Raw genomic sequence first — 288,358 nt, 5'->3', positions numbered from 1 at the left:
CCACAATGCGTCCACGTGAGTACCAGTGAGGAGCCGGAGCGAGAGACCACCCAGACACACCCCCTGACTGTCCACAGGACGCACAGGACTCACGCTCACATGGAGGACCCGGACCCAGCCAGCTCCATGGCAACCAAACTGTTTATAGGTACAAAAAAAGCATCCTGTGCAGAGCAATTTGGAACATAAGGGGAAGAGGAAGAGAAAAGGCACATATTAACAATTAATAAATAAAAAAGGAAAAGAAGACCACTACCTCTATAGCTTCCAAATCTCCCTGGATGTCAAATCCCAGATATACTGTAGGAAAAAAACAAAAACAAAGAAGAGGGGAGAGACAAAAACAAATATTAGCACATTTAAAGTACAGAATCAGACGCAGCCTATATAAAGAGGGGGATCAGGACATACATATCTGAAGGTTATACTCTATATTAAGCCCTTTCGGCTGTAAAGTCTCCAATAGAGAGATCCATCTAAGTTCTTTCTGTTTTAATTTTTGTGTCCTGTTACACCCGCTTCTCGGCATAGGGACCCCATCGATAACTCTAAATCTTAACTAGTTCACAGAGTGCCTACAGTCATCAAAACGTTTGGGGATCAGCAATTCAAGTAATTTAGTCCTAATGGTGCTCTTGTGCGTGCTAATACATGCTCTAATCTCCATGGTCGTTTCACCTACATACATAAGTCTACACGGACATACTACCAAATAGATAACAAAACTGGAAGAGCACGTATAGCGTTTTCTGATCAAAAAATTTTTGGGATGATAATTACCATAATACAAAAGATTATTCCTGATAGTTGTTTTTGTAAACAAATCAGTACACAATTTATCACCCTGTTTGTACACCATGGTATCCAGAAATTGTATCCTATCGGCAGAATATGTTATAGTAAATTTCAACTCCGGATGTACATTAATCAATTCAGACAAAAAATCAAAGAGCTCAATCTGGGTCCCTTCCCATATACAAAAAATATCATTGATGTAGCGCCACCAGGATCGAACATGGCGCCAGAAGCTGGAACTGTACACATATTGGTCCTCGAGTACCGCCATGTAGATGTTAGCATAAGTGGGGGCCACATTGGACCCATGGCGGTACCCCATAACTGCAGGTAGTAGTCATCCCCAAAGAGGAAAAAATTCCTCCTGAGGATGAACTCCAGCAGGGTGAGGACCAATTGTGCACAATCTGGAGCCATGTCCGAGCCTGACAGCGCCACACCGATGGCATGCAGACCCCTCTCATGTTCAATCGAAGTATACAGGGAAATAACGTCAAAAGATACCAAAATAGTAGAGGTACCAACCCTGATATTATCAAGCTTATCCAAAAAATCATTGGTATCCCTAATGTAGGACACCGCAGAGGTAGGAAAGCAATGCAAACTTTTGTCAAGAAAAATAGCCGCTTTATGACACGTAGATCCTCTCCCCGACACAATAGGTCATCCTGAAGGACTAAGTAAACACTTGTGTATCTTCGGGAGAGTATACAGAACCGGAGTAATTGGTGCATCCACAAATAAAAATTCGAACAGCTTCTGATCGATGAGTCCACTAGTAAGGGAGTCCTCGATCAGGAGCCTTAAGTCCCTCTGAAATCGAACAGTAGGATTACCTGTCAATTTCATATATACAGCAGTATCAGCCAGTTGTCCAAGAATTTCCGCCTCATATTTGATCGTGTCCATAATTACCACTGCACCGCCTTTATCGGCCGGTTTAATTGTAATTTCAGCATTATCTGCTAGTCTACCAAGGGCCTGTCTCTCAACACTGGACAGATTGTTCTGTTTTTTAAACAATTTAATAAAGGTCGCCCCTTGATGGTGATTGGTGCTTGATTTGGCTCCACACTAATTAAGGTGGCCATTTTAACCATATTATATACTTGACAAAGGCCATGTTTGGCCAAAACGTTGTATTATGTGATGGCATAATAAAGACTTTTTGATACTTTCTTCACCTGGAACGGATGCTGCTTCTTTTTCTATATTTGTGAGTATTAGTCCAGTGGGATCCAAGGACTTTGGAGCGTGCATCCCAGTCATCTGAGTGCTGTCGGTTGTTGCTTTTCAGCACGAGAAACACTGGCGGCTCTGATCTGCTGTAAATTACTTACTTAACGCTGATCAAGATGACAGCATGTGAGAAAGCAGCTGTGACTGCCGGTAAAAAGGTTACTGCTGGTCACATGTGTTGGTTGATGAGATTACTTCTCTCATTACTACTGTCATTAGTGTGAGTGTGATGTTCGTCTTTCGTAGTCAAAGATGACCATGGCTTCAGGGTTAGAAGAGAATTAGTAGCTATGGATCCAGAGGTGGCTGGTGAGGCCAATCCGGGCCCTGAAGGTTTGCCCACATACTTGACATAAGGAAGCAGATGTGGTCTGTACACCAGATTCTGCTTCTGCCTTGCGGATTGCACGCTTTCTTTTTGGGTCCAAGATTTTCCTATATTCAAATGCACGTGCTCCTGAGGTGATGCTGCCCCACTAATCTGGACGATCCAGGGTAAGCTCTTCCCATTCATTGATGTTGACCTCCAAGTTTTTGAGAGATGCCTTAAGGCTGTCTTTATAGTGCTTCTTCTGCCCCCAACTGCTTGCTTTCCTTGGCACAGTTCTCCATACAGCAGTTGTTTCGGTATTCGGCTGTCAGGCATTTTGACCACATGTCCAGCCAACTTGGCTTGGACTTTCAGTAGGAGAGTGTAGACGCTGCAGAGCCCAGTTTGTTCCAGAATTGCCGTGTTCAGGACATTGTCTTGCCACCTGATGTGGAGGAGTCTGCGGAGGCAACTCATGTGAAAATGATTAAACTGTTTAGCATGCCGGCTGTAGACTGTCCAGGTTTCGCTAGCATAGAGAAGTGTGGTGAGGACCACTGCTCAGTAGACCTTCGGCTTGGTGTTAAGGCTGAGTCCCCTTCGTTCCCAGACATTCTTACGCAGTCTCCCGAAAGCAGCACTGGCTTTGGCAAAACTGTTATTAACCTCAGCGTCTATGGTTACATCACGAGAAAGTGTGCTACCTAAGTAGGTGAAGTTATCAACTGCTTTGAGGTTTTGTACCTGGCACTTTTCCTGAAGTTGACATGCTGCAAAGACCATATCTACTATTTCATGTTTAGTACGGAAACCACACTGGCTTTCAGATATTAGGCCTTGCTCAAGGTCATGTAGAAGATGGTTAAGCAAGAGACAAGCCAATATCTTTCCTGCAATGGACAGAAGGGAGATGCCTCGATGGTTGTCACAAGATTGGCAATTACCTTTCCTCTTGTATATGTGAATTATGCTGGCATCTTTCAGCTGTTGCGGAACTTGTTCCTTTTTCAATATATACTGGAATAGCTTGGTTACCGTTTGCATCAGCAGAGCCGCCCGCTTTATATACCTCAACAGGTATAGCATCATTTCCGGGTGCTTTTCCACAAGAAAGTTGTTTTACTCCTTTCCTGACTTCATCTCTACTTGGAAGAACATCAAGGTCCTTATTGATTTCTACCTGGGGCAGGCGAGCAATAGCCTCATTATTGATATTGGCAGGGAGATTGAGAATATTATTAAAGTACTCAGCCCATCATTCCAGAATTTGTTTCGTTTCTGTCAGCAGCTTAGTTCCATCTGTGTTAAGCAGAGATGAAGAGCTTGATGACTGGGGTCCGTATGCAGCTTTGAGTGCATCATAGAAGCATTTCTGTCATCAGTGTACTCGTGCTGTCGCTGATAGCAGTGAGAGCAGACAAGGTTGATGACAGTATGCCTGTGTAATAAATAAACACATTTAAATAATGACTTGGGGTCTTTTTTTTTTTTTGATAACCAGCCCAGGCAAAAGTTGCAGCTGTGGGCTGTAACCCACCCAGCTTTCAGATTTATCATGGCTGGTTATCAAGAATAGAGGGTTCCCATGCCATTTTTTAAAATTATTTAAATAAATAGTTTAAAACAAATGCAGGGGTGCATTCGTGCACTTGTATTCGTGTATTTTTATTCAAAGTACTTTTTTTTCTAAGTACTCGGCAGTTATAACATGGCAGAATATAATCAAGCATCTCTTCTCTCTTCATACAGGTAAACAGATCATTCATTCTCTGAGCTGAAATATCCTGCATGTCTATTGCTCCAGTCCCTGACAGCAAGCAGCTTGAATGGTAAACAGATCATTCATTCTCTGAGCTGAAATATCCTGCATGTCTATTGCTCCAGTCCCTGACAGCAAGCAGCTTGAATGGTAAACAGATCATTCATTCTCTGAGCTGAAATATCCTGCATGTCTATTGCTCCAGTCCCTGACAGCAAGCAGCTTGAATGGTAAACAGATCATTCATTCTCTGAGCTGAAATATCCTGCATGTCTATTGCTCCAGTCCCTGACAGCAAGCAGCTTGAATGGTAAACAGATCATTCATTCTCTGAGCTGAAATATCCTGCATGTCTATTGCTCCAGTCCCTGACAGCAAGCAGCTTGAATGGTAAACAGATCATTCATTCTCTGAGCTGAAATATCCTGCATGTCTATTGCTCCAGTCCCTGACAGCAAGCAGCTTGAATGGTAAACAGATCATTCATTCTCTGAGCTGAAATATCCTGCATGTCTATTGCTCCAGTCCCTGACAGCAAGCAGCTTGAATGGTAAACAGATCATTCATTCTCTGAGCTGAAATATCCTGCATGTCTATTGCTCCAGTCCCTGACAGCAAGCAGCTTGAATGGTAAACAGATCATTCATTCTCTGAGCTGAAATATCCTGCATGTCTATTGCTCCAGTCCCTGACAGCAAGCAGCTTGAATGGTAAACAGATCATTCATTCTCTGAGCTGAAATATCCTGCATGTCTATTGCTCCAGTCCCTGACAGCAAGCAGCTTGAATGGTAAACAGATCATTCATTCTCTGAGCTGAAATATCCTGCATGTCTATTGCTCCAGTCCCTGACAGCAAGCAGCTTGAATGGTAAACAGATCATTCATTCTCTGAGCTGAAATATCCTGCATGTCTATTGCTCCAGTCCCTGACAGCAAGCAGCTTGAATGGTAAACAGATCATTCATTCTCTGAGCTGAAATATCCTGCATGTCTATTGCTCCAGTCCCTGACAGCAAGCAGCTTGAATGGTAAACAGATCATTCATTCTCTGAGCTGAAATATCCTGCATGTCTATTGCTCCAGTCCCTGACAGCAAGCAGCTTGAATGGTAAACAGATCATTCATTCTCTGAGCTGAAATATCCTGCATGTCTATTGCTCCAGTCCCTGACAGCAAGCAGCTTGAATGGTATCTGAGTCATTCCATCTTCGGCATTGAATCCTGCATATATCTATATATGTTAGTCATCCTATTATGCATTTTTTGTGTTTATAGATATTTAATCTGACTTTGCATGTCCTTACTCAGCGAGATCACATAACTGTTTCAAAGTGGTCTATGATCCATGTAGACCTGGACATTTGTTTATCTGATCACTACATTTATTGTGTCCTGTTGTCTCAACTGAGTTTGATTGATTGCTAACGAGCTTTAACACAAAAAAAAAAAAAAAAAAAATAGGAAGATCTAAGGGCTAGCCTTCTATAAATGTAGACTTAGCTTGGGGAAGCATTCATGCAGGGGTGCATTCGTGCACTTGTATTCGTGTATTTTTATTCAAAGTACTTTTTTTTCTAAGTACTCGGCAGTTATAACATGGCAGTTAGACAGGGCAGGAGACAGGTAAGACAATCTAAATCTATTCCCTATTCACTTGAAACAACACAAATACTCACCATATTTATTTGCATATTCTATATCCTGGCTGCTGCATTCACTCACATTCACCGCCCTCGCATTAACTCTCTACACTCCATTCATATCGGCCCCTCTGTCCTTGCCTCTCCTATGTATAGCACTCATGCTCTGTTCACATTGCTTAGCAGCGCAGATCCATTCAGTCCCACCATCCAACACAAGAGAGGCTCTCACAAATCACTTAACCATCTGCTCACTCTTTCGATCCTCCTCCTCCTAGTTGCTGGAGACATCTCTCCAAACCCCGGCCCCCCATGTTATAGCCAGTCAAACCTCCCAACTGCTACACCCAGAAACCCCTCTAACCTTATTAATATTCCCTGCATGCCTTCTGTCTCTTTGAATTGTGCCCTTTGGAATTCTCGCTCTGTGTGTAATAAACTCTCCTTCATCCATGACTTCTTCCTTTCTAATTCTCTTAATCTCCTGGCTCTTACTGAAACCTGGATCCAGCAGTCAGACACCACTGCTGCTGCTGCTCTTTCATATGGTGCACTACACTTTTCTCATACCCCAAGATCGGACAACAGAGCAGGTGGAGGCGTTGGTCTGCTCCTTTCACCAAAATGTACTTTCCAAGTTATCCCCCAAGTACCCTCACTTGTCTTCCCTTCCTTTGAGGTCCATGTGGTCAGACTCTACGTCCCCTTCTCCATGCGAGTGGTGGTGGTGTATCGTCCTCCCGGCCCCTCTCATCAGTTCCTGGATCACTTTGCCACCTGGCTTCCACACTTTCTTTCCTGTGACACCCCCACCCTTATCATGGGTGATTTCAACATCCCTATTGCCTCTCCCCTCTCCCCATCTGCTTCTCACCTTTTGGCTCTAACCTCCTCTTTCGGCCTCTCGCAGCATACTAACTCGCCAACACATGAAGATGGAAACTCCCTTGACTTGGTCTTCTCCCGGCTTTGCTCAGTGGATGATTTCACAAACTCCCCTCTCCCACTCTCTGACCACCACCTTCTTTCATTCTCTATCAAGAACTGCCATCCCGCTCAGGTCACCCCCACTTTCCACACTTATAGAAACATACAGGCCATTAACACCCAGGAACTTATGAAGAACTTGCAGTCCTCATTGGCCCCAATCTCCTCCATCTCATGTCCTGATTCTGCTCTGAAGCATTACAATGAAACCCTGCAAAGTGCCCTGGATGAAGCTGCTCCTCCTATACATAAAACAACTCGGCACAGACGGCAACAACCGTGGCACACGCTGCAAACACGTTTCCTGCAGCGGTGCTCCAGGTGCGCAGAACGTCTGTGGAGAAAATCTAATCTACCCGAAGATTTCATCCATTATAAGTTCATGCTAAAGACCTACAATTCTGCCCTTCACCTCTCCAAACAAACCTACTTCAACACCCTCATCACCTCCCTGTCCAATAACCCTAAACGTCTCTTTGACACGTTCCAGTCCCTACTCAACCCAAGAGCGCAGGCCCCAACCACGGATCTCCGTGCTGACAATCTGGCCAATTACTTCAAAGAAAAAATTGACCATATTCGACAGGAAATCATCTCCCAATCTCTTCATACCATGCACTGTCCTCCCTCCCCCACTGCATCTAGTTCACTCTCTGACTTTGAACCAGTTACAGAAGAAGAAGTAAGCAGGCTCCTTGCATCTTCTCGCCCGACCACTTGCACCAGTGACCCCATTCCGTCACATTTCCTCCAGTCCCTTTCCCCGGCTGTCACCTCTCACCTAACAAAAATATTCAACCTTTCCCTCACTTCCGGTATTTTTCCCTCCTCATTTAAGCATGCCATCATACATCCATTACTTAAAAAACCATCCCTCGACCAAAACTGTGCCGCTAATTATAGACCTGTCTCTAATCTTCCCTTCATCTCTAAACTCCTCGAACGCCTGGTCCACTCCCGTCTTACCCGCTATCTCTCAGATAACTCTCTTCTCGACCCTCTTCAATCTGGTTTCCGCTCTTTACACTCTACTGAAACTGCCCTCACTAAAGTCTCTAATGACCTACTAACAGCTAAATCTAATGGTCACTACTCCATGCTAATTCTCTTGGATCTCTCTGCAGCATTTGATACTGTGGATCATCAGCTCCTCCTCACTATGCTCAGCTCCATCGGCCTCAAGGACACCGTTCTCTCCTGGTTCTCCTCCTATCTCTCTGACCGATCCTTCACTGTATGTTTCGCTGGGTCCTCCTCCTCTCACCTTCCCCTTACTGTTGGGGTTCCTCAAGGATCAGTCCTAGGCCCCCTCCTCTTCTCTTTGTATACTGCCCCTATTGGACAAACAATCAGTAGATTTGGCTTCCAGTACCATCTCTATGCTGACGACACCCAACTATACACTTCTTCTCCTGATCTCACGCCTGCCTTATTAGAAAACACCAGTGATTGTCTTACCGCTGTCTCTAGCATCATGTCCTCCCTCTATCTGAAACTAAACCTGTCAAAAACTGAACTCCTCGTGTTTTCTCCCTCTACTAACCTACCTTTGCCTGACATTGCCATCTCCGTTTGCGGTTCCACCATTACTCCAAAGCAACATGCCCGCTGCCTTGGGGTCATCCTTGATTCTGACCTTTCATTCACCCCCCACATCCGATCACTGGCTCGCTCTTCTTACCTGCATCTCAAAAACATTTCTAGAATTCGCCCTTTTCTTACTTTCGACTCTGCAAAAACTCTGACTGTTTCACTTATTCATTCTCGTCTGGACTATTGTAACTCTCTACTAATCGGCCTCCCTCTTGCAAAACTCTCCCCGCTCCAATCTGTCCTGAATGCTGCAGCCAGGATCATATTCCTCACCAACCGTTACACCGATGCCTCTACCCTGTGCCAGTCATTACACTGGCTACCCATCCACTCCAGAATCCAGTACAAAACTACTACCCTCATCCACAAAGCACTCCATGGCTCAGCACCACCCTACATCTCCTCCCTGGTATCAGTATACCACCCTACCCGTGCCCTCCGCTCCGCTGATGACCTCAGGTTAGCATCCTCAATAATCAGAACCTCCCACTCCCGTCTCCAAGACTTTACACGTGCTGCGCCGATTCTTTGGAATGCACTACCTAGGATAATACGATTAATCCCCAATCCCCACAGTTTTAAGCGTGCCCTAAAAACTCATTTGTTCAGACTGGCCTACCGCCTCAATGCATTAACCTAACGATCCCTGTGTGGCCTATATTAAAAAAAAAAAAAAAAAAAAAAATTAATTAACTGGTTCATGCAGCTTTACATGAACACCCAAGCCTTACACTATGGCTGGTCCGAATAACTATAGCAATTGTTACCATCCACCTCTCGTGTCTCCCCTTTTCCTCATAGTTTGTAAGCTTACGAGCAGGGCCCTCACTCCTCTTGGTATCTGTTTTGAACTGTATTTCTGTTATGCTGTAATGTCTATTGTATGTACAAGTCCCCTCTATAATTTGTAAAGCGCTGCGGAATATGTTGGCGCTATATAAATAAAAATTATTATTATTATTATTATTAATGGTGTGGGGTCCCTCCCATTTTTTAAAACCAGTCAAGCTAAAAAAAAGCGTCCTTTAATTGAAATAAAGACACTGGCACATTTATTTGAAATAAAAATAAAAAAGCTAAATTATACTCACCTCTATGCCTAATCAATTGAACCCCATGTAACCTGTAAAAGACAAAAAATAATAAAACACCATATTTGTGACCTAATCAACAATAATCCACTTATGGGCATGTCCCACGATGATCCTGATTATTTGAATAACCTCCTGGTGTGGATAACCATCGCATCACTGATGTGAAAGCTATCCAAATCATTCGAATCATCATGGGATGCCTCTACTAACCCCTGGGCTTGATGTCAGTGGCCATAAAACAGCTGACATCAACCTCAAACCTATTACCCCACTTGCCACGACACCAGAGCAAGTGGGAAGAGCCAGGCAAAACACAAAAATTGGCGCATCTAATACATTTTCTGGGGTGGTTGCGGGCTGCTATTTTTAATGCTGGGGAGGATCAATATCCATTTCCCCTTCCCAGACTGAAAATACGAAACCCCAGCTGTCTGGTTTAGCTCTAACCCTCTATTCTTGATAATTAACCATGATAAATCTGATAGCTGAGGGCTACAGCCCGCATCTGTCAGTTTTGCCTACGCTGGTTATCAAAAATAGAAGAGATCCCAAGTCATTCTTTTTATTTATTTACAGCTCAGGCACCGACTCTCACCAGTCTCGCTTGCTTTCATCAGCCAACTCCTCTGACCGGCCTTTTTACTTCTAGTCACAGCTGCTGGCTCACATGCAGTCATCAACTGCAGATTTTTGACAGGTGGTAATGATCTTACCACTGATCAAAGCCCGCGTTTGCTGCTCTATCACACAGAGGACAAAGTGACAAGCAACGGATGTTTTGGGCCACCCCATCTGAATGGGGTTCAGATTCGGGTTCAAGTTTGGGTACTGTTCTGTTATCTGAACCAAACTTTTTTAAATCATCGTCCGAACCTGTCAGACCAGAACATCTATGGATTTGCCCATCACTAAAGAGAAATTATAATTCATTTCTATAAAATACATTAAGAAAGGCATATGAGAAATAAAAAAAGTTCAGGGATTGTAAGTAGTGATTTTAAAGCAGTGCGGCACTAGAAAACGTTTTACTTGTGATAAGTTCTATTTATATTAAAATGTATGATAAATACAATCACAAATTAAATGACTCCATGTGATATATAAGAAAACAGCATGTAATAATGTCAGATGTAGGTTTTCTTTCTCTGAATATAAATCTACAAAAGCTATAAGGTATTAATGTCTACAGTGGAAGAAAATGGCTTAGAACAGCCTCCCTTGTATACAAATAATATAATAGTACCTTTCCTCTAACTTCACAATCATGTACAGGGTTAATAGGATTAATGCTCAAGTACATTATAAATATCATGTTTGACAGCCATGCCCATGTTGGGTTACAATTTACAGGTGATTCTCAAAATAAATTATTTTACCCATTTACCACAAATGAATCCCAATTACCCTGTAAACCCTGTTATTATGACTGACAAAGCACATTCACACAAGTAATGTACAAACCAGGGAGACAAACATTTGGGTACTATAGCCACAAGTGGCTCACTGATCCCATGTATGTGGTTTCCCACCTGGTGGAAGTGGAGCGCCTCCAGACACAGGGCCACGCGTTTCGGTACCGGGCCTCTCTGGTTTGGTTCTGAGGCTGTCACGGTGGCTAGACCCGGTCCGCGACCCTGCTAAGGGGCGTCCAAAGAAAGTAGTATTGCAGTCTGTCAGGGGTTTGTGACGCCACCTGTGGTGTTCGGTCAGGGTGACCGACGCTGCTATGGGGTCCACTGGGGTGATGGAATGGCAGCTGGATGGTATACCTTCCCACAGGTGAAGTATGTCCCCAGGGCTTCCCAGTAAGGTGGATGGTGATGGTGTGAGGTACAGTCAATAATGAGGACACAAGGTTGCTGTCTCTTTACCTCTTTACTGAAGGCTTCAATATCCTCTATCCAGAGTACGTTTAACAGGGCTATCAGAGACCGGCCGGTACGATGGGCACATCCAGAGTTTCCTTCACAGATGAAAATCGTTGCCTACCACTAGCGCCTGTGTGTTGTAGTCCTATCCTGCTGAGCATTAGGAATAGTCCTCACAACTGCTGTTCTCATTTGTTCGTTCTCTACAGCTCTCTCTCGTTCTTTGGTTCCAGATGTTACTAGTTTCTAACGTCCCCCAGGTATGTTATGGCTAGGACGCCACCCGTATGACGGGAAGGCTTGGAGGTCTTCCGGGACCCTAGAGATGCCCCTCTCCCAATGTTGCCCCCTATGTCTTCGTAGGTGTAGAAGGTAGACAGCCAACCTATGACTGACTGTCCAGCGGAGTTTGAAGTAAGGCCTGAAGTCAGTTACTCCTACGGTGTTCCGGCCACCGACTACGCGTCTCAGTAAGATGTTGCCTTTCTCTCTCTCGGCACGACTCTTACTGGCTCTCCTTTGTGCTTGATCTCGTTTACACAGTTCCACAATATCCTTTCCTTCGTGTCTCTTTCTTAGGATACCTCCGCAGGGTGTGCAGGCGCAGTTCCGTCACATTCTGTTCTGTTCGCTAGGCACCTGCCAGGTTCCCACGCCTGACAGGGGCCCCCTGTGCCTTCTCCCTGCAACACCCCCTGCCACAGGATGTTGCCTGGTTCCAACCCAGTCAGCTTCTGACTAACTTCCTCTCCAGCCCCTAGTTTTACCATTGTGAGGAGTGGCCCAATAAATAAAGCCTTTTTCTCCCCCTAGTGGCCGGAGTGTGAAGTGTAATGTGTTCTGATGATACCTGGTCAGGAGAACTCCTTAGTGCCATCAGACGTACCGCTGCTTCCCATAGCGGCAGAGCGCCATACTGCAACAACCAGGTCTCTGGGGCGCTGCAGAAGCTCTAAATATCTATGTACAAGTGTGATCTGAAAAAGTGGTCATAAATGGCTGCTTATTCAGTTGGAAGAATGTCTCAAGTGGGATACCACATGGTTCTGTCCTGGGCCCTGTATTGTTCAACATCTTTATCAAATATTTAGATGAAGGAATTGAGGATACACTGTTTAAATTTTGCAGATGACACAAAGCTAAGAAGGATAGCTAATACTAGAGGAGAGAGAGGATTCAAAAATATATAAATAAACTGGAGCAGTGGGCAGGAACTAACTGAATGGTTTTTAACAAGGAAAAATGGAAAGTACTACATCTGGGCAATAAAAATAAAAAAAATATACAGAATGGGAGGAATAGGGCTAAGCAACAGCACACGTGAAAAGACTTGAGTATACTAATAGATCACAGACTGAACATGAATCAACAGTGTGATGCAGCAGCAAAAAGGGCAAATACAATTCTGGGATGTATTAACAGAAGCATACAGTCTAGATCACGCAAAGTCATTATTGCCCTCTTCTCCTCTTTGGTCAGACCTCATCTGGAATATTGTGTCCAGTTTTGGTCTCCACATTTTAAAAAAGACATCAACAAACTGGAGCAAGTTCAAAGAAGAGCGACCAGAATGGTGATTGATCTGCAAACCATGTCCTATGAGGAACGGTTAAAGGATTTGGGAATGCTTAGCTTGTAAAAAAGAAGACTGAGAAGAGACTTAATAGCTGTCTACAAATATCTCAAGGGCTGTCACATTATAGAAGGATCATCTTTATTCACATTTGCACAAGGAAAGACTAGAAGCAATGGGATGAAACTGAATGGGAGGAGACACAGATTAGATATTAGAAAAATCTTTTTGACAGTTAGGGTGATCAATGAGTGGAACAGGCTGCCACGAGAGGTGGCGAGTTCTCCTTCCGTGGAAGTTTTCAAACAGAGGCTGGACATACATCTGTCTGGGAAGATTTAGTGAATCCTGCTTCGAGCAGGGGGTTGGACTAGATGACCCAGGCGATCCCTTCCATGATTCTATGATTCTATGATTGTACTATTAATAACATTTGCAACAAGGCAAGAACTATATTACTGGTTACATCTTTAAAGGAATCAATCTGGTTAAAAAACCTGCCAAATAATTTTAATGAGCTCTGAAATCTTTTAATACTACAATGGGATTTTGGGAAGCCGGAGCCTTTAGCCAACAAATGACAATTGAAGTTTAATGTAGATTAATGTGAGCTTGTGCACTTGGGCTTAGTAAGAGAAATGTGTATTTTTGTACTAAATAGCAAAACACTTGATAAAACTAATATTGAAAACTCTTGGCCATGGTGTTGGATAACAAGTACACATTAAGTGACCAGTGCCAGGTAGCTGTGGCCAAGGAAAATAAAAGCATGGGTAGCATTAAAAGAGGCAAAGATGCTAATGAGCTCATGACAAGAACATAGTTTTGCCTCTATACAAGTCACTAATGTGGCCACACTTAGAATACTGGGTACAATATTTGAGCTAGTGTATAATAATGACATAGCTGAATTAAAGCCAATATAGAGATGAGCAACCGATGCTATTAAAAAGGACCTTTCACGATATTTTTCATGTTGAGCTGTATACACAATGTGCTAGAGGGCTGGAGACCAGGATAAAATGTTTTTTTTTTTTTTTTTTTTATTTCAGCTCTCCATTGCGGAGATACAGATCTGGCAAAAATTAAGAGGCCACTGCCAAATGTTCAGTTTGTCTGATTTTTCTCTTTATAGGTATATTTTTGAGTAAAATGTAAATTGTTCTTTTATTCTATAAACTTCTGAGAATATGTCTTCGAATTTCCAAAAATTTTGTATTTTTTTTCTGACAAAGAAAAATGGTCAAAATAAAAAAACTGTGCTTTCAGACCTCAAATAATGAAAAGAAAGTGAGTTCATAATCATTTAGAAAGAACAATACTAATGTTTTAACTCAGGAAGAGTTCAGAAATCAATATTTTGTGGAAGAACCAAGATTTTTAACCACGGCTTTCATGCGTCTTGGCATGCTTTCCACCAGTCTTTCACACTGCTCCTAGCGAAAAATGTAAGCAGTTCTTCTTTGTTTGATGGCTTGTGACTATCCATCATCCTCTTGATTACATTCCAGAGGTTTTCAATGGGGTTCAGGTCTGGAGATTGGGCTGCCCATGATAGGGTTTTGATGTGGGTGGTCTCTTAATTTTTGCCAGAGCTGTATTAGCAATCAACATTTTTGGTATCTTATGGGTGTTATCAGATGCCTGACAATTATGGGCAATCCCCGCATGTTTTGTGGTTAACAGCCGCAAAACATGCGGCTGCAGGGACTCAAACATATCACTCAAGGTCCGTGATGCTCGGTGCATACCCGAACACCCTAGGCAATTTCTTGTGCTCATCACTAATTGCAACTTGTACAAGGAGAAGAAGTACAAGGCCCTAATAAAAAGTATTAACACCCACTTGGCTTTAACAAAAGTTATATTATTAGGTGACAAATCTTTTGATTAATTATATCTCTTCAAAGGAAAGACACTAAAAATAAGTTTATCTTGCTCAGCAGCCATTATTATATTGTGTGTCCAGTTCAACATGAAAATTTTGGTGAAACAGCCTCTTTAAGGGTATGGGTGAACGTCAGTATCAAGACAGGTTACCAAATGTGGGATTATTGAGGGTACATTGTAATTATAATTTTGCACAAAATGAGAACCCAAAATAAACAAAAAAATGAATTGTAAATTTGGAAGCAAATTGAAAGCAGAACACAACAGTGTAATCATAACCAAGATTTACTGTATGTACATTTCTACTATACAATTGCTGACATACAGTATATATTGCATGAGGTTTCTATCTTTAGAAACGACATGGTCTTATGGAAGATTTTTCCTTGATGTTTCAATATGGAGAAACACAATTCGGCAGTAATTGGAAATTACTAAAGTTAAAGTACCGCATCTTTGCTTTAAAAAGTAATTTTATACCCATTTTAAAATGACTTGAAACCATCTGACTTTCTAGCAGATTGAATAGTACCAGCATTTGTTTTTAATGATACAAGAGTGAATTTACAGCAAGTGGTCGTAATAAATATACTGAAATACAACAGAAGGGGAAAATTTTAGGTTTTATTTGTGTCTTCAAGGCTGGTTTAAAATCTGTGGGTTGGCCACTAAAGCAATTGTAGATTTTCCCAAAGTAATAGTTTTTTTTAACAATTTACCCTGAAACAAACCTTTTACAAGAAGCCAGTATCATGTTGATAAATTCCTTTTCTTTCTATACAAAATGTTCCTTTGATTTTTTTTCTTTTTTTGGCACATTCATCAATTGGGAAGCACAAATCCAGACATCTCAGAACCTGTGATGATTGAAATTTTAACCTGCTAAAAGAATTGCTACCAGCTGAAATACTGAGCTGTCGTTTTCACACTTCAGTGATTCATTTGACAGCTCTCTGTACTTTGCAATGACATACTGCAAATAGGTTACTGAAAACAACAAACGTGGATGATAAGCGTTTACTTAAAATTTTACCCTTATAGTCTTCTAGACAATTGCAGTGAAATTAATAATTCTCTTGTGCCAAAGATCAGGTTAGCCATTAGTGATACAATAACCCTCTTGATTTCCAATCTCTGACATCATAAACTCATGGTCAGGGTTGTCTAACCAGAAGGCAAACTGTGCAACTCCTCCGAACCTTACTTATGGATAGCACTTGTACCAATGACATTTTGTGGGGCTGTGTACATCTTCAATTCTTTCCTCGGACCACATGGTCCACAGAAAAAAATGGAAATCAGTGTCTGTCTATGGGTGCATTAAAAAAAACGGACAGCTTTCTGATGACATCCGAATGCGGTACGATTTTCATGGACTGACAGAGTGGAGAAGGTGGAAAAACTTTTTTTTGTCTCTCCACATCCGAGAAAATCTTATGCCATTCTGATCAAACTCTGATCTGAATTATCAAACTGTTTTTCTCAAATGTGGAGATATTGGTAGTGTGAACCTACCATTATAATGAGAGAGGGGGTAGATTGTCCTCTAAGATGTCACTGACAAATTTGATTTTTAAATAATAATTACATTTCTTTCTAAAGTCAGGAAAGATATATATCTTGGTACCGTGTTAGTCAGTGGAAAGAAAAATATTTAGAATTGAGAGTCCTCCGTGTTTGATACTTTTTAATGGCTAACTGAAAAGATGGTAACACATTGCAAGCTGCAAATTGCTTGCAATTTGTTACCATCTTTTCAGTTAATTAAGGAATTTGCTCCTCAGACCATGTGGGGGCATCATAACATAGAACCAGACCCCAATCAGAGGACAATAAAACATTCATACTCCTTATCTATGAACTGTTCCAATATTTATGGACACAACTGTTTATCACTCACATAATGGTAATTCTGCTTCACGTCACCTGTCTTATCTATGGCATTTTTCTGTGCTGTGTTGTGCATAAATATGTGATCCTTCAGAATTTCTATTAGTCTATGCCTGATGAAGAGACTGGAGTAGTCTCGAAAGCTTGAAATTTGTTACCATCTTTTCAGTTAGCTATTAAAAGGTTTCAACCACTAAGGACGCTCAATTCTAAATATTTTTCTAAACATTGTGTATAAGTGGCAATTAATGCTGTAGGTATATTAGGCCAAGGAGACAATGAGCGCAATCCCATGTTGTAATAGATATTACCTGTCACAAAAAATAAAGATTTTTGTTGCATGATAAGCGACCACTGAAAAATTACCACTTAAAGAGCAAATGATAGAACAGAATAGGCAGAGGCATATTCTGACAACTCTGCCAAGAGTACCAAAAGAGCAAACCCATATCCTGCTAAGTAATTCAATATAGACAGACTTGGTTTATAGTATAAGCATCACCACTTACCTTGACATTTTTGAAAAATGTAAGGTTTTTCATTATCTTTATTAAAGTTGTGAATAAAGCTGTTTAAAGGGAATATGGCAGGCTCTTCATGCCGTCCAACCTAGCAGAATTCACCTATGCATGAGCAAACTCCCTGTCTAACCAGCACTGTATAATGTTCTTGAGTGAAAACAAGGTATAAAAATAGCATTTATAATGTCTTCGATTGCTATCCTAATGAGGGCTTTGACTAGTCGATGGGGCATTAGTTGCACCAGACTAGTTAGCCCTCTTTCTATGTTATCACACTCCTGTGGGAGTGATAACATAATTTGCATTTGCATAATTTTTTTTATTAGCTACAACGTTTACAGATCAACAAATTATTTTTATATCTTGATAGATTGGGTGATTCTGAAAGTGGCGATACCAACTATGAAAGGTTTTTTTATTGTTGCATCTTGAATGGGGTGAATGGGGGTGATTTAAACTTGTATATACAGTATATATATATATATATGTATATTTATATATACATATATATATATATATATTATTATTTTTTTTTAAATATGCTTAAAAACTTTTTTTTACTTTTTACTGACTTCAATAGTCTCCATGGGAGATTAGAAGCTGCAGCCCTGGTCTGTGTAGCAGAAATTCTCACTTGCTATGAGTGCCGACCACTGGGCGACGCTCATGGTTATCTGACAATGACAACCACAGGGGTCTATTGCAGACCCCGGGTTGTTATGCCAACCCATCATCGACTCATTGTAATGTGACATGGCACTGATGAGTGGGGTTTGTGCAATCATGTTAAATGCTGCTCTCAGAGATTGACAACGGCATTTAACATGTTAATAGCCGCAGGTGGATCGTGACCCCACCCATGGCTGTTAGAGGCATATGTCAGTGAATAAAATCAGCTGTCGTGCTAACATCAGCTGAAAAGTTGTGGGCTCATCGCCAGAGCTCACAGCAAATGGGAAGGTGACCTTGGTCATAAAGGGGTTAAAGTCAACCTGACAGCAGAAGCATATTGCCTGCAGCGTTTTAGAGAAACACATACTTTAAAGGCGGGTTCCCAGTGATTTCTCCTGGACTGAAATAATTCTCCCTAAACAGGCACATAGGGAGAAATCTGTCAATCAAAAGCAGTTGGCTAGGAGATGTTTCCTGAGATCCACCTGTCCAACTAGTCTTCGGTGAGGCTCAGTACCTAATGGTTTTAATTGTATATTTTTCCATTGTCTGGTACTCCGCACCTCTGTAGCATTGCACCACTGGCTCAGTCTCACTCTAGGCCAGGGCTTCACATCTTGAGCAAACCTCAGAGTTAACTATGTATACGCAATGTCCTCTGGGGCTTACGGCCAGAAGTCATTGCCCGGTGTTCACACTAGGCCAGGAATTCTGGCTTTAAGTAGGCCCTGTGCAGTAAACATCAAAGCCTGTTAGTGGCTGGAAGAATTGATTTATAGTAAGCACTGCGCCAAAGACACGACGGAGGAGCAGAGGACCAGTCAGAGGGCAGAGGGCAAGAAGCAGAGGATTTTTTTATTTTTGCCAGCTATCTATAGTTCAGCAAAGATTAGTAGTTGTAGCGAATGAAAAAAAAAGTATTCTCCAGAACATTGACTTTTGTCAGACTTGAGTAGAATTCAATTCCACTCGTATAAATTGTTCCATTCTGAGTTACAACCCACCTTGTCCCCGGCACAATGACCATTGCACATGTCACAAAGCATGATTAGAAAACTAGAAGTCATTGAGGCAGATCCTGTCTATTGCAACCTATGGTCCAAGTGGCTAATGTAATACATATTTCTAAATGCTGTTAACAGAAGCTCAGACAAGATGGTAGATCCAGTGTTAACCTTGTGCAGAAAACAATTACAAATTCTACAAATCAAATTAACACAAAAATAGAAGAAAAAAAAAACTTTTTTTGCAAAATAATATGCTGTACATTCAATTTAAATTTGATTGCAATGAATAAATGTAATTGCTTACCAAAACCTGTGTAGTATGTAAGAATGTACTGAATTTCAGAAAGCTTTTTTGCTTCCCTTCTTAACTTGGCACAAGTTAAAAAAATATTGCCCTAAAAAGCCTGGGGACTAGATATGCAACCAAAAGATATGTAATTTGTTGCTGCTAAGAGGATAGAAGCTTTTTGGTAGTATTTATATAAAAATAACTAGGATGCGTTTAACTAGCATAGCAATAAATTATGCTAATAACATGTCTAAGTGCATTTTATGGATTCAGAATTTATTAACTCAGATATCTGCGTACTTGCAAGTGGGAAAATAAATACTGATAATTATATTAATGGTGTGGATGTCTGCTACTAAGTGAAAGATCAGGTCGGGCTCAAGTGTTGATTGCATCAGTAAAAAAGGAAAATAAATGTTTTACTCCAGCAGGTGTGCATAGATTCAGCATTTGTTTATGCATATGATTAAAACTAACTCAACTAAACAAATAATATGCCAACAAAATGAAGTTAATTATTAAATCCATTGCTTAGATGCATGAAAATGCTATCCACAGTTTTTTAAGAAATAATAATTTTATTTTTATAGCATCTAACATATTCCACAGCACTTCACAACATCACAATTAGTTTTAAGATATAAAATCAATCATTCAAATTTTTCTAAATAACACATTAATTAGGATTTTGGTGACTCAATGAGTATAAATTAGAGAAACATCAATACATTATCCAATAGTGATGATATTCTTAAAATTGTTACCATTAGTATTGGAAAAGTGAATAAAATCCATCAGGATTTGGTGGTATCAGTGGTGAGAAAGATTGTGTGAAATTAGATCTATCATGGGACAGTATGAACAGAGACTAATAAAGCAAGGTAGTCGTTATTGCCCTATTTTTCCAATTCACAGATTATCGAATTCCAAAATCATAAAATGCAGTCTATTATCAGATTTAGACGATGATAAGAAACTGAAGGGAACATTGGGCACATTTTTACATATGGATGTAAAGGTATGGCTGGATAGTCTTTTTTGTAGAGATCAGATCCACCAGTCTTGAGTAGCTTAGGCCCCTTTCACACATCAGTTTTTTGCCATCAGTCACACAATCCGTTGGCTCGATGGATCCTACGCAGATTGTGAAAAACTCGTGCGACGGATCTGTTTTTTGAACAGATCTGACTAGCGGATCAGGCTAATTGGATCAGAGCATGCTCAGTTAAAAAACATGGAATCCGGGGATCGATTCCATCATTTGATGGATCCGGTGCCATAGGCTTCCATTCTAGCAAATGATGGACGGCGATGGATCCGTCACTGTCCGTTTTTTTCGGCGTACACAAAAAACGTTACTTTGTCCATTGTCTCCAGCCGCTGGACAAACAATTTTCAATGGATCTGGCGAACAACAAATGAAACATGAGGCCATCTGTCACACTCCATCGCTAATACAAGTCTATGAGAGAAAAATGGATCTAGCGACATCAGTCACCGGATCCATTTTTTTCAACATTCGACAGATTGCGACTGATGGCAAAAAACTGATGCGTGAAAGGGGCCCTAGTGTAGAAGCAATAAGCAAATCAGACTTGATCTGCTCCGTCCATGTGCAAGGTTATGTTCTGGGTTTGTTTTCTCATTTTGACTCTCATAGTTGTGGTCTACCTATGATGTCAATTACAGGCCTCTCTCATCTTTTTAAGTTGGAGAACTTGCACAATTGGTGGCTGACTAAATACTTTTTTCCCCTCTGTACCTCTGGTTGTTAAGGGGTTACATTTGCCATTTCCTAAAAATATTATTCCTGTCTGTCAACGCTTGTGACTCACATGAATAGTAAGTGTTGCCCTACTCACTGCGGTCACTGCTCTACTCATCCAAGTCTTGGGATGAAAAAAAAATAATAATTGACAGCTGTGAAACGCGTGGCCGCTCTGAAATCATGGATAAAACGTAACAACAGAACGAAAAAAAAAAAGTGTCATGGAGTTTTTTCAGTCAGTTTTTGGAGTGAAGCCCCATCCCACTGAGCTGCCTCTGGCAGCATTTCTGTCTCTGTCACATCCCACTGCTGCTGTGAGTCTCCACCTAGCTATAGGGAGATGTGGAAAGACTTTGTGAATACCAGGTAGTCACTTAGGTACACCTTTCCAGGGTAAGCCTGGCCTGTGGTGCTGTAAGCCCACACCCACCAGGGTTACAATGGCAAATTTGTTGGCATCTTATCTCAAATAGCCCAGTTGACTTGGAACATTATGTAGAACATTTTGCCATCCCTCAATGCTGGAGAGAGACAGAGAGAAAGAGACAAGAGAGAGAAAAAAGAGAAATGCCAAAGTTTTGTCTTGCAAAAAATAAGAGATGTTTGTACTATGTATACATTAACCAAATAAACTGACACTGCTGCTGCAGCCAGACATATCGTTCTCTTTCTGTTTTTCAGCACTAGTACCTTTTTCTGTTCCTGTGTATAAGTTGTACACCCTGAATTCCTATCCCTACACTGTAAAAGCATGCAATGGCTTTGCCTTGGCGTCCTCCATGTTTTATACTGCCTGTGATAGTCCCAATGATTCGGTGGGCTTTACCATGTGATGTAAGAGCTGCAGTACATTATGGTGAAGACTTCCTCTCATCAATAACCCTCTTTGTGACTCTGCAGTGTGTGAAACAGAGAAAAGCATTTTTCTTTTTTTTTGTAGCAGCTCCATGGCAACCGATTACAAGCTGTTTGAATTTACGGTGACCTGCAAATTTCAGGAATTTCAAATCAAATTTAATTCACCGTGGATCAACCCAACCATTCCTACTTCCATATGTAAAAATGTGCTGGCAAGCTGCCCTACATGCTGATGTTTATTGTTCACGTCAGATTTTGCCATGACAAGCTCTATTTCGAAAACAGGCATAAGGAGATACATTGTGCTTGTGGATCGCCCCCAGACACAGGGCCACGCGTTCTCGGTACCGGGCCTCTCTGGTTCGGTTCTGAGGCTGTCACGGTGGCTAGACCCAGTCCGCGACCCTGCTAAGGGGCGTCCAATAAAGGTGGTGAAGTCTGTCAGGGGTTTGTGACGCCACCTGTGGTGTTCGGTCAGGGTGACCGACGCTGCTGTGGGGTCCGCTGGGGTGATGGAATGGCAGCTGGATGGTATACCTTCCCACAGGTGAAGTATGTCCCCAGGGCTTCCCAGTAAGATGGATGGTGATGGTGTGAGGTGCAGGCAATAACGAGGACACAATGTTGCAGTCTCTTTACCTCTTTACTGTAGACTTCAGGATCCTCAATCCAGAGCACGTTTAACAGGGCTATCAGAGACCGGCCGGTCCGATGGGCCCTTCCAGAGTTTCCTTCGCAGATGGAAATCGTTGCCTACCACTAGCGCCTGTTTGTGTTGTAGTCCTACCCTGCTGAGCATTCAGAATAGTCCTCACAACTGCTGTTCTCGTTCGTTCGTTCTCTACCGCTCTCTCTCTCTTTAGTTCCAGATTGCTAGTTTCTCGTCCCCCAGATATGTTATGGCTAGGACGCACCCGTATGACGGGAAGGCCTGGAGGTCTTCCGGGACCCTAGAGATGCCCTTCTCCCACTGTTGCCCCCTATGTCTTCTTAGGAAATTTAAGGTAGACAGCCAACCTATAATTAACTGTCCTGGGGAGTTCGAAGTAAGGCCTAGAGTCAGTTACCCCTGCGGTGTTCCGGCCACCGGCTACGCGCCTCAGTAGGATGTTGCCTCGGTCTCACGGCACGACTCCTACTGGTACTCCTTTGTGCTTGATCTCATTTACACTGTTCCACAATATCCTTCCCTTCGTGTCTCTTTCTTAGGATACCGCCGCAAGGTAGTGCAGGCGCGGTTCCGTTACGTTCTGTTCTGTTCGCTAGGCACCTGCCAGGTTCCCACGCCTGACAGGGACCCCCCTGTGTCTTCTCCCTGCAACACCCCCTGCCACGGGATGTTGCCAGAATCCAACCCAGTCAGCTTCTGACTAACTTCCTCCCCAACCCCAAGTTTTACCAGTGTGAGGAATGGCCCAATAAATAAAGCCTTTTGCTCCCCCTAGTGGCCGGAGTGTGAAGTGTAATGTGTTCTGGTGATACCTGGTCAGGAGAACTCCTTTAGTGCCATCAGACGTACCATCACTCCCCTTAGTGACAGAGTGTCATACTGCAATGACCAGATCTCTGGGGCGCTGCACTTGTTTTATATTTCTTAAGATATGTGGGTCTGGAGATGGACACCTTATCCATAAATATGTCATAAAGTGCATTTAGTATGCAATTTCCCATCTTTCAAAAAAATGCAAATTCTAATTTTGAGTTGGAAAATTCATAAGTGTAAGACATCAGAGACTCTGAGGCTTCTTACTATGAAATTGTATGCATTTCATGTGCCGCCATTCAAAATCAAACTAAAGTTTTTATAAAGCCATAATATGTGCATGAGATTAAAATAAAAGTTTTAAAATCTCATGTAGAGTAGAAATCTGTTCTGTGAAATAAATGAATGTTCTATACAATTCTTCGAGGGTAAATGTGATGAAAGTTCACATATACTGTAGATGTAATAGTCAGTTTTCCTGATATATAAATGGTCAGCAATAATATGAATAGCATAATTCTAGCTAGTTGGTAACAGGAGTGCTTTAACTCCTCTGTAGTGAGATATAATGTTATGATAGTGGTTTTATCTACACTAGTGATCTATATGTCAACCCAATAAAATGCTATTTTCATTGTTAAGTTGATTTGTAGAAGAGCCTTCCATTTGTGAGTGTGTCCATTATATTATTAAGGAAACCTGATCACATTATGTTATATTTCCTGTCTTTTCCATTGGGGAATTATAGTTATTTAAAGCATTCTGACCCGTGTAACAAAAAAATCTGTCTTCTTATGAAATCATACCACCTTTGAGACATGCAAAGCAGATATTCAGGAAAGGAGCTTTAATGAAAACGGTTTCATAAAATGACTCAATGCGATCGGCTTCATTCTTCAATTTAAGTTGTCACCACTTTATTACGAATGCTGTGCCTAGTTATGTAGATGGATGAATAAATTAATCTGAATATCTCACAAAGGCATTCATGATGTAGCTAAATCAAGTCACTTACAAAGATCACTCAAGTAAAAATCCTAGCAGTAAGAAAAATATCTTCTGACCAGAAAAACACAAAAATACTCATGATTAGGGTTGAGCGACTTTTACTTTTATAGGATCGGGTCGGGTTTCACGAAACCCGACTTTTTCAAAAGTCGGGTCGAGTGAAATCGGCCGATCCTATAAAAAAAGTCGGGGTCGGGGTCGACCGAAACTCGAAACCCAATGCAGTGCATTGGGTTTCCAATGGTTCCCAGGGTCTGAAGGAGAGGAAACTCTCCTTCAGGCCCTGTGATCCATATTTAAGTGTAAAATAAAGAATTAAAATAAAAAATATCGCTATACTCACCCTCTGACGCGCCCTGGTACTAACCGGGATCCTTCCTTCCTTCGAATCAGCGCTTGCAGGACCTTGCGGTGACGTCGCGGTGACGTCGCGGTTTGTGATTGGTCGCGCGGCCGCCCATGTGACCGCTCGCGCGACCAATCACAAGCCGCGACGTCACGCAAGGACCTGCAAGCGCTGATTCTTAGGAAGGAAGGCTGCCGGAAAGAAGCAGGGCGCGTCCGAGGGTGAGTATACTCCTTTTAGGTATATACTCACCCTCAGACGTGCCCTGCTTCTTTCCGGCAGCCTTCCTTCCTAAGAATCAGCGCTTGCAGGACCTTGCGTGACGTCGCGGTGACGTCGCGGCTTGTGATTGGTTGCGCGAGCGGTCACATGGGCAGCCGCGCGACCAATCACAAGCCGTGACATCACCGCGACATCACCGCAAGGTCCTGCAAGCGCTGATTCGAAGGAAGGAAGGTTCCCGGTTAGTACCAGGGCGCGTCAGTGGGTGAGTATAGCGATATTTTTTATTTTAATTCTTTATTTTACACTTAAATATGGATTCCGATACCGATTTCCGATATTGCAAACATATCGGAACTCGGGATTGGAATTCCGATACCAGATTCAGAAGATCGCCGACTTCATGGCCGACCCCACACAGGGGTCCGGTCGGGTTTCATGAAACCCGACTTTGCCAAAAGTCGGCGACTTCTGAAAATGGCCGACCCGTTTCGCTCAACCCTACGCATGATACATCAAGTACTCCTGGTAACACTAGCCCCAAAAAGTTGACGGTATATTGCCCCATTAAAGTGGCCACCACTCCAAGCCTGTAGAAAATCTTTTCTAAATTAATCATCAGAGCTAAAAGAAACCTGTTCCAATAACAAACTCTCTCTATAAACTATTGAAATATCATGGTGGCTTCAGGTTGAAAACTTTGAGCAATTATTTCTGTCGTATCAATCTGCAATGGTTAGCTGCAGCATATCTAAAAAGTACCTACACCTTTTTTTTCTTTTCAAAATGATGGCCAGCTTGAATACTAACACAGGTATGCAAAATTTGGGTTTATGAAAATTGTTTTAAATCCAATGACTGATCCTCATATTTCCTTATGCTCTGAGTGAAAAAAACAATTCTATTTTTAACCATCACGGTATGGATTTTGCACAAAATACTCATGAAATTATGTACAAGCGAGATGAACAAAAAATCTTTCTTGTAGCTAAAAGTATACACAACATCTAATATATAATTGCCTAGAATACTACTTCCTGCAATTTGTGCCAACTTCCTGTCCGGAGCTAATGTCCGGAGCTAATGTCCGGAGATAATGTCCGGAGCTAATGTCCGGAGATAAGTGACGTCAACAGTGTCCAGTGTCTGATTGGTTGCCGCCTGCTGCGAGCGACCAATCAGAAACGTGCCGTACTGTGACACACTCCGCCCGCCATTTTGGTGTGATTTTTGAATTTTTACCTCACAGCAAGTTTCTACTGCGTGGAGGCGGGCCCAGTGACGTTGCTCTTCAAGCTCCTGCCGAATTTCGTCAAAAAAATGATAATACCATTTACCAAAACTATATATATTTAGTTGTGAAGTGGTTCAGTGACATTTTCACACCAATTTTGAACTTTTGTTTGGTGTTTTCTCCATATACTGTCTATTATTCACTGACTGTTATACTGAGAGACTGCCGTTTATTAACCTCTTCTTTGCCACATTGGGTATATTGCTCTATTATTTGCCACATAAGGACATTGTCCATTATTGCCCAGCAATTTCTCTGCAATATAAACTGCCTATTTATTAATATCTGCATTCCTGCAAAGAACTATTGCCTATTATTAACTGGGTATTTTCCTACTACCTGACATTGTTCTTAAGCAAAGAACCGTTGTTGTGGCATTTGCCACAACACGCAAAGTTGTCGTCTGAGGTCTTTCATCCCTCCCCTCATAAGCATGTTCATGGATCCTGTGTAACTGTACCTTAAATAACAAGAATTGTCAAGAGCTGGTGAGTGCAGCCATTTTTTGTTCTTTCTTACTATTATTTATTAATTGTATTATTTTTACATTTGAATAAATAAAGTATATATGGATTCTAGACTCCCGATTCTCTAGAATCGGGCTGCCATCTAGTTATATATAAAAATGTACTGAACATTCATTCTGCAACAATATTGGAAACTAATGCTTGCACCTTTTCCTTTTCTCTTCAAAGCTTCTCTTGAAACCTTTTCTCTTATAGAAAGTCTGTGGATCTTCTCATTGAAGCATCCAGCAGTAGTTCCCCATCATGTTTATGTTCTATCTACCTTGGCATCTTGGTGCCTTGCTTTTCACTAACAAGAGCAAGTTTTTCAGCACAGTAGTTCAAATAGGACAGATTTGCTAAGGACATTCCTAGAAGCTCGGTACACAAATACTTAAAAGTCTCTCCTTCTTTCGGTAGAGCTATCACAAACTGGTTTATCAGCCCAAGCTTAATGTGGAGTGGTGGCAAGAGAAGTTTAGTGGGATCAACTAAACTTTCCACAACTACAGTATGTTCTTGAGTCTATTTTAACCTACAAAAATATATAGTCCAAATTCTCAATTTTCTTAGAATAATATTATTAGTGACTATATGACACAATAGAAGCAAATGGCCAAAGTTTATAAATATAACAAACTTTATTTAAATATTATAAACACTAACATCATATCGATAGTAAATCCGTGAGTATCACCAATGACAGACAGAAAAACAGGAGACAAGAGATTTTGCCAGGCAGGAAAACGCAGGGTGAAAACCACACCACATAAAATTCCTGAGTATATATAAACGGCCCCAATCTGAGATGCCATATAAATAGACAACCATAGCAATTAAGTCAAAATGGACTCAAGGAGGAAGGGATTCAAGCAAAGTATAGTGTAACTAGAGTATTATATCATGTTCACCAGATTGAACCTCTAGTGCAACAGGTAAAAGGTAAATATACATTGGTATGTTAGATTGCTATACCTGTAGCCATGGTTAGTCTGTGAAGGGTGGGTAGATCCTGCTGCCGTGCTGCCAAGCGCCTCGACGCGTGTTTTGCCCGATGAGCTTCGTCAGGAGGCGTGGCTAGTGCGGCAGGAGAAGTTCCCTATATAGAGCGTACAATTTGGATTTAATAGGCAGCCGGTGTGTGGTGTACCGCAGATGTAGTAGTGCCGATGATGTCATCAGAGCAGGCGTTTTATCTAAGACATGTGTCTAATAGGAAGTGCAGAGATTTACTGACAATAAAGATATAGAAAAGGACCTTCCAAATTTTCCACCAATGGCATTACTTATGAGTGGTCATGTGATGCAGTCACATGGGTAGCGAGAGCATCAGTAGTGTGCAGAAGGACCTTCCGATTTGGGCCTATGAGAGTGCTTCTACATAGTCACATGGGGCCAATTGTATAAAACCCCATAGTGACAACATGATATACCAATCGGCGCGTTGCCATGTGATGCCATGCTCCCGTAAGATCGGCGCTGACGTCCCGCACCGCATGCCACCAGTGGGAGGAGCAGTGTCATCCACATGGTAACTGCAGCAACCAGACGCCTCGGCAAACACGGCAGTGCACATAAGCAATGCGTCTGGGTAGAAAGACATAGAATTGTCATAGAATTATTTAGTCAAAATATATCATACATCTATACATAGTTGTTACATGATATAAATAAATGAAATCGGACTAACACAATCAGAACAACATGCTTTAAATATAACAAATAAAACAAAAATGGTTTTATATAGTCAATTGAGATACTAATCTTCATGATCAGTTGAATATAGTCCAAAAGATGTTAAGATCTGATGTATATCTGTTGTTATTGTTATTCGGTCCCAGTTCTTTTTAATGTATGATTTCCGTAAGGATAGCTCCAGAGGCACGCGGCAATACCAAACATCCTGCAACCATCCATAATATGGAATAGTGCCATCAATAAATCCAGAATGAAGATATTTGCTTGAGTGAGGGAATTTTTTTTTTTTTTATGAATATAAGTTCTTGAGTCTAGTTTGCAAACATTTTCACATTGGCCAACTTTCTAGGCTCCAGTGATGAGTCATATTCCAGCATTTCAATCCCCTTAAAAAATCCCCTTGCTGTCCAAGAAACAAAGATAGAACTTGCAGATCATCACATATTGACCACTCTTGGTCCTGTTAGATAAGTTTCTTGAGACTAAAGTCTAAATTCTCATAGCTTTACTTCAATTGCACAGAATGCCCTTCAGGCAGTGAAGCATACTTGCTGCCACTGTGCAGTAGCACAGCTTTCAGGCTTCCTGTGGCTGAATCAATAAACATACACTGTCTGCTTGATTTCAGCCGTATATGTTTATTTCTAAAATACACTAAGAGTCACAGAGAAAAACAAAGTTTTATTATTATTTACTGTTAAATAAATAAGTTTAACAATAAGTTTAATAGCCATCGAGGTCTGAACCACAAAGGAGACTGGTCAGACAGGCGGGTCCCTTCTGTTTATCCCCACTGGCTGCCCTTGAGTGACAGGTCTCACCTTATGTACACTCGCAGGGAAAATTCTGTCATTTTTGGGCAACGGTGAGGAGAAGCATCCCTGCTGGAATATAGGCCACATATACTTCTCTGTTAAAGCTGTGATTAATTACATCCCTGCTGGAAGATATCAGATTTCAGCACATTTACGATCCCCCTGTGTATCTACACTCCTTGCTCTACTTCAACTAGTGCCTCCTGGTCTGCATGTCTTTTTGCCTTTCCTCCATGTCCAGCTGTCAGAGGACCTTGCTGATCTAAGTGCCAAATGGAAAATTCCATTCTATTGCTCCATCACCTCGGATACATGCTGCTGACCTTTAGCTTAAAGAAATTATCTCAGGTGAGCATATTACATTTGGGTTTAATAGGCAAGGCACAATATGGTATGAAATTATAACATTGCAGAATAGTGTTATTTGACCCAGAGTAGATGATAGGCTCTTTCTGTACTTTGTATTGCTTTTAGTGTAGAACGCAAGTTTAGGAATTATTCTAGGTAAGGAGACAGCTTTATTTTCAGGACAAATAGATTTGTTTGTCTATAAACTTGCTTTATGCAGTCTTGCATTTTAGCTATGAATTGTGATAATAAAAAAATTACACCTCAATTCACAATGTGCAAATTGTATAGCAGCAAATGTCTTTAAATAACTTATTGTACCTGGTGGGCTCATTTTAATACTTTATTGCATTGTGACACAGTCTATTGCCGAAAGGAATAAATCTGCTTGTCATGATATAATGAAAGCGCTATTACAGGATATTATGTTTCATTGTAGCACTCTACCTAGCTGGCATTGTATTCTAGTGGAATATTGATTTGGAAGCTGTATCTTATATTTATTTTTAAGGACTGGTACATTGTGTCTTTCAGGTACTAGAAAGAGCCGACCAAAAGAGACCGTCGGTTGCTATAGACACCAAGGAACTGACAATCACTTTGGCAAAAATGAAAGAGATTCAGATCATAATTATACCTTTTACTATTGAGGAATTGCTTATATGTTCTCTATTGATGGAGGAACTGGCAGTGTAAAGGCAGTTTCAGACATAGGAAAATATAGCAGGACCCTGTAAAACATTTGTACAGCTGTGCAGCTCTTTTCATTCATGTTAGTTATGTTGTGGTGGTCACAGAAGTCACATCATAAAAGCGGCTTGATTGCAGAGCTGAATAGCATCTCCCTCTTCATTACTGAAGGGTCAATACTGCCCCTGATGACTTGCACTCAACGAGAACCAAATCAATGCCATCATCCATTTCTTCAGGAATAGAAAGCTCTCATCATATACCAAATATTTTTCATCGATGAGTCAAAGATACCACACTGCAAGTACAATCAAATAGAAAAGCCATGACTCATCTTGAGCCTCCATTTTTCAAGACTGTTTCATGTTATGATGGTCTCCATTGTAACAATAATATAAAAATTATTTATATATATTTTATTAACTTAATACACTCTTTGTTTTACTCTTTTTGGTGATTTTTAAGCACTTCAGTGTTCACTTTGACCTATCTTTTAGATCAGTATTGGAGAAAGTGTGTGTACTCTGCACCTGTCTGTGTGGGAGTACTCTGCCAAAATACATGTGTGTATACTCTGCATGCATCTCTGGGGGAGTACTTTGACAAAATCCTGTGCTGGTGTACTCATCAAAACAGCCTCTGTGGGGATACTCTGCAAAACAGCCTTTTTTTTTTGTTTTTTGTTTTTTAATTTGGGGAGGTCCTAAAACATTGGGATTGGCAAGTAAAATAAACAAATTGCAGTGGAGTATAACAATGGGTTGGTGCGGCTGATATACTTCTCTATTCAGTCAAAGGTACCAACAAGTACTGTGGGATTCATGCCTAGCTAATTTTAATAAACGTGAGCTTGCTCACATTGGCTGTGGACAGGCAGATGCTTCTATCTGTGATCACACCCCATGGCATTCTAAACACATGTTCCGACAGTACACTTGCAGCAGGGCAGGCCAGCACCTACAAGTTATAAAAGGCAAGCTCTGGCCATGTGTCCAATGTAAACATCCAAGAGTTAAATGGGGAAGACCCATCACTCAGTACGTGGAGACATGTGGAAACAAACTCATCCACAATGTTGTTGAAAGGCTACCTCCTGCTAACATGGACCTTATCAGATGGTGGTGCCAGATGTTGTGGAGTGCTGAGGAAGGTTTTACACATTTCGCTCAGGCTAACATTCCCTTCGGAGATTGTTCTGGTGCCCCAGCTGCATTGGTAACTACCTCCTCCATTGCCTTGTTCGTCCGCTAAGCCCCTCCGCTCTCCATCTACCAATGTGCATTTGTATTCCAGCATTCACACTTCAGTGATGAAAGTAAGGATGGTATGGGTGAGAACAGTGAAAGTGTACACAGATGACCCCCACTTTCACCACCAAATTCAGCCCATTTCACCCCCTATAACCCACCACCAGCCAAGCTTGAGGTTCAGCGGCACCAACAATCCATCAGTCTGTTTAATTCCTGTCCACAGCTCTTGTGCAGTGTGGGATTTTCCCCAAACAGATGAGTTTCAGAACAGCCTGCTATCTTTATCCCCATGGCTGTGCTGAAGCCAGGAGTGTAGATGTTATGCTGACTGGTTGAGGAGTTGGTGGAGGAAGCGGAGTAGGTGGAGGAGACATCATAGACATAGAAACATCTAGCAATCCTCTGTGGTGCTAGGACATGCGCCAAAAAACTTTCATTCTCAAGCCTAGCTGCCACTACATTTACCCAGTGGGCAGTAAGGGAGATATAACATCCCTGCCCTGTGCTTACTGGCCCACGTATTGGTGGTTATGTGAACCTTGACACTGCTGCAGTTGCACACTGTACACCTGACTTTCTATGCAACATGTTCATGCAGGGCAGGGTTGGCCCGCCTAGAAAAGTTGTGTACCATTGTTCGCATAACCCCAACATATTGTTACCCCTTTATAGATGGTGGTGCTCAGATGCTCAGGTTAAGAACATTTATGCATCACTTCAGTCTCTGACAGCACAGCATACAAACCACCAGTGCCTTGGTAGGGAGCTCCTATGAGCAGGCTTTGCTGTGGTCGGTTCATCCACACTGTAGGTAGTAGCAGCCAACGTACTGTCTAGGGGCCGGCTGCTGTGCTTTTGCACCCTTCTTCCTCTTTTTATGTGCAGCTGATGCAGGGTGACCATTACCTCCTCCTTCAAATTGCCCATGTCACTTGACTGGCCTTGACTCTATGTGGGGTCTAGGACCTCATCATCCCCCATCACATCATCACACCTTTCCAGTCTGATCTTAACTAAGCTGCCCGACTAATCCACCTCTGTCCTTGCTACTCCTCCGCTTCTCCCTTCTGCAAATCCCTTAATTAGCTCCAAATTCCACAACATATCTACTTCAAGATACTAACGCTGACCTCCAAAGCCATCCAGAACCTGTCTCCCTCAAATATCCCTGAACTAATCTCCCGATATCTCCCACCACGTAATCTCCAGTCCTCTCAAATCCTCCTTCTTTCCTCCACAATTGTACATTCCTCCTCCAATCTCCTGCAAGACTTCTCCTCAGTATCCCCCATCCTCTGGAATTCTGTGCTTCAACATGTCTGATTATCTCCTACATTCACAACTTTCAAGCAGAACTTGAAAACCCATCTCTTCAGAACAGCTTACAGCCTGCAGTGACTCCACTGCCACCTCACCAACACTGGAGCTGCTGCAACCCTGTCTCCTTCCACATTATCCTGTATAATGTTATGCCGCAAGGGTAGAGTACCTGTCTGTTACTATTAGTTTGTTAATTGTTCTTTCTATTTGTGTTTTGCATTTAACTCCTCCTCATGTACATCACCATAGAACCAATGGTGCTCTAAAAATAAATCTTAATCCCCACATGATCTTCCACCCATTCCTTACCCCTGCCTTCCTTGTTGGCCTACACACAGCAGAAAGCCGCAGCAGTTGGCCCCTGTGTTTCATTATCACCATCTGATATGTGCTGCAGTGTTCCAGTGACTGTTTGCACCACCCCTCATCCTCAAACAGAACAGGTGGTTGGGCATCAGTGCACTCATTCTCTGCCACTTATGGGGCAGGGCCAGGTGGTTGGCACGTGGAACAACAGCCAGCAGAGTAATCAAAAAGCAGAAGTGACTGCTGCATGATGTGGGGCTGAGATTGCTTGCCTGATTTGCAAGGGGGTGAGGTGGAAGACAAATGCCCATGGGCTGCAGGTGCAAACTCTGTGCATTTAGCAGGGGACAGGGTGGAACACAAAGCAAAGCAACTGAAAGGCTCTTTCTACTTGTGCTGGCCTCACAATTCATCCAGTAACATAGTAACATAGTAACATAGTTAGTAAGGCCGAAAAAAGACATTTGTCCATCCAGTTCAGCCTATATTCCATCATAATAAATCCCCAGATCTACGTCCTTCTACAGAACCTAATAATTGTATGATACAATATTGTTCTGCTCCAGGAAGACATCCAGGCCTCTCTTGAACCCCTCGACTGAGTTCACCATCACCACCTCCTCAGGCAAGCAATTCCAGATTCTCACTGCCCTAACAGTAAAGAATCCTCTTCTATGTTGGTGGAAAAACCTTCTCTCCTCCAGACGCAAAGAATGCCCCCTTGTGCCCGTCACCTTGCTTGGTATAAACAGATCCTCAGCAAGATATTTGTATTGTCCCCTTATATACTTATACATGGTTATTAGATCGCCCCTCAGTCGTCTTTTTTCTAGACTAAATAATCCTAATTTCGCTAATCTATCTTGGTATTGTAGTTCTCCCATCCCCTTTATTAATTTTGTTGCCCTCCTTTTGTATTCTCTCTATTTCTATTATATCCTTCCTGAGCATCGGTGCCCAAAACTGGACAGAGTACTCCATGTGCAGTCTAACTAGGGATTTTTACAGAGGCAGTATAATGCTCTCATCATGTGTATCCAGACCTCTTTTAATGCACCCCATGATCCTGTTTGCCTTGGCAGCTGCTGCCTGGCACTGGCTGCTCCAGGTAAGTTTATCATTAACAGTAGTACTCAGGCCTATGAAATTACACAGAACATCACCTGAGGTAGGTGTTTAATTTGGGGGTGTAGCACGCACACATTGACCATGTCCTCTTTCTCCCAGCAGCAGCTACACCACCACCAGTAACACAGCCACATGCTCTCCTTACTCTTTTCACCCCAAAAAAGTGCAGAGTATTAAATTGCATCTATATAGAGAGAGAGTGGCTGGCAGATTATTACAATGCTTGTATATAGAGTGCCCCTACAGAGCCTATTTTCAAGGTACCCCCCCAAAAAAAAATAAAAAGACAAAACACAAAAACAGTGTTGGCTACCACCTTCTCTCTTCCACCTACATTGCCATGCCCACCTCCTCCTCAACCTACTCCTCCATTTGGACCTCTGTCTCCTGGTTCAAGATTATTTTTATTTATTTTTTTATTCTATTTTTTTAAAGTCATTTCCCTGTCCACATTTGTTTGCAGGGTAATTGTCCTGCTTTTACCCCCTTTTAGCTTCTTTTTGCAGCCCCCTAGCCATTACTATGACCATTTTACTGCCATTTTAAAGCATAGTAGTTTAGATCCCCTTTGTGTTCCAGTTTGGGGTCAAGTACAGGTCAACTTTTGATGCCCAAACCAAACTTTGAACTACAGTCGGGCCGAACCTGACGAATGCGAACATCCACGTCGATTTATTCCTCCTACCTTTGTAAAAGAAAACAATTTTGAAGACCTCTAGTTACAGATTACCTTTTCATCAGAAAGCATTTTTAATACGTTGTTACATTGTTAACACACAGCATTTGAATTTGGATTTAGAAACAGAATTTGGATTTTATTTTATAATCTAATTTATCTTGACTTAAAAAGAAAAGTAAAGGCCATAAAACTAAACTTCATTCTCTATATTTAAGCCCTGTGAATAAAAAGAAGACTGGCACCGAGTACATTGTGCATTGAATATATGACAGTAAATGTTCCAGCAGAGTCATATTTTTCACTGCCGCATCCATTAGCTGCTTTTATTTCCTGTCACCCTGTGAAACCCACAATATTTGTTTTGCAAAATGAATACTGAATTTGTATTATTTTATTTTATTTTATCTTCCTAAATGATCGTCTTCCTATATTATTTACTATGCACCCCTTTATCTAGATAAAAAAAATGATTTATGTGCTGCATTCAGCACACAATGCCTTTTTTATGACATAAGCAAAATTAAGTTTGTGTATCCTTGTAGATATATGGGTTTAATGGTGTAGCGTTCAATATAGGCTTTCCTGAAAATCGACTGTTGGGATCTTACACATCATAAGTTTATGTCACTTACAAACCTCTTCAAGAGCATTAACTGTGCCTCATGTAAAAAGTAAAGTTCCCAAATCAAAGTTTAGTATATGTGTTCATCAGTTTTTCTTTCTATTCGCCATTGTGGGTAAAATTTGGGCTTTACCATTATTTTCAACTGCTTCATCAATTGTGACTTTTTTTTAAAGAGTTGCAAAATTTTTGCACAAATGTGCTACAGTCATCCCTTAGACTGTTTTTATGTTCGACTGAAATGTTTGACCAAATTTTGAGACTTTTTAGTGAAGCATGCTACTTTTTGCTCTAAAAAGGCACAAAAAAGAGAATGATAAAAATGAAGAGCATTTTTGATTTTGCGCAATATTCATGAAGCATGTAAACTAATTAGAAGAATTTGGCACAAAAAGTGACAGTGAAGACCACAAGACCACGTATATTTAACAGGGTAATTCAATTTGCAGAGAAATTATTTGGTGCAAATTGGATTTTCCTTATTATGCTTTGATTCCTCTTGAGACCATGTAGTCGCCTCCCTCACAGCCTGTAACTTCATCCTTCCGTATCCCCTTCATCCTCTTTGGACTTTTCCCTTCAGGCCAGGACTTAGGGCTTGTCCAGACTTCTTCCATCATTGCATGCCGTTGCGCACATAGTTACATAGTAATAGCAATCAGACTGGTTCCCTGGATCATCGCTCTATCAAGGAATCTAGTATATATACGCTGCAACATTATACTTTTCAAGAAAGGTATCCAATCTCCTCTTACATTTAAGTAGTGAATCACTCATTACAACATCATAAGGCAGAGAGTTCCATAGTCTCACTGCTCTTACAGTAAAGAACCCGCGTCTGTTATTATGCCTAAACCTTCTTTCCTCCAGATGTAGATGATGCCCCCTTGTCCCTGTCTCAGGTCTATGATTAAAAAGATCATCAGAAAGGTCTTTGTACTGTCCCCTCATATATTTATACAATAAAATAAGATCACCCCTTAGTCTTCGTTTTTCCAAACTAAATAGCCCCAAGTGTAATAACCTATCTTGGTATTGCAGACCCCCCAGTCCTCTAATAACCTTGGTCGCTCTTCTCTGCACCCGCTCCAGTTCAGCTATGTCTTTCTTATACACCGGAGACCAGAACTGTGCACAGTATTCTAAGAGTGGCCGAACTAGTGACTTGTATAGAGGTAAAATTATTAGACTCTCCTTCCCATGATATATCCCGAATACCTGACTGTAAGAAATATGTGCATTCGGGCCATGTTCCTACCACTTCCTTTTCACCAGAGTCCATGTGTAAAAGGCTTTGTGCTCAGTGGCTTATATGAAGCCTATGTGTTTGATGATTGTATATGAGAAAATGTTTGTTTTCTAATGTGTAAAAATTTTGTATTAAACTTTGCTTCAAGGTTGTTCTTTAGAAATACTAATGCTAAAACCATTTCTGTTTATGGGTCGTCATCGTGATAAATAGTATGAAATGCTTTAACAAGTGATGAGGGAAATATGTTGATGACTAATACTTGCATTCACATACCAGGATTGGCATGCTTTCACTATGCTTTATAATTGCACATCTTTTTTTCTTTCTTTGTTAACCTGCTTGTTAAAAGTTTTCTTTCTATTATCTTGAAATTAGGTTTATGTTCAAATAACATTTTTTTATTCAAGGTTTCCATGAGGTATAAAATTACTAAACGTTTCAATAAATCTGCCACTATCAAGGAAGTGATAAAAAAAAATGACATTTTGGAGTAGTAAAGAAGTTTGATAAAATATTAAAAGAACTTGTCTCACTTCTATTTGTGCGCAGTAGTCGGCCTTTTGTCATGAGAAGTGATGAGAATATACCAGATAGGCACCACAAGGTGACGCTTTGAAGCTTGACAGCTCAAATAAATTATCTATGGTTTCGCTAGTATTCTTTCTTTCTTGTATACTTTGTTTGCTCTATTTAAATATATTGGTTCAATTATATTATTTTTAATAGGATAATATGTAGAATTGAGTGTCTTTAGTTGTTAATACCTTTTAATGGCTAACTGAAAAGATGGAAACAAATTGCAAGATTTCGAGACTACACCGGACTCTTCATCAGGCGTATTATTTTTTAATAGAAACGTTACATGGAAAATATAAAAAAAATTGTTTAAAGTTTACTGTTTTTTTTATAGCCCGCACTGTCAACATCCATTTAGGCTAGGGTCACATGAGCATATAAAAGATTGGTTCGCTTCTCATCCAGAAAAGTGAAATTATTTTTTTTCTCACTTGTCATCGATGTGCTGTCCGTATACAATACGTTTTTTTATCAGCAGCTATTTATTGTGTTTATTATGACTACAGACTTGTGAACCCTCACAGCGCGCACTGCACTGATTTGCATACATGCAGTCATGTCCGACTAGAAGTGCGCTTACTTGCTCAATACATTTATATTACAGCGGGGCTAGACACATCTATTCGAGATGTGGACGGAAGTATGCAAATTGTATACTTACGGTCACGTAATTGTCTGCTCTCAGTGCCAGCAGCAGAGAATCCTCACAGAGCGCAGTGCAGGAGCTGTGAGGATTCACAAGTCTGCAATCACATATAGTGACTGTAGACTTTTACCCCAAGGTCGGACAACACCTTTACGTTACTTTCCTTTTTGTCTTGTGGTATTAGATTCTGTTTTTTTGCCAGAAATTCTTCAAAATGGCTCATGTGATTCATGAATATGGCAACAAAGTAAAAACTGGTCTTTTTTTGTCTGACTTTCTGGCACCAAAATACTGATGTGCTCAAAAATACACTAGGTGAACTGGAGTGACAAATTTGGATAAATCAAGAAAAATCATCTGGAATCGCTAAACTCTTCCCACAAGGCATAGAAAGGAAAACAAAAACAGGTAAGCAAATACTGTGTAAAATAGACTAAAAAAAGGAGCAAATAAAATAGAGAATTGGGTGAATTCTCCTCCAGCCGCAGTGGAGCCTGCTCATCAGAGACGTCGATCCCAGCGTCTGGCTCAAGCAGATACTGTGCATTTGGTTACAGCTGCCTTTCCAGGCTCAGCCTTTGTAACCAGCATTGATCAGCAGCGAGCAGATGATCCAAGGACTAAGTCCTGCTTTTCTTCTACTGATCATGCCCACGGGATGACCTCTCATTGGAGGTCGGGGGTCACATGCTCAGGTCTTGTAGCGTCTCCGATTGGATCACTAGAAGGTCCCGGAAGGCTGCAGCTATAAAAGGTTTGCATGGCCGCTCAGCCATGCACTAGTATAAATCTGTAATCATGTGTGTGTGGATGTATGCCTGTTTCTGGTGAAAGCTCCTAAATCATACCCATTCCTAGTGTTGTTGAATGTTTGTGAATGATGGAGCTACCTGGCTCCTGACAGTGCTATCCAAGCACAAGAGCACGATCCATAGGCTACGTTCACATTAGCGTTGCGCCGCCGTGCGTCGGCGACGCAACGCGCGACGCACGCTAAAACGCGCGCAAACGCGCGCAAAAACGCGCGCGTTTTGCGACGCGTGCGTCGTTTTTCGACGAAAATCGGACGCACAGAAAATGCTACATGTAGCGTTTTCTTGCGTCCGACGCTAGCGTCGAAAACGACGCACGTGGCGAAAAACGCCACCAAAACGACGCACGCGTCCCCTATGTTAAACATAGGGGCGCGTCGCCGCTGCGTCGCCGCTGCGTCGCCGCTGCGTCGCCGCTGCGTCGCCGGCGCAACAGCGACGCACATTGGCGGAACGCCAATGTGAACGTAGCCTTACTGCATCAAACCAGCAGCGACCACCAGTGCGGCGCCGTGCGCAACCAGTGCGCTTTCCTAGCCCTAGTTAGGGTGGTTAGTGGCATCCGCCAGAGCGGCGCTGTACTCTCTCTGTGCGGTAAATCATTAATTAGTCCTGACAACCGGTCAGAGTAGGGTGGGAACTCCCGCTTGATCTCAGCATCTGACTCAGGGCATTCCCAGGCACGGGCTCAAAAGCCACTGAGGGTCAGAGCGAGATCAATCACCAGCATAGTGGGGATGAATTTCAGGGATCCCACTAGCGTCCATCTGCTGCACCCTGTGACTGCTAACAGGGCACAACGTTTCCTTTGTTTTCCTGCGACTCTGTGAAGCAACAGAGTTTGCATCAGTTCATAGCGGGTGACGGAAGCCGTATTTACCTAGCAGCCATTACCTAGCAGCAGGTTCCATCTCTGCACGGTGGACCCTGGGTTCCGAACACATTTTATTACTTGTTTTATATTTATTCGGTGCGTTCTGCCAGCCCTAACAGAATCTGAGTCACTATGTCCAAACAGTGGGTAACATATATATACCGTATATATATATATGTACCGTGATCCCACAAGCTCACAATGAGATCCACTGCAATCAAGTGCGGGTGTCTGATATAGAGCTCTGGCAAAAGTTAAGAGGCCACTGCAAAATTTTCAGTTTGTCTGATTTTTCTCTTTATAAGTATATTTTTGAGTAAAATGTAAATTGTTCTTTTCTTCTATAAACTACTGACAACATGTCTCCAAAGTTCCAAGCAATAAATTTTGTATTTATTTTCTGAAAATGAGAAGTGGTCAAAATAACCAAAAAATGCATTGCTTGCAGACCTCAAATAATGCAAAAAAAACAAGTTCATAATCATTTAAAAAAGCAACAACTAATATTTTATTTCAGGAAGAGTTCAGAAATCAATATTTTGTGGAATAACCATGATATTTATTCACATCTTTAATGCGTCTTGGCATGCTTTCCACCAGTCTTTCACACTGCTTTTGTGTAACCTTTTGCCACCCCTGGTACAAAAATGTAAGCAGTTCTTTGTTTGATGGCTTGTGACTATCCATCTTCCTCTTGATGACATTCCAGTAGTTTTCAATGAGGTTCAGGTCTGTAGATTGGGCTGCCCATGACAGGGTTTTGATGTGGTGGTCCTTCATCCACACCTTAATTGACCTAGCTGTGTGGCATGGCACATTGTCCTGCCACACAGTAAAATCAGTCCTCAGAGTTGGGGAACAGTGCCTGAGTAGAAGGAATCAACTGTTTTTTTTCCAGGATAACCTTGTATGCTGCTTGACTCATACGTCCTTTGCAAAGAACAACCTGTCCAATTCCAGCCTTGCTGAAGCATCCCCAGATCATCACCGATCCTCCACCAAATTTCACAGTGGGTGCAAGACACTGTGGCTTGTACGCCTCTCCAGGTCTTCGTCTAACCATTAGACGACCAGGTGCCAAAACATTAAAAAAAACTATATAAATGGGGTATCGCTGTAATTGTACTGAACTGAAGAATAAAGCTGCCTTATCAATTTTACAGGAACACCATAAAAAACTCCAAAATAATAATTCCTGAATTGCTGTTTTTTGTTCATTTTGCCTCTCAAAAATCAGAATATAAAATTAAATAAAAAAATAATTAATGTACCCAAAAATGGTAGCAATAAAAACATCAATTCATCCCGCAAAAACATGCTTTTACATGACTCTGCTAGCCAAAATATGGAAAAATTATAGCTATCAAAATATGGTAATCAAAAAAAGTTTTGTAAAAAAAAGTCTTTTAGTGTGCAACAGCTGCCAAGCTGAAAAAAAATTATATCGCACAAGAAACGGCGTAAAAAATAAATAAAACCAATTCTTCAGCTGCTGTTGATTTTTTAATTCTGAAACACAAAGATCGTAGTAAGTCTCGGTTCACTTTTATCCTGCACTCCACTCTGAGTGTTTACAGCGGGGTTTCCATGTAAATCTCTGAAAAACGTGATTCAGGCGGAATCCCAGGTGGGAGATTTCTTATAATGAGGCAGATGGAGGCACTGTAGACACCATTAGGCTGCTTATGATGAGTACCTTTGATCAAGAAGTGTCTGTCATTTTTAGTGGTGTATAAAAACATGATTGTCTATAGTTTTGTGCACTTCTGAAAAGAAGAAGATTGCTGAACAGAGGCCAGATGGAGTCAAAAGTAACCCTGCTACAGCATTATAGTAAATAGGTCCCTTGGGGGTCTTATCTGAATCATGTCATTCTGAGATTTAGATGTAAGCCAGCGTAGAACGCCTGATAAATGTGACTACAATTATTATGTAAAATGTTCCTCACAAAAGCTTCGAACTAAGCTACAAAAAAGTCACCACTCAGCTCAGTCATCTGTTAACAGAAACATAAGGGGCTTCCACGTTACTGGTAGCACAAAAACTCTGGAAAAACGCTATAACTCCTTGCTCCCCAAAATAAATTCTGCAAATTCTGCACTTCCAAATCCAAATGCCCTCTCCCTCCTGAGCACCACCGTGTGCCTAAACCACATTTAGGCTATGTGCACACGTTTAGGTTTTTCGCGTTTTTTCATGATAAAAAGGCTATAAAAACTCAATAAAAACGCATACATCAGCATCCTATCATTTAGTTTTATGCACATGATGCGTTTTTTTCCGCAAAAAAAACGCATCGCGGTAAAAAAAGCAGCATGTTTATTATTTTTGCGGATTTTTGGCATTTTTCCCGCTATTCTATGCATTTGGGAAAAAACGCACCAAAAACGCGTCAAAAACGCGTCAAAAACGCATGTGGATATCTGGCAGAAATGTCCGGTTTTTGTCAGGAAAATTTCTGCAAGAAATCCTGACGTGTGCACATACCCTTAGTGTCCACATGTTTTTTATTTCTGTAGAGATGACAGCCCACCTAATTTAAAGGTGCATGTTTTCAGAAGCATGAGCTGGGCACTACCACATACTGGTGACCACCACGTACTGCTGACTGCAACGTACTGGGGACTATGAGAGGCATTCATTAAAGATTCCCCTGACCCCTGAAACTTAGCACAGTTATTAGTCCTTCTCTATATAGGTGCAACCTAGGGACACACACTTTTTCCATCTCTTTAAGCAACTGTAAATCCCTCGCTTATAGAAGTCAAGAGGTTGCTCCAAAAGCCACTTTGTGACTTCGAAAATCAGAGTCTCATCATCTGGAAAATGTTTGCCCTTCAAAAATAACTTTATTGTTGGAAAGAATTGGAACTCCAATGGTGAGAGGTTGGGTGAATAAGGGGGATGAGGTAGAATTGGACCACAAGTGAGTTGTGAACTGGTGTATTGTCTTGCAGAAGGCGGACACCTTTGGTGAGCATACCTTGACTCTTGGTTTTGATGGCCTCCCGCAATTTTGACAGCAGTGAAGTATAGTATGCCCCAGAGATTATAGTATGCTTTGCCAGTAAATCCATCAATACTACTCTGAGCATGAACTTGCCTGTTGAGAGGTGGGCACGTGCCTACTTTGGAGGCGGTGAGTTATGATGTTTCCATTGCATCAACTAGACTTTAGTCTGAGGATCATAGTGATGGACCCAACTTTCATCCTGTGTGATCAGTCTGTTGAAAAAGTCCTCCTGGTTTCCTTGGCACACCGTCAATAGAGCCTGAGAGCATTCAACTCTTTACTGCTTCTGAAAAGGTGCGAGCAGCCAGGGATCCCAGCGAGCGAATCCCTTATGCATGTGAAGATGGTCTTGCTTGATTTTTTCCACAGACCCCACACTACTCTTGACATTTTGGGCTAGGTGGCGAATGGTTGCACAGCGATTTTCCAAAATGGCAACCTACACTTACTGGATGGTGTGTTCATCAATAGCAGAGTGGGTCGTCCTGGTATTGGAGCTGTTTGCACCGAAGTCCGACCACATTTAAATTAATGATGCCAGTTCTTGACTACATCATATGATGGGGAATCATCACGAGAAACCTCTTTCATCTTATCGATGGTGTGCGGCCTTTCAAGTAAAGAACTGGATGACTACTCTGCATTAAACTGGGTCCATTATTAAGCCTCACACCACTTCAGCACCTGTAAAATCAAGACTGTTATCAGTTCTGAATTGCAAATTGTCACGTAACCTATAGAGACTTATATCATTAGGGTACCGTCACACAGTGGCACTTTTGTCGCTACAACGGTACGATTCGTGACGTTCCAGTGATATCCATACGATATCGCTGTGTCTGACACGCAGCAGCGATCATGGATCCTGCTGAGAATCGTACGTCGTAGCAGATCGTTTGGAACTTTCTTTCGTCGCTGGATCTCCCGCTGTCATCGCTGGATCGGTGTGTGTGACACCGATCCAGCGATGCGTTCGCTTGTAACCAGGGTAAACATCGGGTTACTTAGCACAGGGCCGCGCTTAGTAACCCGATGTTTACCCTGGTTACCAGCATAAATGTAAAAAAAAAAAAACAGTACATACTTACATTCCGGTGTCCGGTGTTCCGTAAAGTGAAAGCAGAGCACAGTGGTGACGTCACCGCTGTGCTTTCACTTTACGGCCGACAGTCAGTGAGTGCGGGAAGCAGACGGCAAGGGACAGACACCGGAATGTAAGAATGTACTGTTTTTTTTTTTTTACGCTGGTAACCAGGGTAAACATCGGGTTACTAAGCGCGGCCCTGTGCTTAGTAACCCGATGTTTACCCTGGTTACCCGGGGACCTCGGCATCGTTGGTCGCTGGAGAGCTGTCTGTGTGACAGCTCTCCAGCGACCACACTACGACTTACCAACGATCACGGCCAGGTCGTATCGCTGGTCGTGATCGTTGGTAAATCGTATAGTGTGATGGTACCCTTACACATGTTCAGATTCAGCATCCTGTGATAAATAGAAGTGGGTCAGGGGAAATCTTTAATGAATGTCCCTTGTACAACATACAGGCACCACAATAGTAGTTTGCAATTTTCACTCAGTATTATCCACTGCTGATTGTTTCTGGAAAACACCCATGGAGTCAAAATTGTCATTACACTTGTAGATAAACTTCAAAAAGGGTATCATTTCCAAAATGGGGTCATTTGAGGGGAAATTCAGCTCTTCTAGCACTTATGGGCTCTGTATATGGAGTCTGCAAACTATTCTAACAAAATCTGCGCTCTAGGAGGAAAATAGTGCTCCAACCCTTCTGAGTTTTGTCATATGGCTAAGCAATACTGTACAGCCACATAGGGGGTATTTTTACATTCAGCAGAGATTGTGGGACAAATTTTTGTGCCATTTCCCATGGTGAAATTATAAAATCTTGGGTTAAAACAAAAATTTGGTGGTAAAAATATCATTATTTTTTCTTCACTGCCCAATGGTTTAAAATTCTGTGACACACCTGTGGTGTCAATATGATCACTGCACCCCCAGATAAATTCACTGAAAGATGTAGTTTGTAAAATGGGGTCACTGCTATTAGGGCATCTCAGTGATTACCAATGTGACATGGCACCCTCAAACCAGTCCGGCAAAATCTGAATTCCAACATGGTGCTTCTTCCCTTCTGAGCTTTGCACTGTCACTCAAAAGTAGTTTTCGGCCACATATGTTGTATTAGTATTCTCAGGAGAAATTGCACAACACATTTTGGGGTCCATTTTTTCCTGGTAGCCTTGTGAGAAAAAAAAATTGGGGCTAAAGCTTCAGTGCAGCACCTGGGGAATATGGTGCTCACCACAGATCTAAATAATTTCCTTAATGGATCTAGTCACTTGTGGGGGGTTTCCACTTTCTGAGCACACCAGAGGCTTTACAATTGCAGAACACCTGCAGAACATTCCATCAAAATCTGTGTTCTAAAACATCACCCCATCCTTTCTGAGCCCTGCCATGCACCCGAACAGTAGTTTTCCTTCACATATGGGGTATCTGCATACTCAAGAGAATTTGCACAACAAAAAAACGCTCAAAGATATAACCTACTTTGAAGCAACTGGTGGTTCAATGTACTTGTTACGGCTGGCGGAATGCACCAAATAGATTAAACATAGTAAAGGTGCGTTCGCAGCCCGGGGTCCACCGTGCAGAGATGGAACCTGCTGCTAAGTAATGGCGGCACTATATGGTGGTACTACGCTGGAGTAAACTCGGGTTCAGACACCCGGTAAGAACTAAAGCAAACTCTTTTGCTTCACGGAGTCACAGTGAAACAAATTAAATGCTTTGCCCTGTTAGCGAACACAGGATGCAGCAGACAAACGCTAGTGGGATCCCTGAGACTCACCCCCACTAAGCTGGTGATTGATCCCGCTCTGACCCTCGGTGGCTTTTGAGCCCACACCTGAGGATGCTCTGAGCCAGATGCTGAAATCAAGTGGGAGTTCCCACCCTACACTGACCAGTTGTCAGGATAAGTAAAGATTACAGCACAGAGTGCGTGCAGTGCCGTGCAGGAGGACACTGCTGGTTTGGCACAGTACAGATCGTGCTCTGGTGTAGGATAGCACTGTCAGGCGCTAGATAGCTCCAACATTCGCGAACATTCAACAACACAAGGAATGGGAATGATTAAGAAGCAATCACCAGAACAAGCACACATCCACACACACACACGACACTAGGTTTATACTAGTGCATGGCCATGTGGCCCTTTTATAGCTGTAGCACTCAAGGACCTTCCTAGTGGTCCAATAGGAGCTGCTACAGGACCTTAGCATGTGACTGCCGACCTCCAATGGGAGGTCGTCCTGTGGGCATGCTCAGTATGGGAAAAGCAGGACTTAGTCCCTGGAATGCCTGCTCGCTGCTGATCAGTACTGGCTACAAAGGCAGAGCCTGGAAAGGCAGCAGTAACCAAGCGCACAGTATCAGCTTGAGCCAGATGCTGGGGCCAACGTCTCCGCTGAGCAGGCTCCACTGCAGCTGGAGGAGAATGGGAGACTGCAGCGGACATGGTTCGAGATTCCCAATGTGCAGCGGTGGAAACTCAACTCCTAAAAGTACTCATCACACATCTAGATAAGTTCCTTGAGGGGTATAGTTTCTAAAATGGGGTTACTTATTTTTTTCACTGTTTAGGCACATCAGGGGTTCTCCAAACTCGACAAGTTGTCCGCTAATAACTCCAGAAAATTTTGCACTAAAAAAGTCAAATGGTATTCCTTCTATTCCGAGCCATGCCATGTGCACAAACAGCAGTTTTCCTCCACGTTTTGGGTATCAAAGTACTCAAGAGAAATTTCACAACAAATTGTATGGTGCATTTTCTCCTGTTACTCTTGAGAAAATAAATAAATAAATAAAGATAAAATATAAACTTCTGTGAAGCACCTGGGGGCTCAAGGTGCTCACCACACATCTATTTAAATTAACTTAAATTGTATGATGCTGTTTTTCCTGTAACTTTTGTAAAAAAGCAAAATCTGGGGCTAAAAAACATTTTTGTGTGAAAAATGTAATTTTTTTTATTTTCAAGGCTCAAAGTTATAAACTCCTGTGAAGTACCTGAGGGTGGTCACTACACATCTATATAAGTTCCCTGAGGGGTCTAGTTTCCAAACTGGTGTCACTTGTTAGCAATTTTCCCTGTTTAGGCACATCAGTGGCTTTCTAAATGCTACATGGCGTCCGCTAAATATTCCAACAAATTTTACATTCAAAAAGTCAAATAGCAATCCTTCCCTTCTGAGTCCTGCTGTATGCCAAACTAAGGACAAATTGTACAACAAACTGTATGATACAGTTTATCCTGTTAATTTTGTAAAAAAGCAAAATTTGGTACTAGAAAACATTTTTGTGTGAATAATGCGATTTTTTTATTTTCACGGCTTAAAGTTATAAACTTCTGTGAAGCACCCAAGGGTTCATGGTGCTCATAAGTTCCCTGAGGGGTCTAGTTTCCAAAATAATGTAATCTGTGAGTAGTTCCCACTGTTTAGGCAGATAAGGGGCTCTCCTAAGGGTACCGTCACACAGTGGCATTTTGATCGCTACGACGGTACGATCCGTGACGCTCCAGCATCGTAACAATATCGCTCCAGCGTCGTAGACTGCTGTCACACTTTGCAATGTACGATGCTGGAGCGATAATTTCATGACGTATGTGCGATGTAGAAGCCGTTGGTTACTATGCGCACATCGTATACGATATATGTTACACCATGCGATCATGCCGCCACAGCGGGACACTAGACGACGAAAGAAAGTTTCAAACGATCTGCTACGACGTACGATTCTCAGCGGGGTCCCTGATCGCAGGAGCGTGTCAGACACTGCGATATCGTAACTATATCGCTCGAACGTCACGAATCGTGCCGTCGTAGCGATCAAAATTGCACTGTGTGACGGTACCCTAACACAACATGGCATTCTCTAATTATTCCAGCACATTTTGCATTCAAAAAGTCAAATGGCGCTCCTTCTCTTCCGAGCTCTGACGTATGTCAAAACAGGGGTTTTACCTCACAAATGGGGTATTGGCGTACTCAGGAGAAGTTGCACAACAAATTTTGGGGTCCATATTTTCCAGGTACCCTTGCAAAAAAAAATAGATCTAAAGTGAAATTATTGTGAAAAAGTGTTCATGTTGTCCTTCCAAATTCAATTAATTCCTGTGAAGCACCTAAAGTGTTATTAATGTTCTCGAATGTGCTGTTGAACACCTGGAGGGTGCAGTTTTTAGATTAGTGTTACTTTTGGGTATTTTCAGTCATACTGTCTCTTCAAACTCTATTAAAATGTGATGTGGTCCCTCAAAAAATGGTTTTGTAAATTTGTTTGGGAAAAATGAGAAATGGCTGGTCAACTTTTAACACCTATAACTTCAAGTATAGTTTCAAAAATTGTGCTGATGTAAAGTAAACATGTGGGAAATGTTATTTCTAACAATTTTCTGTGACATAACTCTGGGAGTTAAGGGCATAAAAATTAATAGTTTGAAAGTTGCAAAATTTGCCACATTTCTGATATTTTCACAAATAAATGCAAGTCATGTTAAACAAATCTTACTACTATCAAAAAGTACAGTATGTCTCGAGAAAACATTCTCAAAATCAGTGGGATCTGCTGAAAAGTTCCAGAGTTATAACGACGTACAGTATACAAAAAAGGCTGCACTCTATTGTGATAAAGCATGTCAATGTGAAATATATGAAATATGAATAGCAATACAGCTGTTGATTATTACCCAAAAAAATGAGACACTTAGCATAGAATTTGGCCAAATGATATCTGCCCATCAACCATCGTCAATGTGGTCTCAAAGACTGATGGTCCCTACGTGTGTTAGGAGTCGAGTTTCCTCTGCTTCACAGGGGGAATCTCGATCCGTGTCTGCTGCGGTCTCCCATTCTGCTTCAGCCGCAGTGGGCTCTGCTCAGCGGAGACGTCGCTCCCAGCGTCTTGCTGGGACTGATTCTGTGCAGAGGGTTACTGATGCCTTTTCTGGCTCTCCTGTTGTACCCTGCACTGATCTGCGGTGAGCGGGCTTCTCTGGGACTAAGTCCTTATTTGCACACACTGAGCATGCCCAGGGCAAGATCTCCCATTGGAGATCGAGGGTCACATGCTCAGGCACTGCAGCACATCCCATTGGTACTCTTGGCAGGTCCTGAAAGGGCAAAACTTCTGTAGCTGCTTCATGTGCTGCAACTATATAAACTGCGCATGACCGCACGGCCATGCGCTAGTATTGTCTTGTTTTAATGTGTGTGTGTAGATGGATGTATGTCGATGGATGAAAGCTCCTAAGTATCCCTCCCTAGTGTTGTTGACTGCTCGCGGATGATGGTAGCTATCTAGCGCCCGACTAGCCATCTGCACGTAACACACATCACAGCGTCCAGTTGCTGTGTCTGCCAGTACGGCGCCGTGCGCTTCCTCTGCGCTTTCCTTACCCAAGCCTGGGTGGTTAGTGGCGTCCGTCAGTGCGGCACCGCATGCACTCTCGTGCCTCTATACACTATTTAATAGTTTCCTTACACACTCAGTTGCGGTGTTGTGCCAGCAAGTGGTCTAATCGGACTTCAATCCTGAGTTGGGGTTGTGTTCGCTGACTTCTTGCTCACGCTCTATGTGCGGTACCGCGGTCCTGTGATGCAACAGGATCGCTTCCTTCACGCAGGGTGAAGTTAACCCGTGCGTGTATACTTTTAGTACCGCCATATAGTCCGTCTTACTAGCAGCCGGGTTTATACCTGCACGGTGGACCTCGGACTGCGAACGCACCTAGTTTCATATCATCTATACTTGGTGCGTTCCGCCAGTCCCTAACATAATGCTAGCGCCAAGGTCTGGCTAGTAAATGGCGGACATTCAGCAATCTTTGCGGTATATCCAGTAGCTGGAGGGTAGGTTGATGGCTCTCGAGAGCTCAACCTCAGCTGTGGATGTTACCGCAGTTGCTGTACAGGCTGCTAGCGTGGCTGCAGCAACCTTGTCCACTGCCACCCCTGTTCCGACATTTTCTCGCCTCCCGTTGCCAGAAAAATTTTCTGGAGATTGCAAAACTTGTAGGGGATTCGTGAGTCAGTGCTCTATCCACCTCGAGCTCCTGGCTGCACGTTTTCCTACAGAGCGGGCTAAGGTGGGATTTATTGTCTCTCTCTTGTCGGACAGGGCGTTGGAGTGGGCTACGCTGCTGTGGGAGCGTGGTGATCATGTGGTGCAGAGTGCTCCGTTGTTTCTGAGCACTCTGAAAAAGGTATTTTTAGGACCTCAAGTCACCCATGACACAGCGCTCCAACTACTGGCATTAACTCAGGGTGAGTCCTTGGTCAGCCATTTTTCCGTCCGCTTCCGTACTTTAGCTTCTGAGCTGGAGTGGTCGGATAAAGCCCTTATCCCCATATTTTGGAGGGGCCTGGCTGATCACGTTAAGGACGCTTTGGCCACTAGAGAGATTCCTGCCACACTGGAGGAGTTAATAACTGTCTCTACTCGTATTGACCTCCGTTTTAACGAGCGGAGGTTAGAGCGAGCCCAGTGTAGGCAGAGGTTTCGGCTGGCTCCCACCTTCGCCAAACCTTTGGAATCTCCAATCCAGGCATCTGAGTCACATGTTTGCCAGCAGTCAGGACTAGAGTTGAGCGACCTTGACCTTTTTAGAGTCGAGCCGGGTTTTGCGAAACCCGACTATGTCCAAAGTCGGGTCGAGTGAAATCGGCCGATTATGACGTAAAGTCGGGATCGACCGAAACACGAAACCCAATGCAAGTCAATGGGGCAGCATAGTCGGCAGTGAGTGGGGGCCAGGAAAATACCTAGAGTGCCCATTTTAATGTCAAAACCATCCATTCTTCTTAATGAAGCTTGTCAAGCGTAATTTACCTTATAATAATTGGAAGGCATTTGAAATTGGGGGTCATTTGGCTAAAGTTGTGGGGGGTAGGGCTGGTTCAAGTAATTAGTGGGCCCAGGAAATCTGGACCACGTCACGGCAGTGGAGCAGGGAGAGGTAAGTATTTCAACTTTGCAAGTGCTGTGAACCTGAGCAAGCAGGGGGGGCCCACTCGTTGGCATTGGCACTGGCACAGGGCCCCTCAAAGTACAGCGGTGTGTTTGCACGGCGGGGGCGCCTCCCACCGGCAGCAACACTTTTGCGTACTATGAGAGGCCCTGTGCCAGTGACGTCGCCAACTAGTATTCCTCCCCCACCTGATGAAGGAACCTGCACTTTCATCTGCACCTTCCTCTTTGTCCCCGTGTAAGGTGGTATGGTATGCGGGAAGAGCAACCTGACTTTCAGCAGGGTCACAATGTTGTTGTGTAGCGTGCATGGGGAATGTTGCGTTATGGGTCAATGTACCAGCAGACTCATCTATCACTGGCTGGGCAATGGGCACGATGAAGTGGAAACACAGATATAGGCCCAAAGAAGAAAGTGGGCTAAATGCAGTTCAAAATTGGTAACACAGGAATAACCAGGGGGCATTGCAGTGGAGGACAACTGGAATGAGAGGCTGACACAGAGAGTAGGGCCAAATCAGTAAGTAGTCGAAATGCAGTTCAAAATTGGCAACCGTAGTAAACAGGCGGCACAGCTTTGTTCAGTGGAGGAGAACAGCAAGGAGTGGCAGACACCGATAGTAGGCCCCAAACCAACTAGTACGCCAAATGCAGTTGTTCCATTTAACCACAATTTAATGAGAGCCTGAAGATAGAAGCTCAGGAAAGGCAACCTGGGGAACACCTTGGAGTGTAACACACCATCTCTCTCCACCCCATACCCATTTTGTATGGCCTAATGCAGTGTACTTTTCTACAACTACTAAACGAGAGTCGGAAGACCGAAGCAATGGCAAGGAAACCTGGGGAACACCTTAGAGTGTAACACACCCTCTCTCTACACCCCATACCCAATTTGAAGGCCTAATGCAGTGTAGTTTCCAAGAACTACTAAACGAGAGCCGGAAGATCGAAGCTCAGGAAAGGCAACCTGGGGAACACCTTGGAGTGTAACACACCCTCTCGCTACACCCCATACCCAATTTGAAGGCCTAATGCAGCGTAGTTTCCAACAACTACTAAACGAGAGCCGGAAGATCGAAGCTCAGGAAAGGCAACCTGGGGAACACCTTGGAGTGTAACAAACCCTCTCTCTACACCCCATACCCAATTTGTAGGCCTAATGCAGCGTAGTTTCCGACAACTACTAAACGAGAGCATGAAGATCGAAGCTCAGGAAAGGCAACCTGGGGAACACCTTGGAGTGTAACACACCCTCTCTCTACACCCCATACCCAATTTGTAGGCCTAATGCAGCGTAGTTTCCGACAACTACTAAACGAGAGCCGGAATATCGAAGCTCAGGAAAGGCAACCTGGGGAACACCTTGGAGTGTAACACACCCTCTCTCTACGCCCCATACCCAATTTGTAGGCCTAATGCAGCGTAGTTTCCGACAACTACTAAACGAGAGCCGGAATATCGAAGCTCAGGAAAGGCAACCTGGGGAACACCTTGGAGTGTAACACACCCTCTCTCTACACCCCATACCCAATTTGAAGGCCTAATGCAGTGTAGTTTCCAAGAACTACTAAACGAGAGCCGGAAGATCGAAGCTCAGGAAAGGCAACCTGGGGAACACCTTGGAGTGTAACACACCCTCTCGCTACACCCCATACCCAATTTGAAGGCCTAATGCAGCGTAGTTTCCAACAACTACTAAACGAGAGCCGGAAGATCGAAGCTCAGGAAAGGCAACCTGGGGAACACCTTGGAGTGGAACACACCATCTCTCTACACCCCATACCCAATTTGAAGGCCTAATGCAGAGTAGTTTCCAAGAACTACTAAACGAGAGCCGGAAGATCGAAGCTCAGGAAAGGCAACCTGGGGAACACCTTGGAGTGTAACACAACGTCTCTCTACACGACGGAAGGGCTGATTCTTAGGAAGGAAGGCTGTTGGAAATAAGCATTGCGCGTCCGAGGGTGATTATATTCTTATTAGGTATATACTCACCCTCGGACGCGCCCTGCTTCTTTATTTGGAATGAATGTTTATTTGCAATGTGGTGTTGACTTTCTCTATTATTTTGGTAATTAATGATTTTATTATTTTCATTATTTTGCATCTTCTCGGCAATAATATAAAGAAGACGCGACAGGACAACACTCGGTGGATGCCATATGTGTGTTTTCAATTTAAAAAAACTTTCAGTTAACTACTTGCAGGAGAAAGTAATTGTAGCTGGTGGCCATTTTTAGTACTGTACCAGATTAGAGTTGTGTGTTTGTTTTTAATGTTAAAATGTCTGCATTTGATATCTCACCAGTATTTTCTTTTTTATAAGCAAAATACTTATTTTTATATTTTCTGATGTTGGTTCCAGGGGTACACGGCCAGCAGTGCCCTGGTCAGTGTAGTAGTAGTTGAAAGAATGGACCGCAGACAGGCATCGAAGGCCTAAAATAATAACACATGGCTGTAGGCAATTTTAAATTGGTTCCAGGGGTACACGGACAGCAGTGGTGTGGTCAGTGGAGGCCTAGTGGAAGGAGTGACTGCAGACAGGCATCGAAGGCCTAAAATAATAACACATGGCTGTAGGCAATTTTAAATTGGTTCCAGGGGTACACGGGCAGCAGTGACCTGGTCAGTGTAGTAGTAGTTGAAAGAATGGACCGCAGACAGGCATCGAAGGCCTAAAATAAAAAAATTGGGCTGGCTGTAGGCAATTTTAAATTGGTTCCAGGGGTACACGGGCAGCAGTGGTGTGGTCAGTGGAGGCCTAGTGGAAGGAGTGACCGCAGACAGGCATCGAAGGCCTAAAATAATAACACATGGCTGTAGGCAATTTTAAATTGGTTCCAGGGGTACACGGGCAGCAGTGACCTGGTCAGTGTAGTAGTAGTTGAAAAAATGGACCGCAGACAGGCATCGAATGCCTAAAATAATAACACATGGCTGTAGGCAATTTTAAATTGGTTACAGGGGTACACGGACAGCAGTGACCTGGTCAGTGTAGTAGTAGTTGAAAGAATGGACCGCAGACAGGCATCGAAGGCCTAAAATAAAAAAATTGGGCTGGCTGTAGGCAATTTTAAATTGGTTCCAGGGGTACACGGACAGCAGTGGTGTGGTCAGTGGAGGCCTAGTGGAAGGAGTGACCGCAGACAGGCATCGAAGGCCTAAAATAATAACACATGGCTGTAGGCAATTTTAAATTGGTTCCAGGGGTACACGGACAGCAGTGGTGTGGTCAGTGGAGGCCTAGTGGAAGGAGTGACCGCAGACAGGCATCGAAGGCCTAAAATAATAACACATGGCTGTAGGCAATTTTAAATTGGTTCCAGGGGTACACGGACAGCAGTGACCTGGTCAGTGTAGTAGTAGTTGAAAGAATGGACCGCAGACAGGCATCGAAGGCCTAAAATAAAAAAATTGGGCTGGCTGTAGGCAATTTTAAATTGGTTCCAGGGGTACACGGGCAGCAGTGGTGTGGTCAGTGGAGGCCTAGTGGAAGGAGTGACCGCAGACAGGCATCGAAGGCCTAAAATAATAACACATGGCTGTAGGCAATTTTAAATTGGTTCCAGGGGTACACGGGCAGCAGTGACCTGGTCAGTGTAGTAGTAGTTGAAAGAATGGACCGCAGACAGGCATCGAAGGCCTAAAATAAAAAAATTGGGCTGGCTGTAGGCAATTTTAAATTGGTTCCAGGGGTACACGGGCAGCAGTGGTGTGGTCAGTGGAGGCCTAGTGGAAGGAGTGACCGCAGACAGGCATCGAAGGCCTAAAATAATAACACATGGCTGTAGGCAATTTTAAATTGGTTCCAGGGGTACACGGGCAGCAGTGACCTGGTCAGTGTAGTAGTAGTTGAAAAAATGGACCGCAGACAGGCATCGAATGCCTAAAATAATAACACATGGCTGTAGGCAATTTTAAATTGGTTACAGGGGTACACGGACAGCAGTGACCTGGTCAGTGTAGTAGTAGTTGAAAGAATGGACCGCAGACAGGCATCGAAGGCCTAAAATAAAAAAATTGGGCTGGCTGTAGGCAATTTTAAATTGGTTCCAGGGGTACACGGACAGCAGTGGTGTGGTCAGTGGAGGCCTAGTGGAAGGAGTGACCGCAGACAGGCATCGAAGGCCTAAAATAATAACACATGGCTGTAGGCAATTTTAAATTGGTTCCAGGGGTACACGGACAGCAGTGACCTGGTCATTGTAGTAGTAGTTGAAAGAATGGACCGCAGACAGGCATCGAAGGCCTAAAATAAAAAAATTGGGCTGGCTGTAGGCAATTTTAAATTGGTTCCAGGGTTACACGGGCAGCAGTGACCTGGTCAGTGTAGTAGTAGTTGAAAGAATGGACCGCAGACAGGCTTAGAAGGCCTAACATAACAAACTTGGGCTGGCTGTAGGCACTTTTAAATTGGTTCCAGGGGTACACGGGCAGCAGTGGTCTGGTCAGTGGAAGTCTAGTGGAAGGAGTGACCGCAGACAGGCTTCCAAGGCCTAACATAACAAACTTGGGCTGGCTGTAGGCACTTTTAAATTGGTTCCAGGGGTACACGGGCAGCAGTGGTCTGGTCAGTGGAAGTCTAGTGGAAGGAGTGACCGCAGACAGGCTTCCAAGGCCTAACATAACAAACTTGGGCTGGCTGTAGGCACTTTTAAATTGGTTCCAGGGGTACACGGGCAGCAGTGGTCTGGTCAGTGGAAGTCTAGTGGAAGGAGTGACCGCAGACAGGCTTCCAAGGCCTAACATAACAAACTTGGGCTGGCTGTAGGCACTTTTAAATTGGTTCCAGGGGTACACGGGCAGCAGTGGTCTGGTCAGTGGAAGTCTAGTGGAAGGAGTGACCGCAGACAGGCTTCCAAGGCCTAACATAACAAACTTGGGCTGGCTGTAGGCACTTTTAAATTGGTTCCAGGGGTACACGGGCAGCAGTGGTCTGGTCAGTGGAAGTCTAGTGGAAGGAGTGACCGCAGACAGGCTTCGAAGGCCTAACATAACAAAATTGGGCTGGCTGTAGGCACTTTAAATTGGTTCCAGGGGTACATGGGCAGCAGTGTATGGTCAGTGGAAGTCTAGTGGAAGGAGTGACGGCAGACAGTCTTCGAAGGCCTAACATAACAAAATTGGGCTGACTGTAGGCACTTTTAAATTGGTTCCAGGGTAACACGGCCAGCAGTGGCCTGGTCAGTGTAGTAGTTGTAGAAAGAAGGGACCGCAGACAGGCTTCGAAGGCCTAACATAACAAAAATGTCAAAACAATGGTATTGTCAGTGCCAGGCATTGAAGGATGTCAGCGGCTAGACTACACATTGGTGAAGCTGTGAGAGATAATTTTGCTAGTGGTAGAGCACTGTTTGAGCTGGGGGGGGGAACTGTCTTGTGGCCGGCGGTACAGGCACAGGGCCCCTCATATTACAACGGTGTGTCTGACGTTGGGTGCACACCACCACCGCCAGAGACACTTTATTGTACTATGAGGGACCCAGTGGCAGTGCCGTCGACCAAAAGCGGCCACACCCACCTCTTCAGACAAACAGCACTCTCAAGGGTCCAAGCGCAAAGTGGCGATAGCACGGCCCCGTGTGGGGAGTTTGGCCATTTCGTGAGGTGGAAACATGTCGTATGCTGGACAATCAGGTGAAGAAAATTACGAGATTGGAAAAGTCATTCAGAATAGTCCACAGGCAAGACCTTTTCATAGGAAAGCTAGGTGTCAGCCGGGCAGGGTGGGGCAAAAGATTTTGAAATCCAGTTGTGGTTCATTTTAATGAAGGTTAGATCATCTACATTTTGGGTAGCCAGACGAGTCCTTTTTTCTGTTAGTATTGAACCTGCAGCACTGAATACTCTTTCTGATAGGACACTAGCTGCCGGGCAAGCAAGCTCCTGCAATGCATATTCTGCCAATTCTGGCCAGGTGTCTAATTTGGATGCCCAGTAATCAAATGGGAATGACGGTTGAGGGAGAACGTCGATAAGGGATGAAAAATAGTTTGTAACCATACTGGACAAATGTTGTCTCCTGTCACTTTGAATTGATGCTGCAGTACCTGTCCTGTCTGCGGTCATAGAAAAATCACTCCACAACCTGGTCAGAAAACCCCTCTGTCCAACGCCACTTCTGATTTCTGCCCCTCTAACACCTCTGGTCTGCTGGCCCCTGGAGCTCGTGTGAGAACGATCACGGGCGCTGTGTGCAGGGAATGCCAGAAGCAAACGGTCAACAAGAGTTGATTGTTTTGTTGCTAATATTAGTTCCAAGTTCTCATGTGGCATAATATTTTGCAATTTGCCTTTATAGCGAGGATCAAGGAGGCAGGCCAACCAGTAATCGTCATCGTTCATCATTTTTGTAATGCGTGTGTCCCTTTTGAGGATACGCAAGGCATAATCCGCCATGTGGGCCAAAGTTCCCGTTGTCAAATCTGCGGTTGTGCTTGGTTGAGGGGCAGTTGCAGGCAAATCTACGTCACTTGTGTCCCTCAAAAAACCAGAACCCGGCCTTGCCACGCCACCAATTTCCCGTGCCCCCGGGAAAGCTTCCTCATTAAAAATATACTCATCCCCATCATCCTCCTCATCCTCCACCTCCTCTTCGCCCGGTACCTCGTCATGTACACTGCCCTGACCAGACAATCGCTGACTGTCATCAAGGCTTTCCTCTTCCTCTGGTGCAGACGCCTGATCCTTTATGTGCGTCAAACTTTGCATCAGCAGACGCATTAGGGGGATGCTCATGCTTATTATGGCGTTGTCTGCACTAACCAGCCGTGTGCATTCCTCAAAACACTGAAGGACTTGACACATGTCTTGAATCTTCGACCACTGCACACCTGACAACTCCATGTCTGCCATCCTACTGCCTGCCCGTGTATGTGTATCCTCCCACAAAAACATAACAGCCCGCCTCTGTTCGCACAGTCTCTGAAGCATGTGCAGTGTTGAGTTCCACCTTGTTGCAACGTCTATGATTAGGCGATGCTGGGGAAGGTTCAAAGAACGCTGATAGGTCTGCATACGGCTGGAGTGTACAGGCGAACGGCGGATATGTGCGCAAAGTCCACGCACTTTGAGGAGCAGGTCGGATAACCCCGGATAACTTTTCAGGAAGCACTGCACCACCAGGTTTAAGGTGTGAGCCAGGCAAGGAATGTGTTTCAGTTGGGAAAGGGAGATGGCAGCCATGAAATTCCTTCCGTTATCACTCACTACCTTGCCTGCCTCAAGATCTACAGTGCCCAGCCACGACTGCGTTTCTTGCTGCAAGAACTCGGACAGAACTTCCGCGGTGTGTCTATTGTCGCCCAAACACTTCATAGCCAATACAGCCTGCTGACGTATGCCAGTAGCTGCCCCATAATGGGAGACCTGGTGTGCAACAGTGGCAGGTGCGGATGGAGTGTTTGTGCGACTGCGGTCTGTGGACGAGCTCTTGCTTCTGCAGGAGGACGAGGAGGAGGAGGAGGAGGGGGTGCGAACGGCTACAGACAACTGTTTACTAGACCGTGGGCTAGGCAGAACTGTCCCAAACTTGCTGTCCCCTGTGGACCCTGAATCCACCACATTTACCCAGTGTGCCGTGATGGACACGTAACGTCCCTGGCCATGCCTACTGGTCCATGCATCTGTTGTCAGGTGCACCTTTGTGCTCACAGATTGCCTGAGTGCATGGACGATGCGCTCTTTAACATGCTGGTGGAGGGCTGGGATGGCTTTTCTGGAAAAAAAGTGTCGACTGGGTAGCTCGTAGCGTGGTACAGCGTAGTCCATCAGGTCTTTGAAAGCTTCGCTTTCAACTAACCGGTAGGGCATCATCTCTAACGAGATTAGTCTAGCTATGTGGGCGTTCAAACCCTGTGTACGCGGATGCGAGGCTAAGTATTTCCTTTTTCTAACCATAGTCTCATGTAGGGTGAGCTGGACTGGAGAGCTGGAGATCGTGGAACTAGCGGGGGTGCCGGTGGACATGGCAGACTGAGAGACGGTGGGAGATGGTATTGTTGCCGCCGGTGCCCTAGATGCAGTGTTTCCTACTACGAAACTGGTGATTCCCTGACCCTGACTGCTTTGGCCTGGCAAAGATACCTGCACAGATACAGCAGGTGGTGCGCTAAATGGTGGTCCTACACTGCCGGAAGGGATGTTGCGTTGATGACTAGCTTCATTGGCCGAGGGTGCAACAACCTTAAGGGACGTTTGGTAGTTAGTCCAAGCTTTCAAATGCATGGTGGTTAAATGTCTATGCATGCAACTAGTATTGAGACTTTTCAGATTCTGACCTCTGCTTAAGGAAGTAGAACATTTTTGACAGATGACTTTGCGCTGATCAATTGGATGTTGTTTAAAAAAATGCCAGACTGCACTCTTTCTAGCATCGGATACCTTTTCAGGCATTGCAGACTGAGCTTTAACCGGATGGCCACGCTGTCCTCCACCAGGTTTTGGCTTTGCCACGCGTTTTGGGCAAGATACGGGCCCGGCAGATGGAACCTGTGGCGATGTTGATGCCTGCTGCGGCCCCTCCTCCTCCTCTGCTTCAGAACTGCTGCCGCCTGCACCCTGTTCCCCCAATGGCTGCCAATCGGGGTCAAGAACTGGGTCATCTAATAACTCTTCTTGTACCTCCTGCGCAACTTCGTCTGTGTCACCGTGTCGTTCGGTGGTATAGCGTTCGTGATGGGGCAACATAGTCTCATCAGGGTCTGATTCTTGATCAGCACCCTGCGAGGGCAATGTTGTGGTCTGAGTCAAAGGACCAGCATAGTAGTCTGGCTGTGGCTGTGCGTCAGTGCACTCCATGTCAGATTCAATTTGTAATGGGCATGGACTGTTAACTGCTTCACTTTCTAAGCCAGGGACGGTATGTGTAAAGAGCTCCATGGAGTAACCCGTTGTGTCGCCTGCTGCATTCTTCTCTGTTGTTGTTTTTGCTGAAGAGGACAAGGAAGTGACTTGTCCCTGACCGTGAACATCCACTAACGACGCGCTGCTTTTACTTTTACCAGTTTCACGAGATGAGGCAAAAGAGCTAGAGGCTGAGTCAGCAAGATAAGCCAAAACTTGCTCTTGCTGCTCCGGCTTTAAAAGCGGTTTTCCTAATCCCAGAAAAGGGAGCGTTCGAGGCCTTGTGTAGCCGGACGACGAACCTGGCTCCACAGCTCCAGACTTAGGTGCAATATTTTTTCCCCCACGACCACCTGATGCTCCACCACTACCACTACCCTCATTACCAGCTGACAATGAACGCCCCCGGCCACGACCTCTTCCACTAGACTTCCTCATTGTTTTAAAAACGTAACCAAACTAACGTTATTTGTTGCAGTCACACAACTTACACGGTGAGCTATAACTTCAGTATGATTTAGCTACCCCTTTACAGGTTGGTGAGACCACAGCGAAAATCAGGCCCAATGTTACACACTCTTTTTTTGGTGGCTGCAAATTAGAGAGATGCCCCACACGCAGGACTGTCACTGAAGCACAAATGTTAATATTAATGTCACACTATTATTTTTTTTTTATTTTTATTTTTTTCAGGAACACTTTAGAAACCCCCCAAAAAAAAAAAAATAGATTTTTGCAGGGAGAATTTAGAAAACAAATGTAACAAACTATATGCTTTCTATGGGCCACTGAGTGAGAGATGACGCACACAGGAATCAGGAGTGGCACACAAGCCCAGAGGCCAATATTTTTCTACCAATGATTGATGGAGTTATTTTCTCTGGTAGATTTTGGAACCCAAATCAAGGAAAAAAAATGTAGGCTTTCTATGGACCACAATTGGAGAGAGAGAGAGAGAGAGATGGCACACCCAGGAGTCAAGACTGGCACACAAGCAGAAAGGCCAATATTAATCTCCCACTGTTTTTTTTTTGTTTTTTTTTTTTTTTTTTTTTTTCAGGGAGACTTTAGAAAAAAAAATAATAAAAAAAATATGATTTTATCAGGAAGAATTTAGAAACCAAATAAAATAAAATGATTTTTTCAGGGAGAATTTATAAAACAAATAAAAACAAAAATAGGCGTTCTATGGCCCACTGACTGAGAGATGACGCACACAGGAGTCAGGAGTGGCACACAAACCCAGAGGCCAATATTTTTCTACCAATGATTGATGTAGTTATTTTCTCTGGTAGATTTTAGAACCCAAATCAAGGAAAAAAAATATAGGCTTTCTATGGACCACAATTGGAGAGAGAGAGAGAGAGAGAGAGAGAGAGAGAGAGATGGCACACCCAGGAGTCAAGACTGGCACACAAGCAGAAAGGCCAATATTAATCTCCCACTGTTTTTTTGGTTGTTTTTTTTTTTTTTTTTTCAGGGAGACTTTAGAAATAAAAATAATAAAAAAAATATGATTTTATCAGGAAGAATTTAGAAACCAAATAAAATAAAATGATTTTTTCAGGGAGAATTTAGAAAACAAATAAAACCAAAAATATGCGTTCTATGGCCCACTGACTGAGAGAGAGAGAGAGATGGAACGCTTAGTACTGGCACACAAGCCCAAAGGGCAATATTAATCTCCCTTTTTTTTCCAGGGAGAATTTCTGAAACCCAAAAAAAAAATAAAATAGGCTTTCTATGGCCCACTATTTGTGAGAGAGATGGGACGCTCAGGACTGGCACAGATGGCACGCTCAGGACTGGCACAGAAGCCCAGAGGCCAATATTAATCTCCCTTTTTTTCTGGGAGAATTTATAAAACCAAAAAAATATTTAAATAGGCTTTCTATGGCCCACTATTTGTGAGAGAGATGGCACGCTCAGGACTGGCACAGATGGCACGCTCACAACTGGCACACAAGCCCAGAGGCCAATATTAATCTCCCTTTTTTCAGGGAGAATTTCTAAAACCCAAAAAAAAAATAAAATAGGCTTTCTATGGCCCACTATTTGTGAGAGAGATGGGACGCTCAGGACTGGCACAGATGGCACGCTCAGGACTGGCACAGAAGCCCAGAGGCCAATATTAATCTCCCTTTTTTTCTGGGAGAATTTATAAAACCAAAAAAATATTTAAATAGGCTTTCTATGGCCCACTATTTGTGAGAGAGATGGCACGCTCAGGACTGGCACAGATGGCACGCTCACAACTGGCACACAAGCCCAGAGGCCAATATTAATCTCCCTTTTTTCAGGGAAAATTGATAAAACAAAAAAAAAAATTAAATAGGCTTTCTATGGCCCACTATTTGTGAGAGAGATGGCACGCTCAGGGCTGGCTGGCACAGATGGCACGCTCAGGACTGGCACACAAGCCCAGAGGCCAATATTAATCTCCCTTTTTTTCTGGGAGAATTTATAAAACCAAAAAAATATTTAAATAGGCTTTCTATGGCCCACTATTTGTGAGAGAGATGGCACGCTCAGGACTGGCACAGATGGCACGCTCACAACTGGCACACAAGCCCAGAGGCCAATATTAATCTCCCTTTTTTCAGGGAAAATTGATAAAACAAAAAAAAAAATTAAATAGGCTTTCTATGGCCCACTATTTGTGAGAGAGATGGCACGCTCAGGGCTGGCTGGCACAGATGGCACGCTCAGGACTGGCACACAAGCCCAGAGGCCAATATTAATCTCCCTTTTTTTCTGGGAGAATTTATAAAACCAAAAAAATATTTAAATAGGCTTTCTATGGCCCACTATTTGTGAGAGAGATGGCACGCTCAGGACTGGCACAGATGGCACGCTCACAACTGGCACACAAGCCCAGAGGCCAATATTAATCTCCCTTTTTTCAGGGAAAATTTATAAAACAAAAAAAAAAATTAAATAGGCTTTCTATGGCCCACTATTTGTGAGAGAGATGGCACGCTCAGGGCTGGCACAGATGGCACGCTCAGGACTGGCACACAAGCCCAGAGGCCAATATTAATCTCCCTTTTTTTCAGGGAGAATTTATAAAACCAAAAAAAAAAATAAATAGGCTTTCTATGGCCCACTATTTGTGAGAGAGATGGCACACTCAGGACTGGCACACAAGCCCAAAGGCCAATATTAATCTCCCACTGTATTTTTATCAGGGAGAATTTATACACCCCACAAAAAAAAATACAGAAAAATGAAAAGGCTTTCTATGGCCCACTATGTGAGAGAGATGGCACACACAGGGATGGCACTCTAGCAGAAATGCCAAATTGCCAATCTTAATCTCCCACCAAAAAAAAAAAAAAAAAAAAAACAGGGAATGTCCTACAATTACTATCTCCCTGCCTGCAGTAATCTCAGCCAGGTATGGCAGGCAGCTACTATCTCCCTGCCTGCAGTAATCTCAGCCAGGTATGGCAGGCAGCAATAAGGAGTGGACTGATGCACAAATGAAATAAAAAGTGTGGACAAACAAAAAAGATAGCTGTGCAGAAAGGAAGGAACAAGAGGATTTGTGCTTTGAAAAAAGCAGTTGGTTTGCACAGCGGCGTACACACAGCAATGCAGCTATCAGGGAGCCTTCTAGGGCAGCCCAATGAGCTACAGCGCTGAGGGGAAAAAAAAAAAAAAAAAAACTTCCATTGTCCCTGCACACCGAGGGTGGTGTTGGACAGTGCAAATCGCTGCAGCACAAGCGGTTTTGTGGTTAATGGACCCTGCCTAACGCTATCCCTGCTTCTGACAAAGCGGCAGCAACCTCTCCCTAAGCTCAGATCAGCAGCAGTAAGATGGCGGTCGGCGGGAACGCCTCTTTATAGCCCCTGTGACGTCGCAGACAGCAAGCCAATCACTGCAATGCCCTTCTCTAAGATGGTGGGGACCAGGACCTATGTCATCACGCTGCCCACACTCTGCGTTTACCTTCATTGGCTGAGAAATGGCGCTTTTCGCGTCATTGAAACGCGACTTTGGCGCGAAAGTCGCGTACCGCATGGCCGACCCCGCACAGGGGTCGGATCGGGTTTCATGAAACCCCGACTTAGCCAAAAGTCGGCGACTTTTGAAAATGTTCGACCCGTTTCGCTCAACCCTAGTCAGGACATCTTGCCTCCAAGGGTCCTCAGCGGTCGGGGAAACGTCAGCGTCTTGTGGCAGTTGGAGGAGGTACACTAGACACGGCGACGTTTGCCTCAAAGTTGTCCTTCAAGGGGACAATTACCATAGGCCCATCCACTCTTATGGTCGAGCTATGCGTGGATTCTGGGGCAGAGGGTAATTTTATGTCTTCCTCTTTTGCCCAGCGTCACGCAATACCCTTGGTGATGCTCGCCAAGCCTGTAACCGTTCGAGTGGTAAATGGGTCAACACTACCCTCACAGATTACCCACCAAACCATTCCTTTCACGCTTTCTGTGTCTCCATCACATCAGGAGATAATCTCCCTAATAGTCATTCCTGAGGGAATTGATGAGGTCCTGTTGGGGATACCATGGCTTCGCTACCATTCTCCTCATATTGAGTGGTCCTCTGGGAGAATTTTGGGATGGAGTAAATCCTGCGAGGGTAGATGTCAGAGGGAGTGCGTTCAGGTTGCTACTACACAGGTACCCGCAGATCTTTCCTCTCTTCCCAAGCACTATTGGCCCTATGCAGACGTGTTCTCCAAAAGAGCTGCGGAGACCCTTCCGCCTCACCGCCCCTATGACTGTCCTATTGACCTCTTGCCTGGTGCTGAGCCTCCCCGGGGTCGAGTCTATCCGTTATCTCTCCCGGAGACGGAGGCAATGTCTCAGTACATCCAAGAGAATCTGGCAAGAGGATTCATTAGGAAGTCAGTGTCACCGGCAGGGGCTGGGTTCTTCTTCGTACAGAAGAAGACTGGAGACTTACGTCCATGTATAGACTACAGGGGTCTTAATGCCATCACCGTTAAGAACAAGTACCCATTACCCCTGATATCTGAGCTGTTTGATAGGCTACGGGGAGCGAGGATATTTACTAAGTTAGATCTGCGGGGTGCTTACAACCTGATTCGCACCCGTGAGGGGGATGAATGGAAGACGGCTTTTAACACCAGGGATGGGCACTATGAATATCTGGTGATGCCCTTCGGGCTCTGTAATGCCCCAGCCGTTTTCCAAGACTTTGTGAACGACATCTTCCGGGATATGCTCACCACCTCGGTCGTAGTCTATCTGGATGATATTCTCATCTTCTCTCCAGATATTGACTCCCATCGGAGAGATGTTCACAAAGTCTTCGACCTCTTACGGGCAAACTCCCTCTACGCCAAGTTGGAGAAGTGTGTGTTTGAGCAGGAGTCCTTGCCTTTCCTTTGTTATATCATTTCTGCCCAGGGTTTGGCTATGGATCCTGCCAAGCTACAGGCTGTAATGGACTGGCAGGAACCCCATTCTCTTAAAGCGGTGCAGCGCTTTATGGGGTTCATTAACTACTATCGTCAGTTCATCCCACACTTCTCAACTTTGGTAGCTCCCTTGGTTGCCCTCACCAAGAAGGGAGCAAATTCCAAGTTGTGGTCAGAGGAGGTCTCCAAAGCCTTTCTCTCGATCAAGTCACACTTCGCTAGCGCTCCCATCCTACATCGCCCCGATGTTGATAAACCATTTATCTTGGAGGTGGATGCCTCATCCGTTGGTGCTGGAGCAGTCCATTTCCAAAAGGATGCTCAAGGTCGGATGCATCCTTGCTTCTTCTTCTTCAAGACCTTCACACCAGCGGAGAGGAATTATTCCATCGGGGACAGGGAGTTGCTAGCCATGAAGTTGGCTTTTTCAGAGTGGAGACATCTCTTGGAGGGAGCTCGCTTTCCTTTCCAAGTCTTCACTGACCACAAGAACTTGGTATATCTACAAACGGCCCAGCGGCTGAATTCTCGCCAGGCTAGATGGTCCCTGTTCTTCTCCCGGTTCCATTTTACTCTCCATTTCCTCTCCGGGGAGAAGAACGTTCATGCTGATGCTCTCTCCTGCTCCGTAGTGTCATCGGAGGAGGAGGAGGAGGAGCCTCGGCTTATTGTCCCTTCTGAGAGCCTGAGAACTGTAGCTCCGGTTTCGCTAGAGTCTGTGCCACCGGGCAAGACTTTCGTACCAGCTAACTTGCGACCGGAGGTTCTCTCTTGGGCTCACTCCTCCAGAGTGGGTGGGCATTTTGGGACCAAGAGGACATCTGAGCTTTTGGCGAGAACATACTGGTGGCCGCATATGGCCCGAGATGTCAGGGACTATATTCAGGCGTGTGTTTCTTGCGCCCAGAATCGGTCTCCTCGGCAACGGCCTGCTGGGTTGCTTTATCCTCTACCGGTGGCAGACAGGCCCTGGGAGATGGTCGGGATGGACTTTGTGGTGGGCTTACCCAAGTCGCGTGGCTGCTCCATTATTTGGGTTGTCACCGACCATTTCTCTAAGATGGTGCATTTGGTGCCGCTTCCTCGGTTACCCTCAGCACGGGCCTTGGCGGTGTTGTTCATTAAGCACATTTTCCGATTGCATGGTATGCCTGATAAGATTGTCAGCGATCGGGGTCCCCAGTTTGCGTCTCGGTTTTTGAGAGAGCTCTGCCGTTTACTCAGCATAGAGTTAAACCTCTCCTCTGCATACCATCCCGAGACGAATGGGTTGGTGGAGAGAACCAACCAGACTCTGGTGACATATTTGCGACATTTCATCTCTGCTAGGCAGGATGACTGGGCATCTTTGCTACCTTGGGCGGAATTTGCCTTGAACAACGCCGTAGCCGATTCCACTGGTCAAACTCCCTTTCTCCTTAATTACGGCAAGCATCCGCGTGTCCCTGTGCCCATGCCCGTGTCATCCACCGATTCTAGGGTGGCAGACTGGGCGGTGGAGGCACGTGACATCTGGGACCGCACACAGGATGCCATCCGGGCCTCCAAAGAGAGAATGAGGGTTTCGGCTGATACACACCGGCGCCCCGCTCCGGTCTTTGCTCCTGGCGACTTAGTGTGGCTCTCCGCCCGTAACATCAGGCTGCAAGTTGAGTCCACTAAGTTTGCTCCTCGCTACATTGGCCCGTTTAAGGTTCTGGAACAGGTCAACCCTGTGGTCTACCGTTTGGCTATTCCTCCACGCCTTGGTATCACCGATACTTTTCACGTTTCCTTCTTAAAGCCCGTTCATTTGTCCCGGTTTTCTGAGTCATCTGCTGGGACATCGGGTTCATCCACAGATGAGTTTGAGGTGAAGGCTATTGTGGGGTGCAAGGTGGTACGTGGCAAGAAATTTTATCTGGTGGACTGGAAGGGTCACGGCCCAGAGGATAGAACCTGGGAGCCTGTGGAGCACTTTCGGGCTCCGCTGCTTATTGCAGCTTTTGAGCGTAGTGAGGCTCAAGGAGGGGGGGGCCCTAGGAGGGGGAGTAATGTTAGGAGTCGAGTTTCCTCTGCTGCACAGGGGGAATCTCGATCCGTACCTGCTGCGGTATCCCATTCTGCTTCGGCCGCAGTGGGCTCTGCTCAGCGGAGGCGTCGCTCCCAGCGTCTTGCTGGGACTGATTCTGTGCAGAGGGTTACTGCTGCCTTTTCTGGCTCTCCTGTTGTACCCTGCACTGATCTGCGGCGAGCGGGCTTCTCTGGGACTAAGTCCTTATTTGCACACACTGAGCATGCCCAGGGCAAGATCTCCCGTTGGAGATCGAGGGTCACATGCTCAGGCACTGCAGCACATCCCATTGGTCCTCTTGGCAGGTCCTGAAAGGGCAAAACTTCTGTAGCTGCTTCCTGTGCTGCAACTATATAAACTGCGCATGACCGCACGGCCATGCGCTAGTATTGTCTTGTTTTAATGTGTGTGTGTAGATGGATGTATGTCGATGGATGAAAGCTCCTAAGTATCCCTCCCTAGTGTTGTTGACTGCTCGCGGATGATGGTAGCTATCTAGCGCCCGACTAGCCATCTGCACGTAACACACATCACAGCATCCAGTTGCTGTGTCTGCAAGTACGGCGCCGTGCGCTTCCTCTGCGCTTTCCTTACCCAAGCCTGGGTAGTTAGTGGCGTCCGTCAGTGCGGCACCACATGCACTCTCGTGCCTCTATACACTATTTAATAGTTTCCTTACACACCCAGTTGCGGTGTTGTGCCAGCAAGTGGTCTAATCGGACGTCAATCCTGAGTTGGGGTTGTGTTCGCTGACTTCTTGCTCGCGCTCTATGTGCGGTACCGCAGTCCGGTGATGCAACAGGATCGATTCCTTCACGCAGGGTGAAGTTAACCCGTGCGTGTGTACTTTTAGTACCGCCATATAGTCCGTCTTACTAGCAGCAGGGTTTATACCTGCACGGTGGACCTCGGACTGCGAACGCACCTAGTTTCATATCATCTATACTTGGTGCGTTCCGCCAGTCCCTAACAACGTGTGTGAATACCTCTCTTAGGCTGTTGTCTGAATTCCTGGTGAATGAGAACACCTCTGTCAGCAATGCTGGCATTCATGGGTAAGTAGGAACCTGCTATAATTAAAATCACCACATCTTGAAGGGCGGAGTGCTCGTTCAGTAAGCTAACATACAAACGAACAAAAACTGACTGGCACATCCAGACTAGTGACAGTCAGGCTAGTGACAGGCATGACAGACATAGTAAATATTACCTGATATGGTGGAGCCCTTATGCCCTGGCTGCCATATTCCAGGATGAGACCCGGTGGGACGAAATGCTTTGGGAGGCAGTCCCCAGTTGGAATAGCATGTTAAATTCTTTTTTCTCCTGACCTGGAGGTCTGTTTTTACAGCTTAAAGGGACACTGTCACCTGGATTTGGAGGGAACAATCTTTAGCCATGGAGGCGGGGTTTTGGGGTTTTTGATTCACCCTTTCCTTACCCGCTGGCTGCATGCTGGCTGCAATATTGGATTGAAGTTCATTCTCTGTCCTCCATAGTACACGCCTGCGCAAGGCAAGATTGCTTTGTGCAGGCATGTACTACGGAGGACAGAGAATGAACTTCAATCCAATATTGCAGCCAGCATGCAGCCAGCGGGTAAGGAAAGGGTGAATCAAAAACCCCAAAACCCCGCCTCCATGGCTGAAGATTGTTCCCTCCAAATCCAGGTGACAGTGTCCCTTTAATGACCTCAACTCTACAGGAGATTTTTTGAACTACTTTGGAGGTCCTATTCCTACTGGATGGGTGAGATTGTTCCATTTTATTCTTTCTATATCGATCTATATTGTAACTATGGGGCAACGTGAGCTAACAGCTCACGTTGCCCCATAGTTACAATGAAGATCCATATGTTTTGAGTTTGCACCTGGTTTTGACCCTTTTTGTTCACTGAGTCTAATTTTGCTACTTTGCTAGTAGTACTGGTAATGGTGGTTTATTGATAGACTGGAGGGTTCAACCATAACTCCCAAGCAGCATGCCCGTTGTCTTGGGGTCATGTTCGACAATTAACTTTCCTTTACTCCCTATATCCGATCATTCACTCGCTCCTGTCACCTGCATCTTAAAAACATCTCCAGCATTCGATCTTTTCTCACCTTTGAAACTGCTAAGACTCTTACTGTCGCTCTTATTCATTCTCATCTGGACTACTGCAACTCTCTGATCGGTCTCCCTCTTACCAAACTTTCTCCTCTCCAATCCATCTTGAATGTGCCAGTCAGGGTCATATTTCTGTCCAGCCGCTTCACCGATGCCTCCATCTTGTGCCAGTCATTACACTGGCTACCCATTCGCTACAGAGTCCAGTATAAACTTATCTCTCTCACACACAAAGCTTTCCACAGTTCTGCACTGCCTTATACAGTATCTCCTCTCTCATCTCTGTCTATCGCCCTACATGTGTCCTCCGTTCTACAAATGACCTAAGACCTAAGGGGTGATCTTATTTTAATGTATAAATATATGAGGGGACAGTACAAAGACCTTTCTGATGATCTTTTTAATCATAGACCTGAAACAGGGACAAGGGGGCATCCTCTGCGTTTGGAGGAAAAAAGGTTTAAGCATAATAACAGACGCGGATTCTTTACTGTAAGAGCAGTGAAACTCTGCCGTATGATGTTGTAATGAGTGATTCATTACTTAAATTTAAGAGGGGACTGGATACCTTTCTGGAAAAGTATAATGTTACAGGGTATATACACTAGATTCCTTGATAGGGCGTTGATCCAGGGAACTAGTCTGATTGCCGTATGTGGAGTCGGGAAGGAATTTTTTTCCCTAATGTGGAGCTTACTCTTTGCCATATGGTTTTTTTTTGCCTTCCTCTGGATCAACATGTTAGGGCATGTTAGGTTAGGCTATGGGTTGAACTAGATGGACTTATAGTCTTCCTTCAACCTTAATAACTATGTAACTATGTAAGACTAGCATCCCCAGTAATCCGAACCTTGCACCTCCGTCTCCAAGACATCTCTCGTGCTGCACCAGCTCTCTGGAATGCACTTCCCCAGACGATCAGACTGATACCTAGCCCCGACCTATTCAAGCACGCTTTGAAAACCCATCTCTTCAAACAAGCCTACCACATCAACTACTCAGTAAACTAACTTTTCTCTGTTCCCTCCTTCCAAATATTAATCTGAATCTGCACCCTACTATTCATCTGTCTCCACACCCTCCATGCATGTGATAACTGCACTTGATACTTGACTATTGCACTTAAACACACAAGCTGATGACCGGATCATGCAGCTTTATATGAAATCCTTTATTTTATAATTGCCAGACCTGAAATAACAAACACTTTTCACCTATTGTGTCGACCCATTTCCTTGTAGATTGTAAGCTTGCGAGCAAGGACCTCACCCCTAATGTCACTGTTTAAATTGTCTTAACTTGTATTGAATTTATTGTCTGTACATGTCCCCGCTTAATTGTAAAGTGCTGCGGAATATGTTGGCGCTATATAAATAAAAATTATTATTATTATTATTAGACTGTCTGTCTTTTGACTCGACAATTTTAGCTAATTTTTTGGCTTGTTCTGTGAGAGGCTTTGACATTTATGGTTGTTGTGTCTTTGTATTTTAATAATATTTCAATAAATGTTATGTTTTAGGTCCCCATTATTGCTAATTTCTATCAACAATTTGAGGGATTCATGCTTTTTCAAAAAATCTGTTCCTTGCTCTTTATTGGACAAAGTAGCCAAAATTTATCAAAATATACAAACAAGACAAACAGACTGGTGTAACAATCAAATAGAGGACTATTTTGTCCACTAATAAAAATTAGCATTTTATCCTTTGTATGCCATATTTCTCCTATTTTCAAACTACGCTTTGTAGTGTTTTTTTTCATATGTGACTATTTACGATATAGCACTCGATTGGTGCCTAGTCTCATAAATTAACATGGTACTGGGTTTTGTTTTTTTAATAAATATTTGTCACCTGTCCACAGAGAAGATAATAATCCATTTGTCCCACGACGGGTCTTGCTCTCCTACATCTAGATAGAAAGTTGCATTGTTGCATGTATGACTATACAGCCTGCCATCCAGCAGAGACACTGAGCAGCGTGTCTCGCGTTGAACTCCTATGACCTGACTGATGTCACTGTGAGTACGAGAAGTTTGCTGTCGGGAAGAAATAAGGAGTTCACAGCCAATGAACTCAGTTCAACTCACTGACGTCAGTGAGAGAGCCGTTACACTTACTACTTTTCCCATGGCACTCACCCCCAACGTCAGTGAGTTGAACTGAGTTCATTGGCCATGAACCATCAGGATGTTTCTGATGGCACTGCAAGCGTGAGAACTTTCTTTTTCTCACGCTCGCAGTGACATCAGTCAGGTCATAGGATTTCACCGCGAGACACTGAGCAACAGTTGCACGCTCTTCTCAGTCTCTCTACTGAATGGCAACCTGCCATCTATATGCAGCAGAATTAAATGAGTCACTGGACAAATGGATTATTATCTTCTCAGCAGACAGGTAAGGAATATTGTGGTTTATTATTTTAATTCTGTTACAGGAGACCATAGCTTCTGTGGACTGGATGATAATATGAGTATCGTTTAATTTAGACTCATTAAAGTAGTTTGTGTAATTCTTTCAATTAAAGGACTTTATTCTGTGTGTGTGTGTTAGGTGCCGAGATTCTCCATCTACACAGGATGGATCCCAAGCCTTATCTTCTCCTGCGGTCTCCCATTCAGTCTCAACCGCAGTAGATGCTGATCAGCAAAGATGTCGGTCTCAGCATCTTGCTCAGACTCGGGCTGTGCGCATTGTTACTGCTGCCTCTCCAGGTTCAGCTATGGTAACTAATAATAGACAGCAGCGAGCAGTCATTCCTGAGACTAAGTCCACGATTCACTCTACTGAGCATGCTTGTGAAGTGGCGACCTCTCATTGGTGGTCGGTCGTCAATCGCCCAGATTATGTGCCAGCTCCGGATTGGCCCACGAGCAAGGTCCAGTCTGATTGACACAGTCTATAAAAGAATCTTTGGTGCACCCATTGGTGCGCTAAGATCATTTATGTTATATGTGTGTGGAACACTACGGTAGTGTGAACTGGTTTGTGTGTGCTCAGGGCAGGCGTATAGCCTTTAGAATTCCAGCACCTCCAGAGAGGAGTTCGAGTGTGTGAATACACTGTGACTGTGTCCACTGCCTGTTTCCTTGCCCCTGAGAGGATTGCGTTCACCTGTGAAGTAACAGGGAATTTCACATAGCGCCATTTTCACTAGCGTGGCATCTAGTTGTGCCATACTGTCTAGAGACAGCTGTATTTCTGTCTCTACCCCTCTGTGAAGTTGTTGTTCATCTCCGCATGGTGGACCCCAGGTTGCAATCGCACTTCATCTTAATTTATATTTAGTGCGATCCGCCAACCCTAACAGTGTGTTTATCTAAAATATATAATATATACATTTAAAATATATAGGACTAGTATTGGATAGGTGTCTCTCTATTACTAACCAGTGGGCTTGATGTCATCGGACAATGCAAAGGTGACATCAACCCCAAAAATATGAACCACACTTGCCATCACCACAGGGCAAGTGGGAATAGCCAGTTAAAGCACCAGAATTGATGCATCTATTAGATGCACCTTTTCTAGAGTGGCAGCTGGTTGCTATTTTTAGGCTGATTAGGGGCAATATCCATTGCCCCTTGCCATGTCTGAGAATACCTGCCCCCAGCTGTCTGCTTTAACTTGGCTGGTTGTCAAAAATGGGGGACCGCACCATTTTTTTTACATTATTTATCTAATTAATTAAAAAATATGGCATGGAGACCTCTCTATTCTTGATATCCAGCCTTGCTAAAGCTGACAGTTGAGTGCTGCAGGCCTCAGATTTCTGTTTTGCCTGGCTGGTTATCAAAAATACAGGGTAACTTTCATCCTTTTTTAAAAAAAATGTATTCATTCGTAGTGCTGGCGGCGGCTGATAAATACTCCCATTAGCCGCTGCTTGCTCTTGCTGTTAACAGTTGAATACAATTTTCAACATTGTCCCCTGCTAGTGCAGATTGCAGCATGAGCAGGGGACAGTGATGTAAGCTGTATTCAGCATGAACAATAGTGCTGATTCCCAGGCGCCGGTATGCATCATACTGATGACGCAGGGATGTCATCCATGTGTCATCACTGTGCACGTGTAAGGGACATTTTTCATCTGGTGCTGCTACAAAAACTGACATCTGAAAGAGCTGTTAGTGAACTCAGTCATTTACTGAACTATATCCAGCTTTTGCCGATTTTCAGGAAAAAAGCTGTAGAATCAAAACACGAATCCAAATGTGCAACGTTCGTGCCGAATTTGCAATTGGCAAACCTTTTCTCAACAAGTTTTCTCATCTCTAAAACAGAGCAGACTGAAGAAAGGATAACCGCACAGGTGATGTGTTCTCATCACATGGGTAGTTACAGATTTCTTAGTCTGCACTGTCTGCTCTTTCTCTGGGTGGATCGTGTCAAGGGTTAACTTTGCTCTGCCTCATTCTGGGCTTGGGTTTGCTATTTAGCTTCCAGGTATCCAGAGGGTGGTTTCAGTTATAGCTCTGTCTTTGGCGTGTGAACCTGACTCTGTAAGCCCTTGATTTGTCCTACTGTGAACCCTGACTTGTCCTGTGTCTGTTATCTCCCCCTGCCTGCCCTTTCCCAGTCTTTATTTGTCTGTATATCTGCTTGATTCCCTGGTTCTGATCTCTTGGCTTGGCTTTTTGACTCCATTTCAGTTTGTCCCTATTGTACCGTATTTGCCCGTCCTGGTTTACTGATCCCTTGCTATGTCCTGACTATCCATTCTGTCTAAATCCTATTATACTGTTGTGCTGTCTTGTGCTCTGACTTGGTTTTCCTGACCTCGCTCTCGCCACTAGGTGGCTTCTGTTCAGTTGCTCTGTGTGTGCAGTCTGGCTTCCCTACCAGGCTCCCCCTGGTGGAGGTTGCGCTGTACTGCACTGCAGCTGCATGACAGTTTATCTGTTTAATAATCCATCCCAGGGAGGTCTTGGTGTTTGACCAAAATGTTACTTTTATTTTGGTTGCGGTTCTATGAAGCTACACGTTCTGCTTTGTACTTTTGGAGTGCCAAATTTCCTTTTGCACTTATTGAAAAGTCTATTCAGACAAGTTGTCCACATTTCCCATGCACACATAACAATCACTTCTGTGTGAATAATGATTTTTGTTTAAATTATTCCTTTGTGGCAGAAATGTGTCTTTAAGACAAATAAGTTATGAGGGCATCCATGGTTCTAAATTGTTTTTCTGGCACACTCCTAACAACAACTTTTGAGACTTGCATGGACTCTAATCTTTCTGAGAAATGTATTTTAAAAATAGAAAGTAAATAGCAGAGACAGCAATATATCTAAAAACTTTATTTGGTACATAGACATTATAGTTAGAGATCCACAAATGAAAAACATTTTTATTAAATAATAACAATAAACATATTAAACGCAACAAAGTTCTGTTTCTTCAGGCTCCTCTTTTAAGGATGTGTCAGACCCCAGAATATTATTAAATAATGGAAAATATAATTTAAAGATTAAAAAGATTACGCTGCCATCAAAGAAAGGGCATAGAATATATGAAGAGATTATGAGCGTAGCCTGCTGATAAATTGCTCTTGCAGGAGATCTTCTTGTGAGCAGTTTTTTCTGAAAAACAAAATATGACCAGTCAAAAGTATTCACCATGACATGTCATGTTTTTTATATGCAAACTGTTAGTACAGCATAGAAATTAAAGCAAAAAACCCAACTACTATTGCACTATAGTTTTTTTGGTTCAACAGAAATAGTCATTTAATGCAATCTACATATACTGTATATTAGGGGCAATTTCTGTGAGAAAAGTACAGCACTTAGAAAAAACTTATGCAACTATTGGGAAAGTTCTGAAATTCCAAAAAATAGGGATTCCAGAATAACTTTGAAGATAAAAGTCCTGTTAAATGAAACTCGTTATTTTACAAAATGAAATAAAACAAAGAAAACACGATAAGTTTATTCGCGACAAATGTGATTTCGACACTGGTAAGATTTTTTGATGGAACAAAGGTGGTCAATCACAAAATTCCTTTAGATTCCCTAAGAGGCGTTATCAGAAAAAAGGATGTTCCTGGAGAAAAAATAACAATAAAAAAGACTATCTTACCACCGACTCCGATTCAAGTGCTACCGAGGCATCAGGCAACGCATCAGGGGCATCAGTTTCAGCACAAACTGCATCTACCACGGCATCCCCTTTGGACGCAGGACGCGTCGTGGGGGTAGAAGAAATGGCAGAAAAAAACAACCGCAAAAGGAAGCAAGTCTCGTGGAGACCGTTACAATAGATGCACCTAACAACACGGTTGTAAATTTAACAGACCATGTCTTAGATGAAACGCATTTTTCTGTCCTATCTAAGGGATTACATTTTTGTCTACCAGAGGAGTTCGACATTGTCGACATTAAAATTGATCTTTACAAAGCCATAAGAAAGATTCATTTATTTAAATCTTTTGCAAGTTCCAAGCGACCTGAAGCAGCCCCAGCAGTTATTTTTCCTGGAGAAGTACCTTGTAAGGTGGGCCCAATGGGTTTTATATTAACAGAAGACTCACTTGCTAACATACAGGACAATGCACGGTTATTATTGAGTCTCACTGACCCTTCCATAGCAGCCACCTCCTGCACAGATACTTCTCACACATCGTATACACCGTTTATGGGGGGGGGGGGGGGGGTTAAGTCCACATTCATGCCATCTATTTCCCCGGGTAATCCCATAGACATTTTTGAGATCCAAGTGATCAAAGATGTAGAGGCACTATTGTATAAAAAACCTCCCAGTAATTTATCATCGGCAGAGTCTCGGGCCATTAAAGGGATACAGGGGAGGTCAGATCCAATAGTAAGAGCTGCGGACAAGGGGGGCAATACAGTTTTACTATCAAGGGATTATTATACAAGGGAAGCTATAAGACAATTGTCAGATAAGGACATATATATTAAATTAAAGGGGGACCCAACGGAGAAATATAAAAATATGTTATACTCTTTGTTAAGATCACACATAGAAAAGGGCATCCTGTCAAATAGACAAACGGCAAAACTGTTCCCAGAATTCCCTAGGAAGCCCCACTGGTATCACATACCTAAATTGCACAAATCCTTAACCCAGCCACCTGGACGTCCTATTGTGTCAGGGGTGGGGGCTTTGACAGAACCCCTTTCTTCTTATCTGGATTGGCTGCTACGTCCCCTTCTGCAGGATATCCATCGTTTGTAAAAGACACTGGGCACTTTTTGAACACTTTAAAAGGCTTTGTGTGGCAGGAAGGTTTCTGTCTCACTTCTATAGACATTGAAAGCCTTTACACAAGAATTCCACAAGAACTGGGGGTTGATGCGATTAAGACAATATTGGAAAACACACCTACTGATCCAGATGTGGTTACCTTTATATGTGACGGTCTAGCATTCATCCTAAAGCATAATGCATTTCAGTTTGACAATTCTTGGTACAGGCAGACGGAGGGTACTGCCATGGGTACCCCCGTCGCATGTACCTTTGCTAATTTATTCCTGGCTAAATTTGAGGATGAATATATTTACTTGGCCAACAATCCATTCTTAAAGCATATTAAATTATATGTCAGAGACGTGGACGACATGTTCATAGTGTGGGATGGACACCAGGAAGCTTTCACACGATTCGTGGAGCACCTGGGGACGTCCAACACCATGAACATGAAGTTCACTTCCGAATTCGGAGGAAATGAACTAACTTTTCTTGATGTTAGACTAAGATTACAGGATAAGGATATTGTCACAGAGGTTTTCAGAAAAAAATCCGCATCTAATTCTCTTCTCCATTTCAGTAGCGCACACCCGGTTTATACAAAAAAAGCCCTACCCTACAGTTAATTCTTGAGGGTTAAGAGAATTAATAGTGGAAATGTGGGTTTTATAAAACAATCTGATGAACTTTATGGTAGATTTAAAAAGCGTGGTTATCCCCAATCTATTTTGGACAAATCCTTGAAAAGGGCAGTAGATACAGATGTCCACAATATGCTCCTTAAAATTAAAAAGGAGGACAAAAGATTTGTATTTTCGTTTAAGTTTGGTCCCATGGATACTCAAATAAGGTCGGCCATCAGAAAAAATTGGCAGATTTTAGGACAGGATAGCGATTTGAGGGATATGGTTGAGAAAGGCCCTTTGTTTGCATGCCGTAGGAGCAAAAATATCAGAGATTGCCTAGTGCGTAACTGTGTCACTTCCAATCGTGAGAATTGGCTAAATGATAGTGTCCCTAAAGGTAATTTTAAGTGTGGCCACTGTAATTTTTGTGCATAACTGTTATGATCCGGTGACCTAGGAACTGCATGAGAACTTTCACTGGAGAAAGTGGCCACTGTACTGGCCGCAATCCTGAACTTAACACCACAACTAGAAGTAGCCGTGGAGTGTACCTAGCACACCTAGACACCTCGTCACAGCCAGAGAACTAAATAACCATAAAGATGGAAATAGGAATACTATCTTGCCTCAGAGAAAATCCCCAAAGGATAGACAGCCCCCCACAAATATTGGCGGTGAGTCGGATAGGAATAAACATACACAGGCAGAAAAACAGGATTAGCACAGGAGGCCACTCTAGCTAGATAGGACAGGATAGGACAGAGTCCTGTGCGGTCAGTATAAAAACCCTTCAAAACATCCACAGCAGAATATACAAAAACTTCCTACATCTTACTAAAAGATGTAGGAGCGTAAATCTGCAACTCCAGTGAATCCTACAATCAGAGCAGGAATAAAACTGAAACAAGCACACTGGCAGTGTGCCACAGAAACAAAAACCAAACACTTATCTTTGCTGAAATTGGCAGCGAGCAGGAGAAGCCAGAAAGTGATCCAACACTTCACAAGGGACATTGACTACTGGCAAGGGCTAAAGGATCCTGCCCACTTAAATATCCCAGTCAGAATTGTAATCATCCGATACACCTGGCCAGGTCTGTGACTCAGAGACAACTGCATTCCCACCTACAACCACTGGAGGGAACCCAAGAGCAGAATTCACAACGCATACCATCTTATAGGTAATAAGATTAAAATTTGCCCAATTCATCATACAGTACATGACTTTATTTCATGCAGAACGACACATATGGTGTACGAAATTTTCTGCCCATGTGGCTTGTTCTATATCGGTAAGACAATTCGGCCCCTCTTCACAAGAGTTAGGAAACATCTTACCTCTGTTCGTACTGGGAAGGGTGTCCCCAGATTGATAAATCATGTGAGAGAGCAGCACGACAGTAATGTCCAAGGTTTGCGCTTTGCCGGATTAGAAAAAGTCTCCCTACCAAAGCAGGGGGGAGATCTGCACCGCCTCCTGCTGCAAAGAGAGGTGAGATGGATAATGAGCGCAGGCGCATTGGGACCTCTTGGTCTCAATGAAAAGTTGGACATGTCAGTATTCCTGTGAGCATAAAGTATAGGAATTTGAAGTTCCAGTGTATAGTTGTGTTTATTTGCTTTGTTTTTAAATGTACATGTCATGAATGTTTACTGTTATTCGAAAAAAATGGTTATTGTACCCGCTATAACGTTATGGTACTGGGAGGAGTTATGAGTAACATAGTAACATAGTAACATAGTTAGTAAGGCCGAAAAAAGACATTTGTCCATCCAGTTCAGCCTATATTCCATCATAATAAATACCCAGATCTACGTCCTTCTACAGAACCTAATAATTGTATGATACAATATTGTTCTGCTCCAGGAAGACATCCAGGCCTCTCTTGAACCCCTCGACTGAGTTCGCCATCACCACCTCCTCAGGCAAGCAATTCCAGATTCTCACTGCCCTAACAGTAAAGAATCCTCTTCTATGTTGGTGGAAAAACCTTCTCTCCTCCAGACGCAAAGAATGCCCCCTTGTGCCCGTCACCTTCCTTGGTATAAACAGATCCTCAGCGAGATATTTGTATTGTCCCCTTATATACTTATACATGGTTATTAGATCGCCCCTCAGTCGTCTTTTTTCTAGACTAAATAATCCTAATTTCGCTAATCTATCTGGGTATTGTAGTTCTCCCATCCCCTTTATTAATTTTGTTGCCCTCCTTTGTACTCTCTCTAGTTCCATTATATCCTTCCTGAGCACCGGTGCCCAAAACTGGACACAGTACTCCATGTGCGGTCTAACTAGGGATTTGTACAGAGGCAGTATAATGCTCTCATCATGTGTATCCAGACCTCTTTTAATGCACCCCATGATCATGTTTGCCTTGGCAGCTGCTGCCTGGCACTGGCTGCTCCAGGTAAGTTTATCATTAACTAGGATCCCCAAGTCCTTCTCCCTGTCAGATTTACCCAGTGGTTTCCCGTTCAGTGTGTAATGGTGATATTGATTCCCTCTTCCCATGTGTATAACCTTACATTTATCATTGTTAAACCTCATCTGCCACCTTTCAGCCCAGTAGGGCTGAGTAGGGTTGAGCGACTTTTGTTTTTATAGGATCGGGTCGGATTTCACGAAACCCGACTTTTTCAAAAGTCGGGTCGAGTGAAATCGGCTGATCCTATAGAAAAGTCGGGGTCGGGGTCGGCCGAAACACGAAACCCAATGCAGTGCATTGGGTTTCTAATGGTTCCCAGGGTCTGAAGGAGAGGAAACTCTCCTTCAGGCCCTGCGTTCCATATTAGTGTGTAAAATAAAGAATAAAAATAAAAAATATTGCTATACTCACCCTCGGACGCGCCCTGGTTGTAACCGGGAGCCTTCCTTCCTAAGAATCAGCGCTTGAAGGACCTTTCGATGACATCACGGCTTCTGATTGGTCGCGTGACGCCCATGTGACCGCTCACACGACCAATCAGAAGCCGCGACGTCATCGAAAGGTCCTTCAAGCGCTGATTCTTAGGAAGGAAGGCTCCCGGTTACAACCAGGGCGCGTCCGAGGGTGAGTGTAGCAATATTTTTTATTTTTATTCTTTATTTTACACTTAAATCTGAATTCCGATACCAATTCCCGATATCTTAAACATATCGGGAATCGGTATCGAATTCCGATTCCAGTTCAGAAGATCGCCGACTTCATGGCCGACCTCACACAGGGGTCGGGTCGGGTTTCATGAAACCCGACTTTGCCAAAAGTCGGCGACTTCTGAAAATGGCCGACCCGTTTCGCTCAACCCTAGTTATGATAACTGCACAGGTAAAAGAACCCTCCTTGTTTCCTGCTAACGTCAGGACCCGTTGAAGTGCTACTATAAACTCATCTCTCTCACCCACAAAGCTCTCTGCAGTTCTGCACCGCCTGATATCTCCTCTCTCATCTCCGTCTATCGCCCTACACGTGCCCTCTGTTCTACAAATGACCTAAGACTAACATCCCCCGTAATCCGAACCTCGCACCTCCGTCTCCAAGACTTCTCTCGTGCTGTGCCAGCTCTCTGGAATGCACTTCCCCAGACGATCAGACTGATACCTAGCCCCGACCTATTCAAGCACGCTTTAAAAACCCATCTCTTCAAACAAGCCTACCACATCAACTACTCAGTAAACTAACTTTGTCCTGTTCCCTCCTTCCAAATATTATCTGCATGTGAATCTGCACCCTACTATTCATCTGTCTCCTCACCCTCCATGCACACGATAACTGCACTTGATACTTGACTATTGCACTTAAACACACGGGCTGATGACTGGATCATGCAGCTTCATATGAAAATCCCTATTTATTATAATTGCCAGACCTGAAATAACAAGCACTTTTCACCTATTGTGTCCCCCCATTTCCTTGTAGATTGTAAGCTTGCGAGCAGGGACCTCACCCCTAATGTCACTGTTTAAATTGTCTCAACTTATACTGAATTTATTGTCTGTACATGTCCCCGCTTAATTGTAAAGTGCTGCGGAATATGTTGGTGCTATATAAATAAAAATTATTATTATTATTATTAGTTTGCACGAAACGGCCGTTGTCCGTTTGTCTCCACTTTTCTCCCTGCTGGATTTTTTGTATGTCCGAATAAAGGATAGACGTTTTTTATTCCGGTGAGAGCGCTCCACTTTCTTTCTATGAAAAGTCCTGTTAAAGCCTGAGATTCATATGTGAATTATCACAGTAATCATAAAAATAATAAGACAAATCTGATAAATAACATTTTAGACAGAATGTGCCTGGATTAGTACTCTAACACTAGCCGTATACATTAGTGCTTGCAACTGAGTGACAACTGCAACTCTGCATTAGTCTTTGTATTCTAATGTTGTCAGAGGCGTAATTTGATATTGTGGACCCAAAAGAAAACCTGTACAACTATCAAGTGATATGTTTAATGACGTATATACTGTATGAGGCAGAGGGTATGACTGATACTTTTATACTCACTGAACATATTCACCAGATTGCTGTAAATTAATCTAATTCTGTCCTTTTCATGTTTTCTATAGATTAAGTTAGACTTTTCTCAACCAATCATTCCTGTCGTTTCCTTCTCTGTGCTGGAATACAGTACATTGTGACATACATGCTGCTGCTGCACAGTCCCAGTGACCTCTCCTTTGCTTTATGATTTCCTTTATTCGGGCATTATCAGACAATAGACTTTGCCAGTAAATCATTGATTTCTGCAGTGAAGTTGATGGACTGAAATTGGAGTTTTTTCTTTCAAAAATATTCCACATGGGAAAATAGAAGAGCTCCATTATGTCATTATGTTGGTATGATGCGGCATGATGGGTATGAATTCAAAGTTCAATTTAATATATTAATGGAAGACTCTATATTATTCTACAAAGTAAGGTTGGTCACACATACAGTTAGGGCCAGAAATATTTGGACAGTGACACAAGTTTTGTTATTTTAGCTGTTTACAAAAACATGTTCAGAAATACAATTATATATATAATATGGGCTGAAAGTGCACACTCCCAGCTGCAATATGATAGTTTCCACATCCAAATCGGAGAAAGGGTTTAGGAATCATAGCTCTGTAATGCATAGCGTCCTCTTTTTCAAGGGACCAAAAGTAATTGGACAATGGACTCTAAGAGCTGCAATTAACTCTGAAGGCGTCTCCCTCGTTAACCTGTAATCAATGAAGTAGTTAAAAGGTCAGGGGTGGATTCCAGGTGTGTGGTTTTGCATTTGGAAGCTGTTGCTGTGAGCAGACAACATGCGGTCAAAGGAACTCTCAATTGAGGTGAAGCAGAACATCCTGAGGCTGAAAAAAAAGAAAAAATCCATCAGAGAGATAGCAGACATGCTTGGAGTAGCAAAATCAACAGTTGGGTACATTCTGAGAAAAAAGGAATTGACTGGTGAGCTTGGGAACTCAAAAAGGCCTGGGCGTCCACGGATGACAACAGTGGTGGATGATCGCCGCATACTTAATTTGGTGAAGAAGAACCCGTTCACAACATCAACTGAAGTCCAGAACACTCTCAGTGAAGTAGGTGTATCTGTCTCTAAGTCAACAGTAAAGAGAAGACTCCATGACAGTAAATACAAAGGGTTCACATCTAGATGCAAACCATTCATCAATACCAAAAATAGACAGGCCAGAGTTAAATTTGCAGAAAAACACCTCAAGAAGCCAGCTCAGTTCTGGAAAAGTATTCTATGGACAGATGAGACAAAGATCAACCTGTACCAGAATGATGGGAAGAAAAAAGTTTGGAGAAGAAAGGGAACGGCACATGATCCAAGGCACACGACATCCTCTGTAAAACATGGTGGAGGCAACGTGATGGCATGGGCATGCCTGGCTTTCAATGGCACTGGGTCACTTGTGTTTATTGATGACATAAGAGCAGACAAGAGTAGCCGGATGAATTCTGAAGTGTACCGGGATATACTTTCAGCACAGATTCAGCCAAATGCTGCAAAGTTGATTGGACGGCGCTTCATAGTACAGATGGACAATGACCCCAAGCATACAGCCAAAGCTACCCAGGAGTTCATGAGTGCCAAAAAGTGGCACATTCTGCAATGGCCAAGTCAATCTCCAGATCTAAACCCAATTGAGCATGCATTTCACTTGCTCAAATCCAGACTTAAGACGGAAAGACCCACAAACAAGCAAGACCTGAAGGCTGCGGCTGTAAAGGCCTGGCAAAGCATTAAGAAGGAGGAAACCCAGCGTTTGGTGATGTCCATGGGTTCCAGACTTAAGGCAGTGATTGCCTCCAAAGGATTTGCAACAAAATATTGAAAATAAAAATATTTTGTTTGGGTTATGTTTATTTGTCCAATTACTTTTGACGTCCTAAAATGTGGAGTGTTTGTAAAGAAATGTGTACAATTCCTACATTTTCTATCAGATATTTTTGTTCAACCCTTCAAATTAAACGTTACAATCTGCACTTGAATTCTGTTGTAGAGGTTTCATTTCAAATCCAATGTGGTGGCATGCAGAGCCCAACTCGCGAAAATTGTGTCACTGTCCAAATATTCTGGCCCTAACTGTATAAGATGGCCTATTGGCTGTATGATGCATCAGTCGATCATTCAGCCAACAGCCATCCCAGCTGACAATCCCATAAACAGGAGCACTTACAATAATTGGCTCAGCGCCCCGGGGTTCTCAATGACAAGTCAGCCGGCAGCTTATTTTAGGCGGAACAATACGATCAGCAGTCCGAAATAGGACACGCGCAATAGACATCTCATTCAACCATCAGTCAACTGATGCCTCATATACCATCGACAAAACACTTTGATATTGACAGGCTCATACAACATTAGTCTACTGTAAGAGGGCTTCAAGGTAAAAATGTGGATGCTGGTAAACACCCATTCATCCATCCCAGCTGACAATCCCATAAACAGGAGCATTTACAATAATTGGCTCAGCGCCCCGGTGTTCTCTATGACAAGTCAGCCGGCAGCTTATTTTAGACGGAACAATACGATCAGCAGTCCAAAATAGTACATGCGCAATAGACATCTCTCTCAATCATCAGTCAACCGATGCCTCATATACCATCGACTAAACACTTTGATATTGACAGGCTCATACAACATTAGTCTACTGTGTAAGAGGGCTTCAAGGTAAAAATGTGGATGCTGGAAATCACCCATTCATTTTCCAGCTAATATTTGATCATCTTCCTTGCAATCCAGATGAAATAAATATGGTGCCAATTGAATTATGTGCATTGAGCATTCACATCACATTCTTTGAAATTACATCCAATATATTTTCTCTACATTTAGTTGTGTTTTTTTCTAAATTTTCTATACAGTTTTACCATGATAAATGAAAGCCAAGAGAAAAAGGTTTTTGAAAATACAGCCATTATCGAAGTGTTTGATAAAAGATTGAATGCCATTGTGAATTGAAGAACATATACTTCTCAATTTACAGTCGTCCAGCTATGTCAATTTTCTAGTCTACTCACATGCTTAAAAAATAGGTTTTAAATAACATGATTAGCCGTCAAGATCCTGTGGGTCTTTGGTGGGTGTTATTATGACATACAAAGTAAATTACATTTTAATGTATATTCAATTGTATTTAATACATAGTTAAGCACATTTAGTCAATGCTGGAATTTGTATATTGTGTAGAAAAAGCAATAAATTATATGTGGGTGGAGGAAATATGCAGAAAATTGTGTAATTATAGGATTATATGTTAAAAAGACTGGGTCTAAAGCAATGCAGAAAATTCTCAAGTTCAAATACAGATATTGCCACTCTGTACTGTAGACTAGTGATTAACTGCACCTTTTATAAAACAGTAAACATTTCAAATATTAGTATATCATCATCAAACCTTCTTAAATAAATTAAAATTTCCCTAAGTGTATGAAATTAGAGTTGAGCGACCTTGACCTTTTTAGAGTCGAGCCGGGTTTCGCGAAACCCGACTATCTCAAAAGTCGGGTCGAGTGAAATCGGCCGATTATGACGTAAAGTCGGGATCGACCGAAACACGAAAGCCAATGCAAGTCAATGGGGCAGCATAGTCGGCAGTGAGTGGGGTCCAGGAAAACACCTAGAGTGCCCATTTTAATGTCAAAACCATCCATTCTTCTTAATGAAGCTTGTCAAGCGTAATTTACCTTATAATAATTGGAAGGCATTTGAAATTGGGGGTCATTTGGCTAAAGTTGTGGTGGGTAGGGCTGGTTCAAGTAATTAGTGGGCCCAGGAAATCTGGACCACGTCACGGCAGTGGAGCAGGGAGAGGTAAGTATTTCAACTTTGCAAGTGCTGTGAACCTGAGCAAGCAGGGGGGCCCACTCGTTGGCATTGGCACTGGCACAGGGCCCCTCAAAGTACAGCGGTGTGTTTGCACGGCGGGGGCGCCTCCCACCGGCAGCAACACTTTTGCGTACTATGAGAGGCCCTGTGCCAGTGACGTCGCCAACTAGTATTCCTCCCCCCACCTGATGAAGGAACCTGCACTTTCATCTGCACCTTCCTCTTTGTCCCCGTGTAAGGTGGTATGGTATGCGGGAAGAGCAACCTGACTTTCAGCAGGGTCACAATGTTGTTGTGTAGCGTGCACGGGGAATGTTGCGTTATGGGTCAATGTACCAGCAGACTCATCTATCACTGGCTGGGCAATGGGCAGGATGAGGAGGAAACACAGATATAGGCCCAAAGAATAAAGTTGGCTAAATGCAGTTCAAAATTGGTAACACAGGAATAACCAGGGGGCATTGCAGTGGAAGACAACTGGAATGAGAGGCTGACACAGAGAGTAGGCCCAAATCAGTAAGTAGTCGAAATGCAGTTCAAAATTGGCAACCGTAGTAAACAGGCGGCACAGCTTTGTTCAGTGGAGGAGAACAGCAAGGAGTGGCAGACACCGATAGTAGGCCCCAACCCAACTAGTAGGCCAAATGCAGTCTAACATTAACAACTGCTTAACGAGCGCCTGAAAACGGAATTTCAGGACAGGAAACCAGGAGAACAGCAAGGAGCGGCAGACACTGTTAGTAGGCCCCAAACCAACTAGTACGCCAAATGCAGTTGTTCCATTTAACCACAATTTAACGAGAGCCTGAAGATAGAAGCTCAGGAAAGGCAACCTGGAGAACACCTTGGAGTGGAACACACCATCTCTCTCCACCCCATACCCATTTTGTAGGCCTAATGCAGTGTAGTTTTCTACAACTACTAAACGAGAGTCGGAAGACCGAAGCAATGGCAAGGAAACCTGGGGAACACCTTGGAGTGTAACACACCATCTCTCTCCACCCGATACCCAATTTGTAGGCCTAATGCAGTGTAGTTTTCTACAACTACTAAACGAGAGTCGGAAGACCGAAGCAATGGCAAGGAAACCTGGGGAACACCTTGGAGTGTAACACACCATCTCTCTCCACCCGATACCCATTTTGTAGGCCTAATGCAGTGTAGTTTTCTACAACTACTAAACGAGAGTCGGAAGACCGAAGCAATGGCAAGGAAACCTGGGGAACACCTTGGAGTGTAACACACCATCTCTCTCCACCCGATACCCAATTTGTAGGCCTAATGCAGTGTAGTTTTCTACAACTACTAAACGAGAGTCGGAAGACCGAAGCAATGGCAAGGAAACCTGGGGAACACCTTGGAGTGTAACACACCATCTCTCTCCACCCGATACCCATTTTGTAGGCCTAATGCAGTGTAGTTTTCTACAACTACTAAACGAGAGTCGGAAGACCGAAGCAATGGCAAGGAAACCTGGGGAACACCTTGGAGTGTAACACACCATCTCTCTCCACCCGATACCCAATTTGTAGGCCTAATGCAGTGTAGTTTTCTACAACTACTAAACGAGAGTCGGAAGACCGAAGCAATGGCAAGGAAACCTGGGGAACACCTTGGAGTGTAACACACCATCTCTCTCCACCCGATACCCATTTTGTAGGCCTAATGCAGTGTAGTTTTCTACAACTACTAAACGAGAGTCGGAAGACCGAAGCAATGGCAAGGAAACCTGGGGAACACCTTGGAGTGTAACACACCATCTCTCTCCACCCGATACCCAATTTGTAGGCCTAATGCAGTGTAGTTTTCTACAACTACTAAACGAGAGTCGGAAGACCGAAGCAATGGCAAGGAAACCTGGGGAACACCTTGGAGTGTAACACACCATCTCTCTCCACCCGATACCCATTTTGTAGGCCTAATGCAGTGTAGTTTTCTACAACTACTAAACGAGAGTCGGAAGACCGAAGCAATGGCAAGGAAACCTGGGGAACACCTTGGAGTGTAACACACCATCTCTCTCCACCCCATACCCAATTTGTAGGCCTAATGCAGCCTACTTTCCGACAACTACTAAACGAGAGCATGAAGATCGAAGCTCAGGAAAGGCAACCTGGGGAACACCTTGGAGTGTAACACACCCTCTCTCTACACCACGGAAGGGCTGATTCTTAGGAATGAAGGCTGTCGGAAAGAAGCAGGGCGCGTCCGAGGGTGATTATATTCTTATTAGGTATATACTCACCCTCGGACGCGCCCTGCTTCTTTATTTGTAATGAATGTTTATTTGCAATGTGGTTTTGACTTACTCTATTTTTTTGGTAAATAATGATTTTATTATTTTCATTGTTTTGCATCTTCTTGGCAATAATATAAAGAAGACGCGACAGGACAACACTCGGTGGATGCCATATCTGTGTTTTAAATTGAAAAAAACTTTCATTTAACTACTTGCAGGAGAAAGTTATTGTAGCTGGTGGCCATTTTTAGTACTGTACCAGATTTTTGTTGTATGTGTTTGTTTTTAATGTTAAAATGTCTGCATTTGATATCTCTCCAGTATTTTCTTTTTTATAAGCAAAATACTTATTTTTATATTTTCTGATGTTGGTTCAAGGGGTACACGGGCAGCAGTAGACAGGTCAGTGGAGGCCTAGTGGAAGGAGGGACCGCAGACAGGCTTTGAAGGCCTAACATAATAAATTGGGCTGGCTGTAAGCAATTTAAAATTGGTTCCAGGGGAACACGGTCAGCAGTGGCCTGGTCAGTGTAGTAGTAGTGGAAAGAACGGGCCGCAGACAGGCTTCGAAGGCCTAACATAACAAAAATTGGGATGTAGGCAATTTACAATTGGTTCCAGGGGAACACGGACAGCAGTAGACAGGTCAGTGGAGGCCTAGTGGAAGGAGGGACCGCAGACAGGCTTCGAAGCCCTAACATAATAAATTGGGCTGGCTGTAGGCAATTTAAAATTGGTTCCAGGGGAACACGGGCAGCAGTAGACAGGTCAGTGGAGGCCTAGTGGAAGGAGGGACCGCAGACAGGCGTCGAAGCCCTAACATAATAAATTGGGCTGGCTGTAGGCAATTTAAAATTGGTTCCAGGGGAACACGGGCGGCAGTAGACAGGTCAGTGGAGGCCTAGTGGAAGGAGGGACCGCAGACAGGCTTCGAAGCCCTAACATAATAAATTGGGCTGGCTGTAGGCAATTTAAAATTGGTTCCAGGGGAACACGGGCAGCAGTAGACAGGTCAGTGGAGGCCTAGTGGAAGGAGGGACCGCAGACAGGCGTCGAAGCCCTAACATAATAAATTGGGCTGGCTGTAGGCAATTTAAAATTGGTTCCAGGGGAACACGGGCGGCAGTAGACAGGTCAGTGGAGGCCTAGTGGAAGGAGGGACCGCAGACAGGCTTCGAAGCCCTAACATAATAAATTGGGCTGGCTGTAGGCAATTTAAAATTGGTTCCAGGGGAACACGGGCAGCAGTAGACAGGTCAGTGGAGGCCTAGTGGAAGGAGTGACCGCAGACAGGCTTCGAAGGCCTAACATAAGAAAAATGTCAATACAATGGTATTGACAGTGCCAGGCATTGAAGGATGTCAGCGCATAGACTAAACATTGGTGGAGCTGTGAGAGAAAATTTTGCAAGTGGTAGAGCACTGTTTGACCTGGGGGGGGGACTGTCTTGTGGCCGGCGGTACAGGCCCAGGGCCCCTCATATTACAACGGTGTGTCTGAGGTTGGGTGCGCACCACCACCACCAGACACTTGATTGTACTATGAGGGACCTAGTGGCAGTGCCGTCGACCAAAAGCGGGCACACCCACCTCTTCAGACAAACAGTACTCTCACGGGTGCTGGCGCCAAGTGGCGATACCACGGCCCCGTGTGGGGACTTTGGCCATTTAGGGAGGTGTTAACATGTCGGATGCTGGACAATCAGGTGCTGCAAATTACGAGATTGGAAAAGTCGTTCAGAATAGTCCACAGGCAAGACCTTTACATAGGAAAGCTAGGTGTCAGCCAGGCAAGGTGGCGCCAACAATTTCCACTGGCCCCGGAAAAGCTTCCTCATTAAAAATATAATCATCCCCATCATCCTCCTCGTCCTCCTCCTCCTCTTCGCCCGCTACCTCGTCCTGTACACTGCCCTGGCCAGACAATGGCTGACTGTCATCAAGGCTTTCCTCTTCCTCAGCTGCAGACGCCTGATCCTTTATGTGCGTCAAACTTTGCATCAGCAGACGCATTAGGGGGATGCTCATGCTTATTATGGCGTTGTCTGCACTAACCAGCCGTGTGCATTCCTCAAAACACTGAAGGACTTGACACATGTCTTGAATCTTCGACCACTGCACACCTGACAACTCCATGTCTGCCATCCTACTGCCTGCCCGTGTATGTGTATCCTCCCACAAAAACATAACAGCCCGCCTCTGTTCACACAGTCTCTGAAGCATGTGCAGTGTTGAGTTCCACCTTGTTGCAACGTCTATGATTAGGCGATGATGGGGAAGGTTCAAAGAACGCTGATAGGTCTGCATACGGCTGGAGTGTACGGGCGAACGGCGGATATGTGAGCAAAGTCCACGCACTTTGAGGAGCAGGTCGGATAACCCCGGATAACTTTTCAGGAAGCACTGCACCACCAGGTTTAAGGTGTGAGCCAGGCAAGGAATGTGTTTCAGTTGGGAAAGGGAGATGGCAGCCATGAAATTCCTTCCGTTATCACTCACTACCTTGCCTGCCTCAAGATCTACAGTGCCCAGCCACGACTGCGTTTCTTTCTGCAAGAACTCAGACAGAACTTCAGCGGTGTGTCTGTTGTCGCCCAAACACTTCATAGCCAATACAGCCTGCTGACGTTTGCCAGTAGCTGCCCCATAATGGGAGACCTGGTGTGCAACAGTGGCAGCTGCGGATGGAGTGGTTGTGCGACTGCGGTCTGTGGACGAGATCTCGCTTCTGCAGGAGGACGAGGAGGAGGAGGAGGGGGTGCGAACGGCTACAGCCAACTGTTTCCTAGACCGTGGGCTAGGCAGAACTGTCCCAAACTTGCTGTCCCCTGTGGACCCTGCATCCACCACATTTACCCAGTGTGCCGTGATGGACACGTAACGTCCCTGGCCATGCCTACTGGTCCATGCATCTGTTGTCAGGTGCACCTTTGTGCTCACAGATTGCCTGAGTGCATGGACGATGCGCTCTTTAACATGCTATTGGAGGGCTGGGATGGCTTTTCTGGAAAAAAAGTGTCGACTGGGTAGCTCGTAGCGTGGTACAGCGTAGTCCATCAGGGCTTTGAAAGCTTCGCTTTCAACTAACCGGTAGGGCATCATCTCTAACGAGATTAGTCTAGCTATGTGGGCGTTCAAACCCTGTGTAAGCGGATGCGAGGCTAAGTACTTCCTTTTTCTAACCATAGTCTCATGTAGGGTGAGCTGGACTGGAGAGCTGGAGATCGTGGAACTAGCGGGGGTGCCGGTGGACATGGCAGACTGAGAGACGGTGGGAGATGGTATTGTTGCCGCCGGTGCCCTAGATGCAGTGCTTCCTACTACGAAACTGGTGATTCCCTGACCCTGACTGCTTTGGCCTGGCAAAGAAACCTGCACAGATACTGCAGGTGGTGCAGAAAATGGTGGCCCTACACTGCCGGAAGGGATGTTGCGTTGATGACTAGCTTCATTGGCCGAGGGTGCTACAACCTTAAGGGACGTTTGGTAGTTAGTCCAAGCTTGCAAATGCATGGTTGTTAAATGTCTATGCATGCAACTTGTATTGAGACTTTTCAGATTCTGCCCTCTGCTTAAGGTAGTTGAACATTTTTGACAGATGACTTTGCGCTGATCAATTGGATGTTGTTTAAAAAAATGCCAGACTGCACTCTTTCTAGCATCGGATACCTTTTCAGGCATTGCAGACTGAGCTTTAACCGGATGGCCACGCTGTCCTCCAACAGGTTTTGACTTTGCCACGCGTTTTGGGCAAGATACGGGCCCGGCAGATGGAACCTGTTTTGATGTTGATGCCTGCTGCGGCCCCTCCTCCTCCGCTTCAGAACTGCTGCCGCCTGCACCCTGTTCCCCCAATGGCTGCCAATCGGGGTCAAGAACTGGGTCATCTATTACCTCTTCTTGTAGCTCGTGTGCAACTTCGTCTGTGTCACCGTGTCGGTCGGTGGTATAGCGTTCGTGATGGGGCAACATAGTCTCATCAGGGTCTGATTCTTGATCAGCACCCTGCGAGGGCAATGTTGTGGTCTGAGTCAAAGGACCAGCATAGTAGTCTGGCTGTGGCTGTGCATCAGTGCACTCCATGTCAGATTCAACTTGTAATGGGCATGGACTGTTAACTGCTTCACTTTCTAAGCCAGGGACGGTATGTGTAAAGTGCTCCATGGAGTAACCCGTTGTGTCACCTGCTGCATTCTTCTCTGTTGTTGTTTTTGCTGAAGAGGACAAGGAAGCGACTTGTCCCTGACCGTGAACATCCACTAACGACGCGCTGCTTTTACTTTTACCAGTTTCACGAGAGGAGGCAAAAGAGCTAGAGGCTGAGTCAGCAAGATAAGCCAAAACTTGCTCTTGCTGCTCCGGCTTTAAAAGCGGTTTTCCTACTCCCAGGAAAGGGAGCGTTCGAGGCCTTGTGTAGCCAGACGACGAACCTGGCTCCACAGCTCCAGACTTAGGTGCAATATTTTTTTTCCCACGACCACCTGATGCTCCACCACTACCACTACCCTCATTACCAGCTGACAATGAACGCCCCCGGCCACGACCTCTTCCACCAGACTTCCTCATTGTTTTAAAAACGTTACCAAACTAACGGTATTTGTTGCTGTCACACAACTTACATGGTGAGCTATAACTTCAGTATGATTTAGCTACCCCTTTACAGGTGGGTGAGACCACAACGAAAATCAGGCACAATGTTACACACTCTGTTGTTGGTGGCAACAAATGAGAGAGATGCCACAAACGCAGGACTGTCACTGAAGCGCAAATGTAAATATTAATCTCCCACTGATTTGATTTTTTTTTTTTTTTTCAGGGAGACTTTAGAAAAAAAAAATACAAAAAAATGAATTTTTCAGGAAGAATTTAGAAACAAAATAAAATAAAATGATTGTTTCAGGGAGAATTTAGAAAACAAATAAAAAAAAATAGGCTTTGTAGGGCCCACTGAGTGAGAGAGGACGCACACAGGAGTCAGGAGTGGCACACAAGCCCAGAGGCCAATATTTATCTCCCACTGATTGATTTAGTGATTTTTTCAGGTAGATTTTGGAACCCAAATCAAGCCAAAAAATAAATAGGCTTTCTATGGCCCACAATTGGAGAGAGAGAGAGAGATGGCACACCCAGGAGTCAAGACTGGCACACAAGCAGAAAGGGCAATATTAATCTCCCACTGATTTGATTTTTTTTTTTTTCAGGGAGACTTTAGAAAAAAAAATACAAAAAAATGAATTTTTCGGGAAGAATTTAGAAACAAAATAAAATAAAATGATTGTTTTAGGGAGAATTTAGAAAACAAATAAAAAAAAATTAGGCTTTGTAGGGCCCACTGAGTGAGAGAGGACGCACACAGGAGTCAGGAGTGGCACACAAGCCCAGAGGCCAATATTTATCTCCCACTGATTGATTTAGTGATTTTTTCAGGTAGATTTTGGAACCCAAATCAAGCAAAAAAATTAATAGGCTTTCTATGGCCCACAATTGGAGAGAGAGAGATGGCACACCCAGGAGTCAAGACTGGCACACAAGCAGAAAGGGCAATATTAATCTCCCACTGATTTGATTTTTTTTTTTTTTTTTCAGGGAGACTTTAGAAAAAAAAAATACAAAAAAATGAATTTTTTCAGGAATAATTTAGAAACCAAATAAAATAAAATGATTTTTTCAGGGAGAATTTAGAAAACAAATAAAACAAAAAATAGGCTTTCTAGGGCCCACTGAGTGAGAGATGACGCACACAGGAGTCAGGAGTGGCACACAAGCCCAGAGGCCAATATTTATCTCCCACTGATTGATTTAGTGATTTTTTCAGGTAGATTTTGGAACCCAAATCAAGCAAAAAAATAAATAGGCTTTCTATGGCCCACAATTGGAGAGAGAGAAAGAGATGGCACACCCAGGAGTCAAGACTGGCACACAAGCAGAAAGGGCAATATTAATCTCCCACTGATTTGATTTTTTTTTTTTTTCAGGGAGACTTTAGAAAAAAAAAATACAAAAAAATGAATTTTTCAGGAAGAATTTAGAAACAAAATAAAATAAAATGATTGTTTCAGGGAGAATTTAGAAAACAAATAAAAAAAATTAGGCTTTGTAGGGCCCACTGAGTGAGAGAGGACGCACACAGGAGTCAGGAGTGGCACACAAGCCCAGAGGCCAATATTTATCTCCCACTGATTGATTTAGTGATTTTTTCAGGTAGATTTTGGAACCCAAATCAAGCAAAAAAATAAATAGGTTTTCTATGGCCCACAATTGGAGAGAGAGAGAGAGATGGCACACCCAGGAGTCAAGACTGGCACACAAGCAGAAAGGGCAATATTAATCTCCCACTGATTTGATTTTTTTTTTTTTTTTCAGGGAGACTTTAGAAAAAAAAATACAAAAAAAATGATTTTTTCAGGAATAATTTAGAAACCAAATAAAATAAAATGATTTTTTCAGGGAGAATTTAGAAAACAAATAAAACAAAAAATAGGCTTTCTAGGGCCCACTGAGTGAGAGATGACGCACACAGGAGTCAGGAGTGGCACACAAGCCCAGAGGCCAATATTTATCTCCCACTGATTGATTTAGTGATTTTTTCAGGTAGATTTTGGAACCCAAATCAAGCAAAAAAATAAATAGGTTTTCTATGGCCCACAATTGGAGAGAGAGAGAGAGATGGCACACCCAGGAGTCAAGACTGGCACACAAGCAGAAAGGGCAATATTAATCTCCCACTGATTTGATTTTTTTTTTTTTTTCAGGGAGACTTTAGAAAAAAAAATACAAAAAAAATGATTTTTTCAGGAATAATTTAGAAACCAAATAAAATAAAATGATTTTTTCAGGGAGAATTTAGAAAACAAATAAAACAAAAAATAGGCTTTCTAGGGCCCACTGAGTGAGAGATGACGCACACAGGAGTCAGGAGTGGCACACAAGCCCAGAGGCCAATATTTATCTCCCACTGATTGATTTATTGATTTTTTCAGGTAGAATTTAGAACCCAAATCAACCCAAAAAATAAATAGGCTTTCTATGGCCCACTATTTGTGAGAGAGATGGCACGCTCAGGACTGGCACACAAGCCCAGAGGCCAATATTAATCTCCCACTTTATTTTTTTTTTCCAGGGAAAATTTATAAACCCAATAGAAAAAATAATAAATAGGCTTTCTATGGCCCACTATCTGAGAGAGAGAGATGGCACGCTTAGGACTGGCACACAAGCCCAAAGGCCAATATTAATCTCCCACTGATTGATTTATTGATTTTTTCAGGTAGAATTTAGAACCCAAATCAACCCAAAAAATAAATAGGCTTTCTATGGCCCACTATTTGTGAGAGAGATGGCACGCTTAGGACTGGCACACAAGCCCAAAGGCCAATATTAATCTCCCACTGATTGATTTATTGATTTTTTCAGGTAGAATTTAGAACCCAAATCAAGCAAAAAAATTAATAGGCTTTCTATGGCCCACTGAGTGAGAGATGGCACACACAGGAGTCAGGAGTGGCACACAAGCCCTGAGGCCAATATTTTTCTCCCACTCATTGATGTTGTGATTTTTTCAGGTAGATTTTGGAACCCAAATCAAGCAAAAAAATAAATAGGCTTTCTATGGCCCACTGAGTGAGAGATGGCACACACAGGAGTAAGGAGTGGCACACAAGCCCTGAGGCCAATATTTTTCTCCCACTGATTGATGTAGTGATTTTTTCAGGTAGATTTTGGAACCCAAATCAAGCAAAAAAATAAATAGGCTTTCTATGGCCCACTGAGTGAGAGATGACACAGACAGGGATGGCACTCTAGCAGAAATGCCAATCTTAATCTCCCACAAAAAAAAAAAAAAAAAAAAGGAACTGTCCTTCAATTACTATCTCCCTGCAGTAATCTCAGCCAGGTATGGCAGGCAGCAATAAGGAGTGGACTGATGCACAAATTAAATAAAAAGTGTGGACAAACAAACAAGATAGCTGTGCAGAAAGGAAGGAACAAGAGGATTTGTGCTTTGAAAAAAGCAGTTGGTTTGCACAGCGGCGTACACACAGCAATGCAGCTATCAGGGAGCCTTCTAGGGCAGCCCAATGAGCTACAGCGCTGAGGAAAAAAAAAAATGTAGCTTCCACTATCCCTGCACACCGAAGGTGGTGTTGGGCAGTGGAAATCGCTACAGCCCAAGCGGTTTGGTGGTTAATGGACCCTGCCTAACGCTATCCCTGCTTCTGACGAAGCGGCAGCAACCTCTCCCTAAGCTCAGATCAGCAGCAGTAACATGGCGGTCGGCGGGATTGCCCCTTTATAGCCCCTGTGACGCCGCGGACAGCAAGCCAATCACTGCAATGCCCTTCTCTAAGATGGTGGGGACCAGGACCTATGTCATCACGCTGCCCACACTCTGCGTTTACCTTCATTGGCTGAGAAATGGCGCTTTTCGCGTCATTGAAACGCGACTTTGGCGCGAAAGTCGCGTACCGCATGGCCGACCCCGCACAGGGGTCGGATCGGGTTTCATGAAACCCGACTTTGCCAAAAGTCGGCGACTTTTGAAAATGAACGACCCGTTTCGCTCAACCCTATATGAAATAACTAATAATCACTCCCTGCAAAATCACCTGTCCTTTGGGCAGCCTTAGCACTGAAGCTTGTATAAATAGCATGTGAAGGCTGGTGTAGGATAGTAGATTGAGAAGGTGAACAATAGGGTTTTTATATTATTATTTTATAACATTTTATGCTTTTAAGGAGCTTTCAAAAGTCTCTAAATAATTTTCCCCTGCAGCACCTGCACGTTTTTCCATTGTGAGCCACTGAATATCTAGAATATTCCATCATTGTGGGTTTGATCCGTGGGAGCTCACTGATCCTGAGAATAAATGGGATGCTACTTGTTACTGCTAAGGGTGCCAGACAAGAGAGAGGGCCAGTGCACCTTCATTTACTGCAGTGAGACCCACATCTGTTAGACATTTATGGCATGTCCTATGGATATTTTATACATTTCCACCTCTTTTCTGTTAAAGTGAGAAAAACCCACAATGGTCACTGAAATAACTTAAACAGAAAAAAATAATTTTCAATTCAAATTTACTGAATATCAACTAATGACTATTTTAATTGTGGTTCAACAGAAACATTACCAATAAACAAATTAATGAATAGATTGAAAATAATTTGACCATAGGGACATGGTAAACTAAGGTGTGTCCTGTAGTTAGCATCAGAAGTGTCTACAAATTTGTAATCAGTCTCATGGTGTGTACAACACTGAACATGGACCATAGAAAGCTAAAGGTACCTTCACACATAACGATATTGTTAACGATATCGTTGCTATTTGTGACGTAGCAACGATATCGTTAATGAAATCGTTATGTGTGACAGCGACCAACGATCAGGCCCCTGCTGGGAGATCGTTGGTCGCTGAATAAAGTCCAGAACTTTATTTGGTCGCTGGACTCCCGCTGACATCACTGGATCGGCGTGTGTGACACCGATCCAGCGATGTCTTCACTGGTAACCAGGGTAAACATCGGGTAACTAAGCGCAGGGCCGCGCTTAGTAACCCGATGTTTACCCTGGTTACCATGCTAAAAGTAAAAAAAAACAAACACTACATACTTACCTACCGCTGTCTGTCCTCCAGCGCTGTGCTCTGCACTCCTCCTGTACTGTCTGTGAGCCGGAAAGCAGAGCGGTGATGTCACCGCTCTGCTTTCCGGCTCACAGCCAGTACAGGAGGAGAGCAGAGAAGCAGAGCGCAGCGCTGGAGGACAGACAGCGGTAGGTAAGTATCTAGTGTTTGTTTTTTTTTACTTTTAGCATGGTAACCAGGGTAAACATCGGGTTACTAAGCGCGGCCCTGTGCTTAGTAACCCGATGTTTACCCTGGTTACCGGCATCGTTGGTCGCTGGAGAGCGGTCTGTGTGACAGCTCTCCAGCGACCAAACAGCGACGCTGCAGCGATCCGGATCGTTGTCGGTATCGCTGCAGCGTCGCTTAATGTGAAGGGGCATTTAGGAGAGAGTTGTCTCAAAAGATTAGAAAGAAACAGATTAAAGGTAAAGGCTATAAGATCATTTACAAACAGCTTGATGTTTCTGTTATCACAGTGTAATATAAAAGTTTTGGAACCCCTGGTCAAAATTACTCTTATTGTGAACAGTTAAGTAAGTTAAAGATGAAATGATCTATAAAAGGCCTAAATTTAAAGATGACACATTCCTTTGTATTTTAAGACCCCAATTTTTTTTTTCATTTTTACATTTAAAAATTACAAAAATAAAAATGGGCCAATGTAAAAGTTTGGGCATCCTGAATGGTTAGTACCTAATAGCACCACCTTTTGAAAGTATCACAACTTGTAAGTCCTTTGTGTAGCTAGCCAAGAGTCTTTCGATTCTTGTTTTTTGGTGGTTTTTGATCCATTCTTTCTTGGAAAATTCTTTCAGTTTATGAGATTCTTTGGTCATGCATGAACTGCTATTTTGAGGACTAGCCTCAGTTTTTCAATAATGTTCAGATCAGGGGTCTGTGAAGGTCACTGTGAAACCTTCAGCTTGCGCCTTTTGAGGTTGCCCATTGTAGATTTTGACGTGTTTTTGCATAAGCCATCCTCTTTTCAATTTACTTCACCTTTTTGTAGATGGTGCTATGTTTGCATCAAGAATTTGCTGAAATTTCATTGAATCTGTTCTTCCATGTAACCGTGAAATGTTCTCTGTGCCATTGGCTACATCACAACCCCAAATCATGATTGATCAACCACCATGCTTAATGGTTGGTGAGATTCTTTTCCTGAACTTCTATGCCCTTTTTCCTTCACACATACCTTTGAACATTGTGGCCAAATAGTTCAATTTTAAATGCATCAGGCTTGTTTAGATGTTATTTTGCATACTTCTGACCTTCAATTTTATGGTGATAATGCAGGAACGGTTTTCCTCTGAGCAGCTCTTACTGAAATTACGCTTGGTCTTTCAGACCTTATCTTGACCACCACTGGTTGAAAATGTATAGGTGCCTGGGAATTTAGGAAGCATTTTTTTTGACTCAGAAAGAGGGCAGGAAAGGTCCAATGGCTGGATGGTCTAAGGCTGGTTTAAGGCTTGTGTTCCTGGGCACTGCGGATGGCACCATACTTCCTCCTTGCTTCCTCCATGAAGCTCTGCCCTGGCTCCGCCTACTGCCAGCTGCATCCAGCGTTTCCCTGCGTACCTATCTTTAACATTGAGTACGCAGGGACATGCGTTGTATGCAGAAGTGTCCACATGCAGTGATTTGAGGTGTGCGACGCCACATGGAAACGCAAAATATCTTTAACATTGGGTATGCAGGAAAATGCTGGACACAGCCGGCAGTAGGCGGAGCTTCACTGAAGAAGCAAAGAGGAAGTATGCTGCCATCCGCAGTGCACAGGAACGCAATTCTAAAACCAGCCATAAGGACGATGTGAGATTTTGGTAAATGAAATTCTCACTGCACAATCGATAACAATCCTAAAAAGGAGGAAGAACTGGAAGCATTTAAAGAACCCAGGTTGGATTAGGATAGAACTAAATCACTTGTTAAAAAGGAAAAAAGAAATGTATATCAAATGGAAAGAGGGGGGCACATCTAAAGAAGAATATAATGCTGTTTGCAGGGAATGCACAGAAAGAGTTAGAAGAGCGAAAGCTGGTAATGAAGTAAGGCTTACAAGGGAGACGAAAATCAGTAAAAAAGGATTTTGGGGGTATGTCAAAAGCAAAAGAAAAGTCAAAGATGCTATAGGATTTTTACAGGATTAAAAGGGTGAAGTGGTCAAAAATGAGGCTGAGAAGGCCGAACTTTTAAATTCCTATTTTGCATCTGTGTTCTTTAAGAAAGCAAATGTAACATCAACTGATCTTCACGGTGCCATTGAAGGAATAAAAGAATCCACTCTCTCCATAAACAGAGAAATAGCGAGGAAACATTTAGCTAATTTGAAAGAATTTAAATCTCCTGGTCCAGAAGAATTACATCTTAGGGTACTGAAAAAGTTAGCAGAGGAAATTACAGAACCACTAGCCAGAATCTTTGAAAAATCCTGGAAAACAGGACAAGTTCCAGAAGAATAGAGAAGGACAAATATTGCTCCCATCTTTAAAAAGGAAAGAAGACAGAGCCAAGAAATTACAGGCCAGTGAGCCTTACTTCTATACCCTGAAAGATATTTGAACAAATTATTAAACAGCATATATGTAAGTACTTGGATAGGAATACAGTAATTAAAAAGAGCCAGTATGGGTTTCTAGCAAACAAGTCATGCCAGACTAATCTAATTTAATTATATGATGGAATCACTGACTGGGGGTTCAGGGAAATGTGGTGTAGTAAAACTCGACTTCAGCAAAACATTTGATAAAGTATTTTATACTATCCTTATTGAAAAAATCTTGCATTTCTCCCTTTTAAATACCATTTTATTAGTCGCTGCCCAGTGTTCAAGCTTATCTAGATCTTTCTGAATGCTTTCTCTGTCTTCTTTAGTGTTAGCTATCCCTCCTAGCTTTGCACCATCTGCAAATTTTATTAGTTTACCTTCAGTTCCTTTATCTAGATCATTTATAAAAATGTTGAACACTGGGGCCACTTGAAACACTTTTCCAATTGGATGTGCAACCATTTATTACCACTCTTTGAGTACGATCATTGAGAAAGTTATGAATCCACCTAGCCGAAGCCATGTCAATGCCATACTTGGTCATTTTTTTAATGTAAATCTTTAATCAGAGGCTGGACAGACATCTATCTGAGATGGTTTAGTGAATCCTGCATTGAGCAGGGGGTTGGACAGGATGACTGTTGAGGTCCCTTCCAACTCTAACATTCTATGATTCTATGATGTTATGTTTCTGTTAACTGCCATTTAATAATATCATTTCGAACTGAGGAAAGGGCAACTTGAAAATCCTTTTGTCATGACTCTGTTGTCAGGTGTCCTGGGACCAGGGGCTCCTTCCCTGTCCCTAACACTAGAATCGTCCTAGCTCGCCCTGATCCCAGGATTACTTCTGATGGTAATGATGCCGGGGCCATGTACCTTACCTTTGCATCTGAATCCACCCTCAGTCTTTACCCTTCCCCCACCAAGGGAAGAGGGGAGTAGTAGTGTACCGTAATACACCAACCAGACTAAAAAGGTAATACAAACAGGGGTAATGAAAAATACTAAACATACAAATGTACTCACACATACAACAGAGGAATGTACCAGGGGAGTGGAAGATGGGGTTAAGAAAAAGTATGAGAAGAAATGGAATCATCACATACTCAAAATCTAGCAACAGTCACAGATAAATCTTCCAACCGCCTTCTCCAATAGGCACTAGCAACAACTTCCAGCCTTAAGAAAGGCTCATGTGAGTCGAATTGTCGCCAAATTATGTGATGATCCTTTATATATATATACAGTGGGGCAAAAAAGTATTTAGTCATTCAGCAATAGTGCAAGTTCCACCACTTAAAAAGATGAGAGGCGTCTGTAATTTACATCATAGGTAGACCTCAACCATGGGAGACAAACGGAGAAAAAAAATCCAGAAAATCACATTGTCTGTTTTTTTATCATTTTTTTTGCATATTATGGTGGAAAATAAGTATTTGGTCAGAAACAAACAATCAAGATTTCTGGCTCTCACAGACCTGTAACTTCTTCTTTAAGAGTCTCCTCTTTCCTCCACTCATTACCTGTAGTAATGGCACCTGTTTAAACTTGTTATCAGTATAAAAAGACACCTGTGCACACCCTCAAACAGTCTGACTCCAAACTCCACTATGGTGAAGACCAAAGAGCTGTCAAAGGACACCAGAAACAAAATTGTAGCCCTGCACCAGGCCGGGAAGACTGAATCTGCAATAGCCAACCAGCTTGGAGTGAAGAAATCAACAGTGGGAGCAATAATTAGAAAATGGAAGACATACAAGACCACTGATAATCTCCCTCGATCTGGGGCTCCACGCAAAATCCCACCCCGTGGGGTCAGAATGATCACAAGAACGGTGAGCAAAAATCCCAGAACCACGCGGGGGGACCTAGTGAATGAACTGCAGAGAGCTGGGACCAATGTAACAAGGCCTACCATAAGTAACACACTACGCCACCATGGATTCAGATCCTGCAGTGCCAGACGTGTCCCACTGCTTAAGCCAGTACATGTCCGGGCCCGTCTGAAGTTTGCTAGAGAGCATTTGGATGATCCAGAGGAGTTTTGGGAGAATGTCCTATGGTCTGATGAAACCAAACTGGAACTGTTTGGTAGAAACACAACTTGTCGTGTTTGGAGGAAAAAGAATACTGAGTTGCATCCATCAAACACCATACCTACTGTAAAGCATGGTGGTGGAAACATCATGCTTTGGGGCTGTTTCTCTGCAAAGGGGCCAGGACGACTGATCCGGGTACATGAAAGAATGAATGGGGCCATGTATCGTGAGATTTTGAGTGCAAACCTCCTTCCATCAGCAAGGGCATTGAAGATGAAACGTGGCTGGGTCTTTCAACATGACAATGAACCAAAGCACACCGCCAGGGCAACGAAGGAGTGGCTTCGTAAGAAGCATTTCAAGGTCCTGGAGTGGCCTAGCCAGTCTCCAGATCTCAACCCTATAGAAAACCTTTGGAGGGAGTTGAAAGTCTGTGTTGCCAAGCGAAAAGCCAAAAACATCACTGCTCTAGAGGAGATCGGCATGGAGGAATGGGCCAACATACCAACAACAGTGTGTGGCAACCTTGTGAAGACTTACAGAAAACGTTTGACCTCTGTCATTGCCAACAAAGGATATATTACAAAGTATTGAGATGAAATTTTGTTTCTGACCAAATACTTATTTTCCACCATAATATGCAAATAAAATGTTAAAAAAACAGATAATGTGATTTTCTGGATTTTTTTTTCTCAGTTTGTCTCCCATAGTTGAGGTCTACCTATGATGTAAATTACAGACGCCTCTCATCTTTTTAAGTGGTGGAACTTGCACTATTGCTGGCTGACTAAGGCTACGTTCACATTAGCGTTGCGCGCCGGTGCGTCGGCGACGCAACGCACAACGCACAAAAAACGCGCGCAAAAACGCTGCGTTTTGCGACGCGTGCGTCGTTTTTTGACGAAAATCGGACGTACGAAAAATGCAACTTGTTGCATTTTCTTGCGTCCGACGCTAGCGTCGGAAACGACGCACGTGTCGAAAAACGCCACCCAAAAAACGCACGCGTCCCCTATGTTAAACATAGGGGCGCGTCGCCGTTGCGTCGCCGCTGCGTCGCCGACGCAACAGCGACGCACATTAGCGGAACGCTAATGTGAACGTAGCCTAAATACTTTTTTGCCCCACTGTATATATATATATAGTGAAAAAATTGGAACAGCATCAAATTACTACCTTACAAGGCATGCAGAGCTCTTCCGACCAGCAATCCAATGGTCAAAAAGTAATAAACTCAAAAAAAAGGAAAAGCTTTGTCAAGGCTTGACAAAGGATAACACATCCGAAACGTTGCCACGCCGTTCAGGCATAAAAGTCCACTTTTTTTCAATTATTTTGTGCTGCTTTTCCTTTTTTTTGAGTTTATATATACAGTGGGGCAAAAAAGTATTTAGTCAGTCAGCAATAGTGTAAGTTCCACCACTTAAAAAGATGAGAGGCGTCTGTAATTTACATCATAGGTAGACCTCAACTATGGGAGACAAACTGAGAAAAAAAAATCCAGAAAATCACATTGTCTGTTTTTTTAACATTTTATTTGCATATTATGGTGGAAAATAAGTATTTGGTCAGAAACAAAATTTCATCTCAATACTTTGTAATATATCCTTTGTTGGCAATGACAGAGGTCAAACGTTTTCTGTAAGTCTTCACAAGGTTGCCATACACTGTTGTTGGTATGTTGGCCCATTCCTCCATGCAGATCTCCTCTAGAGCAGTGATGTTTTTGGCTTTTCGCTTGGCAACATAGACTTTCAACTCCCTCCAAAGGTTTTCTATAGGGTTGAGATCTGGAGACTGGCTAGGCCACTCCAGGACCTTGAAATGCTTCTTACGAAGCCACTCCTTCGTTGCCCTGGCGGTGTGCTTTGGATCATTGTCATGTTGAAAGACCCAGCCACGTTTCATCTTCAATGCCCTTGCTGAGGAAAGGAGGTTTGCACTCAAAATCTCACGATACATGGCCCCATTCATTCTTTCATGTACCCGGATCAGTCGTCCTGGCCCCTTTGCAGAGAAACAGCCCCAAAGCATGATGTTTCCACCACCATGCTTTACAGTAGGTATGGTGTTTGATGGATGCAACTCAGTATTCTTTTTCCTCCAAACACGACAAGTTGTGTTTCTACCAAACAGTTCCAGTTTGGTTTCATCAGACCATAGGACATTCTCCCAAAACGCCTCTGGATCATCCAAATGCTCTCTAGCAAACTTCAGACGGGCCCGGACATGTACTGGCTTAAGCAGTGGGACACGTCTGGCACTGCAGGATCTGAATCCATGGTGGCGTAGTGTGTTACTTATGGTAGGCCTTGTTACATTGGTCCCAGCTCTCTGCAGTTCATTCACTAGGTCCCCCCGCGTGGTTCTGGGATTTTTGCTCACCGTTCTTGTGATCATTCTGACCCCACGGGGTGGGATTTTGCATGGAGCCCCAGATCGAGGGAGATTATCAGTAGTCTTGTATGTCTTCCATTTTCTAATTTTGCTCCCACTGTTGATTTCTTCATTCCAAGCTGGTTGGCTATTGCAGATTCAGTCTTCCCAGCCTGGTGCAGGGCTACAATTTTGTTTCTGGTGTCCTTTGACAGCTCTTTGGTCTTCACCATAGTGGAGTTTGGAGTCAGACTGTTTGAGGGTGTGCACAGGTGTCTTTTTATACTGATAACAAGTTTAAACAGGTGCCATTACTACAGGTAATGAGTGGAGGAAAGAGGAGACTCTTAAAGAAGAAGTTACAGGTCTGTGAGAGCCAGAAATCTTGATTGTTTGTTTCTGACCAAATACTTATTTTCCACCATAATATGCAAATAAAATGTTAAAAAAACAGACAATGTGATTTTCTGGATTTTTTTTTCTCAGTTTGTCTCCCATAGTTGAGGTCTACCTATGATGTAAATTACAGACGCCTCTCATCTTTTTAAGTGGTGGAACTTGCACAATTGCTGACTGACTAAATACTTTTTTGCCCCACTGTATATATATATATACATATATATATATATATATATCTATATATATCTATATATATATATATATGCCATATAAATGCATCATAGAAGTGTGGAACTATGAGTTAATCCCGAATTTAATATGATACATGCAGACTGTAGCCTGCCATCTGCCTCCATCGCACTCTAAGCAGCATGTCCATTTGTCTATACTTTCTATGGGTACGTCACCCAACTTCGCACACTGACTTTTCCCTACCTCTGCTCCTTGCAACCATTTGGTACGTCACCCAGCTTTCCACACTGAATTTTCCCTATCTCTGCTCTTTGCAACCACTTGGTACATCACCCAGCTTTCCACACTGAATTTCCCTACCTCTGCTCCTTGCAACCACTTGGTATGTTTTTCAAGTAACCCCTGCAATACCCCCAATGTTATTTAAGACCTCTTTGTTTATTATGCCATGATCATCCTACATGTGGCTCTCTTAATTATCTGACCAAGAGTAGCACAGACCATTCAGCTCCACACCTGAATACATTTTCTAGCAAATGTATTGCAAACCATATGTCTGTCAAGACGTGAGTCTGCAGCGTGCAATATATAAGTGCATCATAGAAGTGTGGAGCTATGAATTAATCCAGAATTGAACCAGAAGGGAACTGGATAGTCACTGTAAACAATATTTATGTTTGTTTTTACTACCACCCCTATAACCCTTCACTTTCTACTAACCTCACTAGTAGGGTTGAGCGACTTTTCTTTTTATAGGATCGGGTCGGGTTTCACGAAACCTGACTTTTCCAAAAGTCGGGTCGAGTGAAATCGGCCGATCCTATAGAAAAGTCAGGGTCGGGGTCGGCCGAAACACGAAACCCAATGCAGTGCATTGGGTTTCTAATGGTTCCCAGGGTCTGAAGGAGAGGAAACTCTCCTTCAGGCCCTGGGATCCATATTTAAGTGTAAAATAAAGAATCAAAATAAAAAATATTGATATACTTACCCTCGGACGTGCCCTGGTTCTAACCGGCAGCCTTCCTTCCTAAGAATGAGTGCCTGAAGGACCTTCGATGACGTCACAGCTTGTGATTGGTCGCGTGAGCGGTCACATGGGCGTCATGCGACCAATCACAAGCCTCGACGTCATCTAAGGTCCTTCAGACGCTGATTCTTAAGAAGGAAGGCTGCGGGTTAGAACCAGGGCGCGTCCAAGGGTGAGTATATACCTATTAGGAATATACTCACCCTCGGACGCGCCCTCGGACGCTTCCTTCCTAAGAATTAGCGCCTGAAGGACCTTAGATGACATCGCGGCTTATGATTGGTCGCGTGACCGCCCATGTGACCGCTCACGCGACCAATCACAAGCCGCGACGTCATCGAAGGCCCTTCAGGCGCTCATTCTTAGGAAGGAAAGCTGCCGGTGAGAACCAGGGCGCGTCTGAGGGTGAGTATATCAATATTTTTTAATTTTTATTCTTTATTTTACACTTAAATATGAATTTCAATACCGATTCCCGATATCTTAAACATATCGGAACTCGGTATCGGAATTCCGATTCCAGATCAGAAGATCGCCGACCTCATGGCCGACCCCACACAGGGGTCGGGTCGGGTTTCATGAAACCCAACTTTGCCAAAAGTCGGCGACTTCTGAATCTGGCCGACCCATTTCGCTCAACCCTATTCACTAGTCCCTACACCTAGTAAGGAACTGGTCATCTCTCCCTCCATCCTCCCCATCCATCTCACCTCCTCCTCCTCTGAACTGTTCCTCAACATACAGTCCTCTGTCTACAAACAAAGACAGCCACCCCATGCCCTTTCCTGCTCCCACCTGCTATCACTTTCTCTGCTCCTCCTCACTGCTGGTGATATTTCTCCAAATCTTGGTCCTCCTCACCACATCCCCACAGTCATTTCTACTTCCCATCCATGCTCTTTTACAAGTTTCTGTAACTTCTCTAACCTTATACCTATTCACCCAGCCCTGTTCCCCAGTCCCACTAACAGCAGCTCTTTGGAACGCTCGCTCTGTCTGCAACAAACTTTCCTACATCTACGATCTTTTTATTACTAGCAAACTTTCCTTCCTCAGCATCAATGAAACCTGGCTTACCCCTTTTGACACAGCCTCTCAAACTGCACTTTCATATGTTGGATTCCACCTTTACTACACACCCCTCCCCAGCAGCAAGCATGGCAAAGGAGTTGGTTTTCTTCTGTCAGGTAACTGTTCCTTCACACAAATCCCACTGTCACCCTCTGTTACCCTCTCTTCTTTTGAGGTGCACTCTGTGCGCATCTACAGTATTTCCCCTCCAACCTCCAACTGGCTGTCATTTACCACTCCCAGGGCCAGCCACCACCTTCTTCGACCACTTCATTACCTGGCTACTTCCGTTCCTCTCCGCTGACATCCCCACTATCATCATGGGAGACTTCAACAACCCCATTGATACTTCCCTCTCAGCTGTCACTAAATTTCTATCTCTCACTTCCTCCTTCAGCCTCGTTCTATGTGTGGCCTCACAAAGATGGCCACACATTGGACCACATCTTCACCCACCTTTGCTCCCTATCTAATCTCTCTAACTCACTGCTCCCTCTTTTTGACCACAACCTACTTACATTCTCTTCCCTCTCCTCTCCTTGTTCACAACCCCCACTCCGCAAACTTGCAAATCTTAAACACCTCGATCCACACTCACTTTCTGAATCCCTCCTCCCTCTTACAGTTTCTTACACAATGCGGATGTTGCTGCCACTTTAAATAACACCACAATAGCAGTAGCTCTGGAATCATTCACCTCTCTCACACATACCAAAGGTCACAAAACAGACAACCCTGGCACACCAGTCTGACCCAAGAACTGAGGCCGGCTTCTATGGTTGCTGAGTGGAGATGGAAAAGATCCAACTCCAAATAGCACTTCATCGCATTCAAACAGTCCCTCACTACTTTCAAGGGGACCCTTGCTGCAGCAAAACAAACCTACTACTCTTCTTTTATATCCCCTTGTCTCACTAGTGTTGAGCATTCCGATACCGCAAGTATCGGGTATCGGCCGATATTTGCGGTATCGGAATTCCGATACCGAGTTCCGATACTTTCAGTATATCGGATACCGGAATCGGAAGTTCCCATAATTCAAACAGCCAGAATTCAGCCAATGAGGAATGATTAGAAGTGTGGGCACATCCTGTTCTGCATGGTAGGCATGTAACTACTGGCATGGCTGTGATTGGCTGCTGAAATGATGTAATGATGCACTATAAAAGTCGCTGCCGCCATTTGGGGTTCACTCTGCTGTGAATTTAGTTAGGGACAGGACGCTGTGTTCTGACTGAGGGCCAGTTTAGAGATAGCGATTTGCTTCATTGTGCTTTACCCATTCTAATTTAGCAACCGCTGTGTGAGAACCTTGTTTTTGCCTTGCAGCGCTGTTCACAGGTGTCTACAAGGTGTCTGTGTGAGAGCAGCTCACTCTGTAGTCTGGTCTGCAGCCACCGCTGGTTGTAGTCAGCTCAGGGTGCATCACTGCCTCATACTGTTCCATTGTCCGTTTTTCAATTAGTGCAGCCAGCTGCACATTTGTTCAAATTTATCCTATTAGTGGCTTCCCATCCGTATACAGCTAGATTGTGGGAAAACACTATATAGGAGTACATAGAGGAGATTTTTTTGGCCTTGCAGCACCGTTCAATGCTGTCTGCAAGGTCCGTGTGTCAGTGCAGCTCACTCTGTAGTCTGTTCTGAAAAAAAAAAATAATTCCTGCTATTCCATTTGATTGGGCTAAACCTCTATGCCTTTAATGTCTCCTCCCCCTCCCCCAATACATCCTACATTATTCTTAGTTGTTTTCCTTCATGTAGAATTAACCTACAAGGAAAGAAAGGGTTTATTTTAATTCTGATATTTTTGTCCCATTGACTTGCATTGGTATCGGGTATCGGTATCGGCGATATCCAATATTTTAAGAATATCGGCCGATACAATCCGATACCGATACTTATGGATATCGGAAGGTATCGCTCAACACTACTCACAACCCTAAGCTTCTATTCAACACTTTCAATCCTCTCCTCTGTCTCCCAGCACCTCCTTTCTCTCCACTCATCTCAACTGAAGACCTTGCCTCATTCTTCAAGCAGAAGATTGATAACATCAGAGAAAGCTTTGGCCTATAACCCCCAGAGCCCATCCACCTAACTACTCAGCCCTCTTCCTCCAAAACCAGCTTCTCCTCCTTTACAGAAGATCAACTTTCCGCTCTACTCTCAAGATCAAATCTAACCAACTGTGCACTCGAACCGATCCCAACCAACTTCATCCCAAACCTCACCACAGTCTTCAGCCCAACCCTAACCTATCTCTTCAATATCTCTTCAACTTATCACTAAAAACTGGTGTTTTCCCCTCATGTTTCAAACATGCCTCAATCACACCCATCCTCAAAAAGTCCTCTCTGTCTTGACCCATCCTCTGTATCTAGCTATTGCCTCATATCACTTCTCCACTATGCCTCAAAACTACAGGAACAACACATCCATTTTGAACTGTTCTCCCACCTCTCTTCCTGCTCTCTCTTTGACTTCTTACAACCTGGCTTCCGACTGCTTCAATCCACTGAAACTGCCCTAACTAAAGTCACCTATGACCAACTAATTGCCAAAGTCAAGCGACACTACTTTGTCCTCCTGGACCTTTCCTCTGCCTTTGACACAGTGGACCATTCCCTACTACAGACCATCTCATCTCTTGGCATCACAGACTTGGCCCTATCTTGGATCTCATCATACCTAAAAGACTGGACATTCAGCATCTCCCACTCACACACCATCTCCTCACCTTGCCCCCTATTGGTTAGAGTCCCGCAAAGTTCATTCCTAGGGTCTCTGCTCTTCTACATCTACACCTTCAGCCTGGGATAGCTCATAGATTCTCTCGGATTTCAGTATCACCTCTATGCTGATGACACACAGATTTATCTCTCTGGACCAGATATCACCTACCTACTAACCAGAATCCCACAATGTGTGTCCGCTATTTCATCCTTCTCTGTTAGATTTCTAAAACTTAAAATGGACAAAACAGAATTCATCATCTTTCCCCATCTCACTCAACACCCCCAAATGACCTATCCATTAATGTAAATGATTGCTCACTCTTCGCAATCCCACAAGATTACTGCCTCGGGGTAATCATTGACACTGATAAGTCCTTCAAACCACATATCCAATCCTTTTCCACTTCCTGCTGACATCAACTCAAAAATATTTCCTGGATCTGTACATTGCTCAACCAAGAATCTACAAAAACTCTAGTCCATGCCCTCATCATCTCTCGCCTTGACTACTGCAACCTCCTGCTCTGTGGCCTCCGCTCTAACCCTCTCGCACCCCTCCAATCTGTTCTAAACTCTGCTGCCCGACTAATCCACCTATCCCCCCGCTATCCCCTGGCCTCTTCCCTCTGTCAATCCCTGCACTGGCTCCCAATTACCCAGAGACTCCAGTCCTAAACCCTAACCATGACATACAAATCCATCCACAACCTGTGTCCTGCATACATCTGTGACCCAGTCTCCCAGTACTTACTTGCACGCAGCTCCTTCTCTGCTCCCCTCTTATCTCCTCTTCCCACAATCGCATACAAAATTTCTTCCGTGCATTCCCCCTACTCTGAAACGCTCTACTTCAACATCACAGCCTATCGCCTGACAAAATTAGAATATCATCAAAAAGTTAATTTATTTCAGTTCTTCAATACAAAAAGTGAAACTCATATATTATATAGAGTCATTTCAAACAGAGTGATTATTTCAAGTGTTTATTTCTGTTAATGTTGATAATTATGGCTTACTGCCAATGAAAACCAAGAAGTCATTATCTCAGTAAATTAGAATAATTAACAAAAACAACTGCAAGGGCTTCCTAATCGTTTAATAAGGTCCCTTCGTCTGTTTCAGTAGGCTCCACAATCATTAAGAAGACTGTTGATGTGACAGATGTCTAGAAGGCAGTCATTGACACACTCCACAAGGAGGGTAAACCACAAAAGGTCATTGTTAAAGAAGCTGGCTTTTCACAGAGTGCTGTATCCAAGCATATTAATGGAAAGTTGAGTGGAAGGAAAAAGTTTGGTAGAAAAAGGTGCACAAGCAACCAGGATAATTGCAGCCTTGAAAGGATTGTTAAGTAAAGGCTATTCAAACGTTTGGGGGAGATTCACAAAGAGTGGACTGCTGCTGGAGTCATTGCTTCAAGAGCCACCACAGATAGATGTAACTAGGACATGGGTTACAAGTGTCACATTCCTTGTGTCAAGCCACTCATGACCAATAGACAACACCAGAAGGCCTAATGTGTTGTTTTCAGATGAAAGTACATTTTGCATTTCATTTGGAAATCAAGGTCCCAAAGTCTGGCAGAAGAGTGGAGAGATACACAATCCAAGCTGCTTGAGGTCTAGTGTGAAGTTTCCACAATCAGTGATGGTTTGGGGAGCCATGTCATCCGCTGGTGTAGGTCCACTGTGTGTTATCAAGACTAAAGTCATCTACCAGGACATTTTAGAGCGCTTCATGATTCGCTCTGCCAACAAGCCTTTTGGAGATGGAAATTTAATTCTCCAGCAGGATTTGGCACCTGTCCACACTGCCAAAAGTACCAATACCTGGTTTAAAAACAACAGTATCACTGTGCTTCATTGGCCAGCAGACTAGCCTGAACTTAACCCCTATGGGGTATTGTCAAGAGGAAGATAAAATACACCAGACCCAACAATTCAGACAAGCTGAAGGCTGCTATCAAAGCAAACTGGGTTTCCATAACACCTCAGCAGTGCCACAGGATGATCGCCTCCATGCCATGCTGCATTGATGCAGTAACTGATTCAAGAGGAGCCCCGACCAAGTATTGAGTGCATTTACTGAACATACATTTCAGTAGGCCAACATTTCAGATTTTAAAATCGTTTTTCAAGCTGGTGTTATAAAGTATTCTAATTTACTGAGATATTGACTTTTGGGTTTTCATTGGCTGTAATCCATAATCATCAACATTAACAGAATTAAACACTTGAAATAGATCACTTTGTTGTAATGGCTCTATATAATATATGAGTTTCACTTTTCATATTGAAGAACTGAAATAAATTAACTTTTTGATGATATTATAATTTTATGAGATGCAAATTGCCTCTTCTGAGAAAAAGAGGACTTAAGCTCTATAGCGCCACCTGTTGGAAGTAGCGATCCTACATTTTATGAGAAGCACCTGTACATACAGAAAACTAGACTAATGTAAAAAAGGCCTCAAAGGTGGTGGCCGTACTTTATATTGGGAAAACCTGATGACATGTTCACTTTAAATTTTCTAAACTTATATTCAATAACTATTTTATTTTACATTTTATTATAAAGATGTAAGTTGGGAAATATTTGATGCAGTGTTTTTTAGAACAGACTGTCTGCTTGGGATGATAAACATTACATGTGCCATAATTTCATTATTCGGGCATTTAGACTAATCTCATACCACCATTTCCAAATAGGGAGATCTAAATGTAAGTGCTCCGATCATGGGTGAATTCATACAAAATGCTGTGACATTCCGAAATGTGAAAGATCGGCTAGCTGTCAATCTCACATGCTTAAGTATGTCAGGTCAAATGCATTATTCAATAGAAGTTAACCATTTACCCATGACATTGTCATTTATTTCTCGTTAAAGTGGCATTTCAGCAAGAAAAGTTGTCTTTAATGACAGTTTCTAAGAAATATTTCTGTTTTATCAACATTAAAAATGATGGGATCATTCATGTATTGTTTTGTGCACTATACTGACTGTATTAATCTATAACTAGACTGTATTAATCTATAACTTCACTGGATCTCAAAGGTACAAAGGTATGACTGCAGATAAAACAAAAGATTTATTTAAATCAATATAAATAAATTACTGCTGTGAGCAATGGTGTGAATATTCCTGAAATGCTGTGTATACAGTATGCAGTATATATACATATATATGCATGTACATGTGCATGTATATATGCATCTAGTCCTCCTGAATAGACTGTTAGCTGCTTTTTTCTCATCTAGTATAGCAACCATATTCTAATACAGCCACCAAAAGAATCAGAAAAATTCAAATTAAGTAAAGCAAATAACCCTTAATTTTCTACAATGATATAGATAAAACATCAAGTTTATTACGTTCAATTAAAACCATGACACAACTACAACCAGATATACACAAAAATAACACACAACTGTGCACTCTAGATTGCCCTGTTATTAGCACCTATATACAAATCCTGCCTATCAGCGAAGGTTGGCACCCTATACACACAAGCGAGATTGGCGCCCCCGCTCACCGTCGGCTGACCCTGTGACTCCTACTATATCCCCTGTTAAAAGGTGTCACAGATGCCTCGTCATTAGTGTTGAGCGATACCTTCCGATATCGGAAAGTATCGCTATCGGATTGGATCGGCCGATATTCAAAAAATATCGGATATCGCCGATACCGATACCCGATCCCAATGCAAGTCAATGGGACCAAAATATCGGAATTAAAATAAACCCTTTCTTTCCTTGTAGGTTCATTCTACATGAAGGAAAACAACTAAGAATAATGCAGGATGTATTTGGGGAGGTGGCGGAGACATTAAAGTCATAGAGGTTTAGCCCAATCAAATAGAATAGCATTATTTATTTTTTTTTTTAAAGACGTTCGGAGTGACAAAGATATTGACTATGTAATTTTTTTTTTAATTTTGTCAGATATTGATGTTTCACTATTCCACGCCCTTCCCCTTCTTATTTTTTTACTTTTCCCACACTTTCATCTTCTTCATCATCAGCATCTTTGACATCAACTTCTTCACCTTATTCATCTTCTTCTTCATCTTCTACCTATTTTTTTTTTTATTACATTCTTCATATTCATTTTATTCAACTATTATTATTCTTCCTATTCTACTTCTTCATAATATTCTCATTTGTGACAGGCATTCCCGTAGTTGTTATCTATAAAAGTTTGAATATTACACCTTCCGTTCTGCCAGTCACAAAAGTTACATTTGTCCGCGTTCAGTTTGGCCTGCAGCATCAGACTTTATCCAGGGGCACCACGAGGAGGAACGGACTCACCCCCATACACTGCTTAGTCTTCTTCTGCATATAATTTAGATAATATCTTTTGCTCTGATATTAAGTGTTATGCTTAATGTTCTTCTGCTCTTTGTTCTGCAGCCTCTTGTTCTTCTGCTTCTCGGTCTTCCATGTCGTCGTCTCCAGGGTCGTCGTCTCCAGGGTCGTCGTCTCCGCCGTCGTCGTCTCCGCCGTCGTCGTCGTCATCGGGGTGGTCTTCCGGGTCGTCGACTTTAGGGTCTTCAACTTGGAAATGTAGCAGAAGGTACAAGAAGGCTGAGAAAATGCCAAGAACCAGCTGATGGAACTGGAACTCGGATGGCTACCCGAAGGTTCAAGAGCCTATGGAACTACCGAGGACCAGCTGACGTTACTGGAACCCGGTTACTAAGCAGGAGGTACCTGTGCTAAAAAGCACTACCAAGGAAGTTGGCAGAACTCGGATACCCAGAAGGAGGCACCTAAGCCAAAGGCTCTGCCCGGAACCAGCTGACGTTACTGGAACCAGGATGGGGAGCAGAAGGTCCACAGGAGAAGAGAGAACAGCTAGGCCGCGAGGCAGCCGCAGTTACCGAACCCCAACAGTCCTACAGGGGGAGCTTGGCCTACTGGCACTACAGAACCAGCCTTGACTACCAATTCACGCAGCCCACATAGGAAGATCCTAAACTGGAGGCACCCTGGAGTTGGCTAACCCGACCACAACACGACGGGGCAAGCATAGGCGTCTCAGTGAGCTTGACACTACCCGGAAACAGCTGACGGTGCTGGGACCAGGCTGGGCACGAGGGAGTACCCGTGACAAAAACACTGCTGAGAACCAGCTGGCGGTGCTGGAACCCGGATGCGTTGCCCCAGTGTGCAAGAGCCAATGGCATGACCGAGAACCAGCTGACGGTGCTGAAACCCGGTTACTAAGCTGTAGGTGCCTGCGCTTAAAAGCACTACCAAGGACCGCCTGGCATTGGAGGAACTCGGATACCCAGGATGAGGCACCTAAGCCAAAGGCTCTGCCCGGAACCAGCTGACGGTGCTGGAACCAGGTGGTGGACCAGAAGGTCCACAAGAGAGGAGAGAACAGCTAGGCCGCGAGGCAGCCGCAGTTACCGAACCCCAACAGTCCTACAGGGGGAGCTTGGCCTACTGGCACTACAGAACCAGCCTTGACTACCAATTCACGCAGCCCACATAGGAAGATCCTAAACTGGAGGCACCCTGGAGTTGGCTAACCCGACCACAACACGACGGGGCAAGCATAGGTGTCTCAGTAAGCTTGACACTACCCGGAAACAGCTGATGATGCTGGAACCAGGCTGGGCACGAGGGAGTACCCGTGACAAAAACACTGCCGGGAACCAGCTGGCGGTGCTGGAACCCGGATGCGTCGCCCCAGTGTGCAAGAGCCAATGGCACGACCGAGGACCAGCTGACGGTGCTGGAACCCGGTTACTAAGCTGCAGGTGCCTGCGCTTAAAAGCACTACCAAGGACCGCCTGGCGTTGGAGGAACTCGGATACCCAGGATGAGGCACCTAAGCCAAAGGCTCTGCCCGGAACCAGCTGACGGTGCTGGAACCAGGTGGTGGACCAGAAGGTCCACAGGAGAGGAGAGAACAGCTAGGCCGCGAGGCAGCCGCAGTTACCGAACCCCAACAGTCCTACAGGGGGAGCTTTGCCTACTGGCACTACAGAACCAGCCTTGACTACCAATTCACGCAGCCCACATAGGAAGCTCCAAACTGGAGGCACCCTGGAGTTGGCTAACCCGACCGCAACACGACGGGGCAAGCATAGGCGTCTCAGTGACCTTGACACTACCCGGAACCAGCTGACGGTGCTGGAACCAGGATGCGTTGCCTATTAAAGATTGTCTTCCCACAGCCCCAACTAGCGGTGTTGGAGCAAAGGGTAAGCAGGGGGAGCAGAGTGTAGGCCGAAGCCTGCACTGGAGGCAGCTTTGTGTCTGCGTTGCGTTTGCAGGACACTTTGCCGGCTACACAGTGGGGGAACAGCTGGCGTTGCTGAACCCCACTGACACAATGGCGGGTGTTTTTCTCTGTGCAGCTAGCACTTCCGGGCAAAAACTAGCGCTGTTAGAGCCCAGGGGCAGCAGGAGGAGGAGAGGAGCAGAGTGTAGGCCGAAGCCTAGTTGGACCAATTTCAAAGGAAACCTTTAACCCCCCCCTCAGGTGTTACAAAGTACAAGAGCCACACCTTGTGCAGCATTAATGCTGCACAAGTGAAAGGTTGCTCTATTAATTTGTCTACTTGCACACGCTGAATGAAAGACATACACAATTTAGCCCATTCTACAGTCAAACTGTAGTGGAGGAGTGACTTGTCTTTTTAAGGAGACGCAGCACAGGTGTCGCAAATAACGCTTTGGTGCTTGGCGCAGCTTCCTGAGCGTTGTTATTTGCTGTACAGGAGTCTGCGCTCTTGTGTTATCCCTTGGCAGTGCCCTGTTAGCGCTGCCCGTCTTATGACCTCATTTCATGTTGGCCGGTGCGGTTAACGATGGCCATAAATCCCAGACCCACAGTGCCTTTTCATAAAGTCACACTGTGGTGCTGGGATTCGTGGCCTTGAGCAGTAAATATTTTCGCCGCTCAAACACGTCCTTACACCTGCTTCAGACTGGGCGGCCTCTGCTGATCCCTTCTCGCATGCAGCGGCCATGAGGCCGCACAGTCTGAAGAAGGCGGAAGGAGATGAGTGACGACAGGCGAACATATGCACTGCTCGTGCCCATAAACCACACCCTCGCTGACAAAATAAATAAGACACCGAGGGGCATTGTTTCTAGCAGGGCGGACGCACAGGCGCAGCCAGCTAACCAATGATGTCAAAAGACGGGCAGCGCTACCAAGGGTGGTGCTGCGTATGATTAAAAAGGAAAGTCACAACTCAGGGACAGTGGAATGGTCTCAATGAGACACATTTTGTACATGTTGAGTTCCAAGGAGAAAAAGTCAGCCACCTTGTACAAATGCAGCAGTACTGCTGTACAAGGTGGCTGTTATACATAGAAACACCTTGGGGTGGGTGGCAGGGTTTCCCTTTAATTTCAGTTCATGTGCCTGCGTGGCGTTTGCAGGTCACGTTGCTGGCTACACAGCAGGGGGACAGCTGGCGGTGCTGAACCCCACTAACACATTGGCTGGTGTTTTTCTCTGTGCAGCTAGCACATCCGGGCCCCAACTGGCTACACAGCAGGCCGAAGCCTAGTAGAACCAATTTCAAAGGTAACCTTTAACCCCCCCTCAGGTGTTGCAAGGTACAAGAGCCACACCTTGTGCAGCATTAATGCTGCACAAGTAAAAGGTTGCTCTATTAATTTTGCTCCTTGCACACGCTGAATAAAACACGTACACTATTTAGCCCATTATACTGTCAAACAGTAGTGGAGGCGTGACTTGTCTTTTTAAGAAGACGCAGAACAGGTGTCAAAATTTACACCTAGGTGCTGGGCGCAGATTCCTGAGCGTTGTTATTTGCTGTACAGGAGTCTGCGCTCTTGTTATCCCTTGGCCATGCGCTGTGAGCGCTGCCTGTCTTCTGACCTCATTTTATGTTGGCCGGTGCGGTTAGCGATGGACATGAAACCCAGACCCGCAGTGTCTTTTCTTTAAGTCACACTACGGGGCTGGGATTCGTGGCCTTGGGCAGTAATTTTTTTCGCCTGTCACTCATGTCCTTACACCTGCTTCAGACTGGGCGGCCTCAGCTGATCCCTTCTCGCATGCCGCGGCCATGAGGCCGCACAGTCTGAAGAAGGCGGAAGGAGATGAGTAAAGACAGGTGAAGATATGCACTTCTCGTGCCCATCAATCGCACCCTCGCAGTCAAAATAATAAGACAACGAGGAGCGTTGTTTCAGGCAGGGCGGACGCACAGGCGCAGCCAGCCAACCAATGATGTCAGAAGACGGGCAGCGCTACCAAGGGGGGTGCTGCGTGTCATTAAAAAGGAAATATACACCTCAGGGACATTGTAATGGTCTGTAATGAGACACATTTTGTACGTGTTACATTCAACGTGGGCAAGGAGAAAAAGTCAGCCACCTTGTACAAATGCAGCAGTACTGCTGTACAAGGTGGCTGTTATACATAGAAACACCTTGGGGTGGGTGGCAGGGTTTCCCTTTAATTTCAGTTCATGTGCCTGCGTGGCGTTTGCAGGTCACGTTGCCGGCTACACAGCAGGGGGACAGCTTGCGGTGCTGAACCCCACTAACACATTGGCTGGTGTTTTTCTCTGTGCAGCTAGCACATCCGGGCCCCAACTGGCGGAGTTAGAGCCCAGGGTCAGCAGGAGGAGGAGAGGAGCAGAGTGTAGGCCGCAGCCTGCACTGGTGGCAGCTTTTGTTCGGTTGTGCCAGCGTGGCTTGTGCTGGACACGTTGCCGACTACACAGCAGGGGAACAGCTGGCGGTGCTGAACCCCACTGACACATTGGCGGGTGTTTTTCTCTGTGCAGCTAGCAGTCCCGGGCAAAAACTGGCAGTGTTAGAGCCCAGGATCAGCAGGAGGAGGAGAGGAGCAGAGTGTAGGCCGAAGCCTAGTTGAACCAATTTCAAAGGTAACCTTTAACCCCCCTTCAGGTGTTACAAAGTACAAGAGCCACACCTTGTGCAGCATTAATGCTGCACAAGTAAAAGGTTGCTCTATTAATTTGTCTACTTGCACACGCTGAATGAAACAATTCCGCCCATTCTACAGTCAAACTGTAGTGGAGGCGTGACTTGTCTTTTTAAGGAGACGCAGCACAGGTGTCAAAATTTACACCTAGGTGCTCGGCGCATCCTCCTGAGCGTTGATATTTGCTGTACAGGAGTCTGCGCTCTTGCGTTATCCCTTGGCAATGCCCTGTAAGCGCTGCCCGTCTTATGACCTCATTTCATGTAGGCCGGTGCGGTTAGCGATGGCCATGAATCCCAGACACACAGTGTGTTTTCAAAAAATCACACTGCGGGGATGGGATTCGTGGCCTTGTGCAGTAAATATGCTCGCCGCTCACACATGTCCTTACACCTGCTTCAGACTGGGCGGCCTCAGCTGATCCCTTATCGCATGCCTTGGCCATGAGGCCGCCCAGTGTGAAGAAGGCGGAAGGAGATTAGTGAAGACAGGCGAACATATGCACTGCACATGCCCATCAATCACACCCTCGCTGTCAAAATAAGTAAGACAACGAGGAGCGTTGTGTCGAGCAGGGCGGACGCACAGGTGCAGCCAGTCAACCAATGATGTCAGAAGACGGGAAGCGCTACCAAGGGGGGTGCTGCGTATCATTAGAAAGGAAAGTCACACCTCAGGGACAGTAGAATGGTCTCAATGAGACACATTTTGTACGTGTTGAGTTCCACGTGGGCAAGTAGAAAAAGTCAGCCACCTTGTACAAATGCAGCATTACTGCTGTACAAGGTGGCTGTTATACATAGAAACACCTGGGGGTGGGGGGCAGGCTCCCTTCAATTTCAGTTCATGTGCCTGCATGGCGTTTGCAGGTCACGTTGCCGGCTACACAGCAGGGGAACAGCTGGAGGTGCTGAACCCCACTAACACATTGGCTGGTGTTCTTCTCTGTGCAGCCAGCACGTCCGGGCAAAAACTGGCGGTGTTTGAGCCCAGGGTCAGCAGGAGGAGGAGAGGAGCAGAGTGTAGGCCGAAGCCTGCACTGGTGGCAGCTTTTGGTCAGTTGTGCCAGTGTGGCTTGTGCTGGACACGATGCCGGCTACACAGCAGGGGAACAGCTGGCGGTGCTGAACCCCACTAACACATTGGCTGGTGTTCTTGTCTGTGCAGCTAGCACGTCCGGGCAAAAACTGGCGGTGTTTGAGCCCAGGGTCAGCAGGAGGAGGAGAGGAGCAGAGTGTAGGCCGAAGCCTGCACTGGTGGCAGCTTTTGGTCAGTTGTGCCAGCGTGGCTTGTGCTGGACACGATGCCGGCTACACAGCAGGGGAACAGCTGGCGGTGCTGAACCCCACTAACACATTGGCTGGTGTTCTTCTCTGTGCAGCTAGCACGTCCAGGCAGAAACTGGCGGTGTTTGAGCCCATGGTCAGCAGGAGGAGGAGAGGAGCAGAGTGTAGGCCGAAGCCTAATTGAACCAATTTCAAAGGTAACCTTTAACCCACCCTCAGGTGTTACAATGTTGAAGAGCCACACCTTGTGCAGCAGTAAAGCTCCACAAGTTAAAGGTTGCTCTTTAAGTTTTGCTCATTGCACACGCAGAATGAAAGACTTACACAATTTAGCCCATTGAACAGTAGAACTGTATTGGAGGCGTGACTTGTCTTTTTAAGGAGACACAGCACAGGTGCACATAAATAACGCCTTGGTGCTGGGCGCAGCCTCCTGAGCGTTGTTATTTGCTGTACAGGAGTCTGTGCTATTGTGATCCCTTGGCCATGCGCTGTGAGCGCTGCCTGTCTTCTCACCTCATTTCATGTTGGCCGGTGCGGTTAGCAATGGGCATGAATCCCAGACCCGCAGTGTGTTTTCAAAAATTCACACTGCGTGGCTGGGATTCGTGGCCTTGTGCAGTAAATATGTTTGCCGCTCACACATGTCCTTACACCTGCTTCAGACTGGGCGGCCTCAGCTGATCCCTTATCTCCTACCACGGCCATGAGGCCGCACAGTCTGAAGAAGGCGGAAGGAGATGAGTGAAGACAGGCGAACATATGCACTGCACATGCCCATCAATCACACCCTCGCAGCCAAAATATATGAGACAACGAGGGGGGTTGTGTCAGCAGGGTGGACGCACAGGCACAGGCAGCCAACCAATGATGTCAGAAGATGGGCAGCGCTACCAAGGGGGGTGCTGCGTGTCATTAAAAAGGAAAGTCACACCTCAGGGACATTGTAATGGTCTGTAATGAGACACATTTTGTACGTGTTTAATTCAACGTGGGCAAGGAGAAAAAGTCAGCCACCTTGTACAAATGCAGCAGTACTGCTGTACAAGGTGGCTGTTAGACATAGAAACACCTGGGGGGGTAGGGGCAGGTTCCCTTTAATTTCAGTTGAGGTGCCTGCATGGCGTTTGCAGGACACGTTGCCAGCTACACAGCAGGGGAACAGCTGGCGGTGCTGAACCCCACTGACACATTGACTGGTGTTTTTCTCTGTGCAGCTAGCACATCCGGGCAAAAACTGGCGGTGTTAGAGCCCAGGGTCAGCAGGAGGAGGAGAGGAGCAGAGTGTAGGCCGAAGCCTGCACTGGTGGCAGCTTTTGGTCTGTTGTGCCAGCGTGGCTTGTGCTGGACACGATGCCGGCTACACAGCAGGGGAACAGCTGGCGGTGCTAAACCCACTGACACAATGGTGGGTGTTTTTCTCTGTGCAGCCAGCACTTCCGGGCCCCAACTGGCGTAGTTAGAGCCCAGGGTCTGCAGGAGGAGCAGAGTGTAGGCCGAAGCCTAATTGAACCAATTTCAAAGGTAACCTTTAACCCACCCTCAGGTGTTACAATGTTGAAGAGCCACACCTTGTGCAGCAGTAAAGCTCCACAAGTTAAAGGTTGCTCTTTAAGTTTTGCTCATTGCACACGCAGAATAAAAGACGTACACAATTTAGCCCATTGAACAGTAGAACTGTATTGGAGGCGTGACTTGTCTTTTTAAGGAGACGCAGCACAGGTGCACATAAATAACGCCTTGGTGCTGGGCGCAGCCTCCTGAGCGTTGTTATTTGCTGTACAGGAGTCTGCGCTATTGTGATCCCTTGGCCATGCGCTGTGAGCGCTGCCTGTCTTCTCACCTCATTTCATGTTGGCCGGTGCGGTTAGCAATGGGCATGAATCCCAGACCCGCAGTGTGTTTTCAAAAATTCACACTGCGTGGCTGGGATTCGTGGCCTTGTGCAGTAAATATGTTTGCCGCTCACACATGTCCTTACACCTGCTTCAGACTGGGCGGCCTCAGCTGATCCCTTATCGCCTAACTGGGCGGACTCAGCAAATTCCTTATCGCCTACCACGGCCATGAGGCCGCACAGTCTGAAGAAGGCGGAAGGAGATGAGTTAAGACAGGCGAACATATGCACTGCACATGCCCATCAATCACACCCTCGCAGCGAAAATATATGAGACAACGAGGGGGGTTGTGTCGGGCAGGGCGGACGCACAGGCACAGGCAGCCAACCAATGATGTCAGAAGATGGGCAGCGCTACCAAGGGTGGTGCTGCGTACCATTGGAAAGGAAAGTCACACCTCAGGGACAGTGGAATGGTCTCAATGAGACACATTTTGTACGTGTTGAGTTCCACGTTGGCAAGGAGAAAAAGTCAGCCACCTTGTACAAATGCAGCATTACTGCTGTAGAAGGTGGCTGTTATATATAGAAACACCTTGGGGTGGGTGGCAGGGTCCCTTTAATTTCAGTTCATGTGCCTGCGTGGCGTTTGCAGGTCACGTTGCCGGCTACACAGCAGGGGAACAGCTGGCGGTGCTGAACCCCACTAACACATTGGCTGGTGTTTTTCTCTGTGCAGCTAGCAGTTCCGGGCAAAAACTGGCGGTGTTAGAGCCCAGGGTCAGCAGGAGGAGGAGAGGAGCAGAGTGTAGGCCGAAGCCTGCACTGGTGGCAGCTTTTGTTCGGTTGTGCCAGCGTGGCTTGTGCTGGACACGTTGCCGACTACACAGCAGGGGAACAGCTGGCGGTGCTGAACCCCACTGACACATCAGCTAGTGTTTTTTCTGTGTAGACAACACTTCCAGGTGGCAACTGATAGTGTTGAAACCCAGGGAATCAAAGAGGAGCAGAGTGTAGGCCGAAGCCTGCAGTGGAGCAAGTTGAAAGGGAACCTTTAACCCCCCCCCAGGCATTTGTTCCTGAAAGAGCCATCTTGTACAGCAGTAATACTGCACATGGAAAATGGTGGCTCCTAAAATTATGCTCCTTGCAAACGCTGAAGTACACACTCATATAACGTGTCCCCTCACACCGTCAAACCGTCACGGAAGTGGGACTTTCCTTTGTAATGTGACACAGCACAGCCGTCATTCCAACCCCCTTGGTGCCGTGCGCCACCTCCTCAACGTTGTTTGGTTCTGTCACGGAGCCCGCGCTGTAATGTTATCCCTTGGCCATGCACAGTTAGCGGTGCCCGTCTTCTGACATCATTTAGGTGTCAGGCTGGCAGTGCCTGTGTGTCAAAGCTGCCCGAGATACAACCTCGCAGTGTCATCTAATGTAATCCCACTGCGGGCCAGGGATCCATGGGCATGCGCAGTGCATATCATCGCCTCTCACTCACCTCCTTCCTGCTTCTTCAGACTGTGCGGCATCACGGCCATGGCATGCTATTAGGGATCAGCTGACGCCGCCTTGTGTGAAGAAGCGTGAAGAAGGGGAGTGAGAGGCTAGTATATGCACTGCGCATGGCCATGGATACCAGGCCCACTGTGGGATCACATTAGACGACACTGCGAGGTGTCATTTCGGGCAGCGTGGACGCACAGGCGCAGCCAGGACGACAACAAATGATGTCAGAGGACGGGCAGCGCAAACTCTGCATGGCCAAGGGATAACATAACAGCGCAGGGTCCATGACGGAATCAAACAACGCTAAGGAGGCAGCGCACGGTGCCAAGGGGGTAGGAATCATGGCTGTGCTGCGTCACATTACAAAGGAAAGTCCCACCTCCGGGACGGTTGGACGGTGTGAGGGGACACATTACATGAGTGTGTAGTTCAGCGTTTCCAGGGAGCATAATTTCAAGAGCGACCTTTTCCTTGTGCAGTATTAGTGCTGCACAAGGTGGCTCTTTCAGTAACAAACGCCTAAGGGGGGGTGGGGGACAGGTCCCCTTACATTTTAGTTGTGCCAGCGCATGACACGTTGCCGGATACACAGCTGGGGATCAGCTGACGTTACTGAACCCCAATAACAGAGGAGCGACTGTTGACTGTGCAGACAGCACTTCCAGGCACCAACTGGCAGTGTTAGAGCCCAGGGACAGCAGGAGGAGCAGATTGGAGGTATTGCCGCACACAGCTGGGGATCAGCTGACGTTACTGAACCCCAATAACAGAGGAGCGACTGTTGACTGTGCAGACAGCACTTCCAGGCACCAACTGGCGGTGTTAGAGCCCAGGGACAGCAGGAGGAGCAGATTGGAGGTATTGCCGCACACACAGCTGGGGATCAGCTGACGTTACTGAACCCCAATAACAGAGGAGCGACTGTTGACTGTGCAGACAGCACTTCCAGGCACCAACTGGCGGTGTTAGAGCCCAGGGACAGAAGGAGGAGCAGAGGAACAGAGTGTAGGCCAAAGCCTGATTGGAGCAAGTTGAAAGGGAACCTTTAACCCCCAAGACGTTTGTAGCTGAAAGAGCCTTCTTGTGCAGCACTAAGGATGCAAAAGGAAAAGGTTGCTCTTTTAATTATGCTCCTTGCAAACACAGAAGTAAACACTAAAAATGTGTCACCTTATACCGTAAAACCGTCCCGGAGGTGGGAATTTCCTTCGTAATGGGACGCAGCACAGCTGTCATTCCTATCCCCTTGGTGCAGTGCGCTGCCTCCTCAGCGTTGTTTTAAGCTGTCATGGAGCCTGTGCTGTTCTGTTATCCATTGGCCATGCCCAATTTGCGCTGCCTGTCTTCTGACATAATTTGGTGTCAGGGTGTCAGTGCCTGTGCATCCACGTTGCTCCAGATCTCACCTCGCAGTGTCGTCTAATGTAATCCCACTGCGGGCCTTGGATCCATGGGCATGCACAGTGCATATCCTCGACTCTCACTCCCCTCCTTCTCTCTTCTTCAGACTGTGCGGCGTCACGGCCGTGGCATGCTATTAGGGATCAGCTGACGGCGCACAGTCTAAAGAAGGCGCAGGGAGATGGGCGAGAGCCCGAGGTGAAGATATGCACTGCGCATGCCAATGGATCCCAGGCTCGCAGTGTGATTCAATCAGAAGACACTGCGAGGCGGGTTCTCGGGCAGCGCGGGCGCACAGGCGCAGCCATCCTGACACCAAATTATGTCAGAAGACAGGCAGCGCAAACTGGCCATGGCCAAGGGATAACAGAACAGCGCAGGCTCCGTGACAGCTTAAAACAACGCTGAGGAGGCAGCGCATGGCACCAAGGGGGTAGGAATGACGGCTGTGCTGCGTCACATTATGAAGGAAAGTCCCAGCTCCGGGACGGTATAACGGTATCAGTGAACACATTTTATAAGTGTTAAGTTCTGCGTGTGCAAGGAGCTAAACTAAAAGAGCTACCTTTTCCTTGTGCAACATTACTGCTGCACAAGATGGCTCTTTCAGTAACAAACGCCGAGGGGGGGGGACAGGTTCCCTTACATTTAGGTTGTTGTGCCAGCATGGCGGTCGCAGGACACATTGCCGGCTACACAGCTGGGGATCAGCTGACGTGACTGAAACCCAATAACACTGGGTCGTATGTTTTGACTGTGCAGCCTGCACTTCTGAGCCGCAACTGGCGGTGTTGGAGCCCAGGAATAGCAGTTCAGGTGGTAGAAAGATGAACACACCAGGAGACCTGGATGACACCCAATTACTTAATCAGGCAGAGGAGTGGCAAACTCCTGCGAGATCCAGGCCTGGTTCATTTTCAGGAAAGTAAGCCGGTCAACGTTATCGGAGGATAGTCGCATGCGACGGTCTGTTAGTACACCACCTGTGGCACTAAAGACACGTTCCGATAAGACACTAGCCGCAGGGCAAGCCAGCACCTCCAATGCATACTGGCTTAGCTCTGGCCATGTATCCAGCTTAGAGACCCAAAACTTGAACGGGGAAGAGCCGTCTGGGAGTACACTAAGAGGGCAAGCCATGTAGTCTGTCACCATCTGACGGAACCGTTGCCTCCTGCTGACTGGAGCCGCCGGTGATGGTGTAGACATTTGGGGCGGGCACACAAAAGTTTTCCACAGTTGTGCCATACTGTGCTTGCCTTGGGCAGAGGCACTGCTTCTGCTCCCTCTTTGTGCAGAGCCTCCTCCTCCACTGCCTCGACGCACTGAGCTGCTTTGTAAAGCACTAGCAGCACTCCTCTCAGTTGGACTGGAGAAGATGATGGAATTCACCAGTGTGTCGTGGTACTCCCGCATTTTACGCTTCCGTGTCAATGCCGGGATGAGGTTTTGGACATTGTCACGGTAGCGAGGATCGAGGAGGGCGTACACCCAATAATCAGGCACGTTGAGAATGTGGTCGATGCGGCGGTCGTCTCTCAGGCACTGCAACATGAAATCAACCATGTGCTGCAGACTGCCAACTGGCCCAGAAACGCTGTCCCCTGCTTGAGACATGATCTCTGCCCGCTCTTCATCACCCCACCCTCGCTGTACACACTGACCACTGGACAATGGTGTAACTCCCTTCTCTGGACATAGCTCTTCCTCGTCCATTGACTCCTCCTCATCCTCCTCACAAAGGGTCCCCTGCCGACCCCTTTGTGAGGAACCACGTGACGCTGACTGTCCAGAAGCTGATGGAAAAGGTGACTCCTCATCCTCCACCTCTTCCACATCATCCCTTATCCCTTGCAGGGTTTCTTGAAGCAAGCAGATAAGGGGGACAGTCATGCTGACTAGTGCATCATCTGTACTTGCCATCCGCGTGGAATAATCGAAAGGACGCAAAACCTGGCAGACGTCCTTCATAGTGGGCCACTCTGTGGTTGTGAAGTCTGATCGGCGCTGACTGCGACTTTTTTGCGCCTGATGCAGCTGGTACTCCATTACTGCTTGCTGCTGCTCACACAACCGCTCCAACATATGTAACGTGGAATTCCACCTGGTAGGTAGGTCACATATGATGCGATGTTCAGGAAGGCGAAACCGACACTGCAGAGCAGCAATGCGGGATCTTGCCAAGCTGGAACGCCGCAAATGAGCACACTCTAGGCGGGCCTTGTGCAGAACTGCATCAAGATCCGGATAGTCCCTCAGAAAACTCTGCACAACCAAATTGAGCACATGTGCCAGACATGGGATGTGAGTGAGGTTGCCAAGGGCTAAAGCTGCCACCAGATTTCGGCCATTGTCACACACTACCATGCCTGGCTGGAGATTCGCTGGCACAAACCACTCATCGCTCTCCTGCTTTAGGGCATTCCAGAGCTCCTGCGCTGTGTGGCTTCGATTCCCCAAAGAAACTAATTTCAAGACAGCCTGCTGACGTTTGGCCACGGCTGTGCTCATGTCAGTCGTAACAGGTAAACGTTCACGGGTCCATGTGGAGGTGGACTGTGACGGATCCTGCAGCGATGAATCTGAGGAACTTGTGTAAGAGGAGGAGTCAATGCGTACAGACTGGATTCCTGCAATCCTTGGAGTGGGCAGGACACGTCCTGCGCCAGTCGCACGGTCTGTACCCGGCTCAACAACATTAACCCAATGGGCAGTGACGGAAAGGTATCGCCCCTGTCCATGTTGACTGGTCCACGCATCGGTGGTGAGGTGGACCTTGCTACTGACGGCGTTCAGTAGCGCATGTTTTATTTGTCCCTCCACATGCTTGTGCAGGGCAGGGACAGCTTGCCTGCTGAAGTAAAAGCGGCTGGGCACCTTGTACTGTGGGACTGCCAATGCCATCAAGTCACGGAAGCTGTCAGTCTCCACCAGCCTGAATGAGAGGATTTCCAGCAACAGAAGTTTGGCAATGCCTGCATTCAGAGCCTGTGCTCGGGGGTGGTTTGCCAAGAATGCCCGCCTTTTCTCCCATGCCTGTACTACCGATGGCTGTAGACTAGGCTGGGAGTGTGAGGATGACTGGGAATGTGGTGCTGTGGGTGGAATTACACTAGGTCTCTGGACAACAGTGCCAGAGGTTCTTCCATGGCGATCCGGGGAGGACGCCAAACCAGCTGTGCGTGAGCTGGAGGAAGAGGCAACACGAGCTGAAGAGGTGGTAGCTGCCGCTGTTGGTTTGCCTAGGTCTTCAGTGTGTTTTTGTAACTCCACAGCGTGCCTGGTCCGCACATGTTTCCACATATTTGTGGTATTGAGGTTGCTGACACTTTTACCTCTTTTGACTTTCTGATGACACAGCTTGCATTTGACAAAACAAATGTCATCTGCAACTGTGTCAAAAAAGGACCAGGCACTGCAAGTCTTGGGAGCGCCCTTTTTGGCTTTTGAAAGAGACAGGCTCCTAACGGGTGCCAAAGTGGAGGCTACAGGCTCCGCAGTCTTCCCCCTCCCTCTCCCTCTTTGGCCTGTTAGGGGAATCTCTTCCTCTGAGCTGCTCCCACCACCTTCCTGTTCCTCACGCCACGATGGGTCAAGGACCTCATCATCTCCACTACCCTCTGCCACCAACTGCTCCTCCTGGCCCCTTGTTTCCAAGCCAAGAGATTCAGAGAACAGAAGTAGAGACGGCTCCTGTCCTGGGCTCTCTGACTGCCTGGCCAATTTGGCAGGTGGTGAAGAGACAGATGGCTGCTCTCCAGTGGTCTGTGCCTGAGAGGATGTGGCACTAATTGAAGTCGATGTGTTAGCTGCCATCCATCCGACAACAGCTTCAATTTGATCTTCACGCAGCAGCGGTGCACGGCGCTCTCCGACAAAGCTGCGCATGAAGAACTGTTCCCTGCTGAAACTGGGTGATGATGAGTCACCGGTGCCCGCAGCAGGCACAGAATCACCACGTCCTCTCCCTGCTCCTCTCCCTGCTCCACGCCCACGCCCACGACCCTTACTCCCTGCCCTCTTCATCTTGGTTGACAGATAAAGATAAGCAGAAAAGTACTAAGGCCTTAGTGTGCTTATTCCTGAAATGCTCCTCCTAACAGGTGTAAGAAACACTAATGTTGTAAAGTGTGAAACTAGACTTTATTATTGATAAAATGTGGCCTACACAAGTGTTAAGTGGTGTTTGGTGAACTTTACTTTTTTTTGTGCAGATCGGGCTACAGAGCGAGTTTAACTCACACGGAGACCGTGCAGACAGCCGTAAACGGCGCTGCAAAGCCCAAAAACCCTCCTCTAGGTTATCCTATCTAGTGTTTTTCCACTATTTTGCTGGAGACGGGTGGAAAGACACTAATAGGAAATTGTTTACAAAATTTTCAACAGGCTGCACTAGTTGAAAAAAAGGGACAAGTTATTTAACGGTATGAGGCAGTGACAAACCCTGAGCTGAATACAACCGGCTGTGGCTGCACACAGCCTACAGGGCGAGCTGCGCTCACATGGAGACCGTGCAGACAGCCGTAAACGGCGCTGCAAGGCCCAAAAACCCCCCTCTAGGTTATCCTATCTAGTGTTTTTCCACTATTTGGCTGGAGACGGGTGGAAAGACACTAATAGGAAATTTTAGAAAAAATGTGCAGCAGGCTGCACTATGAGCAAAAAAGGACAATGGATAGAACTGTGTGAGGCAGTGTGAACCCCCCCTGAGCTGAATACAACCTGGTATATGGCTGCACACAGACTACAGAGTGAGCTGCACACACACACACAGAGACCTTGCAGAACGCTGTTAAAACAGCGCTGCAAGGCAAGAGCAAGGTGAACTGAACAGTGAACACAGCGTTTGCTAAATTAGCCTTGGAAAAGCAAAATAAAGCAATTAGCTATCTCAACTGGCCCTCAGTTAGAACTCAGCGTCCTGTCCCTAACTCAAATCGCAGCAGAGTGAGCGCAAAATGGCGGTAGCATTTTTTATAGTGCAGAGTGACATCATTTCAGTAGCCAATCACAGCCTTGCCAGTACTTACATGCCCACCATGCTAAACAGGATGTGCCCACACTTCCATTCATTCCTCATTGGCTGCTGCGTGCAGTTTGAATTCTGGGAACTTCCGATTCCGGTATCCGATACGCGGGAAGTATCGGAATTCGGTATCGGAATTCCGATACCGCAAGTATCGCCCGATACCCAATACTTGCGGTATCGGAATGCTCAACACTACTCGTCATATATTCCACCAGAAAAAAGGCAGGATAACAAGAAGTCAGAGGTAGTGAGTTGAGGTTTTTAGTTTTTAGCACGAGCACTGTTTTGTCTACACTATTGTTTGAGTCCGTGTTTCTCACCCTGGCACATACCAAAGGCTAAGATATATGTGTATCTATATATATATAGATACACATATATATATATATATACATATACATAATAACTAGCCTTCTTGTTATCCTGCCTGTGTACAATTTTCATAGTCATGAAAATACACAAAAATCTTTAAATGAAAAGGTGTGTCCAAACTTTTGGTCTGTACTGTATATATACTGTATATTGTCATGTTTTGCATTTTAATGATTACAAAAAAGAAAAGAAACCGATGCAAATGTTTGGGCACACATGAAAGTTTGTGTGTTCAGATAACTTTGACCAAGGTTTCAGACCTTAATTAACCTGTTAGGATCATGGCTTGTTCAGTATCATCTTTAGGAAAGGTCAGGTGAGGCAAATTTCCCAGCTGTATAAAAAACCAGCCCCCTTTAACTTTGTGCTAAAAATCTGCAGCCATGGATTCGTCTAAGCAGCTGCAAAGCACTCTGAAAATGAAAATGGTGGAGGCCTACAAAGCAGGAGAAAGCTTTAAGAAGATAGCAAAGAGTTTTCAAGTTGTCCATTACTCAGTTCGAAATGTAGTTAGGAAATGGCAGTTAACAAGCTGCAACAGTCCTTCAAAAATATTTAGCAGACTCTGGAGTTTTGATACATTGTTCTACTGTTCAGACACATATGCACAAATATGGCCTTCATGGAAGAGTCATCAAAAGAAAATCTTTCCTGCATCCTCAACTGAAAATTCAGCATCAGAAGTATCCAAAAGAACATCTAAACAAGCCTAATGCATTTCAGAAACATGTCCTGTGGATCAATGAGCTTTAAATGGATCTCTTTGGCCACGATGATGAAAAATATGTATGAAGAAAAAAGGGCACAAAAATTTAGGAAAATAACATCTCTACAACCATTAAGCATGGTGAAAAGAGGAATGCTTCTACAAATGGATAATTATCTTAAACACACGTCAAAATCCACAATACACTACCTCATGAGTCACAAGCTAAAGGTTTTACAATGGCTCTCACAGTCCCCTGATCTGAACATCATTGAAAATCTGTGGTTAGATCTCAAAATAGCAGGTCATGCAAGATGACTTGAATTCTCATAGAAATGGAAGAATTTTCCAAGGAAGAATGAATGAAAACCCCTCAAACAAGAATTGAAACACTCTAAAAGTCTACAAAAACATTTATAATCTGTGATAATTTCAAAGGGGGTGCTACTAGATACTTACCATACAGGGTACCCAAACTCTTGCATCCGCCCTTTTTCCTTTCTGTAATTTATAAAATGTAAAAGATTAAGATATGTGTGTTTTTTGTCCAAAATACAAAGGAAATGTGTCATCTTTAAAGTTAGGCCTTTTAGAGATCATTTCTTCTTCATCGTGCTCAACAGTTTACAATAAGAGTAATTTTGACCAGGGGTTCCCAAACTTTTACATGCCACTGTCTATATGATGTCAGTTCAAAAGCTGATAATGCCTTAGGAGCAGTAGTATTTCAGCCTGTTTTGGGTAGGTTGGCATTAGGTCATACAAACGCTGTGCTTATAGCACATTTTTAATTATTTGAATAATTATGTTTTACTTCTATGTACAGTATAACCTTAAGAAATAGTGGGATACTGTTTATGAAGCTGCATAAAAGTTTGTTCTCCTGGGCATTTATTTGTTTTTTTCAAAACATTTATTATTTTAACTTTGCATTTGAACTATGTATTCATTTATCTACTGTATTTTTCTTACTGTAAGACCCATCAGACTATAGGACACAGCAAGGTTTAGACAAAAGAAAACAGCTAAAAAATACTTCATAGTAATTAACTTCAATGATGACAGAATAAGTAGGAATAGAGTGAGGTAAAATTTAGGTTATGTTCACACATTGAACATTTGTAGTAGACTTTTCTGTACCAATGAGTCTAAAGTGACGCATAAAATTCGTGTTTTTACTTCCATGTTTTTCACATTCATTTTAATGGGTGAAAAATAGTGTTGTTAAAGCACTGAAATGCCCAAGTGCTCGGTACTTGAATCAAGCACTTTGGATGCTCGGACATGTTCAACTTGATCAGCCTGCATAATAGAAGGGCTATGTGAAACTCGAGCATTTTTCCAGAGAATGGTCTCCTTCTCTGTCTGTCTCGCTCTCCAATTGACATGCTGCAGATTTGAAAAAATAAAAATAAAAACATTTTGAAGGCTAAAATCTGGAAGGAAAAAATAATCAGTGTGTGCATGGGATTTCATAAATCTACTACAACACACTGCATTTTTTCTACAGTAAAAACTTGGCAAAAGATGCATCATGTGAACAAGCCCTAAATAGGTTTAGAAAAAATCCATTCTGCATTTCAAATTGCAATACAGAAATTAGATTTGAAAATGAAGTGTAAGGGTTAATGTAAGTGCACAAACATTACTTCAGATCTCCTCTACTGCTTTATGTCCAGATGATTAGGTGACATCACATGAAGCTTTAGATCCGTCTTTCACGGATGCGAAATGACTTGTGAAATAAAGCACAGCAACTGCTGAAACAGAATGCACTAGATAGATATGGCGAAGCTGAGTACCATTAAGTCGCATAATACTATATACATATATTTACATATATATTAATTAGATGAGGTTTTATTTTACACACACATACAGGTGCTTCTCGCAAAATTAGAATATCATCAAAAAGTTAATTTATTTCAGTTCTTCAATATAAAAAGTTAAGCTCATATATTATATAGTCATTACAGAGTGATCTATTTCAAGTGTTTATTTCTGTTAATGTTGATGATTATGGCTTACAGCCCATGAAAACCCAAAACTCATTATCTCAGTAAGTTAGAGTACTTTATAACACCAGCTTGAAAAATGATTTTAAAATCTGAAATGTTGACCTACTGAAATCTATGTTCAGTAAATGCACTCAATACTTGATCAGGGCTCCTTTTGCGTCAATTACTGCATTAATGCGGCGTGACATGCAGGCCATCAGCTTGTGGCACTGCTGAGGTGTTATGGAAGCCCAGGTTGCTTTGATAGCAGCCTTTAGCTTTTCTGCATTGTTGGGTCTGTGTCTTTCATCTTCCTCATGACAATACTCCATAGAGGTCAGGCGAGTTTGCTGGCCAATCAAGCACAGTGATACTGTTGTTTTTAAACTTGGTATTGGTACTTTTGGCAGAGTGGACAGGTGCCAAGTCCTGCTGGAGAATTAAATTTCCATCTCAAAAAAAGCTTGTCTGCAGAGGGAAGCATGAGGTGCTCTAAAATTTCCCGGTAGATGGCTGCACTGACTTTGGTCTTGATAAAACACAGTAAACCTACACCAGCAGATGACATGGGTCCTCAAGCCATTACTAATTGTGGAAACTTCACACTAGACCTCAACCACCTTGGACTGTCTGCCTCTCCACTCTTCCTCCAGACTCTGGGACCTTAATTTCCAAATGAAAAACAAAATTTACTTTCATCTGAAAACAACACCGACTGAGCAACAGTTCAGTTCTTTTTCTACTTTGCCCAGGTAACACACTTCTGGCGTTGTCTATTGGTCATGAGTGGGTTAACACAAGGAATGCGACACTTGTAACCCATGTCCTGGATACATCTATGTGTGGTGGCTCTTGAAGCAATGATTCCAGAGGCAGTCCACTCATTGTGAATCTCCCCCCAATTTTTGAATGGCCTTTTCTTAACAATCCTTTCAAGTTTGCCGTTATCCAAGTTGCTTGTGCACACTTTTTCCTTCCACTAAATTTTCCATTAATATGCTTGGATATAGCACTCTGTGAACTGCCATCTTCTTTAACAATCACCTTTTGTGGCTTACTATCCTTGTGGAGTGTGTCAATGACTGCCTTCTGGACATCTGTCAAGTCAGCAGTCTTCCTCATGATTGTGGAGCCTACTGAAACAGACTAAGGGACCTTTAAAAATGCTTAGGAGACCTTTGCAGGTGTTTTTTGTTAATTTTTCTAATTTACTGAGATAATGACTTTTGGGTTTCCATTGGCTGTAAGCCATAATCATCAACATTAACAGAAATGAATGCTTGAAATAGGTCACTCTGTTTGTAATGACACCATATAATATATTAGTTTCACTTTTTCTATTTAAGAACTGAAATAAATTAACTTTTTGTTGATATTCTAATTTTGTGAGATGCAACTGTATATATATGTAATATTCATTGCTCTTATGCTGTCTCCACCTATGCAGGAGACCGCACACTTTGCTATGCAGTGAACTTTACCTTTCAGCTCCACTGACATCAGAGCTTCAATGACGTGGGAGGAGCAGGAGAGGATAATGGAGGGATAGCAGGGACAGGTAATGTATTTATGAGGTCATCAGAGAGAGAGAGCAGGCAGACTGGACGATGTGCTTTCTTTCCTGCATTGCACAGGCCAGAGTGCAGAAGGAAAAGAAATCAATGAACAGCCATGGAAGTTTCTGTGTACACTGCTCTCAGTGATTGGCGGAGGAGCAGCTGTCTGAGAGCTCCCAAATCATTGAGTAAGCAGTGGAAAATTATGAAACTGCAGAGGATATATGAGGAGTGCTGCCTTTGGACTATTAGGCCATGTGTACACGCTGAGCATTAGGTCAGTATTTCACCTCAGAATTTGTAAGCCAGGACCAGGAGTGGAACATTTAGAAGAAAAGTATAATACAAACAAGTCACCACTTATGTATTTTTCAACAAGTCCTGGTATTGACCGACAAATATTGAGGTTAAAAGCTCACTAAACACTCAACATGTGCACGTGGCCTGACACTACATTCCCACAGTGAGCTGTTTCTTTTTAGTTTTTGATGTTGTTGATTTTATAGAGCATTTCTGTACCCATAATCCCCTTAATGACCACTGATATGCCTTTTCATGGCAGCAATTAAGGGTACTAAAACCACAGCGCCGTTAATTAACGGTGCTGTGGAAAAAGTATATAGCGCCCCCCCAGAGTCAGATTTTCTCTGGGGTCTCGGCTGCCGAGAGTAGCCAAGACCCCAGAGAACATGATTCAGGTTGGTTTCTACCGACCCCAGTTTTGTGATTGCCATTATTAATCGTATAACGGCGGCCACAAAAAAAGAAAGTCGGATGTGCCATTTAATTTCTGTCTCCTCTGATGTGATCGCACATCAGAGGAGAGAGAAACAGGGTCCCCCCCGGTACCTGCTGGTACTCCCCGGCCCTCCTATTTCCACCATTGGCGCCACCATCTTTTCCCGGGAAGAAAATGGCAGGTACATGCGCAGTGTGCCCGCCAAGATCTGCCGGCCGGCATCCGGCAACAATAGGAAGATTTTTCCTATTGGTTAATTATGGTCACTGTGATAGACCCTATCACAGTGATCAAAATAAAAAAATAGTAATTAACTCCCACCTTTATCACCCCTTTAGTTAGGGAAAAATAGTAAAATAGAGAAAATGTATTTCTTTCCAGTTTCCAATTAGGGTTACAGTTGGGCTAAAGTGAGTTGGGCTAAAGTTAGGGTTAGTATAGGGCTAAAGTTAGGGTTAGGGTTGGGGCTAAAGTTAGGGTTAGGGTTGGGGCTAAGGCTAGGGTTAGAGCTGGGATTAGGGTTAGGGTTTGGATTAGGGTTGAGATTAGGGTTAGAGTTGGGATTAGGGTTAGATTTGGGATTAGGGTTAGGGTTGGGATTAGGGTTGGGTGTGTGTTGGGATTAGGGATAGGTTTGTGGTTATGGTTATGGTTAGGCTGGGATTAGGGTTCGAGGTGTGTTGGGGTTAGGGTTGTGATTAGGGTTATGGTTAGGGTTGGGATTAGGGTTAGGGGTGTGTTGGAGTTAGGGTTGCGATTAGGATTATGGTTAGGGTTGGGGTTAGGGTTAGGGGTGTGTTGGCGTTAAAGTTGGAGTTAGAATTGTGGGGTTTTTACTATTTAAGTATATCAGGGGGTTTCCAAACGTGACATGGCTGCACCATTAATTCCAGCCAATTTTGCGTTCAAGAAGTCAAATAGTGCTCCCTCCATTCTGAGCTCTGCCGTGCGCCCAAACAGTGGTTTACCCCCACATATGGGGCATCAGCGTACTCAGAACAAATTGTACAACAACTTCTGGGGTCCAGTTTCTCCTGTTACCTAAAAAAACATTTTTGTGGAAAGAAAACATTCTTTATTTTCATGGCTCTGCGTTATAAACTTCTGTGAAGCACTTGGGAGTTCAAAATGCTCAACACACATCTAGATAAGCTCCTTTAGAGAATCTAGCTTCCAAAATGGGGTCACTTGTGTCACTTGTGGGGGGTTTCTACTGTTTAGGCACATCAAGGGCTCTGCAAGCGCCACATGACGCCAGCAGACAATTCCTTCAAAGTCTTCATTCCAAAACATCACTACTTCCCTTCCAAGCCCCGACGTGTGCCCAAACAGTGGTCCCTCACATGTGGGGTATCGGCGTACTCAGGACAAACTGGACAACAACTTTGGTGGTCTAATTTCTTCTGTTACCCTTGTGAAAATAAAAATGTTTGGGCAAAAAGATAATTTTTGTGGAAAAAATAAGATTTTTTTATTTTCACGGCTCTACGTTATAAACTTCTGTGAACCACTTGGGTGTTCAAAATGCTCACCACAAATCTAGGTAAGTTCGGTAAAGGGTCTACTTTCCAAAATGATGTCACTTGTGGGGGGTTTCCACTCTTTAGGAACATCAGGGGCTCTCCAAATGCGACATGGCATCCGATCTCAATTCCAGCTAATTCTGCATTGAAAAAGTCAAACGGCACTCCTTCTCTTCCAAGCTCTGCCGTGCGTCCAAACAGTGGTTTATCCCCACATATGGGGTATTGTGTGTATTTGCACAACAAATTTTGTGGTTCATTTACACTTCTGAAAATAAAAAAATGGTTCTGAATTAAAATGTTTGTAAAAAAAAAAAGTTAAATGTTTATTTTTTCCTTCCACATTGCTTCAGTTCCTGTGAAACACATAAAGGGTTAATAAACATCCTGAATGTGGTTTTGAACACATTGAAGAGTGTAGTTTTTAGAATGGTGTCACTTTTGGGCATTTTCTGTCATGTACACCCCTCAATGTGACTTTAAATGTGAGATGGTCCCTAAAAAAAATGGTTTTGCAAATTTTCTTCTAAAAATGAGAAATCGCTGGTCAACTTTTAACCCTTATAACTTCCTAACGAAAAAAAATTGTTTCCAAAATTGTGGTGATGTGAAGTAGACATGTGGGAAATGTTATTAACTATTTTGTGTAACATATCTCTCTGATTTAAGGGCATAAAATTCAAAGTTTAAAATTGCAAAATTTTACAAATTTTCACCATATTTCCGTTTTTTACATACATAAACACAAGTAAGAAATTTTATGACTATCATGAAGTACAATATGTCACGAAAAAACATTCTCAAAATCAGTGGGATCCGTTGAATCGTTCCAGAGTTATAACTTCATAAAGGGACAGTGGTGAGAATTGTAAAAATTGGCTTGGTCATTAAGCTGCAAATTGGCTCCGTCACTAAGGAGTTAAGTAAGATAGGGTACTTGCATTTTTCAAAAACCAGCAGTTTCAAAAACTCACTAAAAACTCATGGTGGGAACATTGCCTTAGGCCACATGCACACATTCAGTATTTGGACAGTATTTTACCTCAGTATTTATAAGCCAAAACCAGTAGTGGGTGATAAGTGCAGGTGTGGGTGACATGTTTCTATTATACTTTTCCCCGATGGTTCTACTCCTGGTTTTGTCTTACAAACACTGAGGTAAAAAAAAAAAACACACCAAATACACAACGTTTGCTCATGGGCTAAGACGCAGGCACTTTTCAGCAATTTTTTTTTGCTAAAAAGTGGGTCTTAGTCTACGAGTTTGCACACATTGATTAAATTGATTCAAACATTTCTGCACCATTTCTGCATCTCTTTGCAGGAAAAACACACATTTTTCATGCGTTTTTGCCTTGCATATCTGCCCTCTGTTTTTGAATGATTTGAGTGAGGTCAATGATGAAAAACACACAGAGAATTGAAATGCAGCAGATTCTTTTTTGCACCAAATCTGCAAGTCAAAAATACTCAACTTTTGCATTACACTTCAGGTTTCTCATTCACTTTGCGGGCATCAGGATTACTTCAGCTATTGCTAACAAATCTGCATGGCAAAACCGCACCAAATCTGCAACGTGTGCACAAGCTCTTATAGTCCAAAAATATGGCAATTGCTATGCACAATGTAATTTTACATACGGTAGCTTCTTGTTACTGAATTATGGGTGACATATGCTGTTCGTATTTGCTTTATCGTAACCAAGAAACAGTTTTTGACCTCTGTTTTCATGTATCATTTGGTTTTCTCTGATAGTTTGTCTCTCTACACACTTCTAAAAAACATGTGTACTTAGGATTTTCCACCACCAGAATGGAGCAGTGTAATATAAAAATGCAATGTGTCCAGAGAGTTGGCTCCTACAATCTAAAATTGGCGGCATATCCATCATTTTCTGTGATCAGGAAAAGCCTTATGACTCTTTACGAAATTGACTCCAGAGCAAATGGGCGAACGCATGTATCTGTTTGCTGCAAATTTTGAGTTTTCGCATTTTCAGAGGTTTACAGAGGATTTAAAAAAATACAAATTCTTGTTTAAACTGCATAACAATTTACATAATAAAAGGCAAATACAGAATTGAACTTTTTTTCAATTAGCAAGGTACATTTAAATTATAGATCTTGGAATAACAATAATGTGTACAATTGGATGTGTTACAAAAATGTTCCTATGCTGAGATAATCTTATAAATGTGCCCCTGCTGTGTACTGTGTAATGGCCGTATCCGACCGTAAGGAATATGGTCTCATCATACCACAGCTCCTGGGCAGGGAGAAGGCAAAAGAGTATACACACTTTACAGCACGACATCACAGATAATTCTTTCTATGAGGTAAAACGTTTTGCTTGTTTTTAATCCCTTCACCCCGCAGCCTGTTTTCACCTTCCTGACCAGGCCAAATTTTTCAATATTGACCAATGTCACTTTATGTAGTAATACCTCTGAAATGCTTCTATGGATGCCACTGATACTGAAACTATTTTTTCCTGACATATTGTATGGTAAAATTTATTTGATATGACTTGCATTTATTAGTGAAAATATCGGAAATGTGGCGAAAATTTGAAAAATTTTGCAACTGTAAAACTTGTAATTGTTATGTTCTTAAATCAGAGAGTTATGTCACAAAATAGTTAATAAATAATATTTACCACATGTCAACTTTACATCAGCACAATTTTTGAATCTAATTTTCTTTTTGTTAGAAAGTTAGAGGAGTTAAAAGTTGACCATTGATTTCTCATTTTTCCAACAAAATTTACAAAACCATTTTTTAGGGACCACCTCACATTTGAATTGATTTTGAGGGGCCTATAGGACAGAAAATACCCAAAAGTGACACCTTTCTAAATACTACACCCCTCAAGGTGTTCAAAACCACATCCAATAAGTTTATCAACCCTTCAGGTGCTTCACAGGATATAATGGAATGTGGAAGGAAAACATTAACATTTAACTTTTTTTCACAAAAATATTACTTTAGATCCATTTTTTTGCAAGGGTAGCAGGAAAATATGGACCACAAAATGTGTGGTACAATTTCTTGTGAGCATGTAGATACCCCATAGGTGGTGGAAACTACTGTCTCATCACACAGCAGAGCTTAGAAAGGAAAGAGAGTTATTTGACTTTTTTGAATGTATTACCTGCTGGAATAATTAGCTGATCCCATGCCACATTTGGAGAGCTCCTGATATTCCTAAACAGTGGAAACCCCCTACAAGTGACACCATTTTGGAAACTAGACTCCTCCTGGAACTTATCATGATGTGTGCTTAGCACTATAAACCCCATGGTGCTTCACAGAAGTTTATAACATTGAGCCTTGAAATTTAAAAAAATCACATTTTTCACATACAATGTTTTGTAGCCCAAAATTTAGCATTTTCACATTGGTAACAGGAGAAATTACACCATACAATTTGTTGTGAAATTTCTTCTGAGCATGCCGATACCCCATATGTGGGGGAAAACTACTGTTTTGGTGCATGGCAGGGCTCAGAAGTGAAGGAGCACCATTAGACTTTTGGAATGTAAAATTTGCTGGAATAATTAGCAGATGCCATGTTGCATTTGGAGAGCCCCTGATGTGCCTAAACAGTGGAAACATTTAACAAGTGACACCATTTTGGAAACCTCTCAGGGAACTTATCTACATCTGTGGTGAACACCGTGATGGAGTGATCAAACCATGTTCCTGCACAGTCAGATAAAGCCATTAGACAGTACACAGCAGGGGCACATTTATAAGATTGCCTCAGCAGAGTCAGCACAGGAAAAAAAATATAACACTTCCAAATGTGGAATTAATTTTTATTCAAAGATCTATTATTATTATGCACTTTGTGGGAAAATTTCATTAAGTAAAGAAAATAAAACAGATGTGGTTCAATTGTCAAAATATGCCACAAATTAGAGCCAGAAAATTATTATTATGAGTTTAAAGGGAACCTGTCACCCCCAAAATGGAAGGTGAGCTGCGGCCACCGGCATCAGGGGCATTTCTACAGCATTCTGGAATGCTATAGATAAGCACCCAATGTATCCTGAAAGATGAGAAAAAGAGGTTAGATTATACTCACCCAGGGGCGTTTCCGTTGCGGTCCGGTCCGATGAGCGTCGCGGTCTGGTCCGGGACCTCCCATCTTCATAGGATGACGTCCTCTTCTTGTCTTCCGTCTCCGGCGCAGGCGTACTTTGTCTGCCCTGTTGAGGGTAGTGCAAAGTACTGCAGTGCGCATGCGGCGGGCCACTCTGACCTTTCCCTGCGCCTGCGCACTGCAGTACTTTGCTCTGCCCTCAACAGGGCAGACAAGGTACGCCTGCGCCAGAGCTGCGGCATGAAGACAAGAAAAGAATGTGATCGTAAGAAGATGGGAGGCCCCGGACCGCGACACCCATCAGATTGGACCGCCTGCCCAGGTGAGTATAATCTAACCTCTTTTTCTCATCTTTAAGGCTACATCGGGGACTTATCTACAGTATTCCAGAATGCTGTAGATAAGGCCCTGATGCCGGTGGGCTTAGCTCAACTTCCATTTTGAGGGTGAAAGGATCCCTTTAAGGTTTTCTCATTTTTATCAGGATTGGATTTCCTATGTGATTAGATTTTCTGAGAATACAAAGTATAAACTGTGTTTTGATTCTTCAGTTAAAGTTGTGTCCAGTCAATGATGTGTAGATCAAGCAGTCTCTTATTGCTCCGTAGCTTTGCTTGATTCAAGGATAATTATCAAGTAATAGTTTGGTCACTTGTTAATTATCTTTTCTTGCGAAGAACCTAAAGTTAAAGCAATATTGCCAATTTAATTACCATTTTATTGGACAAAATGCAATATTTATAGATTATTATTTTCTATGTTTACATTTGTGTTTCATTTGACAGAATTGTAAAAAAAAGTAAAAAAATATTAAGTAATGGTAGCCATATATACTTCATTAATGGCTTAGATTATTTTAACAGGTGCCATTAATGTATGAAGCACAAATAAAAAAGATTCCCCTGGATTCATATATTCATCATGTAGCATAAAAATAATCTAGTAAATATAATAAATCTAAATATTTCATATAGAATAAATGAAGACTTTTATACATATAATAAAATTGTAATCTCTCAAATATGTATTATTATCTTCTCTTGCACAAAACAATAGTTCAAATTTTAAGACTTTTTTTTAACTTATACCTGCTCTTTTAATAGTCATTTAAATGTATATGTATTCATGTATAAATGTATGTTTATATTAGCAAATGCAAAGTATTGGCTATTTTGTGAAAATCTTCTAAAATGCAAAAATATAAACAAATGATGGATTTAGCACCTTAGTGAACACCACTATGACTTGAAACTGACCTGCGATATTAGAGACTAGCATCACCCTACAGATGACAATGCAGCAGCGATCAGCTGTACATTATAGCTGACAAATTGCTGCATCAGCCACGATTAGTGTTGGTACTGATCATGGCCATTTAACCACTTAAATACTGCTGTCAATTGTGACTACAGCATGCTTTAACCCCATCAGCATCCTGAGACTTTGATGGTGTAGTCCTGGTGTTTGCCATGGCAATTCATGGCCAAACAATGGCCAAAGGACCTTAGAGTCTGCCGGCTATAGCGGCTTGTTTAGAAGTTAAGTTAGAAGTTAAGTTTCCATTAATTTATGAAAAGCACCTGATAGGTTAATGAACTACCTGAAAGCAATTTAGAACATGTTGAGGGGTGTTGTTTGGGGATATCCAATATATAGGACATCAAAAGTCACTCCAAACCTGGATAGGTCCCTAAAAAAATAACTTTTGTAAATTTCCTTGAAAAAAATGAAAAATTACTGCAACATTTCTAAGCCTTCTAGAATTTTAATAAAATAAAATAACATTTCACAAAGGGAGCTGATGTAAAGCAGACATGAGAAAAATGTTATTTATTAATGTTTTTGTGTGGTATGACTACCTGGATTAAAGGGATAATCATTCAACTTTTGAAAATTGCAAATTTTTGGAAATTATTGTAAAATTTCTGTTATTTTTATAAATAACCACAAAGCATATCAACCTAAGTTTACCATTATCATAAAATATAGTGGGTCACAAAAGAAATATCTAAAAATCAATGGGATATGATTAAGCATTCCAGAGTTATTACTACATAAAGTGACACATCAGATTTAAAAAATTGGCCTGGTTGTTAAGGGGTTAAAGAGATATCTAAATGGAGGTTTAGTAGTGCTCATGACTCTTCAATTTAATTTTTTTTTAATGTTCCCAATGTTTTTCACTTTAGTACAGTAGAAGGTCTGCGCAAATGCGGGAATTTTGTGCTCAGAAGAACACAGTATGTCAAAACAGAAGAGTGGTAACTTCAGCACTGAAAAACAGGATGCTCATGAAATTTGCTGAATAAGTGATATTTAATGAAACTCCGACCAATGCGGATAAAGAACAGAATCCAACGTTTCAGCCAATTTGTGGCCTTTGTCAAGGTTATGTGTCAATATTATATATATATATATACACAATGGATACATGTATGTACCCACAGAATAAACTGCATGCATGGCAGAGATGTAACCACAGAATAAACAGCACGCATTGCTGAGATGAAAAGAAGAGCGAAAGGAAAAATAAAAAGAGGAAAAGTAAAGGAGAGAGGAAGAAATCAAAGATGGGTTACTATTTTGAATGTATCTTAGGAAATATTACTTAATTATTTCTTTGTCCTATGTTGTATTCATTTTGTATGTATACTTAATTTTCTGTATATAATATTGACAGACAACCCTGACAAAGGCCACAAATCAGCTGAAAAGCTGAATTCTTTTCTGTATCCCCTTTGGTTGGAGTTTCATTAAATATCCCTTATTCATCAAATTTCATAAACATCTCATTTTTCAGTACCGAAGTTATCACTCTTCTGCTGTAATTTGTTGGGAACCTGAAAGCAAGTTTTCAGCATCACAGCAGGGGAAATATAGATATCCATCGTTTCTGTTAAATTGAATCGGCTGTCAATATAATATACAGACATGTAAGTTCTTCCAGAGCGTGAAACCCTCTGTGTAGCCACTGTCTAAGGCTGGAGTCACACTACAGCGAGATACGGCCGAGTCTCGCAGGTTAAAACCAAGCTCTGGCACTGGCACTCCGGAGCGGAGAGTGCGGCCGCACAGCAATACATGGAGCTGCACGCTCCGCTCCGGAGTGCCGGTGCCAGAGCTTGTTTTTAACCTGCGAGACTCGGCTGTATCTCACTGTAGTGTGACTCCGGCCTAATATAGCTAGTAGATGTTTTTTTCATGAGCAACACCACTCCCGCACTTGGCCTATATATTAGGGTATGTGCTTATGCAGTTTTTTGGGGAGTTTCTTGTAGTTGGCCAACTCCAAAATAGGCCTGAAAAGTCATTCAACTAACACTGGAAAGACCATTATTATTTATCTCTATTGCAAAACCATTTTGCTGTTCTTATGCTCAGTGTTTTGGTTAATTTTTCACCACTTCAGGTTTTGTAGAAAAAAAAAAAACCTCATGGAAAAAAATCACATGTCCTTATGTAGTCCACTCCAAAATAGGCACTGTCAAATCAGAAGCCCGAACCTTATGCTTCAGGAAAAAAACTCTTACAAAATACTTCAAAAAATCTTCAAAACTGCTTCAAGAAATTCTTTAAAAAATTCCTATAGCATATGTGCATACGATGTCATTGAGATGTCAATGCAGGCATTACATTTTCTGAGACAAAGCCACTTGAAGAAAGCACTAGTTGTCATTTTCTTGAGGCCAGTGGCTTTGCCATTGTTCTTCTGTGCTGCTAAGTACAGGCGGCTTCCTAATGGATGCCAGCTGAAGAATTAGCATGTTATTTTTTTAACAGCTTCAGGGTTTCCAAACCTTAACACCGTTAAAAGAAGTGACATAAGGCGGAACATGTGCACAGTAAAGTCATTTTGATATAATTTTTTTCTTGAGTTTTCAGAGCAGAACCAAATAGAAACTCCAAGTTCTTATAAAGCTTTGAGATTTGGAGAATGATTTGGAGAGTATCAGTTCAGTTTCTGGACAGTTTCTACTTCAAAAATGCCTCAAAAAACTCTGTGTGCACATAACTTAAAAGTATATATACATGGAGCTTTTTGAGGGTTTTTTGAAGAAAACAGTATAAACTTTCCATATCCTCCTCCCCATTTCAAAATTCCTCAAAAACGTTAACTTTCTACTCAAAATGGCTCCGTTTGCACATACACTTTGAGCGAAAAGTCTCCAAATACTTTTTCAAATCTAAAAACTAATCAATACTTTGGAATTTTTGCCGAGATAGTGCTCTGAAAACTCTGTGTGCATATCTTAAAGAATGAGTATTTATTAAAGTGATTTTGGTTTAAAAATTTGCTGTTTTTTGTGATCCAAAGTGTTAGGGCTAGCAGAACGCACCGAGTAAATAGAGATGTTTTTATTGATATTGGTGCGTTCGCAGCCCGGGGTCCACTGTGCAGGAGTACCTGCTGCTAGCAAACGGCGGTACTATATGGCGGTATGGACTAACTCAGTTAATTCACCGAGTAGCCATGAAAGAAAAGCACTGTGCCCTGTTAGACTCCACAGAGGCACAGGCTAACTGCCCAAACAGAGAGCAACCAGTGGTCACGCATGCACACAAAACTCCTCGCCGGAGGTGCCAGCATTCTAGGGGCTTATTTCAGCCGGGTCCCTGAACACACTCTCACGTGACCACAATGGCGCAAAGCACATAACAAAAGACAATACATGGCCGTGCGGCCATGCGAGCTTTAAATAGTTGCAGCACGTATAGGACCTTCCTAGAAGGACCAATGAGAGGTTGCCACAGAGTGTGAGCACCTACAGGGCCTTCCTGAAGGACCAATGACCTTAGCTGCAGTATCTGATCATGTGACTCTCGATCTCCACTGAGAGATCTTACTCTGGGCATGCTCAGAACATGAAAAGCAGTCCCAGAAGCGTCTGCTCGCCGCTGCCCAGCACTGACTTCAATGGCAGAAGAAGAAATGCAGCAGTAACTTTTTGCACAGAGTCAGACTGAGCAAGACGCTGGGACTGATGTCTCTGCTGAGCAGGCTCCACTGGGGCAGGAGAAGAATGGGAAACTGCAGCGGAGATGGCCCGAGATTCCCCCTGTGCAGAGGCAGGAACTCGACCCCTAACACAAAGGGTTTACTTACACTAGCATATAGCATTCGATGATTCTCTTATGTGAGAAAATTGAATGCTTTATGCAAATGAGCCTCTGCTGTGAGTGTTAGTCAAGTGTCAGAGACGATGAGCAACTTGGTTGCCCGGTCAAAACCAATAAGTCTGCAGTCACTCTGTGTGACTGCAAGCTTATGATTCCCCAGCGCATGCACTGTGCACTGTGCACTGTGGGGATTTGCTGGTTTCAGACCCGGAACCGGAGAGTATGTATGAGTCATACAAGTGGGCATGGCCTCCATACATTCATAGTAGGACATGCCCATTGGCTTGCTGTGTCACCAGATCGGGTGTGGCCTCGACTCAATACAAGTGTATGGAGCAAGGCCACGCTCATTCTCCAGGGGTATGTAAAATGCATACATACCCTCTGTTCCTGGGTCTGAAACTGGTGAATTACCGCAGCTCACAGTGCGTGCACTGGGGGGATTCGTAAGTCTGCAGTCACACAGAGTGACTTCAGACTCATGAGTTTTGACCGGACAACCCCCTTAATTTCTCTATCTTCTCCATTCTGTGTGTAAGCATTTATCAGACTGCACTTAGTCCGATGACATCCGAGTGCAGTCCTATGTTTTGCACTCACCCATAGACTTGTATGGGTGCGCCGTTCTATATATGCTACCAATCGCAGCATGCAGTGATTATTTTCTCATACCAATCCGTCATGACCAAAAAAACAGTGGTCAGCTCTGTTCCAAAGTATCACATTGGAGCGCATGCTCTCCGATGAAATATTGGATGGCATTCGTCCGAGTTATACGCTGGCTAGTCACCAGTGTCAACATACCCTTAATTAAACTCCATGTGTACATACTCTTATATAGCAAACTTTTCATCCCTAATTTCTTTTACTGGATATTTACTAGATATTCCAAAAATGATGAGCTGAGGATCAGTAATAGTAAACAGGACTCATTGGTATAATTTTAAAAATATTTATTTTAATTATGCATCTGAGCATATAAGTAACAACAAAAAAGTATCTTGTGAATTGAATTATAGTTTGTAAATCAATTTTACAGAAAATATAATTTGCTTTACTGTTACTTGTATTATACTCCAAGTTTACTTAAATTAGGCTCCGATTTCTATGACATATTTGCTATATTGACATGGGAGAAAGACACTGAGGTTGATTCATCAAGACTAGCGTTGTGCAATATAATGCTACGCCAGTTTTGATGGAGTATATAAAGTCCTAAATTTAGTAAGAGGTGTGCACTTTTTTTGAGTGGTGTGCGCCTCTGTTCCTGGCATCGGAAATGCTGCTGCTGCATTTCTGCAGTGTAGAACACCAGCACTTTTGATAAACTGGACAGGAGGGTGTAGCAACACTTTGTCCGGTCCGGCTCCTCCAGTGATCCACCCATTTAGGCAGAGCTTATTCAAACTGGTGGGAAAATGTTGCATAAAAAATTGTGACTTTAAAAAAGATTTGCAACACTTTAGTCGCTTAAACATTTAGGTTAATTGGCCTTTTTTATGTAGATTTTTGTTAACGCAAAATTATTTCAGAAATGTAACTTGTTCCTTATTATCCCTAAAATGCTAATTCCTACATAGTGTATTACATACTCATTGGAGGTCTGACTGCTGGTTCTCCAGTTGTCCCAAGAGCAAAGCTCTGAAACCATATGCCAAGAGCACCTGATTGAATGGAGTGGAGGTGCGCATACTCTGCTGCATTCACTGTCTATGGAATAAAACTAAGTACAGATCGCGGCTATTTCCAGCAATATCATAGACAATAAATTGAGCCTATTTATGCCAGGTCTCTGCAAAACTCCTCTCTCTTGGATCTAGAGAACCAAGATTGCTGTGGATCCCAGCAGTAAGATCCGTAGAAATGACTAAGCTATCCCTCATTCTGTGCAATTTTGGTTTTAACATTTTAAGTGAAAGACCTGTCGACATGCTTAGTCATCTTACAGTTGTAATTAAAAAATATTGCTTTTTCTTCCGCAAAATTAATGAACATGCTGCTTTTTTTACCGCGATGCGTTTTTTTCGCGGAAAAAAATGCATCATGTGCACAAAACATGCAGAATGCATTCTAAATGATAGGATGCATAATGTATGTGTTTTTAATGAGTTTTTAAAGCATACTTCTCCTTGCAAAGTTGCAGTACCTTCTGAGTGAGACACAGTGTTTAAAACATACAGCAAAAAAGTATAAAACTATAAATTACTATTTGCAACAAAATGCACCAAAATCCCCAAAGGTTAGACACACTCACAATACAAATTCCGCCCCTTTGTCTTGCATGATAAAATGCGTCCTCAGCAGAATCTCACAAAAGGAAATCTCACTAGTGAGAAGGACATAGTAATAACTAGCTAGAGATAGGATCATTTAAAAGCGTTTGCCATTTTGACCAAAAAAAAGTTAATTACAGAATAAAATGATCCTGAAATCCTCATACGCTATTTCTTGAGCAACCAAGCAGCAAGTGTTCTAATTTTCTTATAGTGCCATCAATAGGAGGGAAAGTAAATGTCACAATGTTTTCATTGAAATCAATGAACCCTAAAATGTTTTGGGTCCTCTAAGAGACATTCTTTGCAACCATTCATTTCTCTGGCTCATAGATGAGGCTTCCGAAAGAGAACCTCTATCATTTGTCAGCTGCTACATATTTAACGGAATGTCTCAGCAGGTCTTTGCTATGTAATCTGAAGGCAGCATGAGGAAGCAGCTGAGACACTGAATTCTAGGATGTGTCAATTCTTTGAAGGTGCTTTTGTTTACTTACAATGAATGTTTTATTAGGAAAAGTGAAGAAAGCAGCACTTCCACAGATGAAAAATAAAAACATTATTTTCTTTCGTTAAACTGCAAAACCCAACATGCAAAGATAATTAAGGCTGCCTGGGACACCAGAAACGCGTCAGTTATATTTCTTTGTATGTTGAGTTTTACAATTTAAAGAAATAAAATAGTTCTTTTATTTCACCTCTGGAAGTGCCGCTCTCTTCACTTTTCCCGTTGTTGCTGAGCCACACCAGCCGGAGCCATGGCACCCACCGGTTTTCCTCCCATGGACTTTCAACCTACAAAGTGTGATAAGCTCTGATACTTTTTTCTACATTGAAGGTTTTATTGCTAAGAGATCATCACTGCAGGACTAGAGCTCTGGTCTGACCACGCCCCCTCCTGTGATAAGCAGCTCTCTGTCTATAGACTATGTACATACAGGGCCTGGTGTGGGCAGGGTTACCTGTGGAGTGGGTCGGGTGAGTTTTCTCAGCTCTGATATATGCTGCATCAAAAACTCTGTGTCACAACTGCTGCACCTGGAAAACTAAGTGGTACATTGTTGGAACCAGGCTCACTTGTCCTATAGTGTGATGCTCTCAAATTACATAGCAAAAAGCCTGCTGACAGATTCCCTTTAAGTCAATTGGCTTAATATTGTATAACACTATGTTTGGCGCATTTAACATACTCTAGAAATGTTGACCTTTCACGAATATTCATGTACAGTATATGTTACAAGAAGAAATATCAGTAGTGTTCTTACAAGGTATGATCAGGCCTTTCTGCAAGCTTCAAAGCCTCATGCATTCCTGCAGCTGACAGCTTCCTGTTGATATTCCTGTACCTGCATTGTAACAGATTGCGATAAGTTGTTCTCAGGTCTCTATTAAAAAAGGCATAAATGAACGGATTTATCAGAGAGTTTGCATATCCCAGCCATAAAAATGTCCTCTCCATCCATAATGGAATACAGCTGCACTCGGTTCCACAGATAAACGGTCTTGCAGTTGAAAGTATAAAAAAAGGTAGCCAGCAAATAGTAAAAGCCCCTACGATAATCCCAAGGGTAGTAGCTGCTTTCTGTTCTCTTTTAAAAATGGATATGTTTTTTCTGTCATTTCTCAGTAGTTTTGACAAATTTGTACAGTCTTCCGATTCTTTGTGTATTTTTACAACTCCATTTGCTGCAATCATTCCATCACTTTCCTCTGATCGGGGGAATCCAGAAAACTTGTGTTTGGCAGCACTCCGCTTAGCAGCTTTGAATATTCTGTAATACATGAACAGCATGACCGACATGGGGATGTAAAAGGCAACAGCTGTAGAATAGATGGTGTAGCCAAAATCTTGACTAATCAAGCAAACTTTGTCATCATTTACATTTTGAGCCCAACCGAAGAGAGGAGGTAACGTGATTGAGGCGGAAAGGAGCCAAACACACAGGATCATTTTGGCCATACATTTCCCATTCTGCCTCACAGGGTAGGTCAGGGGTCGGGTGATTCCAAGATACCTGAAAATAAACATAGCAGTGTTATTTCATATCATTTATATGGACCATAAGAATAGATGTGGTGAGACTGCTTTTTTTTAGGTAGACATGACAGGAGGGGAGATAAGTCATTTTTATTATGATATCATTGTTTCAGAACTTCATGATGTACGATAGCAAATTATATTGTGGTACTGTATTAGCCAGAAAAATCGATGTGAATACTTTTCTGCCCAAAGATGACAAAAGTATTTTTGGAGTGATACCTTTATTGGCTAACCAGAAAATAATGTTTGCAAGCTTTCAGAGCACAGAGGTTCCGTCTTCAGGCAAGACTACAAATGTTTATGCACATCCAGTTGCAGCTTTTACTGGCGTCGGCGGGCCCCTGACCCACCGGGCCCAGATACAGAGGTGACCGCTGTGACTGTGGTCGTTACGCCGCTGGGTCCAATTAAATGATTACCAGTCTTCTTTGCATGAATATGCATGCAAATACAGCTGTCAATCACTAGTATGACCGCCCTGTGGACTAATATGTATACAAACATCAGGGATTTCAATGAATATAATACAAATTATTCCATTAAACCTATATATCATTATGGACAGCTTCTCCATTTCTACACCGTATTTTCCACAGGTCGAACTGCATATACAATGTGACAAGTTCCCTTTAACCAATTGTGCAGGAAATCAATGGAAATACCACAGCAGCTCAGTCTTCTCACTATGATATCTATTTCATAGCCCCCAAAGAGTTTGATGCTCCACAAATGTTCCCCACACATAGACACACTGCATGATACTCCCACATTAAAATATCCCACACAATTTATCCACCAAATACCCCTCCACATACAGTATGATGACTTCACAGTGCTTTCAGCAAGTGTGATTATCTCACAGTACCCCCAATTCTTTGATTTTATCACAGCCAAAAACACAGTATTATACCCGCAATGTGACCAACATGCAGAATGATGCCCTCACAGCCCCACCCTATACACTATGATGACCTCCACACATAGAATGATGACCTCTACAGCTCACCGCATACATAGTATGATGACCCACATAGCCCCTCACAGTATGATAGCCAGGGCAGCACCCTGTACAGTATGATGTATCTACAGTTCCCCATACAGTATGATATCCCCACACACAGTATGATGTCCTCTAACTACCCACACACAGTATGATGGCCCCCACAAACCTCACAGACTACAAAAGCCTCACAGCCATGCACAGTATAATGGCCACCATAGCTCCTCCCGCACTGCATAATGGCCCACACAGTATGTTGTTCGCCACAACTGCACACAGTATGATACCCTCAGTATGATACCCCTATACATAGTCCCCAACAACTTTATATTGGCAAAACTGTAAAAGAATGTTCACCTAGCATTATTCACCTGATGCACTGCTCCGTTCAGTGTGCCCTGTGGACTGATGCACCATGCAACAGGAGTGATCTAGTGCTTTGGTCTCACTTTCTTCAAAACTCAGATGCAAAGATTGAATTTTGGAGCAGTGAACCAATGGCAATGAACCCCGCAACTCATGGGTCCAATGGCATCACATGTGATCTACTAGTAGCAGATGCCGGTGACTGAGAGACTTCGGCTAAGTAATCGACAAATAATAATTTTAAATATGAGTACGAAGACTATTCAACCAGGTATTTCAGATATTTTTTATTGATAACATTTAGTGTGTTGTAGTCATTTTCCCTGGAGAATTAGCAGGTTGATATACACAATAAAAGTGATAACATGCAAACATTTGCTCATTTTCTCACAGCTGACAAGCATAACATTGCCTAATTCATCAAAGTCATATCTGAATAAAACGCTCATTACTATGCCTGTTCTCTCTTCTGTTTCTACGTGGCATGATAACGGTGGGGAGCCAGGAGAACAAGTAAAATATTACTAGACGGTGAAAATATAGGAAGAAGGCCAACAATTCAGAGCAAACAAGACAGGAACAGGACTATCTTCAAGCTAATGTTCAGTATTTAGGATTCACAGCTAAAGACAGAAAGCAGAATTTGTAAGGATGTGTAGAAATTCTGCACATGGTTATTTATTTTTTTATTAATTTATTTAATATATTAAATGGTTGTAAAAAAGACAACTCCTTTCCATATGCCCGACTAGGATAGATAGATGCCACAGGTGATACCCTCAAGGAATAGACTGTAGGGGCAGAATGAGTATACTTTGGCCAAAATCATCTCTAGAATAAGATTGGGGAATTCATATTCTTCTAGTGACCCAGCATTTCTCTTCAAGAAATCCATTTCCTTCCAGTCTAGCAATTAGAAATGAATCCCATGATCCTTCTTAGGCCGGGGTCTCACTTGTGAGTGCAATGCGAGAAACTCGCACGAGTCTCTCGCATCAATACTCGGCACTGCTGCCGGCACTCACGACCGGAGCATGCGGCTGCATGCATTTCAATGAGCTGAATGCTCCGCTCCCAAGTGCCGGCGGCAGTGCAAGGTATTGATGCGAGAGACTCATGCAAGTTTCACACATTGCACTCGCAAGTGTGACCTCGGCCTTAGAGTCCTGATGGTGGTTGATCTCAAAGAGTCAAGTCAAGATCAAAGGCAGAGGCAGGAGCTTTCTTGACTATAGGAAGTATAGTGTTTCCATGTTATCACCTGCAAATGCAATCAGATGAAGATGTGCCATAGTTTGCATTACTTTTCTATATCAACTAATAATAAAAGCTCATTTATAATTGTCTGGTCAATAACTACAGTACACAATTAATTCTTAAATTAATTTTCTGTTTCTACAAGCAGCCTTTATAAGCGTTCGATTGCGTTGTACATTGACTCAATGCCACAGTTAATTCCATGATAATCAAACGTTAAAAAAAATCCTTACTATGCGGACTTCACAATATTTTTACAATCGAAAAGATTATTGGATATATACAGTGCATAGTAATCTTTTAAGAGCAAAGAATATGTGGCTATAATGACATTTTACAGTCACATTATACTGGTAATATTGTTTTTAATTGATATTGAAAGTAAGCATTTTTACGTTGCTACGCTTTTATGTTAACCATATTAAAATATTTTTGGTGTGGATTTTGTTCATCGCAATATTAAAAATAAAATCTATAAATATTGCAGTTTTTAATTGAGTCAATGACCTTAGAATAGTCTTATTCAAACCAAATCGGAAAAAGAGTGGTGATTTTTGGGCGTTGCCACAGAGTGAGGACAAGAGTGTATAGTCTCTGGATTTTTACTCATATATACAATGCATTTCGAAGTTGGGTTGACTCCTTCACGAAACACTTTGTATGTATTAATAAAGATCTAGAGGATGCACACCCTTGCCTTCACTCTGTTGGAGCTCATCCTTAAACTGAAGTCCACATCTAAGTAAAGCAGCTCTGAAAAGAGCACAGCATCCATAATCATAGGGTTACATAAAAATGCACAGTAACAAAATAAAATGATTAGAAAATGATATTTAAATTTAATTGGTTCCTTTAAGACCATATATTAAAAGATATAAAGTCATTTGATGGGGAGTACATAATGTACCAGTTGATAGACATGATCCTTGGCAATAGGGTAAAGAGTGATTGTAGCATTCTACAAGATAGCTGCTAGCATGACCATTAGCATGGGAGTCTTAAGGTCCATTTACACAGATCGATCGGTGGTATGAAACAACTTCTGATCGGTTGTTATCGATTGATATTTGTTTAAATGGCCATGTACACAGGTAGACCAAAGTAAATGATGTTCACTGAGTGATCTATGCTAGATAGGTTCCATAGTTCTCGGCAGCGCTAGTCTTTTTTACACCCAAGGATGCACCGCTGAGCACAATGTTCTTTTGTGCTGCCTAAAAGATCATTTCAGCTAATTAACGAGCGTTTTGCTCATTTATCGGGTGGCCGGCAGCCTGTTTACATGGCAAGATAATCGTGAAATGAGCAATTTTCACAGTGCTTGTTCACGATTATCTTGCTGTGTAAATACTCCTATAGAGTCAATTTTCCCAAAATTCCCAAGGACACAATTGCTGTGCTCTAGCTATTTAGTAGGTGAAATGCCTAAATGTAGATAATAACTTTTTGTTGTGTTTTATATATGCATCTTGACTCTAAATGGATTTTCAAACACATAGGCCATAATTATTTTTTTAGAATTTTGCAGAGGGCGTTCAAAATGTATTGTATTAGGACTTTCATGATTTTTATGAGACAGATTTAATGTTTTCAAGTAATGTATCAAAATAAAATATTGTAAAGTCATTCAGCAGTGGTGGTAGTATTACCTAACATTATTTTCACATACAGTTATATGAAAAAGTTTGGGCACCCCTATTAATCTTAAGCTTAATGTTTTATAAAAATTGTTTTTTTGGCAACACCTATTTCAGTTTCATATATCTAATAACTGTTGGACACAGTAATGTTTCTGCCTTGAAATTAGGTTTATTGTACTAACCGAAAATGTGCAACTGAAATAGCTGTTGCAAAAAACCCAATTTTTATAAAACATTAAGATTAAGATTAATAGGGGTGCCCAAACTTTTTCATATAACTGTAAGTTGCATCAGGTAGAACAGTTCTTTACTTAAAAGTAAAACAACATGTTTGCTCAATTTGGGAAAAAAATAATTTACTAGTGAAGACAAAGTTTATCTACGAAGGATAGTTTCGATTACTTTACATGGATAGTTGGATGCTGTTCACAGCATGATCTTAACAGATTCTTTTGAATATCAGTCAAAAGAAAGCAGAGCCTTGAAAATAAGGCACCTTGGGAATATGAAGGGATCATCATCCAAGAGAAGGTTAAACAAAGAAGCAATGTGTGAATGTGAATTTGACATATAACAGATGTTGTTAAACCTGTATTTCGATGTATTAAGGTTTATTAAGGTTATACCTGGTGTAGGTATATGTTAAAAGAATGTAAAGTTCTGCATTGCTTTGCAATAATAAAAAGGCATCACATTATCGTGAGAATGAAAACAGAAGTGGCTTCATTAAGGCTGGGTTCACACTGCGTTAGTGTGACCCGTTTAACGGACTACGTTACACCGCGGCATAACGCGGTGTAACGTAGTCTGTTAATGCCGCCATTACTTTCAATGGCGGACGCATCGCTAGCGCACGCCCACATTGGGCGTGCGCTAGCGATGTGCCGTCATTGAGTGACGGACCCGAGACGCGGGCTGCAGCGTTTCCGGGTCCGTCACTGCTAGCGCACTGCTAGTGCAGATGGAGCTAGCAGATGCTCCATCTGCGCTAGCACTGTGCAAACATCGGCACTTGCGTTAGTGCAGTCCGTTTAATGGATGTGTTGAACGGACTGCACTAACGCAGTGTGAACTTAGCCTAAGGATAGTAAAGACAAGGATATTTCTTTTTTCATTTTTTTTTAATTGAATCAAAAAGTGTGCAATAGAGAATGTGCATATTATTATAATTATTATTATTATTACCGTATATACCAGGGTATAAGCAAAGTTTTTCAGCAATTTTTTTGTGCTGAAAACACCCCTCTTGGCTTATACATGAGTCATTATCCCAGAAAGACGGCGGGGAGGGGGAGCAGCAAAGGAGCAGGTCACAGAGGCAGGAGCCGGCGGCTGTGGCTGTAACTGTGCCCACTGCTAAAGAGAAATGAATATTCACTGCACTGGCAGTGAATATTCATTTCTCTTATAGTGTGCACAGTTACAGACGCAGCCACCGGCTTCCAGCACATATCCTACTTACTTTCCCTTCGCGCCCTCGCTGCATCTCCTTCTGGTGCCAGTCTTCCAACTGAGCGATCACCTGTCCCCCGCTCATTAAGGTAATGAATATTCACTCCTCTCCACTCCCATAGGCGTGGAGTGAATATTCATTACTTTCATGAGCGGGGACGCGTGATCACTTGGCCGTAAGAGCTGCTGGCAACGGAACGAGATGTAGCAAGGGCGTGCAGGGAAGGTTAGTGTAGGATGTGTATTTTTTTATACGAACCATGCATACATGGATAGGGGATAAGGAACCATGCATGCAAGGTAGGGGATAAGGAGCCATGCATACAAGGATGGGGATAAAGAGCCATGCATACAGGGATGGGGAGCCATGCATACAAGGACAGGGATGGTGAGCCATGCATACAAGGACAGGGATGGGGAGCCATGCATACCAGGATAGGGATGAGGGGACATTACATACCTGGCTTATACTCGAGTCAATACGTTTTCCCAGTTTTTCGTGGCAAAATTAGGTGCCTCAGCTTATACTCGGGTCAACTTATACTTGAGTATATATGGTATTTATTATAGTGCCATTTATTCCATGACACTTTAGATGTGAAAAAAGGGATCTCGCTCACTTGGGCCGCGGGACAAGGCTCACTCACCACTTCAGTTGGTCGTCGGTGGATCACGTCCTCTCCGCTACTGCTGCTAATCTATGGAATTAGTCACATGTTCGCTTGTCTGTGCAAAATACACAGATACTCGTCCTTTTTTTCCTGGCAGTTTGGATAACAAAGTCTAATACAAGTGTGTGGGTCAGTGGAAATAATCGTACAGAATACAGATGGCATCCATGTTCTTATTGTGCAATACGTATTAAACATTACAAAATATAGGATACGCTTTGTAAGTTATTTATTTATCTATGTGTAAAAAAAACCCTGATGGTAAAAACAGACACACAGACAAATCCCTGATCCAAAATAATGATTGACACTGATACCATTTTTTTACGTACGTGTTTAAACACGGACATGTGAATGAACCTTTAGTATGACAATCTAAAACACAACTTTGATGTTTGGACTAATTTTGGACTTGAATATTGCAACTATCCTACAATTTATTTTATTTTTCCCCTTTGATTTCTGGTGATAATAATGTTTTATTTTTTCCTGATCACAGCTATTTGAAGCATTTTTGTTGCATAAACTATTTAGGCAAATATACAAATCTATTATTTTTATGTTACACTCTAATGATGCTATAAATTTACTGTACACATTCTTCTGGACATAACACAAAGCAAGGGACTGTTATCCATGTGCTACAAGAGCTAGGTTTCCATCAGTGCACCAATAAACCTTTGTTGCCCATGACACTTGTTACCCTTTTCTCCTTTTCTAGGACCACTTTTACTGCGAACACTACCCAACTTGTAGTTATGAAAATGAACTGACTGTTCATTTAGTTTTCTAATATATTGAACCCCTTGAAAAGTGAATTGCCGTATGATAATCAATGTTACTAATGTTATTTATTATAAAGCACCATTTATTCCAGGTTGCTCTTTATGTTAAGAGGGCTTACAATATAAAATACATAGCAAGGGTAATAAACAGATTTACTGGTACAAAGGGAGAGAGGACCCTGGAAGTGCAGATTGGCAATTTATCTGGTGTAAAGGAAGGAGAGCCTGAGATCGATCAAGGGTTTTATAGCTAAACTGTGTATCTACATACAGCAATGTGTTATGCCTGTGAAGAATAATACTATTGAGGCTTTTAGGCAGAGAAAATCCTCTCTTATAAAGCCTCTGTTATTATTTATGTTTTTTATATTACAGATCATTAGTTGGACTCCATTCAGAGATCTAGCTAAAGGATGGTCTTAGGATTCATTAAATATATGGAGGCATACTCTGAGCCCTGGCAGGACCCTTCCTTCATTAGCCTGGGTCAGATAGTTGAGCAGTTTCTTCTTCTTTTTTATGGAAGAGAAGCTAACAAGATACAGTACATTTAATACAGGGCAAGAATAAGAAAGGCTCTAGTTTTTAAAAAGGAAAGGTTGGAAAAAAATGTCCATGTACAGACAGTAACTTCCTTACAGTTTTCATTAATATGGAACTGAGTAGAGATGAGCAAATCGATCTGTGGAGGATCGAGCTTGAGTTGAATTTCCTGAAATTTACGGTTTAATACAACTTTGAACACTTTGAGATTAGATTTGCGGTTCACAAAGCAAAATCTTGCCCACACTATTTTTCACACTGATGAGGCATCAGAGAGTGGGCTAACATTACTTTGCGTTGCCGCTCCTGACTTCACCATGATGCCCTGCAGCAATGACATCTGGCAGATTATCATACCTTGTTAGTACCTGGGCCATTACAAATCAGCAGACCACAGTGGAGCACAGTTTGTAGGGCAGAGTCATTTTCTATCTCCAGAGTCAATGGGTAAGTGTTATGAGAGTCTAGCAATTCACTCTGGAAAATAGGAAACACACTAAACTGACCCTGCCGATTCTTGTTCAGACTAGAGATCCTGACCCCGCAGTCACCAGTGGTTCCTGCATGATTTGAGATAGTCGTAAACACAGACAAGACAATGGCAACTCAGACCTTATATTTAATCAGTTGTTTCTTCTGTTCCAGAAGCTAGTCCTCAAAATTACTGCCACTTGTTTCTGCAGCGTGTCTTATTAAATCTTTTTCCTTATAGTTTCAAATTGATTGCCACATCCCACCCCGATCTATTGTATTAATTACTGCCAGAGACCCAGAATGATTTTTGCGGTTACATTATTGGCAGCTGCTTTCCTATGTGGTAATTGTTTAGACTAATGAGTAATGAGGTCATGGTTTTCATCACTGTCATTAAACGCCTCCTTCATGTTCTGCCATTGATTGACATAAAACTTGATTACCTCTTCTTCCAAACAACCCTCCAACCTCAACTGTCAATAAAACCGAGAATAAATTCTTCAACTTACCAATTTCGCTGTACAATTCCTTTAATACTTATTAGGGAAAATGTATTTTCTAGACATCAAGACATGTCACCTTGTCAAGCGTGTGGTTTATAAGATAAAATAATCAATCCCGAGATCTCTGCAGAATTTTCTTGGCACATTGCATCGTTGTCCTTTTGAATGCAAAAAATTGGTGCCGAAGGCGATGAAGGAACATCTGATAGCATGGCCATCAAAGAAAAGCAATGCCTGAAGGGTCTACAGCAGAGGTGCTCCTGTGGCTCTTTCTTAGGCCGGGGACACACACAACGTATAAAAAAACGGTCCGTTTTTGACGGACGAGAATCGCACAAATGTTACCAAAACAATGATCCGTGTGCAGTGCGAGGATGCGATTTTCTCGCATTAAATGATCCGTGTGACATCCGTGTGACATCCGTATGGCATCCGTATGGTGAGATTTTCTCACACACTTGCAAAATGAGCAAATAATGGCTGAGCCTTTCCTGTCACCTGCCCAATGCCTGAGAATTTCTCGCAAGTCACACTGATGGTCCGTGTGCTGTGCTATTTTTTCTCACCCCCATAGACTTTCATTGGCGATTCTCGGCCGAGAAACGCTGACAATCGCAGCATGCTGCGATTTCACTCGGATCCTGAATACGGCCGAGAAAATATCGGATGATGGGAGCTGCCCCATTGATTAACATTGGGACGAGTGCTATGCGATTTTTTATCGCATTGCACTCGTCCGTATTACGGTCTAGTGTGACCCCGGCCTTAGACATATTATATTTAGCAAAATATGTGTAAAGTGAACATTAGTTTAAATTATGAAAATCACATTGACATTATTGATGACTAAAAACGTGGCACTATTAGTGTTTCGAAATTTCCAGAAAGCTTTATATAATCTATTTTTGATACTAAAGTTTCGTTGGCCAATTCTAGAAATGAGAGAATCAATCCGCAGAATTTCAAATTCAAGTTGAATTTCTTGTTTCATGCAAATTTGAACATCATATCGAGATTTAATTAGTGGTTCACAAAACAAAATTTTGCCCAGTAACACTTCCCACACTATAATCAGTGTTCAGGCTAACATAATTTTGTTCCGCTGCATCGGCTTAGAGTGTTAATTCTCATGATCAGTGAATTCCTCCCTCTCTCTGCTATATAGTAGAAGCCGTTATGGTCAGCAGTGTCATTTCTCTCTCTTTCTCCCATGTGTAATTTTTGAGCAATTACAGGCTTTACAGTATTGAGATTTGTGTAAATTTATTTGCCGCACATTAAATCCTTGGGAAAAATTTGAAGAAACCAAATTCACATTTCAAAAGATCCACTCATCTCTAATCAAGTCTTCTTAGAATAAACAACAATGTGTTGTGTTAGGACCAGGAGCAGAGCCCAGTATAAAAAAAAAACATCTCCCGTGGATAGCTGTTATGTTAGGTCATCTGTTAGGCTGTTACTGACTGTTCTCTCCTTACATATGAGTGAAAGGGAATCTGTCAACAGGTTTTTGCTACCCCATCTGAGACAATATAGGAAAATATAGAAAAGAGACCCTGATTCCAACGATGAATCGCTTAGATAACTGGATGCAGCAGTTGTAGTGACACAATCAGATTCCTTAGATGTCGAATGCAGCAGAGCTCAGAAAGCTAACCCCGCCCATACCACAGCTCTCTATGTACATTGTCTATTGACAGTGAACTACTTATCACGGGAGTGGGGGGGCAGAGTTGGACGATTTGGCATGAGGGAGTTAGTCCCTACAATGATAACGTCCTAGTGATAAAACCTTCATTGCAAGTAAACAACAGCACACAGCCTTATAGGTGAAACAACCTTGAATTCTGTGTTTCAAGCCCTACTTCAGGTTATCCTTAGTTTACATAGCAAAAGAGAATCTGTGAGCAGATTTTAGTCTACAAAACACAAGGTAGGAGATATTAAGCCAAGTGTAAACATACAAAAGTTGCTTTTGTTATAGTGGTAGCAAAGCTGGTAAAATTAACTTTAATCCAAACGTAATATGTAAATTTCCTATGGGTGTTGTCAAGCAAGGGAAGTATTCTGTTTTTTTGTCAATAATTCCTCCCAAAAATTGTTTCATCTTGAAATGTATGAATAAATTGACTACTGGTCACCATATCCTTCTCATAGGACAATGTTACAATGCTCCTATGTTGACCCTGCAGAACTGTGCAGGAACTTAGGAGGAAAATGATATACATTTTATAAAACAATAACAGACCTAGCGCCAAAACAGTCCTAAAAAAGAAGCTCCAGAATGTTTTTTAATGCAGATTACAGGTATTTATTGAAATAAGTTTGCGTTTTTTAAAGAAAACCTGACAGCTTTCCAACTCCACCATGCTCCCAAACCGCCATCATCTATTTATTCTTATGCTAATACCTTTCCTAACAAGCCATTTGCACTGCAATTTTGTAAATCCGCTTACAATAAGAAAATTAGTGTCAGACTATCAAGGGAAGCGTTGGGTTCTCCATACTAGTTGTTCCACTACTCATGCTGTCAAGCCCATGTCCGGCCTTCGCCACATCTTTGCATCCTCCGACACTTGCAAAGGAAACTTTGCATCTTCCACACTAAGCTGGAACTTCCAGGTGTCATCAACCCGATTATGTGATGACCTCCCATGCGAGTAAACATAATCCTCCCGAGCGCCATGACCCCGGAAGTCCCGACACAGTGCGGTAGATGAAAACTTTCCATTGTGAATGTAGGGGATTCCAAAGAGGCTGCGAGGACCAGACATGTGGCAGTGAGTAGCAGAGGGTCTAGAGAGGTCAAGGATGAGCATGATGATTTTTTTTTTAAATATTACGTTTATTATCCATTGGATACTGGAGAGACCAGAGAGCATAAAAACGTCATTCAATTTTCGGAAAATAACTTTTCCAGCAATCGAATTTCCAGGGAAAAAATGTACAAACAGGCAAATTTGAATTCTGCCTGATTAATTAATTTCTGGTTAGGATGGATATGAAGTCTTTACCAATAATACCAAAATTAAGTCATAATTATAGGGGATGACAACTGCTGATCCAAACTGGATGCCAACAAATCCCAGAGTAAAAAAGTGTAAAAAAGTCAAATAAAACAGTAAAATGTGAAAAAGCACAAAAAAGTGCACAAAATCAAGAAAATCCACTTCGCCATTCAAAACGCAGTGTTTAAGGTAAAACAAAAATAAACAAAAACATACACGTAATTGGTATCGCTGCATCCAGAACTGACAGATTATTTTTTTAGTTTGGTGAACACCATAAAAAAAACACGCCAAAAAATGTTGCTTTTTCATCATACTGACTCACAAAAAAAGTAAATAAAAAGCGATCAAAAAGTCATATGTAAAAAAAATGGTACAAATGAAAATCCCAAACTGTCCCCAAAAAAACAAACCCTAATATCACTAATTCAACAAAAAAATAAAAAGTTACGGCTCTTAGAATATGATGATGCAAAAATAAATTCATTTTGCTAAAATATTGTTTTTAGTGTGCACAAATAGCAAAGCATAAAAAAATATACATCAGGTATCGCTGTAATCGTGCCGAACCGACAAACAAATTGGTCTTATCACTTTTACCTCACGGTGAATGTGCAAAAAATATAAAATAAAAACAGTAACTGAATTGGATTTTGTTCATCCTGTGTCTGAAAAATCTGAATTAAAAGCTATGAAAAACATTATGTGCCCCAAAATGGTACATGAAAAATCTTCAACTCATCCCAAAAAAAAAAATAAGCCCTCCTTCAGCTCTTTTCAGCAAAAAAATAAATGTTTCAGCTCTCAGAATGTGGCGACAAAAAAAACACACTTAAAAAGATGGATACCAACAGAGCAGATGTCAAATGGAATACAAAGTGTCCCCATCTGCTTCATTATGGTGGGTCTGAATTGCATTTTTGTAGGATTTACACAGAAACCCCGACATAAGTGCTCAGCGTAGAACACAAGAATGTGATCCAGCCTTATTCTGGAAGTGATAGAAAAATATTATGTACTCCAAAATGTTACCAATAAAAATGCTAATTTATCCTGCACAAAACCAGCCCCCACTCAGGTGCGTCATCTGTCCCTGGAACTATAGGGGGTTCACACGTTACTGGTAGAACAAAGACTCGGGAAAAGTGACATGACTCCCACCTCCTCAAATACAATCCATTGAATTCTTGACTTCCAATTTCAAATGCCCCCATCCTTCTGAGTTGGCATTATTGTAATGGAGGGAAGGCACTTAATTTGTGGGTGAATATCGCCAGAAGCACAGCTGGGCACAATGTATGGGGGTGCTAAAATATATGGGAGCTCTACACTGTATGGGGACACAATGTATAGGTACTGGACTGGCAGATTTGCAATTCTCCAGTAAAAAAGCCTGGCGTGGATGTTATAAAATAGTCATTGTAGCTGTAGATTAATTCATCGAGGGATGCAGTTTCTACAATGGAGTCACTTTGGGGGTTTTCTGCTCTTCTGGCACCTTCAGGGATTCGCAAATGTCGCCTGAAAACTATTCTAGCAAAATCTGTGCTTCAAAAACCAAGTAGAGGTCCTTCTTTCTCAGCCCTTACGTGTGGCCTAACAGTAATTTCTGACAAAATATGGGGCAGCACCTTGTTCAGGAAAAATTGAGCAAGATATTGTGGGTTTCAGTTTCACCTATTAACCCTTATGTACCTGACAAATTTGCAGAAAATACAAAAATTACATTTTTGCCACTAAAATGTCATATTTCCATGTTCAATGTTATAAAATTCTGTGAGGCACCTGACGCACCCATAGGGCAGTGGGGTACACGGTACTGGGTCCGGTCGCAAAGAGGGATGTCATGGTGGCTGCGACCCAGTCCGTGGCCCTGAGCATCAACGTTAAAGGGGGTTAAATGTTTAAAGTTTGTCATGACCGCACCTGTGGAGTTCGATCAATAGGGGACTGACGCTGCATTAGAGGAGTCCCCTGGGGGATGTTGTGGCATGCCAAGATGTTACACTTCCCAAAGGTGAAGCGGGGTCCCCAGGGGTTCTATGGTGTGTGGCGTAGATGGTAAGGCTGGTGAATAAATGGAGGAGACAGGTTGTAAGTCTTTACCTGGTTTACTTGTGGGTGACAGGCCACAGTACAGGGCACCGGCAACAGGTGAATTAGAAATCCGGGTAGTTCAGAGACAAGTGGAATCCCCTTGGCAGGTCAGGTAGGAGCCTTCCACTATGCGCTTACTGTCTCTGAGGACCCTGCTGCCACTAAGTATCCTAAGCAGAGTGTTGTGAATTCTGTTGTCAAGCTCCCTCCTGTGGTCATGAATGGTACTTCGGCTGGTTCTGTCCATGGGCTTCCTCTGGTAGTTGTGAGTGGGGCTGCGGCTTCTGAGTTTCCTTCCACAGGTGACGAGGTTAATTCGTTAGCTGGCTGCTCTATTTAACTCCACTTGGATCATTGCTCCATGCCACCTGTCAATGTTCCAGTATTGGTCTAGTTCACTCCTGAATCGTTCTTGTGACCTGTCTTCCCAGCAGAAGCTAAGTTCCTGCTTGTTTTTCTCTGGTTTGCTATTTTTCTGTCCAGCTTGCTATTTTGATTTTTGTCTTGCTTGCTGGAAGCTCTGGGACGCAGAGGGAGCGCCTCCGCACCGTGAGTCGGTGCGGAGGGTCTTTTTGCGCCCTCTGTTTGGTCTTTTTGTAGTTTTTTGTGCTGACCGCAAAGTTACCTTTCCTATCCTCAGTCTGTTCAGTAAGTCGGGCCTCACTTTGCTAAATCTATTTCATCTCTGTGTTTGTAATTTTCATCTTTGCTCACAGTCATTATATGTGGGGGGCTGCCTTTTCCTTTGGGGAATTTCTCTGAGGCAAGGTAGGCTTTGTTTTTCTATCTTCAGGGCTAGCTAGTTCCTTAGGCTGTGACGAGTTGCATAGGGAGCGTTAGGAGCAATCCACGGCTATTTCTAGTGTGTGTGATAGGATTAGGGATTGCGGTCAGCAGAGTTCCCACGTCTCAGAGCTCGTCCTATATTATTGGTAACTATCAGGTCATTCCGTGTGCTCTTAACCACCAGGTCCATTATTGTCCTAACCACCAGGTCATAACAGCAAAGTCCTTATTCGTTCTCCTGTCCAGGGACAGGTACCTGTATGGCATGCAGCTTGGGCCGTGCCTACTGGGGTCCTTTCACGGTGACTCCAGGCTCCAAGGTGCTGCTGTGCCATAGGTAAATATGGGCAAAGTCCATCTAATTCAATGCCCTCCGGTTCTGCTCTGTGTCTTATAGTCCACAAGAGCCTCGGGCTCCCGTTACCCGGCTACTGCACTCTGACTCCCTGGAGGCCTTCCTAGTCCCCTCCTGGAGTCCTGTATCTCCACTCTGCTCCATCCCTGTCTGTCCTCGCACACAGATTGTCTGTACTAACTGAACTCACTCCAAACCAGGATTTTTATCCAGGGAAGCTGCCCTAAAACAGGGTTTTGAGCTCCCCCTCCTGGCCTGGATTTGGAAGGTGTTGTGTGTGTGATAACCTACCAAAGGGAATCTCATTTGTCTCCAGGCATAGCACTACCCTCCCCGAGAGGAAGGCAGCACTACTGTGGTACCCGAACTCCTGGGGTGCCACACACCTATGGGTTAAAAATACTCACTACACCCCTAGATTTATTCCTTGAGGAGTCTAGTTTCCAAAATGGGGTTACTTGTGGGGGGTTTCTGCTGTTTTCACATGTCAGGGGCTCATTAAATGCAACATAGCATTCACAATCTATCCCAAGCAAATAGCGCTCTTGCATTTCCTAGCCCTGCCATGTGCCCAAGCAGACATTTTTAACCACATCTGGGGTATCGTTGCACTCAAGACAAATTGTGCAACAAATTATGGGGTCTGTTTTCTCCTATTATCCATTGTGAAAATTATACATTTTGGGCTAAAACATTTTTGTGAAAAAAATGAAAATTTTCAATAAGAAGACCTAATGTTATCAAATTCTGTGTAGTACCTGTGGGTTCAAAATGTTCACTATACCCCTGGATAAAATCATTGAGGGATATGGTTTCCAAAATGGGGTCACTTGTGGGGGTTTTCACTCTTTAGGCACATCAGGGGCTCTCGAAACATGACATGATGCCCTCAGACCATTCCATCAAGGTCACTCCTTCCTTTCTAAGCCCTGCTGTGTGCCCAAACAGTGGTTTGCCTTGATAAATGGGGTACCAGCGATCTCAGGAGAAATTGTACAATGATTTTTGGATCCATTTTCTCTTTTTAGCCTTGTGAAAATAAAAAAATGTGGCTAAAAGAAAATTTTTGTGGGCATGTGTGTTTTTTTTTATTTTCATACCTCTACGTTATAAACTTCTGTAAAGCACTTGGGGGCTCCAAACAAGACGTGGCGTCCGTTCTCGATTCCAGACGTTTTTTAATTAAAAAAAATCAAATGGTGCTCCATTCCTTCTGAGCTCTGCCGTGCTCCCAAATAGTAGTATTCTCGCACTCAGTAATCAGTAGAAAATGTACAACAAATTTTCGAGTCCATTTTCTCCCGTTACCCTTGTGAAAATAAAAAATTGTGGCTAAAATACATTTTTGTAGTTAAAATGTAATTTTTTAAATATTTTCACAGTTCTACTTTATGAACTTCTGTGAAGCATCTGGGAGATCAAGTTGCTCGCCACACATCTACATACATTCCTTCAGAAATCTAGGTTAACAAATTGAGTCACTTGTGGAGGGTTTCTACTGTTTAGATACATCAGGGGTTCTCCAAACGCGACAGGACATCCGCTCTCAATTCCAGACATTTTTTATGTCAAAAAGTCAAATGATGCTCCTTTCCTTCCGAGCCCTGCTATGCACCCAAACAGTGTTTTTCCCCCACATATGGGGTATCGGCATTCTCAGAAGAAATTGCACAACATATTTTAGAGTCCATTTTCTCCTGTTACCCTTGTGAAAATAAAAAATGTGGAGCTAAATCAAATTTTTTCTAAAAAAAAATTAAATGTTCAATTTTTTCCTTCCACATTGCTTCAGTTCCTGTGAAGCACCTGAAGGGTAAATAAACTTATTGAAGGTGGTTTTGAGCACCTTGAGGGGTGCAGTTTTTAGAATAGTGTCAGTTTGGGTACTTTCTATTATATAGACCTCTCAAAGTCACTTCAAATGTGATGTGGTCCCTAAAAAATGGTTTTGTAAATTTTGCTGGAAAAATGAGAAATTGCAGGTCAACCTTTAATCCTTCTCACTTTAATTTTCAAAGATTGGTCTGATGTAAAATAGACATTTGGGAAATGTTATATATTAACTATCTTGTGTGACATATTCCTCTTTTTTAAGGGCATAATAATTAACCCCTTAAGCCCCGAGGGTGGTTTGCATGTTAATGACCTGGCAAGTTTTTACAATTCTGACCACCGTCCCTTTATGAGGTTATAACTCTGAAACGCTTCAACGGATCTTGGCGATTCTGACACTGTTTTCTCGTTAGATATTGTACTTCATGATAGTGGTAAAATTTATTCGATATAACTTGCGTTTATTTGAGAAAAAAACAGAAATTTGGCGAAAATTTTGAAAATTTCGCAATTTTCCAACTTTGAATTTTTATGCCCTTAAATCACAGAGATATGTCATGCAAAATACTTAATACGTAACATTTCCGACATGTCTACTTTACATCAGCACAATTTTGGAACCAAAATTTTTTTTTGTTAGGGAGTTATAAGGGTTAAATGTTGACAAGCAATGTCTTTTTGTTTTTGGGACCACATCTCATTTGAAGTCATTTTGAGGGATCTATATGATAGAAAATACCCAAGATTGACACCATTCTAAAAACTGCACCCCTCAAGGTGCTCAAAACCACATTCAAGAAGTTTATTAACCCTTCAGGTGTTTTACAGGAATTTTTGGAATGTTTAAATAAAAATGAACATTTAACTTTTTTTCACACAAAATTTATTTCAGCTCCAATTTGTTTTATTTTACCAAGGGTAACAGGAGAAATTGGACCCCCAAAGATGTTGTACAATTTGTCCTGAGTACACTGATACCCCATATGTGGGGGTAAACCACTGTTTGGGCGCATGGCAGAGGTCGGAAGGAAAGGAGCGCCATTTGACTTTTCAATGCAAAATTGACTGGAATTGAGATGGGATGCCATGTTGCGTTTGGAGAGCCCCTGATGTGCCTAAACATTGAAACCCCCCACAAGTGACACCATTTTGGAAAATAGACCCCTTAAGGAACTTATCTAGATGTGTGGTGAGCACTTTGACCCACCAAGTGCTGCATAGAAGTTTATAATGCAGAGCCGTAAAAATAAAAAATCATATTTTTTCACAAAAATGATGTTTTTGCCCCCAATTTTTTATTTTCCCAAGGGTAAGAGAAGAAATTAGACCACAAAATTTGTTGTGCAATTTGTCCTGAGTACGCTGATCCCCCATATGTGGGAGTAAACCATTGTTTGGGCGCATGGCAGAGCTCGGAAGGGAAGGAGCGCCATTTGACTTTTCACTTGAAAATTGATTGGAATAGAGATGGGACGCCATGTTGCGTTTGGAGAGCCCCTGATGTGCCTAAACATTGAAACCACCCACAAGTGACACCATTTTGGAAAGTAGACTCCTTACGGAACTTATCTAGATGTGTGGAGAGCACTTTGACCCAACAAGTGCTTCATAGAAGTTTATAATGCAGAGCCGTAAATATAAAAAATCATATTTTTTCACAAAAATGATCTTTTTGCTCCCAATTTTTTATTTTCCCATGGGTAAGAGAAGAAATTAGACCACAAAAGTTGTTGTCCAATTTGTTCTGAGTAAACTGATACCCCATATCAGTCCCAAACCAGGGATTCAAGCTTGAAGAGGCTAATTTGCATATTCCAGGTGCCTTCTGGGAAGAGCGAAGAGTCTCCCTAAGCTAGAAGATCGTTGGGTACAGCCGGGACCAGCTGCTTGGAAATCATCACCAAACCAGGGATTCAAGCTTGAAGAGGCTAATTTGCATATTCCAGGTGCCTTCTGGGAAGAGCGAAGAGTCTCCCTAAGCTAGAAGATCGTTGGGTACAGCCGGGACCAGCTGCTTGGAAATCATCACCAAACCAGGGATTCAAGCTTGAAGAGGCTAATTTGCATATTCCAGGTGCCTTCTGGGAAGAGCGAAGAGTCTCCCTAAGCTAGAAGATCGTTGGGTACAGCCGGGACCAACTGCTTGGAAAGCATCAGCAAACCAGGGATTCAAGCTTGAAGAGGCTAATTTGCATATTCCAGGTGCCTTCTGGGAAGAGCGAAGAGTCTCCCTAAGCTAGAAGATCGTTGGGTACAGCAGGGACCAGCTGCTTGGAAATCATCACCAAACCAGGGATTCAAGCTTGAAGAGGCTAATTTGCATATTCCAGGTGCCTTCTGGGAAGAGCGAAGAGTCTCCCTAAGCTAGAAGATCGTTGGGTACAGCCGGGACCAGCTGCTTGGAAATCATCACCAAACCAGGGATTCAAGCTTGAAGAGGCTAATTTGCATATTCCAGGTGCCTTCTGGGAAGAGCGAAGAGTCTCCCTAAGCTAGAAGATCGTTGGGTACAGCCGGGACCAGCTGCTTGGAAATCATCACCAAACCAGGGATTCAAGCTTGAAGAGGCTAATTTGCATATTCCAGGTGCCTTCTGGGAAGAGCGAAGAGTCTCCCTAAGCTAGAAGATCGTTGGGTACAGCCGGGACCAGCTGCTTGGAAAGCATCACCAAACCAGGGATTCAAGCTTGAAGAGGCTAATTTGCATATTCCAGGTGCCTTCTGGGAAGAGCGAAGAGTCTCCTTAAGCTAGAAGATCGTTGGGTACAGCCGGGACCAACTGCTTGGAAATCATCACCAAACCAGGGATTCAAGCTTGAAGAGGCTAATTTGCATATTCCAGGTGCCTTCTGGGAAGAGCGAAGAGTCTCCCTAAGCTAGAATATCGTTGGGTACAGCCGGGACCAGCTGCTTGGAAATCATCACCAAACCAGGGATTCAAGCTTGAAGAGGCTAATTTGCATATTCCAGGTGCCTTCTGGGAAGAGCGAAGAGTCTCCCTAAGCTAGAAGATCGTTGGGTACAGCCGGGACCAGCTGCTTGGAAATCATCACCAAACCAGGGATTCAAGCTTGAAGAGGCTAATTTGCATATTCCAGGTGCCTTCTGGGAAGAGCGAAGAGTCTCCCTAAGCTAGAAGATCGTTGGGTACAGCCGGGACCAGCTGCTTGGAAATCATCACCAAACCAGGGATTCAAGCTTGAAGAGGCTAATTTGCATATTCCAGGTGCCTTCTGGGAAGAGCGAAGAGTCTCCCTAAGCTAGAAGATCGTTGGGTACAGCCGGGACCAGCTGCTTGGAAATCATCACCAAACCAGGGATTCAAGCTTGAAGAGGCTAATTTGCATATTCCAGGTGCCTTCTGGGAAGAGCGAAGAGTCTCCCTAAGCTAGAAGATCGTTGGGTACAGCCGGGACCAGCTGCTTGGAAATCATCACCAAACCAGGGATTCAAGCTTGAAGAGGCTAATTTGCATATTCCAGGTGCCTTCTGGGAAGAGCGAAGAGTCTCCCTAAGCTAGAAGATCGTTGGGTACAGCCGGGACCAGCTGCTTGGAAAGCATCACCAAACCAGGGATTCAAGCTTGAAGAGGCTAATTTGCATATTCCAGGTGCCTTCTGGGAAGAGCGAAGAGTCTCCTTAAGCTAGAAGATCGTTGGGTACAGCCGGGACCAACTGCTTGGAAATCATCACCAAACCAGGGATTCAAGCTTGAAGAGGCTAATTTGCATATTCCAGGTGCCTTCTGGGAAGAGCGAAGAGTCTCCCTAAGCTAGAATATCGTTGGGTACAGCCGGGACCAGCTGCTTGGAAATCATCACCAAACCAGGGATTCAAGCTTGAAGAGGCTAATTTGCATATTCCAGGTGCCTTCTGGGAAGAGCGAAGAGTCTCCCTAAGCTAGAAGATCGTTGGGTACAGCCGGGACCAGCTGCTTGGAAATCATCACCAAACCAGGGATTCAAGCTTGAAGAGGCTAATTTGCATATTCCAGGTGCCTTCTGGGAAGAGCGAAGAGTCTCCCTAAGCTAGAAGATCGTTGGGTACAGCCGGGACCAGCTGCTTGGAAATCATCACTAGTGTTGAGCATTCCGATACCGCAAGTATCGGGTATCGGCCGATATTTGCGGTATCGGAATTCCGATACTGAATTCCGATACTTCCCGCGTATCGGATACCGGAATCGGAAGTTCCCAGAATTCAAATTGAACGCAGCAGCCAATGAGGAATGAATGAAAGTGTGGGCACATCCTGTTTAGCATGGTGGGCATGTAAGTACTGGCAAGGCTTGGATTGGCTGCTGAAATGATGTCACTCTGCACTATAAAAAAGCGCTGCCGCCATTTTGCGCTCACTCTGCTGTGATTTCAGTTAGGGACAGGACGCTGTGTTCTAACTGAGGGCCAGTTGAGCTAGCTAATTGCTTTATTTTCCTTTCCAAAGGCTAATTTAGCAAAACGCTGTGTGTTCTTCACTGTTCACCTTGCTCTTGCCTTGCAGCGCTGTTTTAACAGCGTTCTGCAAGGTCTCTGTGTGTGTGTGTGTGCAGCTCACTCTGTAGTCTGTGTGCAGCCATATACCCGGTTGTATTCAGCTCAGGGGGGGTTCACACTGCCTCACACAGTTGTTCTTTTTTGCTCTTAGTGCAGCCTGCTGCACATTTTTTCTCAAATTTCCTATTAGTGTTTTTCCACCAGTCTCCAGCTCTATTGTGGAAAAACACTACATAGGATAACCTAGAGGGGGGTTTTTGGGCCTTGCAGCGCCGTTTACGGCTGTCTGCACGGTCTCCGTGTGAGCCCAGCTCGCCCTGTAGTCTGTGTGCAGCCATAGCCGGTTGGATTCAGCTCAGGGTTCGTTACTGGCTCATACCTTGAGAAAAATTTTCCTTTTTTTCAAATAGTGCAGCCTGTTTAAAATTTGAAAAAAAAAATTCCTATTAGTGTCTTTCCACTCGTATCCAGCTAAATAGTGGAAAAACACTATATAGGATAACCTAGAGGAGGGTTTTTTGGCCTTGCAGCGCCGTTTACGGCTGTCTGCACGGTCTCCGTGTGAGCCCAGCTCGCCCTGTAGTCTGTGTGCAGCCATAGCCGGTTGGATTCAGCTCAGGGTTCGTTACTGGCTCATACCTTGAGAAAAATTTTCCTTTTTTTCAAATAGTGCAGCCTGTTTAAAATTTGAAAAAAAAAATTCCTATTAGTGTCTTTCCACTCGTATCCAGCTAAATAGTGGAAAAACACTATATAGGATAACCTAGAGGAGGGTTTTTTGGCCTTGCAGCGCCGTTTACGGCTGTCTGCACGGTCTCCGTGTGAGCCCAGCTCGCCCTGTAGTCTGTGTGCAGCCATAGCCGGTTGGATTCAGCTCAGGGTTCGTTACTGGCTCATACCTTGAGAAAAATTTTCCTTTTTTTCAAATAGTGCAGCCTGTTTAAAATTTGAAAAAAAAAATTCCTATTAGTGTCTTTCCACTCGTATCCAGCTAAATAGTGGAAAAACACTATATAGGATAACCTAGAGGAGGGTTTTTTGGCCTTGCAGCGCCGTTTACGGCTGTCTGCACGGTCTCCGTGTGAGCCCAGCTCGCCCTGTAGTCTGTGTGCAGCCATAGCCGGTTGGATTCAGCTCAGGGTGCGTTACTGCCTCATACCTTGAAAAACAATTTCCTTTTTTTCAAATAGTGCAGCCAGTTTAAAATTTGAAAAAAAAAATTCCTATTAGTGTCTTTCCACTTGTATCCAGCTAAATAGTGGAAAAACACTATATAGGATAACCTAGAGGAGGGTTTCTTGGCCTTGCAGCGCCGTTTACGGCTGTCTGCACGGTCTCCGTGTGATTTAAACTAGCTCTGTAGCCCGATCTGCACCAAAAAAAAGGTTAAGTTCACCAAACACAACTTACACTTGTGTAGGCCACATTTGAAAAATAATAAAGTTTAGTCCACAATTTACAACATTAGTGTTTCTTACACCTGTTAGGAGGAGCATTACAGGAATAAGCACACTAAGGCCTTAGTACTTTTCTGCTTATCTTTATCTGTCAACCAAGATGAAGAGGGCAGGGAGTAAGGCACGTGGGCGTGGGCGCGGAGCAGGGAGAGGAGCAGGGAGAGGACGTGGTGATTCTGTGCCTGCTGCGGGCGCCGGTGACTCGTCGTCACTCAGTTTCAGCAGGGAACAGTCCTTCATGCGCAGCTTTGTCGGAGAGCGCCGTGCACCGCTGCTGCGTGAAGACCAAATTGAAGCCGTTGTCGGGTGGATGGCAGCTAACGCCTCGGCATCGACTTCAGTTAGTGCCACATCCTCTCAGGCACAGAGCACTGGAGAGCAGCCATCTGTCTCTTCACCACCTGCCAAATTGGCCAGGCAGTCAGAGAGCCCAGGACAGGAGCCGTCTCTACTTCTGTTCTCTGAATCTCTTGGCTTGGAAACAGGGGGCCAGCCAAGCAGCATTGGAGAAATGGAAGAAGAGGCAGTGTGCAGTGATGCCCAACACCTTTTTCTCTCTGACTCTGAAGAGGCAGGTGGGCCAGTGCCTCCGGTGACCACAGCGCAGTACGCATCTGATGATGAAACTCAGGTGCCGCTTTCTCGTGCGTACTGTGCTGCTGAGACTACCCAGGAGGAGCAGTTGGTGGCAGAGGGTAGTGGAGATGATGAGGTCCTTGACCCATCGTGGCGTGAGGAACAGGAAGATGGTGGGAGCAGCTCAGAGGAAGAGCTTCCTCTTACGGGCCAAAGAGGGAGAGGGAGGGGGAAGACTGCGGAGCCTGTAGCCTCCACTTTGGCACCCGTTAGGAGCCTGTCTCTTTCCAAAGCCAAAAAGGGCGCTCCCAAGACTTGCAGTGCCTGGTCCTTTTTTGACACAGTTGCAGATGACATTTGTTTTGTCAAATGCAAGCTGTGTCATCATAAAGTAAAAAGAGGGAAAAATGTCAGCAACCTCAATACCACAAATATGTGGAAACATGTGCGGACCAGGCACGCGGTGGAGTTACAGAAACACACTGAAGATGTAGGCCAACCAACAGCGGCAGCTACCACCTCTTCAGCTCGTGTTGCCTCTTCCTCCAGCTCACGCACAGCTGGTTTGGCTTCCTCCCAGAGACCTTGTGTAATTCCACCCACAGCACCACCTTCCCAGTCATCCTCACACTCCCAGTCTACTCTACAGCCATCGGTAGTACAGGCATGGGAGAAAAGGCGGGCATTCTCGGCCAACCACCCCCGAGCACAGGCTCTGAATGCAGGCATTGCCAAACTGTTGTCCCTGGAAATGCTCTCGTTCAGGCTGGTGGAGACTGACAGCTTCCGTGACTTGATGGCATTGGCAGTCCCACAGTACAAGGTGCCCAGCCGCTTTTACTTCAGCAGGCAGGCTGTCCCTGCCCTGCACAGGCATGTTGAGGCAAACATAAAACATGCGCTACTGAACGCCGTCAGTAGCAAGGTCCACCTCACCACCGATGCGTGGACCAGTCAGCATGGACAGGGGCGATATGTTTCCCTCACTGCCCATTGGGTTAATGTTGTTGAGCCAGGTACAGATCGTGCGAGTGGCGCAGGACGTGTCCTGCCCACTCCAAGGATTGCAGGAATCCAGTCTGTACGCATCGACTCCTCCTCTTACACCAGTTCCTCTGATTCCTCTCTGCAGGATCCGTCACAGTCCACCTCCACATGGACCCGTGAACGTTTACCTATGACCGACATGAGCACAGCCGTGGCCAAACGTCAGCAGGCCGTCTTGAAACTAGTTTCATTGGGGCATCGAAGCCACACAGCGCAGGAGCTCTGGAATGCCATCAAGCAGGAGAGCGATGTGTGGTTACTGCCAGCGAATCTCCAGCCAGGCATGGTAGTGTGTGACAATGGCCGAAATCTGGTGGCAGCTTTGGCCCTTGGCAACCTCACTCACATCCCATGTCTGGCACATGTGCTCAATTTGGTTGTGCAGAGTTTTCTGAGGGACTATCCGGATCTTGATGCCCTGCTGCACAAGGTCCGCCTAGAGTGTGCTCACTTGCGGCGTTCCAGCTTGGCCAGATCCCGCATTGCTGCTCTGCAGCGCCGATTCCGCCTTCCGGAACACCGCATCATATGTGACCTACCTACCCGGTGGAATTCCACGTTACATATGTTGGAGCGGTTGTGTGAGCAGCAGCAAGCAGTTATGGAGTACCAGCTGCATCAGGCGCAAAGAAGTCGCAGTCAGCGCCGATCAGACTTCACAACCACAGAGTGGGCCACTATGAAGGACGTCTGCCAGGTTTTGCGTCCTTTTGATTATTCCACGCGGATGGCAAGTGCAGATGATGCACTAGTCAGCATGACTGTCCCCCTTATCTGCCTGCTTCAGCAAACTTTGCAAGGGTTAAGGGATGATGTGGTGGAAGAGGTGGAGGATGAGGAGTCACCTTTTCCATCAGCTTCTGGAGAGTCAGCGCCACGTGGTTCCTCACAAAGGGGTACGCAGGGGCCAATTTGTGAGGAGGATGAGGAGGAGTCAATGGAGGAGGAAGAGCTCCGTCCAGAGGAGGGAGCGACACAATTGTCCAGTGGTCAGTGTGTACAGCGAGGGTGGGGTGATGACGAGCGGGCAGAGATCATGTCTCAAGCAGGGGACAGCGTTTCTGGGCCGGTTGGCACTCTGCAGCACATGGTGGATTTCATGCTGCAGTGCCTGAGAAACGACCGCCGCATCGACCACATTCTCAACATGCCTGATTATTGGGTGTTCACCCTCCTCGATCCTCGCTACCGGGACAACGTCCAAAACCTCATCCCTGCGTTGACCCGGGAGCGTAAATTGCGGGAGTACCACGACACACTGGTGAATTCCATCATCTTCTCCTGTCCAACTGAGAGGAGTGCTGCTAGTGCTTTACAAAGCAGCTCAGTGCGTCGAGGCAGTGGGGGAGGCTCTGCCCAAAGAGGGAGCAGAAGCAGTGCCTCTGCCCAAGGCAAGCCCAGTATGGCACAACTCTGGCACACTTTTGTGTGCCCGCCCCAAATGTCTACACCATCACCGGCGGCTCCAGTCAGCAGGAGGCAACGGTTCCGTCAGATGGTGACAGACTACATGGCTTGCCCTCTTACTGTACTCCCAGACGGCTCTTCCCCGTTCAAGTTTTGGGTCTCTAAGCTGGATACATGGCCAGAGCTAAGCCAGTATGCATTGGAGGTGCTGGCTTGCCCTGCGGCTAGTGTCTTATCGGAACGTGTCTTTAGTGCCGCAGGTGGTGTACTAACAGACCGTCGCATGCGACTATCCTCCGATAACGTTGACCGGCTTACTTTCCTGAAAATGAACCAGGCCTGGATCTCGCAGGAATTTGCCACTCCTCTGCCTGATTAAGTAATTGGGTGTCATCCAGGTCTCCTGCTGTGTTCATCTTTCTACCACCTGAACTGCTATTCCTGGGCTCCAACACCGCCAGTTGCGGCTCAGAAGTGCAGGCTGCACAGTAAAAACATACGACCCAGTGTTATTGGGTTTCAGTAACGTCAGCTGATCCCCAGCTGTGTAGCCGGCAATGTGTCCTGCGACCGCCACGCTGGCACAACAACCTAAATGTAAGGGAACCTGTCCCCCCCCCCCCCCCCGTCGTTTGTTACTGAAAGAGCCATCTTGTGCAGCAGTAATGCTGCACAAGGAAAAGGTAGCTCTTTTTTTTTAGCTCTTTGCACACGCAGAACTTAACACTTATAAAATGTGTTCACTGATACCGTTATACCGTCCCGGAGCTGGGACTTTCCTTCGTAATGTGACGCAGCACAGCCGTCATTCCTACCCCCTTGGTGCCATGCGCTGCCTCCTCAGCGTTGTTTTAAGCTGTCACGGAGCCTGCGCTGTTCTGTTATCCCTTGGGCATGCCCTATTTGCGCTGCCTGTCTTCTGACATAATTTGGTGTCAGGCTGGCTGCGCCTGTGCGGCCGCGGTGCCCGAGATCCCGCCTCGCAGTGTCTTCTGATTGAGTCACACTGCGGGCCTGGGATCCATGGGCATGCGCAGTGCATATCTTCCCCTCGGGCTCTCGCTCATTTCCCTCCGCCTTCTTTAGACTGTGCGCCGTCAGCTGATCCCTAGCATGCCACGGCCGTGACACCGCACAGTCTGAAGAAGAGGGAAGGAGGGGAGTGAGAGTCGAGGTTATGCACTGTGCATGCCCATGGTTCCAAGGCCCGCAGTGGGATTACGTTAGATGAGACTGCGAGGTGGGATCTGGAGCAGCGTGGACGCACAGGCACTGACAGCCTGACACCAAATTATGTCAGAAGACAGGCAGCGCTAATTGGGCATGGCCAAGGGCTAACAGAACAGCGCAGGCTCCGTGGCAGCTTAAAACAACGCTGAGGAGGCAGCGCACGGCATCAAGGGGATAGGAATGACAGCTGTGCTGTGTCCCATTACGAAGGAAATTCGCACCTCCGGAACGGTTTAACGGTATAAAGGGACACATTTTTAGTGTTTACTTCGGTGTTTGCAAGGAGCATAATTAAAAGAGCAACCTTTTCCTTTTGCATCCTTAGTGCTGCACAACATGGCTCTTTCAGCTACAAACGTCTTGGGGGGGGGGGTTAAAGGTTTCCTTTCAACTTGCTCCAATCAGGCTTCGGCCTACACTCTGTTCCTCTGCTCCTCCTGCTGTCCCTGGGCTCTAACACCGCCAGTTGGTGCCTGGAAGTGCTGTGTGCACAGTCAACAGTCGCTCCTCTGTTATTGGGGTTCAGTAACGTCAGCTGATCCCCAGCTGTGTGTGCGGCAATACCTCCAATCTGCTCCTCCTGCTGTCCCTGGGCTCTAACACCGCCAGTTGGTGCCTGGAAGTGCTGTGTGCACAGTCAACAGTCGCTCCTCTGTTATTGGGGTTCAGTAACGTCAGCTGATCCCCAGCTGTGTGTGCGGCAATACCTCCAATCTGCTCCTCCTGCTGTCCCTGGGCTCTAACACCGCCAGTTGGTGCCTGGAAGTGCTGTGTGCACAGTCAACAGTCGCTCCTCTGTTATTGGGGTTCAGTAACGTCAGCTGATCCCCAGCTGTGTATCCGGCAACGTGTCATGCGACCGCCACGCTGGCACAACTAAAATGTAAGGGGACCTGTCCCCCCCCCCCCCTAGGCGTTTGTTACTGAAAGAGCCACCATGTGCAGCACTAATACTGCACAAGGGAAAGGTCGCTCTTGAAATTATGCTCCTTGCAAACGCTGAACTACACACTCATGTAATGTGTCCCCTCACACCGTCCAACCGTCCCGGAGGTGGGACTTTCCTTTGTAATGTGACACAGCACAGCCGTCATTGCTACCCCCTTGGCACCGTGCGCTGCCTCCTTAGCGTTGTTTGATTCCGTCATGGACCCTGCGCTGTTATGTTATCCCTTGGCCATGCACAGTTTGCGCTGCCCGTCCTCTGACATCATTTGTTGTCGTCCTGGCTGCGCCTGTGCGTCCACGCTGCCCGAAATCACACCTCGCAGTGTCGTCTAATGTGATCCCACAGTGGGCCTGGTATCCATGGCCATGCGCAGTGCATATACTAGCCTCTCACTCCCCTTCTTCACGCTTCTTCAGACTAGGCGGCGTCAGCTGATCCCTAATAGCATGCCACGGCCGTGACGCCGCACAGTCTGAAGAAGCAGGAAGGAGGTGAGTGAGAGGCGATGATATGCACTGCGCATGCCCATGGATCCCTGGCCCGCAGTGGGACTACATTAGATGACACTGCAAGGTTGGATCTCGGGCAGCTTGGACGCACAGGCACTGCCAGCCTGACACCTACATGATGTCAGAAGACGGGCACCGCTAACTGTGCATGGCCAAGGGATAACATTACAGTGCGGGCTCCGTGACAGAACCAAACAACGTTGAGGAGGTGGTGCCCGGCACCAAGGGGGTTGGAATGACGGCTGTGCTGTGTCACATTACAAAGGAAAGTCCCACTTCCGGGATGGTTTGACGGTGTGAGGGGACACATTATATGAGTGTGTACTTCAGCGTTTGCAAGGAGCATAATTTTCGGAGCCACCATTTTCCATGTGCAGTATTACTGCTGTACAAGATGGCTCTTTCAGCAACAAATGCCTGGGGGGGGGGGTTAAAGGTTCCCTTTCAACTTGCTCCACTGCAGGCTTCGGCCTACACTCTGCTCCTCTTTGATTCCCTGGGTTTCAACACTGTCAGTTGCCACCTGGAAGTGTTGTCTACACAGAAAAAAACACTAGGTGATGTGTCAGTGGGGTTCAGCACCGCCAGCTGTTCCCCTGCTGTGTAGTCGGCAACGTGTCCAGCACAAGCCACGCTGGCACAACAGAACAAAAGCTGCCACCAGTGCAGGCTTCGGCCTACACTCTGCTCCTCTCCTCCTCCTGCTGACCCTGGGCTCAAACACCGCTAGTTTTTGCCCGGAAGTGCTAGCTGCACAGAGAAAAACACCAGCCAATGTGTTAGTGGGGTTCAGCAACGCCAGCTGTTCCCCTGCTGTGTAGCCGGCAACGTGACCTGCAAACGCCATGCAGGCACAGGAACTGAAATTAAAAGGGAACCTGGCCCCACCCCCCCAGGTGTTTCTATGTATAACAGCCACCTAGTACAGCAGTACTGCTGCATTTGTACAAGGTGGCTGACTTTTTCTCCTTGCCCACGTGGAACTCAACACGTACAAAATGTGTCTCATTGAGACCATTCCACTGTCCCTGAGGTGTGACTTTCCTTTGTAATGATACGCAGCACCCCCCTTGGTAGCGTTTCCCGTCTTTTGTCATCATGGTTAGCTGGCTGCGCCTGTGCATCCGCCCTGCTAGAAACAACGCCCCTCGTTGTCATATTTATTTTGTCAGCGAGGGTGTGGTTTATGGGCACGAGCAGTGCATATGTTCGCCTGTCTTAACTCATCTCCTTCCGCCTTCTTCAGACTGTGCGGCCTCCTGGCCGTGGTAGGCGATAAGGGATCAGCTGAGGCCGCCCAGTCTGGAGCCGGTGTAAGGACATGTGTAAGCGGCAAACCTATTTACTGCACAAGGCCACGAATCCCAGCCACGTAGTGTGATTGTTTGAAAACACACTGTGGGTCTGGGATTCATGTCCATCGCTAACCGCAACGGCCGACATGAAATGAGGTCAGAAGACAGGAAGCGCTCACAGCGCATGGCCAAGGGATCACAATAGCGCAGACTCCTGTACAGCAAATAACAACGCTCAGGAATCTGCGCCCAGTACCTAGGTGCAAATTTTGACACCTGTGCTGCGTCTCGTTAAAAAGACAAGTCACGCCTCCACAACTGTTTGACAGTATAATGGGCTAAATAGTGTACGTGTTTTAGTCAGCGTGTGCAAGGAGCAAAACAAATAGAGCAACCTTTTACTTGTGCAGCATTAATGCTGCACAAGGTGTGGCTCTTGTACCTTGCAACACCTGAGGGGGGGGTTAAAGGTAACCTTTGAAATTGGTTCAACTAGGCTTCGGCCTACACTCTGCTCCTCTACTCCTCCTGCTGACCCTGGGCTCAAACACCGCTAGTTTTTGCCCGGAAATGCTAGCTGCACAGAGAAAAACACCAGCCAATGTGTTAGTGGGGTTCAGCACCGCCAGCTGTTCCCCTGCTGTGTAGTCGGCAACGTGTCCAGCACAAGCCACGCTGGCACAACCGACCAAAAGCTGCCACCAGTGCAGGCTTCGGCCTACACTTTGCTCCTCTCCTCCTCCTGCTGACCCTGGGCTCAAACAACGCCAGTTTCTGCCCGGACATGCAATCTGCACAGAGAAAAACACCAGTCAATGTGTCAGTGGGGTTCAGCAACGCCAGCTGTTCCCCTGCTGTGTAGCTTGCAACGTGACCTGCAAACGCCACGCAGGCACATGAACTGAAATTGAAGGGAGCCTGCCCCCCACCCACAGGTGTTTCTATGTATATCAGCCACCTTGTACAGCAGTACTGCTGCATTTGTACGAGGTGGCTGACTTTTTCTCCTTGCCCACGTGGAACTCAACACGTACAAAATGTGTCTCATTAGAGACCATTACAATGTCCCTGAGTTGTGACTTTCCTTTGTAATGACACGCAGCACCACCCTTGTTAGCGCTGCCCGTCTTTTGACATCATTGGTTAGCTAGCTGCGCCTGTGCATCTCCCCTGCTCGAAACAACGGCCCTCGGTGTCTTATTTTTTTGGACAGCGAGGGTGTGATTGATGGGCATGTGCAGTGCATATGTTTGCCTGTGTTCACTCATCTCCTTCCGCCTTCTTCAGACTGGGTGTCCTCATGGCCGCGGCAGGCGATAAGGGATCAGATGAGGCCGCCCAGTCTGAAGCAGGTGTAAGGACATGTGTGAGCGGCAAACATATTTAGTGCACCAGGGCACGAATCCCAGCACCGCAGTGTGATTTTTTAAAAACACACTGTGGGTCTGGGATTCATGTCCATCGCTAACCGCAACGGCCGACATGAAATGAGGTCAGAAGACAGGAAGCGCTCACAGCGCATGGCCAAGGGATCACAATAGCGCAGACTCCTGTACAGCAAATAACAACGCTCAGGAATCTGCGCCCAGTACCTAGGTGCAAATTTTGACACCTGTGCTGCGTCTCGTTAAAAAGACAAGTCACGCCTCCACAACTGTTTGACAGTATAATGGGCTAAATAGTGTACGTGTTTTAGTCAGCGTGTGCAAGGAGCAAAACAAATAGAGCAACCTTTTACTTGTGCAGCATTAATGCTGCACAAGGTGTGGCTCTTGTACCTTGCAACACCTGAGGGGGGGGTTAAAGGTAACCTTTGAAATTGGTTCAACTAGGCTTCGGCCTACACTCTGCTCCTCTACTCCTCCTGCTGACCCTGGGCTCAAACACCGCTAGTTTTTGCCCGGAAATGCTAGCTGCACAGAGAAAAACACCAGCCAATGTGTTAGTGGGGTTCAGCACCGCCAGCTGTTCCCCTGCTGTGTAGTCGGCAACGTGTCCAGCACAAGCCACGCTGGCACAACCGACCAAAAGCTGCCACCAGTGCAGGCTTCGGCCTACACTTTGCTCCTCTCCTCCTCCTGCTGACCCTGGGCTCAAACAACGCCAGTTTCTGCCCGGACATGCTAGCTGCACAGAGAAAAACACCAGCCAATGTGTTAGTGGGGTTCAGCACCGCCTGCTGTTCCCCCGCTGTGTAGCCGGCATCGTGTCCAGCACAAGCCACGCTGGCACAACCGACCAAAAGCTGCCACCAGTGCAGGCTTCGGCCTACACTTTGCTCCTCTCCTCCTCCTGCTGACCCTGGGCTCAAACAACGCCAGTTTCTGCCCGGACATGCTAGCTGCACAGAGAAAAACACCAGCCAATGTGTTAGTGGGGTTCAGCAACGCCAGCTGTTCCCCTGCTGTGTAGCTTGCAACGTGACCTGCAAACGCCACGCAGGCACATGAACTGAAATTGAAGGGAGCCTGCCCCCCACCCACAGGTGTTTCTATGTATATCAGCCACCTTGTACAGCAGTACTGCTGCATTTGTACGAGGTGGCTGACTTTTTCTCCTTGCCCACGTGGAACTCAACACGTACAAAATGTGTCTCATTAGAGACCATTACAATGTCCCTGAGGTGTGACTTTCCTTTGTAATGACACGCAGCACCCCCATTGTTAGCGCTGCCCGTCTCCTGACATCATTGGTTGGCTGGCTGTGCCTGTGCGTCCCCCCTGCCCGACACAACGCCCCCCGTTGTCTCATATATTTTGACTGCGAGGGTGTGATTGATGGGCACGAGCAGTGCATATGTTCCCCTGTTTTCACTCCCCTCCTTCCGCCTTCTTCTGACTGTGCGGCCTCATGGCCGCGGCATGCGATAAGGGATCAGCTGAGGCCGCCCAGTCTGAAGCAGGTGTAAGGACATGTGTGAGCGGCGAACATATTTACTGCACAAGGCCACGAATCCCAGCACCGCAGTGTGACTTTAGGAAAAGCCACTGTGGGTCTGGGATTTATGGCCATCGTTAACCGCACCGGCCAACATGAAATGAGGTCATGAGACGGCCTGCACTAACAGGGTATTGCCAAGGGATAACACAAGAGCGCAGACTCCTGTACAGCAAATAACAACGCTCAGGAATCTGCGCCCAGTACCTAGGTGCAAATTTTGACACCTGTGCTGCGTCTCGTTAAAAAGACAAGTCACGCCTCCACAACTGTTTGACAGTATAATGGGCTAAATAGTGTACGTGTTTAATTCAGCGTGTGCAAGGAGCAAAATTAAATAGAGCAACCTTTGACTTGTGCATCATTAATGCTGTTCAAGGTGTGGCTCTTGTACCTTGCAACACCTGAGGGGGGGGTTAAAGGTAACCTTTGAAATTGGTTCAACTAGGCTTCGGCCTACACTCTGCTCCTCTACTCCTCCTGCTGACCCTGGGCTCAAACACCGCTAGTTTTTGCCCGGAAATGCTAGCTGCACAGAGAAAAACACCAGCCAATGTGTTAGTGGGGTTCAGCACCGCCAGCTGTTCCCCTGCTGTGTAGTCGGCAACGTGTCCAGCACAAGCCACGCTGGCACAACAGAACAAAAGCTGCCACCAGTGCAGGCTTCGGCCTACACTTTGCTCCTCTCCTCCTCCTCCTGCTGACCCTGGGCTCTAACACCGCTAGTTTTTGCCCGGACATGCAATCTGCACAGAGAAAAACACCAGTCAATGTGTCAGTGGGGTTCAGCAACGCCAGCTGTTCCCCTGCTGTGTAGCTTGCAACGTGACCTGCAAACGCCACGCAGGCACATGAACTGAAATTGAAGGGAGCCTGCCCCCCACCCCCCCAGGTGTTTCTATGTATAACAGCCACCTTGTACAGCAGTACTGCTGCATTTGTACAAGGTGGCTGACTTTTTCTCCTTGCACACGTGGAACTCAACAAGTACAAAATGTGTCTCATTACAGACCATTACAATGTCCCTGAGGTGTGACTTTCCTTTTTAATGACACGCAGCACCCCCATTGTTAGCGCTGCCCGTCTCCTGACATCATTGGTTGGCTGGCTGTGCCTGTGCGTCCCCCCTGCCCGACACAACGCCCCCCGTTGTCTCATATATTTTGACTGCGAGGGTGTGATTGATGGGCACGAGCAGTGCATATGTTCCCCTGTTTTCACTCCCCTCCTTCCGCCTTCTTCTGACTGTGCGGCCTCATGGCCGCGGCATGCGATAAGGGATCAGCTGAGGCCGCCCAGTCTGAAGCAGGTGTAAGGACATGTGTGAGCGGCGAACATATTTACTGCACAAGGCCACGAATCCCAGCACCGCAGTGTGACTTTAGGAAAAGCCACTGTGGGTCTGGGATTTATGGCCATCGTTAACCGCACCGGCCAACATGAAATGAGGTCATGAGACGGCCTGCACTAACAGGGTATTGCCAAGGGATAACACAAGAGCGCAGTTTCCTGTACTGCAAATAACAACGGTAAGGAATCTGCGCACAGCACCTAGGTGTAAATTTGTACACCTGTGCTGCGTCTCCTTAAAAAGACTAGTAGTCACGCCTCCACTACTGTTTGACAGTATAATGGGCTAAATAGTGTACGTGTTTAATTCAGCGTGTGCAAGGAGCAAAATTAAATAGAGCAACCTTTGACTTGTGCATCATTAATGCTGTTCAAGGTGTGGCTCTTGTACCTTGCAACACCTGAGGGGGGGGGTTAAAGGTAACCTTGGAAATTGGTTCAACTAGGCTTCGGCCTACACTCTGCTCCTCTACTCCTCCTGCTGACCCTGGGCTCAAACACCGCTAGTTTTTGCCCGGAAATGCTAGCTGCACAGAGAAAAACACCAGCCAATGTGTTAGTGGGGTTCAGCACCGCCAGCTGTTCCCCCGCTGTGTAGCCGGCATCGTGTCCAGCACAAGCCACGCTGGCACAACCGACCAAAAGCTGCCACCAGTGCAGGCTTCGGCCTACACTTTGCTCCTCTCCTCCTCCTCCTGCTGACCCTGGGCTCTAACACCGCTAGTTTTTGCCCGGACATGCAATCTGCACAGAGAAAAACACCAGTCAATGTGTCAGTGGGGTTCAGCAACGCCAGCTGTTCCCCTGCTGTGTAGCTTGCAACGTGACCTGCAAACGCCACGCAGGCACATGAACTGAAATTGAAGGGAGCCTGCCCCCCACCCACAGGTGTTTCTATGTATAACAGCCACCTTGTACAGCAGTACTGCTGCATTTGTACGAGGTGGCTGACTTTTTCTCCTTGCCCACGTGGAACTCAACACGTACAAAATGTGTCTCATTAGAGACCATTACAATGTCCCTGAGGTGTGACTTTCCTTTGTAATGACACGCAGCACCACCCTTGTTAGCGCTGCCCGTCTTTTGACATCATTGGTTAGCTGGCTGCGCCTGTGCATCTCCCCTGCTCGAAACAACGCCCCTCGGTGTCTTATTTTTTTGGACAGCGAGGGTGTGATTGATGGGCATGTGCAGTGCATATGTTTGCCTGTGTTCACTCATCTCCTTCCGCCTTCTTCAGACTGGGTGTCCTCATGGCCTCGGCAGGCGATAAGGGATCAGATGAGGCCGTCCAGTCTGAAGCAGGTGTAAGGACATGTGTGAGCGGCAAACATATTTACTGCACCAGGGCACGAATCCCAGCACCGCAGTGTGATTTTTTAAAAACACACTGTGGGTCTGGGATTCATGTCCATCGCTAACCGCAACGGCCAACATGAAATGAGGTCATAAGACAGGAAGCGCTCACAGCGCATGGCCAAAGGATCACAAGAGCGCAGACTCCTGTACAGCAACTAACAACGCTCAGGAAGCTGCGCCCATGCAAAAAGGTGTTTTCGACACCTGTGCTGCTTTTCTTTAAAAAGACAAGTCACGCCTCCACTACTGTTAAACAGTATAATGGGCTAAATAGTCTACGTGTTGCATTCAGCTTGTGCAAGTAGACAAATTAATAGAGCAACCTTTTACTTGTGCAGCATTAATGCTGCAGAAGGAGTGGCTCTTGTTCTTTGTAACACCTGAGGGGGGGTTAAAGGTAACCTTTGAAATTGGTTCAACTAGGCTTCGGCCTACACTCTGCTCCTCTCCTCCTCCTGCTGACCCTGGGCTCTAACAACGCTAGTTTTTGCCCGGAAATGCTAGCTGCACAGAGAAAAACACCAGCCAATGTGTTAGTGGGGTTCAGCAACGCCAGCTGTTCCCCCGCTGTGTAGCCGGCATCGTGTCCAGCACAAGCCACGCTGGCACAACCGACCAAAAGCTGCCACCAGTGCAGGCTTCGGCCTACACTTTGCTCCTCTCCTCCTCCTCCTGCTGACCCTGGGCTCAAACACCGCTAGTTTTTGCCCGGAAATGCTAGCTGCACAGAGAAAAACACCAGCCAATGTGTTAGTGGGGTTCAGCAACGCCAGCTGTTCCCCCGCTGTGTAGCCGGCATCGTGTCCAGCACAAGCCACGCTGGCACAACCGACCAAAAGCTGCCACCAGTGCAGGCTTCGGCCTACACTTTGCTCCTCTCCTCCTCCTCCTGCTGACCCTGGGCTCAAACACCGCTAGTTTTTGCCCGGAAATGCTAGCTGCACAGAGAAAAACACCAGCCAATGTGTTAGTGGGGTTCAGCACCGCCAGCTGTTCCCCTGCTGTGCAGCTTGCAACGTGACCTGCAAACGCCACGCAGGCACATGAACTGAAATTGAAGGGAGCCTGGCCCCCACCCCCAGGTGTTTCTATGTATAACAGCCACCTTGTACAGCAGTACTGCTGCATTTGTACAAGGTGGCTGATGTTTTCTCCTTGCCCACGTGGAACTCAACACGTACAAAATGTGTCTCTTTGAGACCATTCCACTGTCCCTGAGGTGTGACTTTCCTTTCTAATGATACGCAGCACCCCCCTTGGTAGCGCTTCCCGTCTTCTGACATCATTGGTTGGCTACTTGCGCCTGTTCGTCCGCCCTGCCTGAATAAAATGCTCCTCGTTGTCTTAATTATTTTGACTGCGAGGGTGTGATTGATGGGCACGAGCAGTGCATATCTTCGCCTGTCTTAACTCATCTCCTTCAGCCTTCTTCAGACTGTGCAGCCTCATGGCCGCGGCATGCAAGAAGGGATCAGCAGAGGCCGCCCAGTCTGAAGCAGGTGTAAGGACGTGTGTGAGCAGCCAAAATATTTACTGCTCAAGGCCACGAATCCCAGCACCGCAGTGTGGCTTTATGAAAAGACACTGTGGGTCTGGGATTTATGGCCATCGTTAACCGCACCGGCCAACATGAAATGATGTCATAAGATGGGCAGCGCTAACAGGGCATTGCCAAGGGATAACACAAGAGCGCAGACTCCTGTACAGCAAATAACAACGCTCAGGAAGCTGCTCCAAGCACCAAGGCGTTATTTTGGACACCTGTGCTGCGTCTCATCAAAAAACCAAGTCACGCATCCACTACAGTTTGACTGTAGAATGGGGTAAATTGTGTATGTCTTTCATTCAGCGTGTGCAAGTAGACAAATTAATAGAGCAACCTTTCACTTGTGCAGCATTAATACTGCACAAGGTGTGTCTCTTGTACTTTGTAACACCTGAGGGGGGGGTTAAAGGTTTCCTTTGAAATTGGTTCAACTAAGCTTCGGCCTACACTCTGCTCCTCTCCTCCTCCTCCTGCTTCAACACGGGCTCTAACATCGCTAGTTTTTGCCCGCAAGTGCTAGCTGCACAGAGAAAAACACACGCCATTGTGTTAGTGGGGTTCAGCAACGCCAGCTGTTCCCCCAGTGTGTAGCCGGCAAAGTGTCCTGCAAACGCAACGCAGACACAAAGCTGCCTCCAGTGCAGGCTTCGGCCTACACTCATCTCCCCCTGCTTACCCTTTGCTCCAACACCGCTAGTTGGGGCTCTAGGAAGACAATCTTTAATAGGCAAGGCAACGCATCCGGGTTCCAGCACCGCCAGCTGGTTCTCGGCAGTGTTCTTGTCACAGGTACTCCCTCGTGCCAAGCCTGGTTTCAGCACCGTCAGCTGTTTCCGGGTTGTGTCAACTTCACTGAGACACCTATGCTTGCCTCGTCGTGGTGCGGTCGGGTTAGCCAACTCCAGGGTGCCTCCAGTTTAGGAGCTTCCTATGTGGGCTGCGTGAACTGGTAGTCAAGGCTGGTTCTGTAGTGCCAGTAGGCCCAGCTCCCCCTGTAGGACTGTTGGGGTTCGGTAACTGCGGCTGCCTCGCGGCCTAGCTGTTCTCTCCTCTCCTGTGGGCCTTGGGGTCCACCACCTGGTTCCAGTACCGTCAGCTGGTTCCAGGCCGAGCCTTTGGCTTAGGTGCCTCCTCCTGGGTATCCGAGTTCCGCCAACGCCAGGCGGTCCTTGGTAGTGCTTTTAAGCGCGGGCACCTACAGCTTAGTAACCGGGTTCCAGCACCGTCAGCTGGTCCTCGGTCGTGCCATTGGCTCTTGCACACTGGGGCAACGCATCCGGGTTCCAGCACCGCCAGCTGGTTCTCGGCAGTGTTCTTGTCACAGGTACTCCCTCGTGCCAAGCCTGGTTTCAGCACCGTCAGCTGTTTCCGGGTTGTGTCAACTTCACTGAGACACCTATGCTTGCCTCGTCGTGGTGCGGTCGGGTTAGCCAACTCCAGGGTGCCTCCAGTTTAGGAGCTTCCTATGTGGGCTGCGTGAACTGGTAGTCAAGGCTGGTTCTGTAGTGCCAGTAGGCCCAGCTCCCCCTGTAGGACTGTTGGGGTTCGGTAACTGCGGCTGCCTCGCGGCCTAGCTGTTCTCTCCTCTCCTGTGGACCTTCGGGTCCACCACCTGGTTCCAGCACCGTCAGCTGGTTCCGGGCCGAGCCTTTGGCTTAGGTGCCTCCTCCTGGGTATCCGAGTTCCGCCAACGCCAGGCGGTCCTTGGTAGTGCTTTTAAGCGCGGGCACCTACAGCTTAGTAACCGGGTTCCAGCACCGTCAGCTGGTCCTCGGTCGTGCCATTGGCTCTTGCACACTGGGGCAACGCATCCGGGTTCCAGCACCGCCAGCTGGTTCTCGGCAGTGTTCTTGTCACAGGTACTCCCTCGTGCCAAGCCTGGTTTCAGCACCGTCAGCTGTTTCCGGGTTGTGTCAACTTCACTGAGACACCTATGCTTGCCTCGTCGTGGTGCGGTCGGGTTAGCCAACTCCAGGGTGCCTCCAGTTTAGGAGCTTCCTATGTGGGCTGCGTGAACTGGTAGTCAAGGCTGGTTCTGTAGTGCCAGTAGGCCCAGCTCCCCCTGTAGGACTGTTGGGGTTCGGTAACTGCGGCTGCCTCGCGGCCTAGCTGTTCTCTCCTCTCCTGTGGACCTTCGGGTCCACCACCTGGTTCCAGCACCGTCAGCTGGTTCCGGGCCGAGCCTTTGGCTTAGGTGCCTCCTCCTGGGTATCCGAGTTCCGCCAACGCCAGGCGGTCCTTGGTAGTGCTTTTAAGCGCGGGCACCTACAGCTTAGTAACCGGGTTCCAGCACCGTCAGCTGGTCCTCGGTCGTGCCATTGGCTCTTGCACACTGGGGCAACGCATCCGGGTTCCAGCACCGCCAGCTGGTTCTCGGCAGTGTTTTTGTCACAGGTACTCCCTCGTGCCAAGCCTGGTTTCAGCACCGTCAGCTGTTTCCGGGTTGTGTCAAGCTCACTGAGACACCTATGCTTGCCTCGTCGTGGTGCGGTCGGGTTAGCCAACTCCAGGGTGCCTCCAGTTTAGGAGCTTCCTATGTGGGCTGCGTGAACTGGTAGTCAAGGCTGGTTCTGTAGTGCCAGTAGGCCCAGCTCCCCCTGTAGGACTGTTGGGGTTCGGTAACTGCGGCTGCCTCGCGGCCTAGCTGTTCTCTCCTCTCCTGTGGACCTTCGGGTCCACCACCTGGTTCCAGCACCGTCAGCTGGTTCCGGGCCGAGCCTTTGGCTTAGGTGCCTCCTCCTGGGTATCCGAGTTCCGCCAACGCCAGGCGGTCCTTGGTAGTGCTTTTAAGCGCGGGCACCTACAGCTTAGTAACCGGGTTCCAGCACCGTCAGCTGGTCCTCGGTCGTGCCATTGGCTCTTGCACACTGGGGCAACGCATCCGGGTTCCAGCACCGCCAGCTGGTTCTCGGCAGTGTTTTTGTCACAGGTACTCCCTCGTGCCAAGCCTGGTTTCAGCACCGTCAGCTGTTTCCGGGTTGTGTCAAGCTCACTGAGACACCTATGCTTGCCTCGTCGTGGTGCGGTCGGGTTAGCCAACTCCAGGGTGCCTCCAGTTTAGGAGCTTCCTATGTGGGCTGCGTGAACTGGTAGTCAAGGCTGGTTCTGTAGTGCCAGTAGGCCCAGCTCCCCCTGTAGGACTGTTGGGGTTCGGTAACTGCGGCTGCCTCGCGGCCTAGCTGTTCTCTCCTCTCCTGTGGACCTTCGGGTCCACCACCTGGTTCCAGCACCGTCAGCTGGTTCCGGGCCGAGCCTTTGGCTTAGGTGCCTCCTCCTGGGTATCCGAGTTCCGCCAACGCCAGGCGGTCCTTGGTAGTGCTTTTAAGCGCGGGCACCTACAGCTTAGTAACCGGGTTCCAGCACCGTCAGCTGGTCCTCGGTCGTGCCATTGGCTCTTGCACACTGGGGCAACGCATCCGGGTTCCAGCACCGCCAGCTGGTTCTCGGCAGTGTTTTTGTCACAGGTACTCCCTCGTGCCAAGCCTGGTTTCAGCACCGTCAGCTGTTTCCGGGTTGTGTCAAGCTCACTGAGACACCTATGCTTGCCTCGTCGTGGTGCGGTCGGGTTAGCCAACTCCAGGGTGCCTCCAGTTTAGGAGCTTCCTATGTGGGCTGCGTGAACTGGTAGTCAAGGCTGGTTCTGTAGTGCCAGTAGGCCCAGCTCCCCCTGTAGGACTGTTGGGGTTCGGTAACTGCGGCTGCCTCGCGGCCTAGCTGTTCTCTCCTCTCCTGTGGACCTTCGGGTCCACCACCTGGTTCCAGCACCGTCAGCTGGTTCCGGGCCGAGCCTTTGGCTTAGGTGCCTCCTCCTGGGTATCCGAGTTCCGCCAACGCCAGGCGGTCCTTGGTAGTGCTTTTAAGCGCGGGCACCTACAGCTTAGTAACCGGGTTCCAGCACCGTCAGCTGGTCCTCGGTCGTGCCATTGGCTCTTGCACACTGGGGCAACGCATCCGGGTTCCAGCACCGCCAGCTGGTTCTCGGCAGTGTTTTTGTCACAGGTACTCCCTCGTGCCAAGCCTGGTTTCAGCACCGTCAGCTGTTTCCGGGTTGTGTCAAGCTCACTGAGACACCTATGCTTGCCTCGTCGTGGTGCGGTCGGGTTAGCCAACTCCAGGGTGCCTCCAGTTTAGGAGCTTCCTATGTGGGCTGCGTGAACTGGTAGTCAAGGCTGGTTCTGTAGTGCCAGTAGGCCCAGCTCCCCCTGTAGGACTGTTGGGGTTCGGTAACTGCGGCTGCCTCGCGGCCTAGCTGTTCTCTCCTCTCCTGTGGACCTTCGGGTCCACCACCTGGTTCCAGCACCGTCAGCTGGTTCCGGGCCGAGCCTTTGGCTTAGGTGCCTCCTCCTGGGTATCCGAGTTCCGCCAACGCCAGGCGGTCCTTGGTAGTGCTTTTAAGCGCGGGCACCTACAGCTTAATAACCGGGTTCCAGCACCGTCAGCTGGTCCTCGGTCGTGCCATTGGCTCTTGCACACTGGGGCAACGCATCCGGGTTCCAGCACCGCCAGCTGGTTCTCGGCAGTGTTCTTGTCACAGGTACTCCCTCGTGCCAAGCCTGGTTTCAGCACCGTCAGCTGTTTCCGGGTTGTGTCAACTTCACTGAGACGCCTATGCTTGCCCCGTCGTGGTGCGGTCGAGTTAGCCAACTCCAGGGTGCCTCCAGTTTAGGAGCTTCCTATGTGGGCTGCGTGAACTGGTAGTCAAGGCTGGTTATGTAGTGCCAGTAGGCCCAGCTCCCCCTGTAGGACTGTTGGGGTTCGGTAACTGCGGCTGCCTCGCGGCCTAGCTGTTCTCTCCTCTCCTGTGGGCCTTCGGGTCCACCACCTGGTTCCAGCACCGTCAGCTGGTTCTCGGCAGTGTCTTTTGCTCTTGTACCTTCTGCTCCCCATCCTGGTTCCAGTACCGTCAGCTGGTTCCGGGCAGAGCCTTTGGCTTAGGTGCCTCCTTCTGGGTATCCAAGTTCCACCAACGTCAGGTGGTCCTTGGTAGTGCTTTCAGGCACGGGTACCTCCTGCTTAGTAACCGGGTTCCAGTAACGTCAGCTGGTCCTCGGTAGTTCCATTGGCTCTTGGACCTTCGGCTACCCATCCGGGTTCCAGTACCGTCAGCTGGTTCTCGGCAGTGTCTTTTGCTCTTGTACCTTCTGCTCCCCATCCTGGTTCCAGTAACGTCAGCTGGTTCCGGGCAGAGCCTTTGGCTTAGGTGCCTCCTTCTGGGTATCCGAGTTCCGTCAACGTCAGGCGGTCCTTGGTAGTGCTTTTTAGCACGGGTACCTCCTGCTTAGTAACCGGGTTCCAGTAACGTCAGCTGGTCCTCGGTAGTTCCATAGGCTCTTGAACCTTCGGGTAGCCATCCGAGTTCCAGTTCCATCAGCTGGTTCTTGGCATTTTCTCAGCCTTCTTGTACCTTCTGCTACATTTCCAAGTTGAAGACCCTAACGTCGACGACCCGGAAGACCACCACGATGACGACGACACGGAAGACCACCCCGATGACGACGACGACGACGGCGGAGATGACGACACTGGAGACGACGACCCTGGAGACGACAACATGGAAGACCGAGAAGCAGAAGAACAAGAGGCTGCAGAACAAAGAGCAGAAGAACATTAAGCATAAGACTTAATATCAGAGCAAAAGATATTATCTAAATTATATGCAGAAGAAGACTAAGCAGTGTATGGGGGTGAGTCCGTTCCTCCTCGTGGTGCCCCTGGATAAAGCCTGATGCTGCAGGCCAAACTGAACGCGGACAAATGTAACTTTTGTGACTGGCAGAACGGAAGGTGTAATCTTCAAACTTTTATAGATAACAACTACGGGAATGCCTGTCACAAATGAGAATATGATGAAGAAGTAGAATAGGAAGAATAATAACAGTGGAATAAAAAGAATATGTAGAATAAGAAGAATAATAATAGTTGAATAAAATGAATATGAAGAATGTAATAAAAAAAAAAAAATAGGTAGAAGATGAAGAAGAAGATGAATAAGGTGAAGAAGTTGATGTCAAAGATGCTGATGATGATGAAGATGAAAGTGTGGGAAAAGAAAAAAAAAAAGAAAAAAAAGAAGGGGAAGGGCGTGGAATAGTGAAACATCAATATCTGACAAAATAAAAAAAAAATTTACATAGTCAATATCTTTGTCACTCCGAACGTCTTAAAAAAAAACAAAAAACATGCTATTCTATTTGATTGGGATAAACCTCTATGACTTTAATGTCTCCGCCACCTCCCCAAATACATCCGGCATTATTCTTAGTTGTTTTCCTTCATGTAGAATGAACCTACAAGGAAAGAAAGGGTTTATTTTAATTCCGATATTTTGGTCAAATTGACTTGCATTGGGATCGGGTATCGGTATCGGCGATATCCGATATTTTTTGAATATCGGCCGATCCAAACCGATACCGATACTTTCCGATATCGGAAGGTGTCGCTCAACACTAATCATCACCAAACCAGGGATTCAAGCTTGAAGAGGCTAATTTGCATATTCCAGGTGCCTTCTGGGAAGAGCGAAGAGTCTCCCTAAGCTAGAAGATCGTTTGGTACAGCCGGGACCAGCTGCTTGGAAAGCATCACCAAACCAGGGATTCAAGCTTGAAGAGGCTAATTTGCATATTCCAGGTGCCTTCTGGGAAGAGCGAAGAGTCTCCCTAAGCTAGAAGATCGTTGGGTACAGCCGGGACCAGCTGCTTGGAAATCATCACCAAACCAGGGATTCAAGCTTGAAGAGGCTAATTTGCGTATTCCAGGTGCCTTCTGGGAAGAGCGAAGAGTCTCCCTAAGCTAGAAGATCGTTGGGTACAGCCGGGACCAGCTGCTTGGAAATCATCACCAAACCAGGGATTCAAGCTTGAAGAGGCTAATTTGCATATTCCAGGTGCCTTCTGGGAAGAGCGAAGAGTCTCCCTAAGCTAGAAGATCGTTGGGTACAGCCGGGACTAACTGCTTGGAAATCATCACCAAACCAGGGATTCAAGCTTGAAGAGGCTAATTTGCATATTCCAGGTGCCTTCTGGGATGAGCGAAGAGTCTCCCTAAGCTAGAAGATCGTTGGGTACAGCCGGGACCAGCTGCTTGGAAATCATCACCAAACCAGGGATTCAAGCTTGAAGAGGCTAATTTGCATATTCCAGGTGCCTTCTGGGAAGAGCGAAGAGTCTCCCTAATTTTTGCCTGTAGGACATTATTGCAAGAGAGCTTGGCTGAGTAGATTACACAAGAAGGATAACACACAGCAAGTCAGCAGGATCTAGGAGCAACATGGCAGATGTGACAACCTACACGGTGAGCTGCAGCATGTGCTACATGTTCACAGATCGACCAGAAGAAGAATCAAATTTCACCTGTCAGAAGTGTAGACTAGTGGCCCATTTAGAAGAAAAGGTGCGGGGTCTGGAAGAAAGAATAGCAACTTTGAAACTCATCAAAGAGAATGAAGACTTTCTAGACAGAACAGAAGCATCTCTACTGGTCACAGAAGGTGAAAAAAGTGTCAGAGAACCTCAAAAAGCAGATGAGTGGAAGCATGTGACCAAAAGAAGCAAGAAGACCATGGAGAAATCACCAACCACACAACTGAAGAACCGATATCAAATCTTTGTAGAGGATGAAGATGGCACACCTAAGGATGAAGCAATACCAGCAAGCAAAAAAGAAAAGGGCACACAGCAACAAGTGACAGCAAAAAGTACAGCCAAGAAGCAACGAAGAGTGGTGGTGGTGGGAGACTCACTACTGAGAGGCACAGAAGCAGCCATCTGCAGACCGGGCATAACTGCAAGAGAAGTATGCTGCCTTCCAGGTGCGATGATCAAGGATGTGACCGATACCAAAGCTCTTCAGCTCCAAGGACGTCCACCCATTTCTTCTGATACATATTGGCACCAATGACACGGCAAGGAAGGACCTACCGACAATCTGCAAAGACTTTGAAGAGTTGGGGAAGAAAGTAAAGGAACTGGATGCACAGGTAGTTTTTTCTTCTATCCTTCCAGTAGACGGGCATGGCACCAGGAGATGGGACAGGATCCTTGATGCAAACAACTGGCTAAGACGATGGTGCAGACAACAAGGATTCGGATTCCTGGACCACGGTGTGAATTACTTGTACGATGGACTCCTCGCCAGAGACGGACTACACCTCAACAAACCTGGGAAACACACATTCGCCAGAAGACTCGCTACACTCATCAGGAGGGCGTTAAACTAGAAGAAGAGGGGACGGGAAGAAAAACATTAGACTTGAACAAAGAAGACCCAGGAAAACGTACTCAGAAGGGAGGTAAGAACATTTCTAAAACAATCCACAGCGAGGAGATTGGAACAAAACAAAATCCTCTAAACTGCATGCTCGCAAACGCCAGAAGCCTGACAAACAAGATGGAAGAACAAGGAGCAGAAATATCTACAGGTAACTTTGACATAGTGGGAATAACCGAGACATGGTTAGATGAAAGCTATGACTGGGCAGTTAACTTACAGGGTTACAGTCTGTTTAGAAAGGATCGTAAAAATCGGAGAGGAGGAGGGGTTTGTCTCTATGTAAAGTCTTGTCTAAAGTCCACTTTAAGGGAGGATATTAGCGAAGGAAATGAGGATGTCGAGTCCATATGGGTCGAAATTCATGGAGGGAAAAATGGTAACAAAATTCTCATTGGGGTCTGTTACAAACCCCCAAATATAACAGAAACCATGGAAAATCTACTTCTAAAGCAGATAGATGAAGCTGCAACCCATAATGAGGTCCTGGTTATGGGGGACTTTAACTACCCGGATATTAACTGGGAAACAGAAACCTGTGAAACCCATAAAGGCAACAGGTTTCTGCTAATAACCAAGAAAAATTATCTTTCACAATTGGTGCAGAATCCAACCAGAGGAGCAGCACTTTTAGACCTAATACTATCTAATAGACCTGACAGAATAACAAATCTGCAGGTGGTCGGGCATCTAGGAAATAGCGACCACAATATTGTACAGTTTCACCTGTCTTTCACTAGGGGGACTTGTCAGGGAGTCACAAAAACACTGAACTTTAGGAAGGCAAAGTTTGGCCAGCTTAGAGATGCCCTTAATCTGGTAGACTGGGACAATATCCTCAGAAATAAGAATACAGATAATAAATGGGAAATGTTTAAGAACATCCTAAATAGGCAGTGTAAGCAGTTTATACCTTGTGGGAATAAAAGGACTAGAAATAGGAAAAACCCAATGTGGCTAAACAAAGAAGTAAGACAGGCAATTAACAGTAAAAAGAAAGCATTTGCACTACTAAAGCAGGATGGCACCATTGAAGCTCTAAAAAACTATAGGGAGAAAAATACTTTATCTAAAAAACTAATTAAAGCTGCCAAAAAGGAAACAGAGAAGCACATTGCTAAGGAGTAAAACTAATCCCAAACTGTTCTTCAACTATATCAATAGTAAAAGAATAAAAACTGAAAATGTAGGCCCCTTAAAAAATAGCGAGGAAAGAATGGTTGTAGATGACGAGGAAAAAGCTAACATATTAAACACCTTCTTCTCCACGGTATTCACGGTGGAAAATGAAATTCTAGGTGAAATCCCAAGAAACAATGAAAACCCTATATTAAGGGTCACCAATCTAACCCAAGAAGAGGTGCGAAACCGGCTAAATAAGATTAAAATAGATAAATCTCCGGGTCCGGATGGCATACACCCACGAGTACTAAGGGAACTAAGTAATGTAATAGATAAACCATTATTTCTTATTTTTAGGGACTCTATAGCGACAGGGTCTGTTCCCCAGGATTGGCGCATAGCAAATGTGGTGCCAATATTCAAAAAGGGCTCTAAAAGTGAACCTGGAAATTATAGGCCAGTAAGTCTAACCTCTATTGTTGGTAAAATATTTGAAGGGTTTCTGAGGGATGTTATTCTGGATTATCTCAATGAGAATAACTGTTTAACTCCATATCAACATGGGTTTATGAGAAATCGCTCCTGTCAAACCAATCTAATCAGTTTTTATGAAGAGGTAAGCTATAGGCTGGACCACGGTGAGTCATTGGACGTGGTATATCTCGATTTTTCCAAAGCGTTTGATACCGTGCCGCACAAGAGGTTGGTACACAAAATGAGAATGCTTGGTCTGGAGGAAAATGTGTGTAAATGGGTTAGTAACTGGCTTAGTGATAGAAAGCAGAGGGTGGTTATAAATGGTATAGTCTCTAACTGGGTCGCTGTGACCAGTGGGGTACCGCAGGGGTCAGTATTGGGACCTGTTCTCTTCAACATATTCATTAATGATCTGGTAGAAGGTTTACACAGTAAAATATCGATATTTGCAGATGATACAAAACTATGTAAAGCAGTTAATACAAGAGAAGTATTCTGTTACAGATGGATCTGGATAAGTTGGAAACTTGGGCTGAAAGGTGGCAGATGAGGTTTAACAATGATAAATGTAAGGTTATACACATGGGAAGAAGGAATCAATATCACCATTACACACTGAATGGGAAACCACTGGGTAAATCTGACAGGGAGAAGGACTTGGGGATCCTAGTTAATAATAAACTTACCTGGAGCAGCCAGTGCCAGGCAGCAGCTGCCAAGGCAAACAGGATCATGGGGTGCATTAAAAGAGGTCTGGATACACATGATGAGAGCATTATACTGCCTCTGTACAAATCCCTAGTTAGACCGCACATGGAGTACTGTGTCCAGTTTTGGGCACCGGTGCTCAGGAAGGATATAATGGAACTAGAGAGAGTACAAAGGAGGGCAACAAAATTAATAAAGGGGATGGGAGAACTACAATACCCAGATAGATTAGCGAAATTAGGATTATTTAGTCTAGAAAAAAGACGACTGAGGGGCGATCTAATAACCATGTATAAGTATATAAGGGGACAATACAAATATCTCGCTGAGGATCTGTTTATACCAAGGAAGGTGACGGGCACAAGGGGGCATTCTTTGCGTCTGGAGGAGAGAAGGTTTTTCCACCAACATAGAAGAGGATTCTTTACTGTTAGGGCAGTGAGAATCTGGAATTGCTTGCCTGAGGAGGTGGTGATGGCGAACTCAGTCGAGGGGTTCAAGAGAGGCCTGGATGTCTTCCTGGAGCAGAACAATATTGTATCATACAATTAGGTTCTGTAGAAGGACGTACATCTGGGGATTTATTATGATGGAATATAGGCTGAACTGGATGGACAAATGTCTTTTTTCGGCCTTACTAACTATGTTACTATGTTACTATGTTACATATGTGGAGGGGAAACCACTGTTTGGGCACATGGCAGAGCTCGGAAGGGAAGGAGCGCCATTTGGAAAGCAGACTTAGATGGATTGGTCTGCAGGCGTCACATTGCATTTGCAGAGCCCCTGATGTACCCAAACAGTAGAAACCCCCCACAAGTGACCCCATATTGGAAACTAGACCTCCCAAGGAACTTATCTAGATGTGTTGTGAGAACTTTGAACCCACAAGTATTTCACGCAGTTTACAACGCAGTAATAAAAAAATCTTATTTTTCCCACAAAAATGATTTTTAGTCCCCCAAATTTTTATTTTCCCAAGGATAACAAGAGAACTTGGACCCCAAAAGTTGTTGTCCAATTTGTCCCGAATACGCTGATGTTGGGGTAAACCCCTGTTTGGGTGCACCGGAGAGCTCGGAAGGGAAGGAGCACTGTTTTACTTTTTCAACGCAGAATTGGCTGGAATTGAGATCGGACGCCATGTCGCGTTTGGAGAGCCCTTGATGTGCCGGAACAGTGGAAACTCCCCAATTCTACCTGAAACCCTAATCCAACAACACCCCTAACCCTAATCCCAACAGTAACCCTAACCACACCCCTAACCCTGACACACCCCTAATTCTAATCCCAACCGTAAATGTAATCCAAACCCTAACCCTAACTTTAGCCCCAACCCAAACCCTAACTTTAGCCCCAACCCTAACTTTAGCTCCAACCCTAACCTCAACCCTAACCCTAACCCTAGCCCTAACCCTAGCCCCAACCCTAACCCTAGCCCTAACCCTAGCCCCAACCCTAACCCTAGCCCTAACCCTAGCCCCAACCCTAGCCCTAACCCTAGCCCTAAACCTAGCCCTAACCCTAACCCTAGCCCTAGCCCCAACCCTAGCCCCAACCCTAGCCCTAATCATAACCCTAGCCCTAACCCTAGCCCTAACCCTAACCCTAGCCCTAATGGGAAAATGGAAATAAATACATTTTTTTAATTTTATTATTTTTCCCTAACTAAGGGGGTGATGAAGGGGGGCTTGATTTACTTTTATAGCGCTTTTTATATCGGATTTTTATGATTGGCAGCTCTCACACACTAAAAGACGCTTTTTTATAGCAAAAAAGTTTTTGCGTCTCCACATTTTGAAAACTATAATTTTTCCATATTTTGGTCCACAGAGTCATCTGAGGTCTTGTTTTTTGTGGGACGAGTGGGCGTTTTTATTGGTAACATTTTCGGACACGTGACAGTTTTTGATCACTTTTTATTCCGATTTTTGTGAGGCAGAATGACCAAAAACCAGCTATTCATGAATTTCTTTTCGGGGAGGCGTTTATACCGTTCCGCGTTTGGTAAAATTGATAAAGCAGTTTTATTCGTCGGGTCAGTACGATTACAGCGATATCTCATTTATATCTTTTTTTATGTTTTGGTGCTTTTATACGATAAAAGCTATTTTATAGAAAAAATAATTATTTTGGCATCGCTTTATTCTGAGGACTATAACTTTTTTATTTTTTTGCTTATGATGCTGTGTGGCGGCTCGTTTTTTGCAGAATAAGATGACGTTTTCAGCGGTACCATGGTTATTTGTATCTGTCTTTTTGATCGTGTGTTATTCCACTTTTTGTTTGGTGGTATGATAGTAAAGCGTTGTTTTTTGGCTGGTTTTTTTTTTCCTTACGGTGTTCACTGAAGGGGTTAACTAGTGGGACAGTTTTATAGGTTGGGTCGTTACGGATGCGGCGATACTAAATATGTGTACTTTTATTGGTTTTTTTTTTAGATGAAGAAATGTATTTATGGGAATAATTTTTATTTATTTATTTATTTAGGAATTTTTTTTTTTTACACACTTTTTTACTTTGTCCCAGGGGGGGACATCACAGATCGCCGATCTGACAGTTTGCATAGCACTCTGTAAGATCGGCGATGTCACTCACATCGCTGCAGGCTTAGCCTGGCTTACCAGCGCCTGCAGTCGACCCGGAAGTACTCCCAGCAGGACCCGGATGCAGTCCCGTGGCCATTTTGGATCCGGGGACTGCAGAGAGAAGACGCTCGGTACAAGTTGAGTACATCACCTTGTACCAATCATCTCAGGGAAGCACGCAGGGAGCCCCCTCCCTGCGCGATGCTTCCCTGTACCGCCGGCACACCGTGATCATGTTTGATCGCAGTGTGCTGGGGGTTAATGTGCCCGGAGCGGTCCGTGACCGCTCCTGGCACATAGTGCCGGATGTCAGCTGCGATAGTCAGCTGACACCCGGCCGCGATCAGCCACGCTCCCCCGTGAGCGCGGCCGATCGCTATGATGTACTATCCCGTCGGTGGGAATTAAGGCCCACCCCACCTCGACGGGATAGTACGTCATATGGGATTAAGGGGTTAAAAGTTTGAATATTGCAGCATTTTCTAAATTTTCATAAAATTTCCATTTTTTCACAAATAAACGCAAGTCATATTGAAGAACTTTTACCACTATCATGAAGTACAATATCTCACGAAAAAACAGTCTCAGAATCAGTGACATACATTGAAGCATTCCAGAGTTACAACCTCATAAATTGACAGTGGTCAGATTTGTAAAATTTGGCTTGGTCATCAAGGTCAAAATTGGCTCAGTCTCTAAGGAGTTAAAATTAACTTTGTTCATGGGAAAATCCCTTTAAGGACTTCAATATATTGATGAGACATTCAAAAATTAATCAGGCATCTTATTCCATACTCGGATTGTGTTTCACGGGCATCTGAATTAGGCTTTAGTCTAGCACTTAGAATTTGCTACTTTTTCAAGTTTAGACAAATACAGTTTTTATTTAAAAGGTTTATCCAGGCTTGGGGCTCCAGTCTCCAGTCACTCTATTTGAATGCAGACTTGTGAATCCTTACAGTGAGAACAGTACACGTTGTCAGGATTATTCGATGTCTGGAGTAGGCAGTCATGTGACCACAAGTATGCGGTTTGCATATTTTTGGTCACATTCTAACTAGACATGTATGGCTTCGATAAATTCACTTGTATACAGTGAATCCACGCAAGTCTAATTGGTATGTGACCACGTGTATGTAAATTGCTTCAAACTGCCCTAACAGCTCCTTTCTGTAGCATATTAGAGTATATAGTATAGGAAAAATCAGCCGCACTCAAATGGTTGAAATTTCAGCAAACTGTGTAGTTTCTTTATTAACATATACAATAAACATCACCAGGTGCTTTTTTAGGAGGTAAATGGGTGGCAGACTATTCAATTCGGGTAACGTTTCGACCCCAGCGGGTCTTTATCAAAACCTCACTTATGCCAAAGAGGTAGAGGAGAGGAGAAAGAGCCGAGTTCCCCTAGGGCAGCTCTGGTGGAGTTGTGTGGAAGCGCGTCCGCCTGGTGGGTGATGTGGGTGATATTAGAGTACGGTATATAGACGTCATAAAGTGACTACCTCTTGCTACACAATCCATTTCTACAAGCCTGCTGAAAAAAGCATCTTCCTCTCTTGTGAAACTGAAGTAGCCATAACAGCTACCATCAAGGTTTTCAAAAGTTGAACACATGGTGATTGATCAGTTGATTGATGACTGCTGTAATTACACATCCAACTTGTAAATACGTTCGGTGGCTGACAATGTGGGCTGAATCTGTGCACTCTTTCATCAAGCAAATAATGGCAGAATACATAAAACAACAATAATAAAATAAGTAACAATAGCTGAACATAATTCTAATACATATTTTAACCATGACTTTTTTCTCTAGCTTTAAACATGTATTCTAATCTAAAAACAGCTGCATATGTAGGGTGCAAAGAACACTCCATGAATTACAATGTTGCTCATAGGGAAAGTCATGTCTGTGTTCAGCAGATTGAATTAAACGTTGTCCTGGGAATATTTTAATTTATATATTAGTGATATTTGATTTTTTCCCACATAACATAATGTTAAGTTTATTACAAAATATTCCTATTTGTACAACTGTATGCCTACGGCTGTTGTCACAAAATGTATTAATATTTATTATTTTAAACCACTTTATATATATCCTTCCTGAACTTAAAAGAACTCTATTATCAGGACAAAATAAAAAATATAGACAGAAGAAACGTATATGACATTATACTAGCCAGAGTGTGGGACAAGAATACCAATAAATGTTTTTGTGCATCTGTTAGGGAGCACCAGGGCCGTAGTGGTGGCTGAGAATGTTTGCCCTGGTCTCCCGTCACATGCAAACTATGTCCTGTTGTCAGAGTACTTGCTTCTCTGTCCTTTGCACCTTCTGGATCTCCTCTGAGTTGCTGTGGGCCTTCTCCATACGTTTGCGCACAAACGGAGACACAGTCCAATTGTAACTTAAAACGTAGAACTTTGCTGTTTTCTATTCGCAGCACATTCTCATTAGATACAACATCAGCATAGGGTTCCATACAGTTCACATTCTCCACTTTCCCTGCACTTCTTTCTAAGGCCTTTAGTACGTGCCCGGGTCCTACTGCCTCTTGCGGTAATGCAGCATCCTCTCTGTTCAGACTGTTCAGAGTTCCTTCGTCTGTTTCGCGTCAGATCTGAGGACATCTGCCCATGCAGTAAGCTGCCACATTATAGACCCACCTGTGTTCCCGTACTGTTGTGACCTTTAGCCTCTGCTCCACCAAAGCTGTCACACTGCTGCTAAAGCTGTACTTCTGGCCCACTAGGCCCTGGATGGCTGGGCTTCTTAGCTTTGAGCGTTATGGAGTAACTGAGTAGCTTGGGCTCTAAAGCCCGCCAGAGCTGTCCGGGCTCCCTAGCCCCTCTGACTCTAACGAGGAAACTGTTCCTATCTTACCCCAGTGACCTCCTCCTATAATCAACTATTTATTATGTACCCATCTTGTGGCCCAACTAATGTACTACACTGTCCCTACACAACTATGGAGAAGCTACTGTATGTACAGTAGTATAAAACATTCATATAGCATCAAACGGTTGAAAAACACTATAAACATAGCAGATTGTAATCAGAGTTACATAGTGCAGTTACACTCTCACTACATCAAGAACTGGGACGTGCTTAAAGGGGTAGGAGCATGTACCAGTTTTTGTAACCCCTTACACATATTCTAATCAACATTTACAGATTTGAGCAATAAGGCCGAAGTCACACTACCGTAGAATATGTCTTAGTGCTGTTGTGGTTGTCAAAGAGACTCAGCCGAGTCTCGCCAATGCAAGCCTATGGGTGTGGAAAAAAAATCGTTCTTGGACCATGTGAGTGCTGTCCGATCTTTACGCACCGGTGTCCTTTGAAAAGCCAGCAATTCATGTGCTGCATACAGTATAACCACAGAATGAGAGGTTAGAATAGAATAGATAGTATAGGTATATATATACACATAGAATACATAAATATATAGATGTCAGTGACACACATACATATATATAAATATATATGTATACATACAGTATATATATATATATATATATATATATATATATGCATATATATATATATATATTAGATAGATAGATAGAAGAAAAGCTGACAATTCAGCAGCCGCATAGTGTTTAATCACAGCAGGAGCCGACAGGATAGAAGAGACGGATTACATACAGTAAATACAAATAAAATAGGTAGATGTATAAATGTCTGTGACAAATATAACTAGTGCAGTGTGTGTGCAGCTTACTGTAAATTATTTAATTAATAAAATATTATTTTTCTGAAAAAAAATGGCCTGGGCTCCCGCATAATTTTCGTAAACAGCAGTGGAAGTGTGACGCCCCAGGATCTTGGTTGTCACAGTGGCATTGCTTTCCTCATGGGGAGAGTGATGTCACACTTGCAAGCGATGATGGATTCCTTTTGACAGATAATCAGCACATGCAACACCATTCTGACTTCAGGCCAGAAGGGGGAGCTCTACACCCGACTTTAGGGGGGAGCTGCTCTCTCTGGATTGAAGGAGGGGTCAGTTGCTAGGCAGTTAGTAAGAGTTAGACAGTTGGTGAGAGGAGAGTGAGGAGTGAGGGAGAAAAGCTAGGGCCATTCAGACGAGTGATTCTGCAGCTCCTGGGAAGGAAAAAGAGAGCAGATCAACTTGTAAAAAGACTGAAAGGATGAAGGAGCAAAGGCGAAGTGAAGAGCTGGAGAGAGAAGTTGTGACTGAACTTCCTCCACGCTGAGCACAGATACCGGTAGCCGGAAGACCGAGATTGTGGGGGTAACTTCATGCCTCACGGCAGAAACTGGCGGACAGCTAGATTTCAAGTTACCTGTGCACCATTAACACCCGAGTACACAGTAGCAGATAGAGCCCGGGTCGTGATAAGAGATCCTGTAAAAAGGCTCGAGTTACCTGTTGTATGGGTTAGTGATCTACCAAAAGGGGGACAGAGAGAGAATGTGAGGACCTTGCGTGAGGCCTAAGGCAGCAAGGGACTACAACAACACAGCGCTAGAAGGAAGGCTTCCAACCCTACCTGGTAAGGGGGATTCCTGAGTCACTTCCAAGTCGGCTGGACCACACAATCACCTGTGATCTGGTACCCTGGACTGTGGCTGCCTTAAGCCAAGTAAAGATGTAAAAAGACTGCAACCCTGTGTCCTCTGTTTCCTACTACACGATCATCATCTACTACACCGGGAGCCCTGGGGACTCAGCTTCACCTGGGGGAAGCCATACCATCCCTGCTGCCATAACATCCCCCAGTGGACCCCTTTAAGCAGCATCGGTCCTCCCTGACTGAGTACCACAAGTGGCGTCACAAACTTCCATTTATTTTACAAATCACTTTAAAGACCATCCCTTTAACATGGTCACCCAGGGCCATGGACCGGGTCACCGCCGCCATGACACATCCCTTTAAGTATCGGACCCAGTACCGAGTACCCCATGGCCCTGGGGGGCATTTCAGAAGGGGGTAATACCCATGGAGCTTCCCAGGCTATTAATATCAACCCACAACTATATACTTATCCTTTACTGACTATTAAAATGAGGGACCCTAAAAAAATGATGTAGAGTTCCCCTATAATTAATAAGCAGCAAAGGCTATGTAGACAGCTATCTATTCTATTCTAGCCTGTCACCCTGTGATTTTACTGTACACGGCCCATGAATTGCCAGATTTTATTCTATCATCTATCTATCTATCTATCTATCTATCTATCTATCTATCTATCTAGCTATTTATCTATCTATCTATCTATCTATCTATCAATCTATCTACAGTGCCTTGCGAAAGTATTCGGCTCCCTAGAACTTTTCAACTTTTTCCAAAATATCATGCTTCAAACATAAAGATACCAAATGTAAATTTTTGGTGAAGAATCAACAACACGTGGAACACAATTTTGAAGTTGAATGAAATTTATTTGTTATTTTAGATTTTTGTGGAAAATCAAAAACTGAAAAGTGGAGCATGCAATATTATTCGGCCCCTTTAACTTAATACAGCTGCAAGTCGCTTGGGGTATGTCTCTATCAGTTTTGTACATCGACAGACTGAAATTCTTGCCCATTCTTCCTTGGCAAACAGCTCGAGCTCAGTGAGATTTGATGGAGATCGTTTGTGAACAGCAGTTTTCAGCTCTTTCCACAGATTCTCGATTGGATTGAGGTTAGGACTTTGACTTCGCCATTCTAACACCTGGATACGTTTATTTGTGAACCATTCCATTGTAGATTTTGCTTTCTATTTGGGATCATTGTCTTGTTGGAAGACAAATCTCTATTCCAGTCTCAGGTCTTTTGTAGACTCCAACAGGTTTTGCTCAAGAATGGTCCTGTATTTGGCTCCATCCATCTTCCCATCAATTTTAACCATTTTCCCTGTTCCTGTTGAAGAAAAGCAGGCCCAAACCATGATGTTGCCACCACCATGTTTGACAGTGGGGATGGTGTGTTCAGGGTGATGAGCTGTGTTGCCAATCATATAGTTTGGCATTGTTGCCAAACAAATTACGATTTTGGTTTCATCTGACCAGAGCACCTTCTTCCAGATGTTTGGTGTGTCTCCCAGGTGGCTTGTTGCAAACTTTAAATTACACTTTTTATGGATATCTTTGAGAAATGGCTTTCTTCTTGCCACTTTTCCATAAAGGCCAGATTTGTGAAGTACGACTGATTGTTGTCCTTTGGACAGACTGTCCCACCTCAGCTGTAGATCTCTGCAGTTCATCCAGAGTGATCATGGGCCTCTTGGCTGCATCTCTGATCAGTCTTCTGCTTGTTTGAGATGAAAGATTAGAGTGACGGCCGGGTCTTGGTAGATTTGCAGTGGTGTGATACTCCTTCCATTTCAATATGATCGCTTGCACAGTGCTCCTTGGGATGTTTAAAGTTTTGGAATTATTTGGTATCCAAATCCAGCTTTAAACTTCTCCACAACAGTATCACGGACCTGCCTGTTGTGTTCCTTGGTCTTCATATTGCTCTCTGTGCTTCAAACAGAACCCTGAGACTTTCACAGAGCAGGTGCATTTATACGGAGACTTGATTACACACAGGTGGATTATATTTATCATCATAAGGCATTTAGGACAACATTGGATCATTCAGAGATCCACAATGAAATTCTGGAGTGAGTTTGCTGCGCTGAAAGTAAAGAGGCAGAATAATATTGCACGCCCCACTTTTTAGTTTTTTATTTTCCACAAAAATTTAAAATAACCAATAAATTTCGTTCAACTTCACAATTGCGTTCCACTTGCTGTTGATTCTTCACCAAAAATTTACGTTTGGTATCTTTATGTTTGAAGCATGATATGTGAGAAAAGGTTGAAAAATTCCAGGGAGCAGAATATTTTCGCAAGGCACTGTATATACATATATGTGGGTGTGCTTTGATGAATATTTCCTCTGAAAACGATGTGTAAATAACATAGAGAATTTCTCTATGTACAAGTTCATGTTAAAATCGCATTGTAATTGGATAGCAATCACACTGCATTTGGATGTAAATCGGATGCTAGGTGTGAAAAATCGGATTGTACTCACATGACACTTGCATTAGACTTGTGTGACTCTGGGCAGGGAGACTCAGACCGATTTTTCGCATATTTAGTGTGACTCCGGGCTAAAACTAAAACCACTGACAGATTCAAATAATGACATTGATAAGCTTACTACGATGGCATCTCTCAAGACTTAAATATCTTAGATAAAAAGTTAAAAGTCCGATGGGCAATCATAAGAATCTGAGCAACTTTGGTAAGGGTCAACCTGTGGTGGCTAGACAATTGGATCAGATCATCACTAGTGATGAGCGAACATACTCGTTACTCAAGATTTCCTGAGCACGCTCGGGTGTCCTCCTAGTATTTATTTAGTGCACGGAGATTTAGTTTTCATCCCCACAGCTGAATGATTTACATCTGTTAGCCAGCTTGAATACATGTGGGGGTTCCCTAGCAACCAGGCAACCCCCACATGTACTTAGCCTTTCTAACAGATGTAAATCATTCAGCTGAGGTGATGAAAACAAAATCTCCGAGCACTAAAAAATACTCGGAGGACACCCGAGCGTGCTCGGGAAATCTCGATTAACGAGTATATTCGCTCATCACTAGTGTTGAGCATTCCGATACTGCAAGTATTGGGTATCAGCCGATATTTGCTGTATCGGAATTCCGATACTGAGTTCCGATATTTTTGCGATATCGGAAATCGGAATTGGCGTGTGCGGTGCATATGGTTCCAAGGGTCTGGAGGAGAGGAAACTCTCCTTCAGGCCCTGGGATCCATATTCTTGTAAAAAATAAAGAATAAAAATAAAAAATATGGATATACTCACCCCTCCGGCGAACCTTGGCTGTCACCGCTGCGAGCGTCTGCCTCCGTTCCTTAGAATGCAGTGAGTGAAGGACCTTCAATGACGTCACGGTCAGGTGAGCGGTCAGGTGACCGCTCACCTGACCGCGACATCATCGAAGGTCCTTCACTCACTGCATTCTTAGGGACGGAGGCAGACGCTCGCAGCGGTGACAGCCAGGGTCTGTCGGAGGGGTGAGTATATCCATATTTTTTATTTTTATTCTTTATTTTTTACATGAATATGGATCCCAGGGCCTGAAGGAGAGTTTCCTCTCCTTCAAACCCTGGGAAACATCCAGGATACCTTCCGATATTTGTGTCCCATTGACTTGCATTGGTATCGGGTATCGGTCTCGGCGATATCCGATATTTTTTGGATATCGGCCAATACCATCCGATACCGATACCTTTGAATATCGGAAGGTATCGCTCAACACTACTCATCACTAATCATCACTAAACGAACAAGTCTTATGGGGTGATCACAATATGAATTATATTATATTAGTAATTGTAATGCTGGTGCACTGCAATGCATTCTATCAACAATCAGAGTGATAACATTTACAGTCATATAGAGCTCTGGCAAAAATTAAGAGATCTCCACATCAAAACCCTGTCATGGGCAGCCCATTCTCCAGACCTCAACCCCATTGAAAACCTCTGGAATGTAATTAAGAGGATGATGGATAGTCATAAGCCATCAAACAAAGAAGAACTGCTTACATTTTTGCACCATTAGCAGTGTGAAAGACTGATGGAAAGCATTCCAAGACGCATGAACGCTGTGATTAAAAATTATGGTTATTCCACAAAATATTAATTTCTGAACTCTTCCTGAGTTAAAACATTATTATTGTTGTTTATAAATGATTATGATCTTGTTTTCTTTGCATTATTTGAGGTCTGAAAGCACTGTTTTTTTATTTTGACCATTCTTCTTTGTTGGAAAAAAATACAAAATTTATTGCTTGGAAATTCGGAGACATGTTGTCAGAAGTTTATAGAATAAAATTTACATTTTACTCAAAAATATACCTATAAAGAGAAAAATCAGACAAGCTAAACATTTTGCAGTGGTCTCTTAATTTTTGCCAGAGCAGTACTTGGAAGGCACTGTTATGAAGAGGCACCCAGGGGAGGTCACTATCATAAAGAGGCACAGTGGAGTGTGACGTTCAGGATTTCTTGTGTTTTTTCCCTATAAAAACGTGCTAAAACCGTGAAAAAACAAAATACATTAAGCATCCTATTATCAGAATGCAATCCGCAATTTTTGTGCACATGTTGCATTTTTTTCCGCGGCAGAATCGCATTACGGAAAAAACGCAGCATGTTCATTCTTTGTGCGGAATCACAGGGATTCTGCACACAAAGGAATGCATTGATCCACTTACTTCCCGCATGTGACTAAGTCCACCATGCGGGAACTAAGCGGATCATGTACGGTTGGTAGCCAGGGTGGAGGAGAGGAGACTCTCCTCCAGGCCCTGGGAACAATATAATTGTTAAAAAAAAGAATTAAAATAAAAATCATGATATTCTCACCTTCTGGCGTCCCCAGCAGCCTTCCTGCTCCTCGCAATGCTTCCATTCCCAAAAATGCATTGCGAAAATGACCTGTTATGACGTAGCGGTTTCGCGAGATCGCTACATCATCTGGAGTTTTTGCCGCAATGCATTATTGGGACCAGAGCATCGCGAGGAGAGGGAAGGCTGCTGGGGACGCCGGAAGGTGAGAATATTATGATTTTTTTATGTTTTTTATTATTTTTAATGCTTTATCTTTTTACTATTGATGCTGCATAGGCATCCGCTGCACCCATTGTGCAAAGCGTTAAACGCTAGCGTCGGAATCTCTCCCTGACGCATTGCGACGGGGAGATTCCGACGCTAGTGTGAAAGAAGCCTAAGAGTTCCAAAAGCCCCCATCTGCTGTCATCGCTCGGACTTTATTATAACTCTCATAATTCTCCTCTGCTCACGCCGATCGCTGGCAGAGCAGAGGAGAATGATGAGAGCCGGCTTCAGCACCAGCTGCCAGGGAACAGCGCTTACTGTACGCTTCTTCCCCGGCGGCCGTCCGTGTGGTACTAATGCAGCACACGGGCAGCAAATGTGGACACTCGTGTGCTGCAAGTATTACACACACAAACACATGGACACACGGACACAGATATCCCCGATACCGTTTTTTTCCAGTACCAGAAATAAATGGATGTGTGAAATCGGCCTTAGGCTATGTTCACACATTGAATTTTTGCAGCTTTTTTTTTGCTGCATTTCACAGTAACAGCAAAGTCTGTGAGATTTCAGAAATCTCATGCACACACCTTGTTTTTTTCCCTGACTGTTTTGTCAAAAGCAACATGTCACTTCTTTCAGCATTTTTGCGGCAGTTTTTACCCACTGAAAGCAATGGGTAGTGCAAAAACTGCTGCAAAACTGCTGCAAAAAATGCAGGTATCAGGTGTTGCTGCGTTTTTGGTGCCAAATCCTGATGAAGTTGAATTAGATTATTTTTTATGCACTAAACTTTATCAACATGCACAAAAGACAAATGTACCCTGACAAAAATACAGCAATAAAAACGCAGCAAAAACTAAGCAAACCTAATTTTGTAAGCAGCTTAAACACAGCTTAAATGTTGCATAAAAATGCAGCAAAAACACAACATGCGAACATAGCCTTAATCTCAAGGCTGACAACTCATCTGAGAGAAGCCCAAACCCATCTGAACTAAGTAGTGTCCTTCCAGTTGATATGCACAAGACAGATAATATTCAATTTTAGGTCCCTTAGGTCTGACTTGGAACACTGCTAGCCTTTGAAGGCAGCACATTTATTTAAAAGAATAAGAAAGAAAATATGTAGCAGTCACAATAATCTAGAGTTTAGATGTCATTATTGATACATCACATTTATGTTTCGAGAGAAAGTACATTTGAAAGTCATCATTATGCTTGAGAGCCTAATTTATTTATATCCTTTTTTATTACTGTCTAAGTAAATTGAAAGAGGGTCAATAGCTTAATATAAATGGGCTAAATTAAAAAAGATTGCATGTACTGTTCTGAGTTTATAATAAAGTCTCCATTAAAATTTGATTTCCATGTACAAATCTCAGGGATCATTGCAGATGGAAGACAGGGATGTAAAAATACACCAGCGATGACAAATTCTGCCAAAATATTAATTCGACAACTCACTCAAATTTGGCCAAGAAACTTGATTTGCATCAAATCTATTCAACTGTGAATTAAATGTGCCTTATTATGCTCAGGGGTCTATGGGATAAAGAAAAATAAAAAAATATAATACTCACCTTGCTGCTCAGCTCATCAAGTCTCTTTTTTAATCCTACAAGGCAGGTTATGTTCTTTTCCTCTATCTCCACTCTCTACCAGGGCTCCCACTGCCTAGTAGGTCTTAGACATTACACACAAGTCACGTCACTGTGTGTGTCATCTAAAGCATTGACTAGACCTCGAGGGATGCATGTCATGACATGGAAGATAAGGACGATGTATGGAAAAGTTTTTGAATATTTTTCATTCTTTTCCTGGACCTCTTTAAATCAACAAAATGGTGGACAACTAATTGAGATTTTACTGGACTCACACAAAGAAAATCAAAAAGATTTTACATTCAAACTGATTCGCTCATCTATAATATATATACAAAATACTATGGTCTACCACAACAGTGAGCAACGGCCTTCATTATAGGGCCTCAGGATATGTCCGTAGCTATACAACAATCAGTGACCGATTCATCAAAGCCGATATTGTTTATGCCAGTCTTGATGAGGGGGCATGCTGGAGTCAGACTGTCCTGATTCATAAATCTGGAGCAACTGTCAAGTGGTGTGCATCTCCACTGCACACATCTGAAATCTTACTCCAGTCAGGTACTGGAGAGATATTTTTGGCATTGGGAATGCTACAGCTCGTCTTGAACTAGATTAGCTGTGGCATCTCGCCTTCACTGGAGCTAAAAATAACTGTCATGAGAACTCCAAAAGTTGCAAAAATTTGGTGCAACTCCAGGTGGTGCCTAAATTTTATGACTTTTCCAAGCTTTTACATCAAAATTCTGCTTGAAAGCTTTGAAGAATCGGGCCCTCAGTGTCTAAATCATCTAGATATGTCTTATCCACATACTTCCCAAGAATGTTTGAGACCCTTATTGTACTTAATAGATGGCACAGCCACCATTCCCCTCAGGCACAGTTGACTACCACTTGCTTACCATATGGAAATTGTTTGCACATAGACATACAGTAGCTAAAAGGAAAATCGTCCTGAATTCAAAATCCAATCTTTATTTAGAACAAATCATTGCAGATGAGATTTTTCTGAATGGAACGATGGAAGTTTTCTTCTCCTTTGATTTTGTGGTCTCAACTAGGTGTCTGCATTATATACAGTGGGGCAAAAAAGTATTTAGTCAGTCAGCAATAGTGCAAGTTCCACCACTTAAAAAGATGAGAGGCGTCTGTAATTTACATCATAGGTAGACCTCAACTATGGGAGACAAACTGAGAAAAAAAAATCCAGAAAATCACATTGTCTGTTTTTTTAACATTTTATTTGCATATTATGGTGGAAAATAAGTATTTGGTCAAAAACAAAATTTAATCTCAATACTTTGTAATATATCCTTTGTTGGCAATGACAGAGGTCAAACGTTTTCTGTAAGTCTTCACAAGGTTGCCACACACTGTTGTTGGTATGTTGGCCCATTCCTCCATGCAGATCTCCTCTAGAGCAGTGATGTTTTTGGCTTTTTGCTTGGCAACACGGACTTTCAACTCCCTCCAAAGGTTTTCTATAGGGTTGAGAACTGGAGACTGGCTAGGCCACTCCAGAACCTTGAAATGCTTCTTCCAAAGCCACTCCTTCGTTGCCCTGGCGGTGTGCTTTGGATCATTGAAAGACCCAGCCACGTTTCATCTTCAATGCCCTTGCTGATGGAAGGAGGTTTGCCCTCAAAATCTCACGATACATGGCCCCATTCATTCTTTCATGTACCCGGATCAGTCGTCCTGGCCCCTTTGCAGAGAAACAGCCCCAAAGCATGATGTTTCCACCACCATGCTTTACAGTAGGTATGTTGTTTGATGGATGCAACTCAGTATGCTTTTTCCTCCAAACACGACAAGTTGTGTTTCTACCAAACAGTTCCAGTTTGGTTTCATCAGACCATAGGACATTCTCCCAAAACTCCTCTGGATCATCCAAATGCTCTCTAGCAAACTTCAGACGGGCCCGGACATGTACTGGCTTAAGCAGTGGGACACGTCTGGCACTGCAGGATCTGAGTCCATGGTGGCGTAGTGTGTTACTTATGGTAGGCCTTGTTACATTGGTCCCAGCTCTCTGCAGTTCATTCACTAGGTCCCCCCGCGTGGTTCTGGGATTTTTGCTCACTGTTCTTGTGATCATTCTGACCCCACGGGGTGGGATTTTGCGTTGAGCCCCAGATCGAGGGAGATTATCAGTGGTCTTGTATGTCTTCCATTTTCTAATTATTGCTCCCACTGTTGATTTCTTCACTCCAAGCTGGTTGGCTATTGCAGATTCAGTCTTCCCAGCCTGGTGCAGGGCTACAATTTTGTTTCTGGTGTCCTTTGACAGCTCTTTGGTCTTCACCATAGTGGAGTTTGGAGTCAGACTGTTTGAAGGTGTGCACAAGTGTCTTTTTATACTGATAACAAGTTTAAACAGGTGCCATTACTACAGGTAATGAGTGGAGGAAAGAGGAGACTCTTAAAGAAGAAGTTACAGGTCTGTGAGAGCCAGAAATCTTGATTGTTTGTTTCTGACCAAATACTTATTTTCCACCATAATATGCAAATAAAATGATAAAAAAACAGACAATGTGATTTTCTGGATTTTTTTTTCTCAGTTTGTCTCCCATAGTTGAGGTCTACCTATGATGTAAATTACAGACGCCTCTCATCTTTTTAAGTGGTGGAACTTGCACTATTGCTGACTGACTAAATACTTTTTTGCCCCACTGTATGATCATATGCAAGACTTTCCATGTTGTAACACTAAAACAGGGGTCCCCAACTCCAGTCCTCAAGGCCCACCAACAGGTCATGTTTTCAGGATTTCCTTAATGCTTGAGCAGGTGATGAATTATTTATCACCTGTGCAATACCAATTCCATCGTCTATGCAATACTAAGGAAATCCTGAAAACATGACCTGTTGTGGGGTCTTGAGGACTGGAGTTGAGAAACACCAGTATAGAGCATGGGCTGTGAATACAGATTATACTAGTGGGAGTGTGAGATACAAAAGCTGAGTGCCAACCAAATATTGCGAGACAATGGGTATCCCCTGGTACCGGGGCAGTGGAACTATCTTATGGACTAGGGACATTACATTGTGCAATCTACCTGGAATTGCTGTAAGACCATGAATGTAAGGAATAAAATAGTTGCATTGCTAAGTAACCTGCCTAGGTGATTATTACAACCCACAACCTCAGCTCTTCATAGCAGTTAATAGACAAGGACAAGCCAAATGCTTGCAACTGAGCTATTGCTTTATATATTAAAATCTCACTCTTTTAGTACAGGGGTCCCCAACTCCAGTCCTCAAGGCCCACCAACAGGTCATGTTTTCAGGATTTCCTTTGCATTGCACAGGTGATGCAATTATTACCTGGGCAAGACTAAGGAAATCCTGAAAACATGACATGACATTATTATTTATTTACTCTTTTGACCATATTTAGGTTTTTAAAGTGTTAATCCATGACAGCCTTAATTATATTCATATTCAGTTGACACATTTTTTGGCACTAGGCACTTTATTATGATGCAGAAGCATAAAGTATATTACTGAATTTGTAGAATTGATGTTCCAATGGTATAGCCTTATGTACTAAGTACTTAGCCTGGTCATTACATGGAAATGTTTACCATTGAGCACTATCACTAGAAGAGTCCCTTATCCCTCCACTTTTCTTGATTTTTTTTTCAAATATTTTTTAATATTATATTAATATTAATTTATCGAATAAAATAAAACTATGTTTAATTTTATTTTGATTCAGCCACTCTTTTTGTCCTACTGGCCTAATTATCGCCTGGGGGTATTTGTGTGATGTTAAAGACCATACAAATCGGCACTAAAAAGTCCCATGTTCCTGGATCATATTGTGGATTTCAAAACTGCAAAAAACATAGTACTCGAGAGCAGTAGAAATAAATAAAAGCAAAGTCTGGACACTACTGACCTGGTGACATATCCTCTTTAACCCTCCCAGAGATCCTAAAACCAGATGGCACTTTATGTTCATTACTCTAGCCACAAAGACCTCTATCCTACCTCACCTTTAATTCCCCCACATCTTGCTTAGTTATGCAAAGACATACTGTAAAAAGATACCTTTCCTTTACACCGTGGTGCAAGTTATGGACGTCAGCTGGTTTGAAAAACGTTTAGGTCCAACAAAAGATACGTATCTATATGGCAACTCTCAGTACTTAGAAAATTAATTGTCTGTATAAATCTTCACACTGTCTCTTATTTTGGAAGATGATGAGAACAAAACCTCAACGCCACCTTTTCTTCCTTAGAAGTCCAATATATAATCAAAGCCCCAAAAGAAATTATTTCAAGAGAATTCATGAAAATGCTAATATCAGTGGCACCTGATCCTGATTTAAAACAAGAGAAAGTATCTGTTAGGAGTCGAGTTGCCGTCACTGCACCGGGGGAATCTCAAGCCATGTCTGCTGCGGTCTTCCATTCTACATCGACCACAGTGGAGCCTGCTCAGCGGAGATGTCGGTTCCAGTGTCTCGCTCATTCTGATACTGTGCATAGGGTTACTGCTGCCTTTCCAGGCTCTGCTGTTGTAGCCTGCACTGGTCAGCTGCGAGCAGGCATTTCTGGGACTAAGTCCTGCCTTGCACACACTGAGCATGCCCAAGGTAAGACCTCTCATTAGAGGTCAGGGGTCACATGCTCAGTTACTGCAGCAGCTATCATTGGTCCTCTAGGAAGGTCCTGAAGTTGCTCAGGTACTGTAGCATCTTCCTTTGGTTCCCTAGGAAGGTCCTTAAGCTGCTGCAGCTATAAAAGATTTGCATGGCTGCACGGCCATGCGCTAGTACCACCTCATGTCATGAGCTTGTTATTTGTGGCCGCGCCTGTATGTGTGTATTCAGGGACCCGGCTGAAATAAGCCCCTAGAATACCGGCACCTCCGGTGAGGAGTTTGCATGTATGTGTTCAGGGACCCGGCTGAAATAAGCCCCTAGAATACCGGCACCTCCGGTGAGGAGTGCTTGTGTGCTTTTCTGGGTGCGTGTCCACTGACTGCCATCAGCTCAGCAGTTGGCTGTGTTCCCCTGTGACGCTAACAGGGCACAGCATCTTATTTCTAGCGACTCTGTGGAGTTAACAGAGTTCGCTTATACCGCCATATAGCGCCGCCATTTGCCAGCACCAGGTTCCTCTTCTGCACAGTGGACCCCGGGTTGCGAACGCACCGATCTATACATACAGTGGGGCAAAAAAGTATTTAGTCAGTCAGCAATAGTGCAAGTTCCACCACTTAAAAAGATGAGAGGCGTCTGTAATTTACATCATAGGTAGACCTCAACTATGGGAGACAAACTGAGAAAAAAAAATCCAGAAAATCACATTGTCTGTTTTTTTAACATTTTATTTGCATATTATGGTGGAAAATAAGTATTTGGTCAAAAACAAAATTTAATCTCAATACTTTGTAATATATCCTTTGTTGGCAATGACAGAGGTCAAACGTTTTCTGTAAGTCTTCACAAGGTTGCCACACACTGTTGTTGGTATGTTGGCCCATTCCTCCATGCAGATCTCCTCTAGAGCAGTGATGTTTTTGGCTTTTTGCTTGGCAACACGGACTTTCAACTCCCTCCAAAGGTTTTCTATAGGGTTGAGAACTGGAGACTGGCTAGGCCACTCCAGAACCTTGAAATGCTTCTTCCAAAGCCACTCCTTTGTTGCCCTGGCGGTGTGCTTTGGATCATTGAAAGACCCAGCCACGTTTCATCTTCAATGCCCTTGCTGATGGAAGGAGGTTTGCCCTCAAAATCTCACGATACATGGCCCCATTCATTCTTTCATGTACCCGGATCAGTCGTCCTGGCCCCTTTGCAGAGAAACAGCCCCAAAGCATGATGTTTCCACCACCATGCTTTACAGTAGGTATGTTGTTTGATGGATGCAACTCAGTATTCTTTTTCCTCCAAACACGACAAGTTGTGTTTCTACCAAACAGTTCCAGTTTGGTTTCATCAGACCATAGGACATTCTCCCAAAACTCCTCTGGATCATCCAAATGCTCTCTAGCAAACTTCAGACGGGCCCGGACATGTACTGGCTTAAGCAGTGGGACACGTCTGGCACTGCAGGATCTGAGTCCATGGTGGCGTAGTGTGTTACTTATGGTAGGCCTTGTTACATTGGTCCCAGCTCTCTGCAGTTCATTCACTAGGTCCCCCCGCGTGGTTCTGGGATTTTTGCTCACCGTTCTTGTGATCATTCTGACCCCACGGGGTGGGATTTTGCGTTGAGCCCCAGATCGAGGGAGATTATCAGTGGTCTTGTATGTCTTCCATTTTCTAATTATTGCTCCCACTGTTGATTTCTTCACTCCAAGCTGGTTGGCTATTGCAGATTCAGTCTTCCCAGCCTGGTACAGGGCTACAATTTTGTTTCTGGTGTCCTTTGACAGCTCTTTGGTCTTCACCATAGTGGAGTTTGGAGTCAGACTGTTTGAAGGTGTGCACAGGTGTCTTTTTATACTGATAACAAGTTTAAACAGGTGCCATTACTACAGGTAATGAGTGGAGGAAAGAGGAGACTCTTAAAGAAGAAGTCACAGGTCTGTGAGAGCCAGAAATCTTGATTGTTTGTTTCTGACCAAATACTTATTTTCCACCATAATATGCAAATAAAATGATAAAAAAAAAAACAGACAATGTGATTTTCTGGATTTTTTTTTCTCAGTTTGTCTCCCATAGTTGAGGTCTACCTATGATGTAAATTACAGACGCCTCTCATCTTTTTAAGTGGTGGAACTTGCACTATTGCTGACTGACTAAATACTTTTTTGCCCCACTGTATATATACTGTATACTCGGTGCGTTACGCCAACCCTAACAGTATCAGTCCTCCAGCAACATGTGCATGAAATGCAATCAGGCCAAATGCACTTTCCATCTCATATGGTTGGAATGCAACTCATATTTGCCTTTTAGCATCAGGTCTTCAGGACAACTAACTTACAGCAGTATGTAACAGTACATTTCCCTGCTTTCCCAAAATAGGCCTCTGCTTACTATTTCCTTCTAATATAGTCTGAAAGATCTTGAATTAGAGAGACAACTTTTTGCAGCTGCACAAATCTTAATTCCCCTGCACTGGAAATGTACAGAAGTGCCAACTATTAACTACTGGATCTGCAAATTAGGGCCAATGCCAAGTCTAGAGGAGTTGTCACACTGGGAACTGAAATGACGTGTTAAATATTGATGAGGTCCTTGGCTCATCAACAAATCTCATGCCCACAACCTTGCCAGTTGAACACTGAATGCACAACTTCAAGGTACTATTAAACAAGCCTCTTTTTATGGCTTGAAACTGAGGAACGCAGCAGGAGATTGTCAGCAGCATAGCAATAGTCTACTTTATAGCAGTCTAGTATCAGTATGAGATTTCCATACACAAATTTATGGAAAATAACAGCACAGGCAAGAGATAAATTAAAACCTAAATTTTAATTCACTGTCTATAAAAAAAAGGAAAAATCAGATACTGTACTGAAAAAATGACAAATTAGATATTTAACGTCAGCACATGAACAGTCTACAGGTTGTAGTCCAATGAGCCTTAAGGTACCGTCACACTCAGCGACGCTGCAGCGATATAGACAACGAGCCGATCGCTGCAGCGTCGCTGTTTAGGTCGCTGTAGAGACGTCAAACACAGCAACTCCAGAACGATGCAGGAGCGATCCAGTGACGTAACGGCGACTCACTTCTCATTCTCGCTGGTTGTTAGCTACATGTAAAACATTGCTGGCATCGTTGCTTTTGCTGTCAAACACGACGATACACGCCGACCTGACGACCAAATAAAGTTCTGGACTTCTAGCTCCGACCAGCGATATCACAGCGGGATCCTGATCGCTGCTGCGTGTCAAACACAACGAGATCGCTATCCAGGACGCTGCAACGTCACGGATCGTTGTCATTCTCATTGTAAAGTTGCTGAGTGTGAAGGTACCTTTAGTCCATGATGAAAAACCAACAGTATACATGTCATGTACATACATTACACCATGGGAGGCCAAGATTACGATCAAGCTCAAATCTCAGGAATAACAATCAGAAACAAAGGATTTGCAAGCAAAGGATCTATGACAGTTTTTCCTATAAAAGGCATCTTTTATGGGGTTTTTATTACATTTTTCATGTCACTATATGCATTCAAAATTTTTTAGGAAGAGTTACAACAGGTAATATACGTGGAGTAAAATAAGTATTGAACAGGTCACCAATTTTCTAAGTAAACATATCTTAACCCCTTCATGACTGGAGGTATTTTCATTTTTGCGTTTTTGTTTTTTCCTCCCCTTCTTCCGAGAGCCATAACTTTTTTTATTTTTCCTTCAATATGGCCATGTGAGGGCTTGTTTTTTATGAGATGAGCTGTACTTTTGGACAACACCATTGGTTTTAACATATTTTCTGGAAAATGGGGGAAAAAAATCCAAGGGCGGTGAAATTGCAATTTTCTGATACCCATAGCGTCTCCATTTTTCGTGTTCTCGGGTTGGATGAGGGCTTATTTGTTTGCACACCAGAAAGGGGTTAAGGTATTAGTGACATGAAATTCTCACCAGATGTTGGTAACAATCCATCCAATGCACACAGGTAAAGAAATCAAACCATAGATTTCCACAAATTAATTATGATGAGAAATGACACAGGGGAAATAAGTATTGAACACATAAAGAAAAACATGGAAAGCCATGACACCAGCTGAAATCTATCAGTAATTAGAAAGCAATTCTGCCACTTAAAGAAAATTTTATCAGCGGATTCAACTGATGGCACATTACCAAGGTGCCACACAAGAAGTATCTAGCTGTATGTATAAAATAGGATCTCACCATTCACAATAACTAACAGACAGAGCTCACTTCCTGCATAATGTCCTCTACTCCACTCACTAAGCATAGCTAGAAATCTCTTCTAAACAAGTCAATGATCATCTCCAGTGAATTGGGTCTATAACCATGTGCTGCTGTAGGGCATATCTCTAACTACAATTAACAGAAGCACAAGTGAAATAGATGTCCCTACAATTATTTACAGAAAAAAAAATTAAATAATCCACCTCCGATAAGTCCACTGTAGGGGGTATATAATCAGATGCACCCATATAAATCCATGGGTGCCTGTAAAACATTGCACTCCACTTGGATACCACCCAAGTGCAGTGTGATACCCGCAGGAAAGGAGGAATTTTATATTCTCTGTCTCCCCTGCAGTTGTGCTTCGATCCTCTCATGCTAGACAATAAGAGCACAGAGAACTGACACTCAGCTCACACTTGCAGCAGAGAAGGAGCCGAGTGTCATTTGCATATCGCATCCAATGCTCTTGGATCGCAAGTGATACGCTAGTGTGACTCCTGCCTAATCCTGATTACATTCACTAAAAATACTGTGGTAGATGCCAATAACTACAGTATATTTTTACTGTTCCTAATCTAGCCCTATCAACTGATCTAAATTATTATTTTTGATTTTTTTTTTACACTTTACTATCTAACACTAATTCAAACTATATTTGGTAAAAAAAAATTCAGTAGGCGCCGATTACTACAGTGTGCTTTTACTGTCTTTAATCTATCCCTATCAACTTATCTAGATTATTCTTTTTATTAGATTTTTTTTCACACTTGTTGAAAAAAACAACAACCGGATGCTGATCAGTGATGTGCGTCACTGATCAGTGCTTAGTGGCTGTAGGATGCCCTCATTGTTGTAGTGCAAAAGAGGGAAAAAACAAACAGGAAAAAAGTATTGTCCAAAAGCAACCTCAGTGGCTGCAGAACGCAAGCATGAAGGTGGTGAAAAAGAAAAAAGTTGACAAAACCCAAGCGATCATGTACTGATCAGCACTCGGTGGCAGAAGGTGGGTGGGAAAGGGGTTAGTGAGAGGTGGAAAAGGGGAGATGGGGGTGAGTGGGGTTTAGTGTAAACTGGAAAAAAGCAAAGGACAGGAACAGGAATGTCTTCTATCTCCTTTCTGCAGTCATCAGCAGAAAAAGTAGTGCTGGCACAGGCTAAAATAGTATGTGCACCACAAGTCCCAGCAAATATGGCATCAAAACATTGATAGTGCATAGTGACTACTATGCATACATTGCCAAACTAGAATGAGGCAGAGCGGTCACTCTGTTCACTGATTGGTGCGATCGGATGTAATCGACCGATTGAAAAAATCAGTGCTGTCGCTAATGACACTGATGTTGCCTAGCTACAGCCTACGATTGGTGCTGTTTACCACCGATCATAGCTGGACTTCAATGTTTTAGGCAATTATATTTGCCTAAACATTGAAATTGCTGTGATTGGCTGTTCAAAATTGAACAGCAAATCACAGCAATCATAGTTGCGGGGGGAGGGGGCGGGCAAAACTTCCTGTGGTGACAAGCACAGGTGCACTGCTGTCATAAGCAGCAGGCACCTTCATGTGAGCATCGTGCAAATTGAGGACATACATACAGCATGATAGAATGGTATAACAGAGGGCTTAAAGGTGCTGGCCCGATTTATATTGGGAAACCTAGTAATAGGTTTCCTTTAAAGCTGCTAAACTATAAATAAAACTATGGATTTTGTATCACTCTAATCAGCCTGACATAGGAAATGCTGTTGTCAGATAATTTTTAGTGATGAGCCAATACATTCGGCACTATTCGTTACACGCACGGATAGTACTGTATTTGGGCTGTTTGATACTTGGCTAGTAGTTTGCTATTCGCCTTGGTATATTCGAGTGACCCACCCAGCAAGTTTGGCGCTTTATTTGCAAACAATGAACATGCTGGACTTGCTTTCCAATCACAGTAATGCTGGTGTGATCTTTGGTGTGGTATTACTGTGATTGGCTGGCCTAACAGCATCATAGGGGTTATTTAATACCTGCTGGTGCCAGCTTGCGCACATTACAGCCAGAAACAGCGTAGTGTGAGCGTTGGGAGAGGAAAAGCAGCATATAGGAAGAGCTTGTGACTACAAAAAGCTCTTTTAAGAGCTACTGATAGTGAAGATTAGTGGTGATAGCATAGGGAGAGATTTAATAGGAAGGGAAAGGAGGCACCTGGGTGTTATCATTGCAAGTAGATGCTGCAGATCTCTGCTAGTTTGCATTGTGTTCTATAGTGTAGGAACAGACTGTGGGATTAGGGAGAGATAGGCAGGGTTTCATCAACTAGCATAACAATACAAAGTGTCATGAACCCCCGGTGTACCTGCCGCAAGGCAGGCGGCTCACCACAGCAAGAGAGACACGAGCAGAGAAGCGGAGAACTCACCGGGCAGCGAGCAGGACCTGAACCACATGACTGAGGGGGAGTAGCAGAGGGCGGAGACAGGCGCTGGAATGCCAGGGAGCTGGGCAGCACCAGAGAGAAGTCAAACATGCCGAGGTCAAAACCGGATGGTCAAATGAGGTACCGGGGTGAGACGAAAGGATAGTCAGGTGAAAGCCGGAGATCAGGGAGCTGAATCAAGCAAGGAAGTACCAAAAGAGACGCGAGGTGACGAAGTCAGAACAGACAGGCCAGGAGGTCAGAACCAAAGAAAGCAGTCAAACAAACGCATAATGCACATGCACACCAGGGGGTCAGACACACAGACAGAATGAAAATATAACTGACAGGGAATCCAGGTTCAGAGTGGATATAAATACCCCTCCCAGATCTAAAAGGAGGCCACATACAATTAACCCTGAGAGTGCAGGGCATGAACCCTGTCTAAACTATGACATAAAGCAGCACTTTTTAGAGCCAAATAATATTACTTGTACCAGCATACACTAAATACATGTTTCTGGAGCTACATAATATTCCTGCGTAGCAGTATATACCAAAACTTTTTTTTACAACTAAATAATATTCCTCAGTGCCAGCATGTAGTAAATATCTTTTTTAAAAACTAATTGCTAAATAATATTAGCCTATTGCTGAAATAGCTAGTATTTATTTAGCAGTTGTGCCACTGGTGGAAAACCTGCTGAGCTACGGAAATGTCACTATTTACCAGTAATTTCATTGAATCAGCTGTTGTGATGTGTCATAAAGGCGATATAAAAAATATATCGGTTAAATAAATAAATAACATATAGCATTTGTGCGACTTCTGTTAAGCCTGCAGAAATATGCAAATGTCACTATTTACCAGTGGCAATAATTTTCCTTACTCTGCTATTGCCGTGTGTCAGAAATGCAACATAAAAAAATAGAAATTTTCTATGGGTTAAATAAATAGCGTATATTTACAGTATCTAGCAATTGTGCAACTTCTGAAAAGCCTGCAGAGATAGGCAAACACCACAGTTTACCAGTGTAAATAATTTTCCTTACTCTGCTGTTGCTGCATACAAAGGCGATACAAATAAATAATAATAATAATCTTTATTTTTATATAGCGCTAACATATTCCACAGCGCTTTACAGTTTAGCACACATTATCATCACTGTCCCCGATGGGGCTCACAATCTAGAATCCCTATCTTTGGAATGTGGGAGGAAACCGGAGTGCCCGGAGGAAACCCACGCAAACACGGAGAGAACATACAAACTCTTTGCAGATGTTGTCCTGGGTGGGATTAGAACCCAGGACCCCAGCGCTGCAAGGCTGCAGTGCTAACCACTGCGCCACCGTGCTGCCCATTTTAGCACACATTATCATCACTGTCCCCGATGGGGCTCACAATCTAGAATCCCTATCAGTATGTCTTTGGAATGTGGGAGGAAACCGGAGTGCCCGGAGGAAACCCACGCAAACACGGAGAGAACATACAAACTCTTTGCAGATGTTGTCCTGGGTGGGATTAGAACCCAGGACCCCAGCGCTGCAAGGCTGCAGTGCTAACCACTGCACCACCAAGTCTTCCACATGGTCCACTTTCATTAGCCAAGAGGCTGGGCCTGACAATCCTTTACCTGGTCCTCCATATTTCCCCCATCAAAATCCCAGGAGATGTATGACCCCCAACGCTGACCTGTCTCAGAAACTGTTTATGTTCCCTTGTAATTATTCAGGTCTCTCAATGTGCACTATTAAAGAGGGTCATGAGGAGGCGGAGTGCATTGATGCACAAACATTTGAGTACCCATGGGCAGAAAAAAGACACTGGGCGATGGTCAATTCATGTCTGAAGAGGGAGAGGATAATCAAGATGCACAGTTGCCATCAGGTCAGCCTGAAATTGCAACTCAGAAGGACGATCAGATGGATGAATTGGAGGACGACGTGGTTGATGATGATGCCACTGATCCAACTTGGCACGGTGGCATGCCTAGTGAGCACAGCAATGCAGAGAGGGATGGATCCATTGTATGAAAACAGGCAAGAAGAGGCAGTGGTCAGACCAAAGGGAGAACTCGGTCAAATGTTCCACAGAGTTCCCCCACTCGGCTAGATAGCAGGCCAAGGGTGCATTGTTCCCCTTTATGGCAGTTTTTTTCTTAAGGTCCTTCAGATAAAACAACTGTGGTTTGCAGCATCTGCCATACCAAGCTGAGAAGGGGAAAGAATACTGCCAACCTGAGCACCACCAGCATCAGGAAGTAAATTGCAGCCAAGTACCACAGTAGGTGGGAGGAACACCTGGGTGCAATATCTGTGCCTAGAAGTGAAACCACTGCCCCTTCCACTGTGTTATGGCCTTACTAATCTGCTGTCCAGGAAGCAGGTGCTAATGCCTACTGTCCACAACCTACGGTTGCACAGACACAACAGTCGGCAACCACATCCAGTTCATAGTCCCAGTGCATCATTCAGTTGTCCTTGAACCAGATGTTTCACAGTAACCAGGCGGAGGCAGCTCCATTGTACTAGATTCCCAGCCGCTACTAGTTTTCCCAGTGTGCCGTTCCTGCGTTACATAAGCACGTGTTACACAATATCAGCAGTGTTCTGGCCAGAGGGTCACAGCGAAGGTCCACCTTACCACAGACACATGGACAAGTTCTTGTCGACAGGGATGCTATATTTTCCTGATGGTACACTGGGTAAACCTGGTGGAGTCTGGGACAGATTGAGACGCTGGGACATCACACATCTTACCCACACCAAGAAAAGCATGCCCAACTTCCATCAGGATATCATTCTCCTCGTATTCCAGTTCCTGTCTCTCCTCCTCCTCATCCTCAGTGGAACTCGCCTCCCCATCACTCCCAGTTGGGAGGTCTGCAGCACTTTCCTGTCAAAGCGGCAGCATGCTCTGCTGAAACTCATCTGTTTAGGTGATAAAGCTCACAGCGCAGCAGAGCTGATGACAGGGATCAAAGACCAGACCAATCAGTGGCTCTCCCCTCTGAACCTCCAACCAGGTCTGGATGAGTGCGATAATGGGTGTAACTTGGTGGTGGCTTTAAAGCTCAGCAAGCTGGTACACGTTCCATGCATGGCCCAGGTGCTGAACTTGGTTGTACAATGGTTTTTTAAAACAGACCTACTTGCCAAGGTACACCATGTCAGTGCATATTTCTGAAAGTCATCTCAGGCTTTCACCGGTCCAGTTTCACTGCAGCAGCGCTTTAGTTTATCTCGTCACTGACTGATTTGTGACCTGCCCACGAGCTGGAATTTGACCATTCATATCTTGGCAAGGCTTAGTGAGCAGCAGAGTGCTGTGTCTGAATTCCAGCTTCTCAATGCCCGTCAGAGTAACACTCACCCCCACACATAGCAACTGCAAGTGGATGTGGATTGCTGACATATGTGAGGTTCTTCAAAACTTTGAGTACTGCACCAAGATGGTGAGCACTGATGATGCTATTATGAGCATAACCATCCTGCTGCTCTATTAAAATGTTTGCTGTAGAATCTCAAAGAGGACATTTTGAGTGTTGAGCAGGTGGCTATGGAGCAAGATTTTACAGTGGCTGATACCACAGCTTCACACAATATTATCAAGCTACATTGGGTGATGACATTGAACAGGAGGAGGAACAGGAGTTTTTGCTTTTCGTTACAAAGGTGACTCCCGATCCCAGCTTCATGCCTGTCCAACATGGATGGCCTGAAGACGAGGAGGAGGAGGCTATGTGTTGTGAGGAGGAGAGGATGGTTACTGTTCTTCCTAGTGAGGACACTGAACGTTTGACTCTTTGTAGTCTGACACACATGGCAGAATTCATCTCCAGATGTCTTTCCCAAGACCCTTGCGTGAAAGACATATTGTCCAACGTGATAAGGAGAACTGTCCTTCTCTAATCTTGGAGGCAGATGAGCCATTTTCATTTCATGCATGCCAGAGGGCCATTGTGGAAGACATGCTGAAAAGATAATGCTCAGACAACACTGCTGGCAGAGGTATCAGATCTTTTCACCCACAAGCATTACAAAGGAGGGACACACACACCAGGTGAAACTCAGGGAAGGGGGGAATGTTCACCAACTGGGCCGTTTTCATGAAACTGTCACATCATCAAGAGCTATCTGTGGGTGTAACTATGATGAGGAGGGAGAAGTTGGCCAAGATGGTGAAGGAGTACTTAAGTGACCATACCAGCATCCTTCCTGATTCTTCACCTTACCCTTTAACTATTGGCTGCACACTTTGCCTGACCTCTCCTTATACGCCTTGGAGGTTCTGTCATGCCCTACCGCAAGTGTGTTGTCTGAGCGGGTTTTTAGTTCGGCCGCTGCAATCATAACGGATCACTAATAATATTACCACACAATGAACACTGTAAAAACAAAACTAGAAAACAATGACAAAATTGCATTATCTTTCATGATTTCACATTGGATGGAATTTTTTTCATGGTAAAGTGTATGGTGTCATTCAAAACTTCAGATCATCTAGTAAAATATTAAGTTCCCATACAGCTTCTTTTTTTAAAGGCAAAAAAATTAAATGAAGGGGTTAAAACTTCTACCAGCACCCCTCCGGCAGGCCCGCTCTATGTCTTTTGGAACCAGAGCACTGAACATGCTCCTTCAGGATGTGGAAAACCAGGTGTGTTTGACAAAAATGATTTACTGCGCACACATGTACAATGTAAAAACAGTTTGTACAGACAAAAATGCAGCTGCTGCATCAAAAATAGGGCAAGGGAAAGATAACTATATGAAGCTAATGAAAAAATATATATATATACTATTTCATATAAAATTGGCCTTTATTACAGACTTTTCTTCTCGCAGGATAAGTGGTGGCAGCTGACAACTGAGAATTATGGCGGAGATGCTGCACATACAAGGCTGTCCAGGTGATTTATATAAAATACTGACTAAGCAGAACATTTCAAATAAAGCAATTACATTATTTTTAACTTTCTTTGTTCTGTGGATTGTTGCCATGGAGAACTTGCACAAAGGGTTTTATCTACTATAAATCATAGAGAAGCAGAGATAAACAATCGACTATATGCTGTACATATGGGGGTCATCTATAAAGAGGTTCGTTCTCCATACCAGATTTGTCAGATGTGTATAGAAATGCCTAAAATTACATGACAGCTATTTAGCCATGCCTTTTTATTCAGCTTCTGTGTTGCAAAATATCAAAAATCTTTGACAGGTATTTTAAAAGCAGTACTAAAAGAAATGTTCTCTCAGTCTCAAAACCTTTGTAGCTACTGAGCAGTCAATTTAAAGAGGTTTTCCGGGCACACAGATTAGTAAAGCATTGTAATGCAGATTAGAATTGAAGAAACCTCATAATTTACTTTCTTTTTGTGCTTTGTTCCCAGTTGCAGCCTCCAGTGGTAAGGAGTAGGGTTGAGCGACCTTGACTTTTTTAGGGTCGAGTCGGGTTTCGCGAAACCCGACTATCTCAAAAGTCGAGTCGAGTGAAATCAGCCGATTATGGCGAAAAGTCGAGGATCGACCGAAACACGAAACCCAATGCAAAGCCAATGGGAATTTTTTATTTTTTTTTCTTTCTCTCTCTCTCTCTCCCTCTCCCCCCTCCGTCCGTCCCTGAACTGAAAAGCTGGTGCAAATCGCTACAGCGCACAAGCGACAACATGGCGATAGGCGTCCACGCCCCTAAGACCTATGTCATCACTCTGCCCACGCCCCTTCATTGGCTGAAAAAAATGGCGCCAAGCGCGTCATACGAAACGCGACTTTGGCGCGAAAGTCGCATACCGCATGGCCGACCCCACACAGGGATCGGGTCGGGTTTCATGAAACCCGACTTTGCCAAAAGTCGGCGACTTTTTAAAATGAACGACCCGTTTCGCTCAACCCTAGTAAGGAGTAGAAATGCAACACAATTTATCAACGCAAGTAATAGCAGCCACTATTACTACTAATAATAATCTTTATGTTTATATAGCGCTAACATATTCTGCAGCGCTTTACATTTTGCACACATTATCATCACAGTCCCCGATGGGGCTTACAATCTAAATTCCCTATCAGTATGTCTTTGGAATGTGGGTGGAAACCGGAGTGCCCAGAGGAAACCCACACAAACACAGAGAGAACATACAAACTCTTTGCAGATGTTGTCCTTGGTGGGATTTGAACCCAGTACGCCAGCGCTGCAAGGCTGCAGTGCTAACCACTACACCACCGTGCCGCCCACTAGTGGTCAATCCGAAGATGGACAATAGAATTCTAACAGTAGGGGATCAATGCATACTTGATGTCTAGTGGGAAACTCAACCCTTCAGGCTCCAATGTTTTCTCATTATACTCATAGAGAAAGGGAGTTCGAGTCCAGGATAATATAAAAATATAATCAATTTTATTTATACCAGATATCAATCCATAACATAATATATCAAATACATTGCAGTTTATAACAAGCTCAGCAAGGGAACAACCGGTACCAGACAGAACTGTACTGTGTGATCATCCCGCATCTGCTACATGGGTAAGGAACCATTCCTGGGGCCTCTTATTGATTGTGGGATAATTTACTAATGAGATACCCTTTACTAAAGGATAAGCGACATGAGACACTTTTGACGACTTGGTCCTAGGGGGTTCTGTTTCCCATGGCATCCTGATGTAGGCACATAGCACTTTACTATATATACTTAGCAGTATGTGGTAGGTCACACAGGTCTGGTACCGGTTGTTCCCTTGCTGAGCATGTTATAAACTGTAATGTATTTGATATATTATGTTATGGATTGATATCTGGTATAAATAAAATTGATTATATTTTTATATTATCCTGGACTCGAACTCCCTTTCTCTATGAGTATTATTATTGTTATTATTATTTATTTATATAGCACCATTGATTCCATGGTGCTGTACATGAGAAGGGGTTACATACAAATTACAGATATCACTTACAGTAAACAAACTAACAATGATGGACTGATACAGAGGGGCGAGGACCCTGCCCTTGCGGGCTTACATTCTACAGGATTATGGGGAAGGAGACAGTAGGTCGAGGGTTGCAGGAGCTCCGGTGTTGGTGAGGTGGTAGCTCCGGTGTTGCTGAGGCGGTAGAGTATAATGTATTGTCTATGGAGTGTCCTATATTGTTAAAGTGACTCCGTTATCAACAGTCCCTCCACATGGAGATGAACTGATATAGGAGGATTATTGGTTTCATTATTGGATGTAATTGTCCAATGTTTTCTCAGTAACAGGAAGGACTGGTCAGACCTTTCTGCTCTCACACAGACTGTACTCCTTGTCTTCTCACCCACATACATCTCCCATATTACCAAAACTAACCACATACCCACTCTCAAAGATCTTCTGTTCAGCTTCTTTTTTAATTTCTTGGCGTGATTAGAGGCATGAGTGAGGACTGGGCAGTTACTAAACACCAGAGACCATCATCAGTGCTCTGCCTTTAAAGGGAAAGTTTAAAGAAGTTGTCCACTACTTAGACAACCTCTTCTCATACCCAACACTTGGAACTGATAAAATAAAAAAGCCTATACTCACCTTCTGTGCCGATGCCGTTCCAGGGTTCCCGGGGTTCTCATGTGGTTGTTATGACACATGAGAGTGGCGCCCAATCAGCGTTAGCCCTGTACAACAACAGTCGCACTCAAGACAGAGGTCTTTAGATTCTTTTGCCAAAAAAAAACGTGGTTTTTTATTGTGAACAAACACCAAAATTTTTGTGGTATCACCGCAGTGTTTCAAGGTTTCAAGGTAACGTTTCGACCCACTGGGTCTTTCTCAAACCTTACTTCCAATAGTAGATACCGAGAAGGGCACAAATCCCTGGAGAGATGCAGGAGTCCCGTTAGGGGCTGTAGTTTAGTAGTTGCAGGTGTCTGCGGTGTGTGGTGTACTACAATCAGCGTTAGCGTCACTGGTCCCACCTTCGGAAAAATTGAACATCAAAAGGAAGTCATTTCTTTTTGAGCAGCTGAATGTTTAGACTGTGCTGCCATGCAGTTTAAAAAGAACTGTGGTCCAATATGAAAAACAGTTTAAAAAATGATATTCCTTACGTTGTACCTCCACCACATCTCTGTATAGTTCCGCTGAAGCATATGTTACAAAGTAATAAGTGATCCAACAATTGTGGTCATGGTTGCCAACCATATATAAGCTCCTGGGCGGTCTGTAGAAACACAGCAATTTGTACTGTGCCTGCAATGACTTCCATTCAGTAAACTATGACAGCCTTGATAAATCCATTGTGAAAGGGAACCTAAGGAATTCTAATGGATCACAAAACCTTACAATACGCCTGTCAGATTTTCATTATGTTTCCAATTTTCCTTTTGCCCCACAAGAAAATGTCTGCAGACTTTACTATCCTTGTAATGAAAACTTGACACAACATAAATTCAGAGTGATGTAAACAGAACTGTACTTAATAATAGTTCTTTCATTTTTGGCTTGGAAAAAAGTTTTTGGCTGAATGATTGTTCTCTAAGTTATTCTAAGGGCAGGAGCAGACGAGCGTATTTTCAGTTAAAGTGCGATCGGACAAAATACTAGACCACACCTGGATCGATGTGATGCTTTGAGTTTGATCAGAGTGTGATTTGCATAATTGACCCAATTATCTCAGAAGAGAGAATACACGCTCGGCTACATCTGCCCTAAAAAGGACAAACATTTTCAACCTTGGTTCTGGTATTTGATTAAATGAATAGCCTGCCTAAAAATTGTAGTAAATGCACGGCATCATTTAGAGAGAACTTAATTATATATTAAGGATCCTCAGAACCGTGAAAAAGTAAAACTAACTTTCTCAAGTTTTAGTGTGAAAAATATGTTTATTTTGGTCAATATTAGCGCATTGTATTTTATGCGAATGACTATTTGTCTGTCTTATTTTACTTTTTATTACTTTTGGTCAGAATAAATCTTATATATAATGTTCTTCAGAATTCAAAGTCTTGGTAATGAATTAGATTAAATTACCGTAGATTAAATTTGTAAAAAAAAAAAGTAAAATGGAAAACCATTTCTCAATAGATCTATATGTTTACACAATTGTATAATGAACATGCTGTCAAATCAGTAAAGGTGCAAATTAAAAAAAAAAGAAGAAAAAGTACTACTAGTTTAAGTCATTCCACAAAAGCTGATTTCTAGATGAGCTGTCAGCCCTCTCAGTTAATCTGCTTTCTATTCTGTAGTAGAGAAAATCTATATTTAGTCACTAATTGGACACTTAGAAGTAAACTAAAGGGAACACCAAAATGAATAATAGCAGTTTCAACACCTCTTAGCTTTACAACATGAAACAAAGAATCACGTTGTAAAGAAAAATAACCTATATAAATAAAGTTAAATTTAGTTTTGCTTTCCGCAAACAATGGAGGCCAAGATTATATAGTGTGTTCATGAAAAGTGTATTCATGAAAGAGGTTCAAACCATAGTTTTTAAGTTACGTAATTAACTCCTTTCTGGCAGGGCCAATTTTCATTTTCGCTCATTTGGGTTTTTTTTCTCCGTCGTTCCATAATCACAGGTCATAATTTTTCTTTTTCCAACTATATAGTCATCGGTATACAGTCATGGCCAAAAGTATTAACACCCCTGCAATTCTGTCAGATAATACTCAGTTTCTTCCTGAAAATGATTGCAATCACAAATTCTTTGGTATTATTATCTTCATTTAATTTGTCTTAAATGAAAAAACACAAAAGAGAATGAAGTAAAAAGCAAAACATTGATCATTTTGCACAAAACTCCAAAAATGGGCCAGACAAAAGTATTGGCATCCTCAGCCTAATACTTGGCTGCACAACCTTTAGCCAAAATAACTGCGACCAACCGCCTCCGGTAACCATCAATGAGTTTCTTACAATGCTCTGCTGGAATTTTAGACCATTCTTCTTTGGCAAACTGCTCCTGGTCCCTGATATTTGAAGGGTGCCTTCTCAAACTGCCATTTTTAGATCTCTCCACAGGTGTTCTATGGGATTCAGGTCTGGACTCATTGCTGGCCACTTTAGAAGTCTCCAGTGCTTTCTCTCAAACCATTTTCTAGTGCTTTTTGAAGTGTGTTTTGGGTCATTGTCCTGCTGGAAGACCCATGACCTCTGAGGGAGACCCAGCTTTCTCACACTGGGCCCTACATTATGCTGCAAAATTTGTTGGTAGTCTTCAGACCTCATAATGCCATGCACACGGTCAAGCAGTCCAGTGCCAGAGGCAGCAAAGCAACCCCAAAACATCAGGGAACCTCCGCTATGTTTGACTGTAGGGACCGTGTTCTTTTCTTTAAATGCCTCTTTTTTTCTCCTGTAAACTCTATGTTGATGCCTTTGCCCAAAAAGCTCTACTTTTGTCTCATCTGACCAGAGAACATTCTTCCAAAACATTTTAGGCTGTTTCAGGTAAGTTTTGGCAAACTCCAGCCTGGCTTTTTTATGTCTCGGGGTAAGAAGTGTAGTCTTCCTGAATCTCCTACCATACAGTCCCTTTTCATTCAGATGCCGACGGATAGTACGGGTTGACACTGTTGCACCCTCGGACTGCAGGGCAGCTTGAACTTGTTTGGATGTTAGTCTAGGTTCTTCATCCAACATCCGCACAATCTTGCGTTGAAATCTCTTGTCAATTTTTCTTTTCCGTCCACATCTAGGGAGGTTAGCCACAGTGCCATGGGCTTAAAACTTCTTGATGACACTGCGCACAATAGACACAGGAACATTCAGGTCTTTGGAGATGGACTTGTAGCCTTGAGATTGCTCATGCTTCCTCACAATTTGGTTTCTCAAGTCCTCAGACAGTTCTTTGGTCTTCTTTCTTTTCTCCATGCTCAATGTGGTACACACAAGGACACAGGACAGAGGTTGAGTCAACTTTAATCCATGTCAACTGGCTGCAAGTGTGATTTAGTTATTGCCAACACCTGTTAGGTGCCACAGGTAAGTTACAGGTGCTGTTAATTACACAAATTAGGGAAGCATCACATGATTTTTCGAACAGTGCCAATACTTTTGTCCACCCCCTTTTTTATGTTTGGTCTGGAATTATATCCAATTTGGCTTTAGGACAATTCTTTTTGTGTTTTTTCATTTAAGACAAATTAAATGAAGATAATAATACCAAATAATTTGTGATTGCAATAATTTTCAGGACGAAACTGAGCATTATCTGACAGAATTGCAGGGGTGTTAATACTTTTGGCCATGACTGTATCTGCATTCCATCTATGTATAGGAGGACTGTCTTTTGTAGGACAAGTTGTTGTTTTCAATAATACCATTAGCTTTAGCATATAAGGTATGAAAAATGGGGAAAAAAAACAAATGGGCTAAAATGTTGAAAAAAATGAAAGTGTCAACCAAACATCACTCCCTACAAAACCCAATTACAATCACAGAAGCAAACATCAAGCTTGTATTAATGACAGCCATAAAAAGAGCTCATACAGAACAGAATGTATACGGAGAACAGAGAGAAAAAAACAATTCAATCCTGCTGAGTTCAAACTATTTGCCATTAGTACACCAACTTAGCTGAAAGATACCATGTTGTAATGTACTGGAATGAAGCAATTACAATGGAAAAATGAGCAGAACACAATTATCAGGATGTGTCAAATCAGAGCTGTCAATGCCGCTGTAGTAGTTGTCACCATCAAAAAGGACAGATAAAGCTTCACTAATCATGTTATTAATCTTCTTTTCATTAGAGTTTGAAAATGCCTAAACGACTACCTCTCACTGTAGAAATCGTGAAGGTTCAGTGAGAATTGTGGAACAGAACATCCAGAGCATAATTAATATTAATTCAGAAATCTCTTGGGCTGCGTTGAAGGAAAGCTCCATTGTTATTATATTAAAGCCATAATTTGCCACTGAAGCTCTAGGGATTATCTTTATTGATAAAAGACACTTTTAAAAATAACATACGATTTCATTTAGAATAACATTTAATTGCTGTTTGCCTTTATCCCCTTTACAGCAAGATATAAATATAATTGAAAAAGAACAAAAAATGTCTTTTTTGTAAACAACAAAAGAAAATATTTTTGAATTTTAGAGTTGGAAAATGGAAAAAGTGATCTCCTCACATGTTAAAAAATTATAGCATTGGGGTGCAGAATTTGGATTTTCATCCATTTTCTAAATTATTGAACATGAAAATCCTTTTTGGAGCAATTTATAGGAAATTTCAGACAGCATTCACAAACAAATGGAATTTAACCCCTTCCCGACATGCCCCGTACATAGTTAAGTAAATAAGGCAGCACACTGCAGCGCTAAAACATGCAAATTGAAAACACGAAATTTGAACTGCATTACTGCACTAGAAATATGAAAAATGAGAGCTTTTAGCGCATAAAAATGGCCATTTTATGTGTACCTCGTAGCCACTTTACGGCATCTCTCTTATACCAGGTCCTACGCTTGCCTTACCTCGCTGAGAATAAACGTCTCCATCTGAATGGGTGCATGTGAAACCTCTTCTGGGACTGAAATTCTCTCTCTCTGTGGAGGGGTATTGGACCTGCTGTAATTAAAACACCTGAAGCTTGGAGGCGGAGTGCATGATCAGAAGGCTAGAGAATACATTTCAAAACAGTTCAAATTTCGTGTTTTCAATTTGCATGTTTTAGCGCTGCAGTGTGCTGCCTTGTTTACTTAACTATGTACGAGTTGGCGACTCTGGGTTCAGCACCTGTTCACACTGAGTCTATGTTTGGATGTGCAGGTCAGTTTTTTGAAAAGACATGCCCCGTACGACATGCCCCCCGGGCCTTTGATGTGGGCTCCGGCGGTAAGCCCACATCAAAGTCGCGACATGTCAGCTGTTTTGTACAGCTGACATGAGCGCGCAATATCGAATCGCGATTTCACCCGCCGCTATTAACCTGTTAAATGCCACTGTGAAATGCTGACAGCGGCATTTAACCGGCGCTTCAGGCCGCGTGGCCGGAAATGAGCCCATCGCCGACCCCCGTCACATGATCGGGGGTCGGCAATGCATCAAGATGGTCCTTGAGACCTCTATGGTTACTGATGCCGGCCTGCTGTGAGCGCCCCCCTGTGGTCGGCGCTCATAGCAAGCCTGCATTTCAGCTACATAGCAGCGATCTGATGATCGCTGCTATGTAGCAGAGTTAATCAGGCTATGCCAGCTTCTAGCCTCCCATGGATTCTATTGAAGCATGGCAAAATTAAAAAAAAAATGTTTTTAAAAAATATGAAAAAAATAAAAAATATATAAAAGTTTAAATCACCCCCCTTTCGCCCCATCCAAAATAAAATAAAAAAATCAAACCTACACATATTTGGTATCGCTGTGCTCAGAATCGCCCGATCTATCAATAAAAAAGCATTAACCTGATCACTAAACGGCATAGCAAGAAAAAAATTTGAAACGCCAGAATTACGTTTTTTTTGGTCGCCACAACATTGCATTAAAATGCAATAACGGGCGATCAAAAGTACATATCTGCACAAAAGTGGTATCATTAAAAACGTCAGCTCGCTACGCAAAAAATAAGCCCTCATCCGACCCCAGATCATGAAAAATGGAGACGCTAGGGGTATCAGAATATGGCGCATTTTTTTTTTAGCAAAGTTTTGAATTTTAGACAAAAAATAACCTAGACATGTTAGGTGTCTATGAACTCGTACTTCGTGTAGAAAAGCCGCAGAGACACCATCACGTGTTTCTCAACGCAAGCAATAAATAGCCAGGTCTTTCACCGGAAAGGAACAACCACGGGAAGGGCAGCATCCAAAAAGGAAAACCACCTATGCCAAAACATGGTATCCATCCACAGACAGCTGTTTCAAAGTATTTGCCCCTCATCAGTGTGGAGTAGGAAACTGGCTATTAGGAGCAGTGCCTAGTAAAAGGACTATAGACATAAGGATGGATGACCTCGGAGAGATCAAAACATCCAACACCGCGGAGACACCATCACGTGTTTCTCAACGCAGTGATCCAGAACACTGCCGCGGCTTTTCTACATGCATTTGCATATTTCCCATAAGGGATGGGGCAGTGTTCTGGATCACTGCGTTGAGAAACACGTGATGGTGTCTCCGCGGTGTTGGATGTTTTGATCTCCCCGAGGTCATTCATCCTTATGTTTATGAACTCGTAATGACCTGGAGAATCATAATATCAGCTCAGTTTTAGCATTTAGTGAAGCTAGCAAAAGCCAATCAAAAAACAAGTGTGGGATTGCACTTTTTTTGCAATTTCACCGCACTTGGAATTATTTTCCTGTTTTCTAGTACAAGACATGGTAAAACCAATGATGACGTTCAAAAGTACAACTCGTCCCACAAAAAATAAGCCCTCACAAGACCATATTGACGAAAATATAAAAAAGTTATAGCTCTGGGAAGGAGGAGAGTGAAAAATAAAAACTCAAAAACGAAAAAGGGCCATGGCGGGAAGGGGTTAAATGAATTTAGCTTTTTTTAGTATTGCGTCTATGTTCAATAACTTAAAGTTGATGTCTTGTGAAGGCAACACTTTCTCTAAGGCCTCTGTCACACTTCCAAATTTTTCGCATATGAGAAAATTGGACTAACTATTCTGATCAGACTCTAATAGTGTGCTATAACTGTCATTCAATTTTCTCGTGTGTGGAGAAATAAAAAAAACAATTTCTCCACATTCTCCATTCTGAGAGTCTATGAAAATTGGATTGCACTCAGATGTCAGACCCATTGAGTTGCATTGCGGATTTTGTCCAACCCTCAGATCAAAATCGGACAGATCTCCAATGGTTGCTGCGGACCATACGGGCCGAGGAAAAGAAATGGTCTTGTGAATGGTTTCATAGAATATTATGGGTAAAAATGCTATCTGTGAAAACCATGGCAAGCAATGTAACCAAAAATCAGCGAATGAGGCCTTACGATATGTAAACAGTGAGACTTTTTGCTGAGTTTTTGGAGTGGAAACTGATAGTTTTAAGGAGGTTTGTGGTTTATAGGTGGAATTGAAGAGTTTCCACTCAGTTTCTCCTCTAAAAACTCCTCAAAAACTCAGTATGAACAAAGACTTTGGCTATGTTCGCACAGAGCTTTTAAAGATTTTTTTGGGGCCAGAAATGCTCAGAAATCCTCCCAAAAATAATTTTAAAATGCTTCTAAAATACAGTAGTTTCTATTTATTTCTATGGGAAATTCACTTTGCTGTTCATATGAGTTTTTTGAGCATTTTTTTTTAAACACGCGAATGAACCACTGTACCATTTTTCACCTACTAAAATAATACAGGTGATTTTTTTTCTTTTTTGCTAGTGTCCAAATTCCAAGGAAGCACTGAGAACCACAATGTTCAATTATTACACATTTTAATTAACCCCTTCCCGACCCATGACGCCACGTAGGCGTCATGAAAGTCGGTGCCATTCCGACCCATGACGCCTATGTGGCGTCATGGAAAGATCGCGTCCCTGCAGGCCGGGTGAAAGGGTTAACTCCCATTTCACCCGATCTGCAGGGACAGGGGGAGTGGTAGTTTAGCCCAGGGGGGGTGGCTTCACCCCCTCGTGGCTACGATCGCTCTGATTGGCTGTTGAAAGTGAAACTGCCAATCAGAGCGATTTGTAATATTTCACCTATTATAACGGGTGAAATATTACAATCCAGCCATGGCCGATGCTGAAATATCATCGGCCATGGCTGGAAATACTAATGTGCCCCCACCCCACCCCACCAATTGCCCCCCCAGCCCCCCGATCTGGCCGGTACACTGCTCCGGCTCCCCTCCGTCCAGTGCTCCGCTCCCCCCCCCCGTGCTCTTGTCCGCTCCCCCGTGCTCCAATCACCCCCCCATGCTCCGATCACCCCCTAGCACTCCAATCCACCCCCCCCCGGTGCTCCGTTCCACCCCCCGGTGCTCCGTTCCAGCCCCCCCGTGCTCCGTTCCACGCCCCCCGTTCTCCATTCCACCCCTCCCGCGCTCCGATTCCCACCCCCATGCTCCGATCCCCCCCCCCGTGGTTCCCCCCACACCATCATACTTACCGATCCAGCCGGGGTCCCGTCCGTCTTCTCCCTGGGCGCCACCATCTTCCAAAATGGCGGGCGCATGCGCAGTGCGCCCGCCGAATCTGCCGGCCGGCAGATTCGTTCCAAAGTGCATTTTGATCACTGAGATAGATTATATCTCAGTGATCAAAATAAAAAAAATAATAAATGACCCCCCCCCTTTGTCACCCCCATAGGTAGGGACAATAAAAAAATAAAGACATTTTTTTTTTCCACTAATGTTAGAATAGGGTTAGGGTTAGGGGTAGGGTTAGGGTTAGGGGTAGGGTTAGGGCTAGGGTTAGGGTTAGGGCTAGGGGTAGGGTTAGGGGTAGGGTTAGGGTTAGGGCTAGGGTTAGGGCTAGGGGTAGGGTTAGGGTTAGGGGTAGGGTTAGGGGTAGGGTTAGGGGTAGGGGTAGGGTTAGGGGTAGGGGTAGGGTTAGGGCTAGGGTTAGGGCTAGGGTTAGGGTTTCGGTATGTGCACACGTATTCTGTTCCTCTGCGGATTTTTCCGCTGAGGATTTGATAAATCCGCAGTGCTAAACCGCTGCGGATTTATGGCGGATTTACCGCGTTTTTTTCTGCGCATTTCACTGCGGTTTTACAACTGCGATTTTCTATTGGAGCAGTTGTAAAACCGCTGCGGAATCCGCACAAAGAAGTGACATGCTGCGGAATGTAAACCGCTGCGTTTCCGTGCAGTTTTTCCGCAGCATGTGTACAGCGATTTTTGTATCCCGTAGGTTTACATTGAACTGTAAACTCATGGGAAACTGCTGCGGATCCGCAGCGTTTTCCGCAGCGTGTGCACATACCTTTAGAATTAGGCCATGTGCACACGGTGCGGATTTGGCTGCGGATCCGCAGCAGTGTTACATCAGGTTTACAGTACCATGTAAACATATGAAAAACCAAATCCGCTGTGCCCATGGTGCGGAAAATACCGCGCGGAAACGCTGTGTTGTATTTTCCGCAGCATGTCAATTCTTTGTGCGGATTCTGCAGCGTTTTACACCTGTTCCTCAATAGGAATCCGCAGGTGAAATCCGCACAAAAAACACTGGAAATCCGTGGAAAATCCGCAGGTAAAACGCAGTGCCTTTTACCTGTGGATTTTTCAAAAATGGTGCGGAAATATCTCACACGAATCCGCAACGTGGGCACATAGCCTTAGGGTTAGGGTTGGAATTAGGGTTGTGGTTAGGGTTAGGGGTGTGTTGGGGTTAGGGTTGTGGTTAGGGGTGTGTTGCGGTTAGGGTTGTGATTAGGGTTATGGCTACAGTTGGGATTAGAGTTAGGGGTGTGTTGGGGTTAGTGTTGGAGGTAGAATTGAGGGGTTACCACTGTTTAGGCACATCAGGGGTCTCCAAACGCAACATGGCGCCACCATTGATTCCAGCCAATCTCGTATTCAAAAAGTCAAATGGTGCTCCCTCACTTCCGAGCCCTGACGTGTGCCCAAACAGTGGTTTACCCCCACATATGGGGTACCAGCATACTCAGGACAAACTGCGCAATAATTACTGGGGTCCAATTTCTCCTGTTACCCTTGTGAATCTAAAAAAATGCTTGCTAAAACATAATTTTTGAGGAAAGAAAAATGATTTTTTATTTTCACGGCTCTGCGTTGTAAACGTCTGTGAAGCACTTGGGGGTTCAAAGTGCTCACCACATATCTAGATAAGTTCCTTGGGGGGTCTAGTTTCTAAAATGGGGTCACTTGTGGGGGTTTCTACTGTTCAGGCACACCAGGGGCTCTGCAAACGCAACGTGACACCCGCAGACCATTCCATCAAAGTCTGCATTTCAAAAGTCACTACTTCCCTTCTGAGCCCCGACGTGTGCCCAAACAGTGGTTTACCCCCACTCATGGGGTATCAGCGTACTCAGGAGAAACTGGACAACAACTTTTGGGGTCCAATTTCTCCTGTAACCCTTAGGAAAATAAAAAATTCTGGGCTAAATAATTATTTTTGAGGAAAGAAAACGTATTTATTATTTTCACGGCTCTGCATTATAAACTTCTATGAAGCACTTGGGGGTTCAAAGAGCTCACCACACATCTAGATAAGTTCCTTTCGGGGTCTAGTTTCCAAAATGGGGTCACTTGTTTGGGGTTTCTACTGTTTAGGCACATCAGGGGCTCTGCAAACGCAACGTGACGCCCACAGAGCATTCCATCAAAGTCTGCATTTCAAAACGTCACTACTTCAATTCCAAGCCCCGGCATGTGCCCAAACAGTAGTTTACCCCCACATATGGGGTATCACCGTACTCAGGAGAAACTGGACAACAAATATTGGGGTCAAATTTCTCCTGTTACCCTTGGGAAAATAAAAAATTCTGGGCTAAATAATTATTTTTGAGGAAAGAAAACGTATTTATTATTTTCACGGCTCTACATTATAAACTTCTATGAAGCGCTTGGGGGTTCAAAGTGCTCACCACACATCTAGATAAGTTCCTTTCGGGGTCTAGTTTCCAAAATGGGTTCACTTGTGGGGGGTTTCTACTGTTTAGGCACATCAGGGGCTCTGCAAACGCAACGTGACGCCCGCAGAGCATTCCATCAAAGTCTGCATTTCAAAACGTCACTACTTCAATTCCAAGCCCCGGCATGTGCCCAAACAGTAGTTTACCCCCACATATGGGGTATCACCGTACTCAGGAGAAACTGGACAACAAATATTGGGGTCAAATTTCTCCTGTTACCCTTGGGAAAATAAAAAATTCTGGGCTAAATAATTATTTTTGAGGAAAGAAAACGTATTTATTATTTTCACAGCTCTGCATTATAAACTTCTATGAAGCACTTGGGGGTTCAAAGTGCTCACCACACATCTAGATAAGTTCCTTTCGGGGTCTAGTTTCCAAAATGGGGTCACTTGTGGGGGGTTTCTACTGTTAAGCCACATCAGGGGCTCTGCAAACGCAACGTGACGCCCACAGAGCATTCCATCAAAGTCTGCATTTCAAAACGTCACTACTTCACTTCCGAGCCTCGGCATGTGCCCAAACAGTGGTTTACCCCCACATATGGGGTATCAGCGTACTCAGGAGAAACTGGACAACAACTTTGGGGGTCCAATTTCTTCTGTAACCCTTGGGAAAATAAAAAAATCTGGGCTAAATAATTATTTTTGAGGAAAGAAAACGTATTTATTATTTTCACGGCTCTGCATTATAAACTTCTATGAAGCACTTGGGGGTTCAAAGTGCTCACCACACATCTAGATAAGTTCCTTTGGGGGTCTAGTTTCCAAAATGGGGTCACTTGTGGGGGGTTTCTACTGTTAAGCCACATCAGGGGCTCTGCAAACGCAACGTGACGCCCACAGAGCATTCCATCAAAGTCTGCATTTCAAAACGTCACTACTTCACTTCCGAGCCTCGGCATGTGCCCAAACAGTGGTTTACCCCCACATATGGGGTATCAGCGTACTCAGGAGAAACTGGACAACAACTTTGGGGGTCCAATTTCTTCTGTAACCCTTGGGAAAATAAAAAATTCTGGGCTAAATAATTATTTTTGAGGAAAGAAAACGTATTTATTATTTTCACGGCTCTGCATTATAAACTTCTATGAAGCACTTGGGGGTTCAAAGTGCTCACCACACATCTAGATAAGTTCCTTTGGGGGTCTAGTTTCCAAAATGGGGTCACTTGTGGGGGGTTTCTACTGTTAAGCCACATCAGGGGCTCTGCAAACGCAACGTGACGCCCACAGAGCATTCCATCAAAGTCTGCATTTCAAAACGTCACTACTTCACTTCCGAGCCCCGACATGTGCCCAAACAGTGATTTACCCCCACATATGGGGTATCAGCGTACTCAGGAGAAACTGGACAACAACTTTTGGGGTCAAATTTCTCCTGTTACCCTTGGGAAAATAAAAAATTGCAGGCTAAAAGATCATTTTTGAGAAAATAATTTTTTTTTTTTATTTTCATGGCTCTGCGTTATAAACTTCTGTGAAGCACTTGGGGGTTCAAAGTCCTCACCACACATCTAGATTAGTTCCTTTGGGGGTCTAGTTTCCAAAATGGTGTCATTTCTGGGGGATCTCCAATGTTTAAGCACACAGGGGCTCTCCAAACGTGACATGGTATCCGCTAATGATTGGAGCTAATTTTCCATTTAAAAAGCCAAATGGCGTGCCATCCCTTCCGAGCCCTGCCGTGCGCCCAAACAGTGGTTTACCCCCACATATGGGGTATCAGCGTACTCAGGACAAACTGGACAACAATATTTGGGGTCCAATTTCTCCCATTATCCTTGGCAAAATAGGAAATTCCAGGCTAAAAAATCATTTTTGAGGAAAGAAAAATTATTTTTTATTTTCATGGCTCTGCGTTATAAACTTCTGTGAAGCACCTGGGGGTTTAAAGTGCTCAATATGCATCTAGATAAGTTCCTTGGGGGGTCTAGTTTCCAAAATGGGGTCACTTGTGGGGGAGCTCCAATGTTTAGGCACACAGGGGCTCTCCAAACGCGACATGGTGTCCGCTAACAATTGGAGCTAATTTTCCATTCAAAAAGTCAAATGGCGCGCCTTCCCTTCCGAGCCCTGCCGTGTGCCCAAACAGTGGTTTACCCCCACATATGAGGTATCGGCGTACTCGGGAGAAATTGCCCAACAAATTTTATGATCCATTTTATCCTACTGCCCATGTGAAAATGAAAAAATTGAGGCGAAAAGAATTTTTTTGTGAAAAAAAAGTACTTTTTCATTTTTACAGATCAATTTGTGAAGCACCTGAGGGTTTAAAGTGCTCACTAGGCATCTAAATAAGTTCCTTGGGGGGTCTAGTTTCCAAAATGGGGTCACTTGTGGGGGAGCGCCAATGTTTAGGCACACAGGAGCTATCCAAACGCGACATGGTGTCCGCTAACGATGGAAATAATTTTTCATTCAAAAAGTCAAATGGCGCTCCTTCCCTTCCGAGCCTTACCATGTGCCCAAACAGTGGTTTACCCCCACATGTGAGGTATTGGTGTACTCAGGAGAAATTGCCCAACACATTTTAGGATCCATTTTATCCTGTTGCCCATGTGAAAATGAAAAAATTAAGGCTAAAAGAATTTTTTTGTGAAAAAAAAGTACTTTTTCATTTTTACGGATCAATTTGTGAAGCACCTGGGGGGTTCAAAGTGCTCACTATGCATCTAGATAAGTTCCTTGGGGCGTCTAGTTTCCAAAATGGGGTCACTTGTGGGGGAGCTCCAATGTTTAGGCACACAGGAGCTATCCAAACGCGACATGGTGTCCGCTAACAATTGGAGCTAATTTTCCATTCAAAAAGTCAAATGGCGCGCCTTCCCTTCCGAGCCCTGCCGTGTGCCCAAACAGTGGTTTACCCCCACATATGAGGTATCGGCGTACTCGGGAGAAATTGCCCAACAAATTTTATGATCCATTTTATCCTACTGCCCATGTGAAAATGAAAAAATTGAGGCGAAAAGAATTTTTGTGTGAAAAAAAAGTACTTTTTCATTTTTACAGATCAATTTGTGAAGCACCTGAGGGTTTAAAGTGCTCACTAGGCATCTAAATAAGTTCCTTGGGGGGTCTAGTTTCCAAAATGGGGTCACTTGTGGGGGAGCGCCAATGTTTAGGCACACAGGAGCTATCCAAACGCGACATGGTGTCCGCTAACGATGGAAATAATTTTTCATTCAAAAAGTCAAATGGCGCTCCTTCCCTTCCGAGCCTTACCATGTGCCCAAACAGTGGTTTACCCCCACATGTGAGGTATTGGTGTACTCAGGAGAAATTGCCCAACACATTTTAGGATCCATTTTATCCTGTTGCCCATGTGAAAATGAAAAAATTAAGGCTAAAAGAGTTTTTTTGTGAAAAAAAAGTACTTTTTCATTTTTACGGATCAATTTGTGAAGCACCTGGGGGTTCAAAGTGCTCACTATGCATCTAGATAAGTTCCTTGGGGCGTCTAGTTTCCAAAATGGGGTCACTTGTGGGGGAGCTCCAATTTTTAGGCACACGGGGGCTCTCCAAACGTGACATGGTGTCCGCTAAAGAGTGGAGCCACTTTTTGATTCAAAAAGTCAAATGGCGCTCCTTCCCTTCCAAGCCCTGCCGTGCGCCCAAACAGTGGTTTACCCCCACATATGAGGTATCAGCGTACTCAGGACAAATTGGACAACAACTTTCGTAGTTCAGTTTCTCCTTTTACCATTGGGAAAATAAAAAAATTGTTGCTAAAAGATAATTTTTGTGACTAAAAAGTTAAATGTTCATTTTTTCCTTCCATGTTGCTTCTGCTGCTGTGAAGCACCTGAAGGGTTAATAAACTTCTTGAATGTGGTTTTGAGTACCTTGAGGGGTGCAGTTTTTAGAATGGTGTCACTTTTGGGTATTTTCAGCCATATAGACCCCTCAAACTGACTTCAAATGTGAGGTGGTCCCTAAAAAAAATGGTTTTGTAAATTTCGTTGTAAAAATGACAAATCGCTGGTCAAAATTTAACCCTTATAACTTCCTAACAAAAAAAAATTTTGTTTCCAAAATTGTGCTGATGTAAAGTAAACATGTGGGAAATGTTATTTATTAACTATTTTGTGTCACATATCTCTCTGGTTTAACAGAATAAAAATTCAAAATGTGAAAATTGCGAAATTTTCAAAATTTTCGCCAAATTTCCGTTTTTATCACAAATAAACGCAGAATTTATTGACCTAAATTTACCACTAACATGAAGCCCAATATGTCACGAAAAAACAATCTCAGAACCGCTAGGATACGTTGAAGCGTTCCTGAGTTATTACCTCATAAAGGGACACTGGTCAGAATTGCAAAAAACGGCAAGGTCTTTAAGGTCAAAATAGGCTGGGTCATGAAGGGGTTAAATATATCTCTGCCCAAGATCAAGCCGTGCTGCGTGTCCAGAATCCATTATTAACATTACAAAAATCAAGCACTGTTTTATCTCATATACCATTCTTTCTCATTTATTATTGATAATTTGCAAGCCTTTCAATAAAATATGACAATCAATGTTAGTCTGGAACTGAAAAGGTTATCAAAATAAAATTGAAGCAGTGTCAATATCATACAGTATAAATGCTTTCAGATTCAGGCCATTGATATTCACAATTCCCAGTTGAACTTTTGATATGACTCAATGGAAAAGCAATATTTCTATAAACATTACTGACTTGGTAAAATTATCTCCCGATTCCGGTAGCAATATTTAGGCTCCAAAAAGTGCTGATTTCAGAGATCCTGTGAGACAAAACTTTTGACTCTTAATACAGAGTGTTATCAGTCCTAAATGAATCTGTAACATTGTTGATTAATTTAGACTCTGAAGATGCACTTTTAAAAGTTGCAAAATTTTGGTGCAACACAAGGCTGCGCAAAAATTTTGCGACTCCCACCATTTTTGTCCAGTTACAACAAATGAGCAAAGCTGGGGTAGACGTGGGCATGACAACCACCGCTCATCAAATTCATGACAAGTGGCGGCATTCCTTATGCCCGAAATGTTACCCTAGCCCCTGACTGGAGTAAGATTTGTGGTGAGGTGCACATCACTTGTCAGATGCTTCTGATTCATTAGGAGGTGTGAGCCTCTTAATGAATGAGGAGCTTCTGACTCCAGCAATCCTCTGCACCAAGACCGGCATGAACATTGCTGGTCTAGATTAATAGGGTGTCATAGACTGGCTGATACAGTAAGAGGTGACGTTTTCCTTAAAATAAAATTGTCATCACAAAATGAACGTAAATCTGGTTTATGTTACTTAGGTTTATTTTGGCAATGTTTTATTTTTTTTTTATTACAAAGTTAGTTATCTTACATTTTTCACACTGGCCAGTGGGGCATTTTTAGACTCATATGTCCTTTCCATTTGAGAAAAGGTTTCAGCAGACTCCTTATCAGCAGTTGCAGGATTACAATAACAGGAATCCTTTCGGCTGCTTTCACACATCAGTTTTTTGCCGTCAGGCACAATCCGGCGAATGTTGAAAAAACGGATCTGGCAAAAATTGCCACCGGATCTGTTTTATTCTCATAGACTTGTGTTAGCGATGGATGGTGATGGATTGCCTCACGTTTCATCCGTTTTTCACCGGATCCGTTGAAAAAATTTTTTCCGGCGGATGGAGAAAACGGACATAGTAAAGTTTTTTGCGTCCGTCAGACTGAAGTATACAGCAAACAGTAAAATTGAAAATCAGTGGAATGAATGCATCATAGAGGTATAAGTTTATATTAGTCTATAAAGTGTTTATAAAGTGTATAGTAAAATCCAAAACATAAGGCTGTATGTACAGCAATGAGCCCTTGATGGCTATCAAATGAAAATAGTATATAATAACAACATGATACCAACTAAGATGACACACCGCTGCCCCCTCACACCACTCCAATGTGCATTTCATCAGGGGACAGTGATGATAATGTATGTAAGGCCGGAGTCACACATGCGAGAAACACGTTCGTGTCTCGCATGTGAACAGCAAGCTCTGGCGCCGGCACTTCGGAGCGGAGTGTGCGGCTCCATGTGTTCCTATGCGCCCGCACACTCCGCTCTGAAGTGCCGGCGCCAGAGCTTGCTGTTCACATGCGAGACACGGACGTGTTTCTCGCATGTGTGACTCTGGCCTAAAGCACTGCATCAGCACAGCACAAAGCCCAGCAAGTGCCGTCATTTATCTACAGTGAATGAGCATATCATGTTTCTAAACCCTGAAGCGATTAAGGAATGTGAAATAAGATGGAACATGTGCACAAGAATGTTGTTTTGACATTGCTGTGCCTTAGGCCGGTTTCACACGTCAGTGGCTCCGGTACGTGAGGTGACAGTTTCCTCAGGTACCGGAGACACTGACTCACGTAGACACATTGAAATCAATGTGTCTCTGCACATGTCAGCGTGTTTTCACGGACCGTGTGTCCGTGTGCAAAACACGGAGACATGTTAGTGTTCGTGGGAGCGCACGGATTACACGGACCCATTAAAGTCAATGGGTCCATGTAAAACACGTACCGCACACGGACGCTGTCCATGTGCAGTCCGTGTGCTGTGCAGGAGACAGTGCAACAGTAAGCTCTGTCCCCCCAGCATGGTGCTGAAGCCACAATTCATATCTTCTCTCCAGCAGCATTCGCTGTAGAGAAGATATGAAAAATCCTTTTTTTTTTTTCGTGTTTAAAATAAAGATCCCTGTCCCCACCCCCGTCCCACCCCCTGTGCACCCGCCCACTGTTAATAAAATACTCACCCGGCTCCCTCGCAGTGCCCTCTCAGTGCCAGCTTCTCCTGTATGAGCAGTCACGTGGTGCCGCTGATTACAGTCATGAATATGCGGCTCCACCTCCCATAGGGGTGGAGCCGCATATTCATGACTGTAATGGGCGGCACCACGTGATCGATCATACAGGAGAAGGTGCGGCGCGGAGAGGACGCTTCGAGGGAGCCGGGTGAGTATTTAAGTAACAGCGGCCGGCCGGGCGCACAGGGCGTGGGAGGGGGGTGGGGACAGGGATCTTTATTTTAAACAAGAAAAAAAAAAAAGGATTTTTCATATCTTCTCTCTAGCGAACGCTGCTGGAGAGAAGATATGAATGGCGGCTTCAGCACCAGATGTAGGGGACAGCGCTTACTTGTAGCGCTGTCTCCTGCATGGTCCGCGTGGTACCCAGTTGGCACACGGGCGGCACACGGCTGCCGCACGTGTGCCACACTGATGTTCACGTAGTATATTGCGCAGCCCACATAGTACAGTGGGGCAAAAAAGTATTTAGTCAGTCAGCAATAGTGCAAGTTCCACCACTTAAAAAGATGAGAGGCGTCTGTAATTTACATCATAGGTAGACCTCAACTATGGGAGACAAACTGAGAAAAAAAATCCAGAAAATCACATTGTCTGTTTTTTTAACAATTTATTTGCATATTATGGTGGAAAATAAGTATTTGGTCAGAAACAAACAATCAAGATTTCTGGCTCTCACAGACCTGTAACTTCTTCTTTAAGAGTCTCCTCTTTCCTCCACTCATTACCTGTAGTAATGGCACCTGTTTAAACTTGTTATCAGTATAAAAAGACACCTGTGCACACCCTCAAACAGTCTGACTCCAAACTCCACTATGGTGAAGACCAAAGAGCTGTCAAAGGACACCAGAAACAAAATTGTAGCCCTGCACCAGGCTGGGAAGACTGAATCTGCAATAGCCAACCAGCTTGGAGTGAAGAAATCAACAGTGGGAGCAATAATTAGAAAATGGAAGACATACAAGACCACTGATAATCTCCCTCGATCTGGGGCTCCACGCAAAATCCCACCCCGTGGGGTCAGAATGATCACAAGAACGGTGAGCAAAAATCCCAGAACCACGCGGGGGGACCTAGTGAATGAACTGCAGAGAGCTGGGACCAATGTAACAAGGCCTACCATAAGTAACACACTACACCACCATGGACTCAGATCCTGCAGTGCCAGACGTGTCCCACTGCTTAAGCCAGTACATGTCCGGGCCCGTCTGAAGTTTGCTAGAGAGCATTTGGATGATCCAGAGGAGTTTTGGGAGAATGTCCTATGGTCTGATGAAACCAACTGGAACTGTTTGGTAGAAACACAACTTGTCGTGTTTGGAGGAAAAAGAATACTGAGTTGCATCCATCAAACACCATACCTACTGTAAAGCATGGTGGTGGAAACATCATGCATTGGGGCTGTTTCTCTGCAAAGGGGCCAGGACGACTGATCCGGGTACATGAAAGAATGAATGGGGCCATGTATCGTGAGATTTTGAGTGCAAACCTCCTTCCATCAGCAAGGGCATTGAAGATGAAACGTGGCTGGGTCTTTCAACATGACAATGATCCAAAGCATACCGCCAGGGCAACGAAGGAGTGGCTTCGTAAGAAGCATTTCAAGGTCCTGGAGTGGCCTAGCCAGTCTCCAGATCTCAACCCTATAGAAAACCTTTGGAGGGAGTTGAAAGTCCGTGTTGCCAAGTGAAAAGCCAAAAACATCACTGCTCTAGAGGAGATCTGCATGGAGGAATGGGCCAACATACCAACAACAGTGTGTGGCAACCTTGTGAAGACTTACAGAAAACGTTTGACCTCTGTCATTGCCAACAAAGGATATATTACAAAGTATTGAGATGAAATTTTGTTTCTGACCAAATACTTATTTTCCACCATAATATGCAAATAAATTGTTAAAAAAACAGACAATGTGATTTTCTGGATTTTTTTTCTCAGTTTGTCTCCCATAGTTGAGGTCTACCTATGATGTAAATTACAGACGCCTCTCATCTTTTTAAGTGGTGGAACTTGCACTATTGCTGACTGACTAAATACTTTTTTGCCCCACTGTATATTGCGCAGCCCACGTTGTATATTGCGCAGCCCACGTTGTATATTGCGCAGCCCACGTTGTATATTGCGCAACCCACGTAGTATATTGCGCAGCGCATGTTGTATATTGCGCAGCCCACATTGCATATTGCGCAGCCCACATTATATATTGCGCAGCTCACGTTGTATATTGTGCAGCCCACGTTGTATATTGCGCAGCCCACGTTGTATATTGTGCAGCCCACGTTGTATATTGCGCAGCTCGCGTAGTATATTGCCCAGCTCGCGTAGTATGTTGCCCAGCCCACGTAGTATATTGCACAGCCCGCGTACTATATTGCCCAGCCCGCATAATATATTACGCAGCCCACGTTGTATATTGCGAAGCCCATGTTGTATATTGCGCAGCAAACGTTGTATATTGCGCAGCTCACGTAGTATATCACCCAGCCCACATAGTATATTGCCCAGCGCACGTAATATATTGCACAGCCCACACAGTCTATAGCAATGTGGGCACCATATCCCTGTTAAAAAAAAGAATTAAAATAAAAAATAGTGATATACTCACCCTCCATTGGACCCCGGATCGAAGCGGTTACCGACGCTCGTTGCGAGCTCCAGTCTGAAGAGTGCATTGCGGTCTCACGAGATGATGACGTAGCGGTCTCACGAGACCGCTACGTCATCATCTCGCGAGATCGCAGCATGGAGCATCGCGAGCATCGTGAGCGGTAAAGGCCTGTTGTGGATCCGAGGGGCCAACGGACGGTGAGTATATAATGATTTCTTTTTTTAATTATTATTTTTAACATTAGATCTTTTTACTATTCATGCTGCATAGGCAGCATGAAAAGTAAAAAGTTGGTCACACAGGGTTAATAGCAGCGTTAACCAAGTGCGTTACACCGCTGTCAATGCTGCCATTAACCCTGTGTGGGCGCTGATCGGAGGGGAGTATGCGGGCGCCGGGCACTGACTGCGGGGAGGAAGGAGAGGCCATTTTCTTCTGGACTGTGCCCGTCGCTGATTGGTCGTGGCTGTTTTGCCGCCACCAATCAGCGACTTGGATTTCCATGACAGACAGAGGCCGCGACCAATGAATATCCGTGACAGACAGACAGACAGAAGGACAGAAAGACGGAAGTGACCCTTAGACAATTATATAGTAGATAAAGTAAAGGGAATCTGTCACAAGAAAAAATGCTATTAACCTGCAGATATGGTTAATTTGTTGGTTAGTAGCATTCTCAACCTGCCATGTACCTGCACTTAAATCCCCATTACCATGAGGAAATAAACTTTATTCCACCCAGAGCGTTTGGCATTTAGTCATAGGGGTGTACTAAGGCATGGTTTCAGTCACAGCCATGTGTATAGAGGGTGGTGGCTGTAACACGCCCCGACACTAACTAGCAGCTTGGTTAGCAAGCTGAGCGGAACAAAGTTCATTTCCTCCCGGCAGCGGAGCTATGTATGTGGGCAAAGGGCAGGTTCAGAACGCTATTAACCTGCAATTTAACCCCAATATATGCAGGCTAATTGCAATTTTTCACATGACAGGTTCCCTTTAAATAAAAAAGAGTCATGGTTGGTATTACTGCTTGAAATTTTAAATGTCATTTAAGGCGGGGTTTCATTATAAGTGTGATATTATATTGTGTGTTTCACCCTTGTTCTCTGAATTACTAAGATCTTGCTAGATAGACCCCGCCATACACTTTTATGACATGGCTTATTAAAATTTAAGCATGCTAAGAGATTAAACACTGAGGCATAATTATCAATTCTGTCTTATTCTTGGATAGTACAAACTTAGACTAGACAGATTTAGCGTGCGCCAGATTTAGTATAGTGGTTCGTGCTGTTTAATCAATCTGGCACCTCTTTAGTCTGTGCAGTCTAATTTTGTGCCACGCATCAATTGGCTTACTTTACAATAGAATTTTGTGCCAAAATTTGGCTTATTTTTCAGCACAAGGTGTTGCACTTTACGTTGCACTTTTTTATTTTTATTTTAGTTAAAGTGATCTTGACAGCTGATACATGATGCCTAATCCAGGGGTAGAATGTATCAGACAGTGGCTGCAGGACTGCAACCATATATGTTTAAGTCTGAAATGCTGCAGTGTTTCAAAAAAGGATATATTTTAATAGCTGTCGAGGACCAAGCCGCGTTGGAGACTAGTCGGACAGACAGGTCACCGACGGCTTCTCCCCTCCTGCTGCCCTAGATTGACAGATTTCTGCCTACATGCACCTATAGGCACATGCCTGACTATTTAGTCAACATACACCTCCTCATTAGACCACTTCTGTAACATTCTGCACAGGTACCCTACTTATTATTCTTGTTCTTCTCCCTACATTTTGTTCCTTGGATAAGTTATGTGGATGTCTAACTTTTAATAAAGGAACATCTTGTCTAATAGACTATTAGCATGTCACAGATATTTTCATTGTGATGTATAGCTGATGTGATTTATGCTCATTTTCTTTGACACGTAACTAATCTGAATGTTCTAAATGTTTCACTTGTCCTTGCTGTTTCTGCTTCATTCTTAACCCTCAAATGGGTTCATTCTTGTTCTCAAAGTATGCTATAACAATGGAAAAAGTCACGGTAAGCCCCTGCTATTTTATACCTGTCCTTTTTCCCATTGTAAAGTGGCATGAGTGAGGCACTCTTCTCAGGCACCTCGGCACGTTACATGAAAGTGGAGGTCCTGACTGGGTGCATGGACTTGTGATGAGAGGGCATTGAGCCCATACAGGTTGCATGTAACCCATGTTGCTGGCTTTCAGGACCAGATGTTACACAGATCAATGAAGGAGACCACTATTCCAAAATAAACTCTTTACTAAAAGGCAACTTGGTAAGTATTATATACAAGGGATAGCAGGTACAAAGTCTTATAGAAGTTTCCTTTGCAACATGCAGAATTTTCCACACAATATCCTTCCTCTATAGTATACTCCAGGGAACTCTATATCCTCTGTTTCTCCCTACTTCGCCACAACCCAGCTTTAACACTACAGTCCTGATGAACATGAACAAGTCTCCTTACTTGCTCTTCAGTTCTGTGTCCTATTGCTTCCACTACTGGCACCCGGAAACATCTGCTTAGGACCCTTCACTAGTCCCCCGTACTCTGTCCTGTTTAGGCCCGTTACTGCTCAGTGCTACAAGCCCAAGGTCTCGTGGATAGGCATCGTCTCCTAGGACCAGTCTCCAGAACGTCACTCTGTTTCTCTTAGTCATTTATCTTTAGGATCTCACTATCCCCCTTGTTCAGTCTCCTCTAATTTAGGGTCATCCTTGTAAACAGCACTCCTCCCTCTGGAATCCAAACTCTCCATTCCTAGCAGGGAATAGTCACTTTCCGTAAGACTAGCCCTTCCCACTATGGACTAATCCCAAGCATTAACTCCTCCGACCCTACTGTCAACTAAACTCTAAACATTTTACACTAAACAATAAGTTACTACTTTCAATTACACAAAATTTACAAAAGACGCAAGACACAAATCACATAACACTTTACATCTCACAGACGCGTTTGGTGTCTACAGAGGTAGGAACACGCAGCGGTCCACCATCTTTACATTTATTTGCAAAACTTTCCATAGAAAAATAGATAAAAATTCATTGTTATAAGCCTATTCTCTAAAAAAAGAAAATTACATTTTCATTAGCCAATTCAGTTTGAATGATAAAATACACGACAGGCAGGTATCAGTGTATTGTACAGAAGTAAACTTTATGCTTCGCAAAGTTCCATGGAATGATAACAACATAGTGCAGTGTGTGCTTAATGCAGACGTTAAAAAAGCCATATACCATATTTGTCGTCATATAATAATATGCAATGCATTAAATGGAAATCCACATTTGACTCAGGTGGATTTTAAGGATTTTTTCCAGTACTGTGACAAAGTTTTTACACTTTGTATGAACTCACTTAAAAGCAAGTTTAAAAATAAGACATTAACATTTAAGCTTTCTGTCTTATGAATAAATGATACAAGCTTTAGTATCAGGCACTGCCACTTATACGCCTGGAAAAAAATGAATGGAACTCTCCACTCACAGGCATGCCAAAGCCTGTGCTGATTGCTGGAAGTCCCTGAGATTATATTCCCCACTGAACCATTGAAGGTCCATCAACTCATTTAAAATAAAAGCCCATCTATCTTTATCTGATAACCGGCTGAATGTATGTTAGCACATATTTGCCAACTTTCTGCAATTGTTTGGCAGGAAACAAGGCATTGCATTGTGAAAATCATTTTTCTGCTTTCTTTTTTTTGCATAACCCTTTTCTTGGAAGCAGCTTCCTCCCTCCTCATCCCATTAACAAAACTTACATGTACTTTTGAGAGCTGTGATTGTCATCATAGCAACAAAAAAGGTTTAGGAGGGCACTGTTTTCCAATTAATCTCCAATATATTTTTCATCTCTTTTTGGGAACTCTTTGGGTTTTGTTTCACATATCAATGGCACGTGCTGCTCTATCCCACATAACTGGGACCCCACACGGTTATAACTGGAGCAACTCACATCATTGACATTAATGATGTATGTGATCCCCCAGTCCATTTGACCACACAAGGTCAATCATTGGCCTCAGTAGTAGAAGAATTGAAGAATTGCACAGACAACTGGGGAGCTGTGGTGGAGGTGACATAAGGCATAGGGCAAGTGAATATAATTTTTTTAGCTCCTTATTTCCCCTCCATTTATTATACTTTGGGTGTTGTCAATCAATTTTCATGGCAAGAGGGGCACTTTCAATTCAGAAGATTTTCATTCAGAGGGAATCTAATCTGGTGGCTGAATTGAGCTAATATGGACGAAACCAAATTTGGAAGATTCGCTCTTCTCCATACGGAACACATGGCAGGGAATATGAGGTCAGAATCAGACATTAGGTTTGTTTGTAGAGTATTAAAAAAGGAGGACATTTATAGGAAAGATTGGGAACTGTAGACACAAGACAATGGAATATTATTAGAATGAAATTGCTTAAAAAAGGGTCTGTTCTTATTTTACAAATTTTTATCAAAAATTAGAATAAAAGAGCCTCTAAGCTTACTGCCTGCTTCCCCACTGCTTTGGTATTGTTTATGCTTTTAGATTGAAATATGTGTCAAAATGCCTCAAGACTGCAAAAGTGAACAGGCTGCTGCTCCTACCGATGTTCTTCAGAACCTCTAGATGAAGTAAAGAAAAAACTCCTATATTTAATTGAGTCCAACCTTTTCATACGTGTTCTCATAGAATCCTCCAGTCAGCTCAGATTCTGAAACTCCAAGATCCAGTAGAAAACAACCCTACTTGAAGCTGATTTGGATCCAATCACATCAGAATGGTTTATCTTAGCCAACTCTTCCAGACAAAAGTGTTTGCTTGATCAAGCACCCTTGTGTCTGTATGAGGGATCCAATAACAGAGATCTGTGGAGGCGGCTTAAATAATGATTGAAAGTCCAAAATTATGAATGTCAGATCCTTAACTCTCTTGACAATCAATTGTCTTGGGTTCCCATATACATGGGCCAGTCAGCCGAACCCATTATTATTGACGTGCTTGGCCAACATTAGTCTACTGTAGGGGCAATTAATTTTCAAGAACTGTTGCAAAGGCCCAAACAAATGCTTTGGAATTACCGTAATTCTGTTCAGTATTAACATTAACATATTATTTTCATTAATTTTATTGATATTTTTGAGCAGGTCAAAACCACATAATTTACTGCTTTTTAGAAATGTTAGAAAAAGCAGTAAATCATGCTGTTCGTGTTATATAGCCCCTGTACTATAATCAACAGCTCTCCCAAAAACACTATGAAGTCCCCACAGCCCCCACACACAGTATGATGGTCCCACAGCTCCCCAACCAGTATACTGGAGTCGCAAGCCCCCCATACATAGTATGATACACTGACACACTGCAACATACAATGTAAGAGTTTTCAATAGTGTCTCATTGTGACCTGCAACATACTGTGTCTGGGACACATAGACGAAAATCTTCCTAATTGTGTTGGATTTTCAGGTCACAAGTCACACAAGACACTCTTGCCACATTCTTCAACGCAAGTCAAACACTGCATGCGACTTGTGTGCCACTTATCTGTATGTTTACTGTTTTTTAAAAGTTTCAAAATCACAGCTCTAAAATAGTCATATTTAGAGATGAGCGAGTATGTTCGGGTCCCTCCTTATTCGGCAAGCTATAGCGCTTACTCAAGAAGCTGCTGCGGGAACCCGGATATCTGGAGCGCTCCCGATAATCAGGTGTCCAGCACAACAGCTGCATGTGTTACGGCTGCATGACAGTCACAACACATGCATGGAGGACTCATGGGCCGCTCCATGCCCTCCGTCACCATTGTCCCGATATTACTGGTATCTGCTTCCTCAGTGATAATGTCACTACAGTTTGACTGCTTTGCAGGAAGTCAGTGCACCAGAGCAGAAACCAGAGCAGAGCACAATGGGAATGGAAGCGAAATATGTGTTATTGTTTTTTTATATGTTTATGGGTTGTGTGCTTGTATATAGGGGTCACGTAAGGGCTTATATTGTATATACTGTAGGAGGGCAATGTGAGAGCTCACATTGAATATAGATTATGTTGAGGTTCACAGTGTCTATAAGAGGCTCTGTGGGGGCTCATATTGTACATAGAGAGGCTATTTGGGAGCTCACATTGTATATACGGGACTCTGTGGGGGCTCAACCTATATATAGGGGGCTATGTGAGGGCTCATACTGTACATAGTGGGTCTGTGTGGGCTCATAATGTCCATGGGGGACTGTATTTGGGCTCATACTGTAGTGCTATGTAAGGTATCACACTGTATATTAGGAGGCTACGTGGGGGCTCATACTATACATTTAGGGGGCTAGGTGGGGGTTCATATTATATATTGTAGGCTATGTAAAGGCTCATACTGCATTTAGAGGGCTGTGTTGGGCTCATACTGTATATAGGGGACCATGTGCAGGCTCATACAGTACATAGGGAGTGTCAGCCTACCTAATTCTGTTCAATATTAATAGATACAATATAAATATAAAATAGTAATTGTAATTAATATGTTATTATTAATATTGATCAGAATTAATTTCAGCCTATTGGTTTGGCCCTCCACAACAGTCAAGATCTCTCATGTGGCCCATTTGGAAAATTAATTGCTCCAAACTGGTCTATTAGATTTTATTAATTACTAGATGGTGGCCCGATTCTAACGCATCGGGTATTCTAGAATATGCATGTCCACGTAGTATATTGCCCAGTCACGTAGTATATTGCCCAGTGACGTAGTATACAGCACAGAGCCACATAGTATATTGCCCAGTCATACAGTATATTGCCCAGCCACATAGTATATTGCCCAGGCACGTAGTATATTGCCCAGCCACATAGTATATTGCACAGCGACGGAGTATACAGCACAGAGCCACGTAGTATAGAGACTTTAAAAAAAAAAAAAACATATACTCACCTTCCGAAGGCCTGTTGAAGTCCTGCTATACTCACCATATGCCACCTTTCCCGCTCCTTGCGATGCTGCCAGGACTTCTCCATTAAAAGCGGCAGCTTCCAGTCCCAGGGCCGGTATGACCAGGACCTGTGATGACGTCGCGGTCACATGACCGTGACGTCACGGCAGGTCCTAGTCGCACAACAGCCCTGAGACCGGAAGCTGCCGCTTGCAATGGAGAAGTCCCGGGAGCGTCGCGAGGAGCGGGAAAGGCGGCGGATGGTGAGTATAGCAGGTTTTTTGTTTTTTTTATTATTTTTAACATAACATATTTTTACTATTGATGCTGCATACGCAGCATCAATAGTAAATAGTTGGGGACACACAGGGTTAATAGCAGCGGTAACGGAGTACGTTACACCGCGGGCCGTTACCGCTGCCATTAACCCTTTGTGAGTGGTGAGTGGAGGGGATTATGGAGTGGGCACCGGGCACTGATTGCAGGGGAGTAGGGGAGGGACTAATCGGACTGTGCCCATCGCTGATTGGTCGCGGCAGCCATGAGAGGCAGCTGCCGAGACCAATCAGCGACGCGGGATTTCCGTTACGGAAGTTGAGGACAGTAGATATGACTGTCTGTGCATGGCCTTGATGCCCATCTTCTTTGTAAACCGATAGATTTATGAATCGTTTCGCTGATGATGGGCTTAAGGTACTATCTGAGCAGAACACTTTGTAGAACAAAAAATCCTGATTGCTATAAATAATAAATTATACTCCAATTGTGTTTTGCATTTTTAATTAAGTTACTTAGGTGAAACTCTGAGTTGCACCTGTAAAGCAGGACTAAGTAACTTCACTGGAAGAGAGAAATGAACTTTGGATCATTTATGTTCTAGTGATACGCTGTTCACACTGTAAAGCAATACAAAAGCTAATTTAATGTTTTGTCTTATGAATAATTAAGGAGAATCTGTAATGGAATAACAACCAAGATAAACAACAGTTTACTGAATTAGTTATATATAAGAATGTATCTTGGGTGACTTCTTCATTCCGGATGAGCACCTGCTATCAAAGATTAAAATCACAATAGTGTAGAAATGTATTTTTCCATTCAGATAGACTACAATGAGGCGAATGAGTGAAGGGGTCTCACATATGATTTATAGCAGCAATTAACTTATAAAAGGGTGTTCCCAGCACAACATAACTTTCTGCAGTTACTCTACGTAACTGCACATTGCCAAATCCTATCAGAATTCCCCTGTATTTACAGCTTGAGCGATTGTCACGTACATGATTTGAGCGATTGTCACGTACATGATTTTAATATCTGTGGTACTGGTCACGTGCCGAGTGCCGACACAACTTTTCCTGATTTTTTCAGTGTTCTAAGAAGCAGATACGAAGCCACTCAGTATGTGACCACAATAATGCAAATCGCATGCTCTCAGACTCATTGTCACGTGACCACCCGCTCAAGATGGAAATAGATGAGAATCCTAACAGTGTGCATATTGCATAATGTTTGGATACTGACTGCAGAAGTGTATGTTGAGGTTGGAAAACCTCTTTAAAGGTCACTAAAGGTGATGTGGAATACTATGATATTTGGGCTGAAATGATTGTTAAAATATTTTTTTTCTGTTTCCACGTTTTTCCCTTTTTGTTTTCGGGTGGGTTGAGGGGTTGTAATTATTTGCTGTAGTATTTCTATGGAGTATTTGTATAATTAAAGGGAATCTGACACCACTTTTGAGCCATGTAACCTATTAATATGGGCATACACCTGAAAGAGATTATTGAAAAAAGTCCTACCTGCATGCCTCATATCAGATGCTTGCCTTGTTGAGAAATCTGCTCTTATCCGTTTATGTAAATATGAGTTTTTCCAGGCTATGGGAAAGATGCTGCCAGAAGATAACTTTTCCTCAGTACTTTATTATCATGTGAATTGTCTCCCACAGCATCACTGTGTGCCTGTGGAGATGGGTTTTCCTCCTGTAATATCACATTTGTACAGTCCCAGTGTCTATATTCCTCTTCAGTGTTCTGCTCTTCCCTGGGCATTGGCTTCACGTTACTACTGCCAAAATCTTTATTTCTCTATCACTTCATTGGGGGACACAGAACACCATGAGATGTTCAAACGCAGTCCCAATGGTGGGTAAAAGCATAATACCCTTAAGTCAGAGCACAGGCCACTGCATCATGCAGGACCTTTCTACCAAGGTTGGCATCTGACGAGGTATAGGCGTGAACCCTGTAGAATTTGGCATAGGTATGAATGGAAGACCACGTTGCAGCCTTGCAAATTTGTGAGACCGATGCCTGGTGGTAGACAGCCCAAGAAGCCCCCACTACAAGAGGGGAGTGTGCGGTGACCCTAAGTGGACGCCTTCTGTCACCCAGTCAGTTGGCTTCCAGAAGGGAAGAACAAACCCAGCAGTCAATGGTAGACTTGGAAGCAGCCAAGCCTTTTCGAGTACCTTTGGGAATTATGAACAGCGAGTCCGCACATCTGAGGAGTCTTGTCCTGGAAAGGTAGAGACTGGGGGCTCTTACCAGGTCCAGTTTGTTTACACACCGCTCTCGAGTATGAGAAGGGGATGAACAAAAAGAAGGATGAACAACTAGATAAGGGGAATTACAAGAGAGAGCTGCAAGCTCGAAAACTTATTTGATAGAAGTGATGGCAAACAGGAAAGCAACTTCCCAAGTATGAAGTGAAATGGAAATTTCTCATAGAGGTTCAAATGGTGACTCTTGAAGAATATCAAGCACTAGATTCAGGTCCCAAGGTTCTACCAGTGGCTGGTAGGGGTGAATGGAGTGTGCAACTCCTTGCAGGAAGGTCTTGATCTGCAGGTGAGACACTAGATTCTTTTGAAAGAGGATGGAAAGGGCAGACACCTGCACATTGAGAGAGCTGAGAGACAGGCCAAATTATAGGCTCGATTGTAGGAAGGACAAAATGGATTACAGATGAAAGACCATCGGGGAAGTCCGGTTAGTGTTAGATCCACACCAGCGGAAAAAGTCTTATGAAGTACTTTGGTAAATGCGAGAGGAAAAAGGCTTCCTAGCCTTAATCATGGTATGAACAACCTGATTGGAGAAGCTGGTGGATTTCAGAACTGTAGCCTCAACAGTCATGCCATTAAATTGAATTAACTCAGTAATTTGGTGGAAGAGAGGACTATGCAAGAGTAGGTCTGAAAGGTCCGGGAGTTTGCACGGAATGTCCACGAGGAGGTTGATTACTTCTGCGTACCAGGATCTTCTGGGAGAGTCTGGAGCGATGAGAATAACGGGCACTCCTTAGATCTTTGTCTTTGTGACCACTTACAGATCAATGGCAAGGGAGGGAACAAGTATCCAAGGGAAAACTGAAACCAAGGAATAACCAGGGAGTCAGCGCTAGTGGGTCATGTGATCTGGAGATGAACTGAGGAACCTTGTGGTTCAGTCTAGTCGCCATCAGGTCAAAGTCGGGAGTCCCCAATTGGCGACAAATCTCTTCAAAGTTCGATGGATTCAAGAACCACTTACCAGCAGCAAGAACCTCTCGTCTGAGATAATGTGTGGCCCAGTCGTCCAATCCTGGAATGTGTACAGCTGAGATCATTGGTACATTCTGTTCAACCCACACAGAATCTGCATCACTTCTGACAATACTGCTCGACTTTGGGTTCCTTCTTGTGGGTTATGCATGTCATCGTTGTGGCATGTTGGTTGGTTGAGGAGGAATTCTGCCAATGAAGTAGAGCATGAAAGTTTGACCGGAGTTCCAGAATGTTGATGGGAAGAGACAATTCCTGGGTGGTCTATCAACCCTGGGCTAAGTTTTGGAAAACTGCTCCCCAACTGTGAAGATTGGTGTCCGTTGTCATGATCTTCCAATGTGGTGGTAGTATAGTAAAGTTCATCCATGATGGACTAGGGAAGATCGAGTCCAACATTCTAGAGATTTCTTTATGCAGGAAGTGTGATTAGGGAGTGAGTCGACCTGTCCCATCTGCATGGTGTAACCTTTTGGGACTGAAGGGTCACGGGGTCCGGAGAACTGAGGGAAGCAATTAGGGGTACCGTGGTGGAGGTAGGGCTGGGTAGTTATTCTAAAACCCAGACCAAGGCCTGGGATACCTTTGGTGAGGTCAGCTAAACTGGGACATGCAGCTCACTCAGGGGGAGACACACTATCATTTCAGGCCGTGGGGGGCTCCCTTGGCGGCATATTAGATGGGTTGCAATTTGGTCAGATGTGAAACAAGGTGAAGGAAGCAAAATGCAGGACTGTTAGGTGTCGAGTTCCCGCCACTGCACAGGGGGAATCTCGAACCATCTCCGCTGTGGTCTCCCATTCTCCTCCAGCCGCAGTGGAGCCTGCTCAGCAGAGACATCGGTCTCAGCGTCTGGCTCAAGCTGATACTGTGTGGCTGGTTACTGCTGTCCTTCCAAGCTCAGCCATTGTAACCAGTACTGACCAGCGTCGAGCAGGCATCCCTGGGACTAAGTCCTGCTTTTTTTCTTCTGCGCATGCCCAAGGGACGACCTCTCATTGGAGGTCGGGGGTCACATGCTCAGGCCCTGTAGCAGCTCCTATTGGACCACTAGGAAGGTCCTGGAGAGCTTCTGCTATAAAAGATTTGTATGGCTGCACGGCCATACGCTAGTATAAACTTATTAATGTGTGTGTGTGGATGTATGCCTGTCGATGGATGAAAGCTCCAAATCATTCCCATCCCTAGTGTTGTTGACTGTTCACGAATGGTGGAAGCTACTTAGCGCCTGACAGTGCTATTCCGCACAGCTAACACACGATACAGCATCTGATAGCAGTGACCGCCAGTGCGGCACCGTGCTCTAATAGAGCGCTTTCCTGGCCCAAGTCTGGGTGGTTAGTGGCGTCCGCCAGAGCCGCACTGCACGCACTCTTGTGCATTAAATTATTATTTCTATTAATCTCTGACACCCCAGTAATGGTGTCGAGCGCAAGAGGTCTAGAGGAACTCTCTCCCTGAGTCTTGGGACAGAGTTCAGACTCTTTGCTTGCACTCTTTGTGTGGTACCTCGGCCCTGTGACGCAACAGGGTTCACTTCCTTCATACCGGGTGAAGCTAACCCGTGTGTGTATCCACATTATAAAGCCATATAGTGTGTCATTACTCAGCAGCAGGTTCCATCTTTGCATGGTGGACCCCGGGCATTGAACGCATCTTATACCATCCTTCTAATTATTTGGTGCGTTCCGCTAACCCTAACAAGGACAATAGGAGAAGGATGGAAGTGAGACTCCTTGAGTCTAGGGAGAGAGAATCTGCCAATGTGAGTTGTGCTGGGAAGAAAGCTGCCCCCAGGTGGCAGAGCTTACTCAAACCCTTGATCATAATTCCTGTAGTGCTGAGTCGGCGGTGTGTGGAGAGACCCGATGTATCCTGTGCTGCGGAGAGAGGATGCTGTGAGACCACAAGGCTTCAACTGGAGATGGTGCCGGATTGGAGGGTGGAGCCAGCAAAGCACACAAGGGTTCCCACTCACCAGAAGACAGGAGGAGGTGGAGCTGAGAAAAAAGTGTGCAGAGTTCCTTGGGAGACAGGGATGGCTTGACTGGTTGGGAGCGGTGGTCCCACGAGATGAGTGGGAGAGCATGATTGGCTGTGTGACAGGGCATTGTCTGGCCTTTGGAGAAGGCCTAGAATGGAGTCGGGACTAAATTTTAGATGACAGCCGCTGGAGGGGGGGGGACGCAGTGAACGCTATTAAATGGAAAAGGACATTGCATTAGATCCTGTATGGCTGGGAATTAGATGTTAATCTATTTTAAAACGAGGCCCCTCACTGCCTGGACGTGGATACTTGTTCTGAAGTTTCGGAATCCTTCATTGCAGACTTGAGATAGAAGACGGACTGAGGACCATCGGGCGGCTGGACGCAGATCTTCAGGCTGGCATCAGGAGGCTTGTGGCTGGTAATGTGTCCATCTTCCCACCCTGCACATCTGGATCTGAGGCACCAGTGGACAGGGGAGTGATGGCGAGGACTAGTCTGCTTGTTCCTCTGTGCAGATGCCCTAAACACCGATGATGTGTTAGAGGTATAGTGTCTTGCCAGATGGACCGGCGAGACAACAGTAGTAATGCAATCACATACTGTGCTCTCGGTCTTTACAGGGGCGAACAGAATGACACAATCTGTTGCCCATAGTCACAAGTTGAACCTGCAAAATCGATATCATTAATAGAAAACAACAAACCTAGGGTAGCAACGGGGCTGAGTGCAACCCCATGTCTATCTTCTACTGACACTGAGCTAAAAATGTTTAGATTCGTGCCAGTTGGCAGGTATATACTGCTGGAGAGGAGCTTTTTTGCAAAGTGTTAGCCTCCTAGTGTAAGCAGCATACACCCATGGTTACTCATGGTTTCCTGTCCCCCCGAAGGGAAAGAGAAAGGATGTTTGTGATCATACAGCCTATGGTTCATATATGATGCCCAAAGTTTGCATGCCAGGTTCCCTTTAAAGAGCAAAAGCATCAAGAAAGGCAACTCACATCTGCTTTTCATTGCTGTTTTCTGAAAGCGGCACCAGAGGCACTGCCATATCACTGTTTTTGGTAGCAACTGTATATTTAGTCATTTCAAATATAACCAAGTACAAACTCTCTACCTCCAGGCTGAGATATCCAGTCCCCTGTGCACCTTGCAGCCCAGGAGCTGAGTGAACAGGGCTGTGGTTGTTATTTCAACTTCTGGATTCACTGACTTGAATTAAATCTTCAAGGAATTGGAGCACAGCATATAAGTTTACTAATACATTTAATAACTTTTCATCATGTTTCTATATTGTATGGCATATTTATAAAATTTCAAATCAGAACATAGGGACAACTGTATTATATTCTGTATTATGCCGGATTGGCTTAATCTTAAGGTGCTGTAAACTATGCTGCCGGCGATTACTTTGGAATGAATAAAGCTTTTTGGCAAAGTAAATTACTGCCCAATTAATTTTCTCATGAGTGCTGTCATTCCAGTATGAGGATGTAAAAACTTGCAAGCCAAAGGTTTACTACCACACGCCGCAGTTCACTGAAGCCTCATTATACTGGCGCTCGGCTCAAAGACCTTCACCAGTGCTATCGAGAACATGTCAAAAGATGAATAAATGTATAATAGCACTTGTTGCTCTAAATATGTCAGAACTGTTTTATTTTGACACATTGCCTTTCCTATAGTGTCTTGCCTCTAATTATTTGATTATTAAAATTAGTCGAATAAAGTTATAGCCTAATCGAGAATGACGTAGGTTAATGAATAATTCATTTTCCTAATGCCCTTATCCCAACTAGAACACCTGCAGAGATGAGTAATATTCTGCTGATTTTTATTAGACGTTGAGCTGCAAAGACGTTATGGCAGAAAAAGTTATTAAATCTGCTAATTATTACAAAGAAGAACAGCAGACAGTGATTCCAGAAAAAAAAGAAGACTCTTCCATTCTGGTTGTGATAGAAATTACAGAAAATTGTCACTTTGGTACCTGTTATAGAATAGGCTTAACAAAAAGAGCTACATCTGTTACAGCACAAAATACCAAAAAATACGGAAAAACATTGGTTTTTTTTAACAGTTTGAAAGGTCTTACCTGTCAATGCTAATGACACATAATGTCATGATCGAAGCTGTGCAGCACATCACATCCATTGCTATGAAGACATTACAAAAGAAGTGGCCAAAAATCCATTTTCCACCAATGAGGTCGGTGACACTGACAAAAGGCATAACAGCTATGGCAACAGATAAGTCAGCCAAAGCCAAGGATACAATCAGATAGTTGGAGGGCTGTCGAAGTTTCTTTACAAAACAGACAGAAATGACAACTAAGCAATTTCCTGCAATGGTCAGTAAGGTGATGAGGGACAGGATAGCTCCGATTACCAGTTTCTCAATGTGGCCATAATTAAGGATTTGCTCTCCACACTGGGTGTCATTTTCACTTGCAAAGGTTGAGGTAGGCGCTGGGCTGCCCGTGGTGGCATCTTGAATGATTTTCAATAACAAAGGGTTGAAAGAACCGGAAATCATTACAGAGGTGCTGGGATCCTCCAAATCTTCTATAATGTAAGACCTGATGTCACTGTATAAGTGGCTGCTGTTGATAATGATGACCATCGTGATTTGTGTAGCCCATAGGTAGAGCCCCAAAATACTTTGGGTCCAGCAATCACTTCACACTTGCAGAGATCGAATCACAAGGCATTTCTCAATCCCAATTGATATCATAGCGTAGACATTCATTCATTATGATCACAGGACTAACCTTGTCTATTAGTCATTCTTGGTGATCCCAACTTCCTTCAGATCCCAGACATTGATCCTCTACGACCATTCCCCAATAGTCCACCTCTAAAATCAGCAGCAATTCTAACAATTTTAATTGGTCGTAAAAATAGTGAATTTATTTAGAAATTCTTCATCCGATAATCCACGGCAAATAACAAAAAAAGAGAGAAATGATGTAGTTGCGTTAGCCAAGTTCCATAGGATAGAAGAAATGGCCCTTGGAGCTTCTTCTTTGGATGCTATCACTTAAAGCTAGAAAAAACATTCACTTCAGACTGCCCTGTGATTGTAGTGGTTTCCAGAGTCTTTCATGTCTTTGCAGCAACTCAAAGGCAGTGTGTGGAGTTTCTGTACTGAAGCTAAAAGCATCCAATCTGTTCTCGCCATCATACAGCAATAGTGCTCAAACTGGAATGTCTCATCATTGCGGTGACATCTAGTGGACATCTGGGGCATTATTTATTCTTAGGACGTTGAAAACTGAAATATTACATTCAGAACTAAAGATGAGCAGCTCTTTGGAATTTTGCTGTCCCACAGACTCCCTAAGTCACCAATGTTCTATCGTATCGTGAATGATGGCTCAAATATTATATGTCAATATTGTTATTTAAACCACCATTTTTTTATATAGCATATACAACTCAGTAATAAAAAAAATGTCCACCAGTGAAATAGCTGAACAGCATTTTTTAAAGGCTCAATCATCTATATTTAGGACATAAAAAAAAGTGCGTATGCTTCAGAAGAAAAAATCTGGAACTTGGCTTGCCATCTTAATGTCTACACTAAGCTTAGATACCAGTATTGGATGTTCAGTCCATCCTCTGCATGAAATCCACTTTTCTAGTCCTATAACAGAACATAAAAACAGAAAAGCCATCAGAGAAAAGAGCTAAGCCTTACTCTGGCCATTTTCTTTAGAGGAAGTTTAATCTGTATATTAGTGCTGGTCAGTAATTTAATGCAGCTAAGCAAAGCTGAGAGTGATGTGCCTGTCTATAAGAAGTGTGCATGTGTGCTGTGGTGTTCCTCTATAAATTGCATGTATGGATACTGCTAGCAGCAAATGAATCTCTGTACCATCCAGCCGTTCAACAGGGAATATATATTTATTCAGGAACAAAGATAACACAGCTTGCAACTGGTATTTCCTATAGCTTAGGATCTTAGCACCTTGCCTTTCAGCTTGCAAAGTGAAATTAAAGTATGCTCCAGCTACACAAGTGAGAGAAAATAAACTCCTTGTTGCTATTTCTGGAGACAGAAAACCATGCACTAATAAATAGTAGTAGTTGTTACACTATATACATAACTCAACAACCCACTCAACATCTACTTTTCACTGGTTCTGAATTTTTCAACTTTGGCTCTTGGAAGTGGCTTTGTCATGTTATCAACTAACATCTGGTCAATCTTGCAATAAACAAACTCAATCAGGATGATGTTTAAGGTGAATGTGTTGGGTTATCACATTGATCTACAAGATAAAGAAAAATGAAGTGGCACTCACCCGATATTGATGTATGAAAAATGTCCTTTATTCAGAGTATACACTCACAGACATCTGGTGGAGAGGCGGCTTGGTAGGAAGGAAGGTGCAAGGGGAGGCAAGTCCTCTTGCCTCCCCTTGCACCTTCCTTCCTACCAAGCCGCCTCTCCACCAGATGTCTGTGAGTGTATATTCTGAATAAAGGACATTTTTCATACAGCAATATCGGGTGAGTGCCACTTCATTTTTCTTTATCTTGTGGATCTTCATTGCTCTTTAATGTTGAGCACCACCCTAACGCTACTGTTTATCGCATGCCGCAGTGGTTCTAAACTGAGCCTCCTTAGCTCCATATTCTAGCGCTGTTGATTTGAGGTTTAGACAAACTCCACGTTATATTTTATCTGTGGAGGCAACACCTGGTGCCATTCCATCTCTATTATCACATTGATCTCCTCAATGCATGTGTCATGATCCGTTTCAGGGTTTATTAGTGTCTGCCCTTTTTTCTGGATGGATCATGTCAAGGGTTAACTTTGCTCTGCCTCTTTCTGGGTTCAGGTTTGCTATTTAGCTCCCATGAATCTTGCTGGCTGTGTCAGCTATAGCTCTGTCTTTGGCGTGTGAACCTGACTCTGGAAGCCCTTGGTTTGTCCTACTGTGAACCCTGACTTGTCCTGTGTCTGTTATCTCCCCCTGCCTGCCCTTTCCCAGTGTCTTTTTGTTTGTCTGTATATCTGCTTGACCCCCTGGTTATGATCTCTTGGCTTGGCACTTTGACTCTGTTCCAGTTTGTCGCTATTGTACCGTATTTTGCCCCGTCCTGGTTTACTTATCCCTTGCTATGTCCTGACTATTCATTCTGTCTAAATCCGTTTGTACTATTGTGCTGTCTTGTGATCTGACTCAGCTTTCCTGACCTCGCTCTCGCCACTAGGTGGCGTCTGTTCAGCTGCTCTGTGTGTGCACTCTGGCTTCCCTACCAAGCTCCCCCTGGTGGAGGTTGCCCTGTACTGCACTGCAGCTGCATGACAGCATGCATGTTTAATACATCCTTGGTTGTCTTCATAAATCACCATCAGTTGAGTTGATGGCTTACCAAGATCGCCTAATAATTGGCTTAACCACATTACCTCTTGACTTGCGTGAGTTGCAGATACATACTCTGCTTCAGTAGATACCAAGGCTACAGACACCTGTTTTCTTCTTGACCAAGAAATTGAACTTTTCACAAGCTTGAACAAATACCATATTTTTCAGACTATAAGATGCACCAGACCATAAGACACACCTAGGTTTTAAAAGAGGAAATTCGAAAAAAAAATTGAAGCAAAAATTTTGGGCAATTCTGTACTAATATCCCCATCCTGGCATGTATGGTCCTGGTATTCATGGCCCCCTCATCCCTTCCCTGGTATGCATGGCCCCTTCTTCCCCATCCTGGTATGCATGGCCACCTCATCCCCATCCTGGAATGCATTGCCCCCATCTCCGTCCAGGTATGCATGGCCCTATCTTTATCATGGTATGATTAATAATAATAATAATAATTTTTATTTATATATCACCAACATATTCCTCAGCACTTTACATTATAGAGGGGACTTGTACAGACAATAGACATTACAGCATAACAATAAACACAGATCAAAACAGATACCAAGTGTCATGATCCAGTTCTGAGTTTGTGTTCAGCTGTCTTATCTCTGGACTGGTTATGTGGGAGTTAATCCCCTCTGCCTCACTTTGAAGCTGGCTGAGCTATTTAAGTCCTCTGCAGCCTGTGGGCCAGTGTCAGCTATAGTTCATGCTGCACGGTTTGAGCACCTGACCTGGATACTTGTACTGGTGTTCCTTTTGCCTCTGACTGCCTGCACCCGTTTATGACTTGTTCTGACCTCTGGCTTATACCCCGACTCCATCTTACGTCTCACGTTTTGGTTACCACGTTCCCGGTAGGCCCTGACTTCTTGCTTGTCCCCGACTATTCTCTGCTCGCCCCTTCTGTACCGTGCTGCTATCTCAGTGTATGACCTTGGCTTGTCTGACGTCTCTTTCATTACCTGTGACACCTGTGTTGTTGTTCAGTGTTGCTGCGTTGTGTGCACAACCTCTTTTCCTTAACCAGCACCCCCTAGTGGAGGTTGCTCTATACTGCACTGCAGCAGCATATTACACCAAAAGGAATGATGGCCCTGTTCGCAAGCTTACAATCTATGAGGAAAAGGGGAGACACAGGAGGTGGATGGTAACAGAACATGATTGACCCCCATCTCCATCCTGGTATGCATGGCCCCCATCAGAAAAACATTTAAAAAAAACCATTATACTTACCTTCCTGCACTCTCTTGCAGCATCTTGTTCTGATGCCAGCAGCTGATTTATGCTTGTAAGCAGCACATGGCAGGGATGTCATGCACTGCTTATAAGCTGAGGACAGCTGCCAGAATACTTACTGCTCTCCATGCCGGGACTATGTGCGTGGAGAGGAGTGAATATTCATTGCTCTTTAATAGTGGGCATAGCATTAGCTGCAGCCGCTAACTTCCTGCAGCTGCCAGGCATTCATGTGTGCCCGCTACTAAAGGGAATGAATATTCACTGCACTCCACTCCTATGGGAGTTGAGAGCTGTGAATATTCACTGCCTTAAGTAGCTGGCACACTCGATCGTCCAGCAGCTGCTAACAGCATACCTATGGGCATGGAATGCAGTGAATATTAATTTATCTTTAGCAGCAAGCACAGGAATTAGCCGCAGCCACTGGCTCCTGCCTCCTGTGACCTGCTGCTCCGCCGCTGCCACTCCCTTACCTCCCCACCACAGTCAGGACGGGTATATCTGGACTATAAGACGCACCCCTCATTTTTCTCCACATTTTTGGAGAAAAAAGTGCGTCTTACAGTCCAAAAATACGGTAGCCGACTGTCAATTTACGATCACTGAAGTCACTGGTCGAGTCTGCATCCACATAGCCGAGTTTTAGATCTACTGATGCAGATATCCTTAAATTTAGATCTTGAGTCTTTTTCAAATATAAAAACAATTCTATTAAAGGTATGCCAGTCTTTTTGGCAATTTTTTTCTACATATCTGCAGAGAATTCCACGTGTTGCTGCTATAGCCGGTCGAATCATAGTTGCTATGTTCAGAAGTGTCCTCACCGAATGTTGATATTTTTCATTGTTAGGTAATAGATTATCTTCTCCTTCCAACTTTAAGTAGGATGGTTCCATTGGGGCTGATATACCTATGGTATGGTTTCTGACATTCCAAATTGATTCAGAATTGAATTGATTTTTGTACTTTTGTTCAGAAATTAGCTTCCATCTTATTTTCTTTATTTTCTTTGGTTTTGGATTCCAGGATAATATGTCACATTTCCAAGGTCTTTAATTTCAAAATCCCAAATTAAAAATTGTTATTTTTGCAATTTCTGTTTCCTCTTGAAAATTACATTGTCCACATATAAGAGAATATATATCTAACTTCCATCTGTACATTTTGTGTATAAGTACTGCTTTACTTTTTTTAAATCCTTCTTCCAAAAAAGCTTTGCTCATTTTGGTGTTCCATGCTCTTGTCGATTGCTTAAGACTAGGGTTGAGCGACCTTGACTTTTTTAGAGTCGAGTTGGGTTTCGCAAAACCCGACTATCTCAAAAGTCGGGTCGAGTGAAATCGGCCGATTATGTCGTAAAATCGGGATCGACCGAAACACGAAACCCAATGCAAGACAATGGGGCAGCATAGTCGGCAGTGAGTGGGGGCCAGGAAAACACCTAGAGTGCCCATTTTAATGGCAAAAACAACCATTCTTCTTAATGAAGCTTGTCAATCTTAATTTCCTTTAAAATAATAGTTAGGCATTGGAAATTGGGGGTCATTTGGCTAAAGTTGTTGAGGGTAGGGCTGGTTCAAGTATTTTGTGGGCCCAGGAAATCTGGACCACGTCACGGCAGTGGAGCAGGGCGAGATAAGTATTTCAACTTTGCAAGTGCTGTGATCCTGAGCAAGCAGGGGGGGCCCACTGTTTGGCATTGGCACTGGCACAGGGTCCCTCAAAGTGCACGGGGAATGTAGCGTTCTGGGTCAATGTACCAGCAGACTCATCAATCACTGGCTGGGCAATGGGCAGGATGAGGAGGAAACACAGATATAGGCCCAAATAATAAAGTGGGCTAAATGCAGTTCAAAATTGGTAACAGGACTAACCAGGGGGCATTGCTTTGTTCAGTGGAGTACAACTGTAATGAGAGGCTGACATAGTGAGTAGGCCCAAATCAGTAAGTAGGCTAAATGCAGTTCAAAATTGGTAACAGAAGTAAACAGGCGGCACTGGTTTGTTCAGTAGAGGAGAACATCAAGGAGCGGCAGACACCGTTAGTAGGGGCAACAAAACAAGTAGGCCAAATGCAGTGTTATATTAAAAACAATTTAACAAGAGCCTGAAGATAGAATTTAGGGAGAGGCAACCTGGAGAACACCTTGGAGCGGCAGACACTGGTAGTAGGCCCCAACCCAAGTACTAGCCCCACTGCAGTTTGATTAAAAAACTATTTAACAAGAGCCTGAAGATCGAAGCTCAGGAAAGGCAACCAGGAGAACAACTTGGAGCGGCAGACACTGATAGTAGGTCCCAACCCTAGTACTAGCCCCACAGCAGTTTGATTAAAAAACTATTTAACAAGAGCCTGAAGATCGAAGCTCAGGAAAGGCAACCAGGAGAACACCTTGGAGCGGCAGACACTGGTAGTAGGCCCCAACCCTAGTACTAGCCCCACTGCAGTTTGATTAAAAAACTATTTAACAAGAGCCTGAAGATCGAAGCTCAGGAAAGGCAACCAGGAGAACACCTTGGAGCGGCAGACACTGGTAGTAGGCCCCAACCCTAGTACTAGCTCCACTGCAGTTTGATTAAAAAACTATTTAACAAGAGTGTGAAGATCGAAGCTCAGGAAAGGCTACCAGGAGAACACATTGGAGCGGCAGACACCGTTAGTAGGCCCTACCGAAATAGTAGCCCCAATGCAGTTTTCAAATTCCTATAGGCTGAAAACCAGACAATTGACGCTCAGCTTTTTTCAGAGGAGGACAGTTGTATTGAGTGGCGCAGACAGACACAGGTAGTAGGCCTTAAATAAAAAATTGGACTCAATGCAGTTTAAAAAAGGTTACAGGGGTACAGAGGCAGCATTGGTGTGGTCAGCGGAGGACAATTTGAATTAGGGACTGCAGACAGACTTAGTAGGCTGTCCCCTGTGGACCATGCATCCACCAAATTAACCCAGTGCGCCGTAATGGACACGTAACCTTCCGTGGACATGCCTACTGGTCCATGCGTCTGTTGTCAGGTGCACCTTTCTACTCTTAGATTGCCTGAGTGCATGGACAATGCGGACTTTTACATGCTGGTGGAGGGCTGGGATGGCTTTTCTCGCAAAATAAGTGACGACTGGGTAGCTCGTACCGTGGTACAGCATAGTCCATCTGGGCTTTATAAATATAAAATAAAGAAAAAAGTAGGCTCTATGCACTTTCAACTAGGTTCCAGGGGTACACGGCCAGCATTGGTCTGGTCAGTGGAGGACAATTTCAATTATGGACTGCAGACAGACTTAGTACGCCTACAATTAAAAAAAAGATGCTCCATGCAATTTAAAATAGGTTCCAGGGGTACACAGCCAGCATTGGTCTGGTCAGTGGAGGACTATTTCAATTATGGACCACAGACAGACTTAGTACGCCTACAATTAAAAAAAGGATGCTCTATGCAATTTAAAATAGGTTCCAGGGGTACACAGCCAGCATTGGTCTGGTCAGTGGAGGACTATTGGAAGGAGGGACCGCAGACAGACTTAGTTGGCCTAACATAAGAAAAGTAGGCTGTAGGCACTTTAAAATAGGTTCCAGGGGTACACGGGCAGCAGTGGTGTGGTCAGTCGAGGACAATTTCAATTATGGACCGCAGACAGACTTAGTACGCCTACAATTAAAAAAAGGATGCTCTATGCAATTTAAAATAGGTTCCAGGGATACACAGCCAGCATTGGTCTGGTCAGTGGAGGACTATTGGAAGGAGGGACCGCAGACAGACTTAGTAGGCCTAACATAAGAAAAGTAGGCTGTAGGCACTTTAAAATAGGTTCCAGGGGTACACGGGCAGCAGTGGTGTGGTCAGTGGAGGACAATTTCAATTATGGACCGCAGACAGACTTAGTAGACACAAAAGAGAATAGTAAAACCAAAAACACTCAGTTTGCAAAAATGTTGCAGTAATCCGCAAGTGCTAGTAAAAGATGTAAAAAACAGGGTATTTGGTTGATACGTTTTTTGCAAAAAATGTATACTAAGCTGCTCTACCAATCTTCACGGTATACCCTTATCAGAGCAGTCCTAACTAATGTATGCAATCCCTATCTGATGTATTTAAAAACCTGATCATCTGTATATAACCTGTGTGAACAGGGTTCAGAGAGGAAAAATCCATGTGTGCATACAGGGTAGAACAGCTTTTGTGCAGATAGCCCAAGAGGAGTGGTGGAACTCCCCAGTCTTGTAGACACACGAGAACAATTATGGAAACAGGAACACATGGGCTACTTGCACAGTGAACAAGTCTGTATGATCATGTTCACACACCACCAAGAAACCTGAAGACACAAAGAATAGTAAAACCAAAAACACTCAGTCTGAAAAAATGTTGCAGTAATCCGCAAGTGCTAGTAAAAGATGTAAAAAACAGGGTATTTGGTTGATACGTTTTTTGCAAAAAATGTATACTAAGCTGCTCTACCAATCTTCACGGTATACCCTTATCAGAGCAGTCCTAACTAATGTATGCAATCCCTATCTGATGTATTTAAAAACCTGATCATCTGTATATAACCTGTGTGAACAGGGTTCAGAGAGGAAAAATCCATGTGTGCATACAGGGTAGAACAGCTTTTGTGCAGATAGCCCAAGAGGAGTGGTGGAACTCCCCAGTCTTGTAGACACAAGAGAACAATTATGGAAACAGGAACACATGGGCTACTTGCACAGTGAACAAGTCTGTATGATCATGTTCACACACCACCAAGAAACCTGAAGACACAAAAGAGAATAGTAAAACCAAAAACACTCAGTTTGAAAAAATGTTGCAGTAATCCGCAAGTGCTAGTAAAAGATGTAAAAAACAGGGTATTTGGTTGATACGTTTTTTGCAAAAAATGTATACTAAGCTGCTCTACCAATCTTCACGGTATACCCTTATCAGAGCAGTCCTAACTAATGTATGCAATCCCTATCTGATGTATTTAAAAACCTGATCATCTGTATATAACCTGTGTGAACAGGGTTCAGAGAGGAAAAATCCATGTGTGCATACAGGGTAGAACAGCTTTTGTGCAGATAGCCCAAGAGGAGTGATGGAACTCCCCAGTCTTGTAGACACAAGAGAACAATTATGGAAACAGGAACACATGGGCTACTTGCACAGTGAACAAGTCTGTATGATCATGTTCACACACCACCAAGAAACCTGAAGACACAAAAGAGAATAGTAAAACCAAAAACACTCAGTTTGAAAAAATGTTGCAGTAATCCGCAAGTGCTAGTAAAAGATGTAAAAAACAGGGTATTTGGTTGATACGTTTTTTGCAAAAAATGTATACTAAGCTGCTCTACCAATCTTCACGGTATACCCTTATCAGAGCAGTCCTAACTAATGTATGCAATCCCTATCTGATGTATTTAAAAACCTGATCATCTGTATATAACCTGTGTGAACAGGGTTCAGAGAGGAAAAATCCATGTGTGCATACAGGGTAGAACAGCTTTTGTGCAGATAGCCCAAGAGGAGTGGTGGAACTCCCCAGTCTTGTAGACACAAGAGAACAATTATGGAAACAGGAACACATGGGCTACTTGCACAGTGAACAAGTCTGTATGATCATGTTCACACACCACCAAGAAACCTGAAGACACAAAAGAGAATAGTAAAACCAAAAACACTCAGTTTGAAAAAATGTTGCAGTAATCCGCAAGTGCTAGTAAAAGATGTAAAAAACAGGGTATTTGGTTGATACGTTTTTTGCAAAAAATGTATACTAAGCTGCTCTACCAATCTTCACGGTATACCCTTATCAGAGCAGTCCTAACTAATGTATGCAATCCCTATCTGATGTATTTAAAAACCTGATCATCTGTATATAACCTGTGTGAACAGGGTTCAGAGAGGAAAAATCCATGTGTGCATACAGGGTAGAACAGCTTTTGTGCAGATAGCCCAAGAGGAGTGGTGGAACTCCCCAGTCTTGTAGACACAAGAGAACAATTATGGAAACAGGAACACATGGGCTACTTGCACAGTGAACAAGTCTGTATGATCATGTTCACACACCACCAAGAAACCTGAAGACACAAAAGAGAATAGTAAAACCAAAAACACTCAGTTTGAAAAAATGTTGCAGTAATCCGCAAGTGCTAGTAAAAGATGTAAAAAACAGGGTATTTGGTTGATACGTTTTTTGCAAAAAATGTATACTAAGCTGCTCTACCAATCTTCACGGTATACCCTTATCAGAGCAGTCCTAACTAATGTATGCAATCCCTATCTGATGTATTTAAAAACCTGATCATCTGTATATAACCTGTGTGAACAGGGTTCAGAGAGGAAAAATCCATGTGTGCATACAGGGTAGAACAGCTTTTGTGCAGATAGCCCAAGAGGAGTGGTGGAACTCCCCAGTCTTGTAGACACAAGAGAACAATTATGGAAACAGGAACACATGGGCTACTTGCACAGTGAACAAGTCTGTATGATCATGTTCACACACCACCAAGAAACCTGAAGACACAAAAGAGAATAGTAAAACCAAAAACACTCAGTTTGAAAAAATGTTGCAGTAATCCGCAAGTGCTAGTAAAAGATGTAAAAAACAGGGTATTTGGTTGATACGTTTTTTGCAAAAAATGTATACTAAGCTGCTCTACCAATCTTCACGGTATACCCTTATCAGAGCAGTCCTAACTAATGTATGCAATCCCTATCTGATGTATTTAAAAACCTGATCATCTGTATATAACCTGTGTGAACAGGGTTCAGAGAGGAAAAATCCATGTGTGCATACAGGGTAGAACAGCTTTTGTGCAGATAGCCCAAGAGGAGTGGTGGAACTCCCCAGTCTTGTAGACACAAGAGAACAATTATGGAAACAGGAACACATGGGCTACTTGCACAGTGAACAAGTCTGTATGATCATGTTCACACACCACCAAGAAACCTGAAGACACAAAAGAGAATAGTAAAACCAAACACACTCAGTTTGAAAAAATGTTGCAGTAATCCGCAAGTGCTAGTAAAAGATGTAAAAAACAGGGTATTTGGTTGATACGTTTTTTGCAAAAAATGTATACTAAGCTGCTCTACCAATCTTCACGGTATACCCTTATCAGAGCAGTCCTAACTAATGTATGCAATCCCTATCTGATGTATTTAAAAACCTGATCATCTGTATATAACCTGTGTGAACAGGGTTCAGAGAGGAAAAATCCATGTGTGCATACAGGGTAGAACAGCTTTTGTGCAGATAGCCCAAGAGGAGTGGTGGAACTCCCCAGTCTTGTAGACACAAGAGAACAATTATGGAAACAGGAACACATGGGCTACTTGCACAGTGAACAAGTCTGTATGATCATGTTCACACACCACCAAGAAACCTGAAGACACAAAAGAGAATAGTAAAACCAAAAACACTCAGTTTGAAAAAATGTTGCAGTAATCCGCAAGTGCTAGTAAAAGATGTAAAAAACAGGGTATTTGGTTGATACGTTTTTTGCAAAAAATGTATACTAAGCTGCTCTACCAATCTTCACGGTATACCCTTATCAGAGCAGTCCTAACTAATGGATGCAATCCCTATCTGATGTATTTAAAAACCTGATCATCTGTATATAACCTGTGTGAACAGGGTTCAGAGAGGAAAAATCCATGTGTGCATACAGGGTAGAACAGCTTTTGTGCAGATAGCCCAAGAGGAGTGGTGGAACTCCCCAGTCTTGTAGACACAAGAGAACAATTATGGAAACAGGAACACATGGGCTACTTGCACAGTGAACAAGTCTGTATGATCATGTTCACACACCACCAAGAAACCTGAAGACACAAAAGAGAATAGTAAAACCAAAAACACTCAGTTTGAAAAAATGTTGCAGTAATCCGCAAGTGCTAGTAAAAGATGTAAAAAACAGGGTATTTGGTTGATACGTTTTTTGCAAAAAATGTATACTAAGCTGCTCTACCAATCTTCACGGTATACCCTTATCAGAGCAGTCCTAACTAATGGATGCAATCCCTATCTGATGTATTTAAAAACCTGATCATCTGTATATAACCTGTGTGAACAGGGTTCAGAGAGGAAAAATCCATGTGTGCATACAGGGTAGAACAGCTTTTGTGCAGATAGCCCACTCCTCTTGGAGTGCAGCTTTTGTGCAGATAGCCCACTCCATAACAAAAATAGGCTCTATGCACTTGGAATTATCTTGCAGGGGTACACAGGCAGCATTGGTGTTGTCAGCGGAGGCCGATTGTAAGGAGTGTCTGACAGTTAGTACTCCCAAAAAATAAATAGATGTTAATGTCTCGCAATACAACAAAATCCAAAAACAAAAGGGTAGCATACTTAGGTACAGGGGTGGGCTCCTCTGCTGAGTTTCAGACCTAGTAATTTGGCGCTAAGTATTTACTGGTGTAAATATAGGACACTGCCCCTGACTATTTTAAGTTGCATCATACATATCAACACATTGGTATTGTCAGTGCCAGGCATTGAAGGATGTCAGCGCATAGACTAAACATTGGTGGAGCTGTGAGAGATAATTTTGCAAATCGTAGAGCACTGTTTGAGCTGGGGGGGAACTTGTTATGAACAGGAGATTCAGAACCACAATGGACCTTGAAGTTCAGAGCACACAAAGTGACCTGACAATTACCAAAAACATAGGACGAGCTCTGAGACGTGGGAACTCTGCTGACCGCAATCCCTAATCCTATCCAACCACACTAAAGGTAGCCGTGGAGCGCTCCGGACCAGTCCTATGCGCCTCGAGCACATCCTGAGAAACTAGCTAGCCCTAAGGAAGAAAAATAAGCCTACCTTGCCTTAGAGAAATACCCCAAAGGAAAAGGCAGCCCCCCACATATAATGACTGTGAGTTGAGATGAAAATACAAACGCAGAGATTAAATAGATTTAGCAAAGTGAGGCCCAACTTACTGAACAGACCGAAGATAGGAAAGATTGCTTTGCGGTCAACACAAAACCCTACAAACAACCATGCAGAGGGGGCAAAAAGACCCTCCGCACCGACTAACGGTACGGAGGTGCTCCCTCTGCGTCCCAGAGCTTCCAGCAAGCAAGAAAAACCAATATAGCAAGCTGGACAGAAAAAATAGCAAACAAAAATAACACAAGCAAAACTTAGCTTATGCAGGAGAGACAGGCCACAGGAACGATCCAGGAGAAAGCAAGACCAATACTAGAACATTGACTGGAGGCCAGGATCAAAGCACTAAGTGGAGTTAAATAGAGCAGCACCTAACGACTTAACCTCATCACCTGAGGAAGGAAACTCAGAAGCCGCAGTACCACTCTCATCCACCAAAGGAAGCTCATAGACAGAACCAGACGAAGTACCACTCACGACCACAGGAGGGAGCTTGGCCACAGAATTCACAACAGTACCCCCCCTTGAGGAGGGGTCACCGAACCCTCACCAGAGCCCCAAGGCCGACCAGGATGAGCCACATGAAAGGCACGAACCAGATCGGCAGCATGAACATCAGAGGCAAAGACCCAGGAATTATCTTCCTGACCATAACCTTTCCACTTAACCAGATACTGGAGTTTCCGTCTCGAAACACGAGAATCCAAAATCTTCTCCACTATATACTCCAACTCCCCTTCAACCAAAACCGGAGCAGATGGATCAATAGATGGAACCACAGGTGCCACGTATCTCCGCAACAATGACCTATGGAACACGTTATGGATGGAAAAAGAAGCTGGAAGAGTCAAACGAAAAGACACAGGATTAAGAACCTCAGAAATCCTATATGGACCAATGAAACGAGGCTTAAACTTAGGAGAGGAAACCTTCATAGGAATATAACGAGATGACAACCAAACCAAATCCCCAACACGAAGTCGGGGACCCACACAGCGCCTGCGGTTAGCGAAACGTTGAGCCTTCTCCTGGGACAAAGTCAAATTGTCCACTACATGAGTCCAAATCTGCTGCAACCTATCCACCACAGTATCCACACCAGGACAGTCCGAAGACTCAACCTGCCCTGAAGAGAAACGAGGGTGGAACCCAGAATTGCAGAAAAACGGCGAAACCAAAGTAGCCGAGCTGGCCCGATTATTAAGGGCGAACTCAGCCAAAGGCAAAAAGGACACCCAATCATCTTGATCAGCAGAAACAAAACATCTCAGATATGTTTCCAAGGTCTGATTGGTACGTTCAGTCTGGCCATTTGTCTGAGGATGGAAAGCCGAGGAAAAAGACAAATCAATGCCCATCCTAGCACAAAAGGCTCGCCAAAACCTCGAAACAAACTGGGAACCTCTGTCAGAAACGATGTTCTCTGGAATGCCATGTAAACAAACCACATGCTGGAAAAACAATGGCACCAAATCAGAGGAGGAAGGCAATTTAGGCAAAGGCACCAAATGAACCATCTTAGAAAATCGGTCACAGACAACCCAGATAATCGACATTCTTTGGGAAACAGGAAGATCGGAAATAAAATCCATAGAAATATGTGTCCAGGGCCTCTCGGGGACCGGTAATGGCAAAAGCAACCCATTAGTGCGGGAACAGCAAGGCTTAGCCCGCGCACAAATCCCACAGGACTGCACAAAAGAACGCACATGCCATGTAAACAAACCACATGCTGGAAAAACAATGGCACCAAATCAGAGGAGGAAGGCAATTTAGACAAGGGCACCAAATGGACCATCTTAGAGAAGCGATCACAAACCACCCAAATGACCGACATTCTTTGAGAGACGGGGAGATCCGAAATAAAATCCATAGAGATATGTGTCCAAGGCCTCTTCGGGACCGGCAAGGGCAAAAGCAACCCACTGGCACGAGAACAGCAGGGCTTAGCCCGAGCACAAATCCCACAGGACTGCACAAAAGAACGCACATCCCGCGACAGAGACGGCCACCAAAAGGATCTAGCCACCAAATCTCTGGTACCAAAGATTCCAGGATGACCAGCCAACACCGAACAATGAACCTCAGAGATAACTCTACTCGTCCATTTATCAGGGACAAACAGTTTCTCCGCTGGGCAACGGTCAGGTCTATTAGCCTGAAATTTTTGCAGCACCCGCCGCAAATCAGGGGAGATGGCAGACAAAATTACCCCCTCTTTGAGAATACCTGCCGGCTCAGGCAAACCCGGAGAATTGGGCACAAAACTCCTAGACAGGGCATCCGCCTTCACACTCTTAGAGCCCGGAAGTTACGAAACCACAAAATCAAAACAGGAGAAATACAGCGACCAACGAGCCTGTCTAGGATTCAACCGTTTGGCAGACTCGAGATAAGTCAAGTTCTTGTGATCAGTCAAGACCACCACGCGATACTTAGCTCCTTCAAGCCAATGACGCCACTCCTCGAATGCCCACTTCATGGCCAGCAACTCTCGATTGCCAACATCATAATTTCGTTCAGCAGGCGAAAATTTCCTGGAAAAGAAGGCGCATGGTTTCATCACCGAGCAATCAGAACTTCTCTGCGACAAAACAGCCCCTGCTCCAATTTCAGAAGCATCAACCTCGACCTGGAACAGAAGCGAAACATCTGGTTGGCACAACACAGGGGCAGAAGAAAAACGACGCTTCAACTCCTGAAAAGCTTCCACAGCAGCAGAAGACCAATTGACCACATCAGCACCCTTCTTGGTTAAATCAGTCAATGGTTTAGCAATACTAGAAAAATTATTGATGAAGCGACGATAAAAATTAGCAAAGCCCAGGAACTTCTGCAAACTCTTCAGAGATGTTGGCTGAGTCCAATCATAAATGGCCTGAACTTTAACAGGGTCCATCTCGATAGTAGAAGGAGAAAAAATGAACCCCAAAAATGAAACCTTCTGAACACCAAAGAGACACTTTGACCCCTTCACAAACAAAGAATTAGCACGCAGGACCTGGAACACCATTCTGACCTGCTTCACATGAGACTCCCAATCATCCGAGAAGACCAAAATATCATCCAAGTATATAATCAGGAATTTATCCAGGTACTCTCGGAAGATGTCATGCATAAAGGACTGAAACACTGATGGAGCATTAGAAAGCCCGAATGGCATAACCAGGTACTCAAAATGGCCTTCGGGCGTATAAAATGCTGTTTTCCATTCATCACCCCGTTTAATACGCACAAGATTATATGCACCACGAAGATCTATCTTGGTGAACCAACTAGCCCCCTTAATCCGAGCAAACAAATCAGACAGCAGCGGCAAGGGGTACTGAAATTTGACCGTAATTTTATTTAGAAGGCGGTAATCAATACAAGGTCTCAGCGAACCATCCTTCTTGGCCACAAAAAAGAACCCCGCTCCCAATGGCGACGATGACGGGCGAATATGACCCTTCTTCAAAGACTCCTTCACGTAACTCCGCATAGCGGCGTGCTCAGGTACAGATAACTTAAACAGTCGACCCTTAGGAAACTTACTACCAGGAATCAAATCGATAGCACAATCACAATCCCTATGCGGAGGTAGGGCATTGGACTTGGGCTCATCGAATACATCCCGGTAATCAGACAAGAACTCTGGGACCTCAGAAGGGGTGGATGATGAGATAGACAGAAATGGAACATCACCATGTACCCCCTGACAACCCCAGCTGGAGACAGACATTGATTTCCAATCTAATACTGGGTTATGGACTTGTAGCCATGGCAACCCCAACACGACCACATCATGCAGACCATGCAACACCAGAAAGCGAATATCCTCCTGGTGCGCAGGAGCCATGCACATGGTCAGCTGGGTCCAATACTGAGGCTTATTCTTGGCCAAAGGCGTAGCATCAATTCCTCTCAACGGAATAGGACACTGCAAGGGCTCCAAGACAAACCCACAGCGCCTAGCAAACTCCAAGTCCATCAAATTCAGGGCAGCGCCTGAATCCACAAATGCCATGACAGAATAGGAAGACAAAGAGCAGATCAAAGTAACGGCCAAAAGAGATTTCGACTGTACCGTACCAATGGTGGCAGCCCTAGCGAACCGCTTAGTGCACTTAGGACAATCGGAGATAGCATGAGTGGAATCACCACAGTAGAAACACAGCCCATTCTGGCGTCTGTGTTCTTGCCTTTCAGCTCTGGTCAAAGTCCTATCGCACTGCATAGGCTCAGGTTTATGCTCAGATAATACCACCAAATGGTGCACAGATTTACGCTCACGCAAGCGTCGACCGATCTGAATGGCCAAAGACATAGACTCATTCAGACCAGCAGGCATAGGAAATCCCACCATGACATCCTTAAGGGCTTCAGAGAGACCCTTTCTGAAAATAGCTGCCAGCGCACATTCATTCCATTGAGTGAGCACGGACCACTTTCTAAACTTCTGACAATAAATCTCTATCTCATCCTGACCCTGACCCAGAGCCAGCAAATTTTTCTCTGCCTGATCCACTGAATTAGGTTCATCGTACAGCAATCCGAGCGCCAGAAAAAACGCATCAATATTACATAATGCAGGATCTCCTGGCGCAAGGGAAAATGCCCAGTCTTGAGGGTCGCCACGTAATAAAGAAATAATGATCTTAACTTGTTGAACTGGGTCACCAGAGGAGCGGGGTTTCAAAGCCAGAAATAGTTTACAATTATTTTTAAAATTCAAAAACTTAGCTCTATCTCCAGAAAAAACTCAGGAATAGGAATTTTAGGTTCTAACATAGGATTCTGAACCACTAAATCTTGAATATTCTGTACATTTATAGCGAGATTATCCATCAAAGAGGACAGACCCTGAATGTCCATGTCCACACCTGTGTTCTGAACCACCCTGATGTAAAGGGGAAAAGAAAGACAGAACACAGTGAAAAGAAAAAAAAATGGTCTCAGAACTTCTCTTTTCCCTCTATTGAGAAGCATTAGTACTTTGGGCCTCCAGTACTGTTATGAACAGGAGATTCAGAACCACAATGGACCTTGAAGTTCAGAGCACACAAAGTGACCTGACAATTACCAAAAACATAGGACGAGCTCTGAGACGTGGGAACTCTGCTGACCGCAATCCCTAATCCTATCCAACCACACTAAAGGTAGCCGTGGAGCGCTCCTGACCAGTCCTATGCGCCTCGAGCACAGCCTGAGAAACTAGCTAGCCCTAAGAAAGAAAAATAAGCCTACCTTGCCTCAGAGAAATACCCCAAAGGAAAAGGCAGCCCCCCACATATAATGACTGTGAGTTGAGATGAAAATACAAACGCAGAGATGAAATAGATTTAACAAAGTGAGGCCCAACTTACTGAACAGACCGAAGATAGGAAAGATTGCTTTGCGGTCAACACAAAACCCTACAAACAACCACGCAGAGGGGGCAAAAAGACCCTCCGCACCGACTAACGGTACGGAGGTGCTCCCTCTGCGTCCCAGAGCTTCCAGCAAGCAAGAAAAACCAATATAGCAAGCTGGACAGAAAAAATAGCAAACAAAAATAACACAAGCAAAACTTAGCTTATGCAGGAGAGACAGGCCACAGGAACGATCCAGGAGAAAGCAAGACCAATACTAGAACATTGACTGGAGGCCAGGATCAAAGCACTAGGTGGAGTTAAATAGAGCAGCACCTAACGACTTAACCTCATCACCTGAGGAAGGAAACTCAGAAGCCGCAGTACCACTCTCATCCACCAATGGAAGCTCATAGACAGAACCAGCCGAAGTACCACTCACGACCACAGGAGGGAGCTTGGCCACAGAATTCACAACAGGAACTGTGTTGTGGCCGGCGGTACAGGCCCAGGGCCTCTCATGTTACAACGGTGTGTCTGACGTTGGTTGTGCACCACCACCACCAGAGACACTTTATTGTACTATGAGGGACCCAGTGGCAGTGCCGTCGACCAAAAGCGTGCACACCCACCTCTTCAGACAAACGGCACTCTCACGGGTGCTTGCGCCAAGTGGCGAAACCACGGCCCCGTGGGGGGAGTTTGCCCATTTAGGGAGGTGTAAACATGTCGTATGCTGGACAAACAGCTGCTGCAAATTACCAGATTAGAAAACTCAGTCAGACCAGTCCTCAAGCAAGACCTTTTAATAGGAAAGCTAGGTGTCAGCCGGGAAAGGTGGGGCAAAATAATTCGAAATCCAGGAGTGGTTCATTTTAATGAAGGTTAGATCATCAACATTTTGGGTAGCCAGACGAGTCCTTTTTTCGGTTAATATTGAACCAGCAGCACTGAATACTCTTTCTGATAGCACACTAGCTGCTGGGCAAGCAAGCTCCTGCAATGCATATTCTGCCAATTCTGGCCAGGTGTCTAATTTGGATGCCCAGTAATCAAATGGGAATGACGGTTGAGGGAGAACATCGATAAGGGATGAAAAATAGTTAGTAACCATACTGGACAAATGTTGTCTCCTGTCACTTTGAATTGATGCTGCAGTACCTGTCCTGTCTGCGGTCATTGCAAAATCACTCCACAACCTGGTCAGAAAACCCCTCTGTCCAACGCCACTTCTGATTTGTCTCTATATATTGCATTGATTTTCCATGGTATGCAGTAACTTTTCCCCAGCTCTCCCTGGCTTCTGAATGTCTCTATATATTGCATTGATTTTCCATGGTATGCAGTAACTTTTCCCCAGCTCTCCATGGCTTCTGAATGTCTCTGTATATTGCACTGGCTTTTCTATGCTTCCCCTGGATCTGAGTGTCTTGGTGCAGCACATATAATCCTTTTAGTATGCTTTCTTACCTATCAGCTTGTTTCCATGACCTGTTTTCATGTATCTCATTGTGTGATCCTGGCATCTCGTTGAGTGGTCAGTCTTACCCCTCCCTCACTTTATGACCTTTGCTTAACTCTCTACATCTGGTCTCCCATACCCAGCCACCTCCTCATTCACACCTGATTGCCCTTAACTGGGGATATATTCACATGCAGGAGTCTGCTATAGACTCAGTCTGCTGCATTTCATCTTTTAACTTCCATCTTTTAAATTACATCTTTTTAATTATGATTTTGAATTAGACTGAATTGGACTGGAATTGACTGGAAGGTAACACAATACCAACCACTACAATGTTTCGATTTCTTTTCTCTTTCACCACCATACTACTTTCCTTCTTACAATCTCCTGCAATCCCTCCACCTAGTAAGGAACTAGTCATTTCTCCCTCCATCCTCGCCAGCCATCTCACCTTCTCCTCAGAACTGTTCCTCCACATACAATCCTTTTTCTCCAGACACACACGGTCACATCATGTCCTATCCTGCTCCCACCTTCTAATATTCTGTCTGCTACTCCTCATCGCTGGTGACATATCCCCAAATCCCGGCCCTCCCCAACTCATCCCCACACTCATTTCTAACCCCCTGCCACGATCCTCCCCACGTTTTCCCAACCTCGACAACCTCATACCCATTCATCCAGCCCCCACTCCCCCGCTCCCCCTACTTGGAGCACTATGGAACGCGCGCTCCATCTGCAACAAACTGACATTTATCCACGACCTCTTCATCACCAACAAACTCTCCTTCCTCGGCCTCACTGAAACCTGGCTCACCCCATCTGACTCTGCCTCTCCAGCTGCGCTCTCCTATGGCGGATTCCACCTCTCTCACACCCCTCGCCCCAGCAACAAACGTGGTGGAGGAGTTGGATTGCTCCTGTCCGACACCTGCTCCTTTACTCCAATCCCGCTACCACCCTCCGCTAATCTTCCTTCGTTTGAGGTGCACTCTGTCCGCATCTACTCCCCCTCCAACCTCCAGCTGGCTGTCATCTACCGCCCCCCAGAACTAGCCATCTCCACCTTTCTCGACCACTTCACCACCTGGCTACTTCATTTCCTCTCTGTCGACATCCCCACTATCATCATGGGTGATTTCAATATCCCCATTGACACTTCCACCTCAGCTGCCTCTAAACTTCTATCACTGACTGCCTCCTTTGGCCTCACTCAATGGTCCTCTGAGGCCACTCACAAAGATGGCCACACGCTGGACCTCATTTTCACCCGCCTCTGCTCCCTTACTAATCTCATTAACACACCCCTCCCCCTGTCTGACCACAACCTACTGACATTCTCTTCCCTCTCCTCTCCTAATGTGCAACCCCCACTCCACAAACTCCCTCGCAGAAATCTCAAACATCTCAACCTACAATCACTCTCGGAGTCCCTTCTCCCTCTCACAGACATAGCCTCCCTTCATGACACAGATGCTGCTGCCACTTTTTATAACACCACAATAACAGCAACACTCGATTCGGCCGCCCCGCTCATGCATAGTAAAACTCGTACAATTAACAGGCAGCCCTGGCTGACCAGCCTGACCAAAGAATTAAGACGGGCTTCCAGGATTGCTGAGCGGAGATGGAAGCAATACCGCTCTGCCGACCACTTCACTACATACAAGCAGTCCCTTGCCAGCTTCAAGTCTGCACTCACTGCCGCAAAACAAACTTACTTCTCATCTCTCATATCCTCCCTGTCTCACAACCCTAAACAGCTTTTCAACACTTTCAATTCTCTACTCCGTCCCCCAGCACCTCCTCCCTCCCCCCTCATTTCTGCTGAAGACTTCGCCTCTTTTTTTAAACAGAAGATCGATACGATCAGAGAAAGCTTTGGCCCACAGCGCTCACTGCCCCTCTTAGCTGCTCAACCTTGCTCCTCCAAAACCAGCTTCTCCACCATGACAGAAGATCAGCTCTCCACCCTCCTGTCAAGATCACACCTCACCACCTGCACGCTTGACCCGCTCCCATCCCACCTCATCCCTAACCTTTCCATGGTCTTCATCCCAACCCTAACGCACCTCTTCAACCTCTCACTCACAACAGGTGTCTTCCCCTCATCCTTCAAGCATGCCAATATCACACCCATCCTCAAAAAGCCCTCCCTCGACCCATCCTCTGTGTCTAGCTATCGCCCGATATCTCTTCTCCCTTATGCCTCCAAATTGCTGGAGCAACACGTCCATCTTGAACTGTCCTCCCACCTCTCCTCCTGCTCCCTCTTTGATCGGTTACAATCAGGCTTCCGTCCCCATCACTCCACTGAAACTGCCCTAACTAAAGTCACCAATGACCTACTAACTGCCAGGAGCAAGCGACACTACTCTGTCCTCCTTCTCCTGGACCTGTCTTCTGCCTTTGACACTGTGGACCACTCCCTTTTGCTACAAATTCTCTCATCTCTTGGCATCACAGACTTGACCCTTTCCTGGATCTCGTCATATCTGACAGACCGAACATTCAGTGTCTCCCTCCCCCACACCACCTCCTCACTTCGCCTCTTGTCAGTCGGTGTTCCTCAAGGCTCTGTTCTAGGACCCCTACTCTTCTCCATCTACACTTTCGGCTTGGGACAGCTCATAGAATCCCACGGTATGCAGTACCATCTCTACGCTGATGACACGCAGATCTACCTATCCGGACCTGAGCTCACCTCCTTACTTACCAAAATCCCGCACTGTCTGTCTGCTATTTCAGCCTTCTTTTCTGCTCGCTTTCTACAACTGAACATGGACAAAACAGAATTCATCACCTATCCCCCATCTCACTCTACCCTTCCACCAGACCTATCCATCAATGTCAATGGCTGCTCACTTTCCCCAGTCCCACACGCCCGGTGCCTCGGGGTGATCCTCGACTCTGCCCTCTCTTTCAAGCCACATATCCAAGCCCTTGCCTCCTCCTGCCATCTCAAACTCAAAAATATTTCCCGGATCCGTGCTTTCCTTGACTGCGACACTGTAAAAACGCTAGTGCATGCCCTTATCATCTCCCGCCTCGACTACTGCAACCTCCTACTCTCTGGACTCCCCTCTAGCACTCTGGCACCGCTCCAAACCATCC

General features: G+C 44.1%; 1 protein-coding gene across 1 annotated transcript; it reads right to left on the bottom strand.

Annotated features, from left to right (window-relative positions):
- Positions 1–74,393: 74,393 nt before the first annotated feature.
- HTR7 (5-hydroxytryptamine receptor 7) lies at positions 74,394–266,076 on the bottom strand. The gene is made up of 3 exons (XM_069753481.1): positions 265,051–266,076; positions 149,184–149,933; positions 74,394–74,690 (listed from the first exon to the last, which is right to left on the bottom strand). The coding sequence occupies exons 1-3, from the start codon at positions 265,575–265,577 to the stop codon at positions 74,630–74,632; spliced, it is 1,338 nt and encodes a 445-aa protein (XP_069609582.1). The 5' UTR covers positions 265,578–266,076; the 3' UTR covers positions 74,394–74,629.
- Positions 266,077–288,358: the final 22,282 nt, after the last annotated feature.

The sequence above is a fragment of the Ranitomeya imitator genome, chromosome 2 (assembly GCF_032444005.1).
Source record: "Ranitomeya imitator isolate aRanImi1 chromosome 2, aRanImi1.pri, whole genome shotgun sequence".
Taxonomy (NCBI): domain Eukaryota; kingdom Metazoa; phylum Chordata; class Amphibia; order Anura; family Dendrobatidae; genus Ranitomeya; species Ranitomeya imitator.
This window is presented reverse-complemented; position numbering and strand designations above follow the sequence as displayed.

What these genes read in the sequence shown, in the direction of transcription:
- HTR7 (XM_069753481.1), bottom strand. Translation starts at nt 265,577, where the DNA reads ATGGTCATCATTATCAACAGCAGCCACTTATACAGTGACATCAGGTCT. An exon ending in TGTGTCATTAGCATTGACAG is followed by an intron (nt 149,934 to 265,050) that starts GTAAGACCTTTC and finishes GTTTATTTTCAG; the next exon opens with GTATCTTGGAATCACCCGAC. An exon ending in GAAAGGCCTGATCATACCTT is followed by an intron (nt 74,691 to 149,183) that starts GTAAGAACACTA and finishes TTTGTTTTTCAG; the next exon opens with AAAAAACTGCTCACAAGAAG.